This window comes from Drosophila ananassae, chromosome 3R (assembly GCF_017639315.1).
Source record: "Drosophila ananassae strain 14024-0371.13 chromosome 3R, ASM1763931v2, whole genome shotgun sequence".
Classification (NCBI taxonomy): Eukaryota; Metazoa; Arthropoda; class Insecta; order Diptera; family Drosophilidae; genus Drosophila; species Drosophila ananassae.
Genome location: NC_057930.1, coordinates 15,370,430 through 15,580,253, shown reverse-complemented (window position 1 = coordinate 15,580,253; position 209,824 = coordinate 15,370,430). Strand labels below are relative to the sequence as shown.

Sequence of the window (209,824 nt, the reverse complement as noted above, 5' to 3'; positions counted from 1 at the left end):
TTTTGCATACACACCGACTGCCAGGAGCGGTGGAACGGAGAGTGGAGGCGTAAGCCGCAGCCCCTGAAGCAATTTACGCCAATTGGCGAGGATGAGAGGAGCAGATAGGCAGGCACTTCCATGCCTGAAATATTTTTGACACCTGCAGAATTCCTATTGACAGCTGTGCCAGTGACACGGAGGTGGGGCTGGGAATTTTACGTTTGAATTTGAAGAGCTTCTGGCACGGATGAGGGGGCAACCTGGGGGATGGACTTCCTATGCCGCGTGTGTGGGCATACGTGAAATTTTTGACAGTTATTTTAATGAAATTATGCAAGCACACTTTCACACATTCAGGCAACCCCTCGAAAGCAGGGCTCTTGCCTGCAGGTGGGCCGGCAGAAGGCCCGGTAAGAGGAAACAGGGGCAGAACGGGGTCATTCCACTCGGTATGTGGGTTAATCATATGCATTTCGGGGTTTGCAGGCGGCCAGTGCTCTGCCACACAGCATTTTGGTTATTTAATTAGCACCCCGTTGGACCACACACGCCCACGAACCCACAAACTTCTCCAAAACATGATGGACTACGTACACACACAATTAAAGCTCACGTGTCCGCAAACATTTTGTATTTGACCTCAAACATTATTTAAAGTTTTGCTCACATTTATGGAATTTATGAGTCACCAAGGATGGTTGTAAACTCTCATTTTGTGGCCAATTCAGTCGCTAATAGATATGTCTTGGTCTAAGGCACCTGGTACTCTTTAATCTGTAGGTTCCACAGCAAACTACTCATAGGTCTAGCCGCTTAAGACCTATGTATATAGTATGACTATTGTGAATTTAAGAAGCCAAGTTCCTAATTCTAGTTCTTTTATACATTTGGCCTTCGAATAGATCGGGGGAGCTCATTGTGCCATCCAACACTCAGCTGAATTCTACTTTCGATTTTATTTTGTCATTATGGCATGTCATTTCCAGAGGAAGCTTTGATTGTCATCGCCATCGCTCCTTCTTGCCACGAAAATCGTCAAATGGCTCAAATGCCCCCGAAAATTGTCGCATTGCTGCGAGAGAAATTATTCCCGGGCGGGGAAAGCACGTGTTGAGTGGCTTAGAAAAGGGCGATCGAAAAACGATAAGTACGAGTACAAAGTTTTATTTGATACGTTTTTGATTTGCGTTGTCAGACAATGTCAGTGTCTATCCGTGGATCTGTCGCCAGGCCCTGTCCTCAAAAACAATGACATGTCCAGGAGGAGAAGGCGAATCGGCGACAGGATACAGTCGCCTGGGGAAATGTACGGCAAGGACAAGGGGAGAGACAAATGCGCCACAGTCTCAAGTGCATCATGACACGTGAGTTTTTTGCTGAACATTTCGGTTGAGTTTTTGGTAATTTGATTTTCACATCGAGATTTTCCCGAGGGCGAACCGGAAACGGAAACGGAGACGGAGACGGGTAAGGGGGACTCTGAAGCCAAAGTTAACGCTACATTTGATGCCAATGGCAAAACAAATGCGGCAACGTGTAAGGAATTCTTAAGTTGCCTTCCCACCTTTTATTTTTGGGAGGGATGAGATTGTAGAAGTGTATAATTTTGCATATTTGATTTTGTGGGCTAATAGAAATAAAATAGCTTTGCTCTTCTTTATTTATTTTCGTTTGGAAGGATAATTAGCTGTTGGAATTTTAAAAAAAGTTTTTCTGACAAGCAACAGTACTGATATTTCGACACTGATACTACTGATACGGTATCGGTACCGACTCGGTACTGATATGTTAAAAATTTAAATACAATTTTCAAGTTTCTGGCAAGGATGTATTATTTTCTTAGTGATTCTTGTCGTAGACCTTTCTCACCTCCTCTGTCATTTTTTTGAAGCCACGCACGTAGTTGTCGTTTCCATTACAGTTGTGCTGATTTTCATTTGCCGCCCTTATGTTGGGCTGCCTACTTTCTGACTCCCATCCACCCACACTGCCCCTGTCAGTCAATCTCAAATTCACTCAATCAGTCAGGCCAGGCAGTTTCAGTTAGTCGTTGCGTCAACACTTTGTTGCCGACTGCTGCCCGGACGGGGGTAAAAAATGAGCCGAGGCGGTGGGGGGCCAGAAAACACCTGCCACGCCCACACATTTGGGTTACATGTTTTGTTCGAGTCACGTCTGTTGTTGCTGTTGCTGTTACTGCTGAAAAATCAACCATTTTGCTTTTGTTGGCCGTCGCGTCGTTGTCGACTTATGACTTTTGTGCCAACACTCATAGGCAATTTCTATCCCCTGGCAGAGGTGGGCGATGGGCGGTGGGTGATGGGTGGTGTGCTGTGGGCGTTCCACATTTGTCATACTCAAATTTAAAATTCAATTTACTTGCGTCATAAATTTAATAGCACATCCAGAGGCAACACCACAGGCGGCAGCCTTGCCAGTTGATTTGTCCTTACATATGCCAGTGCTTCAAATCAACTTGTGAAGGGTTGAGGCTCGATGGGGAGTATATTTTTCAGCAGGCCCTGGTCCTGACAGGGGTTATATTAGCCAGGATATTGCCTGAAACGCATATGAAAACCCCATTGGATCATGCTGAAATATTTTATTGGTGCTAACGCAGAGAAATCACATAGAAATAAATTGAAGAACACGGTGATATGCTGTTATATAGGGTATATAGGGCGATATGAAATTCCAAAGGACATTTTGATTGGCCATGCTATAAAAAAGAGTTGAAGGGTGGCTGTTTTTGCTAACTTTTTATTCAACATTTTCCATAAACTTTAAGCCGAAATCTCTTCACAGAAAAAGTCTTTTTAAACAGCGTTCTGGAGCAAAGACCATGGTGGGAACATCTATGGCAACTGCCTCTCATTAGACACATAAAACATGATAATTGCTAAGCTTGTTAGATGTTTACAAGACTTTTAATCCACACACTTGTGCTTCCAGCAAAATAAAAATGGAAATAAAACTAAAGGAGAGCCTGGAATACTCCATGCAGTTCACAAGGCGTATACGTAATATGCTAAACAAAAGTGCGCCAATTAGAAGGAAAATTCTGTTTTTAAGCCCAGTCCCAACCGCAAAAGCCAGGAAGTTGATTTCTTAGCAGCTGCCCCTACCAGCTTCCCCTGTTACCACAAGACGGACGAGGCCACAGACCTAGCTGAATTTCCGACGGAGACAGTCGACCAAGTCGAAGCCGCTACCGAATTCTAAGCCAAAAAATGTTGTAGCTCGGGACCACAGCATTAAGCTGAAATGAGTCTGGAGCTCTGAAAGTCAGTTCTTGGGCGTGTGTGAGTGTGTTGTCAGTAACTTGTCTACTTGTCTGTATCGTGTGGCAGTTTTTTGGGCACCAGCAGCCCACATTTCGAAAACCCGCACTCCAGCGACAAGGGACATGTGGGAGTATCCTGGAAAAAGATGAATGCATTTCAAATAAAGGCAGCAATGGGCTGGTCAACACAAAAATACCCTGAAAGAAACGTGGTATGGCCACTTAATGGCAGTTGCTAAGAGGTGTTATTAACAGAAAAAGAAAGCAACAATTTACAAAAATAATAAACCAATTTAGCCATAAATGGAAAAAAATGTATAAAAATGAGTTTACTTTGTTCACATCTCTGAAGAGGCACTCACATCTTGAGACAGAGCACCTAAGCTTCGCTTAGCCCTTCTGGGAGTATGTTGACCATCTCTTCTTATATTTATATTTGATGTACATTTTGTGGCTGGAAGCCAAAGTTGAAAACCAAGGAGGACCAAAAAGGTGTGGGAAGTGGACCCCCAGACACAGAAAAGACCGAGTGGAATATTCTGATTTGCGTCTTGTCACGCAGAAATAAAGCCAAAGTCCATTTTAATTGAGTTTTTCTCATGTTGCCAAAATGCTTTTTGCAAATTTATGACAGCAAGACCGAGTGGGGGAAACTCAAATTGGAGAGGAACAACTGAACTGAACTGAATCCTACCGAACCGAAGCCAACTGAAACGAAACGAGTCGTATGAATGTGTAATAAAATGCATTTTTAGCCATTTTGTCACATGAATTTGATTTCATTTTGATTTAGCCGGGCAACAGGCAAATATCAAATGAAATGAGAGATGTGTTGAGGCAACTGGCTGAATGGGGATGAAGTCAAATGGAATTTTGTGTGGCTCAAATTTTATGGTCGAATGTGGCTGTTAAATTGAGCTGAGACTTCAAGTATTTTCATGGAAATATGAATGTGTTTCTTTCTTTGAAGTGCGGGGGCTGCTGTATGTTCTTCCTTTCTTCTAACTGGCCGTGTGACAAAGTTTTCTTCGTTCGGAACTTGTTTTTTCCACGTGCACTCTTCAATTTCAAAGGAAACAACTGGAAACTTCAATTGCGAGGCGGCGGCTGCTTTTAATGTTTTGTTTTTCTGTTGTTTTATTTGAATTTCCTCCATGAGTCCTTGCCCCTTACCCAGTCACCCTCTCAATCGCGGAAAATCTGCGTAATCAACGGCGACCGGGAAGGGGAGGTGTGGACCAGGAACGGAAAAAATAAGTTTTGCCGCAAAAATAAATAAATAAATAACATTTTGTATAATAAAATGCAGACATGCCGGAGAAAATGTTGGGTAAACAACAGGAAGTATAAATTCTTGTATTTTATCCACGGAGGGAGCAGGATGTGGGAGGTCCTGGCCAAGGGAGAGAGAAACTGGTCGAATTATGATGTGATTAGGTCACGGTTCCTGCGCGGGAATTGTTCAGGTTGGCAGGGGGCTTGGCTTGAAATTAAATCAAAGGAATATTTATAGGAAGAAATAACTTTTAAGAGTAATAAATTGATTCTCCGGATGCGAAGCTGTAGTTATGGTATGTGGCCACGCTCAAGTGAACACAATTTAATACAAACGTCAGGAGGATTAGGCCGAGATCCACGATGTTCATTTGTGGCAGTCAACTCCCGACAGCAACTCCCCGGCACATTTGCCAAATCAATATGCAATATCCCACAAGTAACGGATTTCAAATTCCCACCGCCACACACACACCCACAATAGTAACACAGTGTGTGTAACACCCCGCACAACCACCCACATACAGATGGGGGGTGCCTGTCATAAAAGCCGCACACACACGAAAATAGTTGGCTGTATCAGGAGGGAGCTGTGGCATGAAAAGCGCAAAACTAGGTTAGTTGCTGAGATTTTTTACCTTCGCCGGCATGACCCCTCCCCCATTCCCGAAAGCCCACTAACATCCAGAAAAATAACAATCGCACTCCTAACCCCCACCCGCCGTCTGTGCCACCACCACCTCCTGCCCCCTAGTGCACTAGTGCACTGCTCTTCCCATCCAAAAGCCATCCGTTCATGTCTCTGCCAATGCATTTCAAAGCAGAAACGGCAGAAGAAGCGAATCGGGACAGGCGTTTGGCCACGCCTCCCTGCCTCCGCCCCTACCATATCTGTCAAGTGAACTGGAAGTGATACAGATATGTGGAGGGCGCCTCCAAAGGGGCAGGAGGAGCTCGGAGCCGGGCAAGGCAGAGAAGCTTGTGAATGACATCGAGCGTTGAGCGTGTTCACGTGCAAAATTGCAGCGATTCCCAGGCGGGTTTCGGTTTCTCCTTCAAAATCGAATTCACTTTACTAGCTACACTGAGAGCAAAATCCGTAGCTGCTGCAGGGAAATTATAAAAAGAGAACTCTGAGGAATCTTTCTGCCCCAGATGCCTTCTGCCGCATGTCTATGCACAGTGTAAGGTACTGGTCTGTGAGCGCAATTCTAGTTCTATTTGGAGTGTGATCGATGACGATGACGGGCAGGATGCGTTGCGAACAGGAAACGGACTGCCAAGGATTTTAATCAGCTGTTGTCGCTCCGCATGAAGTTGAGGCCGGCGGCTCGGAGGCCGATCGGTTGCGGTGACGTGGCACAATGAAGGGGTGGCAGTGATAAACAGGCCGTTCAAGTTTCCTGGCCGGGCATTTGTCTTGTCAACGAATCTGCCGAGCGAGGGAACGTCAATCCAAAGATACAAGGCTTTGGGGAAAATACTACTTGCATAAAAAATCCAAATTAATTGCAAAATATCCAGAGACTGTTTCGGTTTCGATAAATTTTTTTGGCTCCATTCAGAAGTTGTTGAATATGGTTTTCCAAGCATTGGTGTCCCTTTGAAGGCTACATTATCATAGACAGTCATCCGATTTTCAACTAGGATACTTTAAAAGGAGCCAAAAAGTTTATCGAAGCCATGGCGGCAATTCAATGATGGGGATCGATGGGACACGGTTTTTAGATTTTATTTGAAGTGTCGAGTTTTTTTTGCATATATCCTTGTATTTACTTCACCTTTCAGACTCTCTTCTATCGCGCTTTTCTTTCTGGCCTCAGATTGTTTGTCCAAATTGCAGCTCTGCTAAACTGTTTGCGTTGTGTGCATCCTCCCCATCTCTTCTACCATCGTCCCCATGTTCTTCGTCTCGATTTTGGGGATCCCATCGATGTGCGTGCAATGCCATTAACAATACGCCCAATGCCAGAAACGGGCAAACGCGCCAAATCCATTGTTATTTCGGCGGTCGATTGTTGTTCTTCCGGCTTGCGTGAGCTTACTGTGGCCCGGCCACGCCTTCCCGTCCCATTCCTCCCCCATTGTGCAAATTGTGCAAACAAAACAACGAATTTTAGCGGGGGCTTGGGAGAAGAGGATTCTCCAAAAGGATGCTTCCAAAAACAGTCGAAAAAATTTATCACCTAATTGGCAAAAAATTAAATATGAAATTATTTTTAGAATGAACTAAGAATATTCTTATTTTAAATGTAAGACTATGTCTGAAAAATAATTAAATTTAGCCTAAATTCTTTCTAGTGTATGCAGAACTTCTGCCACAAATCGCTTCAATTTCGGGCTTTCCAGCCACTAGCCTCCACCCAACCCAGGATACTTTAGTTGCGGGATAATTTGACGGCTGACAGGGGCGGTGGTCGTGATGCTTGTGGGCCTGGGTTTTTGTTTTTTCAGCTCGGTTTGTTCTCAACTGCAATAATCTTATTAGCAGTTTGTTGTTCGAACCTAATCAATTACCAACGTAATTACAAACTTTGCTAATCTCCCTCGGTTTCCCCCAGCAACGAATTTCCGCCCAGCCCGTCCGGCCCCAAAACCCATTGAATGTTTACGTCCATGTTCATGTTCACGTCTAGATTGGAACACAGCCCATATAACATGCTTCGCCACTCCCAGGACTCGTGGCTGCAACGCTTTTGGGTGCTGCCGCTCAAATTTAGTGGGCTAAATAGCGATTTGGTCACTGGAGCATAACAAAAGATCTCATCTGACGTTGGCGAATTGTTAACAAGAGTCTGATGGTGATAGACACACGTGGAGACGTGGTTTTAATAATGGGTGGGATTGTGAGGATATGTTTCATTCATTATATCGACTTTAAAAAGTCAGTAGCGTAAAATTCGATGAACAAATCCTTCAGGATATTCTATAACAATCGAAAAATAAATTTTGCTCCAGCATCGGAAGAAAATTAGCCAAAATACATACATATATAGCCATCGGTGGGGGTCATAACGTTATTAGATGCACTTCTGATAAATTTTGAAGGGGATCTCCCCTATTCGTTGGCAATTCCGCTCAAGAATCGGAAGAAAATTAGCCTAGATATAGCCATCGCTGGGGGCCAAAATGTCCTTCCATCCAGCTTTCATAATTTTAAAGGGGAACCCCCAAAAAATGAAACCAAAAATCGAAAATATATTACGTTCCTATATTTTTATGCAGATTGATGGAAAATAGTTCTACAAATCGTTTAAGGTATTCCGCTCAAGATTCGGCAGCCAATTGGCCAAGATATAGCCATCGCTGGGGGCCAAAATGCCCTATCATGCAGTTTTCATAATTTTTGAAGGGGATTCCTTCGAAATTGAGACAAAAATCGAAAAAATATTTCGTTCTTAGATTTTGATGCAGAGTGGTGGAGAATAGTTCTACAAATCGTTTAAGGTATTCCGCTCAAGATTCGGGAGCCAATTGGCCAAGATATAGCCATCGCTGGGGGCCAAAATGCCCTATCATGCAGTTTTCATAATTTTTGAAGGGGATCCCCTTGAAATTGAGACAAAAATCGAAAAAATATTTCGTTCTTAGATTTTGATGCAGAATGGTGGAGAATAGTTCTACAAATCGTTTAAGGTATTCCGCTCAAGATTCGGCAGCCAATTGGCCAAGATATAGCCATCGCTGGGGGCCAAAATGCCCTATCATGCAGTTTTCATAATTTTTGAAGGGGATTCCTTCGAAATTGAGACAAAAATCGAAAAAATATTTCGTTCTTAGATTTTGATGCAGAGTGGTGGAGAATAGTTCTACAAATCGTTTAAGGTATTCCGCTCAAGATTCGGGAGCCAATTGGCCAAGATATAGCCATCGCTGGGGGCCAAAATGCCCTATCATGCAGTTTTCATAATTTTTGAAGGGGATCCCCTTGAAATTGAGACAAAAATCGAAAAAATATTTCGTTCTTAGATTTTGATGCAGAGTGGTGGAGAATAGTTCTACAAATCGTTTAAGGTATTCCGCTCAAGATTCGGGAGCCAATTGGCCAAGATATAGCCATCGCTGGGGGCCAAAATGCCCTATCATGCAGTTTTCATAATTTTTGAAGGGGATCCCTTCGAAATTGAGACAAAAATCGAAAAAATATTTCGTTCTTAGATTTTGATGCAGAGTGGTGGAGCATAGCTCTACAAATCGTTTAAGGTATTCCGCTCAAGAATCGGGAGCCAATTGGCCAAGATATAGCCATCGCTGTGGGCCAAAATGCCATACCATGCAGTTTTCATAATTTTTGAAAGGGATCCCCTTGAAATTGAGACAAAAATCGAAAAAATATTTCGTTCTTAGATTTTGATGCAGAGTGGTGAAGAATAGCTCTACAAATCGTTTAAGGTATTCCGCTCAAGAATCGGGAGCCAATTGGCCAAGATATAGCCATCGCTGTGGGCCAAAATGCCATACCATGCAGTTTTCATAATTTTTGAAGGGGATCCCCTTGAAATTGAGACAAAAATCGAAAAAATATTTCGTTCTTAGATTTTGATGCAGAGTGGTGGAGAATAGTTCTACAAATCGTTTAAGGTATTCCGCTCAAGATTCGGGAGCCAATTGGCCAAGATATAGCCATCGCTGGGGGCCAAAATGCCCTATCATGCAGTTTTCATAATTTTTGAAGGGGATCCCCTTGAAATTGAGACAAAAATCGAAAAAATATTTCGTTCTTAGATTTTGATGCAGAGTGGTGGAGAATAGCTCTACAAATCGTTTAAGGTATTCCGCTCAAGATTCGGGAGCCAATTGGCCAAGATATAGCCATCGCTGTGGGCCAAAATGCCATACCATGCAGTTTTCATAATTTTTGAAGGGGATCCCTTCGAAATTGAGACAAAAATCGAAAAAATATTTCGTTCTTAGATTTTGATGCAGAGTGGTGGAGGATAGTTCTACAAATCGTTTAAGGTATTCCGCTCAAGATTCGGCAGCCAATTGGCCAAGATATAGCCATCGCTGGGGGCCAAAATGCCCTATCATGCAGTTTTCATAATTTTTGAAGGGGATCCCTTTGAAATTGAGACAAAAATCGAAAAAATATTTCGTTCTTAGATTTTGATGCAGAGTGGTGGAGGATAGTTCTACAAATCGTTTAAGGTATTCCGCTCAAGAATCGGGAGCCAATTGGCCAAGATATAGCCATCGCTGGGGGCCAAAATGCCGTACCATGCAGTTTTCATAATTTTTGAAGGGAATCCCCTTGAAAATGAGACAAAAATCGAAAAAATATTTCGTTCTTAAATTTTGGTGCAGAATGATGGAGAATAGTTCTACAAATCGTTTAAGGTATTCCGCTCAAGAATCGGGAGCCAATTGGCCAAGATATAGCCATCGCTGGGGGCCAAAATGCCATACCATGCAGTTGTAATAATTTTTTAAGGGGATCCCTTTAAAATTGAGACAAAATTCGAGAAATATTTCGTTCTTTGATTTTGATGCAGAATAGTCACTGAGACTTATATTGTGACTCCAATTCTTTCATCTTTTGAAAGTTCCTTGTGAGGAATGCCAAAAACTTTCCAGCTTAATCAAATGCCAAAATATTTGAATATGCCAAGACAGAATTATTGCCGTGTAAGCACTCGGGTCCCTTCTACTTCTTGGCATTTGCTGTCGACAGGAGCTGAGCAAAACTTTTCCACGCATGATTTAAATGGAAATAAATCTTGCGTTAAGACTTGGATTTGGATTATGCAACGTTTGGGAGCAGGGGTGGGTTAGGGATGTGAAGGATGTGGGGTAAGGCTAAGGGAAGAAGACGAAACGAACTCGCTGCGTCACGTAGTTGTTAAATTTGTTTACACGTCCTGCAGGCCCATCCGCATCCTCCATCCTGGTCCCAGAATCGCATCAGACTTCAGCGCCCTTGGGCCTTTCCTCGTCATCCCCGACACAACGCCCCCCGGCAGCCAGTGGCAGGTCCACAATTGGCATAAAGTTTCTCATATGCAAATCGCAAGTTTAGCAAAATATTTCGTTTATTGTTGAACTTTTCTTTAGTTGCGCGAAGCTTTCTTGCTTCTCTTTTTCAGTCCACAGTTTGTATGCTTGTCGTTGGTTTTTTTTACATTTCCTCGCAAAGTTTTTGGCTCGAGACATTTTTTGATAAATTACCAAACATCAGTTTCTGCGAGATTGTGAATTAAAAATGCGTTCGAGTTTTAGTTTTATAAAAATCATGACACCTTTTATTGATTTACGGTTTCTGTTTAGATGCTGATATACATATGCGGTATGTGTTTATGGGGGTGTAGTACTCTTAAAATTACACACATAATTCATTTTCTTAACTGGGTTTATCACAATAAGTACGTTCTTGCTGGTTACTGTCTCAGCAATTATTCTTGGGTTGTCCCATCTACTATGTGCATTCTGATCTGGTATCGAACTGCATCTACTTTTATTTACTTTCATTTACCGGGTATTGAAAATCACTTAAGATCTAGCCAGAACACACAGCCTTGCTTTGCTTCTCTAAAATATTACACTTATCCGCTAAAAAATTACACATTTACTTACACACAGAACAATAAGATATGCTTAATCCTAAGACGAATGAATGCGCATTCCAGCATGGAAATTGTTTTCAATTTAAAGCCACATCTAGATTAATAATAGCCCACGTATAATTTGGAAACAAAACTAAAGCAAACTTAACTCAACGCTTTCTAGTCTGATTTGTCAATGCTTTCGTGAAACAAACTAATAACTATTATTTCGGGGGAAACAAGGGGAAGCAATTACCCAATTAATTAAATTTATGTTTATTCTATAAATTTACTTCATTAAAATTATTTTGCTTTACAAGCATATAAAATGGCTTTCATTGGCTATCGTACAACATCATTGCGAAATGAGATATTACAGAGTTTTGAATTTTTATGTTGTGTACAGCGTTATTAAAATTTACAGTTCTTGAAATTTATATGCGACAGCAATTGGATAGGATAATTTCATCAAAGATTTTCGAGACTCAAGCGCATAATATTTACAAGGTTCGGACCTGTGCAGGTCATAAGAACGGATTCCTACAACTGAAAAGAAAATTTAACAAGTTAGATTATTTAAGATTTATTAATTTAAATGTGGTAAGCTTACCTTTCAACTTGCTTGCAGCAACTACCACTTGGACTTTTTCTCTCCCAAAATAAAACTGGTATTAACTCAAGCTTACGTCAACATGGCATCTAAGGAACACACAAATTAATATGGTTAGTATTAATGGATATCTATTGATAGACAGGATGTATAAACAGTGTCTTATGGCCAACCAAGATTGTAACTGAAAATGAGAAATAATAATAAACAAAAAACACAAATTACCTTGAAATTGGTGAACAGAAAAAGCGAACAAGTGTAAAGATTTGTGCATTTGAACAGAGAACAAAACTTTATTTAGATATGTATGCTATTATTGTATGATGTGTTTACATGTGTTGTGTATATGATACTTTACATAAACATTGTAAGATACACTATGCACTAGGGTACTTCAAATTGTGCAACGACAGAGAGTTAAAGAAACAAAAAGTTTACAAAGCGATAAATCATATATGTTTTTATGGTTTTATACCAGATTCTTATAAACTTGGGGGTTAAGCGAAAAATTGTAGAAATAAAAAACTAAATAATAAACTTCATGAAAAGTAATAACTTCAAAATAAATAATAACAACATATTCCTTTTTGCTGATTTCATTTGATTTCTTGTTTTTATGCGTTTTTTACAAGTGGCATATTTAACAAATAAAAGCATATGAATTTGGTTCATTCATTAAAATATAAGTTTTTATAATAGGGGTGCTCTAATAGAGTGGGGTGTAACAAAAACATTTCTTTTTTCAGTACAAATAAAAAATGTGTTAGGTTTGGGATAGATATAACAAATCAAGAAACTAAAAACTAATTATGCTCAGCGGCATGTGGCTATTTATAGTGAGAGATAATCCATTGAACAAAACGAGTAACTTGTAACTAATGCTAGAATATATACCAAGTACATATTGTAATAAGTATGAACTTCATTGTGACTTGCAACATGAGATATGAACAAATCGAACAAAGAAAGAGTGCGTATAAAAATTATCAGATATCAAAAACTTAAGGCTAACACTTGAACAGATCTTTGCATTTTGTATATTTTTTATTTTTGCTTTCGTTTGTGAGTCATGAAAATGTGTACAAAATATTTAATAAAAAATGTAATGGTTCTACCATCTTGTACGACAGTTTAAAATTAAGAAAAACAAGTCGTAAAAGATCGGATGTAAGGGAACTTCAACAGAAACTAAACTAAACTATGATCTAAGAGTTGTGTATTCTTCGTTTCTTTTTTTTTTCTTTTCTTTTTTTTAAAGTTTTTTTTTGTATTTTTTAATTCAACATATAAAGTGCTAAATCATAAGCAGTAATGTCTTTTTGGCACAGGTTTCATGTCTTTTTTTGTTGCAGTTTGATTTTTTTACTTTTGATTTTTTGTTTTTTTTTTTTTGAATTTTTATGATACGTACAACGTTGGCATTTGCATCCTCGCTTACTCTTGCAACGCGCGCGCTCTACACGGCAACTCTTCATTTATTGACTACTCCATATTTCACAAATCTCCGAACTCTTCTCGCTTCCGCTCGATGTCGATCGTAGGGCTGCCAGTATGGTTGGGCGTACAATCAGTACGGCTTGGAGGCGTCCTTGGGCTTCTTCAGCTGGACCTTCAGGCGCTTGGTGCCCACCTGAAATCCGTTCATCGCCTTAATGGCCACCTGGGCCGAATCCGGATTGTCGAACGAAACGAAGCCAAAGCACTTGGACAAGCTAGTTTGCTTGTCGATGAACACCTTGGCGGAGATCACGTTGCCAAAGGGCAGGAACGTGGAGGCCAGGTCCGTGTCTGTAAACTCCTGCGGCAGATGGTAAATGAATAGGTTGCAGCCTTCGGGTCCTGGAATAAATGTTTAAAAAAGGTAAAGTTGAATATATGTATTATAATTTAAATTTTAAAAATAATTTAATGATTTATATTTGAGCTGTATTTCTGAGCTGGTATTTCTAGAAATTAATTAACGGGCTCTAGCTCTAACTCTCCAATTTGTATCGCCCCAGTTTCCAGTCCCTAATAGCTGAATAGAGACTAAAGTTGAGCAGACAAAGCCCGAAATTATACGGGCTGGAACGCTCTGAACCAGCAACAGCGGCTGATTGCCAAAACGGAAGCGGAAATGATGCGACCCACTCGGCTGGCTCCTCTCCGCTACGTGTGTGGGAGTAACATTTTGTTTAGCAGCACGTGCCGACTCTGCTGACATCGACGTCGTTATATTCCGCAGTATTATCATCATCATTTCGGTCATTATCGTGTTCTTAGCTCTTTTCCAAGTGCCGTTTCTGTAGTCCTGTCGTCGCACACCCACCCTTTCACTCTCCTTGTCACACGCGTATTAACGTGGCTCGCGCCTCCTGCTGCGGTTGCACTTTTCGTGCAAATTACTGTCAACGTCAGTGGCAATGAGCAGACAGCAGTCGGCAGTCGGCAGTCACCAGTAACCCGACCCTCCAGCAGCCAAAATCCTCATAGACGGGAAAGGCAAACACACTGAACAAGGGAGACCGAACGTGAAGCGTGAAAGCTGCGTCAGCAGTCGCGTTTTCACTTTCGTGATGCTTTTTAATGACCTCAAAACGCTTCAAATGACAGCAGACATTTTGCGGTCTTTCAATTTTATCAGAAAAAACAACAGAAGAGGGAAAACAAACAAGAGTCCCCACCAGAAACTACTCTTATAAGAAAGTTTGTATTAAATTAATTAAATCATGAAATATTCAATTATGCTTTCAAATGGTTAGACTTTAAACTTTAAAGAGACATCCTTTCTAACCAAAATTCCCGCACACTTTGTAATCAGAGAGTACTACACTCGCACTCGCCCACTTCCACCAGCCCCCATTCCAACTCCATCATCGTTTGCCAGGAGCCCTGCTATTGATCACCTTGATATATGACTTGGCCGCCATAGGCCTCTTCCTCGTGTAGGCCCCTTTTGGATTCCACCCTGGAGGACAACTGACTGCTGACAGATTGCTCGACGCTGATGCGATTACAAAATGGAGCGAAATTGAATGGCGAAGAAGCCTTTAGTACCAGAGGCATGTCTCCGTCATCATCGTCATTATTATCAAGTTCTGGCACCGCCAGCGGCCACAAGCTGTTGACGTTGGCAGGATTTTAATATTAATTGACTCATGGCATGGCTCCTGCTACTGCTGGTGCTGGTGCTGTTGCTGTTGCTGCTGCACTTGTTGCTTTGTAATTCTGCACACCTATCAATTAATTTAGGCCTTCTGAGAGAAACAAAATAGCGATGGAAAAAGTCCAATTAAAAATGCTTGAAGCTATTGAATTACGCGACTAACAAGCGACACGTGTGGCTCGGCACGACATATAATTAGATGAAAGAACAAATATAGCGAGTGAGGGTTGGTCGTTGTTGCCAACGTAACAAATGAAAGGCACTCGAAAAGATTCCAAGAAATTACTTAAAGAAGGTTAAAAGGCTCCTTGTGTGCCATACCATATCATTGGCTTTAAAATCAAAAAAATCAAAGAGCTTCAATCCATGGATTATTTTCCATAAATTTAATAGAAAGGTAACATGAATCCTTGCAGAATTTGGTACAACGTTTCTTATTTTTAGTATGCTAAATTCTCTTAGCTGTCAACCGTAAAACATTTCTCGCACATTTCGGTAACCAGGAACTTCTTTGAATCCACCAAGGACCTATCTCCACACATCGACCCTCCAAATAAACTTCCTGCTTTGTTTTTCAAAACTCCACAACAAAAAAAAAATAAAAACGAAAAATGTTCTGAATGGTTGCCGGGAATTTTTGTGTGTGCGAAAAACGATTTCCTATATTGCATTTTCCTTTTCCGCCGAGCCAAGATTCGCCATCCGCCCTGAAAATGTCGCCCAGCCTGTTCGCTTTTGATGCACTCCCAGCTGGCTAGGGGAGGCGGCGGAGGAGGAAGCCAGATGGGAGCTGCATTTCTCCCCAACGATATTTTGCCATTTTCTTGGCCGTCGCATCCTTTATTTTCCTATCTCTCTCAAGGGCACGGCCGGGAGGCAGACCGTGGAGAGGAAGCCAAATGGAATCTATGGCACATAAGCTACAGTTCCAGTTGGGTCTGCATATATATCCGAGTTGCTTTTATTGATTTTAATGCGACCTCTATATGTACCTGCAGTTGCAGAAAAAATTTAATGCCACAAACTAAAGGAAGTATCTTAGTTTTAGTTTAATTGGCAGAAGCTTTTTCTTAGGAAGCCATGGAAAATAATAATTTTTGGAACATTTTGAACATTTTTTCTTGGAGTGATAGGTTCTTCCCCTCCTTATAATCACTCGCTTGCAAGCGGATTTCGACTTCCACGTTCCCTTTGCAATTCCACCCAGGACCTACCAAAGCATAAGTCGCAAATCTTTCGACTCCCCACGATCCCCCACCCCACTCCTTGTCGAGGAGGACGGCACACCCACACCCACACACTTATTTTATATTCCAACTTCCGGCTTATGCATATGACTTTAATCCGGCTGCAGCCGGAAGGCGATGCGACCGCTGCCGCCTTAGGGTTACCCAGCCGCTCCAGCCAAAAGGGGAGTGGCCCTCCCGTCGTCTGTCACTGTCATATTTGTTGTCCCTGCCCCGTTATCCTTCGCCCGAAAAGCTGCTCCTTTAAAGCGTTTTATTTACTGCATAGAGCTCTTGGGCAGCCTCTGATTTTTATATTTCTGAGATATGGTATTTTGTATTTATTTTTATTTTTGTGCCGTTGCTTTGGTTTCCTGCTTAATTTTGCTCCACTCTGGTCCTGTGTCTGGTCCTGACTACATGCTTATAAGTTGTTTCCTGCCTCTTTTTTCGTTTAAGCGTCCTTTCCCATAACTTGTACCATTTGCCTCTTCCTGGCTGTTGACTGGCTGTTGTGCAGCTTGTTGTGGTTTCATAAATTTCACATGCTGAGAGTTTATCTGCCTCGAGGTTGTCGCTACTTTTCTGCCTCTACATAATTTGAATCCTTCCAATGGACTAGTTATCCTTTTCATTCTCCTTTATCATTAGGAAGTTATCTTTTTTGTAACTCTTTTAAATATTATAAAATGCTTCAAGCCAAGAAGCCCAACAGCAAAGTCAATTACAAAATATCCTGTTACAGCTTACCCTCTGATATCCTCCCTTTATCTCATTCAATAATTATATAGAGCTTAGCAGCTTCCCCTAACTAAAACCTCCAAGACGACTTCCATTTGAGCAAGTCCAAGTCATCTATGATAGTTTTTCACAAGCCAGCCAACCGAGGCGAAACATGGCAGCTCACATTTCGCATTTCGGCTAGCAGGAGCAATTTGTTGTGCTTCCACAATCCACACAATCCTCGCCCCGACGGTTGTTGCTGCAGTTGGTCAGGAGGGAATTTTCGGCGACGTCATGAGTCAGCAGAGCAAACAAGGAGTCGCACAAAAGGACGAAAGGGCAACGGGCGAATCGAGACGAAGATTTGGGGGAGTCGAAAGGGCGAGCGAGTCAGTCAACTGTGAAAATATATCTCACTATGTGGTGCATAGCATACAGTTGGAGAAACCTTAAGCTAAATATTATACAAAAAAATATTAAATGGTTAGGAAAAGAGTTTTTGCATCCCAAAATTTTTCAAGAAAAAGTTAAAAAAAAAGAAATATTTTTTCTCTTAAAAAGGCATTTTTCTATCTGTAGTTTCGTGGCACTTGCAACTCCCCTCAGCTTCTATCCACTCAAAAAAGGATGTTTGGTTATGTAACCGGAAATATAGCAAAAAGTGCAATGCCAAAACATTTTCCGTTGCATTCTCGTCCTCCGCCCCAGCTCTTGCCCACATATCCGAATACTTTCTACTGAAACTTTAATGTTATGTGTGCCAAAGCATACAGAGACATATATGTGTATGTATGTACCTACAGTGAGAGGGAAAAGTAATGCTCAGTTGCCATATTTCCCGATATTGACAGCGACGTCTGACTAATGGAATTGTGTGTCAAGTGTGTGTAATATTTACACTGTGTCAGGAGCTGATAAAAATTTAAGCCCCGCCAAAACGCTCCTCATAAATTCTCCTTAGCGTTCTCGGAGGGAGCAGCGTATGTAGCCAAAGTGAAATATACAAGATGATTGATCTTATTGATTTTTGGTCCGTCTCTCCTGGGCATTTGCTTCTTGGCTTGCGCTTATGGCATTGAAGGATTTGTGTCAGCAGAAGACATTCGATTGCGGATTAAGGGGGCGTCGTGTACTACGTATGTGGGCGGCGCAAGAATGATTGAAATTCCTCGAAGATGGTTAGGATGTCGGGGATTTTGATTTGTTGAGGATTGCAGGCGCATAGGAATACCCTCAGAGTGCCTAAGCCATTCGAGAGTTATGAAAATGCTCAACTGGATTTCCGCCAGCGGTCCCCGGCCCAACTGTATAACTGCATAGCATTTGATGGATGATTTTTCATATGAAAATAAGCCCCTTTGCCCAGAGAAACTAAAGCAGCGAGAACAATGACAGAACTAAAACTAAGTAGATTAGACGGGACACTCACAAAGTGTCCGTGACAAATGGTAGGGGCGGCGGCAGGATAATGCAGGACAAGCCAACAGACAGCAGAAAAACAGGACGAAAAAATAACCACATCACGAACGAGTGACGCTGACAGCAATGAGCGAGCGGGTTAATGCATGTGATGCAGCATCAGCAGCAGAAACAAATATAATATAATATTAAATGACAGCGGAAGAAGCCGATAATGCCATACCCTCTCCAGCTCAGTAAATTTTAAATCAAATCAGATACATCATATAAATAGAAAATGGCTCTGAGATATCCTTGAAATAATATAATCTTTTAAAACTTAGCTAAGGATAAGGGTATTTTACTGTGTTACTTCAAATCGGCATAACAAGTTTCCAAAATAAGCGCGGGCCAACGAATTTTCCCAATTTAGAATCAGGCAGAGAACCACTGCACAACTCATTCGGGCATATTGTTACATTTATCAAAGTGTCAGCCAATTAGACATCTCCATCCTAGTCCCTAGACCCCAACCAGTCTCCTTTATCATTTTAATTCCATTGTGATTATATACGAAAACTTTTGTGCACAAAGAAAAAAAATCACAAAACAACCAATGATTTTCCTGTGATATAATATTTTTGTGTAATAATATGATATATCATATAATAATAATATGATAATAAAACCATTTTTTATATATTTCTTTCATTTATCTTTTTTTGCGGAAACTTGTGATAAATAAGCAACATGGCGTATACTTATTTTTTCATCAAGTTGGAAAAAATGCATTAAAAGTAATATTCGAATTACATGCAATTCATTGCAACTAGAATTAAAAAATAATAATAAAAATAAACCTTTTTTTTAATATTTATGCATTTTGTCGACAATAATGGACCAACAGGTCGTATACGCAATATTTAATACCAAAAATTGCGTATACGGCTAGTTTGTTCAAAAAGTAATTTATTCTACTACATAATTTAAAATGTGTATGGATTTTGTAATGCATTAATATTTATTTCCGGTCGACTAAACTCGGATTAAATTTAATAAAAATACTAACTGAACACAAAAATAATATAAAAGTTAAATAGTATTTGAAAGGGAGAATAGCCTTGAAAGCCTAAGCTGCTCTGGCTTACTATTCCAAATTATTTTTATTTAATAAGTATCTACCATATCCTAAGAATAATAAATAATTTTCAGTAGATGTAGTACTCACCTTCAATCTGCTTTCCGGCAGCTGCAGCCGCCGCGGCACTCAGAGCAACGCTGGCCAACGGGGAAGTGGACAATGCACTGGCACTACCGAATTGCGGTAGGCCAGTGGCTGTCGACATGTACGCCGATGCCAAGGGATTCGGATCAGACCCTGAATAGATGAGAGGAAAGAAAAAAGTTAGTGAAGAGCTTCAATGAAGATAATGCAAATAAAAATAGTTATTTTTAAGAGACAAAACCTATAGCTTGGTTGAATAAAACTGTGTAGTTTCTCGTGGTATCCCCCTAGATCGCAGTATATAATTATTATTTAGTTGGTTTTGTTTCGTCAGACGTAATTAATCATCGAATTTTGTGCGCGTAGTGCCGAGCGACATTTGATTATTTTCCACAGCCACTTTCCACTCTCCACTCGCCTCATTCCACTGGCGCATCACAACAACAGCACCGGCAGCAGCCAATCTAAAATTAATTTGTCTCCCTGCCAGTTGTGGGGGTGTGTGTCGGTAGTATTCTGGTTTTGGGTTTTGTGTAATTTGACGCCTGTTTGTTATTTAGTTGTTTTGCGTGTTTCGCCATTGGCCGTCATGCAATGCAATTTTGTGGTTTGCAATCTGCCCTGACCGCCCCTAACCCCGTCCGCTGGCCATGATCGCTGTTATTAATGAGTTTTGCAAACCATTTTGAGTGTGTGTCAGTGTGTGTGTATTTGAAATTTTAGCAATGCGGTCGAATATCACAGCGACCCCTGATGATTTCAATAAACAAAATTGGCATAATAACAAAAAGTGACAATGTCCAGTCGAATCGCCAATATTATAATAAATATCACAGGTTTTAAATTAAAATTTTGGGATTATCTGGCGAACAATGTTCAAAGAATCCAAGAACTTCAAGAATAAATGCAAGACCAGGCCTTAGACCAAAGTTTCAAACATATTCGCTATGGAAATTGTTTTAATTGTTCCAAGTTTTGCAAATAAATGACCGAAAAGTCGGCCTGAGAACAATATGCATGCCGCCCCAAGTTGTTGCACTCATCAGAGAGTTTTCGAAATAGGATCTGGCTAACCAAGTTGGCCAATAATAATCCACATGAGTGCTCGGCCGGCAGCCAGCAACAACAATGGCCAATAGAAGGAAGAACACAGTCAACAGTCAACAAAAAAGGAATAAGAAGTCGAAAAAATAGCCTAAAACTATTTCTGGCCCGGATGTTGTCTGTTTTGTATTTACAAGTTTTTAGTTTACTGCTCGAAATTTTCTTCTCGTCCAGTTCAAGTGCAAAATTGTACAATTTTCCAGGCCCCATCCTCCTTTTCCTCCTAGAATTTCTTCTTCAAGCTATTTGCCACTTGCAGGCAAAAGACTTTTCGCTGCAACTGTGTTATTCTTGGCGTTGATTTTGAAGTGCAAAAAAGGAAAAAGTGTATAAACAAACGTAATGGAGAGTTTGCCAGGGGAAGAGTGGCTAAAAACACAAAGCGCAAGTTGAAAACGTGTTGAGACCCTAAATCTATTTGAGGGTAAAAATTGAAGGGTCGGGAGTCAGGGAGTGGCCCGGAGTCGGAGCGGGTACTACCAACTATATTTACTGCACTTGAACAAAACTTTGATTAAGATTTTCGTTTGTTGCTCTTGGCTGAGCTCGGCTTTTGTTTTTTTCCCCTTTTCTGCTTTTTGTTTTCCATTCCCTCTCAAAACTCAACAAAAAAGGTCGAAAAATGAGCTTCGCAAAACTTTTTGAATTGGATGCGTTTGAGCTTTACGGAAGAGTACTTCCGGAAAGAGATCCAGGGGCTTAGGAGGCAAAAAAAAAGAAGTGCCTGGTAATAGTGTTTGCAGGTTCTTGAAGTTTATTTTTTTATGGAAACAAACCGATACATTTTAACAAAAATTATTTTTTTAACAAATTATTTGTAACCATCCCCCTATTCGAAAATCTGTTCTGCTTCTCAATTTAGTCCTTTTCTGATCTCCTAAATCTAAAAACAATTTTCCTGGATAGTTTTCCCATTCTGCCTTTGTGTTTTTACCAATTTGTACCCCTAACCTCTCAGCAATTAGTTTTTATACCCTTGCAGAGGGTATTATAATTTTGGTCAAAAGTGTGCAACGCAGTGAAGGAGACATCTCCGACCCTATAAAGTATATATATTCTTGATCAGGATCACCTCCTGAGTCGATATAAGCATGTCCGTCTGTCCGTCTGTCCGTCTGTCCGTCTGTCTGTCTGTCTGTCTGTCTGTCTGTCCGTCTGTCTGTCTGTCCGTCTGTCTGTCTGTTTCTACGCAAACTAGTCTCTCAGTTTTAAAGCTATCGAGTTGAAACTTTGCACACACCCTTCTTTCCTTTGCAGGTAGTACATAAGTCGGAACGGCCGGGATCGGTCGACTATATCCTATAGCTGCCATATAACTGATTGATCGGAAATGGCATAACTTCGTTGTTTTTCAAGTTAGAAGGATGGGATTTTCAATGTATGCTTCTTTGGTCAAAATAATTCGATATGCCAAATTTCATAAGGATCGGCCGACTATATACGATCCGCTGTATATCTAATAATATAGATGCGTGGCGCCACCTATCGGACTGCGACTGAACTGCAAGGGTATATAAACTTCGGCTCCGCCCGAAGTTAGCTTTCCTTTCTTGTTTTATTCATCTACCGCCTGGTATACTTTCGATAGGTTTTTCATAAACAATTTTCAGACACCACTTCGCCACAGAAAAATCCCACGTACAAAGCGAGGCCGTGGCGGAGAGCTCTATTTGTTTGTCCATTTTATTTGTGGCAGGAAAACCCAGAACCACCAACAACGGCATTGCAAACAGTCATTGCAAAAAGTTTTGTTACTCGTGGCAACTTGGAAAACGATTTTGTAGTTTTGTTTATGAATACGACCAGCGAGAAGTTTTTCTTTGGTTGTCCGTTCAATGGAATGGTTACAGGGATACTGGATAAGTGTTAAAAGATGAGGAAATACCCTGTAGATATCAAGACTTCAAAGTCTATAAGTGCCAAAAAAAATAGTTGCTGCTGACAAGTGTATGATTTTTTTTAAACCTACCAAAAAACCAAAATACAGTACCAAAAAAAAATACAGGGTATGCCAGAGAGAGGAAAGGAAGGACGAAAAGATAGGCGCATCCTTGCTGTCCCCACTGTCAGCTGCACTTTGAAGCGAGTTTCCTTTTCGCCAATTCCGGGTGGTGGAAGGATGGTGACGGGGAACAAGGACATCTCCGAATCGGAGTCCATCTGCTCCCGGGCCAAGGAATTTTTAATATTTCATTAAATGAAGTGCCCGGAAATCGTTCAAGTGGCACACGATGAGCACGCACAAGTGCACAAGGGCCAAAATCCCCACCAGATAAGCTGCGAGTGAGAACAAGACGGTCAAAGTCGGAAAAAAAGAAGGAATTACTGGGAATCCGCTTAATTTTTGGCATTTTTCTGGTTAACTCAGCCGCAGATTTTCCTTTTGGTTCGGTCATGTGTTTTCTTTTAGTTGCTCCACTCCAGACTCCGGACTAGGATTCCCTGGGAATGAACTTGCTAAGAAAATATTTAAGAAACGAAATAGCACGGTCAGCGATGCTTGAGGATGGAGTTTGGAGTTTCTTCTCGGTTACGGGCTATCTATACAAGGATTCTGTTAAATGCCAGTGACAAGCCATAATTATTTCAGGAGCGTTCGGTTTTTGCGACTTCATTTCTGCCATAGAATCTCGAGAAGCTAGCCCCTAGAAGGGTCTCCCATTGCACCACCAATTTGTGGCTAAAAATATTTTAAAAGATATTTTTTTCTTTATTTCCTTTATGAGGTCCTGGCCGAGAAGCAGCTCCAAGTGGGGAGGTCAGTGGGGAAGCCAAGAAAGAGCAACTGCAGCCTCGTCCTGGAGCCCTTCTCGAGGGGGCTGCAATAAGTTCCATGTTGTTAATTTCGCAAGAGAGTGTAACTTGTAATTTTGTATGTTGGCGGAGTAGTGGCGGTGGCAGTGGGGTAGGAGTCTTCCTGCAGAATGACTTTCCTCCTTTTCGGCTTCCCCGTTTCCAACTTTACGGCCATCAACTCTCTGTGGACCGGTGACGTAAAGCGGACGACGTAAAACACGGGCGTTACGGTGCACGTGAACGTTACGTCGAATGCTTCGTTGACTTTAACTATCGAGCTTAATAACACACACACTTTTACGGCGAAAGGCGGAAATGAAAGCAACAGCTAACTGCCGGCAAGTGAAGGAAACCCAGGCGAGTGGTGTAAGAAATTGGTATATAATTTTAAGAAATTTTTAACAAAACTAAAGAGCCACAAAACCAAATCAAAGGGAATCAGTGGGAGCTCTCACCTGTTAGCTTAGCAACTGCCTTCTTTCTCAGAAGGCCTGCAGCGATCCACAATTTAGTCATTAGGTAAGCAATATTAAAAAAATAAATGACACAAAAGCGTTCTATTAGAAAATGAATATCTTTTTGGCTTGGTTAATGGCTTTTTAAGGTCCTTGGTGGAAGAAAGACTGGCAATGACTTAAAAGGATAATCTGAAGCTCGCCAAATTAAGCTAATTGGGATGACACATTGTTGTTCCCAATCCCAAATATAAACACCAATTAGGCCACGGCTTGGTGTTCTTGATGGCGAGGAAGGCCACTCTAATTGGTTATTGATTAATTAAATTTGAAAGGTTAGTGGAAATGGATAGCAGGAACATTTTCCCAAAGAAGCCTTAAATAAATCTCTGCAGCTCGCTTTCGGCCAGCTATATTTAGCCGAAAATGGTCCTCTTATTAGCCAATTACCATTGGCCACTCATTAAAGCCAATAACCAGGACAACATCCAGCGTGCCAGATAATTACAAATCGATGAAGGATAAAGCGGGGAACCAAAGCAAAGGAAATGAGAGCCAGCAACAGGCTTGCTGGCCAGCAGGAAAAAGAAGGAGAGGAAGGTCCTGTGACGTGCAAGGAAAAAACTTGAATGCGGAAATGGGAAAAAATTAGATAATTAGCTCAGAGAGCGGGCGATGGGGATCAACTTTATCGATACCATGGTGCGGAAGTAGCTACAAGTTGAAGAAAAAATACTTACAGAGCAGAGCGGCCGTGTTGGTGAGCTGTGCACTTCCCGGCGATGTGGCAGCCGCGGCGGCTGCGGCAGCGTTTGAGAGACTCGGCTGTGTCATGGCCGCGATGGCTGCCAAGTTCTGGACGGTCATCGGGGTCAAAAGTCCAGCGGCGGCAGCAGCGCTCGTGTCCGTGGCCGAGCTGCTCTGTTGTGTGGCTCCCAGACCGGTCAAGGCTATGGAGAGGATCAGGATTAATCAGAAATGAAATATAATTTATAAGCATACTGTCAGTTACCTTGCAATAGCTGCTGCTGCAACCCAACCGCCTGCAACTGCTGCAACAGTTGGATGGAGGCCGGGGTTATGGCATCGGCTCCTAGGACTGGTGACGGCTGCTGCGGCGGATTGGGCAGTATCGGTGTGGCCACACTGGTGGCCGTCTGGCCCAGGGGTATGTTGATGTTGCTGGCCAGGTTCCACAGGTTGGCCTGGATCTGCTGGATCTTCTTCTGCTCCTTTTCCTTCTGCGTATCGGCAAACTTGACAACCAGCGGAGAAGTGCAGCCCTCCATGATCTTGTTTTGGCTAAGCGTCTGTGGCGGGGCAGTATCCGGAAATAGAAGTTAGTTCGTATGCCGATTAAGATACACCACTTACCACTTTAATGGCCGAGATGGCGGCGTGTTTGGTGGCGAATGTAACAAAGGCACAACCCTTGCTCTGGCCGTTCTGATCCCGCAACACTGTGCACTCCTCAATGGCACCGTGGACTTCGAATAGTTTGCGCACGTCGTTCTCGTTCAGCTTCTTGTTTAGCATTCCCACAAAAAGTTTACGTTCTGGAATGAGGAGAGGAGGGTGGTATATGTCATTAATTTATTTCACAAATCAGGTGTCGAGTGTGCAAAGTCTAGACCTTGGCCTTGGTAAAATAATCGCTGCGTGAAAAGCTGGCGGAAGCCCCAACCGCATCAGAGAGTGTCATACAATAGCCAGTGGCCCTGGGCTTTGGCATTGAAAAGTACTGGAACTGGGTTGGGGCCAAGTCCGGTCTACGTGGCCGCCAGTCGGGCTTAGTTAATTCCAGCATTTGCAAATGCTCAATTAATTTTACATAAATTAAAACTCTCACTAGCTGGAAGCCGGGAGCCGGGTGGCAGTCTCTCCTGGACTCGATAACTAATTGGCAGGCATTTAACATTTCGCCAAATATTTGCACTTTCAATAGAAAAGGGCTCCTGGTGGAGGGGACTACTACTGACTCTCACTATCACGAGGGGGCTTAGAGAAATGGCCAACTAATTTATTTGCACAAACACGCAAAATGCGCACTGCACAAATTAATTGTTATCGAATGTGCAATTGGCTGAGAATGTTTTTCCGAAGGAGGGCGGCCGGAGCCGGGCAGGGCAGGGGCCGGGTGTGATTGTGTTATTTGTGCGGGTGATTTGGTCCGGTTGGCTGGGTTTCCATCTCTTAACTGAGCTAAATTGCAAATCAATTGGCTTAAATACATTTAAAGTGCTGACGATTACTGGGAGCGGATTAAATATTTATGTGTTGTGCCTCGACACGACCAAAATAAACAAAATTTTATTTCAATTTCAGCTTTCAATTTTGGCTACTGCTCCTGACACGATGTTCGGTTTAAAGATTTTCATAAATATCAGGCTTTTTGGGCTCCGATTTAAAGACAATTGTGAAACGGGCAGACCCCCTTTCTGGGAGTGGGTAAACCAATTAGTTTTTGTTAATTTAAACTGAAATAACAGGCCATGTTGGCCGAAATATCGCAGATCGCTTTATGAATTCGCGTTTTATCGCTCCAATAAACGGGAAATTTTTAGTTAATGCAAATTATGCTTTATGGCTGGCCATTGGCCATTGGCCATTGGCCGTTGCATTGCAGGACATTATATCCTTGCTGCGTGCCGCCCCTTTTGGAAATCTGTTTTTGGAAATCAATTTAAAATTATAATTAAGCTGCTTATGGGGCAGAAATTGATTTTTAGCAGCCATTCTGGTCAACGACTGCAGTCAGAGGGCATAAGGGCATTAAACCGATTATTATTTAAACCTTATTATTATGGGTCTTTTAGGAACCACAAGAAACTTTGAAATTCTGCTTAATGGCGGAGCATTCTAATGACTGGTTTTCACCCACGATTTCTGTCTGCCACTTGCCACATTTTGAGGCATCAGCGCGCTTCCATTTTGCCCCTCGTCGCCCCCGATTCAATTGCCATTCCGAATGCTGATGCTGCATCATCATCCCCGCTATTATTATCATCATTCCCGGCGTTATCAAATGCAAAACCCACTCGTGCCACATAGAAGAGTGGGAGTGGGAGTGGGAGTGGGAGTGGGAGGAGCGGCTCCAGCACCACCATTATTATTATGATTATCGCAAACTGCAGGAGCAAGTGCAACTGCAGCAGCGACATCGACTAACTGCACTTGAGCTACATTATCATAATCCTGGCAGAAATTGCGCTCAGACAGCAGCCACCAGCCACCAGCCGCCAGCCAGCAGCGTTCCCAGTGGAAAGGAACTCTGAAATTCATTGAATTCGATCCTTAGTGGTGGCGGAATGCCAATACTACCCACTAGGTACTCTCTAGATTGCATCACTTTAATTCATCCGCCCAAAAAGTAAACAATCTCTTCATGCCGGTGACCTTATTCGATGGTGACTAAGAATTGAATTAAAATCAAACTCATATCCTGTCAGAGCTCCTCTTTAAAGTACTTTTAAAGTTTAATTCCTCCGCTGAGGTGGCAGCCGTAAAACTTTACCTTCAAGTCCTGCCAGAGTGTTTCAGTTTTAAATTATTAATACGGCCGAGAGCTGGCTTAGGTCGGGCTTACTCCCCCGCTTCCTTCCTTGCCCAGGGGCCGAAGGAGCAGAGTGGCCGGGAAATGGACGAGTCAGTGAGCCGGCTTCGGGGTAATGCAACTAATCTGCTTCTAGTGGCGCACATTAAGTGTTGCCACGCTTTCGACTTTAATTTGAAAACATAAACCAGAGGCAGGGGTGGTTGGGGGCGTTAAGTTGAAAACGCCAAGTGCGGGCCCCACTTTTCCAACCCACATGCTCGGCCAGAACTCTATTTTTTGCTGGCCATTTTTGCATACCGGAGATCCTGGGGCCTCCATAACCCATAACCCCAAACCGAAACCGTATTCAGAGTGAAGTGAACGAGTCCTGATATACCCTTTCCATCCCCATTTCTAAATCTAATATAATGAGTGGGTTAGTTACAGCAACGACTGGCTAATACCCTGGCTCTATTATTGGCTCTGAAGTCATGCGATTTCTCTACAGGATTTTCAAGAGGTTGATACGCTCTTGGATATCTTCAATGCAGCTCTCTTGTGTGGCCGCCAATCCATTCTATAGTTTAAAGTGCCTTAGAGCGTGATTCTACGAAAAGCTGGCTGGCATCGCCCTCGAAAACGGGTCATATTTGCCGCCATTTCAGGCGAGAGTGTGCATCCACCGTCCATCCGCCCATCCGTCCTCCAGTTTTTCCCGCTTTTACCTCTCTATAATCCCTCTACCCTGGCTTATTTATGTCACAAATATGAGAAAAACGCATACGCAATGCTACGGCTGGATGGGCTTAGATGGAGGGGGCTCAGGTACTCGGTACTCGGTACTCGACCCTCCTTTCCTGCCAACCACGACCCCTCATCTAAGCACTGGCCCACCTGGTTGGCTGGTTGGCTGGATGGCTGCGTTGCCACTTTGCATGCATCGCTGCGTGTTTGGCATATTTAACAAATTTTCGCAAAAATAATGTAACTCTCCACGCCGAGCTCCATGCGTTGTGTTGTTGTGGGTGCGGTTTTGCACACACATATACCCCCCAGAAAGGGGGGTGGCAAGTAAGCGGCAAAATCTAATCAAGCGCTGCGGCAATGGCCACGCCAGCATCAAGCTGCACACAAAGTTACACACTCAACCGTAAGCCACGTGATGGAAAATTCAGCAAACCGAACCCATTTAACCTTATTGGCAATGCTATAGTATGGAATATTTTAATTTCAATATTTTACAGCTGCTCATCCTCTGATAAAATGTTATTTCTGCCACCAATCTGATTTATGCCCCCATTTGGCGGCCGAATAAAAATTTAATTTCAATTTAATCGCACATTCTCTCGGCCATTAAAGAGTCGTCTCAACTTTCACTGTCTGAGATGAGGTTCAGACGTCATAATATATATTTTTTTTTTCCACCTGCCTAATGAAATTTTCCTTTCGCCAATCCTTGAAATCCAATTCCCCCCCACGCGAATGCATTATTAAATTTAATTCCGAGGAGTCTGCAGCTTGAATGCTATTTAAATATTAAGAAGGAGAAGAAATCGGCAACTTTAAGAGACTCTCTGTTGAAACTGAAAGACACCTTGTAAGGGTAAGAGGTATCCCATATTCTAGTCTCGGACTCTACATCCTTGCACATCCTTTGTCCCATCCCAAGCCCTTCCCCTGCGACCACAATTTTTATATTCTGTATTTTTCGTTGGGATTGCAAACGAAATTTACATTTTAATTGCATTGAAATTGTGCTGCTTTGTGCTTAATCTATTTCCTTTCTTCTGCCCGGCACACAAAAAATATTGAATATCAAGTGGAGTTGCGGCGGAGCGCTGAAGACGATGAGGACTAACGAGGATTATGCATATATATCAAAAATAATTGCAGCAGAAGGGGGGGACTTTGCGAATAAATTTCCATTAAGAGAGGTGGCAGCAGCGCCGGAGCCGAAAAGAAATAAATTCCAACACCCCTCCGACTGAGAACTCAGGAATAACAAAAAAGGGAGGCGAAGGCGAAACCAATTTCAACAAACTTGCCTCGTTTATCAACTCGGCCCAAACGATGGACAATAGTTCGTACAGGTTAATAAATCGATATGACATGAAAGCCACAAAAATGTCCTTGCAACAACAACAACAACAACGGAGGACCAATAAAATGAGCCACAACCAGAAAAACGGGCGAAAAAGAAGGACAATATCGAAGGAACTACAACAGAAACATAAATTTTCATGTCGAGGCAATAAAAAGGACATGTTCTTGCAGCATACACGAACACCACAGATATCCTTACACATAACATATCCTTTTTCGTCCTTCCCCCCTCTGCCATTTCAGAAAATACAACAACATAATCAAGAGCATAACAATAAAGCAAGAAAGTTGGAGGAAAAAACATGGGCAAGAGGGCTTTGGAAATTATTTGCATTTTTACACATTTTGAGGGTCAAGCAAAGGACACGAAGGACAACACCCACAAAGTGTGCTATAGATCCGAAAGAACGGGCCAAATATGAATGGATGTCCATTATAGTTCTCCGATAGTGTGAGTGTGTGGGGTCAGAACTTTTGATTCGAACAAAGCGTATATGCGATGTGGGTGGGTGGTGTGCGTTACTGTGATAATGGGTTTCTGTGTCGAGGAACTTTCAACTTCCTTTATTGTATTTTATGGTTCCCATTTTTATTTCGGGACATGCTTCCCTTTTATGATGCCCTTTCCGGATAAGAGGGAGTAAAAGTGAAAGTAAGTAGTTCCAGTTTGATTATGATAATAACACATCTGCATAAAAAGAAGACAAGATCGAAGGGTTGGCCTTTATGCCTCGAACTTCTAACCATTTTTATCAATATTTTATGAAAATTATGCAAATCCTCGAAAGGGCTTTAAGCATTGGTGGATGGATAAGCTATTACTTTGAAAATAATTCTAAATTTAGCCATGGTTATGGTTCACCCATAATATCTGGCCTGGGCCACATTCCACACACAACCGCCAAGCCAAGAGCTGACCGTGCAAAGTGTCACTCAGTTGGACAGTCAGTTGCCTCGCTTGGCCCCGCAATCATTCAGTCACTCCGTCAGCCTGCCACTCAAGCCAACAGCTGCCAGCCAGACATCAGGCCAGGCAGCTAAGCAAGCTCTGGGAATGAATTTGGCCAACTTGTGTGCAAATACCCTGCCGCCTCGGAGCTGCGCCATGCCGACTTGCCTATAGATGGCTTTTCTTTTCGGCCCCTTTGCTGGATAAGAACCAGGACTCTCATCCTTCCTCGCCCTCCTATTTGTCTCTTCACACAAAAGTGTGAAGTATTTCACTAAAAACCAATTCATTTGCATAAAATGGCACCTAGTCTAGAGACTAGAATAGAAACTAGGCTGGCTTTAAGATAAAGGAATACTTTAGAAGTTGCTCACTCGAAATGGACTCAAAAGTATATCCATATTCCAGAAAGTTTGTTTTCAAAGCTTAGTCACTTCCTTAACTCTTATACAGTAAAATATTTAATATTTTAGATTAAAGTTTTACGAAAAAAGTGGATCCTTGTGGGGAAAAGAGGACACTGTGGCAATGCATTAGGCTGCAACCAAGGCCGAAACCACAGCGGAGAATAGGAAGGGGGTGCTGCTGCTGACCAGAACAACACACTGCATGCGGGTCCAAGTCTAGGCCGGCTTTGGTTGCAGGATCAGAGGACCAGTAGCCACCGAACCAGAACCCAGAACCCAGAGCCCCAGCCCGGACGCGAACAGCGCCTGCTGCACACTTTTTGGGTCAAAGCAATTAAAGGTTATAAATTTCTCGCCTCCCAGTCGCTCTCTATCTCGGTGGTGTGCGAAAAATTACATTTTTTTTTGTTAAAGCTTCTACATGCACTCCTCGACGGTGGCCCGGTCACGTGCCGGCCATGGGCCATGGACGTTCGGGCAGTTCATTTAACGTTTAATTTACCAGAAAATTAAAGCCCAGTTAAAATTTGCATGGCAATTTGGCCGGCAGAGATTTATGGAGTAACAAGCGAAGGGTGATACGCAGCTGGCCAATGGTCAGTGGTCAGGAGTGCTTAGAAAGGAGAGTCCTGGCTGAGAATTCAGGCAAGCTTCCCTCTTAAATTCATTTTAAACACACTTATCGGAATACCTTTCATACTCCACTGAAATATTAACCCGCTCATAAAATTAAGTTCAAGCATAAATTCACTTTTCTCGTCATACTCATGTGGGGGGAAAAAGGACATTGTCCTTTTTTGTTGTTGGGTCGGCCTGGTTTCGACTGCCGGCTGGAGTGTATTAAACAGGAAAAGTGTCAGGCCAGCAACACGTGTATGTCAATGATTTAACCCACACGGCCAGAAGCCGAGGCACTTCATCCACAAACACTTCGCGCCATAAATACACGCATATGGGCTGACAATTTAACATTTCTGCCCGGACGAAACAACAATGATGTTGCTCCTCCGATCCTCCTCCGCCGCGTTAATAATGCCGAAGTCAAGTGTAAACTTGTGGGCTGGCCACACACGCTCAGGTGATAAAGAGCCGTCGCAAAAAATGGATTTAAATATGTTTACCAGTCGCTGCTGGTCGCTTTGCCTCCTTTTTTGGTTTGCCATCAACAGATAATGCAATGAAGGCGGAAATTGTGCGCGGAAAGGCGGAGGGGCAGCCGGCGATGAAGAGATCTGCGGCTGACGCTGGAAATCGATTCCAGGCAATTGACATTTCATTTAAAAATCAGTGGCTCTGACAGGGCAAGGCAGGTAAGTAAATTATAGGTTCACCTGGAGACGAAGTCCTTATCGTCCTAACTTTATGTAGGAAGGGATGTACCGAAGGATGTAGTTTTCCCTCCTTTAGTCCCAACCCTTGCAGCCCTCTGGTCTCGTATTTACTTTCGCAACAATTACAGGACTACTCGTTGGGTCACGGGCCATTTGCTTAATGACGACTTCTTGGCAGCGTCCTTGTCCCAGCCACCTGAATCCACCGTCGAGCGACAACGAGGACGATGTGCGTCCAATAAATTGCCTTAATTACCCAATTTTAAAAGGCTGAAAAGGAAGACGGACGGCGGAAATACATTGTAATGTGTGTGTAAGGCAATTTGGTCAGCCTAGCAACTTCTGCGACAAGGTAGATAACACTCAACATCAACAGACCATCAATACGAGAGTTGAACTCCCAGGACGAAGGGGCACAGATGCGGAAAGGACTGCAGGTGAGTGACCTATCAGAGACCCCTTGGAGATGGCAACAGAGACTTCAAAAATATTTCCAAAAAAAAGGTTTAATTATTAAACTATTATGAAAAAGCCCTCTAAGAAACCTCTCTTTCAAAATATCACACTAGGTATGATGTTATCCTTTAATCCTAACAGGATCTAAGAGGATAGCGGTGTAAAGTTCAAACAAAAGGAAGTTGGGGGTGATGGGCACATCCGAGAGGAACTGCAACTCCTACCTGGCACCGCGTACGGTGATGGATGCGACGACGGCAGCCAATATGCTGAATTTATTGGCGGATAGGATTTATGCGTGGCGTGGTGAGCTGCTGCTATCGGGCCAGATGGAGAGTGGAGGGTTCCGGCTACAGGAGAACTGCCTGGGAATAATGTTAAAGTTGCTGCCGCTGTCGCCGCCGGAGATGATGGTGATGCTGATGCTGATGCTGTTGCTGATGCTGGTGGAGCAAAGGACAATGCTGCTGCAATGTCGCTGTTATTGGATAAATTCCCAATTACTGAAGATAATTGACTGCTGCTGCCGCTGTTGCCGATGCTGCTGGTGATGATGGCAACATTCTCAGATTGTCTTGCTGTTGCGCTGGTGGCAGGGTCCTTACAGAGTTCGGATTCGCATCCGTATCCGCGGGTTTCTTTTTGGCTATTTGTGAAACCGATTGCAGTTGAATTATTTATCATGTCAGATGATGATGATGACGACGACGACGAGGAGGAGCGAAGAAGAGAGAATTCTTGAAAATTTTTCACACTTACACACACAGATAAGCAACACACAGATACACACCCACACACACAGAGAGACGGGACGAGCCGAGCGAGAGAGAGTCGAGCGAGTTAAAAACAGAACAAGAACCAAGTATCGAGAGCCAGAGCCAGAGTCAAGTGGAAAATTCAATAAGCAAATATAATAAATATTAAACACGAATATTCAACTCAATTATCAGCCAGTTAACACTTCCTCCCAAGCGCAGATATTCGATCATGAATAATATTTTTTTGGAGAAACACGCAACGTTTTTTGGTGGTTATTGATTTTGCTTTTTAGCCACGCACAATTATTATTGATAACTTGAGTTTTAACTTCGGTATTCGAACGATATTCGAACCAGAACGCTCAACGAATAACAATCAGGTATTGCATATGAAACAAAAATGGTTACAGTCTCAGTCTCTTCCGATTATTTCTGCTTCTGTTAACAATCAACAATTACAAAGTCTGTGTTTCTTTCGGGTTTTTCGCACTTTCAGAGTGTTTGAACAACTGCTGGCATCAGAGCTCTCTCCTGCGATGGCAATTGCTGCGTCTGTCCACCCGACAGCCGCTTTTATAGATCGCTCCTCCTTAATCGCTACTAATTATAGGTTTTTTGGTGAAAAGAACAAAGAGGCGGCTGCCAAAGACAAAGAATGCCTGGCGCTGACCGACGTGAAATTGTGGTTCAGTTCAGTGCGAATCGATCCGATGCGGTTTGATTTTTTTCATGGCATGTGACATTTAGTTTGGGGAATGAGGTTATAGAGGGTGATTGGTAGTGGAACAATATATACTATAACTACTTAACAAATAAATAATTAGTTTTAGAAACTTAATAAAATAAACTCACACTTAGAGGCCCATTATCGCCCATAGACGGTTTAAGTTCCCAGCTAGACACCCTTTATCTAGAATTGTTTTTACTTCACAGCAGTATCTGCTCCCGTGATTTAAATAAATTCTTTTAGGCTCACTTTTTAACTTTTCCCCTCTGATTGCAACGACAACGAATGCGTGTATTGGCAGAACTCGATTCACTAAAAATAAATTGGCATCAATCAGAGGTCGCGGAAAAAGGAAAAGTCATCAGAACCAGACGATGCGATGGCAACTAATTAAGCAACGTCACACATGCAACGTCCATTAATGAAAGTGCCAACAGCAGAAGGAGACAGCAGGGAGCAGGAGGAGCCAGTCAGGACGAGACGGGACTTGGTGTTTAAATTCCAAACAATAGGCGTGGTAGTCGCCGCGAAAAAAAGGCGAATAAATGGCTCGAAAAATTGGATATTTGGCACGTACGCGAATCGAATACATAAATCACAATGGGTTCTCTTGATTGGGAGCCTCTCGATCCTCTCCTCTCGACTTGGACTGACTGACGTTTAAAATGCAACTAACCCGAGCGGTCTAGACCCGAGATCTAGAGCCCAAGTTCATCGCATATTAGAGATCTAATTTCATCTCGTGGGTAGCTGATGATTCTCAGTTGGAAAAACTTGATTAGCAGCTTACTGGCCCAGCTCTGAGCTCTTTTAAATGACTCTTAATGTTGGCCTAACTGGGTTTACTTTTTGTTCTCCTCCGCAGATGATGGATGTGAGTTCTTTTCTCATCGCCATCTAAGCTATCTGGTGTAGTTTTTGTAGCGGTTGCGCCCGGCGATGCTAATGAGTTGATTAACACGTTTTGTTATTCGTCAAGAGGCTGGCTTCGAGATTACGTGTTGCTCTGGGGAGTACAGGAAAGTCTCTTCTCTTGAGGCCCCTTTTTAATTAGAGTACCTTTCCTATATGTCTTGCCCTTGATTTCGTAATCTTATTAGTTCGCTGGAGGACTTGACTTGGCACCGATTCCCACACAACCGCCGGGGCACAAGAAATGCAGAAACAATATGTAATTTGTTCAAGGTTCCCCGGCTCGCCCCAAGCAAAAGTTTTCGCCGTAATTTCTTGCCACATTTTGCATTTCAGCGCCGCAAAAAGCAGACTCACACATGAAGTTCCCTGCCACCCATCTCCCCACTCGCCATATATAATGGCTAATTTGAATTTTTATCATGTTTACAAGCAAACAATACGTGCATCATCATCATCGTCGTCGTTGGAAGGAATGAAGGAAAGTCCCCCTGCCATTGTTGCTGTTGCCGCTGTTTTTGACGCGAGGAAGACCTCGCACAACATTTGCATATCGATTTCATATGCAGTGAAGAAAATTCATATGCTCCCGCGACTTTTGCTCGGAAAAAAGGGAAGAACTTTCCCCTCCTCCATTAGCTGTGGAGCAAATGCAATCACATTTTTTGCGCTTCTCCAAAATGGTATGAAATAAACAGGAAGGTGTTTACTTTCCAGTTCTTGTCGATGTTAGTTGTTTGCTAGGAATATGAACAACTTCTTATAGTTGGTTAAGTAAAGATTGAAGGATCATATTCTTCTCTAGAGAAACAACAAGTCGACTATCTGATGGATTCACTTTCCAGTCTACCTCTGACTGTACTGTGCTGCAGCCAAAAAAAGGGAAATTGTGGATTATTTGCAAATTTAATAACACCCCCAGAGATCCTTGTAGTCTCCCCTGCATAATCCTTCAAATGCGAAACTGTCTCGCGCTTTCTTCCCATTCCCTCCCTCGTTGTCTGTTTGAAGTTTGCTTGCATGTAAATTGCCCTGATTACCGCGTTGCAGTTTTCCGCACCTTTGTCACCTGTTCTACGCCCTCCCAGGTTTTGGCTTTTCTCACTTTTGCTTACTCATTTGATTTGCTGCCTTCCTTCGCTTCCCTCAATGCAAATCGGCGTTGTTACTACCCTTCTTTCTCCCAGAAGAGAGTCCTTGTCTTTCTTACTTCAGGCTCTTTTGTTTTCCTCCTTTTTTCTTCGGGGGAAACTATGGCCTTTGGGGAGCGAAGCCTCCACCCATTGGAAATTTGTAGCCCAGGGTCAGGGAAAAGACTTTGCTGTCGGGGAGTGTCGTAAAATTTGAATGCAAGTTTCCTTTTTTCCTTTGCTTCAATATAAGTGGAAATGAGGAGTCATTTGTTTGGTGTTTATGGTCGGAGGGGATTGGAAAAGGCTGCCAGTTTATGACTACGGGGATTGAATTTGTAGTTTGAAAGATCAAAGGTAAACAATGGTGATTATTATTGTTTTTTTTGGAGAAGGGTAAGGTATTAGAAACTACAATATGGTTTATTTAAGTTAGTCCCTCAATTATTCTTGGCATTAAATTAGAGTTCAATGAAATCTATAAAACATACCACTCATAATATAATAATATACAGGATTTATTTCTTTGAAAGTATTTTTTTCTGAAGCGGTGTAGTATTAGTTCTTATCTTACTTGTCTTCTAGGCACTATAAATGAATCAACTATATCTAATTTATAATATATAACTTATTTCTTTGCAAGCTGTACTAATTCCCACGAAATCCCCCTCTAACCGGAAGCTCCTTAAAACTCCATTTTCGAATGCGACTCTCCGAATCAGGAATAACAATGGCGGATGAAAGAGAAGAAAACCAATCGCAGGGGAGGTCTGTCCCCCGTTAGCCTGCCAAAAAGTATGCAACACTTTTGCAGGCAAACGGGTGGAAAAGGAAGAAAATTGTAGTAAGCAACGACGAAAGGCAACAGAAGCGAGAGCCAAGCAGGAAACAAAACTCGGCGACTCACTCAAGCATTTTATTAAATTGCCACCTTCCGCTTGTTGTTACGCTGAGACGACTCCAGACCTCTTGCCACATACATATACATACATATATATATATTTTCTTTCGATTTCTAGGCTGTGACTCTCGCCGCCACCCGAACTCTGAACTTTGGCGGTAAACCAGAACAGAAAAAAATAGAAAAACATTGCAAAAATATTTCTGCCATCTTTTCCTATTATATCGTTTCCGCTCAGAGAAACTTTTTCGTTTTTTTCCACTTTTTTTTATTTTATTGCTTCCCTTGTTGCCATAAGGTTAAAGTGCCAAATCACGAAACAAGCAACATCCCTCTATGTCTATGTCTAGTTCGGTCTATTGAATTGAATTGCAATTCTGCTGGAAGTGGAAGTCGCGAAGGGGAAGCCGCGCGGCGCTTCGACGTCTGCCTATAATGCGGCAAATGTTGGATTGCGGCCAACTTGAATTTGCATCGGATTGGTTTTAGGCGCAATGCGGGCGGTCGTCAGCAAAACGCTTATCTGAAATTGAAAAGTCCAAAGACACCGTTTGGCACGAACTCTATGGTAGCCTTCTGGTAGCCTTCTATCCACCACTTGGAATAAAACAATTTTTAATTAAAGTTAAAAAAAACTATCAACCACTAACAGTAATAATTCATCACCATACATTAAAAAGCCCGAAAAATTAGTTAAGCAAACTTAACCCGCTGTGAGGAAAAAAGTGTCAAAATTATTAAGCATACGACGTGTTGTACAAGCGTAATTACATATGGCTGCAGTGCCGCGGAGGGCAGTGGGCGGCCTGGCCTGACTGGCTGGCAGGAAGCCGCGCCATGTCAGCCAAACTTTTTTTTTCGCTCAGTCCCCACACACTACCCCCTTTTTCAGCGCTTTTTGTTACAACTTGTTAACAATAAACACCGCTCTAGAGGTCGCCCAATTAAAAATGGTATTCTCCGAGCCAGAGTCTTCTCTCCTCCGACACCCCTACAGAAAAGTCAACATTTTTGTGGTCACTTAAGCAGATTAATATCATGGGTGTAATTAAAAGAAGCTGCCCGCAAGAGCACGGGTGCGGGTTGAAGCTTCCTGACCGAAATTAACATAAATTAAAAAATTTCATCCAACTTTTTAAATGCTTTTATTCTTGCTTGTTAAACACTTTTTTTGTGCACAAGTTTTGCTGCCTCCCATAATTAATGGTTTTTAATTAACTTCCAAGTGACCGACAGCTGACAATGACGTTTAAAAAAAAAGGCAGGGATGGGCCCAGGGACGCAGGGACGAATGTTCAATGAAAATCCCTGAAATGTTAAAAAAAAAGTTGTTGCTTCTCCCATGCCTGTATGTATTATTTTCGCCCAGTTTTTTCATGAAATTCCTACCGCCCTGCCATTCCCTAGCGCGTTTTCAACGGTGACCGACTCCAATAAAAACTGTCAAACACTATTGCCTGCTTTTAGGCTGACCGCCCTTTTCGCAAGCAATTTCCACGGCCCTACGTCTGATTGTGCGGAGGACAGTCACCCTCCGCATCTGTTTCCGATGTTTCGAATTCCTTGGTGATATTTTCCTGAATCGAATTCGGGATAAACTCTCCGGAAAAAGCCAAACCTGAACTGTCGGCGTGGAAAATACATTTTTCATATCCTTTTTCGAAAAATCAAATTCTATTCCACAGCAATAGTAACATTAGATTATTTTTACTTTTGGTGGATATATCGTACTCTTTAGTGTAAGCTTTTGTTTTAGTTTTTTTTTTTGACCCGATTTCGATGGAACACCGCACTCATATGTACATATTCCTCACGCCTCGCTGGGCACTTTGTACCGGGTTTTGTTGATTTGTTGGTGGTGGAAATATTTTGGCTTGGCATACTTTCCAACACCCACAACCCCTATTATTTATTTTTTTAGGAATTATAAAAAAACATATATTTAACAATGAATAAGAGCAGAACTTACCATTGCGATTCTCGCTGTCGGCGGGTTTCATTTGAATAGGATGGTACATCTGAAAGAAAAGAACATCGATTAGAACACGATTTTAATAAGTTTTTAAATAAAACACAAGCCTATCTTGACATCCCATCCATTTCCTAATCCTTCCATTTTCCCTCGACGAAACTCGTTAAAATCAAATCCGTTTTCGGGACCTGTTAATCACATTTGAAATATTAGAGCGCAATATGCTCGCCGACTCCAGCCCGAAAAGGGAAGGCCGCGATTAATTTACAGAGCTTAGGTCCAAAATGCAGTCGCCAAAAACTGCGGCCAGGGACTGCAGTTTAGAGGAGGACTAAGGGAGATCCCTCTCCTCCATCGCTTGGGGCAGAAGCCCGTGGTGCCGCCATCCACTTAAGCTGCATAATGAATGGAATGCATGCAAAGGCAAAAGGAGCCGCACAGGACACCGAACAAAGCCTCCGCCTAAATCCTTGACAAAAGCCAAACACATTTATTCAGCGGTCGCTAAAAAGGACACGGGCGGTGGCGAAAAGGGAAAGGACGAAAAGGAGCGGGCTGGCTCCCTCCGGGTAAAAAAAATCCTAAAATATGCGTCGGACTTTGCAGCGTGTTTTAAATGTAATTTTTCGCGCACACACACAACTTCTTCTAATTAAAACAAGCTTAAAGCCCGCTCTATGTCCTCAGCCACGCCCCTTTCCGCCTCAAATGGGTGGCAAAACGGGCACGAGGTCATGCGCTATAATGCAGCTAAAGATGGCACAGTGACTCCCGGACATATTGAATGAATATTTTGAAAATTTAATAATTTATAATCTAATTTGTGGAAAATAGTAGTTAAGAAAAAGAAAATTAGTTGAAAAATTAACAAGTCTTCAAACCGAACGTGTCACGTTCTCCTCCCCAGTGGAAACTGCTATGCGGCTAATGGCGCGTGATTTATTGGCAAACGGGCAACGCGAAAACGACGACAGTCTTCGCTAGAAGGCAATGTCCTTGTGCTTGCCGCAGCACCTTTACACCCACTCCTTCGTCCTGGCTGGCCGTAAATAATACACGCAACGCGACTGGTTACAAATTGCTGCCCAAGTCAGCCGGCTTGGCTTCTCCTCCTCCTCCGGTGCTTTTCCCTTTCTATTTTGCCAATTTATTTATATGCAGGAAGTAGCAATTACCAGCCAAACACAGGCGACGCAGGAGGAGTGGGTGGAAAGGCAATTCAGCTCCTTGCAGCACTTTGTCAAGCTCCTGCTCCTGTGGGTGACTTTTGGCCTCCGCCCTCCGCCCTAATTGGTTGAAATATCCTCCAGAAATAAAACTCTATGTTTGTCCTAAATTTTTCGATCCCAACTCCTATCTAATAAGCTTCAATCAGTCTCCTAATGTCCATAAATTTCTTTATGCTTTCCAGTAATCAACACAAATTCCAAAAAGCATTCGATAACAATCGGGAGTTGTGCAAGGAAATTACAAGTTGACGTCAAAGGCTGTCAATTCGAATGCCAGAAGCCAGAACAACTACGGCAATCAAAATGCAGCACGCACATGTTAACCCTCTTTCCCTCGTTTTTTTCTCTGGTTAGTACGTTCCATGGCAATTTTCTAAAATAAATATAGCAGCTGCAACCACGAAGCTACATGCAAATTATGTCAGTTTTTCCCGCTGAAGCCGATAACGTGATGACATAAGCATTGTCCCTAGAAAGCTTTTGCCCGCTTTTCTCTCCTCCCTTTTTTTCCCAACACATGGCTTTCAAATAATAATAATATTCAATGCTTATTTGATGGTGCCATAGAAAAGGGAAATACAAAAAAGTGGTAACCAAAATAAAAAGCAACATTGCCAAATGTCGCTCGATTTTGCTGACGTTGCGCCCTATCTGGCCTGACCCTTCCATCGTCCTTCCCATCCCTTCGCTCTGTGTGTTTCATATCTTTTTTTTCTTGCACTTGTGCTGACAACTTTTCCAGGACTGCTTGCTTTTCTGCTGCTGTTCCAAAGTGCAAATTGACATTTTTGTGCCTGCGGTTGCTCCCCTTCCTACTCCTTTTCTCAGAGAAATGTGATAACGACGGGTCGGATATCCTTTTTGATGAAAGGATATTATATTATACTATTAGTTTTTATATTAAAATTACTGAAATATGATAGGGAATGACAAGTAAACTAAGTACCACTACTATTAAGTAATGAAAAGTAATACAAGTCACTACACAATTTCATCATATCCTTTTAAAAGGATAGGAAAAACGATAAACTTTTGGCGCGTGTCTTGTGCCAACAATTCTGTTTCTCCTTTTTTAAGCTGCCACAAGACACAGGACTAAACTTTTGAAATTACTTGCATTTTATAGGGAAATCTTTCAGCTTGGAAAAAATATCCCATGATTGGGGAAAAAACCCAACGAAACGCCATTTTTTTTTTTTTGCTTCCAAAAACATTTTCCCTCGGCAAGCATTTTATGTAGCATACTTCTGTGCTGTGCGGGCTTTTTTGTGCGATGTCACGGCTCCGTCAGTCCAAACGCCAGTCAATCTGTCAGTCAGCGAGTCAGTTAGCCATAATGAAGGAGGCGAGCGGAATCAGGACGATGATGCAGCTCTCTCCAGGATTTCCCTCCCAACTTGTAGTCTTGTCAGGCGGATGATGGCGATTCATGATAACTTTGTAGAGTTTTTCCTTGTTTGTGTCAGATAAGCAGAAGATCCAATTAAAGGCTAAGACGATGGCTACGATTTTTATGGCTTATCCCCTCCATTATCCTAATTTCCGATAAAAGGCAGTCAAGCCTAGTCCCAACCTTCAGAACAAATCAAAATTACTTACCCCATTCAGCGTCTTAACGTTGTGCAAAGCATCCTGGGCCTTCAGGGCGGCGCGTCTCGTATAGAACGTCACAAAACAGCAACCTGGAAGAGAGGGTGGTGTTTGGGATTAGCATTTTGGTTAAATTGAAGTTTATTCGCCGGCGAACGGGAAAGGTGTCACAGGGAAATTATGAAAATTATTATTATTAGCCTGGACGGAGGCGGGGTAGACACACTTGAATGCCAAAAGTGTGAAAGGAAAGGCATGGGGCGAAGCCTTAAGGCGGGGAAAAGAAATGTGGCAAGAACATGACTGCCTGGCACTAAATTAAACATTATGGCCCAAACAAATGTGTCGCGTTTGAGATTGGAGGGGAGGTTTTCCAGGACGAGGGTGTTAAGTAGGGAGTTTCCGGTTCTTTGGGGCGGCAGGCAAAAGGGTGGCAAAGGTGTTGGAATTTATAAGGGTTGCTGCTAGCTGGCTAGAGTGGCAGCCAAGTGTGGCGAGCATATTAAGTGATACTTAAATCCACGCATTCCACCCTCAGATATTCTAGAGGCTAACTATTTCTACTATTCCTGCAAGTAGATTTAAAATTTTAAAGGTAATTCCTCTATTTACTATGTTTTTCCATTTCAATCTCATATTTTTTGGGCAGCGGAAATTCCATTCCTTTTTTGCCAAATCTGTGGCCAAGACACCCCTCCACCATGCCGCTCCGGACTTTAGTTAAATCCATTTCCGGCTCCTGCATTCCACTTACCAGTCCCCTGTTCCCCACCCAAAGCCATTTAAGGCCTACCTCAACCTCTCTCCACACATCTGTGTGCCATGGCAGCGAGCTATGGTTACAGCAAAATTTAATACGGCAATAGTTGCATAACGCAATTACCCACCAGCGTATCGGCGGCGGCATTTAGTGCCGGCCATTTCTGCTGGTCACTTTCAGTCGGGCGTAAAGTGGGCGTGCCTATGGGCCACCCAAGCCTCCAGCCCCAGAGTCCCTGGTTGCGAAATATCCGCCCAGCACACAGGTAATTCAATCTGTCGCAGTTTTTTACGTTGTCGCCAAAGCCGCAGACCCACGCTGGCCGCCGGAATTTTTCAGCATTTTTCACATATTTGAAAATATTTTCATTTCGTGTTTCGGGGCTGGCTGGCTCGTCCTTTTTTGCATATTTTTTAAATATCCGGCAGCGGAAAGTTAGTTGGAGAGTGAACAGAGAGCCGCCATATCCGATTGACTGAATTATGGTAGCTCTACGGATTTGGTTTTTGTTTCAATTTTAAGAAAAACAGTGGGCCAACCCCTAAATCAGATTAAATATCATTTAAAATTAATCGAGTTTTAAATGCAACAAATGAAGGGAAATCGAAACTGGTTGGAATGCAATAAAACAAAAGTCGCCGAAGTAGAAACACTAGGGGGGACTACTCCTCACAGAAGTGATAGATAAGGAAAGCAATCGAAAAGGATAACGAAGGAGGTGACCACGGAGGAGACTGCATCAAAATAGCGGAGAAAACGAAGAGAAATCTCACACAATTCCCATTATGTGCATGTCAACTGCAGTTAGAATCAAACCCAGGAAACACACAGCCAAATGGAAGAAAGCGATAGAAAAAAGGCCAAGAATTGCGGGGGAGAAGACGACTTCTCTAAGAGAGAAAAGCAGCAGCAGCAGCAGGAAGCAGGAATAAAACTGAAAACGACACCCAGTCACGTTTTTGGACAAAAAGAACTTAATCCCGGCAAGTGGGAGAAAGATGAAATCGAGAGCCGCCAGACACGACGTGCCAAAGTCCAGCAAAAGGATACAAAAGCACATACATACATATATCCAAACTCCGAAGCCATTGGACACACGTTTGTGGACGAAACGAATTAATCGAAGTTAAATAAATCAATGTCCTTAACTTTGCCAGCCACAGATTTACGGACATTGTCCCCAGAACCAGTGTGCCGGGTGGAAAATAATGGGGAAATAGTGCAACAGAATGCAAGTAGAATCGAAGTATTTTTTGATTTGGTTTTCCTTAGGGAGTTTGAATTCAAAACGAAAATAATTCTCAATTTAAGGGTAAACGGAGTGGTAACTGGCACTGATTATATGGCAGTTATAAAGGTCAAATACTTGGCCCAATACTTCTTGAACCAGAAGGAGTAACTTTAGCACTCTTTCTATAAGGTTCTCCTTCTATAAAGTCTAAACTATACCTTTAATTCTATCTAAGATATTGGCCATCTTAGATCTCTGAGTATCACTTATCGCAACACGCTCACATCTCTGAGAATATAGGGTAAGAATATATATCCTTGAAGACCATATCTACCGAGTATTGTAAGTCAGACCTTACTAAATGACCAGTTACCCCTTCCCCATTGTGCCGGCAATTTAAACGGAATTTCGCTTTTCTGCTGGCCAGAGGAAGAGAGGACGGAAAAGAGGGGAAATTAAGTGAAATTTTATGCATTTTTCACGCTCACTGCAGCAGCTAAATAAAAATGTCAAGAGCATAAAGTTTTCGGGAATGGCGTAAAAAGCAGCCGATGAAGGCGCTAGATAAGTGCCTTACTTTTCCTTTTCCCGAGCAGAGCAGTGACATCGGACAGCTGGTCGAAGAGAAGGAAAAGCTTTTCAAAATGAAGTTCTCAAGATAAAGCAAAAGGCAGCCCCAAACGAAATCTGCTAGCTGACCAATATTCCTATCCCGACCCACACCCCATATTCCCAAAAAAAAAAACCCCACTTAACCTCTATTTCTAAGTCGCTCTCTGGGTGTGAATTATATTATTTCTTTTTCTCAGTTTCTGGGTGGGATTCTCATCATCCCCCTTTCTGGTTTGGTCAGCGAGTTGGTTTTTTATAAGGCGGAGGTCATAAATCACTGGCTCCAGGCCCAGGCCTGTCGAAAAAAGTGGGCGTTCGGGGTTTCAGAGGGCGTGGTTCTTTTAATACGGAACTGTGACATACGGTTCTGTTTTCAAATGGTCCTATTCACAATTGAATAAGTTCTGGGTGGGTTTTTAGGATATAGACTACTAAACAGTAAACTAGTTCCCTTTAAAATTAATTATTCTTCAATCGTTTAACCAAAAAAATCTGTTCTCAGTTGGCTTGGTTTGGTGGCCACAGAAACCACAGACCAGAAGCCCAGCAAACCTGACAACGCTAGTCCCAAGCCCACAAAACATTTTACAGCTTTAAGCCACTCGCTTGCTCAATATCAAATTAAAAGCCACTCTTTCTGCCTTCCTGGCGCTGTCACCTGGAACAAACTGAAACTGAAAGAGGGAACCCCAGAAGAGGGAACCGACGCTCCGCTTCGGCTACCTTAATGCCCATTTATCCAGTATTCCGAAAATATTCCCCGCACTATCGCCAAACCGCAAACGCTAATAAATTATGACCCGAGCGCTTAACCTTGTGCCGCTCTAGTTTCCACCCCCAGCTCTCACCTTTATCTGCCGGCCGCAGCGCAGAAATAGCAACAAAGGCATCAGCCATGAAACCACAACACCCGCAACAACATAGAAGGTCCTGGAGTCGGTGGAGGAGTAGGTGGCCACCAAGGTGTCGGGACAGGGGCTGGGGGCGAGCAAAACTGGCCGCTAACGAAATTTAGTGCCCAAAAAGGAAAACAATTTTGTTTCCCACTCGCTTTGGGCCAAAGGGGGGTACAAAAAAAAGTGGAAAAGACAAAGTATTAGCCCAGAAATACTTGGCCGAAATGAAAAGGAAATTTTTTCGGTTTATATTTTGTTGGATTTTTTTGGAATTTACGAGCTTTCGGTTCAGAGGTCAACCATCGCACTTAAAAGTGTCATTTTGCATTTTGTTTCGGTTCGGAGGGGAAGAACTGGAAACTAACTCGACTCGCAAAAAATGCAACAGACAAAGGGCCATAGCAACAAAAAGTGTTACACGTCTGGGGATATGGATGAGGTCCTTTAGCCAACTACTGGTAGTGGCACGAAACTGGGTTACATTTGGCCATCTAAATGGAAATGCTGTTAGCAGGAAGTGAGTGCCTGCCTGGCTTCAGCAGAATACACTCTAGAAAGAAGTCTAGAGGGAAAAGTTTCGGGGCTTAGTTGTTCCCATTGTGGGTCACTGGAACGCCCCATCAAGAAGAGAACCGCCCCCTTTCGCTAGTCGCTGACATAAATAATAACTTTGAAATGCAATTTGTGTCGATTTTCGTGTTTGTGACTGGCACAAGTTTCTTCACAAGACTCTCCAGTCTCCTCCTCCCCCCAAAAGCGACAGAACGACCAAAAAAAACGTTGAGAATCGTTCTCACATGAGCACTTGGGAGTAGAAAGGATACTGACCACTTCCCTCTTGTCATAAATCATCACCATAACGCGCCACTTAAGTGCTCCAGAACTCTCCGCCCGGGCAGATCGCTTTCAACGCTGCCACGCCCCTGCTGACCATTGGGGAAGGACACGCCTACTTTTACTAAAATAAGGATGAACCTGTCAACCACAGAAGAGGGAGGAAATGCGAATGGAAAAGCTAAATGGACAGTCGGACATAACAGTGGCACAACAATGACACAAAATAAACAAAACGCAGTGCACTTTGCTGAAATATTTCAATATATAACAGAGAAAAACACAATAGAGCCTCGAATGAAATCTCTTATTCAAAAATATGAATAGATGTCTGAGTCAAATGGCAATTGGAAATGAAAGAGATTAGAAGCGACTGCCGACATGCCGTCATGGCAATGGGGAGCGAAAAGGTACATCAATAAAAACAAAAACTTGACTGCAATCGAGAGGCCGTACAGTCGTCCTGTACAAAGCAGGACGAAGTGGGCAGGACAATGAATTTATTGAAATAATGAAAATGGTTGTCAAAGAGGCGGATGAGCAACTGGTATTGATCAAAGCTTTCAATTGCATTCCAGGTGGAGTGACAGATGCAGAACATAGACTTCTTCTTTTCCTTTTTTTCTAAACTGTAGTTTCTAGACTGTATGATACCAGGTACTCTTCTCTTCCATCTACAGTCTTTCTTTCTATTCATTTTTCTCAATATAAATTCTCTAAACCGCAATTTGGTGCATACTTTTGGGTGCCTTGGAAATAAATAACTGAAGGGTTCAGAATATAAGGTCTATAATGGTTCTTCTAGTTCTTTGAAGTCTTCAAAGACTTGTCAAAAATTGGAAAGAAACTCGAACTGCGTTGGTATTATAGGAATCTACATATATGTCAATATCTTATACCTCTATCCCTTATGGTCTCTAGAAGTCTCTATAGTCTCTGTAGAACGGATAGCCGGACATGGCTTTATAGAACTGAGTTAGTGATGCTGATCTGGAATAAGCTACTCCTACTTACTCCAGATAACTGCGTTGCTCTACACCACATTCTTCCTCCCCCTTCAAGCCACAATAAGACCCTGACTTTATGCAGTTTATGTCATATTCAAGTTAATATCCAAAAGAGACCCTTTCATACTTAATTCAATTGCCACCCCTGTCTGAAATATTCGCCACAATCTCCACTTGGCAGCTCAGGGCTATTGGATCTGTGCTCAAACACAAATAGCGAGCAAAAAGCAATCAACTGATGGAACGGAATGGCAAATGCAAGTGAATGCAATTAAAAGGGAGAGTAGTGGGAGACACAAGTTATACATCACTTCTATGAGTATGAGCTCTGGCTAGACCAATATCTCATATTAATTTTGTCTGCTCAGAAGTCTAGTCTGAGCTTTTAGCAAACAAATGTTTCAATTTATTAGTCAGACAAAGAAGATAATGAAATCTTTGATCTTTTATGGGAGTTCTAGGGAGTGCTTAGACACATCTATTAACTTAGATTCTTCTGTCTTGATTTAATTAAGATTAATAAAACAATGAATTACTTAGTTAATTACTCACCCTTGCTAATTCCGGTTGCCTTGTCCCTCAGCACATTGATGGAGTGCACCGGGCCGTACTCCTCGAACATTTCGCGTAACTGCGACTCGTCCATTGACTTCGGCACCTGGCCGACGAACATCTTAATGTTGTCCGGATCGGGCTCCTTCTCGCCGTAGGTGACGACGGCGGTCTCGGCGTCCATGCGGAAGCAGGAGTCATCGTCCATGGCCACGACATTACGGTTGGCGCTGCACGGATTGTTGTTGTTGACCAATCCGGCGGACATCATCCCGTTGCTGCCCACACGCACTAGCGCGTTGCAGCTGTTGCCCAAGCTCGGGTTGTTGCTGTTGTTGCAGCTGCCACCTCCGTTCAGGCTGTTGCTGCTAACGTTGTTGTTGTTCAGCAGCGACGGATTGTTGTTGTTGCTGTGAATGGGACTATTCGGGAGGCTGTTGGTGGCACTGCTGCTCTTGTCGCTCATACCAAATGCACTGAAAAAAAAAATAACAAATATAAAATTAAATAAAATTAATTATTTATAAACAGTTTAGTACGTTTTATAGACCTATATAATATTTTAATAAATTTCCCTTCCCTTTTTGAGAGTCCTCACTGTAGAGTGTAACTGTACCCAACACTTACTCCAAATAATCGTTGGTCGTCTTATCCGAAAAATCAAAAATCATTCGGCGATTCGACATAAACGAGGTGCGACTGTTGAACATATTTGCAATTTAACAAGGTCAACAAGGTGAATAAACAACGAGAATACTGGGATTATTTAGCGGCAGCACGATATTTAATTTAATGTCATCAAAATACCAATACGTTTACTGTTATAATGCACACGGACACTCGAGCTCGGTTCGAATATTACTTCCAATTAACACGGCTTACACTCTCTGCACTCAACGTGACTAATTAAAAAATGTTATATATTAAATATATATAGTTCGCAGTACGGCTCCTGCCTCTTCCTTTCCGGTCAATCGTCGACGGACAAATGAACGAGAAATCCAAAATTCCCCCAAAAGCTTGGCTTGAGTTAACGGAGCAATTCCCAAGTCCACAAGCGAGAGTGCAATATCGCAGAAGAATAGGCTAGGGAGGCTAGAGGCTCCACTGACTAAAGGATGAAAAGAGATAACTACTGTCTTCAAATGGGAGTGAGAGCCCCCCGATCAAAGAAGACTCTGCAAAATAACGGGTCACCGAGTTTAACCCGTAGACTTTAGTACAGTCTAACTTTATATTTTGTATTTAAGGAGGTATTTGAAAAATTTAATTTTATTGAGATAATTTTTTTTTCTCAGCTTCTAAATTTATGTATAATCGCAATGAAAAAACACTTATTTCTTTTGACCATCTTTTGACCTTAGGTGGTAACCCTATTAAGCCCTGTTATCTGATCTCTTCCTTCTTTTGAAACTTAAATCAATTTCAAATCGCACTTTACAGCAGCGGGCAATGAAATATATATCAAATAGGAACAAAATAAATAAGACTTTTAAAATTGATATATCAAATTTTTCTATAAATCTAATACTTATTTAAAATTGTCCTTTTTTCAGGCCATATCATGATATCACCCCTTTTATTCAGGTGTGGTAGCAACCCTTGCGCGGGCTGGCTCATCGCGTTTGGATGACCTAATTGCACCGGAAAGCAGAATCGTTTATTTACAGAGGCAAATGGCCATTAGCCTAATGCTATTTGAGGTTTAGTCGGTCAGAAAATCGCCAAGGCAAACAAAGGCGGTTCACTCAAGCCGAAATCGAAGTCGTTTTAAGGCGGAGACTAAGCCGGAGGGGAAATGAAGTCACGACATCTATTACACATAATTACGCTTTGACACATCACATGATATACTTAAATATTAGTAAATTATAGGCAAAAGAAGAAACACACTCTATACATATTGACTTTTAATTTAACAAAAATTTAAACTACTTTTAAAAAGTGTGTATTACTAAACTTTCAGAGTCCTTTATCCCTTTACCCGCAAATGGTCGCTTTGAAAATGATGTCGCCTTTTATTTTATTTTGCCTTTTAATTCCTACAAGTTTCACTTTTATTTAGCAAATTCCTGCCAACCTTCTCACTCTGTGACTTCTTTGTTGCATTTTGCAATTTGAACTTCTTTGTTCTCTACTTCCCAAACAGAAAACTTTTAAACGCCCCTTTGCCTTCTCGGCTCAACTTTAATTCAGTTAAAGTTGGCAAGTCCCGAAGAAAGGGGCGACGAGGTCATGCTCCCAAAACCCTGCTAACAACATTAGAAGGGTTCTCGGGAAAGGATTAAAATTATATAATAACTTAAAAATATATGTAGAAAATAAAATTTTAAGAAGGCAATACTAGTAGATAAAAACATAAAAATTTGTTTAAGCCAAACTTAGCTCAGAACGAAATAAAACATGCAATTGCGACAATTTTGCAGGAAACTTTTAACCCAAAAAACAAAACTTTTCCAACAAAATAAAACAGCAAAGAAGATAACTTTCTTGGTATTGAAGTTCGAACTGCACTTTATCTTCATCAGCAGAAGCGGTACAAAGACCAAAAGTGAAATAGAGAAATGTTTTGACGAAAAAATCCAAATAAGGTTACAAGAAAAGTAGTGAGGGTTATTCAGGGGATTACACACAATTTTCTTACAATTCTCCATAAAAATATTAGCCCTGGCTGTCAAATATTTTTTTAAACTTAAAACCTTTAGAGATCTATAACATATTCAAGACTCTCAAATTTTTGGCAAACTTTCTTCACTTTTCTCTTGGCATTTATCTTCATTTGTCGAAGGACAAAGGAATAGTAGAAGAATCTGAAGCCGGAGCAGCTGTCAACAATTTGCCGACCGCAAAATTGTCCAGGGAGTCTGGAGGGAGTGCTCGAAATTCGGCAAAAGGACTTTGGTTTCGGGCCACCCTTGCGATTCTCTCGAGAAGCTCACTAATTTGCTTGATTACTCTGGAGAATAATCGGTGTAGAGAGGCGCAGAAATTTGAAATCTATTATAAAAGTTTTTTAGCCTCAAAACGAAGTCCCACTTGGGATGGGCCAAGAAGATGCCAAGGAGACTGGGCCGAAAGCGAGTCTCCTCCCAGTCCACAGAAAATCATCTTCAGGGCGACGACATGGGTCAACACTTTGACAAAGACAAGGATGAGTCCGAAACTTCTTAAACAGAGGTGAAGGAAAAATGAACCAAAAGATATTAAGAGTAGCAGCTGTTCTAGAATATCTTACCTAAAATAAGAAAAATTGGTGGTTTGAAAAATGTTAAAATTTTAGAAAGTTTCAGACATTTTTAATTGCAGCAAACTAATATCTTTTTTAAGAAGAATTCTATTAACATCTATCCTTCTAAATATTTTCTTATAAAGCTAGTAGTATTTTTGGCCAGTGTATTTGACAGCAGATGAAAAATTCTTGAGCAACTTTTTCGTGTCTTCATTTTTCCATTTTACCTTTTTGCAGGTGAGCTGGATAATTTTTTTTTATGTCTAGCGTCTGTTCCACAACAAATCAAGTGCAAAGTGGATTCCTCCACTTCATGTTATTGTTGTTGTTGAAGAGAGTGAACTTTTGATTCTTGTTATTTTGTTTCTATGACCCTGCCCCATGCCTCTTCTGGTCCTCTGCCTTTGTTCTCCTTGATTGGTTTTTGTTGCTAGTGCGGTGTACTAGAGACTGAAAATCAATGGGAATAAAGCTCGAGTGGATTTTGTGAAGCGCTTTTACATTGTAATTTCTGAAGTGGGACAAGATACTCGAAGGAGTGATGGGATGGGAAAGAAAGGTTAATAAGCAAAGAGAAAAATTTAAGGGAGGATACTCACTAACATACATATAGTGAGTCAACCTTTACCATACACCTTAAACGTTTCTAGTCTAACAACCCTATTTAAGCCTATTTAATCATTATTCTTCAGCAGACCTCCACTGAGATTCCCTTCTCTCAGGAAGACTCTCAGCCTCGCGATTTATAAGCGGCTTAAAGTCGGGACTTTCTTTGATCCGGCCAGGAATAACCTCTTAATGCGACTCAAGTTCAGAACACCAAAAAGCCGCCCCATAAATTACTCAGCTCGGCGAAAAAATATGAGAACATTTCGGCACGCTTATCAAAGATAATTTTAAGCCGCATTTAAAAACGATTTCTTTGCTTTATTTTCGCACAGACCCCGGCCACTTTCTCCCGGACCAGGCGCCAGGACCAGGACCTGGGAGTCCTGCAGATTTTCTCCCTTTCGGTTGAGCTACGCGACTTTTTCCGCTGACGGTGCGTTGTCTGGCAACGCTGGATGAATTTTCCAGGCGAGGGCGGCAGGAAATGAGAAGGGAGTGGCTCTGTAAAGGGCAGTTCAATGTTGACAGTCAGTGAACCCCGAAAAAGACAGTGCCAGAAAAAGAAGGGCAAAAGAATAGTTTAAGCTTGGAATACCCTTCAAAAAATGCTAAATTTTAAATATAGTTTAGTTTTGGATTTAAAATATAATTTTAATAGAAATAAATTACAAAATAAATAGTCTTCTCATAATTATAATACTTATGTATATAATCCACAGTAATAATTTGTTAACCCTATTAGGACGTCTAAGCTTAACGTTGCTCTTTTTTTGGCCAAAAGCCCATGACCATCCTTTCATAAAACCCAAAAACCTGTGCGAGGACTTCGCCTCCTTTTCGTCCTGCGACAATTGGATGAGCAAATGCTGACGAAAGGGGTGGAAGCGGAGTCAGGAGGGGGAGGCAGTGGCGCTCGGACTTTGTGCAAATATTTGACATGGCCAAAAGCAGACAGGACATGGGCAGGGCAGAGAGGTGGTAGAGGGCTGGGATGCAGCTCATTTTTTGGCTTGGCTCGGGATTTTCCGAGGGTTTTCAGACAGGCGGTTTTTGGGTTTAGGACTCGTGTGTAATTAAGCAAAAATTCCAAACCGTTTCTACTTGTTGTCGTTGTTGGCCCTGTCTGCCTCCCTGGCTGTTAATAATCACTTGTAAATAGATCAAAGTTGGCATTTTATTAGAATTCCTCATCACGGCATGGAATTTTCGGCCACCTACCCTGCCCGAAAGTCAGACAGGATTATGTTGTCTAATTAGGGGTTGGCGAAGATGGGAGTTCATTTGGAATTCAAGTTGGGAAAATTATGAAAAGCGATACACACTTTGGGCTAGGGCTTTTGGGCATAATTGCTATAACTACAAAGCAAGTGGATCTGAGAATATGTCGCCTTGGCACAAATTAAAAAGTCAGACCATGTTGCCCAAAAAAGTATGCAATAAATATCCGCCATACACAGGAAGCCAAATTAAATAAGTAAATCTTGCGGGCATGTAAAAAAAATAAAGAAAAAAAAGAACCAACCACTGAATCGAGTTCAAAATATATGTATGTCGAAAGATAAAACACAAAGGGATGCCAGGACAGGGATCTCAATGTCACTGGTAAAAATGGAAATAAAAAAAAGCAAAAAGGAGAAAATTAAATTGTAAAGCGTAATGTTAACGCAGCGAAATGCCCAAAAGTCCAAAAGAGGCGATTCCAGCTGGCTTTAACCACAATGAAATGAATGAAATAAATGCAAAGATCCTAGCGAGAAAAAATATATGTTTATAGCATGACTTTCAATTCGTTTTTGAGCGCAGAAGGGACAACGTTGGGGGGTTTCCCTTAAAGAGAACAAGAAATGCCACACATGCCCAGGAAAAGGTCCTGGAGGCAGTGGGGGTTCTGGTGTTAAAACAAAAGTAACGCGATTTCAGCCAACAGAGGCCCAAATATGTTAACAATGCCAACGGCTCCAGAGTGCAAATTCAATGGCAGGGCAGAAAAAAACACAAAAATGTAAAGAAATTTTTGAAAAAAGGATACAGCGATCTTTATATACTCTATTAGAAAATTTAATTCACTAAATAAGGACTGCTGCAGATCATTGTTTATCTCTTGTCTTTTATAACAAATATTTCAAATATTATATATATTTTTTTTTTTTAAATAATCCTCGAAGCGGATTCCAAACCCCCGATTGGCAAAAGCAGAGAACGATCCTGGGTGCCGGCGAAAAAGTATTCACACCCTCGAGAAATCTCTACCCACCCAACGAAGCGAGATATGTGGAAAATTGAATGAAACGAATTTTACTTTTTCCCCTGGAAAATGGGGGCAGGTTGGAGGCAAAGGGGTTAACAATTTCGAGCATAAGTCTTGCAGCCAAAAAACACAAAAGGATGAGAAAATTATAAATGAAAATTCCAAAGTGATGAGGGGAATTCGGGGAAAAAAAAGCAGGCGGAAACTTTGCAACTTGAGGCAGGCAAAAATTGTCGCCACTTTTTGGAAGTTTGTGTTTTCCCGTGAAATTTAAACGATTTCGTGCTCTTTGCTTTCGCAACTCGCCGATGTGCCACTTTGCCCCACACATCCTGGCAGCCTTTCGTTCCCACATGGCTCTGTTTTTAACCATTCGATGCAGTGGCGCATAAATTCGGTTGGCTTGACGCGCATTTTGGCCAGTATGGGGGTTGGCGAAAAATTTCGAAAATGGCCTCGCGAATGGGCAGGAGGAAAATGTGGGCAGCGGTCTTTTCGGCCAACATAAATGCATTTCAATCTTGTCTTTTAAAACCAATAAATTGGAAAAAAATTCGTTAACTCTTTAAATAATAATAATATAAAAACATAATTTCTTTCATTATTTCTTCAACAACCAGAAAGCTTTAAATTTCAAGCCCTTTACAGTTTTTAATCACAAATGTTCCCCTTTTTAACGGCAGTCTGAATCCTTTTCCTTCCACCGTCTTGGTCTCATTGGGACCATTACCAAAAACTGTGACAAAAATGGGGGACATAAAAAATTAAGTCCTTCGTCCTTATTCTCATGCGGGAGACATTTGTATAATTTGTTTGTGTTTTGTGTGCATTTTTATGATTTTGTCAACGCGGCAAAAAAACGAAACGAGCTGTGAAAGCGAAAGGATGGTGAGATCCTTCAGGAGGCAGGAGGTAAGGATGGTGGATAGGAACAACCCACAAAACGACCAAACGATAATCATAATAACAGGACACCGGCCAACGAGGCCCCAGGGAGAAAGCAGAATAAAGTATGGGGGATAAGGAAAAGGACCTTTGGTGGAAAGTCGTTTGCCGTGTCTCTAATTGCCTAGGAAATGCGCATTAAAGGACATCGTAGCTCAACGTTTATGTGGCCTTTCTTGCCTAATATCCTTAAAAATCCTGAAGGATCGACTGAAGGACAATATAAACTAAAAAGTATAGAAGCGTTCGATGCATTTTTCACTCTTTTTGCAATAAAACGGATAGCTCAGAACAATAAAAAGAAAACTTGCACACCCTCACTCCTGAAGAGCAACAAGAAAAATATAGCACAAGAAATCACGCACGCACACTTGTCCAAACAAAAAGTCGCGACATCAAGCGGGCCATATCCTTCGTCCTTTTTCAGTGTCTCAGACGTATAAGAAGCTCGAGCCTCAGACCTTTGCTTGACGCATGTCACGTGTTTAATTATTTACGTGACTTGGCGACATATTTTCTTATTTGTCTATTTTGAATGGCTTCCTGGCTTTTTCTTCAAGTACAAACATTTTTTTTCGACAGTTTTGTGTAAATATTTATTGCCATTTAAGGACTTGGGCCGGGGAGTGAAAAACTAGAGCTCCTTCCTGCGGGTAAGGCTTATCCTAGTCAGAGACTAAAACGCTTGGCGCGCTTTAAAATACATAAAAATATTGTTCTACTCGACGGAACACTTTTATGGAAATTGTTGCTGCTTAAAAGGACACCGAAACACACACACACACACACACGCCACAATTAAAAAGACAAGCAAAGTCATTAAAAATTTAAGCAGCTTTTAGGCTTACACGCGAGAGGAAACACAGACACGCTAAAATAATAGACTTTGCCCGCGCTTTGTTGTTGTTCATTAACACAACAAAAGCGGCAACAATTACACAACATGTGTGTGTGTCTGCCGGGCTTTTTATATTTGTTTTCTGCCCTGATTAAGATGCGTGTGGGTGTGGGTGGAGGGGGCATAAGCGGGGATTAACTGCTTGGGGCTCCACAAAGAACCCTTTGCCAACTTGATCAAATTTTATTAATTGAGAGCAGCAGCAGAGAAGGCTAATATTTGCTCGGAAAATCCCTCAACTTATTTTTTTCCTTTGTTTTATTTTTAGGGGAGCCCCATTTTTAGAAATTAATTAAAACAAGCATGACTTCTGGGTATCAAAATTTAATATTTTAAGGGCTGAAGCAAAAGCCTGAAAATCAGAACCGCTTATCTAACTAAAAGGCTCTTGTATTTACACGTTCGATTGTTCAATTCCAGTTTCAATTTATTTCAACATCAATTTTTCACACATCCAGCTTGGAGTGTTTGATTTTTGCCATTTTATTTGCCTATTCATATTTTATAAAGCAAACATCTTGGCTGCTTGGCTGCTGGCTGGGATTGGGACTGGAGCTCTGCTCTCAAAAGCAGCCGTTGCCATCATCGATGTGACACACTTTTTTCCACCCACACCCCAGCACACACACACAGTCGCACACCTTGTATCCTTTCAAATGGCTCGAAACGAAGACAATCCCTTGGGCCAGGCCACTTACAGTTTCTGCTCCATGTGGCCCGTAAAAAAGTTCACGACTGGGGCAGAGGACAAAAGTAACAAAAGTAAGCGGAAGAAAGTGCCATGTTGTCTACCCAATACAATAAATATTTAATGCACATGTTATTACATCAATAAGTGTGTCACTTTCACATACTCTCGGATCGGAGGAGCGACTCTCCTGAAGGCAATGCTTTTATCGCCCACCTCGGTTGTCACTGAAATGTTGCTGGAGGGAAGAACTCGAAATATATTTCAGAGCTGGGGATGGTTTTTAAGCTTTGTATCCTTTCAGTTCTAATAATGCACTAGTTCGATTTTAAATCGATGTTTATTATTTCCCAATGCCCGCGCGCTTCAACTTTCCTATACAATGTTTGTATTAATCATGCAAAGAGGCTTTCCTGTCGGTTTTTCTATTTTATTGTTGCCTAAAAAATGTGAATATGAATATATATTTTTACCTGAAATGTGGGTCAATTTTTTATTCATTGGTGATTGCCATGCTGCGGAAAAACAACAATTATAAACCAACTTTTCTTTTCCGCTCGGCCTTTGACGCCGCCCGCGGTTGTGTTCGCTGTCAATCGAATTTTTAGCGTCCTTAATGCCACATGACAGGCTCAAAGCGTTGAATATTTTAAGGTGCCACAGAAAACATTCAGAAATAATGGCCGCCTGATGGGAAAATAAAATATATTCTGCAGCGACAATCTCTTTCATTTCTTATTGGGTGGCAAAAAATATACATTTTTCATGCAGAAAATAATAAACAGAGTCGCATGAATTGAGCTCGGGATGGCTGCGACATGTTCGTGTCGTTTAAGAGTTCAATAAATATTTAAAACCCAGAGTGTACAGCCATTTGACGAATTAATGGATTAGAATGAGAGCCAAATTTGATTGATTATCCGGGGGATATTTTAGTTTGTAGAGGTGGAAAGTCAAATGTTTTCTATGTGGCTAGTGGAGTACATCCTATTATAAATATGAAATTTGAATACTTTGTAAACATTTCTAGACAAGGAAAGTGCTTAAATACAGAAAACGGGTTTAATTACGGCTGGAGGCGGACTTAATAACGCTCTAAAAATGCATAATTCGAATAATTTGCAGTGCAATTAGAGCTGCACTTAAATGGTCAACAAGGAGGAGCTGGGGGCAGGACCCGAAACAGATTACATAAATACGAATGAGGATGCAACACTGCGAACGCACACAATGGGGAAATGGGGAAACAAAGAGCAACAACATCAAATGAAAGGCGAACGAATGGAGATGGACGAAAGTCAGAGGGAGCAGGGCATGGCGAGCCCATAAATGTACGACAACCGCAAATAAAACGGCTGGCAAATTGCTTGAGGCGGGAGCTGGGAAGTGGAGAGATGGACGGAGCGAAAGCGGAAACCTTGGAGGGCAGGAGGTCTGGCAAAAATTATGTGCTTGTGCTTAGGGCGGAGGCAGGGGCAGTAGTAGAGTCCTTCCCCAACAGCCATTAACTTTGTCTATTGGCCGGAATTGCCAGCAGTGCGTACGAATGCTCCGACTGGATCACAAGTTCCTCTCGAGTGCGTTCATTTCAGAGGCTGGCCATTAGGCCATTTATTATCAACAAAAAAGTAAGATTAATAACAAAATATTTAAAGTGAAAGGAAACTAATGGTTCTGCAATATATCCTGGCAGTATACTCAGATTCCCTAACATAGTGGAGATAATATCAAAAGGATCTGTCAGTCTTCAGAAACATTTCATAAAAAATTCACAAAAATTTCATATAAAATTAATAGAATATATCACCCCCTTAGTAGGCTTGAGGGCATTACATGTTCGGCTTGCAATTTCCACCACAATTATATGTTTTTTACTGCCACCGCAATGGTTGCAACAGCCCGTTGTGACTTTCCTGGAAAAAAGCAACTTTTCTGGTGTTATTATGGTTGTTGTTCTTGCTAATATATTTATCTTTCGCCAGCCCCCGGTTGTCGTCTGTCGAATTATATTTTATAAGTCCCAAAAGCAGCAGACAATTTGGACCCAAAAAACAAACCCATTTTATGCCGCGCGCCGAAAAATTTTCAAGCACATAGACAACAGCTTGGGAGTGTCTGGATGGGTGTGAGTGTCGGTGGGCTCTGGTCACAGGTGCCACTTATGCGGCCCAACAACAGCAAACTGAAGAAAGGACCGCCGAGTGGGGATGGGACAGAGTTGACTGCACTTTTTGCTGCTGCCTTCCACCATTGCCAGGTTCTCCGCATATTATAAATGTTTTTATGGCCGCGCAAGTGAAAACTGCTAAAAGGAGAGACATGGAAAATCAACTTTTTCTGATACCCTGTATTAAAAGGAACGTCAGGAAGTATAGGTATTTCTGGGATTAACAAAAGAAGCTCCCATAAATTGTACCATTTTCAAAAAATTGGTATATTTGTTTAGATCTTAAAACATTACTAAAAGTGTACTGACTTAGTCTTAAATAAAAATTTGATCACTTAATGGCACATCTAGAGTCGAGTTTTAATATTTCGAAATTACTTTCCTCCTTCTGTCCAGATCTGGCGAGTATTTTCCAGACGGCAGCGCATTTTAAGCATCTTAAAAAAAGTTTTTCTTTTGGGTTTGAGTGTGAAGCACTCACACACACAGTGGCGGGTTAAAGTTTTCGGCTGGGCTCCTTCTGCTCCTTTTCTGCTTTCCTTTAATAATTCATTCGGTCGCTATTTATGTGACAGGTGATAGTCGTGGAAAGGCTTTCCTCCACTTTCTCCCTTTTCAGTCAGTCCTCTCCCTGGTCAAGTGGAGAATGGCTGGTGGTCTAGACGCCGGGAACCCGCAGATGGAATAATTGCTGCGACTGTCTTTCTGTTTATTCCCACAGGTCCTTTTTGGGGTTTTTGAAAGGGGTGAATATATGAGAGCAAAGAATTTAATTTGCAGAGCTCGCAAGGGTCACATGGGGTGACTAATTGAAGCGACCCATTGGGGATTTCTAGAACACTTTTCAGATTTATGATGGAATGAAGTTAAATATTACCCAGATATTATGAATTCTTTATAGAATAGAGAATAGAAATCTCTAATCTTTAAAAACAAGTCTTAAAGAATAATGGCCAGTTGTTGAACACAACTGCCTCCGAGTGAGTTTCGGTAGATTGGACTTCATGTTGCATCATTAACTAAACGACAGTTTAAGCGTTCTGCCGAAACACAAAGACGGTCGGTTTAGACAACAAGAATAGAAACGGAAGCCGGCGAGAATTTGTCGGGCAACCCGAGAACAAATTTCTTGGCAATCTTCGCAGCAGCAACGTGGAGGAAATGTGCCACATAACATTAACCAACAACTCATATCCTTGAAAATTTAGCCAGGCCAGCGAGCGCCTGTTGATGGGCAACACATTTCTTTTTCCACAGCTTTTCCCTCCACTCTGCGGGAAGGTCTAATGAAGCGGCAATGAGGCGAGCCATCACAGAAACCCACAGAAAAATAAACATCACCGTCATCATCATCATCGTCAGCATGGGAAGGCGCCCAAGGACACTCCGTGACCCTGGTCGGAAATTTACATACAGCTGAGGAAACTTTTGCGGTTTATCAGGGGAAAATAATCAAAAATACTCATACGAACCGGAAGGGCCAATAAGAAGGAAGAGCCAATGAAGCAAAAATGGGGAAACCGCATACGTTTCTTGAGCGGGAAACTTTATTCAAACACTCATCATGATATTCAAAAATTTAAGTTTCGTATTTTGAATTTCTTAACTTAAAGCCTGGCTGACATTTCTGGCAAAAAGGAACTCCTATCGTATTTTTTTTGCCTTACCTCACTTAAGAATGAAGCAATCAACAACAGAACTCGACCAGCCAACAATTGAGCAACAACAACAAAGGCAACTGCCACAAAGAGTACAACAATTACAACTAAAAGTGCAGTCAGTACCAGTACCAGAGTCCTCAGTCCTTAGTCCTTGGTCCTCCCTCCCTTCCTTCCAGCCCCCTTGAGACTGCCTCAACAATTAAAACCAACTGAGTTGCCATATTTGAAGTGAGCGGCCAAGGAGTGAGTGAAAGGACAATAATAATGAGGCGAGGGGGAAGGTGGGTGGAGTGGGAATAAGGACCAGTACTCATAATCATAATTATGGGCTTCCTTCATCAGGAGCAGCAACAACAAAAACAGAAACAAGATCAGAAACAGCAGAGCCTTAATTGTTCTCATGCGTTTTTGCATGGGGGCGTGGCGTGGCGTGGCCCTCTTTTATTTTTGCCATTCATTGTCCAACAAAAGGTAGAGAAGAACACACAATCACACAAGAACCATTTAGCCCGGTCAAAAGAAAAGTTCCAACATTTATTGTTGCGCTTTTCCTGTTTCCCAGCTAACATAATTATATTCTAGTTTCGCCATCATTATCGTCTTCAAGCCCGACCGAATTTGCTTTTAATTGTTCCTCCTCATAACTTGTAATGATGGTAGGTAGGTTGTTTTGCGGTCGGAGAGGTAGGGTCCGTGCTATCAATGGAACTAATTTGGAAGTCTTTCTTGGACCGGGGGACAATGTTGTATCACAGCCACAGCTGTCTCCCTCCAAACATAAAACGAGACAATTAAAACGAGCATTACTTTGGGCCAAAAGCGATGGAAACCTAACATACAAGTTGTATGTATTTTTGAGTACCACGAACTATGTACTGGTTACATGCAACAAGTTAACAATTGCAAACAAGATACAATGAAGTTAGATGTTATGAAACTTTTAAAACTAAGACCTCAGGCTCTCTTCAGGCCTAAGTTATTACTACAGAAATAATTAATCCAGCATATCCTCATCCAAGTAATAAAGAAGCATTGCTAAGGGCCGTTTATTGATTGGAAGAATGGGAATACATGAAAAGGCATGTATATTCACCAATTAGGAAGGCCCAGACATAAATTTTCCAGGGGACCCCCCATTTTCCCTGGGAAAAATTCAACAAAAATCTAAAAAATATTTCGTTCCTAGATTTTGATGCAGAATGATGAAGAATCTTTCTACAAATCGTTTAAGGTATTCCGCTCAAGGATCCGATAGAAATCGGCCAAGATATAGCAATTGCAAGGGGCCAAAATGTCCCCAATGCCCTTTTCACGATTTTTGAAGGGGACCCCCCCCTGGAAAATTTCATTAAAAATCTAAAAAATATTTCGTTTCTAGATTTTGATGCAGAATGATGGAGAATCTTTCTACAAATCGTTTAAGGTATTCCGCTCAAGGATCCGATAGAAATCGGCCAAAATATAGCAATTGCAAGGGGCCAAAATGTCCCCAATGCCCTTTTCACGATTTTTGAAGGGGACCCCCTGGAAAATTTCATTACAAATGTAAATAATATTTCGTTTCTAGATTTTGATGCAGAATGATGGAGAATCTTTCTACAAATTGTTTAAGGTATTCCGCTCAAGGATCCGATAGAAATCGGCCAAGATATAGCAATTGCAAGGGGCCAAAATGTCCCCAATGCCCTTTTCACGATTTTTGAAGGGGACCCCCTGGAAAATTTCATTACAAATGTAAATAATATTTCGTTTCTAGATTTTGATGCAGAATGATGGAGAATCTTTCTACAAATTGTTTAAGGTATTCCGCTCAAGGATCCGATAGAAATCGGCCCAGATATAGCCATCGCAAGGGGCCATAATGTCCCCAATGCCCTTTTCACGATTTTTGAAGGGGACCCCCTGGAAAATTTCATTAAAAATCTAAAAAATATTTCGTTCCTAGATTTTGATGCAGAATGATGAAGAATCTTTCTACAAATCGTTTGATGTATTCCGCTCAAGGATCCGATAGAAAACGGTCAAGATATATCCATCTCTGGGGGCTATGCGTCTTTCAATGCAGTTTTCATAATTATACCATACAATATAAATACATTATTTTCACTTTTTTCATATGATATTTTTGATTAAAGAGCATATACTTAATTCTTTTCATAAATCTTCGGTTTAAGCTGGGACACACTTTGCTCCCTTCGCCTCCCTCGAAGCCCAAGCCCTTTCACTTTCATGTTAAGGAAGTCAAGTGGGAAGCAAGTTTCCTAATTACGGCAACGTAACGCGTCCTTATCTTCTCTTGACATATTTTTCACGCTATTTGCAGTTTCTGTGGGAAAGCTACATTGAAAAGAAAAAATCTCGCACTGTGTTGGAGAAAAAATTTGAAAAAGGGCTTTAATAGCGACTGATATTTAGGAAATGTATGATGTTGCTACTCTTTAGAAATGAAAAATGTATCCAAAAGCTTTTTTTGCGACACATTTACATAAAAACCTAAGGTTGGTAACCTAAATAGCTCATAAAAGGATAATTAAGGTTTTAAACAAGACGAAGTAGATGGCGGTATGTTATCTTTGAAAATAATTTGATTTTAATAATAAGTTCTGGTCTGGTAATGAGTGAGCTTTTAGAAAAAACAGTCTGGATAGGAAGTGAAACTAATGAAATATGTAAGCTTTTGTAAACTGCCCCATTCCAGGCCATAACCTGACAACAACATAAAAGCCAGACGCACACATTCGAGTCGAGGGGATGTTGGTATGGCCGCCTCTGCTCATTGACCACTTAAAGACAAAGCCAGATGCTGTCCGCTGGTCGATGTCCGTTCGATGTCCGCCAGTTGCCAATCGCCAGTGCAACGAAGCGGCAAATGCAACACTACGACTCGACACGACAGCAACATCGGCAACAGGAGCAACATGGGTAGCAGCAACTAGCAGTAGCAACATGAACACACTTTAACCCAGGAGTCGATATCATTTCCGGCCAAATGCGTTTACAATGTGGCACGGGCCAAAGTCAAAACAGACGGCTGAGGGGCAAGAACTGAGGGCGGAGGTAAACATCAACAGCAGATACACACAGAGACGACGACGCCAGCAAGTAGCAAAGTTTTGCTTTCTCCACCTTCCGTTTCTTCCGTTCTCCCGCCTTGCCCGTCCTCTTGGCTGTTTTTAAAGCCCGGGCTTGGGTACACAGACACAGCAGTGCGAAGAACCGAAAATTGCATTCAAAACATTTCCAAGTCAAAATCGCTGACAGACTGCATCGTCTGGGTCTGGGTCGCTGACAGGCTGACGCCGTCTAGCCGAAAAATAAAAAGTTACTGCTGCAGTTTTTTGATGCACTACCAGAAAAAAATATAATAATTATAAAAGATACTCTATAGATATTTGCTCCTCATAGTTTTTTTTTCAATATTAATTTATGTATCTAATGGCTAATGATAGATCTATATATAATATTTAATTATTATTATTACTAATTATTATCAGTGTACTGCCTATCCACAAACTGAATACCACAACAACATCAGCAATAATAACTCGGAGCTTGGCTGTCTAGAGCCGCCGTAAAGTAGGCAGTAGTCATTGCAGTCCTCACCCACTCAGTCACTCATTCAGTCAGTCAATCAACGAGTCATTCCGTTGCCAAACACTTCGCCCCCCTTTTCGGCCTGTCAAGTTGTCGTCTGGGGCCTGTGAAATTAGCGGCTGCTTGCAATTATGGCCTAAATGCGTTGAGAACACCGTTAGACACATGGGCAGGGGCAAGAAGCAAGGGTCCTTTAAGCCCGCTCACCCTCCTCCTGTGAAAACTTTTGTCGACGGCACTCGAATGCAGCACCAAGAACAACAATTTTCGGGGCAATTCTTTACTCCCCAGCTAACTGTTGTTGTTAGCCATATCCGTTGTTGGCAGCAAACTGGGCTAATTGGCCTCTGTCAGAGTTTGTATGGATTTTTAATTGAAAATCAATAGAACGGGCCAAGAGTTCGCCCCGAACGGGTACGGGGTACGGATGGGAGAAAGTGGCTCAGATAGCACAGCTGGTGCCCGAAATCTTCCACCAGACATAATCTATTGCCCAATTTTGGCAAACAAAGCGGTCTGGAAAGGCTTTAAAGCCGGGCCTCGAAATGGAACTCCGAGTTTAAGAAAATTTAAAGGTACAAACTAGAAGGATAACATTATGAAGAATCTCTGAAGTAGATAATTTCGGGAGAAAACTTGTTTTATATTCTAAAAGTAATGTTCCTAAAATAGATTCCTCTAACCTGAACCTGTTCCACTTGCCTTAAAAACTGTTGAAAACAAGCCAGGAGCCGAAGAGACCAGCACGGGGATGATACAAGCATTGCTCACAGCAATTTCGCAACACTTTGGCAACTCAAAGAATGTTTTTAATTAAATCAAAAAAGCAAACCTGCTCCTGCTCCTGCTCCTGCCCTGGCTCCTCCTTCTCCTAGCTGGCCTTTTCTGCTTTGCTTGAAGCGGCGTATGGGAAACTTTCGAGTTTCGGGGGAAAATTCATTAAAAATTTAATTTTCACTCAACAAGTTGAAAAATGGAAAGCGAAAAATGCGGCACGGAAAGGGAATGGGAACGGGATCGGGAACTAGCGAGGCTGACCCGGAAAGGTGGTACAGATAGTAAAGAATGCACTTTGCTAATAAGTTTCGGCGCTTTTCGAATAACAGATGATGACGACGCTCCAGCTGGCGGAGAAAGCAGGGAAAAGCGGAAAAACAGTCAAAGTTTGTACTCCTTTTTTTCAGCCACGTGACAGGCGAAAAATGTTTTTCCAACTGTTTGTAAAAGAGAGGGCCAAGAAATCGAGTTAAAAAGGGTGTGGGCTATTTTAAAGGGGGTAGTAGGACTCGCAGCAACCCACCACCACCCTCTTGCTTACACTCCCTCTTATTCCAGTCCTTTGGCTTTAAGTTTACGCCATTTTTGTGTCAATGTATGCCAAGTGGGGTGCCATCGTGGCCACCACCACCGACCACACCACTCCCCACTTACTCCCCCGCCTCCCTTTTCACTAAAGTGAAGCCTCGTTGCACAGCAAAGTGTTTGATGTTGTTGCTTTGGCGGCTGCTGCTGCTGGATTTTGTTGTTGTTGTTGTCGGGAGACCAACGAGGCGTGCATATGGTTTACATTAGGCTAAGTAGCACGCCCATGCACACACACTGACACACCCCGACACACACACACTGGCACACAATACCACAAAAACAGCCACGGCAGGATAACCCCTTTGGCGCCTACCTGTAATGGTTCCACAGTACTTTGGAGAAATATTTATTTTACGATTAATTCTTTGACTATTTTATAAAAAATAAAAGATTTCAGAAACTACGACTTTTATGGTTTTATATTAAATACAATTCTAATACCTTGTATCTGTTAATTAAAGAAAGGCATTCCTTCATCTTTCCTTTAGAAAGTTTTAGCCCAGAAATGCTTATGTTTTGGCTCCAACTCACTGATAAGCCAAGAAAGCTAAGCTGAGCTGCCAAGTCCCGGCACATGTGGCTCTCGGGGACTAACTCGCAGTACAAGCCAACGTGCAATATCTGCAGCGAATAGAAGAGTTCCCCCGGATAACTTAAAACTTACAAAAATGTGGCCAAAATAACAGAGATAGGGGGAAGAAAGAAATTTGTTCCTGGCTCACTTAACATATTTTAAGGGGTTGGAGCGTCCTACCACCCTCCCTATCGCCAACCTTGTCTATAAAAATTTATGGCTAACAGGGGCAAAAAGCCACAGCTCTCGGTTTAATGGTGTGAATTATATTAAGCGACCTGCACACGCACATGCTGGAAAAACAGCTGCTCATGTGGATGTGGGGGCTGTGGGGGTGGTGTGCTGTACTGCAAAAGGGGGTGTGGCCACTGCGAAAAACAAAAAACCGTATAGGGTTGTGTGTGCCGCTGATTTGTTTTTATCACAGCTCCCCGGAGGCATCAATTATGCGCTGATGTCAGAAAAGGAACTTTTTCCTTGGTGGTGGAAGCATTTAATGGAAGGGAACGGAATACAATTGGGGGAAGTCCTTCGAGTCCTTCGTTTCTTAAAGCACTGACTTTAAAAAAAAGGTAACAAGTGCCACTGCTAACATTTACTTAAAAAGTTCGAGTTAAAAATGACAGGAAACATAATCGGATTTCCAATTTAATATTTTCATTTATGGCGGAAAGCAAAGCTCCCCCGAAGCATTCCACCATAATCCCACTGAAAAAAACAACACTGCTCTTTATATGCCGCAAAAAGGCCTGACTTATAACCAAAAATGTAAATGTCAACAATTGCCAAATAATGTTTTCCTTTCAAGTTTTCCCCACAATCCCCCAACACCCTTACTCGAAGTTGAAAATTGCCGCCGCCACCACAGACGCACATAAAAACGATTTTGCGCTTTCGAGAGCAGCGGCAAAAAAGCACATAAAAAAATGAAATAAAGCTGAAAACCTCTTTTAATTCTTTTTTAAGCAAACAAATAAAATTATGCTGCGAGGGGGGAAGACATAAACACGGCAAATAAATACGCCGAAGAGGCGGGATGGAGAAGGAGCTCCAGCTCGAGCTCGGCGTTTTCCCCAGGGTGCCTTCAATGCGGCTATTATGACAAGCAGAAAATTTCTTTTGGAAAAAATATACAAGAAACACATTTCACATTTCGTTTGCAAAAACTCTCAAAAACAGAAAGAACTTCACAGAGACACTTGGAGGGAGGCAGGGCTTGCAGAGGAGTGAGTCCTGAATCGACGTCCTTTATTTTTTTCTTTTTGTGTGTGTTTAATGAGCTAAGCGGAAGGAAGTCAGTCAGCGACGTCGAAGTTGACGTTTGTAATAAAAAATAAATATATATAAAAAAAGAGACGCGCTGCGACAGGCCCCCTTTTCGAAAGTCAGGACTTTCTGGGGGAGGCCAGAGAGAAGGGTGGCCCGAAAAAGTTGAAAATTAAGGAACGTCTGTCACTTTTACTTTCCACTTATTGCTGAAGAAATTCCCCGGATTTGCTCGTCATTTGACGAGCCTAGAAGTGGTTGGGATTTGAGACAGTTTCGGCTTTTGGACTTTTTCCAATTTAATTTTCTTTAAAAACAAGCTTTTGAGACTATTTTCATATGATATCTAGAGCCAAACACCAAGCCCCCTTTTATGCAAAAATCCACAGAGTTTAAGACCAGTTAACCCACCTCAAAAATCCAATCCGGAATGGAGTCACAAGAGTCACTTCATCCCACTAAGCCCCAAACACTTACGCAAACTGGCGAACCATTTTCTTCAAAGCCCCGAATGACTTAGTTTCCCGTCAATGTAAAACACCCGCTAAACATCAGGGAAGTCACAAGGCACCAGCCGGGTAAGGAGATCCAAAAACAGGTAATAAAACACCACCGTTTAGATATTTGACTTAGATTTTCAATAAAATACTGTGCCAATCTACGCAGCCAACTGCTCCTGACAGCAGCAACAGCCGCCCAAATCTTTTGCATAAGCCAGGACAATCCAATTTTATGGCCAGCGAGGGAAGTATCGTTGCGAAACTGAGGAAATGCGGGCCAAATAAATTGCCTCGGTTGGAATGTAAGCCGGGTCGGAGTCCGATCCCAGCCAGCCGCCCGTTGGAATCGCGTGTAATGCGCTCAATCAAAAGTCAAATGTCTAAAAATATTATGAAAAGCCTTTTTGCCTGCCTGCCTGACGTGCTCGGAACAGACCAGACCAGACCAGACCAGACCCATCTATATCCAGGACTTGTCCGAGCGGTGGCAGGACATAGCCATGGGCTGGCTTTCCTTTCTGGCAGCGAACGAGAATTCCCCAAGGGGTTGCCCTAGTATTTGGCCCTAAAGCTAGGTACAGTGGTTTGTAATCGAATTAGAATAGTTATTTTATAGAAATAATATATAATATGGAACAATGATTTAAGAGGCTTAAACCTCTTCTTAAAACTTGAGCTTCAAATATGTAATTAACTTAAAAAAAATAATACAATTTTAGTTTAGTTCCAAGACACTGTCCGGCGCTCTGTTGCCTGTTTAGAATTCATTTATGCTGGCTGGCCAAACTTCGATTTTGTTGTTTGTTTTGTGAGCATGTTGCGGGGTGTGTGTGTCTGCTTATCGTTTTTGCCCGAATCGGTTTCGATTTCTTTCATTTATACACTTTCCTGGATTCAGTCCACCTACCCCGCCATTCCCCAAATTCGATTTCCTGGCCATGTCTTCCAAATCGTCTTTACTTGTTATGCTTTATTCTGGCTTTTTCCTCTTATTTTTTCTATTATTGGCTCCATTTGCTTTTGGCCGGGTTTGTTTATGCTACATTTTGATTTTCTCAGCTCTGAAATTGTATTTGTTGTTTCTATTTCCGTGGCAGCATAGTCGGGATTTCCATTCCTTCCACTTAGTTTACATAGTGCCCCCCATCGACCCAACCGACTATATCCTTTTTTAGTTTTCCCCTTTTAGTCCTCTTCGCAGCCAAGTCCATTCTGTTTGTTTTGTTAGTTGAGTCGTCCTCTGAAAGTTTATTTGTATTTTGGTTTATAAAGAGTTCTCGCCCGCTGCTTGTTTGCCCTTTTTGTGTTAGCCCGGCCAATGGCAAATGACCCGCCCACCGTCTTCCTGTCCTGCGCCGAGAGTTCAATGTCTAAATTTATGTGCAGCCGCAATTTATTTAAATTTATGTGGCTTTTGTCAAATTGATTTCAACGCTAAAATGGGTTGGCAAGGTAAATGCCGGGCCACAAGGGCGTTGGCTATGCGATTTTTCAAGAACCCTGATTGAGTTAGCATTTGGCAAATGGCAAATCGCTAAGCGGATAAGGTGGTGCCCGGTAATCAGTGCGGCAAGTGGGTCAAATTAGGGGGCAAATAAATGATTGAAGTGAAATTCTTTCTTTCAAGAAAAAGACAAGCGATTAGCTTTCACAAGTTGCTTTCTATTTCCAGACCATCAATATTTATGAGGCCCAGAACCAACAATAATAAGCAGATTTTATTAGGGGCCTGGTAGGAGAATATAGCCATGGATGGCAAGCTAGATGGCAAGCCAGTTCAACTGGCAGCCATACAAAAAAAAAAGGATTCATATCAAAATGGCAATAAATAACAAACAATGCTGTCTGCAATTTTCCACTTTATAAAAGAAAAGCCATAAACAAAAGGGGTCCCGCTGGAGAGGGGACGGACAAAAACGAGCCCGAAAATTACCATGGATGTTCCTTGTTGGCCTTTTTTCGTAATATGTTGTGGGGAGCTCCTGGTTCCATTGTTTCCGCGTCGCCCGGCTCATAAATGCAAGGATAAGAGTCGGATTGAGTGGGTGGGGGTGGCCCAGGCAATGACTGACAGTTGTTGGGCCCTGTTCGGGTTAAGAACGGGGGTGAGACGTCAAGGGTTAAGGTCTGGACTTGTAGCATATTTCTGCCTCGCAATTAATTAATCTCCAAGGTAATAACGAACCAGCCTGGTTCAGAGGGTAGCAATCGTTGGCTCTCCTTTTTATAGTGGATTACAGAGAAAAGAATTACTAGAGTTCCTTAAAACAAGTTTCAATGGATAGTCCATCTAAAAATTAAATTTAAATGACCTATATCTTAATCTAAAAGTGGTTTTCTTCCCGAAGATTATTTATTAACTCTTTTAAAGCCTAATATATTTTTATTGTGTAGAAAAGTTTGGGGTTTGTATGGTTCTCGTCTGCAACTCTCATCAGGCAAGTCATGTGTTTGGCATTTTGTGCATTGCCGCTGACGCGCCGTTTTAATTTATGAAAATGTTTTCGCGCAACTGAAAGTCACCGCCATCGCCATCGATGTCACGGATTGGAGATAAGTGGGCGTGCCAAGGGTTAAGGGTGACCCAGGCCTTTGGAGCAAGCATAATGTTGAGAATTATGTGCCTTTTGGATTTAAATTAAGCACTTTATTTTAGGCAAATACAAAGCATTAACCTATTGCATTGGCTCATAATTGATTTTTTATATTTTTAGTTCTATTCACGGGAAAATACTTAAACCGCAATGGAAATAAAAAGAAAAGTAAATAATGCCTGCAAAGTGCCGAATATCCTGCAACCAAAACCAAAATCCGCCATAAGAAACTCCTTTAGAAATGGAGTTAGAAGACGGAGCGAAGGGTTCCCGCAAAAAACCAACAAAGTTCATTTCCACACCAAAATCAATGAGCCAACAGATGCAGGCAAGGGCTCAGAAAAAGTCAAAATACACGAAAAATAAATTAGACAAATATGTTGAAATTTTCAAGTCAAAACTCCCAAAACTGTATAGAACGCTAGAAAGGCTATCTTTAAAAACTTTCCATATTATTCAATTAACATTCAAAGCCCTAGATTTTTTTTAAAGTGTAAAAAGGACGACGGGACACAGCTTGTGGCTGTTGGGTGGAAGGCGAGATAAAAAATACGAGAGGATTCGAGGTATGAGAGTATATCGGGGGAACAGAGAGTAAAAAGTAAGCGCAGCTTTCCAGCTTTTGTTTTTCCCAAAAAGCATTCAAAGACCGCAAACGCAGTTACACAAACACCACAAAAAGATATACCCACATTCGTATAAACATACAAGTATATATATAGAGCATATGGCAGACAGCAAACACCAAAACATGGAAAGCAAGGAAAATTGTGGAGCTGAGAGACCCCAAAACTAACCGCAATTTTCGAGGCGCTTGCTTGCAATAGAGGAGCGAATGAATAAAAAACTGGCACATTGGCTTCTTCACAATATATTCCAACTCTTTCAATACCTTAAAACGCAACTAAGTGATTTGCAGGACACATTTTTAATCATAAGATTTTTTAATCATAAATCAGAGATTCCTCAGAAATAATATCCCCTTAAAGTTAGGACTCGAATTCGAGTCGTTTAGTTTCTATAGCACAGAAAGCGGCGTCTCTTTATTATTGTTTCCCTCGCCAAGTGCAAGTGCTGCTTTCACTTTCCACATTTTTTCCTAAACCATTTTTTTATTGCTTTATATTTTACTTGGGGTCCCTACGATTTTTATTTGCTGATGTGGAAAACCACAAAAAATAAATAAAGTAAAGTAAGGAAGGCTGTAGTTGCATTGTTCGACTATTTGATACCCGGTACTCTTCTCATCCACTGAACGCACTTTCTTAACATGAAAGGACATGGCTCTATCTCGACTATACCTTAAATAACCTTATATGGTCAAAAAGTGATTTCATGTCTCTGTTACATACATTCGCCTGAATAGAATATACCCTTTTACTCTTCAAGTACCCTGTATAGCAAACGGAAACACGCCATTTGAAGCATTTTTAATTTTCTAATTTTTTTTGGGTGGAAACCTTTGGTTATTGATTTGTGGGGTTCATTGATATGTGTTCCAAGTAAAACTTTGCAGACTAGGGTGCTGTTTTCGCCCTCTCCCGTTCCGAGAATGTGTGATTAATACATTTGGTCAGGCATTAAAAAAATACACAGAGAACCAACTCAAACTGAACTCGGTTTTATTTGACTTAACCACTTCGGAGTACCATGTGCCGTGTGTTTTTCCTCCTCGTGCTGCCTTTTTTTTTTTATAGATTTTTTTGTATTATTTTTTATTTGCCCGACTTTAAGGACTCTTGAGTAATGATGGCCAGACCAAAAGTGAACTGAATCAACGGCGGCCACCCCGCAAATTTGCGGTCGTCCGAGAAAAAGGAAAAGTGCTGACATGTTATTTGTGCAGTTAACGAGCTGAGTTATTTTCCAGGGAACAAACCGCACTTGAATACAATAAAAAATAAAATGAAATAAAACCAACAACAGGAATGGAGGAAAGGGAAAATAAAGTAAAGGACCCATTCCGAGGCAAAGGCCGAGGCCAACCCAGCGAACCCATGCACTTATCCCCTCATCAATTTTTGGTTTCTGCTTAACAAATTACACAAAATTTATTTTGCTGGCTGGGAGTTTGTTATTTGTTTATTTGATTGCCGCTCATTAAAATTGGAAATGTAAAATTTATGCATTCGACCGTCCCACGCCCCACTTATAGCATATTGGGTTATTTTTTGGCCAAAATATTAAAAACATTATTATTCTGAACAGATACATAATTTAGTGCCGGGGCCAGAGTTCATGTCCCAATTAGTAGAGGCTCTCGTAACCATATGAAAAACAATTAGGTTAAAAAATGGATAAAATATTCATTGACCGATTAAAACTTAAAATTAAATTTAATTAGTTTATTCCCGCTTTCCTGATAATAATTAAAATGTGTGTTTATGTATGATGATGAAATATTTTCATAGTTCTCATGCATTTGATTTGATATTCAACTTTATATTTCTACTTAAAATTCAGGGAAAGGACAAGAAACTGTCGCCCATGCCACAGGAAGAATATTTAGCATATTTTTTGCGAACATTTTCTGCAACAATAAAGGTGAAAAGTATGCAAACACAAAAACATGCATTACTAATACGAACGTAGCCCGAATATAACTAAAATTGCAACTATGCAAATGGCAAGCACAGAACATCTGACGCGAGCTGTCTACCTCAAAAAATATTGCACATATTCTATTAAATGCACTGGGAGAAATATTCCAATCTAAAACCCTATTTATACCATACTTAGTTAAGGGAAATGTATATATTTTTACGTGTGGTTGGATTTCGATTTCCCTAAAACAGAAAGCCAGAAAAAGTGGCTGGAGGGAGCTCCTCACTGGCCGGGTTATCCTTGAATGTCCCTGAGCCAGTGGCTAAATTAGCTTTGCCTGGGTCAAACCAATACACACACACCCAGCTCTGGTGGTGTGGTGGTCTGGTGTTGGGAGGGAGGTCCTGGATAAACAAACAACGGAAAAGGCAAAAAGCAGCAGAAACAATTGAAATGAAACAAACACAGAGCAGGCTGCCAAGCCAAAGGTAATGCAGAAGGCTTGGGTTATAAATAGACTGAGGGCGCAGGAGGTGGCTGCTGCAGGAAGGGACTGCGCAGGATGCCACAGATGATGCAGGTGCGTTTTTTGCACAAAGCACAGCAGAAAGGCACAGTGCACCATGATTTTGCAGAAGATCTCGCGGAAGAACTGTCTTATGAAATCCTAGTTGTCTTCATTAGATATCCAAGTCCGATAACTGAAATTATATACATTTCAGCGTAATAGGTATTGCTTTATTATTGTCCTTGGTGTTTTCTTTATGACATTGTTCCAGTTTACTCTCGCATTCCACTTCCACTCTACAAATTCAGCCACACAAAAGCTGCAAGGACACCTTCTTCCCGCTCACAATACTCTCATGTGCAGGTATTATTTGCTTACACGTCAAAAGCTCATCCTCACACCCGGAGACACTCTTCCGCCCACTCATGGGCACTTTAATAAATGAAAAACCTCTCAGTGTTTTGTTTGTTCACCGTCGCTGGTCTACACTGGTTCTGTTTCAGCATTTCTGTCGCAAATTAGAAAGAGAGACTCGTACGGGTTTCATTTTCAGGGCACAATTTTCCCTTTGGGGATGATTGCTCATACCAGTAATTATTATGGGAGCCCCGCTGGTGACGATTTTCATTATCTGCGGCTCATCGGCACATCTGCACATCAGGCCCATCGCCCCACGTCCCACTAATTTTGTGCCACATGCAAATGCAACATTTATCCCCGGCTAATTGCAGTGCAACACGCGCTTTAAAGTCAATGAACGATTTGGAATTCGTCGCCCGGCTTGGTCGCGGCCGCAATCCTCGGCACGCAAATGTCAAAGCTTTTTAAAGAGGGGGCCCACCAAAATAGCAGCAGACGTTGTAAATTGCAAAGCCAGTAAACATAAAATGTCATACTCGGCGGGCTATAAAAAGCGGCATTGCCTTTCTGCCAACATGGCAGAAATAAAATTAAATCTGAAAATTCCTTCTAAGTAGGAACAATGAAACGAATTAAATTTTCATTTCCCACAAAAGCAAATGTTTGCAAACCGATTCCTTCAAGGACTTTTGGAAGGAGGTGGCTGTCAAAATGGCGCCTACCTTTGGCGCCAACCATTTGCATGTGTACCCCACACTGAGGGGGGCTTTGAGAACAGTAAGGGGGTAAACAAATAACAAGGAACCCCTTTACGGGGCCACAAATCAAAAGTGGAAACATGAAAACAATATGTCAAATGATATTACACATTAAATTAGTTAAGGCCCCAAACAAATGTGTATGTCGTGTGTCTGCGGGAGTGCATGTGTGGGTGTTCGTGTCAAGGATGTGCTCGGAAAACTCGACTTTCCTTACACCTACCTAGGCGGCCGTCCCACCTTAAGCTGATTTCCCTTCGCTACTTGGCTGGAGCACATTTGCGCCCAGCAGCAATTTGTCACGTGACATTTTCCTTTGGCCAAAAAATTACAAATGTTTTTATTATTTGGCGTTTGTTTTTCGGCTTCGGTGTTGCATGCATGCCCGGAGGCGTTGCCAAGGCGTGTTTATACTTTTTTCCGATTTTGGGGCATGTTTACCTCCCAGAGGTGAGCCCGCGGGAGGAGCTTATCATTTTCTATTTAGTTTAAAACAATATTAAGTGCTTCGGTATCCCTGACATTCATTAATAAATTCAAATGCAACTGTTATGTACGATTTAATGGGCTCGCGTTTCCCTAATAACACACTTGATTACCCATTTCTCCTAATGAATTAAGTTGAAATTTAAAAGCTTTGCGTTCCGTGCAGGTGAAAATCATGCAACCAGGTCGAAGCGCCCGGGGGCAAGGGACAAAAAGGTAAATAGCCACAATGGTGATTATAATTTCACATGCCAAGGAAGTGGCTCTGGCCAAGAAGGCGAAAATTGGGATTATTATTTGGTTAATTGGCTCCGATTTGTTCCCAGGAATTTTTTATAGCATACATTACAGCGTTGCTATTAAAGAATCTATTAGGGAAGCTAAGTAATTTATGTTTTCAGGCATATTATTAATGTTAATAATTAATTTAAATAACTATATTTAATAAGGGAATATTATAGTTTTAAACAGTAAAGGAAAAAGGGTAAAAAATAAAGTGTGTTGTGAGTTCAACATTATATATAGGCTAGAAACCACTGTTTAAATATTATTAACAAAACCTTAAAAATTAAACAAAAAACATAAAAACAAATGGCAACATGAAAACATTGAAATAAGGAGCGTTTCTCTGAGGTGATGTAGAGGTTGGTTTGTGGATCTTTTTTTATGATTTTCACTCGCACTCACCTATCCCTCAGGACTATTTTGAATTCCGGCTGCGAATCGTAGTCGGTATTGTCGATAAAGCCTCCATTCCGCTCACGCTCACGCTCCCTTTCCCGCTGCTCTCGGTCGCGTTCACGCTCGCGCTCCCGCTCCCGCTGGTACTCCTGCATGTTGGCCAGCTGCTTCTGGAACAGCTCCTGCTGGGACTGCAGCATCTCGTGGTGATCCTGCAGGGCGACCAGCTGGGAGAGCTGCTGCTGGTAGGTCGACTGCTGCGGGGGATGGGGCGAGGTGGGGCGAGGTCGGTGGTAGGGGTGGTGATGATTGTGGTGCGGCTGATGATGGTGTACTTGGTGTTGGTGGTGATGGGGATGCCGTTGCAACGATCTGCTGTGTGGCTGTTGCTGCAACTGCTGTGTCTGTTGGTGTTGCTGTGACTGTTGCTGTTGCTGGTGTTGTGCTTGTTGTTGGAGGTGGCTTGGGGTGTGGTGACTCGGGTGGTGGAGGTGGTGACTGTGACTGTTGAGATTGTGGCTGCTCTTCAGCTGGGTCAGCTTGGTGTCCACCTCTGCCAGTCCGAACTCCAGCTCAGCCTGCGCCTGCTGCTCGTAGGCCTGCTGGGCCTGTTGCAGTCGTTCGCGCTCGTTTCTCGGCGAATTGGCCAACTGCTCCGCCGGCGGCTCAATCTCCACAGCCGAGTAATCGTAATCGAGTCGGTGGTGGTGGTGCAAGGCCTGCTGCGTCTTGCTCTCAGCCGAAACCGCACCCGTTCCGGGCGTGGCGGCGGCAATCTTCCCGGCCAGGGCGTCCAATGAACTTAGCATTTCGTCTCCAATAGATGAATCAATCAATTCCACTCTTCGTATCGGCACTCTTCGCGTGGATCCTCACAAAACCTCTTTATAGTGCTGCAAACAAGCATATATGCGCTGCGATATCGTAGATCTCGGTATCAATGCCGTGGATCCAGCTTGAAAAATTGCCGTCGATGTCGTCTAGCTTCTATGTTTGTGTGTTTTTAGGGGCCTTTCTTTCCTCACAATGTCTTTTTGAATATGGAACTAATTTTCATTTCTATTGATAACTATTGCTAATAACTTTCCTGAAGGAGAAGTTGGAGGCAAATTGCAATGGATTAGTAAGTTTCAATGAATATTTATTAGTTAAGGTAGATAATGAATGGAGGAGGCGACCTTGACAAAGCATGCATTCTACACATATCTGTTTGCTTGGTGGCTTAGGGTCAGCTACATTTCACCCAAGCACCACCTTCCAAGCACCATCATAATACACACTCTTACACACAACCACCAGGCATACACCTTCTCACACACCCACTCAGCAGTTAGAGCTTTTCCGACTGTCTGTGCCTGTAAAGTGTGGTCGTAAAATGCAAACACTTGAGCCAGAAAAGGGCCAGCTTGAAAGCCAGAAAGGGGTTTCTTCTCTGCTGGAGTGTTCTTGCCTCTCGCATTGTGCAGTGCATGTTCAGTGTTTGTCCGGTGACTGCCCCCCAGCCACCTATTCGTCTCACTTCCCTTGGGGCTCAAGTCGTTGCTGCTTTGTGGTCAAAATAATTGGGGGGACATTCAAATGAAGAAAATCAAGAGGAATGCTCGAGTTAAACATGTTTAAAACCCAGACGAGAACCGTGGACAGTTGTTGAGAGTTTGTTGCCACCAAAAATGAATTTTCATAAACACTTTTATGAAATTATGCAAAAACTTTCGCCTTAAAAGTTTACCATTTACCAGAAAGGATAGGATACCACAACTTCTCCCTGTAACATTCGTTGAGCACTTGACGTGTCCAATAGATTAGGAATCTTTAAGCCAAGTAAAACTAACAACATCTTTGTTTACTTTTCAAGTAATCCAATTGTAGACGAAGCTCTCATCTCCATCCTTCAGTCAAGATTATTTGTGGATTATCCAAGGGCCGGGCAATGAATGTAGATTGGAATACTTTTGTGGCCTCCAGAGAAGGGACTCTAGAGAATTCCGGCAGAGAACTAAACTGAACAAAGATGGAGCAGCAGAAGCCGAGCTGACCACAGAGTCCTAGACACTGTTATCCTGCTGTTGCAAGCACATATACTTATCTGCACTCACTCTACTCAACACCTGAAACGTCTTCAATCAAATTTGCAGCTAACAACAAAATGTCTTTATTGCAGCTGAAAATGCAGGATGATTTCGTATCTAAAAAACTACAAACTTGGCTGAGTATCTCCCTGGTGCGATGATGGTTGAGAAAGAGGTTTGAAGGTGGGTGGGTGGTTGGGTGTTGGGCGTTTTTGTGGCACGACATACTGTAAAAGTCAACTTGAATACACTGGGCAAATTCAAGCACATCCCTTTCACTCCAAATCTCTGTCCCACTTCGTCCTGCTGTAACTTTAAGTAGTTCGCCCTGCCACCTCCTGCGCCATCCGGCAGCAATGGTTGCATTTGAAAGGAATTTGCCTTTACAAGACTTTACTCTTTGCAATTTACACGTGTCGTCCGCCCCTCCATAAGCACACAAATGCATCTAAAATATACTTGTATACGTGGTGTTTGTTCGGCTGTTGCCAGCAGTTGGCTTTTGTAAATGTTACTTCCTTATTACATGGCATTATACTATTGCAGATATATACTGGAGATGGAAATGGGGACTGAGATGGCGATGGAGATGCAGATAGGAAGAGCTTGTTAAATGTTTTCCAGGATGTTTACTGAGGCAGGACGTCTTGGCAGCCGCAGCCGCAGAAGCGGAATAGAATGAGATCTTTATGCGAGTAATTAGCAAAAATCCAGACCGGAGCTGGCAGATTAATGCGCAAAGTTTAAAAGGTTTATTAAAAAGATTCCACAAATTTAAAGAGCCCGAACTAATGGAATCTCTGAACGCATAAAAACGCAGCCACTTAATTAGGCATTCAACTAATTGCATTCAAACGATATCTGGCTCGTCCCAGAGCCCGAGGCGAAAGCGCCAGACAGTTGGAGGTGGACTTTTTGTCTTTTCGTTGAAACTGGCATAGTGGCATTTGAAAAGGCTTTAAGTCTAAGCTCTGTCTTTGTGCTTGCGTGTTATGAAAACTAGCAAGCGAATAAAAATAAGATGGATGATGCTACAAATGAAAAAAATAAGTCGCACTAGAGGAAAGCGCCTCAAAGCATGAACTTCAGAGACGAGTGTGCCATAACCCGAAAACATGAATCCTTTGGCGAAAAATGAATAAAGTGAAATGGCAAGAGCCAAATGAATATGCTTTCCGTCGCAGCGAAAAGGATGTTTAAGAGAAAAGTTGATAAGCGGCGACTGCCAAAGACTCGTTGAATTCTGATTTCATAGAGAAGAATAAAAAAAATAACGTCAAAGCTTGAACAATTTCTCTTAATTTTCTTAAAGGAAAGAATTAATTTTCTTGCTGAGACTCTTGGATAGTTTCCAATTGGGTAAATATTGACACAATACTCGATTACTGGGAGCCTTTGTCCCATAACTTTAATAATTTGCAATGATGAGGCGAAAGCAAAGCAAATATCCTTTCGCTCAACACTAAGCCTCTTCAGAGGACGTTCAATTAATGTTTCCCCAAGCAAAGTATGATTAGAAGGAGAAAATTATGCGCACACCCAGAGCCCAGAATTGCATAAATTGTCGGCTGACAATTCAATAAACAATGCAACTCGGGGCATTAATCAATAAATTTGTGTTTGAAACTAGTTCACAGTCCATGTAAATAATTCGGAAGATCGATTATGAAACAAAACTGTGCTGAGGATGGTCCATGAGTCACAGGACAGTACACTCAGCAGATTTAAAGAGTTCTAGGCTGAGAATTCTTAAAGTCCTTAAATGAAATATGGCAAGCAGTGGATGCCTTCCCCGGCTAAGAAGTAAAAAGTCTTAACCGCAGTAACCCAAAGTCACGATGAACGGGAGAAAGCAATTACTTTCTGCTTTGCTTGTTGCTTCTCGAACAAGACCGCACCACACCACCCCACCCACCATACCACTTGGCTAGCCAAAAAAGTGGGTATAGAAAAGTTTTGTGGCCCTGACAGCAGTTTATGCTACACTTGCTCCGACTCAAACTGTCAATATTTTACTTCAAGACACACAGCCAGCCACAACGGCATCATCCAGTAGCAGGGCCAGCTCGAGGAGCTGCCACATCATTTGCCATAAATTTACTCCATGCTCCTTGCAAGGACCCGACCAGAACAGAACAACAAAGCGATAACTTGTTGGGGTGGTTCCACGTTTAATTTCATCGAATAAAGTACAAAATTTAAAATAGACTTTTTGATAAATTTTAAAGAAATTTTTCCATTCTATTTTCCGCATTTCTATACTTCATATTTTCAGAAAAACAATTTTGAAATCAAGTTTATATTGTTTTCAGGAATATGTTTTTCTGGTAAAGTCAAAATGAGACCACCCACAACCCTGCCTACGATGTGGGCCACAAATTTTGAGGTCAGCTTTGGAAAGTCTGGCATAAATCTGAGAACAAACTACACGGGGGAAACCGTCTCGGACAGGACTCCTTGCCTCCTCGGGCTGCCCTGGGCGGACTTTGAACCCCATGTTGATGCTGGTAATCAAGGCATTAAGTGTGTTTACTGTTTATTTTATTAGACTTTAAGGCTTAATAGCTTCTTCGAGAGCGTTTTCGGCTCGGGCCCTGCTTTTGTTCGCCCAGCCTCCGGGTTGGACCTCACCCATTCGAGTATTTAATTAAAGTCAACTTTGATTTAATTAAAAGTTCTGGCGCTGGCCCAATATTTTGCTCATGAATTATTTATGCCAGCAAGTGGAGCCAAAAAAATAATAGAGGAGCCAACTGATTAAGGCAAATAAACATAAAAAGGGGCATGGCACAAGGAATTGCTGATGGGGCAGGAGAGTAAGTGCGACAAGTTGCAAGTTTGCACCGCAAAATAAGGAAAACTCTTACTCTCATTAGCGAGAAACTTTGTCCTGGACAGAGACTATAACCTTCCTTATTTTCCTTAATACTACTCTCCTTTTTGAATAGCGAACTTTTTCGCTTAACTTTGTTTTTTTCCCTCTACTTTCGACTTTCTCAATTTCTTTTCTTTTTTATTTATCTGCGCCAGGACTCTTGGTCAATTTCGTGGTCAGTTTCACAACTTTGTTGACTCCTTTTTGGAATCGACTGTCGTCCACTTTCTCCTTTTTTCCACTTGACGTTAATCTGTCAATTTTCGCCAGAGTTTTCAGCAGTTGTATTTATCTTCTGCGAAGAACACTTTCCTGTTTTCTGGAACCAGGTTTTGGGGAAGCAATTGTTGAACAAGGATGGTGGAAAATTAAAAATGCTAGTTAAAAAAATTGCCTTCTAATTGGATATCCATTAAAAGCTACACCAAGAAAAATGACAGTTCATAGTGCGATAGGTTATAGAACTCCTACTAGTCCATGGCACTGTCCCAGTATAAATATTAGAACAGAAACTGAACGAATTTCAAACTCACACCGCACAAACAACAAATACGAAAGAACTGCGACGACTCGGTAATAATTTATATTTATTTTCTGTTATCTATTTGGCCAAAAATTGCAAACTGCAAAATTGCCAAAAAGAACAAAAGCAGAGAGCCCGGTCTCATGAAATTCCTATTCGCCCGGGTGTGGGTGGGTGGACTACTTTCCGGGTGGCAAGTTGCATGAGTGGGGCGGACAGAACTGCCATTGTTGTGTCAGTTTCATGCTCATGCTCCCAACCACACATAGTACTCACATTCGGCCGGACTGCTGGTTGTTTATGCAAATCTCAAATGCCTCGTAAAAGTAAATGAACAGACAACGAAAAGCCAACAACACAGAAACTTGCAAAAAAATGCTCAAATATTGTATTGAAAATAAGTTTGCAGCTTGGGGATTGGATGAAGGAAGCTACAATTTCTCCTCGAAAATTCCAAATAATAAAATCCACTCACTCCACTCCACTGAGAAGTAAACCCACCCCTCCAGTACGACGTGTCCAAAGCAATTAACACATTGTCTACCTTTTTAATGCTTTGAGCCAAAAAGCAAAATGCCAAAACACTTTCGACTTTTGTCATCGAGAAGGAGAGGGCCAGGCCAGGTCAGAACACAGCAGGTTGCGTGCCTGGCGATCGCAAACTGTACGATTTTATATCAGACCGTTCTCCAACTTTTATTGGCCCGATGTCCGAGAGGTGGGAGAAAATTTATGTAGCCCACGCACGCAGCTGGCGGCACATTTCTCATTTAACTGCCTCCACCATTTGCTAATTAATACGAGAATTCGACGCTCGAACAACTAAATTTTTGCCTTTTTTCGGCCACTACAAGAATGTCCAAATCAATTTGTGTGGCGGTTGCTTTTTTTGGACTTTGGCAACGAGATTTGTGCTTTTACGACTTTTGGCATGTCCCGCAGTGGGGTGGCGCGTGTGCTCATCAGGACTCGGAAGTGGGACGACTGGGGTGGGGAGGACATAGTATCGCTTAACTTCTGACCAACTGCTCATGCAAAAATATTTGTACGAAATCAAATTCATGGCGTCCCGTTGATGTTTTATTAATTTATACAGCTTGGCCCCCTGCTCTTGGAGGTTGGGGGTTCTCCAAATAAATTATATTGCTCATACGACGCGTGGTTTCCATTATTGAGTAATTAAATACTAATTAAAGCGTAACGCGAGCCATTTCCCGAAACTTTTATTAGTGGACTTTGTTCTCGTTTTCCTTTTGCCTTAAAATAAATTATTTTGACGAGGTTGTGGATAAACCAAAATTGTTATTGAGGCAAGCTTTAAACAGAAATGAAAGCCAAAAGCGCCTTAGTGCCAATCAGCACGGCTAGACGACTTTTGGTTAATTGCTCCGTTGTGATTTAAGTTCTGGCTCTGTTTGAGCCAAAAACCAGACATTCGGGGCATGGGTCATAAGTGACACATGTCTGGCATTCGCTTCGAACTGGAAAACTTTCAAACCGTACTGCTAATTACTCTCGGATGCTATCTGAGTCCCTTGAGAAATATCGGGCTTTATATACTCATGGCAGTCTACTCGATCCCGATTGATAAATGCAATAAACTTTGACAACATCAACATGGCATTGTCGGTGGGATGCAGGTCACACTTCTACCTACTGTTGATAAAAATGCATATACATATTTTAATTTTTTTCGCCGCATTCCCCGCGTTTGTTTTTCCTGTAACAATTTTTGCTTTTTACCAACATGTCACTCAAACTGTGTGACGTTCGATTCTGTTTGCCCGACTTCCTGCTCCCTGTGCTGTTCTGTTTGCTCTTGTTGTATAATATATCCTATCATAATCTTCACTGACACGCGATGTTTCTGTTGCCGTTCCCGGTTTTTATACATACATATATCTCTTCTTGTTGGCTTTTTTTCAGAACTGGCTGGCTGGCTGGCTATCTTCAACTGGCTCGTTTTTTATCCCCTACCCTCCTCGTGTTGTGCATCACTTCAAATATTGTTGCGACCCATCAATTTGATGTTGTCAATTTTCGTGAAAATTTATTGTTTGTTGCTTTCGGAATTTGACATTGTCATGCAGTTCGTTAGCCATTTCTGGGAGGTTGTGATGCATTAAAAACAGTTGACGGACCATGGTTTCCGATAAGATAATATCACAATGAGATTAAATTGTTTGTTGGGGGGGGTAAGGTATTGTAGTACTTCTAGAAAGTATTTATAGACCGTCGAATAAAAATAGAGAGTACTATACATGCCAATATTTGCCCCCAAAAATATCCCCTTTTCAAACGCACACACCAGTTTTCCTCTCAAAGTTCGATTTGCAGCCTGCATTTAAATCTTTCCTGTGTGGTGGAACTGGGTGTTCGTGTGCATCTGGTGTGCTTATCGGGTCTGCCATAGGTTTTTGTCAAATAAATATTGTGTGCAGCATTCGCACATAAAATACACCCAAGCAAAACAAAAAGAAAAGCAACCGAACCGAACCCGAAACACACGCAAAGAAAACAAAAGACCCGAAAGATATTGGGAGAACACACAAAGCTGTTGACATGCGGAGGATATTCATGGAGTGGATGGATGCAGCACCAGATACAGATACGGATTGAATGGGGGGTTTTTGGTTTGGTGGATTCCCCGCATCGGATTTTGTTTATTTTTGGGCTTCATGTTAATTCGTGTGTAATAGACAATGTGGCCGAAATCAGCAAAAAGGCCAGGGGAGAATGCGCCAAAAAGTACAGGTGAAACCGTTTTCCGTTTTCCCTTTTCCGACTTTGTGTCGGCCCATCGCACGCTTATCAAAGGGGTTGTCCTGTGTTTTGCACACAATCTGCAGGTGTCCTGTGACTTTGACCAGTCACCGACCGGACCCTCTGAATATATATTTCGTTATCTGTCTGGACCTCTCTCACTTCTCCAGTCCTATCCTGTCTGTTCAAAAACAAAAATATTATCAGCCATTTTTCCCCTTTTCTGTTTACTCAAGCGAAATAAAAAAGGGTTTCCTCCTAAATTGAATTAGTCTGTGGAATGCTGAGATTTGTGATACTCGATTTTCCAGCTCAAATTTAATTTACTTCACAAGACAATACGGCCTAGTTTAGGACAAAACAATAATATAGAGCAGTTTTATCCCCTGCCATCCAATATTAATAGCCTATTTTAATACCAATCGTATAGGTACAATTTGCGAATTCAAGCAGGATATTAACAGGCTAAACTGAACTACATCAATAATTGAATACAATAAATGTGCTCCAGCACACAGTGCGTATGAGTTATGTTGTCGTTGTCGACGTCGCCGTCGTTTGTCGCTTGTTAATATGCCTCATAAATAACGCATTTATGACACAGACACACGCACAGCCAGGACACATTACAATGAACCCACACCCACTAGTCCAGCTACAGATTTCCATCCACACACACACACACTCAACACACACACTAGAGGAGTATAGTATGTGCGTGTCCGACTCATTTGTTTGGCCTGTTCGTGTCTCTCTATTAGCAGCTTTGATATGCAAATTTTGCGTCTACATAATAAAGTTGCGCCAGATTTTTAACCCCGCACTAGCCATCATAAAAACACACATCTACACACATGGCCACGACTATCCTGCACTAACACACACACACACGCAGGGACACACTAATGCAAATCCTAATAGTTTCATATGCTTATAATTGCTGCCTGAAATGTATTGTTCTAGTTGTTGTTTAGTTCCGTTTCAGTCTCTGCTTTTTAAATATTTTATTAATTTCCTATAGGTTGTTGACCATTTAAATTTTCGTCGACGCCGAGCGCTGAGTGCATTTGACAGACAGACAGGCATTGTTTAGGCTTCTCCTCTCCCGCTGCTGGAGTCTGATTTATGTTTTATGCATTTTACCAAATGAATTTCATTTATGGTAGAATATTCTCAACATATTTATATACCAATATTCGCTGACAGAAGAACTTATTTCGCCTCGACGGAAGTGGCGAGCGATTGTTTGGTTTGCGGAAATTTTTCACAAATCGTTGTTTTTGTTCAAGCGCGTTTACTCTGAAGGATATCAGAGGACTCTCATTCATGAGGCTATGGGGATGTCTGCACATTTAAAAACAATTGGTGGATAGACCGGCTATTTAAATACCTTCAACCATTTTAAAATTCATTGCATTTTTAATTCAGGAAATTGGTTTAGGGATTTTTGCATTGCCAGGCCCAATGCCAATTATTTATTAAAGAATAATGTAATGATTTAGAAGCCATTAATTTTTAACCTAGATAATAAAATGTGAAGTGATTGCTGTTTAAACTAGGCTGATATCCCCTTGAGTCGAAAGTAAACATTTTCCCTGCAAATTCTCGATAGAAAATTTAAAAAATTTTCAACTCGCTTTCACTTGCAGTTTAAGCTCGTTTTTGGCTGTAGGCGGCAAAGGGAACTTGGCCCAATTATAGCCGAAACCGAGCACAAAACAACAACCCGCCGACATTGTACCGCGCTAGACGCCCAAAAGTCGGCAAATGTTTTTTGTTTGCTCTCGTTCCTGGGACTCTGCCGGACTGGGGGGACTGGATTCCGAATTCTGGGATCTGGTTTGGCAGTTAAACCGCACTTGCGGCAGCCACCTTGTCTCGCTTTCCCATTTTCCGCTTTCATGGAGAAATGGGTGGGTGCGAGTCTGGGTGGCAGTGGAGGCGGGCGAATGGGGGATATACATACCTAGTCATAAATCTCACAATTTCTGCATGAAACTCAGCTGCGCTATGGCTCGACTTTATTGCCGCCAGTCGACGCGAGACTCGACCCGAGACCTCTTCGTCGTAGTTGTTGTTTCCCCACTTTTATATATGTATAAATTTCAACCTGAATGTCTTAATAAGGTCTCGTCGTGGCCGTGCCAAGATAGAGACTCGCGCCAGAGAGGCGAGCGCCGGATGCTGTGCTAACGTCTTTATGTCAAGGACATTTTTATGCCTCCCACAGCCGTCGGACGGCGACAGAGATTAGATTTCTGTCGCTGTTTTTACGCCCAGATTTGGCTTTACGACCTGCGGCATTTATTTCCAAAATATTAACAATTAAGTGAGAGCGAGTGAGTCTCCTAGTGTGAATTGAATGAGTTGACTCCTTCCTTTACAAACTATTATTTGAAGGATTCTTTTTGGTTTGTAATTTGCTTTACTTTCTTGTCCAACTAAATGAATCTCAGTTGAGACAATTTGTGAGGAGAGTCCTTCCCAGGACTCGACTCGCCCAGCCCAATTAGCGCACATCTTCAGCAACAGCTCTTGCCATGTGTCCTCGGCGGGTCATGTCTTTATTAAATGCTCTCAATGCCCGAACATCTGCCAGGACCAGATTGCAGGAGTCTATGACCTCCTCCTCCTCCTCGAGTATCCTCGCCACTTCCTGCCCAGAAAGTCTCTTGTGAGCTCCGCGTGTGTTCGTAATTTAATAAATTTAATGAACATATGCCACCAGAAAGCAGGCTGAGATTGAGTCCGGAGCGGAAAAAGATGTCCGCCCGAGGAAAGCACAAGCAAACTTAATGTCAATGGGCACGCAGACACACACTGGCCTAGCCTGGCCTGGGATGAGGCCCCTGGACGAACAATTTTTCAATGTTTCTCTAGAAAAATATACATAAAGCAGCACAAAAGTCGGAGGGGCGGACGATAAGTGGGCGGACGGGGCTGAAAGATTATGTAGACATGTTCCCACTGACTTATGATTGATGTCTTTTGTTATTGTTGCCGCTTTTATGTATTTCTCATCTCATCCTCGCCCGGTATGTTTCTTTATTTTTTTTGGTTTATTAGATATAATATTTTAGTGGCCTTTTGTGCGAGTGTTTGTGTGTTTAGTCCTGCGTCCTCTCCGTTATTTGATGCGCTCCAGCAGACATGTGTTTACTCCTGTTTCCGAGTGCCAAAATGGGCATAAGGATGGGGAGCGGGCCGGGCACCAGGAAATACACATTTTTTCTGTTCATATTTTTCTCTGTGCATAACAAAAGGCGGCACTCAAATGACTCCTTATTTTCCCCCTCTATTTGCCCTTTCCCGGTCCTCTAAATTATGTTCCATATGCTCTTCGTCTCGCCTTTTTTCGTCCTTTAACAATAAATGTTTGCCACATTTTTCTTAACATTTTCATGGAAATTGCTCAGTTTATGTTCAAATTTTGCGCTCCCAGCCTCCTTTTTATTTTTGTTTGCAGAAATTGTTTATTTTTATTTATATGGTATGGTGTATGGTATATGGGCGGGTTTAATTGGCCGCACACACAAACATAAAAAGGGGCAGGAATGCGAGCCGAGGTCATAAAGATTATGTTAATGCTCCTAAAAAATGCGATCAAAATGTTTTCAGACAGATACGGCAAGTAGGGGAGCCATAAATCACTTGGGCTATTTTCCAGATAATATTCCAAAGGCTAGGCAGGGTTTCAAACAATTTCAAGAAAATGAATTGAAAGTATTGAAGGGGGAATGGAAGAGGGAGAGGAGATTCAATTTCTTTTCCAATTAAGTTAAGTAAAGCTAATTGAACATCAAAATAAAAAATGAAAATTATATTTCAATATTTATTATTATATGGACTTTGGTAGATTCATTGCTGAAGACTGGAGCTGCAGGTGGTGGCGGTGGTTTTCAGACATTGTGGCCCAAAAACCACAAAGTTCAGTAGGATTTTGGTAAAAAGTGGCCATCACACCTATGTCACTAGGTTTAATATTTATTTTAAAGGACCCTCAATATTTAAATAAATACTTGAAACCTTTTGTTTTTCACTGAAAATATATACAATAGAGAGTATAACTTTCAAGCTGCTTACTGTATTTAAGAGTATCTGGTTCTCCTCTTAGCCACGTTTACAATTTTTCCCTCATGTTACTGTTATTTATTTGGCTCAGATGGTACACAATTTACTGGCCATTTTCGCTGCATTTTTTATGCTTTGCATTGCGGTCGGACTTTCTGCTCCCTTTGTTGTTTTCGTTGCTGAGGCGCGTCAGCTGACGTTGGCATATATTCAATACATTTTCTTTATGCCTGCGAACAGGAGCTAATTTGTTTACTGCCAGTGCCATGTACAAAGCCCTCTTATATACCAATGTATACTGGTGCACAGCCAGGCCTTTTTTGCCCGCCTGCCCGCCTTTTGGCCAAACATTTGTGCCAGCTGGCCAAACAGTTGCCACAGTACACAAAATTATTCTCCGTTTGCGGACATCACAATTTTCAAATGAATTTTTAAATGCAAACTGCTGAAACTTTTTTAATTAAATGTTTCCTTTGGGCTGCCCAGCACCAGCACTTTTTAATGCTTCACAGCTTATCCAAAACTTGAACAATTAGAACAATGCGGAAGAAGACTCGGTCCTTTGGTCCATCGCTCCTTATGCATCCTTTGTTTTTTGAGATTTTTGTAGCCTTACATGTTAAAAGTTTGATTTACTTGCCCCTTATAAGGGGCAAGCCATAAAATGGTGCCCCAAATGCATTTTATACGCAAAGAGATTAAAATGAACGCCGCAAAATGGCTGGGCGAATGCCATGTTTTTATTTCGTTTATTGTTAAACAATTTACAGGCTTAGCCTCAATCGCACAAGCGTTGAGCAAAAATGTTTTCATTTACATCGCAAACGCATTGCATTCATGGCCATTTATTAATTAACTATAAAACAAAACTCTCTCCGGCGCTTTCAATTTAATTATTGGCAGAAAAAACAATATTTTACAGGCGAATTAATTTTTATATAGAGGACAATGTTTATGTTGTTCGATTTCATTCTGCGGCCCGAAACGAGGGCAATTAGTGGAAAGCAAAATAAAAACTCTGCCCGTTGTGGCACACTTTTTCAGGCACTTAACAGCGCAAAGCCAGTCCACACACAAAATAAAGCCTTTAATTGTTGGCAATGGATTAAGGTTTCACGGTGCGTATACTTAATGCAAACGAGGTCGATTCATATTCATTTTCAAGTGTGATATTTTCAAGGAAAATATTTTTTTATTATTATGAAAAGTGCCGAAAAACATCGCGAAGATCCATAAGGCAGTTGTTGCATTTTACAAAAAATATGGGAAATTAATAGATTGGCGTTAAATGCAATTAATTGAAATTGATTGGACATTAAACGCACACTCTTGCGGTAGCATATTTTGCAATTAAATTCGTAATGAATCAGAAGAAAGTATCTGGCCTAATTGCCGCTGAAGAGCGATAGTTTGTGGGCTGCAGTTCAGCGGGACAAGTTGTCAGTCAAATGCCTGTCACGTGCAGTCTCGTGTCAACAAATAATTGAAAGGCAGACGGAAGGAAAAGTAAACAAAATTTCCATGCCCGATACCCGAGAAGGACGTTGCCACTCGGCCTATAAAGGATAACGAAGCAAAGGACCAGGAGCAGGAGCTAGATAGATAAAAAGGAAAAATGGAGCACAGCTTGCCCATCGTTATTATCCTGTTATCTCTCTAATAATGCCTCAGAGAGTTTGTAATTAAATTTTTCAAACACTGACGCTGTCGGGAGTGGCTGGCTGAGGCTGGAGCTGATGCTGATGCTGAGACTGAGCCTGAGACCCAAGCTCAGATGCAAAGATACAGGACGAGACACAGATGCAGGGCGCAAGGGGGAAAGGACTATGCGGCACACATAAAGAACGTTACGCGCACGAGTGCCACTAGTTAGTTAGATAATAACGCTCAACGGAAGCCGTTCAAAGCGGAAACGGAAGTGAAGTTAAGCGCACTGCTAAACAGATACTCCAACAACACAGGTCGAGACAGGACGGACCGAGCAGGACTACAGGAGAGAAGAGGGAAGCCAATAAGCAAGGCCACAGCTGCTGATGGTCTATGAGAAGAAATGAACAAATCCGATTGAAAGCGAATCCCAATGACTGGGAGAACGAGTCGATTGAATTAGCTGCACTCTTTGTCCATTTTCAAGCTGGAATAATTGCACTTTTATGCTTCATACTTTTAAATTTAAAAATAATTACTGCAGCAGAGAAACCATAAATGATTTCAATAATAGTAAATTAAGGGCTTTTCCAAATATCCTTACAAAAAACCATTCTAAAAGAATCCTTTGACGGATTATGCTGAAATATGCATTGATTACTATCCTTTTTAATAATAGCTGAAGTGCTTCTTGTTTTTTCCCAGCCAGCACTTTGCTTTTTATGTGCCAGCAGCTTCCCGCCCACTCCGGTGGGAATTAGTTACGTAAAGGAGGTAAGAGGCAGTCTGGCATCGTGCTCTCCCAGTGACTTCCCTCCTTTTAGACCGCAGACCGCCAACACAACAGTCAAGTCACGTCAAAGGCAGTCTGCCTGCCTGCCTCCCTCCGACCGACAGGACCTCATTTTTCCCCCACACTTTCCGTCTGCGTATTTCATTTCACTTTGAATTCGTCCGATGTTCTATTTAAATGGTTACGTAATTGCATAATTATGGGCAAATGTAAGTTGAAACTTGTGGTCGTGTCCCGCTCTGCAGTAAACAAGCTCTTCCCGCAAAGAGTTTCGATATTTGCTGGGTGAGGAAAATTAATTCGGGGAGCACTGCCAGGGAGGTCAATGAACTAAGAGGAGGGATATTCTTCAGCTTCTTGCTCAGTGGAAGGAATTTCGATGGGGGGGATGTATACGGAATATAAATGACAGTCATAACTCAGGTTTAGGAGCTCAAAACTGTCTTGCGGGAAAGCCAAGATGAGGAAGAACAAGTTTGGGAAATATTTATTATCGTAAAATATTTATCAGAAAAAAAATTATACATATTTTCCATGAAAACAAACACTTCCATCTATCTCTAGTTTTTATCTGGCAAATGTCAAGGTTTAATTTCATAAATCATATACCTGACAATCTCATAGAAGCTGGTTTTCAGGTCAAATGCTATCACTATCCTTCAATAATTTTAAATTAAAAGTTGATTGTTTAAATTTCTAAAGCCACAACGAATAGCTACCTCAGATCCATATCACGTTTTTCAATTAAAATCAAGTTTCCCTTCATACTTTTTTCCTTTCGATCTCTTTCCTTTCCGCATTCCTGATGTCTTTTGCTGTCAACAGGCGACGCGTGAAAAAACGCCAGGAAAAAAAACGCACTCGCGTTTATTTCCGCCAGGCAACCGCGTCGGCACGTGATTTGCGCAAAATTTCCATTTTTGTTTGGTTTCTGGTTTTGGTTTGTTTCCTCTCTTGTCCTTTTTTTTCCTGTATTTTGGCCAGCAATTGGCAATTGAAATTTGCGGTCAAACATTTATGCAATAAATTTAAAACGGCACTTGAACAATTTCATATTTTTGTGTATTTTATATAAAATTAATTGAATGCACTTTAAACTTGATATTCGGTTTGGAAATTTTGGAAATTCAATTTTAGCCCAGTTTTAAATATGTTTGGAATGAAAATTGGCACTTAATTTGGAAAAAAAACTGAACATGTTAATTAACTATCCTTTCAAAGAGCAGTTGTATAGAATATCCTGCCTTAGGACTGGCTATTCACAGGACAATAGAAACACTAGCTATTTTATTTTATTCTTTTTTTCAGACAGAAGCCGGCAGCTGCGCCCTGAAGAAATCAAAACACTTGTCAAATATGCATGGCGCATATTAAAAATCAATTAAATATTTATTCAAACACAAAATGGCGGCGGCTGGAAGGCACTTAGGCAGGACTCTCAGGACAACAGCCGGGCCAAAACAATGCAAAATGAATTTAACAAAGAACGAGTGGGAATGGCCACGGGTAATGTAATTGAGGCAACAAATAAACAAAAGGCGGAATGGAATTAAAAATTTATTATGGCTCTGATTGTGGTGTTTGAAGTGAAGAACGCAGTTTAAGAGCGGAACTGGAATGTCTTCACCAAACAAATCGATGGAGAGTGCTTAATTATGAATGAGAACGATTTAAAACGGCTGTTGAGGAATTTAAGGGAGTAGCGTGAAAATATTCAACATTCTACATACATATTTTAATAAAAATTTATAGAACCTTTAAACCCATGTTTAATTCTCAGAATTTTTGAACTTAAATAACTTTCTTTCATATCACCAGCAGCCACAAAAACGGAAATGGAAATTGCAATTGCAACACAGTCGCGCCAGGACCTCGCAGAAAACGAATGTGGAGAAAGGACACGGCGTGGAGAAATGGAGAAATGAAGAAAGGAGGCGGGCGAATCTACAAACCAGAGAAGGAGGCGAAGATAGACGTCGAGCCAGATGCCGTTGCTGTTGTTGAAGTTTTGCATTTCCGGTATGCAAACAAACAGACAGGAGGGCGAAAGGAAACAGTCTAAGGACGTAACAATGTGTAATTGTTGTTGCCCATTGTTGATAGGACTAGGCAGCAACTAACAGCAGAGTAGAGAGAAACATGCCACAAATTTGCAATTTATTCAAAACTATTAGCTAATGAATAATTAATAATTAAAAAGAGATACGATATAATCATTTTAATAGAGAATATCACCACCTCCATTCACTGGCACAGTATTCAAACATTTAAATCATGGGATAATCTTACTTTTCAGTTTTCTTTGAGAGCCCCGGACAGAAGCCTTTCATAATGACTGTTTTACTTAAATCGGATACTATATTTCACACAATCGTACACAAGTTTTTCCACTTAGACTGATTGAATTTTTACGCGGCGCGCCTAATTATTCTCTCAAACAAATGAGTCTGCCAGACCCGCAAAAGGATAATTTAAAAGCAGCCCGATGCATGGGGCAACTACTGGCGAGATAAGTGCGAGTGTAAAAAAGTATTGCCTATTTAAGTGGGCGCACTCAGGACCACTAACAGCGCGTACGAAACCTCGATGGTTGAACGACAATCGACATGAACAACAATCGACAAAGGACACACCGCTCCTGGTGAGAACATCCGCACCGATTGAAAGCACGATTTATACTAAATATGCTTCTGCTTCGGCAGCAGAGTCGGGAAAATTGTCAAATTGAATTTCGTACACACACAGTGTGGAATGCCTAGTCCTTTGCCTAAGGTCCTGCCAGAATGGGCTCTCTGTTTACAGGCGGCAAGCGACTTGTTCTAAAAATATGAGTGAGTGGCTCTGTTTTCTCTCGCCAAGATGTGTATTATTTCTCTCGCCAATTTTCGGCTGGTCCTTTCGGGAGGACTCTGCTCTTCCACATGTTGCCATCATAGCAACCTGTTAGACCAGGCTTAAGGTCTAAGATATTTAGGAATTAATAAGAAAAATATTTAATAGTCAATAATTATTTATATAAAAGCCAGAATATAAGTTAAAATTATTTAACAATTTTATTTATTTTTACTAATTTGTTCGTCTATTATATTTATGTTTTATAAAAAACAGATTTCTGATTCGCTTCCCTTGTAACCATCGTACTTCCTAAGAGAAACAAGTCCTTAACGAAAGAGCGAGCATGCGCAAAAGGATGTACCGGTAAAAGGACATTTTAGCTCTCAACGGTTAAGCAACCGCCAGTGTTCTAAAAATGCCCAAAACAAAGACCAACCAGAGGTGGCCAATTGAAAAAAAAATGAAGGTAAACAGAAAGAAAATGTGGAACAATCAAGTAAGGTTCAGCCTTAATTCGAAACTATATATTTCTAAAACTTCTCTAAAGCTGTCCTTTTTTATTTCCATTCTACTCCTTTTTAAACCCTTTAAGGAACAAAGGAATGGGCTTATCGGAGCAAATCCTTTCAGTTATCTCAGCCACAAACAAAAAACCAACTTACCTACTGATGGACGTGGAACAAGGATAACAACGAATAACAACAAGAGCAACACCAGCAACAGGATCCGCCACAAACGTTGACAACGAACTGTGTGGCCAGCCAAAGAACAAATGCCGGCAACTTTGACCGCGAAAAGTGGTAGAGGCGGCCATGAAAAGCTTAATGAAAAATATATATACACAACTGGAGACTCTAATACCCTGTAAAAATTAAACTAAACTACTTATAATTTAATTTTTTAGGATTTAAAAGAGAAAAGAAGGCTTGAAATTCCTGATTAGGCCAAGTTGAAGTGGTTTAAGAGTGTATCCAACTTCATCAGCGACTGATACCATAGAAGGACATCCCTAATGTGGCGGGGCTAACCCAAAGGACAATAAATAGGCGACAGAAACTACAACAACAATGGGGCAAAAGTATAGGGGTAATGAGGTGAGGGAGGGCCTGCAGAGAAGATATATCGAAAGTCGGAAAGAGCAGTCAGAAGGAGCATAGTCGGCAGTCACACTCCCCCAGCCATATCATCGCCGCATCATGATGTAAAAACTTTCCAGGATCCCCGCATTTTAGCCCGTGAAACCCCTGACCCCTGACCCCAAATCCCCAGCCCCCAGCCTCCTGCCCGGAATCCTTAACCGACGGAGTGAGCGGCGTCTGCCCTTTAACAGAATTTTTGTTTACAAACTTTTGGCTGTTTGTATATTCTCTCCAAACTGTGGAGGGATGATGTGTAGGGAGCGAGAGGTCCTGAGCCCTATCCATAAAGGATCTTTCTTCTTCATCCCCTTCCTCCCGGTCTGCTGACTTTGGCTACGGCCACACTGCGAGTGCTAAAAGTTGCGAAAATTTCGTTGTTTTTCATTTTGTATTTTTATTTTTTGCTCCCCCGGCGCTTAACAAGAAAATTCCTGATGCGATTATGAGACTCTGGTTAAGGTAAGCTTCCATGGGAGTGAGGAGGGAGGGAAGAGGGGCCGAAGGAAAAATCAGGAGGAGGGTTGGGGAGGAAAAACCGGAAATCAGAGACGGAACCAGATCGCATGACACAGAGAGTGGAAATTCCTTTGCGGTGGCTGCTGCGGTCTGTCAAAGGTAAGGCGATTGTTTTTCGGGATGTCCTTCTTGATTAAAAGCAATTTGTAAGGATAAAAGCCTATTTTTAAATAATTGATAAGAGTCCGTAAAATAAAGTGAATTGATTTACAATTTAATGGGAATTGATTTCTATAAATAGGAAGCATTGTGGAAGGATAAAGTTTTTGGCATTAAAGGACCTATTACTGCCCTGTGCATTGATGAAAAATATTTCTAAAAATATTGGGTCTAATGTTAAGGTTTCTAATGTATATAATTGTACATATTTTCTAATATTTTATATTAAAATAAATCGTAAATAATAAACCCCACTGAAAGAGCCATGAAAAAAAATAAAAGGACCTGCTCCTTGAATTCCCAATCAACTTCTTGGGCAACTGAACTGAAAAGGGCGACCGCAGGAAAATGCACTTAAGTCTAGGTGACGTCATATTCCCCTTTGCCACGCCCCCCAGTTCTCCCGCCGCCCCAAAACACGGGGCAGAGCCACGCAATGCAATAACGCCGGCAGATTACAAAGTGCACATGTGGTAAGCCGCAGAGCAGTGGGCCAGAAGGGGAGAGCAGCTGTCGGACAGAGAAAGGTTTTGAAAATCCTTGTAAAGGAAACAGGAACAAAGCACTTGAAACCTTGCGGTAGCAGCCTCATGCCATTTCTCCGATTGTCTCCCTTGTCTAGTGTCTTCTACTCGATTCTACTCTTCTGAGAGGGTATAGGACTCTTTCCAGAATTCAGATTTGTTTCAAAAATAAGGTTCTTTAGGCATTTAAGATTCTATGATGATTAAGTCACATATCATAGCAATAAAGAAGAGCTATTAATTAAGGACATAATTGTAAGGACTTCCAATAAGTCGGCTTGTCTTCTCTGGATCACTTTTCGTCATTTGGACGGGACATTTTGCCAAACTCCATTAAGTTGACGCGAAGAACTTTGGGTTTGTGGTCGCCAGTTCGGAGCTGTTTCTCCTGCTCCTGTTGGGCTGATTTTTGTTGCTATTGTTGCAGGAGTGTGTCCAAATTGTGCCGTTGCCTCTATGATGTGTCTACTGTCCTTAGTGCTCAGCGGAGCAGTGGGAGGATTAGGTCAACACAGAGCGGACTCATATGCATGTTCGTGAAAAGGCAGACAGACACAAGGACACACAAAGAGGGACCTTTCAGCTCCCACATCGCAGTCCTTGACAAGTAGAGTTGGTCCACACTCGGGGAGTCCTTTGGGTTTCCTTTTTTGCGCAACAGAGGAACAGAATGACTATGACTACGACTGACCTATGACAACATCAGCCCGAGAGGTTGATTATGATGATTTGATGATGAAAAGTTGACAAAGGAGCTGCAGCATGTGAGAAGACCTAATCAAGTGCAGGCATCTTATTCAGGGACGGAAATATTACTCATATTTCCATTAATGGAGGTACAAGGATATTCCAAATTTTAGTCTACAGACCAGTTACTATTTGACTCTTTTTTTCGTTGAATGAGCTGCTCCTGCCCGAGGACCATGAAAAAATCCAACGCACCCCGAGGAATAAACCGAAAACGGATAAGGAATCAGCTGCAAGGGAAATTGTGAGACCGGAGAGGAAGTCCTGCTGGGGGATGCGCCAACTTCACATACACAAAACAGATAAATGGTAGCAAGTTTTAACAAAAGCGGCGGAACGGGCAGTGCATTGGCTCAGACATGCGATGAAGAGGGAAGCAAGTTTAGTTAAAGAAAGGCTTTTAGATACTCTAGTTGTAATGAAAAGATATGATGACATTATAGAGAAAGTGTGATTCAAATGTCATAAGAAAAGAATGTTAAATTTATTTCATAATTATTTAAACAGGATTATTTCTCTAACCCCCCAGGATAGAGTATCAAAAGGCGGAAAAACAAGGACATGCAAAATTATGCGCCAGTTGGAGGTTGGAAATGTTTATGGGGGTAACCCCAACGATGTAAAGAAGACGGAAAGAAGAATCCGGGAAAGGACAGCCCAAGTGCATTCATTGTCCCTCAAACTCGCCAGACTACACACACACCACAGGATAAGGCGCAGTGGGACTCGAATCTTCTCATCTGAGAGGCCAAAGAGACTGCCGAGGAAGGCACGCAAATATGCCAAAGCTTGCAGAGACAACAAACAGGAAGCACGCATTTCCTGCACTCGACGAAAAATAGAAATAAAATAAAAACATGCCAAGGAATGGCAGGGACGAGCTAAAGAAATCAGGAAAAATCCGGGAAGAGGAGACACCCAGACGGAGGAGATACAGTAGAACTGTCGCGACGACAACTTTTTTGACACAAAAGTGCCTGGAAAACAGTTTTCCTTTAGTTCCCCAACAGCCATTCGCTGTTTGCCCTTCGCCGTGAAATTAATTGAAACCGACTAGACCGCTGGGGAAGCAGAGGGAGCTGCAGACTTGATCTTGACACTGTCCCCTGGCAGTGTCCCTGAACTTGCCAAAAAGCATGGCCATCAACCTGCGTTGGTCCTTCATTCTCCCCCCAAAGTCCTCTTGGAATACCTTTTAAAATTGAGCTCTAAAACCGACACTGGAAGAAATTAGGGCTACAATGAGATGGGACATTGAACTTAATATATTATTATATTTCGTCCTTTAATTTTGAATCCTTAAGGTAAAGAATAAATCCACATACTCCCATCATCACTGTACCATATTTGTCCACGCAGCACTCCTGGCTTCCGCCAGCCCCACCGAATAAGTTTCGTGTCACAAGTTGACTTGGCCAAGATTAAGTGGGCGTTTAATTTGCCAACTCGCACCCTACACCCCCTAATCCACCCCACCGCCTGCCTGTAGTCACCACTCTCCCCCAGATCCTGCCCCAACTACTTGCACCCTCGTCTATGAAAATACTGCGTTAATGTAATCCACGCTGCTGGCATTTCCGTATGCTTCCGTTTGCTTTTTCTTTTCCACCAATTTTTTTTTTATTTTCGGTGAGTTTTTTGTGCAGGGCTTTGTCCTTGGCAGCTGCCTCGTAACTTTGCCACTTGGATGATCTCTCTTCCCCTGGTCGGTCGGACTCCCTTTGCTATTTTAGCTTAATCAACAAAGTAAATAAAATGTCCAGGTCCAGCCTGCCGGGTGACCCCTGCTCGGAGGTCATTTGCGGCCTTTTTTTTATGAAGTCGACGGCTTATTAAGTTGTTTATATAAATATGTATTTTCGAATAAATTTGAGATTACTTTTTGGCATAAATATGGCTTTCCGCTGCGTAATCGTGTTGCCATAATATTTCTTGATTTGTTTCTCTAAAAATAGCAGGAAATTGGAAAGTAAAAACTTCCTTCAATCCTCTATTAATGAGCTCCATGAAAGGACTATTTAATTATTTCATTTAATGTCAACATAACTCATTAGTTTCTTTGAATTTTCCATACCCGTGGTAGATGAAAAATCGCTGCTAAATCAGGCAACCCAATTTGATGTACAAAACAATGAGCCCCATGCGCCGGGAAGGAAGCAGCTGAAACAAGTCCTTTTGAGAGTTGAAAGCAGACCTTCCTGCCTGCCAGCCCTGCCCCCCACTTTTTCGAACCCAAAGAGTTAGTTGTCAACACACTCCCACGTAATTATAGAGTTTCTGGTCTTAACAACGCCACATAACTGGCTACAACAGAGGGTGTGAAAATTATGAGACCAATAAGGAGGTTCTATATTTTATATTTTAGAGTCAAGCTTTGCAGGATCTTCTAGGAATAACTTCCATAATAAACAGTCTGGAATAATAAACTAATGGAAAACCCAGACCTAACAGAGCAACCTCCATTGTAACCCCCACATATCCCGTCGCATTTCATTTACTTTCTAATAATTTCTGTGGAAAATACCGATTGCACATGTGGGACTTTATATTGGCAGCACTGTGGAAACCAATTAAAATACTGCACTGGCTCTGATTATAGGGCTTGTGTGTCTGGGTGTGTGAGTGAGTGTGTATCCTGTTTGTGGGGGTGTGTTGGTGAGCCGGTCGGTGTGAATAGATTGGTATGTGTCAACTAAGTGCAGTTAATTAGTGCGAAAATCACTTCAGTTGGCCTGGGATATTTTCTTTTTTTTTGCAGCTCTCTCTCTCGGATTTCTTTTAAGCATTTTTAGTTTTTTGTTGTTTGTGAGTTTTTCGCCACCTTCCTCTCAAGGTTTTCCTTGGCGAATTTTCACGTTAATTGCTCTGCTCTCTTCGCTCCGCCCGGACTTTGCTGCAATCAGCCGGAAAACAGAAACAGAGGCAGGAGCTCTGGCCCAGGACAGGAAAGGCAGTAGCTTGCCAGCGGACTAAGCCACTCAGGGATTAACTCAATTTGTTGTCGCCTTACCCGACGACCATTTATTTTGGCTTCTTTTGCAAACACGATTTTTTTATGATTATTATTTGGACCTTTTTTCTTAATGGCTTAATACGAAAATCCCTGACACTCTAGTTTATACAAAAATACATAAAATTGTACTTTATTGCTTCGCAAATTTATTAAATCTCACAAAATGCTTATGATTTATTCCCAAAATCATATCCCTAAGCTGGCCTAAACTTGAGATCGGCTATGAGTGCCACGTGATCCGATGGAAACACAGCAGACGGTATGGCAGTATTCTCCTTGAATTCAGCATCGCTCGGTAGGGGAACAGACTGTATCAGCTCGAATCGGTCCTTCTGGTAGTAGATATAGTCCAAGCAGCCGGAAAACAGGGTCGTGAAGTTGGTGAATGGCGGCGTGCCACAGGCTGAGCTCATTTCGAAGGGCTGGGAGACCTCCACCCCGGAAACAGCCTCCTCGGAGTTGCTCCTCCAGTCATCCAGGCTGGAGTCTATGGACTTCTCGGTCATCAGCTTGTAGATGCCGCAGGCGGGAGTGCTGTTGAAGTCCCCGCAGAACACGAGTCCCACGCTGTTGGGATTGGAAATGTTCAAGTCCCTGAGAACCTCGCTTCGGATATGCTCCACGTAGATGATGGAGAAGCACATTTGGAGCAACCTTATGTGATCGGCGTCGGGATGGAAGTACAAGTGCGTGTTGGCCACAAGGAGATAGTTCTCAGAGTCCTTGACTTTCAGGAAACATATCTGAACAGTGGTGGATCGGTCGCAGATCCTCGTCGCCAACTGATCGTTGCTCTTAATTTTACTCCACAGGCTTTCAAAAATGGGCAGAGTTGGAATATTTTTTCCCAAGTTTAAAGTGTAGGATTTTATTAACTCGAATCGTGAGGTTCTAAAGAAAATGGCAACTCCCTCAGGTACTTCCCCCTTCTGCGACATGTAGCCCTGGAAATTATTTGGCGGTTGGGTGAGGACTTCCTGCAGATCCACATCGAAAATCCGTTGATCGACTTCCTGGAGACAAATCAGATCCGCATGGTATCCAGATAACTCCTTCAGGAAGAGCTGTTTTCTGTAGTCTACTTGGAGATATTCGGGAGGGCAGTAGGGGAACAAGTTCTTCCGGGAGTAGTCACTGTCTGCGTACAAGTCCGCCAGGAGGTTATAAGTCACTACCCGTATTTCGTCGGAGCCTTTCAGGAATGTCGGTGTGCACTTTTGACGCGTTTCGAAGGGACACAGTCCTGGTCCCGCCTGCACTGCAGACTTTGAAATACTTTCCAGCTGCGGCCCCACCATTCCCTTGTCGTTCTTCGGCGTGACTACGAGCTTTAAAAAGAAACCAATGTCCTCAGACTTGGCCTCGTAGCGAAAGCCCTGGCCACAGACCTCCCATTGATTGCTTCCGGGATCCTTGGCCCTATACCACACGGCTTCACTGCTCTCCCGGTCTCCAAACTGCATCTCGAACTTTGTGGGATAGACCAGACACTTGGCCAAGATGCACTTTGGGAGCTGAATGATTTTTATCCAGGGCGGATTCACAACCATGTTGAATGACTTGTCCAACACCTTGAGCTTTATGGCATTTACATTACTGCTAAGCAGTTCTGCGAAAGTGATTTCATTGAAGGAAGTACCGGAGCCCTCTTGGTAAAGCTCCACCTTGACTTCGGCCGGCAGTTGATCGAGTTTCTTTTTCAGTTTCTTGGCCAGCTCTTTGTGGACATTGGTCTGAATCCTAGCCAAGACAGTCTGCGTCAGCTCCTCTGGCTTCCTGCAGAAATTGAACTCCCTGTCTACGTTGAGTTTTTCATTCACATATCGAAAGGCAATGTTCAGTTCAGAGCTGTCGGTCTCATTCCGAATATAAACATTCTCGGTGTCCATTCTGCCACGTCGAGCCAAGAACCGGAGTGAGGTGAAATTGAGATTTTTAATAAGCCTACTCTTCGTTTGTTGTACAAACATGAAACTAAACTAATATAATTTGAATTGAAGACGATTCCGATTAAGTGGCTGGAGGTGTGAGGCAAGTCGGGGCTCCTGAGGACAAAAGAGAAAACACCGCACAATTTATGATTTTCATTCTTGTATGCTATGCTCCGACTTGCTTACACTTCAGGGCAACCACCAGGAGGGCAAAACATGAAAATCCTCCACGAAACTTAAGCAAAAACTGCTAATATTGCACAACTTTTTGCAATTTACTTTCACAGACCGGCAGCAACGAGGCGAACAGCTGACTTTGTTTTGGCATTCACAATAGGCAGCATATGGGACGGCTGAAACAGCCACCAGAGGGCGCTGCTAAACCATCGATCGTCGATAACATTTATCGGCGCTAATATTTAAATAAATAAATAGAAAGAACCAGAAAAGCTTAATTTTAAGAGGTTGGTCTAAACTATAATTATTTACTAAGGAAGCGTAAATATATAAGGTATTTTTGTTGACAAAATATAAGACAGAAAACCCTCTTCCTTTAAATAAAACATTGTTCTGATGTTCTCTCATAAGGAAAATAAGTTTATTTTGAAAAGTTCTCGGAAAAGCACCCGCATCAACTATAAAACCTCCTATTTCACTTAAGAACTTCTTTTTCGGAGCGAATGACATAAACATTAAGCCAAATGTTACGATCCATATGAGACAACCAACCAGGCGGGCACAGGAAAGGAGACTTTGGCCAAGGTGGGAAGGACGACTCTGACGACGGCCATAAAAATGCGAAACAGGAGCCAGATCATGTGAGCGAAGTCTGCATTGGCGGGGAGAAGTCCTTGCAAAAAGCTCGAGTGCATAAAAAGCAGAAACAAGCCAAGAGGCGACTCGGCCGGGTCAAAAGGAATTGGCTTGGCCCCGAAACAGAGTCAACAACTGTTTGGCGCTCTAGAGTTTGCCAAAAAGATTGCAATACGAGAAAAAATCGACGAGTAAAGGACACGAAGGACTAAAAAGGACAGCAAGAGCAGTTCTATGCCGGGCAAACGAAACCAATTGAAGAAATGTTGCTGACACCAAAAACGAAACTGCAGGAGGACCACGACGATGATGACTAACAGGATGAGCCTGGGAATGAGGCTAAGCCCAAGGATGCTGAGGATGTGCTGGCCGGGCAGTCGAAGGAAGGGCAACAACAAAATTAGTTAGCACTTGAGAGAGAAAGCAGCTTTGGCTCCGGTCCAGGACTCGTTGCTGGATTACAACACCTGCGGGTAAAGAAGCAGTTCTTGCTTCGGTTCTTGTTGTTTTTCTGCCCGAACTAGAGATGTCCTGGAGCTGCCATTTATCACGAAGAATTAGCCACGGACTAAAATGGAAAAATTGAGTTTTTAAGTAACATGTCTAATTAAAACCGAGGCAGCCTTTGTCTTCATCTTCAAATCCTAAAAATGAAATTTGTGATTTTTCACCACGTCCTAATGCGGCCAAAATAGCCACGTTAGGCCCAATTCCTGCTACTTCTGTGGCATCTCCGTCGAGAGCAGCAGGACGAGGCTTAAAGGACGACAATTAAGTAGCCTCGAGCTCAGTCCCTGCAATTTCAATAACTATTGAGACCACTCAAGCAGAACGACCGACCGGGTCAAGTCCTTGCGATAATCCGTCCCACAGTCGAAGCCCCAAAGCCTGCAGGACACACACACACTAGCTCTCACACTCACCAACAGATCAGAGTCCTCCACTCATTCCACAATCATGTACAATATCCGTTTTGGGGCCACAGGAGGACCAGGACTTACCTGATTCAGTTGCTGCAAGATTTAGTTCTTTTTGTTGTTTCCCTTTTTTAACACTTGTGAATTTTTAGCCGAAAGCGAATGCACTGGGCTATTGTTTCTTTGTTAATAATGGGGAAAGTAACTAACGGTTCTTGTGATTATATAATTATCTATAAAAGCATTGAACGTGACGCAGTACGGCCGAAAAGTAAACACATTGAGAATTTTGCCACCAAGAAGCCGAAAAATTGATGAACTTTTATAAAATTATTTGTACGCTACACAATCTGATTTGGAAACACTACAACTAAAAAAAAAAGTGACTTTTACTACTTAAACGATTTGACAAGCTCTGAGAATTGGCGCAGGGCCAACGTGATCGGGTCTTTTATTCAATGTGATTGTGGGGTTAAAAATTAGAGTTACCCAACAGATCCATGTCAGTTGCCAAATATGGCATTCAATATTACAGTTTCAGTTCACTTGAAAGTTTCGCCAAGAAAGTCATTTGCTAAAATTGGCAGGACCAGAAGACAGAAGACGAGAAGCAATTTAATGAGGCTGAAAATCTTCTGGCCCAGAGCCAATCAATGACACACAAAAGAAACAAAACAAAACTCACGTTTCTAATCAATTAAAAAATACCCAAACAACAAGAGCAGAGTAAGGTCCGGAAGGAAAATCAAGACCAGTAACGATTTTCGGCAATAAATAAATTACAAACGGAGCGCAGTCAAAGCGATTAAATCGAAGGTGGAGAAGGACGAAAAGGAAGCGAGTGGGTGTCGGAGGAGCAGAAGCTCCAACTTCACAACGTCTGCTGCAATTTTAATTACGGCTGCGATGGGACAGGAGTACGAGGCAGGAGTAATAGAGAGCGACTCAAGGATATCAATTTCGGTTAAAGGATACCCTGTTTGATTAATTTTTTCTTTTTTTATTTTATTTTATTGAAAAGGTCTAGCAATTTCATCATAAAAACTACAAAATTAAGTTATTTTCTTACCTAAATACCTAAAAGACTTGAACTTCCAGACAACTCGCAGGATGTGCCAGGATTATAATCCTTTGCCAAAGTCTTTGACAGTTGTCTTAGCGGCACAACAACAACATCTTCATCATCATCATCATCCATTGGAGGGAGCACAATAAAAAAAAGCAAACGAAATAACAACAAACATTATCGCACATCATTATCGTTGTCATTCAGGGAGCGTTCCAGCTTAAAAACACCCAACCTCCACCACCACCACTGCCTCTTCCTCCTATGTATTTGCTTTATTTTTGTGTTTAGTTAGTTTTTATGAGCGTCATTATTTTCGCTTGCTATGGCGCTAAGCATCTTAAGTGGCTCCCTCTCCCGCCTCTAGTATTTTTATTTTTTTTTTAAAACATTTTCCTCCAGCCAGTGGGGGTCGTTTCTGTTTGCATAGGCGCAGAATGTCTTTGGCGGCTTTTGACGATTTTATAATTTAACTTTTGCTGGGGAGCCTGACGACTGAGAGGACTAAGGACTGCCGACTTCCTCTTCCTCCGCCAATAGTTTTGAAAACAACTTAATAATAAGTGAGTGCCGAGTGCTGGTCTGAGAAAAGTTGGCTTGGCTGCGAATTAAGGCAGTTAGAGGCACATGGCTGGGTTTTCCTTGGGGCTCCACCTGCTAGGCAATTATCATAAAATGGATCCTTGTTGCACAGCTTTATCCAAGTTTCCTGTGGGTGAAATAATTGTCGAGGACAACCATAACTGGTTTACCACAAAAGGATGGAAGGATGGCTAATTTCAAACCATATATGGAGGGAATTCTTAAGTCTAATTTTATATAAATAAAACAAATCTATTTAAGACGCAACCCAATAACCTTTCCGCTACTTTGTATATTCTTTTTTTAGCCAAGCCAAGTGAATTGGGTTAAAGAAAATATTTAATCGCTCCTGGGATAAGGTATACTTACGTGTGCTCTTAATTTCGAGTCTTAAGGATGCAGCTCTGATGTCCCAGAGCGGGGCAACCATCATCAATACAGATTTTCTTTGTCAGAGCTGCTGCAATGGGTAAATAGCCAACAAATCGCTTGGAAGACATGTGAAAACATATGTTAAAAGTTGAGGGAAAACAATGCGAAAAGCGTAAACAAGAAGCTTTACATGCCCGACATGCGTTCACAAGTAAGAGAGGAACTCAAAATCCCCACAACAGTCGCAAAATAAAGTTAAGACCGGTATATATATGCATAAAAAATGTTAAAAACAATGAGGAATCAAAACAAGAATAAGGAGTAGATCTGAAGGGACTTTAACGAGCAGAGGGAAAAGAAATCTTAGAGCTTATTTTTCTGCCTCCCCCAATCAATGCAATTTATTTGCTTCTTCGAAGACCACCTTCTTTCCGTTTCCATAATAAAACGAAATATCAATAAATTGTCAGCCAGTTGTATCGCTTCCCGTTCCGCTCAGCGACTCGGGGTCCTCCCCCGAGGACCATAAATAATATGATTATGGCTCTGGAGCCAGGAGGCAACTTGTATTTGTCAAAGCAAACTGAACTGCTGGCTGGTCGGTACTATTAAGGGGCCACCATTATTCATGCAACAAGTGATACTCGCTGGCAGGACGGCCACTTCCGTCTAATTATGGCTAATTGAATGGCAGCAGGATCCGGGATTTGTCGTTTGATTTGTAGTGGGATTTCGCAGTACCCCTACTGATATTACAGATGGTAAATAAATAAAAAGCTTAAAATCAGGTGTATCTGGACTAGATTCTTGCGGGTTTACGGCTCTATGAATTTATGCGTTTAAGGGCAAAAAAACAATCAATATTTAATAGTTTTTTCCACAATAATCAATAGCCATAATTAAAACTATTTAAACACTTCATCTCGTTGAATAAAAACTTGTTAAATTAATCTGTCAGTCGGGGAGAGGCGGGCGATATACGGATAATAACATTTTAATCAATTTTAATGCCATAAAATAAAAGCAAACACAATGTTGAGGACAAGGAAACCTTTATTGACATATCGACAGCAAATAAAAACCACAACAGAAAACAGATAACCCAAGCAACAAAGATTTATTGCAAATAGTATAATATAAGCACATATAAACTTTTATTTTTTTCGCTTATTTAAACGGGGGAAAAAACCCATGTGGACAGCACAGTTTAATGAGGTTAGAGTTGAGCGGAATTCGCAATAAATCGATCTTTCCGCCAAAAACTAACAAAGCACAAACTTAAGACTTAAGACTAAAGATACTCCGCTCGAGATGTACTCACATAAGACTCATATGGTATGTATTATATAGAACACAGACAGATACAGTTAATGATGGTTCGATAGTCAGTTTAAGATTTAAAGATAAACCACAAAACCCACAGAGAAAGCAAACAGGCACTTTGAATTTTGGTCTAAGATAGTTTTCTTATAGACGGCACTGTAATGACATAAGCGTACAAATGTTTTATCTATATATGTTGCAACTGCGTTAACGACCACGACAATTACGGAACGTTCTCCAATAAAATACGTTTTTTTTGCACAATTATCTATGATCTATAATCTATAATTATTATGATCTATAGACGCACAAAACGAAAAGCTGACGAACACACAGAAAGTCGAATTAAATAGGTATATAGCAATTAGAGACGATCAGCAACGTTATCAAGACAACAGACTCTGACAAACTAAAAAGGCACAAGGCGAAAAAAAAACACAAAAATTTAAATCAAATAAATGAAAATTACTTTCGAGCCAGGACAGCAACAAGAAACACACTGCCGATCGCCGATAATGCTCATGATCAGCGATCGAATTAAGAGGAGGACTGCTCGAGATCTCAGAGCACTCGGATTGAAAGAGAGTGTTCTCCCTCGCTTGGGCTATTTTCGAAAAATTGATAAGACAGTTCGAATCGATTAGTTGTTGGCTGGCATTTAGATTCGAAAAAAAAACACACAGCCACCAAAAATAAAATCCACAAGGCAAGTGGAGGCAGAGACCGATTATCGGAAGGGATGCATCTCGGGGATTTCTTATCTTCTTATAGAAAGGTCGGGGACTGCGAGAAATTTTTATCTGACTTATGGATGTGATGATTTTTATAAAATATATTGAAGCTAAAGGCAGACCATTCTATAATATTAACACACCATCAAGCAATTCCATTGGCTTTCTTCAATTAAGAAACGCCAATCGAAAGGATGGCTTGCCTTGCAGTTTATTTTTTCCATTCCATTGGGCTAAACATCTTTTAGGACCTTTTAATGGAGTCCGTGTACTGATACCCGAGCTGAAAACAAGACTGAAATCGATTTACAGGACACGGGGCACGTGACTACCAGGTATAGCCCGCTGAACCCAGACCAGCCCCTGGGGCATGTGTGCAGACACCGCACTCCCACCCACATAGCCCCTGTTTCCAGTTCAATTGGCTACTTAAAACTTTAACAGCCGTAAATTCGCAACAAGCAAGGGCTATGAAATTTAATAGCAGACGCGGAAGTACTTCCCCCATCCCATTCACCACCAGCCCTCCCCTGTCCTGGAAATGACTGACCAATACAATACGCAACTGTATTAGCTCACGTCTGGTCCTTATTTCGATTTTCCTGCTAGAGCCAAACACATATTATTGACTTTTATTGCTGTTTCTACGCTCCTGGCTTCGGCTGGGGATATAGCTAGGATTCTAGAGTAGGAATTTCATTCAAAAACTTTGTTAAAAATAACATTTTCTTAATAAATTAAGAATCTACAAATCTTTATATCACAGAAATATGATTAAAAGATTTATGATTTCTATGAAGTCTAAGGATTAAGGATAAGGACCCACACTACCATACCTTAAATAAATATCTAATCTTTTTAAATATATTAATCCTTAAAATCTAAAATATTCAAGCACACTCCACTGTACTCCATTGGCTACCACTTTTTCTGGAGCTACTGCCTGGGCTTCCGTTTCTTCGATTGCAGTCCCTAGTACTGGTTGCCCTGTTCTAGCCTTAGCCCTTCTCCTCCTCTGCGTGTTTTTACATTTTCAACTATGTAATTCGTTGCATTTTATTGCATGCGTGTGAGTGTAAAATATTTATGGGCTGCCCTGGAGGGACACTGCTCCCAGTTCCCTCCCACCGAGCCACCACCAAGTTGGCCAAAACCGAACTGGACACAAGCTTTTCATTGCATTTCTCCCCTGGCTGGTTTTCCACCACTGCTGCTGCTCAAGTTTAACGAAGTGTTAAATGGCAAGAAGCGGGCTGCAAGGGGTTAAGAACTGGCTACTGGCTTCGATTCTGGCCCCCCCTTCACGAGGACCTGGTCAACGCCTTTTTATCAAAATTTGTCACGCACGGAGTCTTTTGCGATTTTTTTCCTTTCGTACGCTCCCCATCCGAGATGAATGGATTAATAGAAGGAAAAAGATTTTCATTTGGAAAATGTTTGCGACACGAGTCGCATGAATGACAGCTCAGCCCAGCTTGGGCCCAAGACGGCCCAAGAAAGTTGCCCAGAATCGGCATGTTGACATGGCTCAGAGCGCACGTGTGTCGTCTTCTAATACCTGTGGATGACAAAAATTGCATTACTTTCACTTTCGACCCTCTCTCCAAATGGTAAGGAGGAAGCTTAAGCTGTTTATTTCTTTGTTTGCCTATAAATACCAGGAAACTAGGAAGGGGAAAGCGATTTTTGGGATTAGGACATCTTGCCAGAGGACGTTTTATTGTCAAAAGTTTATTGAATTTTGGTAGAGTTTTCCCTCTCAAATTTTCACTTTTTTGACAGAGTTTAATTCGAAAAGCAGTTAATAGATTTAAATTAAACTTTCTGATTGAATAAGCCTGGCTGACTTGGCTTATACTCTAAGAGTACTATAAGATATAAATCAATAATAAACCCTAACAATAAGTTAATAGCCACATTTAGTGCAGACCCTTTTTGCTAAGTAGAATTTGCAGAAGCTTGGTATCTTTTCTTTTGCTACTCAATTCAATTCTAATGAACGGTCATTTGCCAAAACTCCCAGGCCCTGAACCCCAGGTTTAGAGTGTTGCAAAGAAATTAGCCATCATTTAGCGTAATGAGCATAATAATAGCAACTAATGGCCACCAAGCACCAACCAACCACCACCGACTCTGGGCCAGAACCGATCCAGCATTTGATTAAACAAAGATTGACTGAAGTGCGATTAACTTTGGAATAGGGCGGAAAGTGTTATAAATGTGCTGCCATTTGTACGAGGAGGGAGCCAAGGATATAATGATAAACACATATTAGGAGAAATTCCAAGGCCGGCGAATTACTCAATTAATTCGGCTCGGTCTGCCAATAATCATAAATAAACTCCCACGAATTGCTCCCTCGGATGGCTACACTTTTAATTATTTTTGCTGGGCGCCTTGGCAAATTTAATAAAGAATAATTACAAGGAAAGCAATATCTGGAATGTATGTGGAAAAATAATTAACAGAAACTGCCAAGTCAGAGCTCTAAGGATCTGACACAGGCCAGTAATTAACATATAAATTAACACTGTTCCTGCGTTGGTTAAGTCGGCAACAGAAGCTTCTAGGCAGTTAATTAATTTATTCCAATGCCCATTAATTACCCTTGATTAAATATCCAGTCCAATACATGACGTATAAGGAGAGAAATTGAATTATTGGCTTATGCCGCGACAATTAGAGCCAATCCATTAAAATAAACAAATAAATATTTTAAAATATACAAAGGGCCGAGCCGAAGTTGAAATGGGATTGACATCAAACCAATTTCCGTTGCGAAAATTTAAAATCCTCGGATAAAGGCCGAAACGCGAAAACATTGAAAGCATTTCCTCTTACAGCCTCAAATAATTTTCGTCAAATTAGTTCGCATTTCGCATTTCGCATCGGACGTCGGAGCGTCGGGTTGGAAATGGATATGGTTAGCTGTCAGTTGGTTGAAGTGGTAGTGGGGCGAAAATAAAAACACAGTCGGATCGTCAAATAAAATAAAACACATTTCCACCAGAATCATTCATTTGTGGAGCACATTCGTGAAATCGGCCATTCCATTGTTTTATGTCAGCTTCATCAGCAACTGAAACTGAACTGGGGCAGCGCCGAATGGGGATTCAATTGTGTTGAACAGCGGCAGTAAAATCAACATCCCGATATGGGGAAGAACAAAAGTGCCGAATAATGAATGCTCTTTTTAAAAATATCCAACTTGGATGTTGGTAGAATTTGATAAATAAAACCATCCAACTATAAACAAGAAAGGATTGAAATAAGAGGGAATTTTTTCCATGGTTCTCTTAGACTCAGAAACAGATCTACCCAATGGCATAGATATCCGGCCATATACTCCTTTCTGCATCCCCATCAGCTGCATTGATGACCGTAGGAATCGCTGATGATGAGAACTAGAATGAGGATGACGTTGATGACGAGGATGCTTGGCTTTGGCTGCAGTTTTTGACATGGCACGTTCCTGCTCCCCAAATGCCCCTCGGTGATTGCAACGAAACTGCTGACGGATCCGCCACAGCCACACATGGACAAAGGAGCCCATGAAACCGGAGACAAATGCACGGAAAAATAATCTAAAAATCTAGATCACAAAAAAACGGGTAACATTATACATTATTTTGGAAATTTTTCAGTAGTATGTTCAGTAGCAGGTGTTATTTAGGAAAATTAGGAGCTATTGAACCTATTGTTTTTATGAGCTGCGTTTCAATAATTTTATTATTAAATTATTCTCCTAAACTTGTTTTCCACTACCACCCCTAGTCCTAGTAAGCAATGACTTCAACTCTTTTAAGAACTTTATTTCATTTTGTGAACTTTCCTTTCTCTAAGGATCTTCCTAGCCTTCCATCAACCACATCAAATGCTGCATGTGCCTTAGAACCCTATCAGCATTGAATCCGCCAAACTTCAATCAAGCGAACGACCGCAAATCCGAAAAATCAGTCACAATTATTACACCCGCAGGCAGTGGCAGTGGGAGGTGGTCCTGAGGTCACAAGCCTTCGTCTCTCTTCATTAAGCCATCCATTAAAAACCAAACCGAAGATAAAAGCCTGTGGAGCACAATGCTAAAACTATTTGCCATAACAAATACGATGAATGCCAGGCCGGGGCCGGGACCGGGGTCTGGGCGGATAAAAGTTGGTCGACTGATTGATAGACAAGGAGACAGTCGGCGACACCATCGACGTCTCTATGGCTCGAGCCCATCCTGGTATTCCGCCTATTCTGGTCCCTCCTCTGGTCGGTTGTTGTCAATTAACGTTCGACAATGACTTCCGCTTTGGTTGTGTGCCCCTTGCCGCTCCCCAGCCCCCACAGCCTCATCCATTGATCGACTGTCAACTGGCTGACTGCCTGCCTAACTGTCAAAGGCTGTTTCCGTTTCCGATTAAAGCTTTGGAAAATAGTTTTGAGAGCACCAGCCCTCAACAGCCCGGGCTGTGCCCAAAGTTTCTGTAATTTTCCTCGTTAATGGCTTGATTAATGACGGCTTAATAGTATATTTTCCGGGGAGAACGTTTTATTTTCTACATGCTGTTGATTGGAAAATGGGTTAAAAGAAATGTAGTTCCATTCAAGTGTTCTGCAAACGAATCTCAACCAAATTATAGGCGACGAGCATCACTTATCCACGGACGACACCTTTTGCGAGCAAGCAAAGCATGAAATTAGGCAAACAACTTTGCCAGCCGAACGACAAAAACAAACCGACGGCGAGGAAAGCGCGTCGCGCCTAAGCTGCAAAAAGGATATGGAAGGAATAAGGACAGGGACAGGACTAGGCTGGGAAAAGAGCAAGAAGAAACGCACTGGAGCACTTAGGCAGCAAGGAGTGCCCAGCAAAAGGTGCCATTAGTGCTGGTAACTTTTGGTGGTTTTTTAGACGAATAAGGATATAAATTTATAATTTTAAAAACTTTATTTATTGCCTGAATTCAAAAAAGATTGTTTTGAGTCAAAAATGAAATAATAAAAATGAATAAACCTTAATCAAAGCTTATTTAAATAAAACAAGAAAGGAAAGCTAACTTCGGGCGGAGCCGAAGTTGATATACCCTTGCAGTTGAGTCGCAGTCCGCTAGGTGGCGCCACGCATCTTATATTATTAGATATATAGCGGATCGTATATAGTCGGCCGATCCTTATGAAATTTGGCATATCTAATTATTATGTCCAAAAAGGAACCCATTGAAAATCCCATGCTTTTAACTTGAAAAACACCCAAGTTATGGCATTTCCGATTAATCAGTTATATGGCAGCTATAGGATATAGACGGCGGATCCTTATGAAATTTGGCAGATCGGATAAGTTGGACTCAAATTAGTATCCATAGAAAGTCCCATCCTTCTAACTTTAAAAACAACGAAGTTATGGCATTTCCGATCAATCAGTTATATGGCAGCTATAGGATATAGTCGACCGATCCCGGCCGTTCCGACTTATATACTGCCTGCAAAAAAAGAAGGATGTGTGCAAAGTTTCAACTCGATAGCTTTAAAACTGAGAGACTAGTTTGCGTAGAAACAGACAGACAGACAGACGGACAGACGGACATGCTCATATCGACTCAGGAGGTGATCCTGATCAAGAATATATATACTTTATAGGGTCGGAGATGTCTCCTTCACTGCGTTGCACACTTTTGACCAAAATTATAATACCCTCTGCAAGGGTATAAAACTAGATAATAATTTTGAATAAAAAGGTATTCAAAAAGAGCAATCAATTAGAGAGATAATGATATTTCCGTAATTCCTGTGATAAAGGAAGTCCTGTCTGATTAATATTCCTTTTCAGATAACTAAGTCACAAAGATAGATATAGGAAAAATTTATTGAATTTGTAGATTGAAAACTAAATGTGGCTTAAAATTAGCCAACCTTACATCACTGAAAGAAAGGCGTCCCGAAGACTGGTGAAGAAATGGATGGAGGAGCAACAGGAGCTAAGGGAGAGAAAGGGAGCCTGGGCAATGAAAGTCTGAGGACGTCCCAGCCGCAGTGCAGACGACGCAAACAGAACGCCTAAGTAATTGCAGAATAAACAAGCATCAACAAAAGATTAAGACGCGCTCAGAGACCCGCCTTCCGTCTTCCGGCTTCGTGCCACCTTGCAACTCCCGCTGGCGGCAGCTTATATCCTTGCCCCAACTAAAATAAATAAGCCAACGAAAACAGGAATGCAAACACCAAAGGACTGCTAGGAAAGCAGCGAAAATCACTTCCAGAAGATAAAGGCGTATGTATGTTGATTCAAAGACAAAAATTTAAACAAGAAATCATTAAATAAGGCAACCAATAAGTGATTATAAATAGAAATATAAAGGATAGGAATTATTTCAAATAGCAATCATATAATCCTTCTAGAGATAGAAGAACTGGCAATATTATGAGTGTAGACGACGAGATTATTCAGAATAAATGGTAACTTTGGGTACCTAGAAGCGACTCTGAACTTTCTCGACATTTGTGGTCGATGTGCAAATGAAGCTGAACATAAACACTGGTCATTACAGACCCCGCCCCGTACACCATCCTGCCGACCTACCAATAGTTGCGAAAGTTGTCCTTGCAAAAATGCTTACCTCTCCTTACCGGCTCCTTGAAATACTTTGGATTTTGGAAAGCACAAATTTTTGGCGCAAAAAACTTTCTACAACTGTGTTAAGAAAATAGCAGAAAAGAAAATTTCAAGGGGGATGGAGTGCTGTGGAGCGTTAAGCAATTTGCCAGCTTCATGCACATCCCTCCAGCAAGGAGATCCCCCATCCTTTCGTCCTTTACTCATTTGGTCTTTGCCAATGCGGGTCTAACAGTTAAGTGCGGAATTAAGAAAAGATAAACATTTGTAAGGATTTAGCCGAAGGATTTGCCTTCTATTATTATTATTGTTCTTTGTGTTGCTGATGTTATTCCCCAGTTTTTTCTTAACTTGGCAGTTCTGGGAGGTCGGAGCTGAAGTTTTTGTTAGATTGCAGTTGGAACTGCAGTTGCTGTAAGTCCAGGCTTGCCATAATTGCTGAAGGCACAAATAAAATTAAATCCTTCAAGTGAATTATAGATAATAAAATATAATATTCTTTAAATAATATTCCCTATGAAACTACGGTTAAGGATTCAAAGGATACTCTTTCATCTCGTTTCATTTCCCCTCCGTAAATGGTAATAATTTTTTACAACCGACTGTCAGCCAAGAACGGCATGTCCGCCAACAACATCTATTGCAGTCGATGGACCATTTGGCCGATGACTTGTAGACAAGAATCGTAAAATATCAATGGCAATAACTTTGGCCGCAGGCAGCAGCCCTCCGAAGGGGATGAAAAGGATATGCTCGAAAAGGATGCACGCCAGAGGATGCAGGATGGTGGCTCTGCCAATGACTGACTAAGCACGCCGCTGCATTCTGAACTGAGAACTGAGAACCGAGGCGAACGGGAAATCATGTAGCAAACCTTTTGCGTCGAAGGACAAAGGACCAGTCGAAGGACAAAGGACCAGCGTACTCCAAAGGCGATGGGCGTTGCCACGCCCTCCGGCAAATGCAGAGGCGGACAAAGCAAAGAAAAGGGCAGCAGGAGCAGCATCAGCAGCATGCGTGCGTATAACTCTGCCATGGCCGTTCTTTCTACCCGAAGGCGTCAGTCAGCCATCCAGCCGTGTGTGTACGAGTATGTTTATGGACCAGAAGCAGCGACAGAGGGCCGTTTGCTACCATATTGATGATGCATTTTCTGTGGCCAATGCACAAAGGCTGCCCATCCGCCCCCAGTGCCCCAGGATGCAGTCAGTGCTCAGTTTTTTCGCCCTATCTTCTACTGAGCATTGCACAAATAGAAATAATTTTATCTTTTAGGTTTTAGGGATAAAGTAATGGGTTTTATACTATATATTAGAGGTTCAATTATTAGTTTATCTTGAAGACCATTAATAATTTAAATAATCTATTCAATTATGTAATTTTTTGCAGTATAAAAGTTTAGAGTATTTTTGGATTTTGTACTTTTTTACTTTATGCAGTTGGCTGTCTGATTCCAGAACGCCCCAGTCCTCGCCCTCGGTCTCGGAGGCGCAAAATGTTTGCACAAGGGCTTAAGGCAAACAAAGCTGAATCAGCAGCAGGGCAGAGGCGACTGCGACTGCGAGTGCCGTCTGTCAGCAGCCACTCTCCACTGTACGGGTAACAATGCGAGGAGCGAAGCGGTGTGACAAAGGCAAAAAGAAATACCCATTGCCGGTGGTGCCGAGGGTGGCTAGGATGCCTCAACCACTTCTATTTTTCCTCTACATTTTTTTTTGTTTTTGCCCAGAGCAAACAAATGAAAGTGGATCCACTTGAGCGCAGCAAATGAAGTGCCATAGTTGGTTGGCAGGAGGACAGTGCGGAGCAGGAGGGGAATGAGCAACAGCGGCAGGATCGGACAGTAAAAGTGCAACGAAAGCGAAAAAAACAACTTGAAACAAATACACAAAAAAAGGAGCAAAGGGACAAAACTTCGATGGCAACAAAGCAGTACAGTGAACACTCATAGTTGTCCTTTATCCACAGGGACAAATTAGTCCTAGATGGAGGCAGCGCTTCTCTAAGCCACATTATCATAAATAGATATACTTTCTCATCTCTTGGACAGACCCATATCCTTTCTCCGTCCCTTTAAACTCCCTTCATATTCTGAAATCCTGAGTCAACCATAGCTAGTCACCACTGTACACATGCTTATATGCACATATGTAGTAAGTTTAGCTGCCGACAATGTCATATATGTTGCCCACCAGTTGATGATGTTGCTGACGATGCCGGGAAAGGATACGAAGGATAGGTCAGGACCCATGACAGGCGATGGTTGGTGTTGGTGTAGGAGCCACTGGGCTGCTTACATTGGATGAGCCGCGCTGGAGCACAATTTTCAAGAGATATGTCAATATTTGACAAGTCGTCATTGTCATCTCTACTGCTCGTGGGCCCCTTGATGCCATTCCAGAGGACGTTTCGTATTAAGCGTCATTTTCGCAGTGCTACTCCCTGTTGTTCTTTTATTGCATATTTGTATTTAGAGGAGTCCTGAGATGATAATTCTTTACTTTTTTGTAAGGTTGGAAAATTAATAATAATTATTAAAAATTTAGTTTGAGAAAAACAAAAGAAATAATTTGAAATCTATAATTTTAAATATTGATTATGGTATGGTAGTTAGAAGCCACCCTTTTTCCATGCTCCCCCACTTCACTTTATTGTCACTTTTTGTAAACAGATGAGTTTCACAAAACATGTGTATGGAGTGCCCCAAACCGTCTGAAACTTTTCAATTCTCTCGGCTTATTAAAAGTGTCGTGCAATATGAAACTCGTTGGACTCGCCCTAGAGGCAGAACAACTGAACGGGGCGAACACAAAACAGCCTAAGCCTGAAACTCAATCTCTATTGAACTTCACTTCGAGCTTGGTTGCCCACACTTAGTGGTGCCATGATGAGGAGAATCACTACGAAAAATTCTATGTAGATACAAAGTAAAAATATTAAAATTCTCAATTAATAAAGATTTATTCTATTTATGCATATTCTTGTTTGTTTTATCTTCAGTCTTGTTTCAGTTTTAGTTTCATATGATAACAATCTCATCAATTATTTGTTTAAATGAACATTTTGGGGCTGAAAGGCACACCTTGAGCGCTGGAAAGCCGCCACTCGATGGCCACCGACAGCAGACAACAGACAACAGATGAAGGGGCATCAGCTGGTGATGTCTCTGCCCTGCTGGGGGGATGTTCGTGTTTGTTGCCGTGTTGCATTTGTTGCCGCGCTCACCTAAATGCAATTGCAAAAGTTTTATGTTCGAAACACGAGCAGGGAGACAACGGCCATAGAGCATCGAGGAGTCCGACTCAGCTTACTTCCGCAGGCATTAACGATGCACGTCGAGCGGTCGGTCGGGGAATATGGCTGCATAATGGAGTCTGGAACAGGCAATGACCATTAGATGGAGCCCAGTTGCCCGGGGCCGAGTATAGTGTCCATGGGATGGACAATAAGGCAAAACGAGTTATTAATAAACAGGATTGGGGCTCGAAAGCGGCTAAACAAACAAAGGACAGAATTGTGAATGCCCTCTTTAGGGCTACTACTACTAAACTTTAATGAACTAATAATATCATTAAATGTACTCTTTAAAATAGACTCTCTATAAGTATTCGTACATAAATACGCTGATTTCCAGGCAAATGTACAAACACACCTTATTCTCAAATATCACACAGGAAGCGAAGGAAACAATATTGATACCCGTGATTAATAAATACAAATCTTGATCCAATCCCAATCGTTTCTAACAAAACAAACATCCCTACAACGCCCGATTGGCTTAGTTAGTGTATTAGTAAACAAATATGAAGTGGGCTGGGCCTAATACTCTGGCCTAATACAGGAAACGGAAGTGCCAGCAAACTTACACACACTAATGTACATGTGGAGCGACTGAGGGGAGCACGAGGCGGAGCAATATGAAACTAAATGCAAACAAATATTGCAAAAGTTTCTGCCGTTTCCCATAAATTTCTGTCATGGGCATCATTAATTAGCGCCCCGCACCCACCTAGTTAACAGAAACAAAAAAATAATAATTACATTTAGCGATAAGCTCGGACCGGAAGTACAGTCGCCTCAACGCGGACAAGCCGGAGGTGTTTTGGGGGGAGAAGTTAGAAATTCGAGTTGCAAAAAGTTAAATTAAGTTGGATGGAAATTTGATGCTTGTTGTCGCTTTTTTCGCCAGCTTATACACTTGACATGGAATTCAAATTGAAATCATCAATCATGCTCCCGAAAGGCAAAGGAGATGAAAGGATTCTGGCAACTAATGAAAACCAAACACAGCAGGTGATGGTGATATGTTATTAGAGGGAGGAGCAGCAGGTGCACATGAAGGCGGAACACAAAACGCTGTCGTTGCATTTTGTGGCACCTTTTACTTTGCTTGGCTTTTTGTTCCCATTTTCCCCCCCTATCTTTCTTTTTTTTTGCTCAGCTGCTTTCATTTTTTGCTTTTTTGCATTCTGTTTGCGCGGCGGTATCAGTGTAGTAATCAGAAATTTTAATCAAGAGCAGAGATGCCCTCCTCGTCATTTGCCTCCTGATGCAGCCTTAACGCTTCACTTAACTCGGCTCCGCCGTCGAGGTAAACATTGCAATTATGTCGAGCACAAGAGAGCAGCGCCAGCCAGGTGAGCTATGATTAAAAAACAAGGAGTAGAGAACCCCACCAACCCACCTGGCGAAGTCGACTGCAATTTTTACAAATCAACTCTTCGTGTTATGACACTGAGGCATCCAGCAGCGGATTGCGATGGCTTGTGTTGATGGCCCGGCAGTTTATCTAGACGGTTGATTAATATTTGCCAAGCCACCTGATGGACTGTCGACAAGTGGAGCCAAATGGACCACATAATACAGACTCTAGAATATAGAGTTAACAATAATAAAAACTATGTAAAATTTTAATGAATTTAACATTTTTGATGATGGAGAATCTTTCTCCAAATCGATTGAGGTATTCCGCTCAAGGATCAGATAAAAAATGGCCAAGATATAGACATCGCAAGAGCCCACAATGACCCAAAATGCCCTTTTTATAAAAAACCAAAAAAATATTTCGTTTTTAGATTTTGATACAGAATGATGGGGAAAATCTTTTTCCAAATCGATTGAGGTATTCCGCTCAAGGATCAGATAGAAAATGGCCAATATATGGACATCGCAAGGGGCCATAATGTCCCCCAATGCCCTTTTCACGATTTTCGAATAGGACCCCCTGGAAAATTTTATAAAAAATCTAAAAAATATTTCGATTTTAGATTTTGGTGCAGAATGATGGAGAATCTTTCTCCGAATCGATTGAGGCATTCCGCTCAAGGATCAGATAGAAAACGGCCAAGATATGGACATCGCAAGGGGCCACAATGTCCCTAATGCCCTTTTCACGATTTTCGAATGGGACCCCCTGGAAAATTTTATAAAAAATCTAAAAAATATTTCGATTTTAGATTTTGATGCAGAATGGTGGAAAATCTTTCTCCAAATCGATTGAGGTACTCCGCTCAAGGATCAGATAAAAAATGGCCAAGATATAGACATCGAAGGGGGCAATAATGTCCCCCAATGCCCTTTTCACGATTTTCGAATGGGACCCCCTGGAAAATTTTATAAAATATCTAAAAAATATTTCGATTTTAGATTTTGATGCAGAATGATGGAGAATCTTTCTCCAAATAGATTGAGGTGTTCCGCTCAAGGATCAGATAGAAAATGGCCAATATATGGACATCGCAAGGGGCCATAATGTCCCCCAACGCCCTTTTCACGATTTTCGAAGGGGACCCCCTGGAAAATTTTACAAAAAATCTAAAAAATATTTAGACTTAGAGACTAGTTTGCTTACAAACTCCGGAATATATCAATTTAGAAGGTTATCCTGATCAAGGATATATATTCTTAGGGTCGGGGATGTCTCTTTCACCACCAAAATTATAATACCCTCTGCAAGCGTATAAAAATATTTTTAATACAATGTGCCAACAGAAACTAAATATAATAATGTATACATAAGGTTACATCATCGATGGTTTTATGACAATACTGTATGAATACAGGAAAATCAAATATCCATTACTTGCATATTTAGATTGAAATATCTAAAATAATCTAAATGTTCAGCTCTTTTAATATGGGTCTGTAACCAAATTCTTAATAGAATTATAATTATATTAAACTTTTAGGGTTAATGTTTAGGTTTTTAATCTTTTTTTGCCACAAATATTTTGATCAGTAATAAGCATGTTTGTAATATGCCTGGCTCTTCTTACCGTCCAAATACTATGGAAAATAGTAAGTCCAAAACACGTTTAAATCAATATCAAAAATATTAAAAACATAAACACAGTGCTGTGAACCACTGACGATCTACAAAACCACAAACGTAGAGTGCGGCACTGCACCAAAGTACTCTGTAAATGCCTCCTGTGTGGTCAAGGCCATTAATTGGAACAAGGCTGTGGCCAATATGGATGTATATCTTGTTCAGCAACTAAAGAACATATCAGTAAGTCACTCAATAGCTTACCTAAGTAATAGCTTATAAATACCTCATTTAAGGTACGATTTCAAGTCTTCAAGAGAGATAAAATAAAATGCAACCATGGCTGGTTGATGTCACAATCAATATGTGCGACGCAATCGAACGAAAAAATTATTTGGCCTACGGAAGACTTATTTTGCGTTTCACAAAAACCTTTTTCAACTTCAATCATTCCTGTCCATTTTCGGTAAGAACGCCTTAATTACTCATTAAATTCCCACAATGTGAACGTTAATTCAATTTACATGTAGGGTCATCTGTTTGGTCGCGGAGTTTATATTGATGAGAAGTTTTTGCCAAACGTTTTGTCCTTGGGACTTTATAAATTTTCAATACTTATGTATATATGAAAATTTTCAGGAAAAGCCCAAAGAATACGCAGGATCAATTATATTTTACGCCGAAGCGATGCCACCATATGTATCGAAGCGAAATAAAACTCGCCCTGATACAAAAACACACAAAATTGTTGATAGGCAATCGCTTAAATAAATTTCATAAATATGATTCACTTCTATGAAAACTTTCGGATTAATTTCAGTATATACTGAGGCTATATATACTGTAATTATTCCAGACTATGGACAATAAATGCGATTTAAATTAATATTATATATTATATTAATATTAATATTATATATTAATATTATATTCAAAATAATATTTATTGAGTGTGTTACAACAATTTAAAGCAGTTCAAACTCTGGTTGCCGCTCTTCGGACCGGGAATATGGTGAAGTTTAATAAATAAATTTCAAATGCCACCTTATACAGACATATATTTTTGGATATATGTGTATCCTGTGATCCTCTGATCATTTATAAAACCACAAATATTGAATGCAACTTGTAGATTAAAGGCCATTAATTGGAACAAAACGGTTGCTAATATGAATATTAATTTTGTGAGGCCAATGAATAACATTTCAGTAAGATACTTACCAAGATTCTAACTCAATCACCTTCACTTATTGGATAAAGGATACGGTTACAGATCTTCAGGAGGAATTCCACCAATCATATTTAACCAGGAATTTGGATGGGGATTCCCGAAAGAATGAATAATGTGTGCAAAGTCTAAAGAAGTATATCAATTAACCGGAGTATAACAATTCAGAAGGTGATCCTTATCAAGGATATATGTAAGAAGTCAAGGAAATGTTTCTTTTTTGTCCTCCTTTAAAATCCACACCCAAAGGTTGCTTTTTATAAAAAGAGTAATTAGTAGAGTAAGTAGTAGTAGTAGTAGAAAAGAGTAACAGGCACTTCAGGTTGCAATCCGAGCTACAAGAGTCTTGTGGTTGACCACACTAGCACCCGACCCTCCGAAAACAATTGAAGAAAAGTAAATAAGGCAAACCGAAATGCAAAAATAAACGCACAGAGCAAAAGTCAAGCCAAGGAGAAGAGCCAAGAGGATTGGGGATAGTTCGGGAGGGAGTCCATGCAAAGCAGCCACGTGCAAAATGGCGCACAGTTGGCAACCGGAAGTGGAAGTCCCCACTGCCCCTCATAGCCTCTTCCCACATGGAATTTTCCATGTGGAGTGCCTTTTGTGGTTATGATGAATATGAATGCTATGTGATTGCATTAGCAGCTCCGGTGGCCACCAGCCTCCTGCACCAGCGGCATGACATGACAACACACTCATTTTCGCATAATGGCCAACAAAGGGTGGTGGTAACATAGATGGTGGCCGGAAGATGGGGTTGCTGGGAAAGGGTTGCGGAACAGAAGACCGTTGGGCAACAAACGGAAGCGTTTTGAAAAATGTGTTTAGTGTGTGACAAAAGACGGAGAAGGCCTCCACTGACTCTCATCTAAGCCATGTTTTAAAACCAATTTAAATATTTATTTTTCCAAAATCAGACTTTTAGAATATTGTAACATATCTTTTATAAAACAATGTATTATAATTTGTAGGTGTTTACCGTACTAGTTCGTTAGTGCAGAAACAGGACCTACCTCCCACATACCCTAGACATTCCAGACCGTCTGGTCAGCGTCCTGTTTGTGGTCAAAAACTTCACTTAGTGGCATTTTAGTTTGCTTTTTTTCTGCACGCCGGACGGCTGGATGGGTTGGTGTTCCTTTATTTGGACGAGAGAGTGGATGTGTTTATTTAAATGATGTGTACGGTTTCTAGGCTTCCGTTGGCTCAATTAGTGGTCAGTTAGTTACGGACACTACTTCCCACCGTCAAAAGGCACACACAGAAGGAAATAAATGTGTGTGGGTCCTGGGCCACATCCATGCTCCTCCGCCCGCCCACATATCATCATCCGTACAAGTTTCCGGCATTTTTGCTGCATTGCGTTTCATATTAAATGTGATTACTCCTCGCCCAATGCCCAGAAGATTGGCAGGACCCAGGGGCTGGGACAGGGACAGGATGCCCGCCATCCAATGAACCGTTAAGCAAACGCATTGCGGGCGGGGAGGGAGGTAGATGAAACAGGAGATTGTGGGACCCGCGGAAGGACTCTGCGCACGCTTTCCTCGCCATAACCGCCAATTCATTTGAGTGCCGTTGTCGAATTGGCAACATTTGCCAGCCTTCCCTCCCTTTTTTTTGGTCCTGCGGGATGTCGGTCAAAAAGGGTTATGGCCTTACCTTACGCACACACAGGACCAAATCTACAGATTAGGTCAACTCAATAGGGCTTCTTAAAGTATGACTATAACTCTTGCCATAAACTACCTTTAAAAGGATGGTTTTTAGAGTTTAAAGTTAATTTTTAGGTCTTAAATATGTTAAAAACTATTAATATTTTTTATATATTTAAATATTACATGTGTGACGATGACTGTAATTGCGTGAGTGGCAACGTACGGCCAAAACAATCATAAAAATGCCTTAACCCAGCGGCGGCCCAGCCATCAAAATTTGATTGAAAAAGTCTCCGACTCTGAAGGAGCAAAGGAAAGGGCCGAGAATCGTCATCAGTTGGAGATTTGATTGCATTTACTCCGAAGGCCTTTGGCTGCCGAGCAAAGGATATCATGTTCGCCCCATCCTTCCCAAAAGGCACTCAAATTTTACGACACTAAATTTAGGATTGAATATTAAAAACGATATTAAATTTCCTGCAATGTGAACGATTTTTCTTCATATTTTCTGTTGAATTATTAAATTATCCTCCGATTATGAATATTTAACCAGTGGGGAGGGGGGCCTTTAGCGAAGTGCTTACTGTAGTTCATGGCCAAATTTATGTCCATTAGGTCCATATGGGTTTTAAAATTTTATTTTAGGGACTTAACGTGTCTAAAGTATATGTTTTTGGAAAGTAATAAGAAGGAATTGTTAAAATTTAGAAATTGAAAAACCTTTTAAAGGTATATGTTTTAAATCTCTAATTTAAACCTCAAAGTTGGCATCACTTTTTGAATTTTTTGCTTTGTTTGTATTTTGACAATCAAACTGAATCCCAGAATTGGCTCAGCTGTTGACCTCATTCGTCCTTCCAATCCCAATCTCTCGTCCTGTTCATTTCCACCTCCTCGCCTTCCTCGATTTTAGGTGAAAGCACATTGTGTTTTGCACACGCTATGCAGCCGAAACAAATTGGTTTCATTAACTTTTACTATAGCATTTTGGCCCGCTTGATGGCAATAAATTGTTATCTGCTCCCCGTGATGCGCCCTGTTTGGAGGAGCTGCCGTTACAGATGCTCTTGATGCAGCCACCCGGCTGGCTACCACCTATGGAAGCTACTTCAGGCTAAATGCCAATACATATTCATTTCGTTGCAAAATTTTCGCACATATGCAGTCTGGCAGGCTTCTCCAGAGCGAGTTAGGGCGAGTGGACGGAGCGGCAAGGGTTTGAAAATTGTGTGGGGAATCAGTTTTATAAAATTGAATTTATTTCGCTTGCGTTGCCCTAGCCCTGGCCAGGGGGACAGTGCGAAAAACCAGCAATTGTCAGATATTTTGAAAAACAACAACCCTGAAGAAAAGTACTCTGATAAATATTTTAAGATATTTTTTATCATATTCTTAAAAAAATAAAAAATGATGGAAGTTCGCCTTACCCCCGGTTGATATTCATATGAAAGAAAAATAGTTTTCAGACAGAATTGAAAAACTATTTCACAGCATTTTGTTCAGTGTATGCAGGAGGGATATCCTCTCTCAATGTGTTTGTTAGTGTGTGGTGCTATAAGTATCAATAAGTCCAACGGCAACATCAGCTGGCGTGTAACTAAGAAGGATAAGTGCTGTGCTCCACTCTCCGATCCGACTCTTTCGTCGAAAATTTTCATTATTATTTTTACGGGGCCCCTGTAGTATCTATGCATCTATCTCTGGCCATCTATTGGCAACAATTGTTTAGTGGCGTTGGAATTTATAGCGATGTTTGTGCACCACCAATGGGGCTATAAATTGAAATGTGCTCTCTGCCCCTGAGGTCCTCGCGAAATGTGGTGAATAATTGAAAAAAATTACAGACTTCCAAAAAACTGAAAGTGAGTGGTGATGGGAAAATAGTTTAAAGGTTAAACTAGTACATTAATGAACTATGTTTAAAGCTAAAGTGTACTCAGTTCACTCCTTAATTGGGATTATAATCATTAAAGCCTAATATTTTGATTTGGAAACATTTTATAGCATACTTTTTAGGTGCTGTTGCTTAGGAGATGGTTCCTTATAATTGAAGAACATTATTTTAAATTATATTTTTGCACAGATATGAAACAATCTTATAGTTTGAAATTAAAGATAAAAGTAGTAGTGTTTTGAAGAAACCATCATAATATTCTGTTAGCGTGTAGAAACGAATCCTTCGAACAAAAACACAAGGAACCACAAAGATCCTAGGAGTTAGGAACCCCGCACAGTCTATAAACAATTGCGAAAGTTTTTCCAGGCCGCAGTAACCGAGACGACGACGACGAGCACATATAGTGTTCTGAGCCCAGAAAGCTTTTAATGCCCAAAGAGAAGTAAATATGAGTCAGGATGGAAAGTAAGCAACGGCAGCAGCAGCAGCAGCAGCAGCACAAAGCCACAGACAGGAAGTAAATTCCAAAGGAGGCAAGACTAGTCTGTGTTCCTGGCAATGAATTGCAAATTTCGTAGAAATTGTTTTCAAGCATTTTACACGGCGTATGCGTAACGCATCCGAAACCCTCTGTGCTCCCTTCCTTCCTCATGGTCTCGAATGCCCTTTCTGCCATGCCATTTTGATTTCATTGACTCGATAACAGCAGAGAAACGAAAATGAATAGCAGATACGACCGAACGACAAACTGAACAACGTCACTTTTATTGGTTTGTTTATTTGTAGCACAAATTTTTACGATTTTTCCTTTCTGGTACGTACTGCTAAACTGATTTCCATGGGGAAATCATAAGGTTACGCTTGGTAAGTTTCTCTTCCTTTAGTTATTTGTTGTTTTTATCCTTGATTTGAAGCTGTGCCTTTAACTAACTCAGCTTGATTTTCTTGTTCAGTGGGGTTTGTTTATCACAGTTTATGGCTTCATAGGTTCTAGATCTCATGGTATATATATAAAAATATAAAATACCTTTGCCATTTTTAATTCCAACCTCAATATCCTCTGACAGCAACAGCTCGACTTCCGAAATCGACTTTAATTAGCGTCCAAAACCACTGGGCGGAAATCAATGGCAGTGCCTAAGTGAAATGGACTTTTAAATCAACCGCACAGGACTTTGATCCTTCATTCCTGATGCCGGATAATTGCAACTTAGCCACGCCCAGTTGGTTAGACAGAGCCAGATCCCCCCCAGACCAGCCAGTTCCAGGCCAAACACTATTAAGAAACAGATAGATGCCGGAGGTAGACTCGGCTCCCAAATGAAATGTAAAGAAAATGTTATTTATGGCCAATTTCATGAGTGTCTGATGCTGCTGAGCTCCTCCTGCGGGCTGGGGGCCAGCTCCTGTTGCTCATGTCTGCCAGTTGCAGCAGGAAGGCAGGGCAGGGCAGGCACTTGGCCGCACGAGGGACGGAGATTCCTTAGCTCGCATTTCCTTCAAGGATCTGCCCAGAGTGCGTGCGTGTTTGAAGCCTCCACATCGAAGAGGAATGCAATCTGTAATGCAAAGGGCGAATCAAACGTATTTCCACGAGCCAACCTAGCAGTGCTGGAGAATTGGCCTTTTTGAAGCTGAATAGTCTCTTAATTTATTATTTTGTTTAAATTAAAATTAGTTTTATATTTCTTAGATATATTTTTGTAGCGTTTCTTATAATAGAATGAATAAATAGAACCTACTATATAGCAGGAATCTACATCCTTTTTTTAAAGTGCACCCATTCGTCCATACATATGGCTGTTCATTTTCCCCTTCTGTCTGACGCTTTCCCTCCTCGGTGCTCGAGAATCGAATGCAGGTTAAATGAAAATGTTATTTCATTTGGCCGCCACTTAGAGTGTCGGAAATTGAAATTTATATCCGTGTTTCTGGCCAGGATGCGGAGTACGACGGAGTAGAAGCAGCAAACAGAAGTAGCCCATTGAGAGGAGAATTCATTCGATTGTGGTTTATTGCCCCGATTGCTCAGCTGCTACCCAAAAACCAGACCGCCACGCCTCGCCAGTCTTCAGTTTCAGTTTCCCTGCCTTTTGGGAAAGGATACCCCGCCCTACAACATTTTTGAGTAATATTTTGTGACATTTTTAGGGGCACATTTAATGTCTAATTTATTTCCTAACTTTGTTTTAATTTATTTGAATTTCTCAGCTGTGAGTTCCATTTAATCTAAAATTTATGAATTGAAAGAATAAATTTAAAATAAATTTTAAACTTATATAATACAATAATAAAGTAGCTAATGAACATCTCATCCAAAGTGCATCAGTTAGCAAACATTTGGATCTAAAGCTTAGCTACTTTGTTGACTGCCTTGTTGTTCGAGCATCCCCATCCCCACCACTTCCCTTGTGGGAAGATTTATTGTTATTTTGGAATTAGTTGCATTATGTAAACTCAATAGTAGAGTACCGCCCGAGGGCATATGTTCTGAGGTGCCTTACACTACCAGATATGGGAATCTGTTGCGGCCAGAACGATTTAATTAACTTGTGCAGCTGAGTCTCCTGTAGATTGATTTTCACATCTAGTGTTTGTCTCCAGCACTAGTTTTAGATTAGTTACAAGGACTACTTTGTTGTAGGATTCCAAATGATTTGGTCGATTGTCCTTGGTGATTAAGATTTGATTAAAATATTATATATATTCTACAACCGAATTTGCAATTCTTCTAGTCTCTGCTTGAAATTCTTTTGATTCTTGAATGCAAGACAACCAATTCCTGTCAAAACAAATGTGCATCGTCATTGGAGTCCCCTAGAAAGTCCATAAACACGTGCCACTTTGGGGACATTTCCGGTTCCATTTTGTCCAAAGCTAAGTCCAAAGCCCCCTTTATCACCCGGCTTTTATGCCCACGTGCCTAGCGACGTGTTGCAAATTATTTCGACATCTGATTTTAAGCGGAAAACAAGAGATAGTGGACCGAGACTAAAGCAAACGGGTCGGGAGGAGAAGACAAGAGATTTTTCCGGTCACTCTCTAAGGTCTAAGCGCAAAATTACTGACTAAAAAGGACAAGAGACGAGGACATTCAGTGTTTTCCATTCACCAGTCTGCGTTCTACTGCAGAAGTTGGGATTTTTGGGGGCCACTTATGGCCTTTCTGTGTAAACTTTTGAGTGCATTTTTCGTTGCAGTCCAAACAAAGGACAAGAGCGCAGCTCTTGACTGGGATACCCGGCAAACGGGGACATTATGAAGCGCCTGTCCAGTTGCACTGAGACTTTAATCTTAACAGGTAGTTGGAAGCTGGAAGTTAAAATACATCAATTGAGCTTACTCCCAGTCCCTAAAATCTTCCAAATATGATCATATTATAACTAGAAACAGAAGGAAGTCTATAATATTTCAATGACATGATAGTTTCTCCGAGTGTAAGGCAAAGTTTGAGTTCTCATTCCTGGGCAGGAGCTCAGGGGCGGCACCGAAAGGGGCCACTGGCACCAGCTCCATCAGAAAGTGGTGCAGTTGGTGACATTTGCATGAACATAAAAAGCTCATGCACAGCAATTTGCGACTTTGCCAGTGACATTAAACGTGGACAGCAGCAGCAGTTCAGCAGCTCCAAGTTTGGCTCTATGGGGTTGGGAGTGGGCCTTAAAACGTGGATCGGGAGTGATGGAGAAATACGGACTGGTCAGGGGCTCATTTTGTGAAGAACAGAGGCGGAGACAATAGGGTTTTTTCAATTTAAACGAATGTATTAGAATTAATGGTACAATAATTAGACATGTAAAGACTATGTTAGTAACACCTTTGTATAAAATAATTGTTTAAAATTAAATAAAATCCTTTTGAAAGTATTTCAATGACAACTCCCCCTCTTACAACTAAACACATACAAGTAGACGCCAGAGGACAAGGGGCTGGGCTCTGGGCACTAGGCAGACAACACTTTGCACACTTCATTTGATCGCCAGTGGAAGATAATGGAAGGTGACCGAAACAATGCCCCGAAAAATGATGTGTTAACTGCAGCGTTAAAAACCTAGAAAAATAAGCGAAGCACAGCAAACATTAACCTTAAACAACCCCGAGGCATACTACGGATTCTTTCCATTTTGTGTTCACTAGACATTGTGCTGATGTTGCGTAAATGAAATGTGCAATTTATGCCTCCCTCTCAACGCAGATGTGTTGAATTTTAAATTTCCCTACATGTGGGCTGACTTAAAGGCAACCTAAAGACAGCCCTTCGAGCTAGAGCCAGACATTGATTTCTTATCGGCCCGAGTGTGCCTTGGAGACTCCTTCACACATCCTGCAAAGTCATTTTGATTTATTGGCAATGATTTTCCAAGTTATTGGGCAGATTAGATGGGCGTGTTTTAGTTTCCTTACCAAGAAGAAGTCGGTTCGGGTTCGGGTCGGGCAGCAAAGTGCTAAGCAATTTGTTTATGTTTTTTGGTAATGGACTTTACATCCTTCGTTCCGCTTTCTCCGTCATTAAACGCAGCACAAATCCTGGGACGAAATTGAAAATTTTCTCAACTTCTTACTGGGTGTTTCTGGCCGGGCGGAGCTTTCCAACTGAAATGACAATTGTCCGAGCCAGACCGGACAAAAATACTAGGAGATGAGATGGATCTGGCCGGTATGAGCTTATTAAAATTGTGCAGAGCAAGTCAAATTTCGTTATAGAGATTTTCCCAATTTGCCGCTGTCCGAGTGCAACGGCAAGCAGATTGAACATAATAAGTACGAAATAACTATAAATATCATATTGCGAGAAATGGTTAGCAACCGGAAACAGGAAACCACTGGAAACGAAGCTCAAGGAACAACCTGCAGCAGCTGGTCAAGATTCAAGAAGAAAGGAGAACTTTGAATGGGATGAGGGAGCTCCCTCGATAATGTTGATAACCGCAAATAGAGCTGCAGACAAACTGCAAATTGTTGGGAACTATAGACGAAATAATGATGCTCTGCAACGAAATAAAATGAAAAGATTCGGATGAATAGAATGGAAATTAAAAGAATATTATTGTGAAAATAACAAACAAAATTTTAAGGAAAATATTAGGTATTCAAACAAGGTATAGAGTAGTGCTCCCTTCACCTCACAGCCAAACTGCTGCCCAATATATAATTGAATTCTAACCCAACGCAAACATCTCCAGAGATAGGAGGACGACGAAGAAGGATGCATCTGCAACTGCTTGGCTCCCCCTCTCCTTATCACAAAAATATAATAGAAAAATTCTATGCTCGCCTTACAGGAGCGAAAAAAATAAATGATAAAGAAAATTCAATCAGAATTTTCTGCTTCTCCTGACCACAATCAGGAACAGAGAAGGAGGATCTGGATAGGGAGATGTTTTGGGGAAAGAAAATCCGCTTAAGGTCCTCCATAAATCATGAGCCGCAATATTTGGGGAGCTATGCTTATGTCAGCATTTGTAATTATGTGGCAAATTGGCGGCTTGTCAATGCAATTGCATGCAAAATATTCGAACAATGAACTAAACAAGGCCGGAAATTGAAAATGCTCCATGCCAGGCCATGTTCCATCCCGCTAAAAACAAAACTTTCTGCCCTGTCCCTGTCCAGTCCTCGCTCGAATTGCATTATGCCAACTGCAGTGTTTCGCTTACACATTGTTGGCCACATCGATCCAATGGCTCATTCCCTAATTATGCACAATCAAAGCGAGTTGGAAAATATTGCATTTCCATTCCGGGCTGAGTGGATGGAATGGAAATTTTAGTTTTGATATGCTTTTCGGGTGCATTGTTTGACAATTGATGGGCGGCTGGCAGTGCGTTTGTTCTACCAAGCTGACAAAAAATAATCAAAATTGAAACAGAGTGTGCCAATCGAGGCAGTAGACGTTTGCTTTCGCTGCGCAGTTGAAACGAGTTTTGCATCGTCTGGAAATCAGACTCAAGAAATCTAAACTCAAAAAGCTTTAGCTTTAGGAAAAGGTAATTTGCCATGAAGATATTATAAAGAATGAATAAGTACAAGTACAAGTAATACACATGTACTGTATGTCTATCTCTGAGCTTGGACATCTATTTATTCACATATTTTTTCCATTTTTTTGCTCCCCAGGAGGGTAGTTGGCTACTGATACTATCTAAAGTCAAAGCCAATATTGGCATGACAACAGACAGAAGCTAAAGATTTCAATGAGTCCTTTTTTTCTCCCAGACGAAAATCAGATAGGAAAGGATTACATCACGAGTTCGATGTCCTAGGACCTTCGGCTGGAAAGCTACAAAGATTGAAGCAAAAATATATTAAATTCGGGAAAGATTTAAAAGTAACTTAGCACTTGTGGAGCAATAGTTTAACGTCGAAATCAGGGCACTGTGCCGTTTTTCAATTAAATTCCATTATTAGCAATAAACCCAATTACAATTGAAGAAAAGATCTCACAGAATGACCGCAGCCAATTCGCAGAAAAAGACAAAAATAAAAGCACTGGACCAGAAACCTCTCAGAGAATAAAATAAACAATCGCCCACGAAGTTGCTGATCAAAACAAAATAGTTTTTTAGCGTGGATCTCTTTCCATATAACATAAAAAATAAACTCATAACAAGTTCCGAGCTCCACTCGAATAATTCGAGTGAGTCTGGAAAGCTTTTAAATGCCGATTGCACTCAGAAACAATTTGGGGCTGGGAAGTGTCCGAAACAAACGTAAAGCTCATTTTCAGATCGTCGGCCGAACGGTTCAAAACAAAAATTCTGTGAATCTTGTTTTTTACTTTATTACCCATAAAAAATTATATATTTTTTGGACAAAATGCTGAAACAAGTTGCTTGTGTTCTCCTCATAACCGTCTGCCTGATGAGCAGTGGTAAGCTGGTTTCTAATTTAAATTAAGAACTTTAGGAGACTAAAATGTACAAAGTGATATTAAGTCTTAGTACTTAGTATATCTACTAAGTAAAATATATACTATACAAATTTAAATGAATTGTTAAGACCGCACAATGAGCATTTGGATTAAATCATCATTAAATCAAAAGTATTTCAAAATCGTACGCCCACTGCAACTCAAATAAAATCACAAAAAAAAAGACAGCTAAAAAAAACATACAAATATTCACGTACTATTTCGTAAAAAAATGTATCTTGGGTAGAAAATATAGAAATGACTTCATTGCCGACAAATCACAGGTGTGGAAAAGTTTCTGAACTTAGAGTTATAGTTTGTTTTGGAGGAGATGTTGGCGTTACATAACGAACTTGAGTGAGATTCAAAACTGGTTACAAGCAAATGCAAATCTATGACCTTCCCACACCCTTACATTTGAGGTTTTAAGTGTAATTTTAAATGTATTCTCTCCCTTAGCATCGGCCATCAAGTGCTATCAGTGCAAGTCCCTCACGGACATCAACTGCGCCAAGGAGAAGATCGACTCAGCCTCCAATATCCGCACCGTGGACTGTGATACCGTGCCAAAACCTAACACCATGGAGCAGCTCCAGCCAGTGACCAGGTGCAACAAGGTGGTCACCAGTGGTAAGTGAAATATGCCAGAGACAGCTGCTTCCTGCATACTGATTTTAAGAGTTAAGAGACGCACGCACCTTGAACCCCTTAAATAGTTCCAATACAAATGATGTCACCGACCAAACTAGACATAATCGAAGGGGGCCAGGGCCGGGGGTTCCAATTAACATATGGTGTTCAAAACAAAACCGAGAAGTAGATTGAAAGCACGTACAGTGCGTTATACACTTGTAAGGTTCAAGAAAATAAAGGTTTAGATCATTGCAAAATGACTATCGTAGAGATTCAAAGCAGTATATTCTGAATAAGTGGAGAATTCTAGCCCCACTGGGAATATAAGTATATTAATTATACTAGCTTTAGTTAGCTAGTGATATAAGTGATAGTTGGGATAGTAGGGGCGGCTAGTTGCTTTATTTTTTGCATTTTTCCAACTGGGTTAGTTCGTGTTCCTAAAACAAACATTTAATTAGTGTGGAATTTGTCATAGAACTTAAAAAAAAAGGTACTTACATTAATAGTTGGCTTAGGAAGACGTTTAACGATCTTTTTTAGGAATTATGTGGAGTTTTTAGGTTGTACTATTATCTTGTTGATATATAAAGTTTTAAGTTGAAACTCACTAATTTCAGATTAAAATAAAATACAAAGAAACTTGACTTAAAGTAACATCGATAGAGGTTTCTATTTTTTTTTTCACCTGAGAAGTGTAAATACTAATATTTAATAGCTGAGAAGTATAAAAATTATATACTTATATTAATAAATAGTAGATAGTGAAGATCTTCCTTCCAACACAAGGTTTCTAGGGATAGAGATAGGATAAAGTCTACAGATTTGGTTTCTACTTCAAGAGGTAGAGTTTTCTAGTCCTTAGGAGATCTAGGACAGTAACCTGTTAGGACATTAACCTGTAAATACCAGTTATTTTGACAGGAAGATCCTGTCTTTTAAGCCTCTCCTAATACTTCATCCATATATCCCACAGATCGCGCTGGTACTATTGTGTCCCGTGATTGCCACTTCGAAGCCATTGGCCAGAAGGACAACGAATGCACCGTCACCCATAGCCGCCAGGTGGACAGCTGCTACACGTGCAAGGGCGACCTGTGCAACGCCTCCGGATCGGGACACCTTGTTGCCGTGGGAGTCACGGCTCTGCTGGCGATGTTCGCTCTTCAAATGGCCTTGTAAGGAGGTGCCACTCCCACTAATGTTAATAACGTACCTGTGTAAAAAGATGTTTTGTAAATTTGTACCGTAAACTGTTAAATAAATAAAATTTAATAGAAAAGTATCGTTATACCTGTAGTAGTCCCTGAGCTGCAGACGCATGATGTTAAAGTTCTGCATCACATAGCTATGGAACTCGTCCGCATCCCTGTCGTTCTGGAATCCGTATTGAAAGTCGTAGTCCACATCCATAATGGGGTTAATTTAACAACACAACAAATACGAATACGAGTACAAAATAAGATCAACGGCAAAAGGAAGGTGCAAACGAAATAAATTAAATTAAACACAATTTAATCCCGAAAAAGACGTCCACAAAAACGATCACTGCCAGGTGCATTACCGTTATTCCTTTATACAATTCTAAACATTACTCCACAGTTCTTTATGTAGACGACCAACAAATTAAAATATTTGACGAATACGAGACAAGTACAATGTGCTTTTTATTTGGTTAAAACATAAAAGAACGTTTTTTTTGTCGACGAATACCGATAACTTGGCACTCGCTGACTCGCTGCAAACTTTTGGTAGCTTTGGTAGTTTTGGCACTCGTTGAAAAGGATTGGTAGCATTTTGTCATTGATGGGCAGCACTAGAAAGGAAATTATTTCAATCGACAGCTTTAGCGAAAGTGCTACCTCCACAAGATTATGATGATCTTTATAATTTTTATGCATTTTAACATTACATAACATAAACATAAAAGAACGATTCGTTTTTCGACGAATACCGATAACTTGGCATTCGCTGACTCGCTGCAAACTTTTGGTAGCTTTGGTAGTTTTGGCACTCGTTGAAAAGGATTGGCAGCATTTTGTCATTGATGGGCAGCACTTGAAAGGCAATTATTTCAATCGGCAGCTTTAGCGAAAGTGCTACCTCCACAAGATTATGATGATCTTTATAATTTTTATGCATTTTAACATAACATAACATATGTATACATAAAAGAACGCTTCTTTTTTCGACGAATACCGATAACTTGGCACTCGCTGTACACTTTTGGTAGTTTTGGCACTCGTTAAAAAGGATTGGTAGCATTTTATTATTAATGGGTAGCACTTGAAAGGCAATTATTTCAATCGACAGCTTTAGCAAAAGTGCCACTTCCACAAGATCATGTTGATCTTTATAATTTTTATGCATTTTAAAACTAGTTTTTTTAATTGTTCAGGATGAGTCACAAAAGTCATTCAAAACATCAGCCCAATTCATTTTTTAAAGCGGAAGCTCCCAGATTTTGTTAAATATTGTGGACAGTATATTAAATCTAAAGTTTTAAGTAAAACTCAAAAGCTTTTGTGTGTAAATGGTTTATTTCAAATACAAAAATGTTCTAATTGTCTTTTTGCGTTACAACAATAACTTGTAAGGCTGATAGAGACTTAATCTAGGCACGAAAAGATTTCAGGATTGACCTTAGAAAGTACGGAGTTTATGTGCGTAAGATACATCAGGACGGAAATGGATTTCCACATTTAAGATACAATTCGAGTCAGTAAATAAAGGCACTTGATTACACATTGCTCATTGGCTAAAACATTGTCAGTACTCGATAAAAAGAAATTGAAACATTAAAAAAATATTTAACATAATTTTTGAGAAAGAAAAGCTTTCAAGTTTAAAAATTTCGGACTAATATTTAGGCAAAATATGAAAGCCCAGTCCTTTTATCGAGAATTGACAAATCTTTTAGAAAATGGGCGACGAGGGGCATTGGCTACGGGTAGAAAAGAATCCCATCCCGTGCATCTATTGCCGCAAAAAATGCGCCACCAGGACGGAGGCCAGGGTGCCAAACAACACACCCATCCAACCCATACGATGGACACCCGCAGAATTGCAGCCATCCTTGCTGTTGCAGGTGCAATACTCCATGAAGATGTTGTAGCTGCCAGTGCGCATCAGGCAGTAGCGCTCGTCGCCTTCGATTCCGGGCTCTCCCATGTAGGCGCAGCTCCGGAAATAACGCCACTCCCCGTGCACCTTCTGCCTGATCTTCCGGCACATCGTCGGTCTAACTCCCTTCAGGTGCTCCAGTTCGGGTGCTTGCTGGCAATCTGTTATAGCCAGGGTGCTGTTGTCGAAGGGGTCTCCGCATTTCGGGTCATTGTCGCTGCGACAATCCCAACACTTGATGGCCTGGCCTGGAAAATGTCACAGAAACGCTTCGTTACGCAGACGCAATCGGGATTGGAGACACCTTACTCACCCATTTGAAACAGACAGCATGCTAAAACCACTGCCAGTAGGCACTTCTCGAGGGATTTCATCTTGAGTTAGTTTTAGTTCTGTTTTTTGAGGGTCTGGGGCTGCTCAAGAAGCAAAATAATTAACGAAAACAAAACGCGAACACCGCCCAAAAAATGCTGGCTTGATATCGATAATACTTGAAAATATATATCGATGGTCCGCTTCTAAATTTAACAGAGTGGCAGCACCGAAGGGAAATTATACTGAAAGTACAATCTAAAAAGGCGCCAAATTTAAATAATGTATGATTTTTAATAATTGTATTAATATTAATATAAAAGCAGAGCTTACAGTGTTATATAAGACATTAGAAAGACCTTAATTGCATGTTTGAAATTTCAAAAACATTGTTAGCTTGTTATGATCTGTTTTACAGGAACATAACCAGTGGATATTGTAAAGTAGAGTACTTTAAATATATTCTTGTTCAAAAGGGGGAAATATTTTTAGAAAAATCATTAGTTTATTAAAGGAATAGACACATTTTAGGCCAGTTTTGTTTACTTTTCAGAGTTGCCACAACATTGCTGCACTTCAAGCTGTTGGTATTTCTCATCAAACTTCGCGCGGTCATACTGAGGCTCGTGTTGATTCCAATTTGTTATTTTTTTGGCTTAAACGTATTTAAGTTAAGTTAAACGAAGCGCACAACTAATATTTAGGATGAATATGAACCCAGTAACTCGCTGCGCCTTTCTGCTGCTCACACTGGCCGTCTGTGGTGTGTAATCACGCTAGAAACCCAGCCATCTATTCAAGCTGCGCTTTGGGTGTGGCTTGGCAATTGTTTTTGAACGATTTGAGTTAATTAATTGGACATTTACAGGCAGCTTGGCCATTCGATGCTACCAATGCTCCTCGGACCAAGATCGCAAAGGCCACGACAGCTGCGGTGCCTACAAAAGATTCAATCGCACGGAGCACATTGCCATCGAGTGCAACAGCGATGAGAGTCACATGCCAGGATCCTTTTGCATGAAGGTGGTACAGCAAGGTCCTCGTGGATTTATCTGTAGGTAACAGGCAGTAATGCAGAAAGTATAACTGATTCCCGTTTCTCCCCCAGGGGATGGTCGCTGGCGGCAGGTGATCCGACGTTGTGCCTCCGTTTCGGACACCGGAGTCACGGGTGTTTGTAATTGGGGCGTCTATGAGAACGGCGTGTACTGGGAGGAGTGTTACTGCTCCAACGACAGCTGCAATGGCTCTAGCCTGCGGAAAATTCACGGGTCTCTGCAGCTCCTCATAGGATTCCTCCTAATTGGCGCCGCCTCGAGGTTTGTGAGAAGCTAAATGGGAACTTTTGAAGAAATCACAGTCCAATTCCCCACCATAACTACGAAGAAAGTGCCTTTTCACACACGCCTCTCTATTAGTCTTTAAGCCAACGATAATATTTTGATACAAAAAAAAACCACGCACTCCGTCCATTTGTCAGACTCGAAACACAATCCAGAAAATGTAAGGATTAAGTTAAATAGTTAAATGGTAGATTCGTACAAACTACTGTGTTCTCAATTTCGAATAAAATATATGATTGTATTAAGAGAAAGGTAGTACACATTCCCAACTTCTATTTTATAAAGAATGTAAATCGAAATGTAACCTAAAGCGATACAGCCACAATCAAAATATATTTATATAGTGTATTTAAGTTACTATTTATCGTCGGGCGTGAGACTACATCCAGCCTTCGATTCCATGAGGGATTTCAGACCATTTTCCGCCCAACCAGCCATTGGATCCTTTGCCACTGCACTGTAGATTATGGTCGAGCCATCCTCGAAGGTTTTCATCGCCATAAAAGACTTACCCTCCTCTAGCCAGGCGCGAACCTCCTGCGATGAAGGTCCGTCTGCATTAGAGGCAGCTTCAGCCCCATAGTCCTTGCCATACTGTGAAATACCTTAATAAATAGCATGAATGGGAGGTGGACAGAAAGCGTTCTTACCCACGCCTGGTATATTCCCATGGGCTGGTTATTGTACGTCCATCTCAGCACTTTCAGATAGAAGACCATAAAGTCGTGCACATTCTGTTTGACAGTGACCGATTGGGCTTGATTGAACCTGGCCAGCACTTCTAGAGTGCTCTTGCAGATCTCGCGATCCTTTGGCCTGCCGAGGGTGTTGCAGATGGACAAGGCAATCCGGCGCAGGCTCTCGAACTCCTCGTCCAGTAAATTCTGCCTCAACATGGGAAATTTGGTGACGATCTTTGTGAAAAATTAGAAAAATGGCCCATAGGAAGCAGTGAAAATAGATGATTACGAAAGCAAGGATAACTAGCTTTCATCCAAAATATTAATATTAAAAAGTAAATATGTTATTTTGTATAACATTTATTTTTGATTTCTTGATCTTGCCTTTACAATATTTTAATTTTACATTAACTTATGCCATAAATGTTGTATAATGCTATCCATTTATTGTTTTTCTTTTGCTAATTTTGAATATACTCCAATTTACGTAATGCCCAACTGTATGAAGAAGAATTGCGCGCCTGTTAACATTGTATTTTTGCTTAAAATCGTACACTAAAACTGTAATCATTCAGTTTATTAATTAGTATGCATGATTATGAATATTATATATCTCTTGTACACTAAAATCGACTTGTTCTAGGCTTAAATGTTTCATTATATAGATCGTACGATGATGGAAATCAAGGTTTCTCTACAAAGCAAATTATAACTTTCCTATAAATGAGTGCTGAGAAGAAAATTAAATCAATTAATTTATTTTTTCGCTAGGTGCATGAGAGATAAATGAGATTTATTAATGCCAAGTCCCTATGGGCCCCGATAGCCTCTATGAGTCCACCAGGCCGGTTGGCCATCCTTCCAAAGCTTCCCTATACAACTGCCTTTCTCGATCCGAACGAAGTGAGAAAAATTTGCTCAATGCTTGATCTTGATATTCGAGGTTTTGAAAAAGAGGATTATCATGAATGGGATGGGATAATGGGGTGTATGGGGTTAAGAAGCCAAAACTAAGCCATTAAAACACTTATATGAAGAATGCGTTTATGCGGGATTAATTTCTTGAGAGTAGTTCTATTGATTTTTAATTTTTGACTTTTTGTTTTCTGGTGGGTTATTTTATGTAAAGTATGATAGATAACAATAATAATAAATTTATTAAAGGGTTTGTTGGGAAATAACACAAGTTTTGGACTCGAAAATAAAATCCTATTGAAATTAGTTTGAGAAAACTTTTGTTTCCTGGTGGGTTGAGCTCTAAAAACCATGATTCAGGCTGAAATTATCCTTATTTTCTCCGCATAAACGCATTTAATATTTAAACAACTTGACAGACACATACACACAAACATTATTTAACACTATATTTAACATTAAGCTGTTCCTTTTCCTCTAACTGTTTGCTGTTGCTCCTAAGACTGTAAACAAAATCACAATTTAAGCAGATCGGGGGAACTAATCACACCACGATGGGCGTTCGACCGTCCAGAGTCTTGCTGTCCGTGAAGTTGGACGACAGCGAGCAGGATGTGTTGTTCTCATCCTCGATGGCCAGCAGGTCCTGCGGCGGATTGTGCAGCTGCACTAGCTCGGTGACTGTGTGGGTCTCACTCCCAGATAGTAGCAAGGACGACTCCAGATTCTGGGGCGTCAGGACTAGACCACTGGGATGAGCCGGCGACGGGGTGTGGATCGCGTAGAGGGAACTGCTAGCCGTGGAACTGTCGCTGGAAGACGGAAGCAGGAGCTCCACGTCCGCCGGCGGTGGTGTGGGAGTGTTTACCCTGGTCACTTGCGTGGCCTCCTCCTCGCTGCTGGTCGTCTCACTCAACTGCGCCACCGTCTGGTGGATCCTCACGTGCTCCGCCTCCTCGTCGTCATAGTCATTCAGCTGGTAGTACAGCCTCAGGCTGTCGTCCAAAATGGGCGCAAACAGGCGCTGGAACTGGTCGATCAAGAGCACCTCATCTGGTCTTGGCTCCCTAGTGGCTCCCTCTATGGTGGTCAGCATCTCCTCCGACTCTGCCTGCTGGAAACTAAAATCAATCGCAGCATCCTCCACCTCCATTGAGCAATCTTTAACACTTCGTTGACCTCGTCAGACTTTGCCCTTTGGCGATTTGAGTTTTGTTGGCGTGCCGCTGGAATAATAAAGAAATTATTGTCATTTAGATCTTGGGAATAGAATTGGGTAATCCTCTAACCTGGCTTCGTCCTTGCCAGTCTGGGTTTGCGCCGTGGAAACCGTGTTTTTGCTGTAGGGCGCTTGGAAAGAGGTCGACGTTATGGTAAAATATCCACCCGGCTTCGGCTTCAGATGCCTGTTGTTCATCTGCATGTGTACAGTCTTCATGAACTCGATTTGGTGAGCCAGCTTCTGGACTTGCTCCTGTTGGGAAGAGTATTTTAAGAATTGTTTTCTCTCTGCATTCATTGCTCCACCCACCTTGAGCTCCTCGTTCTCCTGGTACAAGTCTGGGGACTCCTCTGGCACAAGACCCACTCCATTGAGGGAAAAGGAAGCCGTTATGCTCCTTACCTTGGCCTTCTGATCCCATTTGTCGCCCTGACCTTTGAATACGCGGAGTATTTTGGGCCCAAACACCAAAGCAATAGTGGTTGTTGTGGACAGCTGGGTTCGCACAAATCCCAGAGCATACTTGTAATCAGGGCCAGCATTCGGGAACAGCATGACGCTTTTGGGGAGAATTTACAAAAAAATATATAACATTTTGTTATTACTTAACTTTGTTCATTATTCTTATCGTGTTTCAATCATAAAAAAGAACAAATGAAGTGGAAATTGAAGAAAGAGTTCTTGGAGCTGGGAACAATTATCCTTGCCAGGATAAGACAACGCGAAGGAATACGTAATTAATGTTAGATACCTCTTTGTTTATATTTGCTTTTGTGGCCTAATAAATTCCGACACCTTTCCTCCAACAGCCAATTAACAATGCCAATTACATAGGATAGGAGGATAGGTTTTTGCTGTCTGACCGAGAAACTTTTCCCAACAAATTGCATTAATTATAAGGACTTCATCAAAAGGATTTCAGTTGCGAAACGCTGCAAGCCCGCAGACAGCCGGAATATATGCCCCGGAATGTCTATGTAAACAAAAGCCGCAGAGCGCGATGCGAACCAAGTCCTGGCAGGCTAACAAAAAGGATTACGCCGCGAACACGAGCGTGCACAAAGCAAAGGAATTTAATTAAAAGGGGTCCGCGTCCGGGTCTGGGTCCGGATCAGGGCTTGGGTCCTGGTCTTGGTCCTGGTCCTGGTCTGTGTTTGGGTCTGGGTCGGTGTAAGACGAACAGCTTTACATGTCCCAGTGGCCGTGAAGCGTGCTGCGGCATCCTGGATTACCCAGCATGTGTCAACTGTTATAATTCAATTCCACTGCAGATGGAGCTCCGTCAGGTGGAGGATTCTCCATCAAACTGCTTTGCATACGCAAAATTAAGTTGTCTCTTCAACTGGCAATGCAGTCGGGAAAAAAATACACTTTTAAGGACACTCAGAGGTGTGTGTGTTTCCTTAAATTCGTTTGCTTTGCAAATTAGAAATGTTTATTGCTAGCAGAACCATTTTAAATTAGAGTTTAGTCGCCAAAAAATGCATAAATTTTCCAAAAACTATTAAAAATAAAACATCTATTTTAAAATTCCATGGCTAACTTACTGGAACGCCACCATGGCTATGTTTACAATGGCTATATTGTAAATGGCATACGAAATGAGTCGCGCCTCGTTGTAGAGACTCTCCGCATTCCGGACGTTGTAGCAGACCCGGATTCCCCAGGCCAAGAAGAACACCTCGCCGATGGCCAGACTGTGATCCCACCAGTTGTACGAGCACTGCTTGAATTTCAAGTGGTTTTGGTCGTATATCTTGAAAAATATAAAAAACAGATCGATTTTGGAACCACCAAGTTGTATAGTCGTTAAGTCTACTGACCACTTCCGCATACGGAGTAGCTGATATAGTCCAAGTGCCCAAATAGATGAGCATTACCAGGAGTATGGGCACCATCCATTGCAACAATTGCTGATCATTCAGTTTGATCTTGTGGGCCGACTTGACCCGGTATGTTAGAGATACTCTATAGAAATATTATGGGAAAAAATTAAACTATGAAATGTGCTCATAATAGAGTATCTTACCGCCAAGTTTTCATCAGAAGCGAAGTGTAGGTGATGCAAAAGCCCATGTGGCGAGTCCATTTGGTAACAATACACCAGCTCATGTCCAGATAAGGAAAAATGGCTACCATCTAAAAAATAAAAAAATATTAAGATTGAAATATATTAATAAGATCTGTATACTTTTTTAATCGTTTTATTTTATAAATATTACAAATTTATTCAGAAGTCGTTGAGAAACCCTCATAGGAAAGAAAGTAATGACCTCTACCTCTCAAGAGGATCGCCTCGACTCGGTGTTGTCACCGTTTTCCACCTGGGATGGAGCCTTCTTTTTGGGAGTGGCTGGAGGAGAGTCACAATGCTCACAGTCCTCCATATCGGGCGAGTACTCTTCGATCTGAATGGTGGTCTCAAAGAAGTTGTACTGCTTATGGACCAGATTGGTGGCCTGCTCCAGTATCTTCTGGGGATCTGCATCCTTGGCTATGGCCAGGTGGGCCGAAAGAGCTATTTTGCTCATGGAGAGGGCCCAGATCCTCAGATTGTGGACGTGCAGAACGCCCTCGATGGCGAGAAATGCCAGCCTTACCCCCTCGTAGTCCAAATAATCCGGTGTGGCCTCCATCAGAACCATGAAAACATCTCGCAGGATTCGAATGGTGGTGATCAGCACCAGGATCGAGAAAATAAATGTGCAAACGGAGTCCATGAAGGCCCATTTCGGATTGATAAATATTATTAAGGCTGCCACAAAGACACCGACACTGTGGACAATGTCCCCTACAACATGGATGACCGCCGCCCGTACATTAATGTTCTGCCTAGTCGGACCATTCCTGTTGTTTTTCATCTTTTTGATCTGGTTGGACACGGATTCTCTTTTCAAGTCAAAATTTGAAAAAAGGTCCTTATCCACACCCAGTTCCGATCCCACCAACTTCATCCGGCCGCTGCGATTCACATCCCCCGGTTGGTAGTGGGTGTGTCCATGGGAGTGTCCATGGCCACCACCACATAGCAGCGTGCACATCATGATCAGGTTGAACAAAATGGCCAGGGCCGAGGTGATCAGCATTATTTCAGAATCCAGATCGTGGTCATCGTTAAGCAGTCGTTGGACAGCCAGCCAGACCAGGATGCCTGTGATGATTGCTTTTAGTCGGATTTGGTTTAAATTTTAATTTTAAAATGATAAAAATGTAAGAAGCTAAGATGAAGCAACCAAGGTAACAACCATAACTGATGATAGATAGGCTGCAAGAATGGTAAAAGTATAGAGACTACTATAGCACCCATATACTAACTTTTGCTGGCGCTTTGAGTCCAATCTACCTGTAACTATCCAGATGAAATAAACGGAGAACATGGCTCCGATAATTTCGGCTCGGTACCAGCCAAAATTGAGTCTTTTGGAGGCGGGTCTCCCAGCCAGATATATGGCGAACAGGGAGATCATGAATCCGGCCAGGTCGGTCAGTAAGTGGGATGCGTCCGTGGCAATGGCCAGACTCTTGGACCAAAGGCCCCCGATAATCATGATTATCATAAAAAACAAACAAACACAGCTGGCGATGATCAGCTTTTTTTTGGCGGCTCTGTCTATTCCCTTTTCTGGATAATGTTTGAGGTGACAGTGGTCCGTCAGTTCCGAGGTTATATGGGAGTGTCCTTTGATCACGAGACTCAAAGAGGAAGGATCATCTTTTCTTTTTGGGGAAGTGGCATTTGACTCCTTTTCTGCAGATAAGTTATCCTTGGGAGATTTCTTATGTGATTCAGTTTGTGACTCTCGATTTCTGCTCTCATTCTTTTCATGATCTCCCTCTCCGGGGGCATACGAGAGACTGCCGCGAAATGGACCCTTTAAAATATTAATTATTCTATTTGTAGGTTCCGCTTTGGTCTGCGGCTTGGATAAGTCATTGTTTTCATTTGCATTCGTGGCTGTTGAAGTACCCTCTTTGGATTTAATGAAAATCGGCTTGGGCTTTACCCAAGATTTTGGCTTAGATGCCTCTTCAATTCTACTCAATTTCCTTCGAATATCCTCCGAATCATTAGCCGCATCAGAGTCCAGATCGTGTGAGGATACAGTTTGGCTTTGGTTTGCTTTGGATGACGGTTTTGCTTGATCGGCTACCAGTTCTGGGGGCTTTGAATGCAAATCATAACGATCCGAGCGAATCAGAAACTCCCGGGACATATCCGTAGAGGACTTATATTTTTTGATTCTGGAAGGACTCTTTGATGCAGACTTTCGTTTGGTTTTAGGTGGCGGGCCTTTGTTCCTGGCTATCGGCCGACTTTCATCTTTTCCGTCTATCGCTAACCTTGACTCAGGTTTGATTTCCTTCCTCACTTCTATCGTTGGACCTTCAGCGGAAGTCGACCATCCCCATCTCTTCAACAGAGAATTGGCCCAGCTCTCGTCCGATGGACTTTTGTCGGGAATCGCAGACTTCGATTTGTTTGAATTTTCGTCTGTTTGGGCTCCTTGATCCGATTTGTGCACTTGGGAATCCTTGGAAATATTTCGGAATTTTTCCAAATCCATGTTAACAATCCTCTTTTTCTCATCTTGATCTTCCAAATCGGGAATCTTCAACAGCTCCCTCATCGCCGCCACCATGGCCTCCATATCCTCGTCCTCGGAGTCCTCATCTCGCTCCTTTTTCTTTTTGCCGCTCATTTTCCACGTATTTAATTTATTATCATGTCGCTTACGTCTGAACTTGTTCATTTTGATTGGAAAATCGGCAGGTTGTATTTTTCGTTATAGTTACCTTTTCATGGCAACCTATAAACCCATTTGTTTCTATTGTCGGGCAACAACTTGTTACTATTGTTGGTATTGTTTGTTTTCTGGCGTTGTTCGGACTTAATGGAGCTCTGGATTTTGTGACTCCCGTGGGGCTAAGCATTGTTTGTTTGCTAATGTTGACATCATAATTGGGCCACGGAAAAGAGGAATACCTTGCCGAACCGCGGATGCACTCTTTCTTGGCTAAGCTATGGTATAAATATAGTAGAAATATGATATTATCGCTGGTCTTTAAACACTTTAATAAACATCCTTTCTTTCCATGTCTTTTTTTCCATCAAAAAATTCAATCTAAATATTTTAGACATACGATTTGTGACAAACTAACCCAAAAACCCCTAGTACCTCTCCCTTCCATAAATGTCTAAAAGCCGCATTTAAAAACCCATAAGTGGGACTTTTATGCTGCGGCTTGTTGGCAGTAGAAACATGGCCCGGGAAGCCAACCTCTTTCACGTGCGGGTTAATTATGAATGAGTTGGCCGACCACGTAGAGTCTTTTGTCGCATTAGCAACATTGTTTTCAAATGGCCTTTGTATGTTTTGTGGGCCGTGTTCTGATTTCCCATCTCTCCCCCTTAAAGCCGGTTTAATGGGTTAAGAACGCGTGTTACAACCACCGACCCACCCGAGCACTCACCTCCAGATACATAATGGCGCAGCCGATGAGCGTGATCATCAGGAAGATGGGGCTGGCCACTTTGAAGACCTTGACACGTCGGTGCCGGAAGAGGTAGCCGGCAAGGATAAAGGTGCCACACGCACAGCCAATGGAGATGGTCAGCAAGGATATTCTAGGGAAATAAAGAAAATATAAGAAAGATAAAAAAGTGAACTAAAACCATTAAAGCCCAGAAATAGACGTATTTTAAATACAATTTTTAACGATGTTAGAAAATAAGAAAGACTACCGTAGTCTATATCCTATAGTTTCCTAACTATATGATACATAAAAAAATATTTTTTGTCAGTCACAATCACTAAATTGGAAGAGTTATTTATTGCTAGAATGTAGAGAACACAAGATGCAAGGTTTAAGATGTTAGTTAGTATGAAACAACATAGTGGGTAAAGACTATAACTACCTAACTAAGTAGGTTGGCTGTTAGGACCCAAAAAATAATTCATTTAAGTAAAAATATGAAAAAGAAGTAAATAAAAGCATATCTCGTCTCCTAAGAAAAATAAAATAATTATTTAAAAATATAAATATAGACTCGAAAGCAAGACTCGAACTCATGCCCAAATGATGCTCCGGTTTTGGAGCTTTACACTACAACCTATGAGCCAAGTACCCTCAACTTGTTCTCCAAAAAAATTAACTATAATACGAGGAAGGAACTATAGACCCAACACCGTTGCAGGCGGTTTCTGCTAAGCTACTTTTCCCATCACCATTAAATAAACAATTTGTCCCACCTGAACGGCCAATTGAAGTTGGCCAGACATGGCTCCGGACCGGTACACGTGTCGCAGCCGGGGGCACAGGACAAACACTTGAAGACATCCGTGTAGTAGTTGCTTATATTGTCCTGCTGCTCCTGCCAGGCGATCTCCATGATGGTGCCGTTGAAGCCATCCGGGTGACGCAGGGAGTAGAATCCCCTGCGACAGAGGCACTGGTAAGAGCCCCTGGCCCAGCTGCTGCTCCCGCCCATTGTGGTCAGCAACTTGCCTCCACCGATTGTTGCACTTTCCGCAGTCGGTTGCCGGTAATCGCACTGGAAAAGGTCAAACAAAAGCCAGCTCTCAGGAAATGGATATGTGTGGTTGAAGTTAGATGCATAAAATTGTGCTTTTGCAGGAAGGAACAGTCTGAAGTCCTTAGGCATCACTTACCATCATTGACTCGCGATGGCACTTGTGGGAGCTGTGGAATGCCTGCAGGTCATTGATAGTGGCCTCATCCTGACTGGCCACGAATCCTCCCACAGGCCGGCTGCTAGCCAGGAACGGAGACCGGCGAGTCGCCAAGCGTTGCTGCTGTTGCTTCTGGCGGCGACTCCCAAAGTGGTACGGCTCTGCCTCGCACTGGTTTACCCGGAGCGTGGTGACGTCGATGTCGATGCTGATGAAGCCTCGTAGCCCATGGCGGCCGCTCGGAGGGATTGCGATGCTGTAGGACACTAGCCAGCGGCCCAGGGAGCAGGAAAAGTACGGGAACGTCCACCAGCCCTTGTAGTAATTGTTCGGCGGGCTGGGGGCGAACTTCGGCGACCGCAGGGTGGGTGAGCTGGTTTCGTCGTCGAACCTGTTATGGGAAAGTTGGAGTAACACTTAGCAAAAAGTAAGTAATTTTCTCATTACCAGGGATAACTGCTGGAGGGTTTTTTGCCGATCTGTAGGCCCTCCTCCTCGTACCGCTGCGTCTCCGGCTGTCCCCCGTCGACCCACCAAACATACGACTGGACCGCTCCGTTGGTCAGATTCAGGGCCAAGATGCGAGCCCCTGTTATGGAGTCATCGGTTAGCAGGCCCTTGGCCAAGGCATCCGAGAGTCCTGCAAATGAATGAAATAAAATCATATAAGTCTGGGCCATGCACGTAACTTTATTTACGAAATTTCCTGCCAACGGAAATGAAAACAAAGTACACACAAAGTGATTAAAAGTAGCATTTGCATTCACAAGAAATGAATTGCCCATGCCACTGACTGCTCTTAATTGCTGATTACACTGCACAATTTGCTCGACTTTAATTATTTATGGCCTTCCATTTGGCTGACGAACATTCGATGGCTAAATGAGAATCGCATTTCCATTGTTGATTGCCAGGCCTCCAGTGTTTCACGAAAATATATTTAAAACCATTTGCATAAATATTCCTTTCATTGCCCAAGTTTTGATGCTGACATTGCCCTTTTGGAACAATAACCTGATTTAAAAATTAGTCCCATATGGAAATGGAAAGCGTAATTGGATTTTCTATATTTAATTAATTCAAAGAGGTGTCATGAAAAGATCAAAAAAGCTTTATTCTAAAGACTATATGCCATGTGGTCATATGGGGCGTGTTAATCGAGTTAAAAGCACTTTCGAATTTGAACTGCAACTATTGTATCTAGGAACTTTAAGTGTTCAGCCCGAAACATTCATTTTTGTTATTGCTTCGAGTATTGCAACCTTGAAACAGTCATTAAAAGCTGCGGCTGTTGTTGCTTCTGTTGCATTTGTGCTTTCAGCCTTGGCGAAAGTGTCAACCCGGCAACAATGATTAATATGCGCGGCAGGACACCACAACAGTGTCCTTTTTCCTCTCGTTCTCTCTACCCGGTTGCCCTTTTGCTCGGATGGAGTGTGGGCGGTTAGCTAAAGCCAATATTTTCAGCACATTTCCTGTTCCTGGCTGTTGCTCTTAGTGCTGGCCAAATAAAGGGGAGGAAGCCTATAAACTTGCGAGTATAGTTCTGTTAAAAAATTATTACAAAAATATCTATCATGAAAAAAGTCTCCATCATGGTTAATATTAAGCTTAATAAAGTTCTTGTTTCTTAAAAATAATTATGCAAGTATTTAAAGTGGATTACAAACAATTTAAAATTCATCCAAAAAAGCTGAATTAGCTGAATTGCCAACTCTGACTTCTGTTTGCATTCCATTGAGGGACGGAAGTTAGCGAAAGTAAAACGAGAATTGTTTACAAAGTAAACTTATTTAAATTCGATTACCGCAACTTCCGTGGCACTTTCTTTATTTTATGCTTTAGTGTGTACAGGACTTTCTTATTTTCCTTTTCCTGCTTCTTTCTGTTGCTGTTCTCCGAGGTACCTCCGAGATACATCCGAAAAAGTTTCCTTCTTTCCCCAGAGAAGGAAACATAAACCGTGTACGTGCACCGGTGTAGTTACTAAACTTTTTCTTAAAAGTTATGCCTTTAATATTCCACATAATAGATAATAATTGTTTACCTAGACAGATTAACGCTAAATTTGTTAAAATAATGAAAAAAATACATTCTATATTAATATTCTGTCAACAACAAGACAGGAAAACGAAACCATTTTGAGTACATGAGAACAGCGACCAGGACCAGAACCAGGAATTGAACCCAAGCCGTACAACATGTAGTGTTTCGTGTAGCCTTGTACCGTACCCTTTGAGCCAAGTACGTTGGCTGGATATTTCATTTTGTGGCTGAAGTAAATGGCACATAAATATACATAAGGAATATTTCTTTTTTCTCGCGAGTGAACAAAAAAAATAGAAAATTGTATGTGTTGTGAAAAGAAAAATAATTATTGTTAACCAAGATACATTACATTTAATAAGATTGGTAAGATACTAATAAAAAAAATACATATCATTTCTACTTTTTCTAGAACCAAACAGGGAAACGAAAACTTGTGTATGAACAACGACCAGGACCAGCACCAGGATTAGAACCCGAGCCCTATAAGATGTTGTCGTGTTTCGTGTAGTCTTGTACGTATTGAGCCAAGTACGTTGACTGGGAAGCGAGGAAAATTATTTCATTTTGAGTTAGAATTTACAGAATTATTGCCCAAGAATGCCTCTATGATATGTAGTTTGAACATTATGTATGCAATGACAAATAACTTTGCCTTCTAACGTCTTACAAGTGCACTGTAAAACAAAAAAGGAAATGGTATTTAAGGACGAAGCATAATGTTATATTATAATTCCTTTGTAAAGAAATGTGGGTTTCTGTTGGGAGATATAATTGGGGTCCACATGAGGTGCGGATATTTAATAAAATAATATCGGATATCTAAGGTAGATTTATTCTCTCCCGAGGAAGAACAAAAATAATTGTTTAGATGAATGTTTAAAATACCTAACTTCTAAAGAAAACTAAAAGCCTCGTACCGTAGCCTTTGAAGCAAGTACGTTGACTGGAAAGAAAGTGAAATTAATTATTTCACTATTATTTTACGAGGCTGAACTTATAGGATTATTGCCTAAAAGGGTTGAAAGCCTCTATGATTTGTGGCAACAGATTTGCGACTAACTTTTTTCACTCTGTACACATATGCACATTCATATGTAGGCACGGTGATCATCCTAGCGATGCGGCCAAGACAAAACGCTTATGGTAAGCAACATTTCGCAATGGCTGTCAGCCAGGTCTCACCTGAGGAGGTAACACCCGGCGACACGGAAAGTAACGGCGATGATGTGCTTATGGGTCAGGAGCCCATTCATCATCCGCTGTGCCATTTGGATTCTCACTCGTCCGTACTGCCTCATCAATCTTTTTTCTTTTTTTTTTTCGTATAGTTTGGGAATTTATTGCCTCTTGGCAGTTTTTGTTTTGTTCAGGATGAAGGTGCTGAAACTGTAACAACAATTGTAGCCATATGTGTGTGCGACTTTTTCCTTCATTTTCGAACAGAAGTTTGGTGCTTCGGAGGGGAACGAATGTGAGTCAGAGTGTGTAAAATTGGCAATTATTCAAACTACAGTCAGACATGTTTTTGCCATGTTCTGTGAAGGCTTTTTGCAGCTGTCAGGTGTTTTGTTTTCCCCTGTCTGGAATAATTAAGTTTGCCCGAGATTTGTGCCTGAAATCGGACTTTTGGGAGCAATATTTCGGGGGATCCTCCTGGGGTAGTTCCTACAAAAGATGAGAGCTCTTTTTCAATTAAGCTGGGGCTCTAATTGAATGAAACTTTCCGTGAATAGACATATGTGTTTCAAGTGTCTTCAAGTGAAGGGACGCTCTACACCTTCCTTTTGCATTCTTTTAGTGTATTTATTGAGTAACACTGGGTTTCAATAAGGAATGATTGAGCATCGATTAAGAAATCATTGAAGGTATCGTGGCTCCATGCATTTTTGAAGAGGATCCTCCAGGAAATTTAACAAAAAATTTTAAAAATAATTCGTTGCCAGTTTTTGATGCAGATTGAAATGGAATCGAAATAGAAATCGTTTAAGGTATTCCTCTCAAGAATCGGATGAAAATTGGCCAAGATATGGCCATCGCTGGGGGCCATATCGTGGCTCCATGCATTTTTGAAGGGAATCCTTCAGGAAATTTAACAAAAAATCTAAAAAATGATTCGTTCCCAGATTTTGATGCAGATTGAAAGGGATTCGAAATAGAAATTTATTAAGGTATTCCGCTCAAGAATCGGATGAATATTGGCCAAGACATGGCCATCGCTGTGGGCCACAACGGGCACCATGCATTTTTGAAGAGGATTCTCCAGGAAATTTAACAAAAAATCTAAAAAATAGTTTGTTCCTAGATTTTGATGCAGATTGAAATGGAATCAAAATAGAAATCGTTTAAGGTAATCCGCTCACGAGTCGGATGAATATTGGCAAAGGTATGGCTTTCACTGGAGTCCATGTAGTGTTTCCATTCATTTTCTACATTTCTGAAGTGGAAATTTAACAAGGAACGGCTCTTATTCGTTTGCCGCTTTAAAATCTTTTCCGCAATCGATTTAGTAAGACCGACTTAAGTGCTTTTATTTTCTATTTCAATAGATGTTTTCCATTTTTCCACCTTTTTTTCGATTAAAGACAAAAGACAGGCTCGGTCTATCAAATCCTTCTGCACTTCTCACATTGAGCGGCTAGGCGCCAGTTAAGTCAATGATATCCGTTTGAGTGGCTGCCCCTTTTAAATTGGCTTAAATTTATTCGATTTGCCGAAGCACTTTATGGGAATAATTTATGCGTCGCATCAAAATTTCAAGAGTCAACAGAGCTCTGCAGAGGCAAACAGCGGCAGCATAGAGACGAGTGCCGAAGTTATATACAAAGTGCTGCCTCCTGTTGCTCCAGGACGCTCAACAGGACGATGGAACAATAACAAGAGAAACGCCAACAAAGGCCACCAATTTGCCTTCGTTTTATGCGACTTTCGCTGACACGTCTCACCTTTTTGAGCACGAACAGGAGAAAGTGATGGAATAAAATGCCGATACCGAATCCTGGCTCGTGTGCCAGGTGGATCGTGGGTGGTGTGGAAATCATGGCCATAATGGCAGCTTATGCGCCCTAACACTTAGGACTCCGTCTTATTATCCCAAACCCAAGAACTGGGCTCCAGCGATGAGTTCATTGTGCGTTTGGCGCTTCGGTCTGTCCTTGACTATACACGACACACTGATAGCGTTCTAGTGGATAAGTCGTGCACTCTGAAAAATTTACCAGCCATTTGAAGGATAGGAGTTGAAACTAGAAACCTTTTCTTTTTAGAAGTTCTGAGGTCTTCTTGATTTAAAAATAATAATTTTTTGTCCCACTGATTTGTTTTAGTGCATTCCTTTGTGTGACACTGTCAAGGCTGCTTGAGCGGAATGAAAGTCTTGTCCTGACAGCCGCGACAGCATTGGGGTTGACAACGAACGACGCACTTGTGGCGCATCAAGCGATGCCGACGCCTCTGTCCCCACCCACCCCCACTTCCTTCCATCCTTCTCCCCCATTCTGTTACTTGTACAATTGCAGTGTCCTTTGCCGTTGTTAGTCCCAATGTTAATGCTGTGTTGCTGTAGATTTAATTTAAAGTTCGCATTGTGCGTCGTGTCATCCGTCGTACTCGTTCTTGTTCTCCGCTGTGATTTACCCACGAAGCTTTTAAGGGAACAAATGTCCTGAAACCATGGTAGATGGCAAAGAGGGTCCAAAGGGAACAGATTTTGTGAAATTAAGCAAGGACATGCGTGGCAATAAGTACGAATGTACACAGAATTTTACAACATGAGGGTATCTGATTTCCACTTAAGGGATATAAATGAAAACGTACACTAAAGGGTACAGAACAGAGTTCCTTAACAAGAAGGAAATATCATTAGGACAGGTTATTGAGGAATATTAGTTTCTATTGAAAACTTTTCGGGAATGTATCAGAATTTTACGGCTTTAAATAGAGCCCCCAACGCCACCCCAAAAAGTATGCTATAAAAATCGACTGCACACCCGCAACCAATCGTGAGGAAGTCCCACAAAACGTTCTGCCATTGAACAAATAGTTATGGATCTGAAACCATATCCAAACAGTTAAGCCGCCGAATACACGCACTTTAATCGCTTTCACATGGCAGACACGCGTATCTACTCGGCCATAATACACACCCACATGTATTTCTCTAGCCGGAAAGTGTCCTTTTCATTCGATAAAGGACCACTCGCCCACTGGCAAGCAAAATCAATAATCGATGATGGAGTAAAAAATAATATAGATATATAAACGAAACATACAAGTGGTATATGTGCGACTGAAACTCACCGCCGTGTCGAATGATGCCCACTTCCTGGAGTATCGAAGCGGCCAAATCGGCTTTCTGTCTGGAGCTCTCAAAACGCTCCGAGTTGATTGGCACTTTTAGGGGTCGGAACAGGGTTGAGATGCAAAGAGTGCCCAAATTTTCGGTGGCAATGTCGTGGACCGTCACCAGAGACTGTTCGATGGCCTCCTGTTAATGTTTAAGGAATCTTATGTCATTATTATCATCGCGATTTATTTGGAAAAGTTTAATTACTTAAAAAGCCAACAGAGATTAATTAAAAAATGAGAAATTGTTTTCGTATATGTAAAAACTTTCTCCTTGCACTTATTTGTCTAAATATTTACCTTTAAAAGGTTTCTTTTATCTTACATTTGAATACATTTTTTTCTGTGTATATTGAATTTTTGCGGCGACCCAAATCATTTTTGTTTTCTATTTAAACCTGTCTCTTTTTTGGCCTGTCGCTGACAACGCATTAAAAATACATTTTGTTTAAAAAAAATTCATGGTGCTTGGCCATTATATCATCGTTTTTGCCTTAGACCAGGGATGCCCAGTCCCATTGCTCTCGTTCCTCCTTTGTTGTTGGATTGCTCTGTCATATGGGTAGAGCAAAATCATATACGTGTGCTGCTCCCAGTATAGGCAAGGCAAATTACAATAACAATTTTTCGTAGTTTAATAACACTTAAACAGTTTCAACACTTTTCTGGCATTTTGTTGTTGGATTGCCGAAAACTTTTCACTGCAAAAAATCACTTCTTGTTGTGGTTTTGGACAGAATGGTTGACTGTGGAACGATGCATTTTTTCTTTGTCGAAAATTTTCTTTGCGAGCAGCAATGTATTATATGTAATATAATAATAAGCGGAAACAAAAAAATTAATTTGGAAAGGCATTTTATTAAATGCTATGCTAAAGTATCTGCGTCACAAGCCGATATGGAAGCGCAGTAAAAAAAATTCGAAAAATAATTGAGCATATTGAAAATAATTATAATCCTAAAATTAATTCTCAATTATCCGAAAAAAATTTTTTTTTTTTTTTCTGTTGAAAATGTTACAAAAATTTTTTTCAGTGATACGATAGAAAAAAAAAAAAAACTATCGCTCATATGTATTTGTGCTTTTGTGCATAGGTATTGGAATTTGCTCTGTCATAAGCAGTGCTTGGGCACCCCTGCCTTAGACCCTTTTATCGTTTGAGTGGAAAATTTCGTTATTGGCTTTGCTTTTTCCCGACTCTCAAAAGTTGGCATTGTTTTGACTCCAAATTGTTAAAGACAAAGGAAAAAAATTAAATCAGAAACTCTGTCGTAGAATTCTCAGTTAAACCAGATGTATTTTCAAGCGAGTGTTTTTGTCGTAAGTTTGAAGAACTTAGAGTAAAGTTTTTCTGGCTCTACCCTAAGCATAATGCCACTGAGCGTACCCTAACCAAGAATTACTTGGCTAAATTGCCAACCATTAACCCCATTAACTTGGCTCATTATTCGAACATAAACCGCTGAAAATACGCGCAAATGGTTGGATATTTAGTTAAGGAAAATGTGGGATAAGGCTATTAGCTCATGTCTAACTATTCTTTAGGTGGTTGCGCCACTACAATATAAATGGAAATGAATTGTTGGGATTTAAGAGGATTACAAGTTTGTTATTGTCCATTTTGGCGATCCACAAAAATTTTAACGTGGATCGAAAATCTTGAGCTCCATTGTGTTTGCCATTTTAATTCAATTAGGTTAGTTGAGAATTCCAGAGGTTCTGATTGCACCTCCTAACAAGCTCAGCAGTGCTTGGCCTCGTCTTGCCTCTTCCAACACACTGGTAATCGTTATTTCAATTGCACTTTAGCGTAATTGCAGCTTAAATGGGGCTTACAACATCCCACATGGATGGGCTGCCATCTGTGGCTGCAATTACCAGCGCAGTAAAGGAAAATCATAATTTGCTTATTTTCTCCTTCGGGATACTTGGGGACTTATGTCCTTGGATGGGTCAAAGGATAAATAATAATATAATTAACCAACAGCAATTTATGTAAATATATAAAAGAACACCTGACATCAGTAGCTAATGATTTATTTATTTATTTATAACATCCTAAAAAATCATGAACAATTAAACTTTTAATTTCAAGAATTGTTACTTGCCCTTGTGACTGTATTGCCATCTCCAATTCGTATTATATTCTTAAAGGGATCGTCCAGGACCTCAGACTTTCCCCAGGGATTTGACGATTTTCCCGCCACAGCTGGTGGTGCGGATGATGTTGCTGTGGTGAATGATGTTATTCCTGCTCCGGATCCGGTTGGTGTTGTCGTCGCATTGCCATTTGTTGTTGTAGCGGTGGCCTCGGGGCTTGTTGTTGCAGCTGCTGCGTCTGCCACAAGCAGCACCATCGGCAGCAGCACTAACAACAGCGAAGGCACGCCTCTTATTTCTCGCAAAGTGCCGTTGGCCACTTGTTGCTGTCGCTGGCAGACTCTCTCTAGTGGATGTCGGTCCTCTGCCACCGCCAGGCTCTTCTTCTTGCGCCTCGCCGCATTGTGCCAGCATCTCATTGTTGTTTTTGCATTTGCAACTGCAACAAAGGGGAAAGAGATCAGGTGGATTAGTTCTCGACATAGACGATTTTCAAAAGTAATTTTAATCATTGTCCCTGCCACACAACATCCTGATGATGGAGTGGGCAAAGGACACAGTTATTGTAAAGTTTATTAATATAAGGCTTTTAATACAAGAGTATTTAAGAAGTTACAAGAGCTGGGAATATTGGTATGACTTTAATATCGTATTTGTTTATATAAATATATGTGTCTATCCCCCTCTACTATATCACTTTCTTACAAATGGTGGCCATTTGTATCTGTATTCGAAAGCTTCGCAAATAAAAATGATAAGTTTATGGATGAGGGTACATGCTAGCATCGTGAAATGCGGAGGAGTTACCTCTTTCAGGATTAAAAACCATTTTTGAGACATAAAGAAGACAGAAGGAAGTGGAAGGACATGTAGACAGAAAGAAGTGTTTCGAAGCTTAAATCCGAAACTTGGCACTCTACCTCTTGGTTCAAATGCAAAAAATGTGTCACTTTCCCGGGCTTTTATTTGATATTTACATTTCGGCCGCTTTCATCGGCAGGTGGAAATGGGTCGGTCCTGGAAGTGTTTCTCCTCCACTCGTTCTTCTTTTATTTATGTCTTTGGTATTTATTTACGAGTTGGTTTTATGCAGACCAGAGTAAGGTAAGGAACTCACTGGCCTGCCTCCTCACCTCTTTGGATTCTTACTTTTTCGTAGCAGAGTTTCTTGGCTCTGTTTACACTTGCCCTGGCATAAATAAATATTTTAACAATTTATTTATATGTTGGCCTAATAATTCTTGCATGTGTTGAAAGGGAAAGCGGAGCTGATGAAGGTTAATTGAGCATGGGAATCCGAAAAGCGTCAGCAATTTGTGGGAAATAAAATTTAAGGCCTTCCTCGACAAAGTCAAGAGAAATATTATATTAGATTTGGTTTAATGGGACAATTTTTGGGCTAAGGGCTAAGCCTTTTGCTTGGATTAAAAACTCTGGCATAAAATGAATAAAGTATTCTCTGAAACAGTAAACACATTCAGCTACCTTTTATTATGGTAAACATTTGCCCGTTTGCTCTCGAGCCCTTTCCAAAACCGCACAGCCATTTTCCAAAGCAGTTGCCATGTATTAGCCCCCCAGCCCCAAACATATTAGCCATTTGTTGGTATATGGTAGATGGGTACAAAAAATTTGCCAGCCATTTGAACTTGACTGACGACAGCATGTGGATTATGAAAAGAAGATGGGGTCGGGATGGGTTTATTATGATTCCGCCCACAGTGCTCCTTGTTTATATTTATTGTTTACAGTCGGAAAATTCTCTTTCTCTTCGCGTTTTTCGCGTTTCATGAGCATGACTAAGCAGCGACCCATGAAAAGGAAAAAGGACACACACACACGAGCAGCTCAGACAAGCAGCGATGCTGAAGAAATATGAGCAATATGCAAAGGATTGAGTGGATAGCTTTCGCGATAGACTGGGACACGGGGGAGCTCGACTGGAGCTCGTAGCCAAAAGCTGTGAAAGGGGTCACTCACACAGGCCAGAAACACGAAAAAGAGACTTGTAAGCGGAAATGCTGTTGAACATGGCTTCCAGTTGTTGTTTATCCTTTTTATTTGTCGGATAAAATAAACATGAACGGGGCAAAAACGAAAGTCCCTCTAAATCTGTGCCGGACACATGCCAGGATACATATGAGGACACACTGAGCTGCAAAAAGGTTGGCAAATCCTTTACGTAGCTGGGTAATACTGATGATTATTTTATTCTGTACATGTATGTCCTTAAATTTAAATAATGTTAAATCATTTCTCTATTATTTTTTAGTCAATTTATGAATGGAATGTGTTTTTGTTTGGAAGTGTAAACACCATTCTGGCCATGTTTGGTAGCTATCTCCTGAGCTACACGTTCAAAATACTTTTTCTAGCTTTTGTTGTGGTTTTCATAAACAATTTTTGGTTTTTTTAAAAATAAATTGTTGTTAAAGTTGTCACAGTAATTCTGAAACATTCCACAAATTTCTTTTCGCCTTTGGAATCTTTTCTTTTAAATAATTTTAATTATCCATTTTGTTATATCCTTTTTATGGAATGGCTTTCTTTTGGTTTAATTATTAAATACCTCTTGTCCCCGTGCACAAAGTCATTTTTCTTAGAATACATTCCCGAAATAAAACACATCTTAAGAAGGGAATCCGTTTCCACTTTGCATGCGGCATAATCTAACAAAATGTTTTCATGTTCACCATGCTAACGAAACTAAGCCCCTGGCTTATGCTGACTCGGGTCCTTGAGGTGTCCTGCCAATCATTTCGGCCATGTCTATCAAGGACTCTGAATCTTTGGGACAATGCGGTTCCTTTTCGCCTTTCGCTAAAGACGCTTTTCCCATGAATTAGCCGAGGTTGCTCGGTGGTAGGGGAGGAGGAAACTCCTGAGGCTTGCATTAATTTAATGAGGTTCCTTCTGCCTTTGATTTGCCTGCGGCTCCTTTTTTTCAGACCATCTCATTTCAGTCGCTGAAAGTGTCGGCAGACGTTGAAGGAAATGAAATGTTTCAACGCCTTTTCTTTGGCTTTTCTTCGGTGGTTTCTGCCTTATTTTTCTGACCGCCTGCGGTCAGAACGTCACAACTCAACTGGAATAAGTGAAGTTGTCAGTTGGCTGTTTTAGTTGTTGGGCCTGTGTTCCTTAATCTGTTTGTCTGTCATGTGTTTTGCATAATGTTCTGGACTCGATTGAGCATTGGATCCGCTTTCCCTTTGTGTCAATGTGTGCGGAAAATTAGGTTATGCAAATTGCTTTGACGATTAAGCTTATCAGAGACCCGTATATGTGCGGTATTTTAGGCTTTCAGACTGAGGTGGACGTGTTCAAATCTGATAAGCATAACCCAATCAAATTTATTTTAAATGGTGAGAAGTTGGCTTGAAGACAGCGGCACTATCTTAGAGGCAAACAAAATTTTAAATTTATCTCTTTAGTTCAAAAGACCATTCATAGTTAAAGCATCCTTCCAAAACTAACTCCTACTTTACTGCAAATGTCTTTACTTGTTTGCCAAATGGGCACTTAGCAACCAGCAAAAACATACATATGTCCACATACCTAGAAGGATATTATATATAATTCCCCCATTATAAAGTCATAAAAATATAAACACACAATAAGCAGAAGAAAAGACGAAGTAAACGGAAATGGGGAGACACAAAAATCATAAAAATCAAATCATTTCTGAGCTGAACTCATCCCATATGAGAAAGATAAATGCAATGCAACAGAATTCCAGATGGTTGTCGTCCTTTTTGGCGCGCACTTTCCGGCACATAAAGCACGTGGAATTATTATGATCGAAAATCAATGACAAAGAAAACTGACAAAATCAGCAGAATCCCCATCTTGAACGCACAATTGTTGTCGGAGGATTCCAGGAGTCCCTGGATGAAAGGAGCCTTTAACGGCGATTCCCAAGCGGAGGGCTTAGAGGACGTTTGACCCTCCCCCGGGCCCTGTTCCCATTTCGAAAGACCCACAAATGTGTAAAGCAGATAAAAACGTGCTTTTGAAAAGGTTCCCCAGTTCCATAAAGATAGTTTCTGCGATGAAAAGCAAAGATGGAACTGAGAATAAAGCCACTGACTGGGACGGTCGCTAACCAGCTCAAAGTTTGTTTACGTTTTACCCCAAACGAGGAAGTAATTCAACCTGTTTCCATAGAAAGTTTACCTTCCAGTCTGCAACTTTGGCCAGGTTGAAGTGTTTTTCTTTTGGCCTTTAAGGCGACAGGTCGAAAGGCAACAGGAGCTGTCGCGTCACCTGCAATGACACGAAGGAAGGAAATATTGCAAACGATTTCTGTGAAATAAATTATACAATAAAACGGTTGAGAAATAGTTTTAAATCTAAAGCTAGCCCAGAGAAACAAAAATATTCTTCCCAAGTGGAAAACACAAAAAGTGCCTAGGGATAAAGAAATAATTATGAGATGAAAATACTCAGTATTCAAGAAGAAAAACTACAATTGTAAACATCACAAGAAAAGTAAATCCAAACTTATAAACATGTTGACAAATGTTGTCTAAGTTTGTTTCACTTTTTCAAGATTGTTTTCCTCTTCTGGGGGAAAAAGTCCTTTTCAAACGCATGTCATGTGGAAAAATGCGCCGGAGAACACAATTTGAAGATGGCGGAAGGAATGCCGTAAAATAAGAAGTCACCCGACAGAGGAGACCCACTAAAAAAGGACGTGGTACAAGCTGCTGAAATAGCAACCGGCAGCGGCATCAGGAGCAGCTGCGTTTGATGTCTCTACCCCGGAAGGAGCCGGGTGGTACAACGGAGGACTTGACATTGCATTGCCCTCACGGCATAAATATTATATGTTTTCTTTTAGCAAGAAGCTTAAAACCCGAAACAAAGAGGCTGCTGGGAGGGCTAAGTGAAAATAGTGAAGCTGTCAACAGGAGTCTTTGGTTAAGAGGAAGATCCATTACCAAGGTTCAAAGTTAGGGCTTCATCAGTCACCAGGTCTGGTGCCAGTGCCGTCACTCTGTCAATTGCAGTTTGCATATAAATTAGTGTAATTAAATGTCATACAAGTGCTATAAAGTGCCAGCAACCAAACTGTGCTTAATTGTGCTTTTGATGTTTTGGCATTGAAGAGGGTGGAGATTGTAGGTACACATGTGCGTCCATAAAACTTAATGTCTGCACTGGATGGCACTTCACAAGCTGCGGTGTAGCAAGTCAAGTGCATCCTTTGTTGTTGAGGAGATCTAATATTAGGAGTATTAAGAGAAATGGGAGAACATTTTACAATATATAAATTATTATACTTTAATATTATATTATTATAGAAACTGGTCTACTATCCCATAGCTTTTAAATAGATATAGATAGAAGTTTGAAAACTGCAAGGGTATAGAATATTCGTGTTTGCCGACTTTACTTGTTTGTTTGTACCATTTTCTTGATGCTGTGGGGATTTTGTTGCGTCACTCTAAAAATGGCAGCCTAAATTAAAATGAAAGTGCAAATTTGTTGCTTTTGCCTACAACTCTTTGGCGTTTGACTTTCGATCAAAGGTAGCTCAGGGCCACACCCATTGCCGTCCTCAGGGAGGATGCAAATGATTCCACCCTGAGCGCTTACTAAAATGCACGCCCCTCTGAGTGCCACGCCCACTAGCTTTTAAACAAACCATTTTTGTTCACTTTGTCGGTATTTAGTTGCCTGCTTAGTGTAGGGATTTATATGCAGATATATACGAATATACATATAGATTTGAGTAATGAGAAAAGTTGGAATCGAGGGCAGCGCGGATTATTCATTAGCAGGGGCTGTGGCCGGGCCTTGTCCTTTTTGTTGCATGTTTATTTTGGGGTTATCCTTGCATCTCTAATTGCCAAATTATTCGAGATAGTTGGTTTTAGTTTTGGGTTGATGGCCTTTTCTTTGATGTCCATTTTTAAAAGACTTAATTGGATTTTCTATCAGTCCACTACCAGAAAAAGAAATTAAATAGTATTACATTTAATCCAAGAACTAATGAAGGATATGAAGTCATTCTTTGTACAAAATTGTTTCATCGTAATATGGTCTAAGTGACGCATAAATATTAACACACCACAAAATTAACACCAGTCATTAACTGAATAAAACTGACTCATAAAAAGGAAAGCTAAAGAAAGGCTTTTCCAACCAGAGAATAGGTTCATGTTGTTCTGGACATGGTGATTTAATAACAATTTCATGACACCATTAGAGGGTAACATTTATTTAAATATCTATTAATTTCGACGGTCATTAATATTTATTGCTTCTGTCAGCCGGAGCCACGTGGCTCCTATAATGTCTCCGTTGCTTACTGACTGTCAGACAACGGCGACAAACAAACTCTGAAAAGCCTGGAAATGAATAAGCAGATAATAAGGCCTAAGAACATAAGCAGACTGGAGGCTCAATTGCTCGCACTCATCTTGGCAAGAGCTCATTGCGAGTATAAAAATAGTATATATACAAAGATGGTTTATTTCTGGTCTGGTCTATTTATATTGTTTTTTCTATCACGTTAATGGTTTATGTTCCTTATTTTTTTGGTAGCCAGTTCTGTGATTGTTGGGCCAAATACTTAATATACTTATACCTAAACTTAATCATCATAAACGAAGATTTTAAATAATGTTAGATTAGCAATCATATTGTGTAAAGTATGCAGATTTTGCCATTTAGAAAATTCTGCGTTTTCAATATTTTTTATTGGGCCAAAATCTAGACTTTTATAATTCCAATATTTTACCTATAGTCTATCCTTCCTTACTTTAAACATTTTTTAAACAACAATAATCCTTATTTGCGGTTTCTGATATCATCATATGAAATAGTTAGTTTATAACTAGTCACTTTTGGTTAATTTTCTCGGAGCCACCTCCGTTGAAATTATAATTTTCCATTTAAGCTGCCACATTTATCATTAAACTAATGCGCTTCTGGCATTTCGTCTGTGCTCGGTTTTGACAATGGCAAATCACATTTGCTGACAGGCATAATTAATACTCATAATGACATTAAAATGAAAATTGTGGCTTGTTAATTTTGGCAAACAGTCACGCGCCCCTGAGCGGTCCTCTTGTGTGTGCCACAAAATGGATTTTCCAATTAAAACAAAAATCAATAAATCTCATATAATGGTTGACTACAACTGATATTATAATTTCTGCTAATCCGGATATATAATGAACAATGATTTTTGGTGAGCTCTAGATAACGAAGTAGCCAGGCTTTTCAAAGTTTGCATTTTTGGTTTCAAGCGAATAAAGAAGGTGAATGATCGGAAAAACAGACCCCTCGCCAATAACACATAAATATTTAAGTGGAGAATTCGTAGTCTACTTTTCAGCCGCTTTCGAGACAGGAGCCTTAAAGCCATTTAATTTTATTACATTACGCGGACTATTAAAAGCCCACCGAGTGGCTCATCCTCCCAACCAACCCCCGAAAATTCGTCTAATAAAAAATTTAACGCAATCAATTATGTATATTAATTTGAATATAAGCCAATGTACATATGCATGTAAGGATATACAGTCCTGGGCTAAATTTAAACCTCTTGGGGTTGTTGCGGCATTCATTTTGCTAATACATTGGATGAAATGGAATATCTATGCCGTACTTAGGGGAGCTGTGAGCTGTGAGTTATGAAAATTGGGTTAGTTGGGTTTATTTTCTGAATATATAAAAGGTTAGAAAGGTCTTGGCGGTAATTTGATGCACGCGGAAATTTCACCACTTTTGAATATTATTCAAACATAATTAATACAGAAAATACATCAATATTAAAGGCATTTCCATATTCCTACCTCTCGTTCCCAGCTCAAATCATGACTTTGACTTTCCTTGGCCTTTTCCAAAGTCACTGCTTTCTTTTGGCACTTTGCGTATCGTTTTTATGTATTTTTGTTTGTTTATTTTAGGAATCACTGATTTTTTTTCCACTTCATCATTCCCTTTCGCTCGAATGTTTCTTTTATTGTCCTGGGCTGGATGTTAGCTTCTATTCGCAGTTTATGGTGAAGAGTGTACACAAATATTTAATTTAAATACATTTTCAAAATTTTGTGTGTGTGGACTGAGACTTGGCTTATTGACAATCGAATTGGCTTTATTTCAAGTTATTTCATTGTTTGTTCATTGAGTTTGTGAGTAATTTTAGCTTTCCATATTATTGCCTTAGTATTCACAGATGCGAAAGATATTTATTACAATATCTAACTAATAAACCAGACTATTAAACAGATTTTTAAACTTGATTTATAGTTCCCTCGAATAGTTATCGCTGTGTTATCATTAGCAGTACAAATTCTAGACATTTTCTAACTTCTATACAGTAACTAAAACTTCAGGAAGATCAAATTCTGGCACTCGACTTTTTAGTTTGGAATTAATTGCAAACTTTGCACCACAGGCATTTTCCCAAACTAAACATCGCTGGAACTGAGCACATATTATCGTTAATAATAAATGGAACTGAAAGTTTCGTGCACTCAGCTAGCACAAAGGGGAAAAAGTTGACGGAAAACTTTCTAATAGGACAGGGCGAGGAAACTTACATAAACCAACATTCCACCAACAGGAGCCAAGGCTGGCGCTGTGCAAATTGCCAGCAGATGAGATGAAATATTTATGAATATTTATTAGCCGTGAACTGTCGCTTATTAAAAACCTAATTGAAGCTGCCGTGGTAGAACCTGTTGCCGCCTCATTAGGGCCGGAAATTTTCATTCGGTTTTCCCGTTGGCCATAAAGTTAATTACAATATTTCATTGCCGCTGAGCGAGAAACGGAGCCGAGGAAGGAGGCGAGAACATTTTATATCTCAACAAATTGCCAACAGCGCATTAAACGCAATAACGCAAAAATGGAGCCTGGAGCCAGGAGCCACGAACCAGGAGCAGTGGCAAGTGGAAATGGAACAAAAATGCAAAGCAATTTGTAGTAAATAAAGGCAAGCAGGAATTCTGAAATGGCACCCAAAATACGCAGCTCAAACAGGAAGGCAAACTTTTCACGCCCTCCCAGCAAAAAACACTCCTATAAAATATACTATATATCTGTATGTAGGCGAACAGTACATATAGAAGTGTATATCTGTGCACCAGCACAGAGGCGCAGATGGGGCAGAGACATCGACAGGACGCACGGGGGACTTTGATTTTCATGACCAAGTAGGAGTCAGAAGCGAACAAGACGGCGAAAGTTGCGAGGAGCGGCAGAAAGTGGTCCTTTGTTGGCGTTTTGTAGACGCTCGAATGCTCTTGGAATGGCAGGAAAACCTAGGCGGAGGGAGGATTCTATGAATGAAACACTCAATGAGTTTAAGTTAAGCCAAAAATCACCTAAAATAAAGAAATATAAATAAAAAACAAATTCCACAAAGTATAATAAAAAGGAGCATAAATAAATTGAATAATTTATTAATTTATAATTTTGGAGAAAGAGTTTTTGAATCAACAAAATACAAACACCATATACTACAAAATACTTTTAGTTTTGACCAGTTGTTAAAAAAATGAATACCATAGTTTATAGTAAAATTAAATAGGTAATAAATAAATAATTTTATACTTCATGGAAAAAAATAATGTTTTTGATATAAACTAATCTTTTATAAGAATTTCGGCTGCTCAAATGGTGTTATTTTGGGAAGAAGCCCGAAGAAACAACCTGTAAATAAAGCTCAGAGGCAGACACACCGTTTCTGTCTAGGTGGGATTTATGTTTCTTATTTCTTGTGCCTCGTTCTGCGTTTACTTCTTGTATAATTTTGGGGCAGACGCCCACGCGGCGCCAAACGCTGCGCAGTCTGCTCTGTTTGATTATTCAACAGAGTCTGCTGCAAAACAAATATTTTATGCATTATTTTATGACGCCTTAAAATGCTTTACTTTCCATAAAAATTTCTTATCATTTTATATTTAACTGTTAGTAAATATATTTGTTTATCATTTTTGATAGGGGGCTTTTGGTTTATTAATTTTTAATTTTTATTTTCTAACATGTTTTTTCTCCGTTTATTAATTTTTTTAAGCATTAATTTTAAGGACACCCACATGAAACTTTCGCTTTTCAATGCAACAACACGGACGCTGAGGCTGCCACCCACACTCTCACACTCACAACTCACACACAAACACCCAAACACACACACCCACAGGGACGCACTCTGGAAGAATACCGTTATTCCGCTGCCGCACAACCGACACACTCGAAACTCCGCCACTAACTGTTCCGTTATCCGCGGGTCCTGCTGAAGGAAAAGTTCGCATCGTGCTTTTCCGCTTTTCTCTCGCGGTCTTGCTCTCTCGCTCGCCCACTCCCCACATTCGCCCCGCCCTCTCTGTCGCTCGCACGCATCTGTTATCAGTTTGATTTGATTTCGCCAGCAGTCCTCGCACAATTTGCCTTCGCTTGGCCAAGGATTCGGGTGCGTTCCCAAGGATGTTGGTAAACTCACCACACTTGTCGCTCTCTCTCGCTTTCATATCACTTCTCTCTCTACAGTGGGCATCGTTCTCCGTCGGCCAGACACCTGTAGTGTGAAAGCTTTTTGCGACAATGTTGTCATCAGGTAGTCAAAAATTAACATAATTAATATCCTTTACTTCAGTGGCTTTTGATGATAAAAGGGTTTTTTGATGTGTGTTTGAAAAATAAATATTTTCTTAAGCATCTAACAGATTATTGTGAATAATTAAGAAATCTTAAAGATATCTTGGCATTTTAGGCAAATAAATATTATTATTAAAAAATTTGTGCTGTAACTATTAAATGTATTGGAGATATCTACCAAAAATAAGTTTAAAAAAAAATAAGTCTCTGCGGGAGGTCGTCTGATAACGCTCCTGCCCTCCAGTCCTTGAGTGGCCATTGCATTTTTAGCCTCAATTACACAAATAACAGCAACAACCTGTTGGCATTTGTATGCTTGAGCTGGTGCTTGGGCACCCTACCCCCTTCAGCCACGATTGTATTTTTTATTTGTGACAGTGTATTAAGCGTTGCACAATAAAATTTGCTACCGTTCAAGTGAACTCTTAAGAGTACCCTGACATTTCACATTGCTTTCAGGGATCACGAGAGCCAAGGCTCCTCACTGGAGGAAATATTTGTATAGACTTGTGTAATTAAATAATATTATAAATTTAATGTTTAATTTTAAAATATATTCTTGAACAATTTTAGACTTCTAACAACTTTTTTCAACCGAATTTAAAAATCATTTAAACTCAGATATCCTTCCAGTGCACTCGCCCTTATTTATTCCGTCGAAAAGCAGTCGGATTTCTATGACTAACCTACACTGCCTCTCTGCCCTTTTGACCCTAAGCCCCTCCTGCTACAGGATCTCTGGTTGAGCTGCCAGCAACAGTTGACGTAATTTGCAGGTAATGTGTGTGTTGCCTGTTGCTTCAGTATCCAGCTATTGCCACTGACCAGGACACCATCAACTGTCCTTACTCCACCCAGGCCAACTCCCTCTTGGCTCTTATTTATTTCTTCCTCATGGTTGGGATGGCTCGTGTGAAAACGAGCCAATCGAGCCACATATTGATTTATGGGTTCAGGAAGGGTTCTTGTCATTCAAACCACGCACTGGAAACAGAATTCTGGTATTTTTATTGCAATTAAAGAATTTATAGTCTATTTGATACAAATCGTATTTAAATTAATCAAAGTAGGTTATCCAATATTTTAGCCACTAAATATTTTCAAAAATTAAAGTATGTACATTTTTTTCACTCTATTAGAAAAGGGGGTAAAACACAACTGAGTGCGTGGAGTTCAGTCTGTGTGGAGAGAGACAGTATGTCAGTAAAAAATCAATTAAACAGAATACCCTTGGCATATAATGGACAATTAATTGTGGCAGTCCTACAGCATTCTAGCTCTTTATGGTGCCTGGCTTGTGGATTCTTAAAGAAAAATCTTGTAAATCTTTTACATTTAATGTGAAGACCTTGTTAATTACTCTATACAGGCCTTAAGTTCTGTTTATTAAGAATGAACAATCAGGTCGATAGAATTTTAAATATTAATAAAATAAACACCATAAAAGACAAAACACATATATCCTCGTAGTTCAACGATTTCTAACGCCACTCTTGATTAGAAAATATTTTACCCCAGGAACTGGGTGGAATGGTCGACTAAAAAAAACATATTTCTGCACCCATTTCCGTTGCACTAAACACGATTGAAAACGGAAATTGCTTCATGTTCTTTTTTCTCCCAGCCAGCATCCTTCGTACTGCCCCCTTTTCGAATTTCCCCCCTCGTTTCTGGCTTCCGTTTGACAGCCGCAAATTGTGGAAAGGCTCTGGAAAAGCGGCCCTTGACTGATGACTGGCAAATCGTGTTTTTCAATTGACATTTGATAGAAATTGCGTTAGGAGCCCCTGACCTGCCCCTTGCGGCTCCTTTTCGGCAGCCAGAGTGTCGGTTGATGCGATTATCGCCTGGCTTATCGCCGAGTGAGTTTTTTTTCTGAAGCGTGTTGAGTTCTCTGAAAAATTAATTTGGTTGGAGGAGGGAAAAAATTTAAAAAAACGTAACTAAATTTCAAACGTAAAAAAAATATTAAAAATTGAGAACGATTAATAGTTTTATTTAAAATTAGTTCTTATTAGTGAAGTTTAAAAGAAAGTTATATTGGATATTCGACTGGTATGCTTTTCTCCCGGCGGTTGTGAAAAATTGTGCTGAAAAGTAAAAATATCCAAAACCAATTATCCATTATTGAGTTTGAGCGGGCTTTCTAGGACATTAGGCCGTCGTTGCGCAGGATGGCAGTCATGTCGAACTGCAGCAGCACAATCAAATAGGATGTGGCGGCACTCACAGTCTGGAATAGTTTGGGTCATTAATTGTGATTTAATTATAAGAGCTTTGTTAGTTACTTACGGAGAATATGAAGGTATAGTCCAGGGCGAACAAGCCGATGCCATTGAACTGAAAGTATCCTTCCCAGTGAAGGAACTGCAGCGTGAATGACTTCATTTTGTTGTAGAACAGATCGTTGCTGAGCATGAAGGCTGGTTTCTTCTGCATTATCTCGTGTACAATCATGGCTGATTGCTTGGAGTGGTTATTGGCGTTGCAGCACAATCGCAGGACGATATAGGCCACTACCATGGTGGTGAAGCTCCAAATGACGAACAAATAGGTAACATAGTCCAGCAGCCGGCTCTTGCCGCCCACTATGAAGTTGACCTTGGTTTCCAGGAAAATACCAAAAATGCTCACCACGAAGCAGGCCGCCATGTAGGGTACACACTGTGGTCCGAATTCCCCATTAGTTATCACGCTGAGCGAGAGGATTTTGTCGTGCAACATAAACAGGTCCGGCAGATTGGACTCAGAAGTGCTTCTAGTTGGATGGAATGGGTGTTTTTCAAATGTTTAGTAACAAATAAACTTATATTGAAATATTAAACTTTAAATAAAGTGTCTAAGCTTTTGAATAGTGAAGGCCTGAAGTAATTTTCTAAAAACCAAGAATTTCGGAAAATAAAGTCAAGTACAATATCACAACCTCCAGCCATTAATCAAAAGCTTAAACCTTGTGTTTATTTTTTATGAGAACCGTTCAGCCGTCAAATCCTTTCCTTTGTCAGACTCACCCTGTATTTTCCACAATTTGGGCATTGTCATAATCAAAATCGTCCTCGTTCTCGTCCTGGCTGGAGTCCGTTTCGTCCTCATCGGTCTTTTGTTGCTCCGCTTGGCTCTTCATTTCGCCAGCCAGCTTCTGCTCATGGCCGAAAGCCACCTTCCCTTCCGCCGACAGACGCTCCTTCTTGCCCTCACTCTCGATGTCGAACACGGTGAGGGGGGCGTGCCGGTGGCGGGCCTCCTGGTTAATCTTCTCGAAAAGCGTGTTAATCTGCTCGAAGCGCTCCGAAATCACCGACACATGATAGATGAACTCCCCCTGGATGATACTTCCGGCCAAGTACGGGAAACTTGATACCATAAACGGAATAAAAGCATAGTTACCAAAGGTGCTGGAATTAAGAATTGAAATGTTATATCTAGATTATTAAAATAGATCCATTTACTCACAGATATAGTGACTTGACGTCGTAGTACAAGGCAAAGGTGAACACGCAGAATAGAAAAAGCCAGGTGAAATGGTAGGCAACACTGTGCCTTACAGCAGCTGCCTTCTTCTGATCAGTTTCCGCCACTCTCTGGCATCTCAGTATTACTGCATCAATGGCACTCAGTCGCTCGTCGAACTGGCGAAAGAACTCCTTTCGCCGGTAGACACTCATTAGTGCAATTGTGAGGTAAAGAAAGGCGCCCAGGTGCATGAAAAGATGGTTGCTCAGCCGGCAGACGCTGTTGCAGGCATCCAGGAAGCAGAGGCCGAAGGAGCGGGTCAAATTAATTAGTAAATAGCAAAAGAGGTACAATACGGGAACAATGGCCATCATTGCGTAGTCCACGACCAAGTTTAATTCTGATTGCTTGCGATTCAATGGAATGAGTCCAATGGCCTGGAAGGCAGAAGTTTGATTTAATATCTAAAGTTTAGTTTTAAAGTGAAGCATACCATTGAAAACCAATTCATAACTTGTATCATTTTGCTCTTTTTATTAGTTTGTCCTGTTTAATAACTATTCCGCTTCAGCTGTGTGTCTGTACTGACGTTGACTGGTCATTTGCAGAGCCAAAAGGGTTAATATTGACCCTGTGTAGTTGCTCAGCCGTTGGCATAATGAAAGCACTTACACGCAGTGACAGGACTGGATAATGCGCACATGTTTAAGATAAATATCTTTAGAGGGGAGCCTAAAATGCTTTTAGCTTATTAAATGTGAACAATATGGTTCACTGAACAAAACTTTTGGTGGAAAGTATGGAATTAATCAGGCTCTTATTTTATTTCAAAAACTAGAATGATGAAAATGTTTGTTTACCAACATGATCCTGTAGTTAAATGCTTAAAATAGTACTTATGATTTTTTTCAGTACTTTTCCAATTGAAAGAGTAACTTATTGATTCTTAATATTGAAGGTTAATACACATGGGAAAATAAACTGGTTTACTCATATTTATAATCAAAAAAAGAGGTTTAAAAAATACGAAATAAACTAATTAATATTAAGAATCTTCATGAAGTATACATCTGTTTATACTCCCATAATGTATTCTGCAGGAAATTCAGTAGAAAGGTGAAAATCTAATAATTTACCGACATTTGCACCGCATTTTACTTGCTAATTAAACAATTATAAGTTAGTGCCGCCTAACACTAAATTAACAACTAAGACAACCCCGACAACAACATGGACCCTTGTCGTGCCAACTAGCTGAGATGTTTCCCGCCTAAGAAAACCAATTAAAAGCAAAGCCATCCTGGCAACATTAAACAGGCGACAAGGGACCTCCAGGAGACGGGGGAAAGTGGGCCAAAAACCATGAGATGATAAAATGCAAATTTCCCCTGAGTTGGGCCTTCCGTTGGGTGGGATGGCGTCGGGGATTACAACAGTTACAACTAAAACAAGCCGGCAAAGGCAAAGTTGAAGGTGTTTGCTGGCTGCTGACTGCCTGTGCCTCCCTTATTTAATAATTGAGTTTGCATCGGAGGCACGCACCAACCAACAGCTAGTGCACACAAACTAACACATATTTACACATGTGCTGGGAAAGGATGTGGGTACAGGGAAATAGAAAAGGACATACAAACATCCTTAGCATCTTACTTATGCCCATGCACGCCCGAAAAGCAACACTTGTGGGTTTTCCATATTTTAGAGGTGGCCGGAAATATAAGCCCCTAAGAATTAATAATATTTACTTTAAAGATTTTTTTTTAAAAAGTTTTTAAAAAGGAATTTGGTGTGGCTGACAGGTCGTATGAGTAATACATTATAATTCAGAAAAACATTACTCATACGCCACGTAAGCCAAATATGGTAGACCATAAATTCATATGTTTATTTATTTAAACTTCAGCTTTAATATGAAAATTTAACCAATGAAAATATTTTTATTTGGCTTTTAAATTTTTTGTGCATTTTTGCAACGATTCGTATGAATAATTTTCACTTACATTCACGACAAGTAATTACTGCCCAAGTTGTAGACCATCTATGACCATTAATATATTTTGTATTTAACATTACTTTTGGCAGTTAGAAATCCAAATTCAGCCAAATCGGATGATTTTAAGAGGAGTTAGGAGTCCTAACTTAGGACATTTTTTTAGTTTCTTGGTGTGGAATCCCTAAAATTATGCAACAAAATATTTTTTCATTAAATTAATAAATTTATTGTAAGGTTAGAAAAATTAAAAATAAACTTTGCAGAAATAAAGCACTTGGAATGGAAGAGAAGAGTACATAAATATTGTATATTGAAGAAACTCGTCTAAGGCTGTTTTGGTGTCAAACAGGTGATCTTGCCAACGGGTCGTATGAGTAATTTTTTCTTCACAAACAAGACATTACTCATACGACTCGAGTCGTGAGACACTTTTCGTAAAAATTTGGAGTCATCTTTTTAAAGCAATTGTTCTAAGAAATCAAAAAAATTATTGAAATAACTTAAATGGAAACATTTTCCAATTTGAATCAAAATGAAATGAGCTGGCTTGTTAACCGACAATGTTTTTTCGCTTGTGTAATGCGAAATGAAGTTCTGAATCGAGTCCGCTATTTGCGGCTTATCGGCGTAGGCCTTTCCGGGCCAGTCTCTTAAAAAGCTGCTGAGTCGCTGCATGCAAATTTGATGCGTACATTAGATTAGTTTATTGTAGTGCTTGGTAGTGATTGTTATTGCCTTTGGTGTCCGCCATAAAACCGCCCAGTGTTGCAGGAAACTCTTGGCGAAATGTTTCCACTGCGCTTTATAGCTTATCCTGCAAACCCTTGAATTTCCTTTGGGCTTTCCGGATTTTCCCAGTTTGGGATGGATTATTTTATTTCGGATTTCTCCCTTTGGCGGTATCAATAAAATTGCGGTCATAAAGTGCGCCCAGACCCTGGCACGCCCCTTTTGGTGGTTCTGTGGCAAGTTACTCAATCATGTGGCACAGTTAGTAGCCTTGCTTACAGCTTTTTCTTATTTTGCTTTCATTTTTTTCCTGATACTGCCGTGACTTGTAATGAGCTTGTTTGCTCAAGATTTTGGCACAAAGATTTGCCTAAACGCTTTTTTGCTTCCGTCAGTTTGCCGGTGGGGAAATTTAGTCGGGCTCGGGTTCTGCTAAAGTGGAACATCTTGGTCCTGTTCGAGGGGGCGAATCTCTAAGTGGGCTAAAGCCAAAATTATGTTAGGCCCCCGGGGACAATGCTGGCATGTTAAAGTTGTTGCCGTTTTGGTTTATGAGATGCTCCTGATCTGCTAAGGTTTTCCTATGGGAGAACTTTACCCTTCAGATACTTAGAAATTTGGAAAACAGGAAAAATAAGATATAAGTAGGAAAATATTCTATAAGATATAAGTAGGAGAAAACTAATAATTTTCATTAATTTTAACTTGGCCTAAGTAAGCGGCTTCTCTTTAACTCCTTTCTCTGTGGCATGTAAGCCAGGGGCGGAAAAATATAAACCCACACGGATACAGAAATATCCCACAGCCATCAGCTGTGTTAAGTTCCGTGTCTGGCTGCGCCAACTTGGCCGTGTTTCCTTGGGTCCCGGTCGTATTTGTCAATTTGTTGTTTTGGTTGCATCGTCCACTGCCCCGGCACGTAGCAGTTGCCTGTTAATGATTTTGGCAACTCAACCATTCAGCCATTCAGGAAAGTTTATGACCAAAATATACAGCTCATGTAAATACAACTGAGTTTGTAGAAATAGTTTTAATCTTAAAAGAGTAGTTTAAACTAACACATATATTTAATAAATACATTTTGTATATTTTAAGGAGATAAAAATAATTACTATTATTTATAAATAGTTCTATTTTGTTTAAGGTTTGAAAAAAATATATATTCAAGAGGTTCTATCTCTATCTTAGCTTCAACCTTAAATTTTTAACTTGAATTTATTTATTCCGTCCGTACTATTCCTTTGACCATGACTGTGTTAGCCTCAAAGTGTGTCCTTCCTCGATTAAGTGTTTCCTTTATCTTAGTTCAACGTTGCGTCGAAGTTAACTAGCCAAACAATTATTTGCAACGCGTTCGCAGTCGACCCGTCTCTTTCTTTCTGTTTTTCTTGTCCATCGCTCCTTCTCTTGAGTCCTTCGTCTTTCGTCCAGAAGCCAAAAGTGGTTCTTATTGCCTGTTACATAAATATTTCATTAAAAGCCATTCATAACCAAGCATTCGGAGTTGACAGCCACCTCCCAAATATAATCGCCCACCACGTGTCCATCTGGAGGAGAACGACGAAAGGGACAGCCGGCGCTGGCGAAAGAGAAAGAGCACATTGGCGAAAGAGAGAGGCAGAGAGAAAGCTTTTCACCACACCCACTGTGCAACCGTGCAACCTACGACAGTTTTGTGTAAACAATTTGAATTTTGTTGCTGTTGCTGCAACTTCTGTTCCAGCTGACACCGAAGCTGCAACATCGCTGCTGCTGCACGTAAAATGTCAAATGCCAAGGATGAGGCAGGGCCAAATTTAATTCGAGCTACAAGTTGGCTGGAATATTATTGTGGCAGGTGGTTGGCCGCAGCACAAAGAGTCTAAGCCTTTGGTAGGTGAATGTGAGGAGAATATTATTGTTTTTATATATTTTTTAAAATGTTTTTTAATAGGGAAACATTTTTTAAGATAGCCTTTATTGGAAAAAGGTTTTTGGAAGGACTTAAAGACAAAATCTTTCAGTAATTGTTAATTATTCAAAGGCTTTTTAATTAATCAACATGTTTTTTAACTTATACCAAAGTACCTTAAATAAATTTAATTTTCCTTATTTAATTACTTAATATATTTTCCCCCTATTTTATTCTTAAGCATTCCTTTTTCTAAAGGTCCTGCCATTTTTAAAGGGATTAGTTTCGAATTAGTAACTTATCCTAGACAACAACCGCACTTAGCCTAAAAGTATATATGATTCTCAAAACTTTCTTGCTTGATTGCGCACAATCGGATGGCAGTTCATCAATGCCTCCGATCGTATTGGATCGTGGTGCTTTGGAAGAACAAAAAACCTCAATGGGCCTCCGAGTGGGAGTCGAGCGGAGCTGTCTAGTCGCGCGCAAAGTGTTCAGCGCGGCGGTTGTCGGGCACTTCAAATCGCGTTATGTCGGACCCACTGGAGAAGAACAATGGCAGTGAAAACAACAATGGCAGCAACAAGGATGTCAGACTCCTGCTGCTGCCCGAAAAGGGCTCCTGCGCTGAACATCCACTGACGGGTTTGCCTCGAGCTCCACTCCAAAAGATTTTCATCGACGACCTGACAAAGTCGGAAAACGTCGGAGCGGGAAAAGTGCGACAGCGCGTATGGCGGGTGCCCTGGTTTATTTTGCTGATGTGTTTTATGCAGGTTCGATTTGATGCAGTTGCTCCAGATGTCCATTATCTTTTTTGTTTTCGGATTTCTGGCTGCGTAGGGTTTGAGTGATGTGTGCTTTTTCATTTCGAATTTAATTGAATCCCAAAATCAAACGAAAATGTGACTAGTTCTCATGATTAATCAATGTTAGCAATATATGTGCATTTAAAAATGTGATTAATTTTATAAACATGTATTCCTTATCAAAAAACCAATTATTTTTAGCACAATTATGAAACAATTTGTGCAAGTCATTAAAAAAATATAATTATCTTTGAATTTAGTGTCTTTTATGAAAAGAACAAATTCCTAAAAAGTATATGTTTATAATCTCCCTCTCAATACTGATCCTATTTGATTTGTTTTAAGTTAACTAATTGTTTATTTTGTTTGTTTTACCCGCCGCGGTGTTTCCCGTGGCATTGTGCGAGTGCTCTCATAAATTATTGAAAGGGAATTCGTATGAATTTTCATTCACTGGAAAATTTTTCAATCATCTATTTGTGTATATGGATTACTTGTGGTCCGTATTAAGGGAAACTTAATTGATATTTTGAATGGAAAGCATATGTTTTTAGTTTCTATTTAATCGAGTTTGTGGCTAAAACTGCTAACGGATAAAAAAAAAAAGAGTTTTCTGAAATTATATGGAAAGTGGTGTCAGCTTAACTGTTCCCCAATTTTATTCTTGGATTTGTTTTAAAGTACTTATTGTCTACGCACTTGCTCCGATACAGGCCCCTATCAAAGTCCCACAAGTGTGACCCATCTAGTGGCTTACTAATTACCTGATACCTTTTTGCAATCAGGTTGGCTTTAACTTCAAAGTAATGTAGATCGGGGAGACCCATTACTGGGCCCAACCCACAAGCTGGTAATTGTTATTATTGCACAATTCAATGCATTGCATTCGATTTAGCTTTATTGCCATTTTTGTCATCGATCGAATGTTGCAACTTGCAGCTCTGGCATTTGTCATATTTGGATGCGGGATGCATGTTGCACCGATTTGGTGTCGCTGCCGTGTTTTTGCGGCTGCTGTCAAGTCATGCGGCGCACATTGTGCGGCATCTCATCGAAACTCAATTCGACGCTCCACACTCCGCATTCGCACTTCTCAATTGGCCAAGTGTCGAGCGTTTGAGCGAAAGTGGCAGTCAGTATCCATGACACTAATCAGCAGGGTTGAGATTCGAAGTGAGAGGCGTTTAGAGGCGTTTCTGTTATCCCAATATTTATTTTCCAACTTGCAGGGTAAAAGTATTAATGATGGAAGTATACTTAAATATATTTAAGTGGCTCCACTAAAAAGTTACACTTATTATAATCAGATTTAACAATTAATTTTGTTATTGTTCGTCGCTCTAGCTTCAGCTTGGAAAGAGCATAGTTTCAGTCCCAGCTCATTAAGGATTTTCCTGAGATTCGGAACAGTGGCACATATCCAGTCATCTAGTTGCCCATTATTTTGCTTATTCGGGAGCTTTATTCGAAGCCACCATCAGACATTTATATTCGGATTGTGACAGCGTGTCTTTAATATAATAAAGTTAAAATTCCACCTTTGGCACATAAAGGTCTAGGTTTTTTGCTTACCACGCTCTCTCCAGAATCTCACAGACCAACTGACCACCCAGGGGAGTTCGTTGAGCAATTTTCCAATACACGGACTCTGGAATACATTCTAAGACCTCGACCACATCCGCTGACTGCTATAAACTGGGGTATATACTGAACGAAATCAAAAACAAACAGGTTCGCGATCTTCCAGAGGAACGGAAACTTCGCCTAATTCTGAAAAACAACGGAACTGCAGTCGGAGAGGGGTCAAGGTCACGTGACCTAGAGGGGAGGCACTCTTCTTGGGGTTGTGTTCACCCACTTCAACATAGGCTGTTCGTATATATATTCCACGAATAAGTATTCAAACAGCCTACAAAGTGGTGTTGCAGGAGATCAACTATTTCTTTTTAGGTCATGGACTTGGGTCTCCGGCCGTGGTGAAGTCTTCCTTAAAACTAAACACAGTTCCGTTTCCACTGGAGTGTCGCAAGCCTAAATGTTTTTGGCCTCGTTCAGCAAATAGCCCAGTTTATAGCCTTCAGCGCATGTGGTTGAATGTGTTCTTAGAATGCGTTTCTACAAAAAAATAAAATTAAAACTGAATTTAGAGAGAATTTTTGAACTTGCTTGTGCTTTTTATATTCCTTAATAGATTTTATAGGACCTTTAGCTCCGTTCTACGTCGGAGTTCTGAACAGACTGAAAAATATTACTGCCATTTTGGTTGATACTTATTCTGAGCTCGACAGAGCATACTAGGTTTTATTTTTTAAAATACTAATGTCATATTTTTGACTCTATTATTTTAAGACGATTTCGAACACTTTATTCCCCCAAAACAGATATCTCTGCATTTGATTGTCAACGAGTGCATGCAAAGAAGACTGATTTACAAACCGAACTGGAGTGGGGAGTACTGGCGACTGCTGACCTACATGCTCCTCCATGCCGATGCCTGGCATCTAGTTCTCAACATTTGTCTTCAGGTGAGGAATAAAAAAAGGGTCTTTATTATATTTTTTTTTATGCAAATACCTCACTTTTCCTTCTACAGTGCTTCATAGGCATCTGTCTGGAAGTGGAGCAGGGTCACTGGCGTCTGGCCGCGGTCTATGTCGTGGGTGGCTTATCCGGTTCATTGGCCAACGCCTGGCTGCAACCGCATCTTTTGTTATTGGGTGCCTCCGCCGGAGTCTACGCCATGCTGGGTAGTCATGTGCCCCACCTGGTTCTGGTCAGTCAGCTGGAAACCGCAATTTAATTTCGTGATTAATTCCAACACTGCTCTTTTTTGTCGATTAGAACTTTTCTCAGTTGTCTCATCGATTCGCCCGCATAGCCGCCCTGCTGATTCTGTTCCTCAGTGACGTGGGCTTCACCACATTCCACTTTCGCCACAATCACAATCGCAATCCGCGTATCAGTCTGGAGGCGCATTTGGGCGGGGGAGTGGCCGGACTGCTGTGCGGATTCATCGTTTATCGGAAAATGCGACAAAAGTCCATTTATTTTTAGGATTTAAAAGTATATAGTGTTTAATTTAGATTATTTTTGTATTAAATATTATATTGTTAAATAAATAAAAAATAATTAAAACTCTACTTCTCAACAGTCATGGCTAAGAACTCTTTAATGTTATTCAGATTGGATGGTGGCCTCCAATTAATATTCCACCAAGAAGTGTTGTTTGGGACTGCTTCTATTTTTTGGTCACAAGAAATCCGTTGACTATTTTTGGGCCATGTACTATTTGGCTTTATGAATAAACATCCATTTTACACCTCTTGAATGGGTAAGCCATGTTTTATGACTGGTTTTCAAATAGAACTGTTGCTCCAAGCTAATTGCCACCAATTGCTTGGCAATTGAATCAATTAATTACTCATCGAGGGGTTTTCGATAATCGGATGCCTGATTTTATTCGATTTATTCGAAGGTAGGAATTTTTTAGTATAGAGCTAGGGATGATTTTTATTTTGGATTAATTGTGGTGAAAAATTCCACAAAAAACTTCGAGTATGTAACATATTTGGGGCAAGGTTCTTATTGAAATCATATTTTAATTTTTTAAGCATGCTATGAGTCAAATAAAACCCCAACTATAGTTTTAGATTAATATTATTTTATTTAATATTTATTTCTTTAAAAATTATTGAAATAATAATGAATTTTATTAGCTTAGATTCTTGATAATATTAATGTTAATTTCTTAGCCTAGTTTAAGATATAAATGCCTTTTTATTAATAAGATTTATGGTCAAGTTTTTAGCCAATGTGTTAAAGACTCTATAATACAACTTATGTTACCCCTTACAGTCTACAGATAATGCTACGATCCGACACTTAAACTCTATACACATCCGGGTGGGGGAGACAAGGCTGAGGACATTGGGAATTTCTAAATTAACAGTCTAGTGGGCCGCACTTGACGCCCACCTCGGTGCATTTGCATTCCAGGCACTGGCTGGACAGCTCCACGATAATCCTGCCCACCCGGTACATGCGTCCGTAAATATTGCATCCTGCCAATTTGAGCTGGCCGAGGGGATCCTCGCCGCCGCCCCCGCTCCCACCACCGCCCCTCTCGGACCAATTTGTGGGCGTATCCTGCGGCGGTGTTGCTAATGTGGCAGCAGCAGTTGCTGTTGGCTGCCGTGTTGCATGCTGGTAATGGTGGAATTGCTGTGGTGCCTGCTCATGTTGCTGCTGCAGTGCCTCGAACTGCTGTTGCTGCTGTTGTGGCTGCAATCTGTGCGGCTTCACCTCGTAGCTGGCATCCATGAAGGGTAATTTGTCGAACGGTGAGTTTAAAAATGGATGAAGAGTGCTCTTCGGTGTTGTGGGTCCCTCAGTGGTGGTGGTTGTAGTTGTCGTTGACGTTGTCGTCGTCGATGTTGTTGTTTGCACAGTCGATGCTGCTGGCGTTGCTCTCGTCGTTGTTGGTACTGTTGCAGGAGCCACTGGTGGATTTGTGCGGCGCGTGGCACTCTGGACTTTTCGTCTATTACCCGTGGTCTGTTTGTTTTTCGTTTTATTGCTGGTCTTTTTGGCCGGAACACGTGCTGTCGCTGTTGGTCGACCTGTGGTGACCGTTGTCGGTGTTTGCCTTGTTTTGGATGTAGTTTTTGCTGTTGCCTCCGTTGTGGGTGCAGTTGTTGTATTTGCTTTTACCATTTCCGATGGTAGTTGCTTAAAAGGCGGCACAGTGCTCCTTGTAGCCTCCTCCTTTGGCAGCTGCATGCCCAGCAGCTCATCCAAGAGCATGTCCAACTTGTTGATTTCAAATTTATCTATCAGTGGAATTTCCTTTTCCGTTGCAGCTTTTTCCCCTGCAGCGGATGAACTAATGAAGGACGTGGCCAAGGACGAAGAGGAGGAGGACGTCGAGTTGCTGACGCTGTATGTGACAGTTTCGATATGTTCTTCAACGGGCTTCTTGTTCGCCTTGTCCTCCATCAAATCATCCAGTTTGGGTGGCGGTTCTGTGTGGATGACATCTTTAAAGGGATCTGGAGTGGTGATTTCTGCAATAAGTGGCAGTGGTTACAAATAGTTAGAATGGTTATTAACAACAGTTTAATAATTGTATTGCAAAAAAGGTTGAAACTCACCTATGGAAGACGCAGTATCATTGACTCGCCCAGCTGCAGTTGTTATATCGATTATGTGCTTCGTTATGTGGAAGTTATCCAAAGGACCTTTTATCCCGCTCGAAGTGACATGCTCTTGGAGGACTTCCCCGTCGATGACCAGTGGTTCCTTGGGCATGAACCCGCCCTCGGTTTCGGTTGGCGGCGAAAAGCCATTGTGGGATGGTGGCACCACCGGCCGAACAAAATCAAACTTTACATAGTCCGCCGTACCTTCGTATTGCCCACCCACATGCACCACCGGCTCCGGAGCCGTTTCTGCCGCCGGAACCTCCACGTTGAACTTGTATTTGTAGGCGGCTTGGTCGGGCTGCGATTGGGAGTAGAGAGCCACCGAGTCTTCCACTGAATCGTAGCCAACCACGTCCATTTTATCCGAGGCTATCTTCTGCTGATAGAAGTTGGCTGGATAATTTTCTTTTGGCACCGTCTCCACTGCATCCGTGGGCAGGAAGGGTATTATCTTCAAGTTGGGAAGACTGGGCGGCAGGGTGGGTTCTCCGTTGATCTCGAGGGGCTCGGCTTCCAAGATGGTGGGGTTCGTTTTGATGACCAAGGGTTTGGGAGTGCTTGTGATGAAGGGCTTGGGTTTTGGCTTGAATTTTGGCTTGCTGGTGGTGCGATGGGTGGTTGTTGTGGTGCTGGGCTTGGGCGTCGTTGTGGTGGTGGTTGTTGTAGGAATAGTTTCAGCTTTTAATGGCGGCTTTGTCGAACTGGATTTCTTAGAAGTCGGCTTGGGAGTAGTGGGTTTCGTTGTGGGATTTTTAGAAGGAGTCTTAGCTGTAGGTTTTTGAGTTCCTGGCCTTAAAGTGGCGGGTTCTGGTGTTGTGGACTTTAAAGTATTGACCTTTGGAGCGGTGGTGCTAGTCCGCTTGGTGGTTTTAACTTTGGGCCTTTCAGATGTTTGTGGCTTTGGTGTGGTCTTAACGGTGGTTGTACTCAACGGTCTCTTTGTGGTTGTCGTCGTTGTGATGCTGCTCAAGCTGATACTGTTGGAAACTATTCTGTGGGTCACTGGCTGGCCATATTTGCTGGTCACCACCAGCATGGGTGGAGTCACCGTCAAGTTGGCCAGTTTTGAGTTTATTCGCGTGTGAGTAGGCTTGCCCGACTGTGGCAGTGGGCGGAACATGGGTGGTGCATGTTCCGTTGTTGTGGTGGTTGTGCTGTTGGAAGTTCCATTAAGGGGTTCTTCGAGGATTCCAGACAGTCCATCCATAAATGCATTAAATAAGCTTGGTTCTTCTTTCAAGGGCTGATCAACACCTTCCCCTGCAGGTTTTGGCCAAATTCCAGCATTTCCGATATTTATTTGTTGGGCCTCCGCCGGCAGTTCCCCAACCGCCATTCCCCCGTTGTCCAGTTGCTCCTCAAAGTCCTCCGCTATTCTCTTTATGTTGCTTGTGGAGGACACCAGCTCCTCCTTTGGCTTCAGGGTAGTGGTAGTGCTGCTACCCGGTCCTTCGTGGTAGGTTTCTGTGCTGGGCCCGAGTTCCTCCTCATCCGGTCCAAGCAGTATGTCCATCCAGGAGAGAGTGTTCTTTGTGGTTGTCGATTGTAGCTGACTGACATCCTCCGGCTCTCCTTTCTCCGGGGTTGGACCCAGAAGTAGGTCTAGGAAACTCACTGTGGAGGTGCTGCTAACCTCCTCGCTGGACTCAGTTCGCATTTGAGGCGGAGCCACTGTAGTTCTTATTCCAACAAGATCCATGTTATTGGCCAACATTTTGTTGTTGTTTCCGTCTATGAATTCCAGGCCTTCGCGGATTGTGTCCAAGATACTCTTCTCACTGCTGGCTTCGAGGGGATTTCCTTGTGGTGCTTTAGTAGGATGACGATCATGGGGGTATCTCTCGGCCATGGCATTTTGGGGTATTATGGCCGACTCCTGCACCTCCTGCTGCTCGTCATCCTCCTTGCCGAAGAGCATATTGTACAGATTGAACTGGCGGGAGTTGTGAGATCGCCGGTAGTCCCGCTGGCTGCCACAGTCGTAGCTGGAAGGACAGCACTGTCCTTTCGGCACCACCGGAATGCAATTCTTCAAGGCCGGGGAGCATTTTTTTGGTGCGCAACGCCGCGTCCCCCGAATACAGAAGCAGATGTCGCACGGCCTGTCGGCATCGGATCGCATCTTCTGGCCCTCGGCGTAGAACTGGGAGCCCACTGTGCAGCCCCGATTGCGCTGCAGGCGCTGGGACATTCGCTGGAAGTGCTTGTTGGAAGTCTTCCTGTATCGTACTTCCTGCGAAGATTTGCCGGAGGTTTTGCTGCTGCAGTCGTACCTCACTGGACAGCAGGTAGAGTCCACGAAGATTGGCTTGCAGCCCTCCACTGGCAGCATGCACTTCGGTTTCACGCATTTTTCTGTGCCACCTTTGAGTAGATAGTTATTATAGTAGTTATACAATTCTGTATATAATCCTTTTTTATTAAGACTTACCTATGCAGTAACAGTAGCTGCATAAGTTGGATGATGACATAGCAGATCCCGACTTGTAGACAGTTCCATTCTTCACACAAACTATAAGAAATAGATTTAAAAATTTAAAAAAATGTTTGAAATAGTTTATTCCTTCAGGCATACCAAACAGATCCGTGTCCGAGTCGTCGGACCTTCGTTGCAGCATGTTTTCGTTCACCACCCTGTCGATGGACTCCCTTTCGTAGTGGTCCAAGTAGGCTATGATGCGCCGCTTGGTGGGTATCTTGTAGAAAGCATCCAGTCTCGCACACGAGAGGTACGGGCAGCAGGTGTTCTTCTTTTGGACTACGACACAGCCCCTCGGCGGGGGCATCGGCATTTCGGGGCAGACCTTGAGCCGGCAGACAAGGGTCTTCCGGTTGCATTGGCAATTCAGGCACTTCTCCATGCTGGGCACCACCGATTTGTCCGCAAACCAAGTGCCATTGTGGTGACACCCTATCGAGGATATATTAAAAACTCTGATTAAATAATAATAATCATAAAATTAAGGTTAAAACCAAGACCAACTTCGTCTTCGCGACATTTTTATTCATCAAAAGTACTTTAAAATATGCAAAACCTTTGGACGCAGTACAGTGCCAAAGGCAATCGAATTTTGGAATATTAAGGAAACCATAATTTTAGAGACAGCTCAAAATTTAAAAGTGCGAATAAAGGATTGAAGTCCTCAAGGGTCCCACGAGGGGTACTTATTCCGATTGCCTTCAAACGCCAGCAAATACTGCTGTTTCTTCAGCGACTGGACATCAGTGTGTGGCAACTCCATGGGAACCGTTGGCTCTGGCTCGCGTACGGCCCCTTTCTGAGGTTGCACCAGTTTCGCCAACGGCAGGGGTGAGTGCTTCAGGGGCCAAAATCCCCAACGGTCCAGGGTAAGGGTCTGAAAGGGCGGCGCACAGAATCGCTGGGGGCCACTCAGGCCGGAGGCGGGCATATTGACCACCCTGCCCTCGGGCTTCATCCGCGACTTGCAGGCGGCATCCTGGTGGGGCATCGGACGGTGCAGAGGACCCATTGGACCTTGGGCAGGACTCCGTTGCTGCCCCAGCTTGAGAACAAGCTGCTGAGGCCACATGCTGGCCGATTGGAATGCTAATTGAACGCTTTGGGGTATGTTTGTAAATATTTTTTCGAAACGATGTGTTTGATTCTGGGTTTGAAGAGCCCTGAGCCGGGTCTATGCTGGCCCTTTAAATGTCAGGTAGAAAGATACGCCAGAGTGTGCTTATTTATAAAGTATTTTAAATTAATATATTTTTTAGTAAACCCGTTAAGGAGCAGATACTTTATAGGTATCATTGTTGATGCTATCGGTTCACCATCTTAAGATTCTTCTCTCTGAGATGATTATTGGACGCAACCTAACAAATGCCCCAACTTTAATCGATCTCAAATTTTCCAATTTATCCGCTAGTTTTCCGACGCATCAGCGCTCACCCAATGCCACACATTTCACAGGCTTTATCCGCCGGCCCGCCGGCCCGCTATTCCCAGTCCCATCCACGGCACTCACCTGTATTCGGTGTGATAAATGCATCCAGCTGTGCGGGCCATAGAAGCAGTAAGGCCGCCGATAATATGCTGACTAAGCGCAGCGTCATCTTCGCTCGTCTGTGGGTTTTGCGTCGAGTTTGGAGTTCAGCTCAGTTCGTTCCCGTTGCAGATGCCCAAAGCATGAATAATGCAACAGTGCTGTGCCGCCTTGGGCTCGGACCTAGGCCCCCTCCTCGTTCTCTGGCTTTGTATCTAGCAGATGCGGCAGGGCAGTGCTCCAACCTGTCTGCCAGTGTCCAGCTTCCAGCTTGCAGCTTCGAGTCTAATGCTCAGAATGTGTGTCACGCAGCGGCACCAACTTTCGAATGACAGAAAACGGCGACGGTGCGCATGCTCGCTGGCTGATGTCGGACTCTGAGTCGGAGAGCAAATTAAACCGGGCGGGAAATTACCCGCACAATTGCCGGACCATTTCTACAGGTCGTCGTCGCTTTAGTGCCAAAGTTCTGCCACACTTTTAATGAACCATATACACTCGTAAGCGGCGGCACACGAGAGAATTTGTTGGCTTCACAGCTACGGCTGTAAAAAATAAAACAAAAAATTAGAGAGCGGCAAAAAAACGTCCGTCATTAGTTGTACTGCGTTGGATAATGTTGGCCAAACTATGCAACAGGTAGCTTGAGTAAACAGCTTCATTTAAATAAACTAGAGATGATGTACTTGGTTGGGTTTGTAAACACCAGAGGCAGCTCAAAGTGGCTTCAAAGTTGGCCAACATTAGAGAATAAGAGGGCTAAGCTTATTCATAAATAAGTGGCTAGAGCTACTTAAGGTAGAAACACTATTCCCCTGATTTCTTAATCCCAAACCTTTATTAATCAAGCTCCCAAGGCCGTCTGTAAGACTTAAAGACCTACAGCTTAAGACTAAAAACTTTCTTTTGAAAATCCCCCAATAAGCCCAATAACAATAAATTCAATACTATCCCAAATACCCCCAATTATTTCAGATTTGTTTGAACGAATCACTGAGTTTCCAATTCTTGGCATAGTTTCTCGCGCGACTGCTGCCAAAATCTATCAATAAACACACAAATAGAGAGTCCATACATCCTCGGCAACACCACGTCGCAGTAATAAATAATATTCATCAAAATAAGACGAGAAAAACAAGAGAAACGAACTGGTCTGGCCGAGGAGGAGTTCTGGCCAACACAGGCCACTCTACTGGCCACTTCGCACTCCTCGAAAATTCAACATGCAAACGCAACAACTGGAAAACAGCCAAACAAACATGAAAATCAAATAAAGCCAGTGAATGGCGGTCATTGCCAGCGAAAAGGCAGTCGACTGGCAGACTTCTAGCCACCACAGAGTCCAAGAATCTTTCCCGGTCCGATGGCTATCATACAGCAAACAGCTAACAACAAGCCACTAACAAACCAACAACAATGTTGGCCATGGCCCATGGACGTCTCCGGGCTGGCCAACACAGCCACTTTCATTAAGAACGTGATTAGCAGCGAAAACTCAGTGGCACGCAAATGGAAAAGCAGTCTAGGAAGCTGGAATATGTTTTGGTTCTAAAGTCATGAAAATGTAGATACTCTATGAGGTCCTGACATTTGTGGTTTTTAAAAGATAATGATAGAAATTATTGATATTTAAGGGGAATAGCTCAGTTAAATAATGTATGACTATTAAATCTTTTTCCGATCCCCTAAAATAATGGTAGTAACTAAATATATAAGTTGAACTATTGCAAAAAATATTTTAAAGAGTTTCTAGAAGAACATGAACCTCCAACCGATCTACGGAAGAACACAAACCAGAATGCCTGGCACTTCTTCGCTTAATTGGGGCTCTTTTCTTTTTGCATACTGGCCTGGCCAAGTTGGTTTTGTTTTTTGCGATTCTCCTGGCCTTGCAGGGCTTAGTCGCAGTTGGTTCTCATGACAACTTTTAATCAAGTCATTATCTGTATGTCAGGCCGGAGAAGATCTATGCTGGCGAAACTTTCTCGAGACACGAAAAAAAGCAGAAGTCACAAAATAAAAGCAAGCCCCAACCGAACCGAACGGAATTTCAGTTTCACACAATAAATCAGCTGCAGTTGACTTTTATTTTGTTGTGGTTGGCTCTGCCTTTTAATTGAAGCCCAGTCGAGCTCATTTGCATGCCAACGTCGTGTACTTGGCCATGAAAATGGTGGCTAGAACGCTGAAATTGCCGGCTGCTAGTGAGGATGATGCTTTTCTCTTTCGCCGTGGAAGTTGGCCTAGGCCCTAGGGCCGAGGAAATTGAAGTTTCAACCGCTTTCGGTGAAAATCCAGGCAGGCGAGCTTAATTACACATTTTTCAAAAGCGATTTGCATCTGGGCCGGGCCGGGCCAACATAATTCCATAATTTTCGCTGAGCAAATCTATCCAGCCACGCACTCGCAGATACAATCGAGAATCTTTGAGAGAATGCCACCACATTCGGAACGTGTGTACGGCCAGAGTCTTCATAAATAAATTACAGTGTAATTATAAGTCAGCCGAAAGAAAGCGAGGCTGTGGGAGCAAATGCCACTCAGGTGTCCGAGAACACCCGTAATGAGGCCAAGCAATTACGCCTAGACAACTTTATTTATATATTATTCCTCTACCTCTACCTGACCATACACTGGGCGAAATAAATCAAGTCATTTGTTTTGGATAACCCCGGGCTACCAGCGAAAGTGTGGAGATTAAAAGCGCTCGATTAGTTAATCACAATGAAGAGTTAGTTTGCTGGTTTTCATCAACCCAGATTTGCAAAGAAATTAAAAGTTTGGGGGTTTTCGGTTTCATTAGCCCACTTCGAGTTGTTTCTAAAGAAGAATGGTGGAATCATGAACAATGATCTCATAAATTATAGTTTTAGAACCAGAAAGGTGAACAAAATCCAAAGTAGTAGTCTCTGTGTTTACAACTTCATTCAAGCAAACCCCAGATACACATGTTCGCCCAAAGAAATCAGCCCAATTAACTAGTTTGGCCGACCCACTTGCCGGACAATAAATTCGATTTGAGCCAAAATAGAGCTCGGCATCGAACTTAAGCTGTGACATCGATTCGCCAACAATGAAAATGGGTATTGGTCATTCGTATCTGATAGATACTTTGCCTTCGACTACGACGGCGACTACGATGGCGACTCTTGACACAGTAGCAACGCCCCACTGACAGATTTATTTATCTGGCTTTTTGGGGTGGAGATGGAGAGCACTCCCCCCATATTTGGACGTTGATTTGTGAAAGGCGAAAAGCAAAAGCAGGCTCAAGTGCAACATTTCGCGGTGGGGCATTGGTTTGTTTTGGTTTTTTGACTTTAGGCTCGACTCTGACTTTTGTTTCGTGGCTACTGGGCATATTTCTGGGCGCATTCTAAACTTATAATTTGTAACAACTTTCACCGAGGCAGCAATCGTGGCAGCACAACTAGCACTTAAGATTATGTAAATCCCGCTCGGCCAGAAAATCTAATAACAATGGTAGCTCCATCGAAAGAGAAAGACTGCTGCACCCCAGATATCTCGATCTATCTGGGCCTATTTTCACTTTTGCAAATTGTCTTAGAACACGGAACACGAATGGAAATCGAAGTCAGTCCAAGTCAATGAGCGATCATTGATGATTGAAACGTGAGCACGATTACACTACTTTGTATCACTTTTCTTTATGATCTTATGAGAGTTACAGTGCTGATATGATTTCTGAATAAGTTTTTATTGCTTTAATGGCCATATTTGCATATGATTTCGACTGTTTCATAGAGTGAAATTTGTGTCATCATCGTGGATGAAATGCCAACACGCTTCCACTCGAGCTTCTTAGCTAGAAAATAAATTTGGCAATAGCCGAGCAATTGAAATAATTCCAGCTTGAAGCACATGCCAAGCTTCTTCGCCGCGAAAAGCCAAACAAAAAGCGAGTAAAAAACCTGACTTACAGACTGTCAGAGCCATCAGCATGTGTGGCTCATTAAATATGCTGCGAACACACAACAAGTACAACAGAAAAAATCAGCCAGAAAGCAGACGGGTACGAAGAAGTTTGAACAATTTCCATGTCCAACTCTATTGAGGGGATACTGGGAAAAATTTGTCTTTGCGATTCTATAGCATACTAATTGATATAAAATATTTGTTTGAAGAAGTTCAAAGAACTTAACTTAATTATATCAAATAAGACAAAGTCATAAGACATCTCGCTTAAAATATATAAGAAATGAAATAGTAAGAAATGACTCTGCTGATCTTTGTTAATCTATTCTTTAGTAGCGCTTGAATTAGTCTTGAATTCTGTTACCTTCCAGAAGTATATTATGGTTTTATATATAATTAGTACTAATACCAAATCTCTAGTACTAAGGCTCTAGTACTTTCTTTCGCTCAGTGTACCCATCTCCCTCTCGTTCTGGCTGCAGACAAATGCCTGTCATTTAGTGAACGTCAAACATGTTCGACCTAGCCCCCTGAGCCACCTGAGCCACCTGTGCCCCCTGCCTGCCCCTTTGGGCCAAGTCAGCGATCAACGATCTGGAGGCAGCTCCAGAGTCATCCGCTCCAGACCCCTCCCTCCCAGCAGCCATTGGGCCCGCGAGGGCTCAATAAATGGGCGTCGTTTATGCACCTCATCATCAGCGATTGCACAGATCGCGGTTTTTGTTTTTTATTCATTCACCTCGGTGTGGCTGTTCTTGCTGGGCTGTGCTGGCCGATCGGCCAAGCGGAAGTTGTTAAATGAAAGGCAGAAACGAGCACGGAATGGGAAGAGGTGTTGGTGTCGCCTGTGCGGAACGAGGCTCTCCAAGTTCTTCCTCAGGAGGTTTCGTTCTGAGAGGTGGAGATCTCATGTAAGTTAGGGATTCCTGGAACTTCAGGCCATGATACGGGAAGAGATGTTGTTCCGTACTATGATCCTTTCACCCTTTCGTCTCCTGCTTATCTTCTAATTAAAAGTAATCTAATTCGTTTCGCCTCTTTTGCCAAGGTAACAGTTTACTTGCTAATTAGGTCGTCCAGCACTCAGCCCTCATCTTGTCAAAAAAAAAAAGAATATAGATAACCAGCCACGGGTTCGGTGAAAGTCAAGTCGACTTGCGGGAGACGAGTCTCCTTCCCTCTAATGAAACTAGAACAAACTGCACGATTGCGGCAATGGCAGCCCAAAATAAAGAATTTTGTTAAACTGGGAAAGGTTTCTGTGTCGTCCAGCTAGCACCTTTCACGAAAAACCAAAACCAAAAAGCCATCAACAATGGACCCGTCGATTCGAACTGAACGTTCTTAATACTTTTGAGTACTTATTGGCAAATTGATGTCGCCTCGGTTCCAGCTTGATTTAATGAAAATTTCGTGATTTGCCCAGAACCGCATAATAAAATTGTCAACATGACAGGCTGCGATTAATATAGACCTTTATTTGTAATGCATAAATCATGCAGTCTGGAGGAACGTGCACTTTTCCCCAGCACCATTATTCCCACAACTTAATGATGCGATTCCTGGGGCGAAATTATGAGAGCTATTCGATAGAGGTGGGATTTGAAATGGGTTCTGTGAGGAAGTGGTCTTTAAAATGCTAAAAGTTTCTTTTACAGAGCTATGGGATAGTGAAGTTTATGGCAGTCTATCTATATATATTTTTATTAATTTATTTCTCAATAAAAAATATATCTTTTTAAATAATATTTATGACTTTATGTTCCTATACTGCTGAGGCCTCTACGCCCATCTCTAATACAAAGCCAACGACCCAGCCGAGTTTGTGGTAAACTTGTTCTGACTTTTGTTACAATTGGTGATTCCTTTCTTTTCTTTTTTTTTTTTTTTTGCTTTCTAGCGCTGTAAGACAATGCACCATAAAACTGCAGTGGAAGCCAAGAGAGAGAGACCTGATCTCTGTTTTCCTTGGTCGGTTCCCACTCCACCCATTTCCATTTCAGTTGCCATGCAAATTTCTGTCTTGTGTTGTTTTTTCTGTCTCGAATGTTTTCCTCTTTCCGGGCACATTTGTCAAGGTGTCTTGTAAACAAGGCAGCAGGCTAAGGAACCCCTTACAACCAAATATATATCTATAAAAAAAATAAAAAACACAAAAGAACCAAGCACCGTTAGATCAGATGCAGACAGAGTGCTTATATAACGCATCGCGCCAACCGAATTTGTATGTTTTATTGGTTACTTTGGTAACTTGAACTCTTTAGGCCACAAATGGTAGCGACAAAAGTCGGAATTTATGGTCTGCTGACAGTTCTGATAAATAGCCCAAGGCACGTCTTGGGTTTGTGGATGAGACAGAGCTCAGTGCTGCCCAGTGCAGCAGGTGGGGGCAGCCGCTAAAAGAGCCATAAAAAAGTTTTATCTTCGGGCCTGTTTTTACAGCGTTTTCGGGTGGAGAGGCTCTGCTTAATTAGCAGGGAATGAATGGCTTTTAAAATTCCTCCTCGTATAGGTTTTTAGCCGCCAGCGATTTTAGGGAAACAGTAGCCGTGGAAAATTCAGGGGCAAGGGTGGAATCGAATGGGAAAACCTCGTAAATCGAATCAAAGGTAAAGTATCTCCAACCTCCTTTTCTATATTTTATGGCCACATGACACAGTGTCAAGGAAAACCATGTTGAAAAGTTAGTATTTCTTCAAGTGCACTACTCTTGGTCTGCTCGGTTAGGGGGCTCAGAAATACAAAAAAGCGACTCTCCTCATATGGGCACTCCCCGAAGATAGTGGTTGCAGTTGGTTTGCTTTTTTTCGCCGCCTTAGTTATATGTGCACTCTTTTTTCAGCTGGTTGCCTCACCGTTTTCAATATCAGATTACGTGCGGGATATCTTTTGTTGTTCTGCTGTTTGGGGCACTCCTTAAGTGCTGGCTGGTCGCTGGTGGCAGAGTTGAGCACTTTTCGGCATATCAGATGTTGCTAATGTGGCTCCGCTAACTATGGGCTGGAATCCAGCGCTTCCACTTGAAAGGCGAGCTTAGATACAAGATACCAGATACTAGATCCTTTTTTCGACCTTGAGATAAGCGGACTAAGCTCGGGTCCTGGGGCAGATTGAGCCACGCCCCTATGTTCAAGATTATCAGAAAATGCAGTGAGAAATCTAAAGGTAATCCGGAAATTTAAAAGGGTTTGCCCTTTTAAGCTCATTATAATTAAATAACAACCATGAACTAAAATAAATAGAAAACTTTACATTTTCAAATTAGAAATTTCCATATTTGAGCATATCTACACTTTCTTTTTTACAAGAATACCCCAACTTGGTAACTAAAAATTAACATCACCATTTAGATGTCCCATCAATAGACTTGATTGGTGAATTTACAGTTTCTGATTTCTTCTCTTGGGACAGCTTTCTTCTCGGAATTCTTAGTTGCTCAGGGGATGCTGGATAATTGGGTCAAAAAAGAAGTAAGTAAACATGACATTAGGTTTCCTTTCCTGTTTCCAAACAAATTGAAAACCTTAAGCTAATGAAGATTTCTTCCCGTCTTCGGGGTAAGCCATGTATTAGTTCTTCATCTTAGCCACCCAGTAGGTTCTTCAATTGCAGGCAATTAGCAAATACTCTTTGGGGTCTCTTTAATGAATGTCTAACGTAGAATGTCGTCTTGGGCTTCGCCTTTATAGCTTCCGCTTGGCATTATCAAATATTATATTATTGGTGGTGTTCTTGGGTGCCTATGGCCCGTTTCATCATCGTCCTCCTCTTCTTAGTGTTTGCAATTGCATGTCGTCACGTCAAGTTAAAAAAAAAAAAAGTGGAAGAGAGGCAACAGCTGGAGTGGAGAAAAAACCCTTGGCCGTCTAATGATGATCATTAGGAGCGGTACTGTAATCACACAGAAGCTAACCCTAAGCCAGGTTCCCTGTCAGCTTCTTGCCTCTTGCCAGCTTCTTCTTACGTTTTGTCAACATGGAACGGTAATTTCCTAAACAAAAAAAATATGAACGGCAGTGGCAGCTGTGGAGCTGAGATTACTTTGAAAGTTTCAACACAGTAACTAAAACTTGAAGAATTTCTAAGCCTAATATATAATTCAGAGAAGTTTTTGAGAAGGATATGAACAATTTAAAGCAGTGTTTAATCACTATTTTGCCATATACTTTGATAAATTTATAAATTTTAGTATTTCATTAAATTAATTTCAATTCTTAAAGACATCCTAGAAACTAATTTCAGTGTACCTGCATCCAATGCAACCTAGATTCTCTCCCTTTCTCTTCGGGTCCCTCGATATCTATCCAGTTCGTATTGCGTTTTTTTCCGCCATGCGACCATTGTAACGGCTTTGATTAGTCTTAGGAAGTCCCAAGTTTTGTCGTCGTCTTGGCCGCTCTGGGTTCATCTTCCCCATGAATCCCCTTGCCCTTCCCTCTTTCTTGGCTCTTTAGGTCCCGCTGATGAGACTTTTTTCTGCGTCTGTTTGTTGTTGCTGCTGGCGTTTTAACAGTTAAATGGTTAGTTTACATCATTAGCATGCCGTTTTCAGATGCTTCTTCGACTCATTCGACTAATAAATAAGGAATTTTTTTGTGCCAGCTTTTTGCCGCTGTCGCCGGCTATGGCTTTAATTGGCGAGCGCACGATGGTAAGTATCATTTAATTTGCACAGAATCGGAGGGAAAGAATGAAGAGTTTCGTACTTTTTAGAAAACAAATATAAATTGTGTGTATATCCAACACTCGTACCATTTAGTAATAAGAAATAAAACTTCTCTTACTTTCCAAGAAACTAATTTAATTGTAGATTTTCGCAATTCTCCAGTCATTACCCGGAGATTAACGCACAGGAACAGCCATTGGTACGAGCAAGTTCGTTGCCTGAGTCTTTTGTTTGTGTCTCTGCTAGAACGAGTGCACTGAAGCGTGGACTTTCGGCTCGGCGGCGGTTGCGTCTATTATTTATTTATCTGGCCACCAAGTCGGTGGGTTCTATTAACAATGTAAACAATACCGTTAACACGACACGTTAGGCAGAAGGCTTTTGGCAGAGCTGGCGAAACAGATAAACGGAATGTGCCGCAAGAATTTGCCAAGTTTTGCGGGCAAAGAAGGAGGAGGCCCAACGACGACTTGCCAACTGCATATTTTAGCCGCCAAACCGTTTTACCCTCTTTCTCCAAGTCCCTCCCCTCCAACCTTAGCAATGCATCAAAGAATTGAACAACAAGAACAGCTATAGCTACGTACGTAAAAAAGCGTGAAAAAGAGGCGACAAGAAAAACGGTTGGAGGAAAACACTTATTAAATTTTAGCATGCCCAAGTGGGGATAGCAGGAAAGGGCGGGGAAGTGAGGGGCGGAAGAAAGAACCGCAAGAACAACCGCGTCCGTGGTTTTCTCGGCGAAGAATTTCTTTGGTCTTTGGTCCACCCCTTCCCAAGTTCACATACCTGTCTAAGGTGAGGTTTCCTTTTATCCAATGTGAGATTTCAATTGCGCGGCACCATAACAAAAATATGAACAATTTGTGTGTTTGTCTTACAGCACTATTATTCTTCTTTTTGTCCGCTTGTTTGTTTGTTTGTTTACGCTTGCACTTCACCGCCACTCAAGGGCTCACTGATCCTTAACCGCAAGAAGAGTCTACCGTGTCTATTTCTTGAGATTCTTTTTTTTTTTTTGGTGTTATATTCTACGATAGTCGTGGTCCGATTCTCGTTCTGAACGCGTCGCGAGCACTTCTTCGACTTGTTGGGTTCTTCGCTGGGGCTTTTCGTGCTATTTATCCGAGCGCACACCACGATCTTATTCGTTATCCATTTACCCGGTTCGTACATGCGTTACCGGTTGGGAGAGCACCGACTACTCTCTTCGGTGGAAGAAAAGCATTCGGAAGAAAGTTGTCTGCATACGGGATTCTGTTTGAGGCCCCGACTTGGAGCCCGCCAAAGATTCTCGTCTGAATCGATGCAGCCGAGACGATTCTTCCAAGAGAGTGCCTAAGAGAAGAGTCTTCAGCTTCGGAAGGGAGATTAATTACCGGTTGGTGCTGCTGATAAGCATGCCGTGTCGCTTGTCCGCTGTTTGTTCGCCAATTAAGAATTAGATTTCGTTGATTTCCAGAAATGTAGATTTTCCAGATAGCCGATCGCGAGGATTCAAGATGCCAACGATCCAAAGAAACGAGATAATTAAAGTTTGTCGATGCGCTGGGTATTCCAAAGACTGGTCAGAACTTCAGATCGGAAACCCATAACTCACCGCTTACTCATCGCATTATTGCCAATTGGATATACATTTCTCTTACCAATTATAAAATCGTTTTCAATTTCCCAACCACAGAGCCTGGGCAAGATGAAAGAAAATAAAATATGTGGGCATGTCTGGGGCACAAAACCCCATACTATACAGACACTCATTCCAATGCCAAATGCCGACGCCAATAAAGCCCCCAAGTAAACAATTCCAGGCATTACTCCATTACTCATAATGGCGCAGCCGAATGTCGCGGTTCCATCCTCTTCTCCTCCACACCGGCTGAAAAATGGTGAGGGCAATGGGCCAAGTCGGCTGAGGAGGAGGTGGAGGACAAAGGGTACTCAGGAGCCCCGGAGTTCTGGAATCGAAGGAGCACCCGCCCATGTTGTTCGCCAGGTTGCATAAATCTGTTCGATTCATAACACACGAAGATTGCAAAGGTATCTGGCCTTGCCCCGACTTCTGATCAGTGATGGAATCGTGAGATACATGTTCTCTTTAAATTTAGATAGTTTTGACTAATATTTCATATATCATTATCAGTTATATATTTCCCATTATGATTTTAAGTTTTTAAAAACAAAGTTCCACCTCTAGACCTCCTTTTGGTGCCTTTATCAGGCTTGTCTTCATCGATCGCGTCGAAGATTTTCCGTCCGTCTGGGCGGCCTTCCGTCTCTTGTTCTGGAGCCTGTTCTGGCCAGATCCCCCAGCTTATTCCCGTTGAGTCGTCGCTTTGTCTTCGCTCCTGGCACCGTCTTTAAGGTTCAGGGGCGTGCCCTGCCGAACGAATAAAAACAAAATAATATAGAATGAAATATTTATCGCCATTAGAGCCTGATTAGCTGCGGGCGTGCTCGGGCCACGTTCTACCTTCTCTGTTGTCCAACTCCCCACTACCCCTTTTAGACGTCGTGGTTCTCGGTCGCAATGCTGTTTCGGGACTTAATAAGCTTTTCTGGTGTGATTGTGATGGGAAATTGATATGTCCATTCAATTATGCTGCTGTGTAGTCGTGTCAATAAACTGATTCTGATCGTGTCCAGCAACAAGCTGACCAATTAGTTTTCCACCGAGACCTGACCGATCAGTCTGAGTGATATGGCTACGGATGAGGTTTATTTTTGGGGGAGTGACTACAGAAGAGCGGCTGACGGAGACACCAAAATAATCTGAAAATTAAAAGCAAAAGTCATCTTTTGGATGTTTTAGCTGAACTTGAGAAACACTTTTAAAGAAAAAGTTAAGAAAAGGGAATCTTACTTATTAATAGAGAAAGATTGGCCAATTCTAGTTATGATTTTCTAATGAAGAACAGGTTTGGAAAGTATCAGTTCCGATTTTGAAAATAGTATTTAAGTAAACCAACTCCAAAAACTAAAAATTTTCATTTATTTAAGAAACAATGTGTTTTCCTATGGGTTCTCCCAAGACCAACAAGTCTTCTAAAAGCTAAAAGCCTATACAACAACCATTCGAAGAGTATTCTACTACTCAAGTTAAGTTTCAAACTCCAAGGAAATCAAGCAGTGGGCTTCTCGAAAGCTTAAGAAAGCAGTTGGAACTAAAATCTAAAAAGGGCGGGAAAAATTAACCCGTTTTGGAGAACTATTTTATGGATTTATGACACAATTTTCAGTTCTTCAATTATTATGAAAATATTATATATTTTAATATCAAGTATAAATCATGAATTTAGACGAGGTTCGAAGAAAACTACAGGCACAATGGAACTAAATTTGAAAATGTTCCCCTCCTCAGGGAAGTTTGATTTCTGTTTGTTTTTCTTTCGACTTTTCACGCCTGGCGCATATTTTTTTTGCGGAAAATCTTTGAATTTCTGCAATTGCAACAAAAGTGGTTGCAACTTGGTTTTGTTTTTGTGCACTCGTCCTCGTCCTTTCCAATTTTTCGGCGACTTTTGTTTAAATTATGCATACAGAAGTGTCGCAGCCACTTAGGGCAAGAACAGGGCGCCAAAAAGGGCAGGGGGCCAGGCCATGGGGGCTGGGTGGTGGTGGGTACTTGGAAAAGTTTGGAAAGCCAGCGCTTGGCCAGTCGCTGGATTTTCCGCATGAGAAATACTTGTAACACTTTCTGTTTGCCTTTTCCAACAAATTGAAAACGAAAATAAGGGATTATAGGCGGTGGGCCAAGCGACAGATTTATGTCCGCCCCTTTGTCTGCAAGGCCTGGGGGGCGTGGCGGCCAGCAGCCACCTCTTGTCGCGACGAAATCCTTTTACACTTTATTAATTTTTGTCTCCCTGCCTTTGCTGCCTTTGATAATTCGCAATTTAATTTCAATGTTGGCTTTTTCGTGCCATTTTTTCATCTGCTGACGCACTCACCGGCATTATCCTCTTCCGCGTCAGCGGTCCGCGATTAATAAAGAGTTTCCAGCCCGACTGGCTTGTGGTTAATTGCCAGCAGGCAACAGGCGACAGGCTGGCTTGGCTTGGCTTATGGTTAATGGCCAAAAGGTAGGAGAGGCCCAGAGCCAGCTAAGCGTGAGGCGAAGCTGAGTGAGCCGTGAATTCAAGTACTTTGAGTCAATTAATTAGAGGTTTCTTCTAGGTTCTAGAGTCTAAACTGAAAAACTACCTGGTAGCGATAACGATAAGGAACTATCCCGCTGCCCCCTGACTTAATCACTAATTCTTATCATGAAAGTCGTCATACAAAGTTCCCCCTTCGATGCATTTTTTCACTCGCTTATCGCATCCTATTCGGAAATATCAAAGGCTCCCATCTTGACCATACCTCTCGGCCACATAAATCATCATTATAAGCATATTTGCAACTGCCCGGACCAAAACCGCCAAACAAACAGATTCGGGAAGAGGGCGAGACCACCGAGCAGTGCTAATTACTGTCATTTGGCCAGAAGGGTTAGGCGGGAGGAGAAACCAGCTAACCACGTTATCCAGCCAGCGATAATGTTTGTCAACAAACGGAGAAAAAAACGGAAAACTTTTTACATCGCAGAGGCGTGACCAGACCAAGTTAAGAAACAGAGGATGAGATAACCCGACCGCCATACACTTGTTAAGTGGTAATTAGACTCGTAAATTAAACCGACTCCTGCAATCTTTATGAAAGAAACTAGATAGATTGTATCTTGAATCTGTTCACTGGAGAACATACATTTTTTAATGTTCTATTTTCCATTAATTTTATCCTCGAATGCCTGACTGTTGCCAATTACCAAATCATTGATAACCTCTTTCACTTTTGTGGCAAAGATAAAGTCCAAGTGTCCCCAGGTTGGGTCAGGAACTTCGTATAACAGGGCCAGATTGGGCAAAAGATCAGGGAGGCGGGAGATATCGTCCTTATTGGCCGAGCCATCTGTCAAGCCGTAGTACAGATAGAGTTCGGAAGTGATCTGAGTCAGGTCGTAGGCCGGAGGATCTGGCACTCCGTAGTACTCCAAGTTCTTGCGAGTTCCCCAGTCGTACAGCCGGAAGTCATTGGAGACATGCGACTGGATGTAGTGTATGCCTTGGTTGGAGGACACGCCAGCTGGATGAGTCTCAGCAATTTGAGGGAGAAGGGTCTGAAAAATATAAAAACTCTGAGTCTATCGTCCTCTCACTTAAATCAGAGCTTAACTCACCTGATTCAGATTTCCGATTTCTGGTCCGCCCCAGAGCATGGCCAAGGTCTTGCAATAACTCAACATAAGCGGCGAATTGCTGCAGGTGGTGTCCAGGATCCTTTGAATGAATTGGTTCTGGGGCAGCAACACCTGGTTTTCCAGGAGAATGCTCGCGAGTCCCGGAGTACCAACGAGAGGAGCGGTGGACACTATTAGGCCCTCTGTGGTGTTGCCCATGAACACAGGTGGTGCCAGCATGTGGGAAGTCTTGATCTTGGCATTGTACTCTGGCCTGAAGGCTCCCATCACGAAGAAGGAGGTGCAGCCTTGGGAGTGCCCGGCATAGTGCAGGGCCGTCTCGCCCGTGAGCTCCAAATATATAGTCAATCATGGCCGGCAGGTCGATGGCTCCAATCTCGTGCCAGCTGAATCTCCAGAAGTAGGGATTCTTGAGTGCCAGCCGGGTGTTGTTCCTGGAGTAAATGTTTCCCCGGGCATTGCCCAGCCAGACGTCATACCCGGCATCAGCATAGTTGTACGCCAGGGCGTTCTCCGGCCCATTGAGCAGGAAGCAATCCGAGCAGCTGAATAGTCCGTGCATGATGAGCACCGCGGGACGCTGCTGGTCGCCATTGTTCAGCTTGGGGGAGTGCGGGATGCGGAACAGGTTCAGTACGTAGCCGTCTGGGGTTTCCACAAAATGAGATTCCGCAGGGTAGCCATGCTCTTGAATGCGCTCCTCCTGCAAAGGGAGTCTGAGTTGAAAAGGATTTCCAAATAGCTAGGCTGTTGGTGCCAAACTATGCACGCATCACTTGTTTACGAGTTTACAAACAAGAGTTTGTTGCAGCTATGTTTAAAATAATGGTATTCATTGAAACAAATACATTGTTGTACCCACCGAAGTTTTCAATTTTTTAAAAGGAATATCTATAAAGGGATCAGCCTCCTCCACAGCTCCAACTCCTGCTGCAACAACTGCCAACACAAATAGGGCAGAACGGAGCATTTTTGGTTCAACCTTCTCCTTCGAGATCAGCCAAATGACTAAACTTTTTGCAGGAAATAATCCTAATCATTTTCTGCCTCATCTAATCTATTGATTAGAGCCGATTATTTATTAGTGGCACCACCGCCTAAATCCAAGATTTACCACCATGGGTTCATTTAGATTATTTGTCACGATTATCGCCTTTAACCCTAACCCCCTGGCATGAAATGATAAGGTTAATTGTTTTATGATTTTTTTTCGATCTATAAATATCACATAATTGGAATCAAATAGTGTTTTGTTTATACTCTACATTAGTTTGACTAAATGATACTATTAAATCCTACATTAACTTATTAAACTTGGAACTGAATCGTTATATTTTTTAAGATCCTAGTAAAGTGACATGCAACCTCTAACAAGCTTGCTCCATTTAGAGCTTTACTTCATTCATAAAATACCTTCGATTTCTCTGCCACAATACGTGGTCCCCCCCTTGAAGCACCCACTCCCTTTTCAATCAGAGTGCTCCCGATGGGCTGCTGTGGAAATTGCAGAACAGGCGTATCAACGAGTTGCGCCTGACTTGCTGCGATTTTTGCATTATGCCAGTGAATTGTAATGCGGCAAGATAGCGGCCGTGTGGGGCATGGGTGGGCTGTGAGGCAGGGCGGTGATTGGTAGTAGTGGTGCCTCCCTGAGATTGGCATTAAGCATGGCGAAAACCACAAATTGCGAGCCTCGATGACTATCCCTCTGCATGAGTTCTGGGTTTTGTTCACTTTGTTGTACAAGTTTTTGTCACAAAAACATGGTTGAACATTACAATTTTTCTTTTGATATTAAAATTGTAATTATTTCTTAAATCTTTCACAAGGATTAACATTAAATAATAATTATTTTAACTGATTACCAACAGTAACCAATTCTTCTTAAATTCTTCTTAAGTTTATCAAAATAAGTTTTAATTTTTTATAAACTTTTGGTTTGCGTAATTTTTCAGAGTCTTACAGTGTATGTATTTGGATCCCCTGTCTGGTAGAGAATTGTGGGTGTGTGCATGTGGGTATCACATTGTCATGGCAATGTCGATGCTGGAGGAAGCACCACGTAAAGGGATGAAACCGAACGTAAATGCGGTTCATTGAAATTACGTAAAGAGCCTTGGCAAGGTCTTTAGGGGAATAGGAAATTTAAGAATGTACATATTACATGTTTCTTAAATTGTTAAAATACAAAATTATAATAATAACAAACTAATCAGTATAAAAATCTGTCTGTTGAAATAAAGAAAAATCTCGGATTCCTTTTGCTTTTCACCACTGGCTCTTTTTTGCTCGTTGGCCAAATTGCTTTGCGGCGTCTTCTCCATCTCGTTCAGCTTGCTTGGCACTTTCCACTCGAAACCCAATTAAACAACATAATTGGCCGCCTGATGAGCGCCAACTGTTTGCCAAAATGCACTGCGATTGCATAAAATTGTTTTCTTTTCCCCGCCTCAGTTTCTGCGGCTTCCAGACTTCAGACAATTTTCCATCAGCCAGCTGGAATCGTGACTTATCATAAATCTAAAGTTACGTTCCGTGAGGTATCTGCACATAGATATAGCCAAGTGTTGGATGACAGACCCCCGCGAGTGCAAAGGAAAAAAGCAAAAGCCAAAAGCAATACCACCAATAACAATATCGCCGTCAATGTGTCAAGTTTACGTTAATGGCCAAGTCAAAAGGCCACTTAGACGGCATGACACCAACCCACGTGCCCTTACATTTTTTTTTTTGTCATTCGGGTTTAATATCTTCGTATTGTCTGAGGTCGGGCCAGGTTGGGTGGCAAATGTGAAACTCTCTGGTGTTTACTTACACTTGCATATGGATCCGTTTACAATTATGGAAAAAGAGTTTTGTGAAGGCTTTGTTGGGCCACAAATCATAGAAAAAGATATTAGAAATCGGTTCAAATACGACCTTGGTCACACTATGTGTTCTTTTTATATGTTTGGGCACACTGACTTATATATTACAAATATTTCATGTTCTTTTTGAACTTGACAATGTTTGAAGCAAATCCCTTTTACTGCCAAACCCAGAGAGCAGCCATACCCAGCCAAAATGAATTGCAGACATCAAGCTATGGAAGAGATATCAAAATGCAATATTTCCACTAGAATAAATTTGCGAATTTCCCTATAAACTCGCAACATTCAGAGCGGTCGGATGCGAGTGTGCATATGGCAGGGGTAACCATTTTTTGCCTACTTGCAATTGACAAGCACAATAAATTGTGAAATATGGCCGTTGCCTTGCCAACTCCTGCACATCTTCATCGTGGCCCTCGCCTATGAAAAATATTAAAATATGGCCATGTATGAGTCCAAAGGACGGCCAGGATGTTCGAGCGAGTGTGCGAATGAAAAATAAATATGTGCAATAAAAGTGGAAAGGATGTTCCTAACAAAATCTGTTCCTTCTAATACTCTTTTTAATACAAAATATAAATATAAAACATGATATTAAAAGTGTATAATAAATATAGTTTATTATATTTTTAAAATGTGTTAGTCTTCTTCCATTTATATATGAATAGGGTAGTGTTATGACATTTTTAGTAAGAGTATCGTTATGCGAACACATAAATTTAAAAAAAACTAACCTAGACAGGGCGCAGGAAGGAAACTTCTAGCACTTTGGCACCCATTTGAAAGATAAATTGCAACTGAAATCGTTTCATTTGTTCCGGCCATCCTCTCCACCTCCACCACCACCTCGATGAGTGATTTCTCGTACACATTTTTCCATGGGGAGCTGGTGGCATAAATTAAATTGCATTTAACATGAGCACCCGCCATGCCGCTTCTGCACTCGCCAAAGATTATGAAACGCCCCAGGTGTCGTGACATGTCGCCAATGGGCGGACAGGTGGGGCGGGTATGGATAACCACAGCGGAGCAGAAAAGCAAGCCAAACATATGTTGGACCTTAATTATGTCATAACATTAGCACTCCACCGGGGGAGCAGGTGGGGGCTAGAACATGACGTGGCAATGTTTGTTTGAAAAACAAGCGAAAATTCTCAATTTGCATTTGTTCAACAATCGAAATGTGCTATTCAATTCTGTGTTTGCTTTTGTGTCTGTTCCCATCCAATTCTTTGATTGAAGAGGGACTGGAAGGGGTGTCCGACAATCCATTTCAAAAATGGATACAATGTTTTATTAAATTTTTGGGTTGAGTGGCAGAGTTACAGTTAGAGTTCTCTATAATACATGTCTAAATTTATATAAATTTGTATTTTTTATGACAGCTATTTTGACATATTTTCTACATGTTTATATAATTAAAAATATATATTTTTTAATGGTCCTCTTTAGTAGTCAATTTCCAATAAAATAGCACCTGTAAAATTACCAATATTCTTCATTAGTTTGGACTCGCTTTTTTTGGTTTCGGCTTTACCACTTAGGCCACAAATGTGCTGGAAACTCTCGACCCTCTGCCCCTGCCACACACTCCAACATAAACAGCAGCAACTAACTCATGCAAAACCAATTAGGTGCGGTCGTTTCGCATCGCGACTTCAACACGATGATGCATTGTGCCGCCCCCATGCCCGCCTTTTTTCGCTCTATCGTTTTGGCCAAGCTTTAATTATTGCACTCGGCGAGTGATGGGTTTTTCAGGTGCGTGTGTTGGCAGTGGTCTACAAGTGATTTGAGCCAAATATTCAGCTGCAATTGTATCGTTTTCTGCGCCATCTATTCAGTTTTTCTCAAGTTTTAAGCTTTTTTGTTGACTTAATAATCTGAAATCTGAAATCTGCAAACCACTTCTTGGCCAACTCTCATCTCGTCTGCTCATTAACGGGAAGAGCAGCTCATGCATTGAAATTCGAGGGGCTTTCGAGGGGTTAGTTGCCGGTTGCTTCAGCTCGACTGACTTTTTGCAAAACTTCAAACTTCTTGGCACCTCGAGAGGCTGGGCCAGTGTTGAGCAATTTGCAAACACACACTAATTGTTTGGCGAATGGGTGTTTGTGCCAGAAATTGAATGGCGGAAGCGTTCGTCGGAATAAGTGCCATTATTGCGGTTAAAAAGTGGTGTGCAGTTGGGGCTTAAATTTAGAAAAAAATAAATTTAAGAACTAGTCTTGCTAATGGAAATATGTTCCACAAATAGTTATTTAATAAACATGTATATATTATGATAAAAATTTTTTAATTTAAAGCTAGTTGGAATCAAACTTGCTGCAAGCTTAACATCAAACAAACTAGTCCAAGCAAAGCTCAACGAACTCTTATACGAGCGTAACGGTCATGCACCAACGAGTATAAGAGTGGTAAGACATGCACAGTCCATTAAGGATAAAAGCAAGAACTATAGCCTTGAAAGGATAATCGCCGAAGAGTGACAAGGCTATAGCAGTTAAATGGCTCACTGTTAGTTACCAGCTGTTGCTTCTGGCCCGAAATAATTAAGAGTGGCAGCAAATCAAACAGTTCGATAATAGAAAAATTTGAACCATAAAAATAAAGAGGTAATTTTAATAATTACGTTGATTTGGGGCGCAAACGAATGCCAGAAATAATACCCAAGTGATATTCAATTATGCATTATTAAAAACCATCAACTCGCAAATAGTTTGAAAATAGTTGGTCACTGGCTCGCCAGCAAATTAATTTAAATTAAGTAATTTAATGCGAGCGAAAGCAATTGGACAATGGAGTGATTAGCGACAGGATAGAGTTGTCAATGGTAATGCAATAGGCTAGTTATACGCGGTGCTGGACAATGGATCCCCCGATCCCGGCGAGAAAGCCAGATCCGGAGGGTCTGGCGTTACAAAACGCCAGAAGTCTCGGCCCGACTCGGTTCGGTTCATGATGGGTCCGATCCGGGGGAGCCAACTGTTGATATGCCCGGCTGGGCAAAAGAGTTTCGCATTATAATTTACCGACCGGCTTAACTCGAGCGTAACGTGGGGAGTGGTGGTGGGTGAAAGGGGGCCTAGCTGGGCAGTACTTACTTTGGCACTTGAGATGCTTCGAATTGGCGGTTTTGGCTCATGCCAAGCACGTTCGCTGAGTGCTACACTGAAAAAAATGCAAATTAAAAGGCTATCGTACCTAATTATATATTCAATTCATAATATGTTTATAATTAATCAATAGTAATCACAGATTTTATTATTAAAATGTTTTAAAAACCTTTGCAACTACACTTTTCTTCAGTGCCGACAAACAGTCAAAACCGACACCCGCATTTCGAACGCTACTCACTTCTGTTGGCCACAGCCCACTTTGAGCCATTCACCTATTTCTTGGTTAGACCAAACATACGTAAAGGGGGAGGTGAGAGGTAGTCCCTAAGCTACCTTTCAAAGCGGCGGTAATTACTCCATTTAAAGCGGCCCTCTTCGGCCCAACACCCATCCACCTGATGGCCAATCAATCGCTGACTGCTACCCACCATGTGCATACTGTACATATACCTGTTAACAATGCCAGAATGTGTGTCAACCGACGTTTCTAATCAAATTCGAATTCAATATGCATTTTGTTTCCACTCACCGGGGAGTGTGGTGAAAAGGGGCGAGACCTGGGGCTGGAGAACCAACCAAGACTTTAAATGTTGATGGTACCGACCTCTGGACAAGACAGTAAACTAAGCAAACTAAATGAGCCGACGCACTCAAGCCCAAAAACAAAGAAATGAATATAGAATCACATAATGGGAGTATTCAGAATTTGAATGGATAGATACTCTCTCAAACTTAAAGAAATTTAATATAAGATTAAATTTTAAACAAAACTTCAGCTATGAAGATACACTATGATACATTATTTTTAAGAAAAGAACTCTACCCTGTAAAACTTTAAATTTTTAAACCAAAATATCTTAAGGAAGAGTATATTAAATGTTCTATTCATTCGATGGAAATATTTAATGAATACTGAATGAGAACGAGAGTGCACACTGAACGAGAATTTGGAGAAGAGTCGAATACTAAAATGGCTCACTACAGGTTGAATTTGGGCCAAGTTGAGACAACGAGGGAACCTGGGACCCGCCAACCAGTTTGTTGCATTTGAGATGACGATGAAATCACTTTTGGTTTTTTTCGTTTACGGGTGTAGCATTTCTTACAAGAGTTTATTGATTTTAATATGAAATTAGCGAGGCAGAGAATGAGGGAAGAAAGTATAAAACAGGTAGACAAGGTAGGCCAGGTAAAGAAAAAACAAAACTTGATAATAATAAAGATAGCCTGGGCTATAATTGAAGCGGGTTTTGTCTGTGATATGGAAATTGTGTTCTTTTGGGGGTCTATGATACTGCGGGCTAAAGTTAAATGAACTTTGGGTCTAGGGACTAGACTCTGGAATAACAAAATTTAAATATAAGCCATGTAATCATAGCCAAACACTTTCCGCATTAAATTAAACAAACAATTTTGGCCAATTTTAATATTTTACAATACATTGGCTTCTCGCCGCAAACCGAATGGGCCAGGGGTCATTTTTACAATTTATTAATGAGCTTGCGAAAATAAATAATTTGTTACCAAATTTAGCAATCGGAATGCTTAAATATTCAATTAGATATGTAAATTATGCAACTCCCGCATTCAAATAAGTGTCTTTCGTTACAGGGCTAACACGGTTAACGGGTCTCCCTCACACTCCATTATTATTTATAATTTATTTGTTTTGGCCGCTCTCTGTTGGCCCAACCAAAACAAAGCCACTTCGAACTCTGGCATTATAAATTGGGGGGCATGAGACAATAATTCAGGAAACTGCAAACCGCGATGTCAGCAGATAAAATGCAAAAATAGCAGACAAGTAAGATCACGAGTGAAACCATTTTAAAAGGCGGTTATTGAGGGGCCCGGGAGCGAAGCTCTAACGAAACACTTTCATTTGTAGCTCATTAAAATCATAATGACGGCATTATGACCAGAGTCTGGGCCAGACTCACAAAGGCCATAAATCATGCCATTTCTGGCTTTGAGGCCCCAAAGACAGCACCCCACTCCGGCGTGCCGATTGTGAGTGAGTTTTAATTGTTCATCGGCGATTGTGCAAACTGCAATTTAATTACTGCGCGGACGTCGTTGGCTATGGCATTCGAGTTTATAAAACGTTCAATGGCTCAGTTAATTGATTACATCTCTTTTAAGCAGTCTTAGTATAATATACCTTATTCAGCTCGGGTTTCCCCGCAGAAACCACCTTGGTGCGGAGTTCAATGCCTTTGGCGCAGTTCCTTGTCATAATCCATTTGTATTTATGCGTCTATTCGCGTAGCCGCAGGTTTTCGTGGAACAAAAATATAAAAGGATATACCGAATGCACTCAAATTAAATTTCGCAGAGCAGTAAGCCCTTTGGGGAATAGACCGAGTCACAGCTGGCAAAAGCGGACATTTTTTTGCACAACTATTTTCCCGTATTTCTGTGCTACTGTTTTTTTCCGCGCCCTGTGGAGCTATTTGTGTTTTGCTGAAAAAGGTGAAATAAAGCCAAGAGACTTTTTTGTTTGACTTTGATTAAAGTGCTTATTGGATTTGCTAACCAAAAAAATGGTGCATGAGAAAAATACATTTGCGTTTTGTTTGTTTGCCTTTGAATAGAAAATCCAAACCAAATGAAAACTGGCCAAGAATGAAATTGAAAAAATATCAATTCTCCTTTTTCTTCAAAAAGAATCTATGTATAATATAGATATTTTATCAGAAATGGGGTAATATTAATTTCTAGGAAACATTAATTTAACCTAGACTTCTAAAAGCACAGTCCTTCTGGTCCTTGCAGCAGCTATGGTCCTTTCTATCTCCAACAGCAGTTGCTAAATCATGTTTTTGTTTTTTACATTATGCATGCCCTTTGTACACCTTTTGTTTAAGCTTCTGCATGAAATCTGCTGAGACCCAAAAAAGGAAAATATATGGGTGCCTTCTTTTGTGTGCACGGAGATAGTCGTTTTTGATTTATGTTCCACGAATTTTTTGGAACTGCGCCATGAATATTAAAACTAAACCAGATAAGTTTACACGTAAGTAGCATTATGCATTTTGTGTTCAAGTTATTACTTTCAAGTATAAGTATTTCTGTATTTTAAGCTTGAAAAAGATATAAAATTTATATATTTTTTTGAAGCCTCAATGAAGCAAACAAATCCTCTTTTAATAAGTAAAGTATTTAACTGGAAACTTTTGTCCAACAAACTCTTTAAGCGCATAAACTGGAAGTACTTGTGAGTGGCTCAAACTAAGCAGATGAAGATGATGTTTGCTGGCAAGAGAAGACAAAGGTGGCTCTAACCCCAAATCGTGTTTGCACGCGCGCCTTATGCAATTGGCCTGGTTGGCGGTTGTATTCGTTTCAAGCGAGTTTTGGCCAACTCAGTTGGTGCTGGTGACGCGTCTGATTTACGTAAAAAGATGCGGTTTTTGCTTTTGCCATTTTGGCTGCTGCATTTTTGACGACCTTGACGATCACACTAGATTGTGCAAACGAGCCAAATGAGAAACGCCTTCTAACTATGTCAGCCATCAAAATAAAAGCCAAGAGGGCCACAGATAAAGTTGCAGAAAAACAGCTTTGCAGAAAAAGGAAAATCGCCAAAGATAGAGTTCAGTTGGGACTTGGCACTGCATACTGAGAGAATGAGTGGATATTTTCAATATCATAAATTAATAAGTGTGACTTTAAGCGGTTGTAGGCTTTCTTATAATTTCTACATTTAATCTTTTTATTTTTAATTATATATATTGCATTTTTAATTTAAAAGGTATTAGCATTTTCCCCAAACTTATATCACAGTGCCCAGAGTGCCTTAAACGGACAACCAGATGGCCACAATGAACTTGAGGGCTGAGGCCGCCAACTGAATGAAGCCGGCAACTTTTATGAAGCTCTTTTGTGGGCCCTCAAGTTGAAGTTAAAGACGAAGCGTTGGCTGGGGCTTTTCATAAGCCTTTGTCCGGCAAATCGGTTGCAACAACGTGCTGCAATTACAACTGAAAACACAAATAAACCAAAGTAACCGTTGAAAATGATTATCTGGCAACCAAATGCATTGGGGCACTCAGTCTGCATGACATTGAAAGTTTTTGAGGCCAATGGGATTGTTGTTATTGACATTGTTGGGATTGCTAACGAGATTTGAAGTAAAATTTATCTTTTCATTGATTAATTTCAAAGGCAAAAGTTTAATTTTTTAGGAATTTGTATAAACTTGCAGAGTCTGTAATAAAGGGGGGTCTCTTTCTAATCAATCTGTTATATAAGTATGAACTGTATCCTTTATCCGATTGACTATACCCTCTGACTGTCCATACAGATAAATGCCTATTTGGGAAACCGCCTAATAAGTTTGAAATAAAATATTCAACTAGAGATGTATTAGGACTATTCTGTTATCCTGTTAATTAATCTATGCAGTTTCCATTTATTTCCAGTTGAATTATTCATAAATTCTCCTAATATCCCAATTCATGAATCGATTGTGGGCCAATGCAGATGACGATTCATTAAAATTAGAGACAAATGGGTTAACCACGATGTTGGTATATCAAGTATTAGCTTTCATTAGAGCTGGCATCATAGGGTTAAGGACAGTCGATCATCACAATCCGAGAGAGGGGAGCAATGCATTTTAAATAATTAGTTCTACCATTAACATTGTTATCATTTTAATAATGATTGTAATTACAGCAGCTGATACGATTTATCCGAGAGCCGAAATTAATTATGCCGTTGCGGGTCTGGGGGCTTTTGCCAATTGAATTAAATGCCTGTCCGGCAATGATTGCTCATGACTATTGCCCCCTCAGCCCCCAAGCCACCCATCACCTCTCAGCGTTCAGTTTGCGCCTCAATTAACGCCAACAAAAGCAACAATATGAAAGGCAACACCAACAGGAAACCGGAGGAGAGGCAACAACTACATCGCAGCAACACCAGGCCCGACCAGAGAAAAGCAATTTTTTGGAAGTGAGTGTGAAGATAGCTGGGGCATCGTAAATTTTGTACAATTTGAACTCGAAAGTCGTTAAATGTAACACAGGCCGCAGCCAGGCAATGGATGTGGGTAGTTGGCCGGTCCAAGGGGGAAGAAAGGCAGCTGGTTTTTGGTAATGCACTGTCAAAAATATATATAATATAACATAAATTATAGTTTCTATATAACATAAATTAATGATTATACCTTTTAAGTGAGCTTTTTTAAGAAATAAAGAATTGGATTTCTCTTACGACTTTGATGATATCCTCCTCTAATGGTTAGTGATTTCTTTCAGTGTAGACCAACACCCCCATTCTGCGGCTTGGGGAGGGATGGCGCAGAAAACATGAAAGCCAAACGTGAGAAATTGGGTCACTGGAGAAGGTTTGCAAAAAGGGAGAAGGGGCCCCCAGCGAAGCGTCATAGGGGGTACGGCAATAGAAATAGCTCGGAATTGGATACTGCAGGATGGCCAAATGCATTCTGGATGCTTGTAGGCAGAGAGGAGTGCAACTTGGTGCAGGGTAAATGCAACGCGTGGCTTTTGGATAAGTGAATTGCAGGAATACCCCTTTCCAGGCTCTCCTCCACTCCGTCCATGCGTTTTAAGTGTGATAAGTAAATTTACCTTTGGGTTTGTTTTGGTTCTAAGGAATGAATTTTCCAAATTGAAATTTAATTTCCAGGTGAGACTACTTCGAATTGTATGGGGATTAAGAGCAAGTGAACTCTTCTAACAATGCGTTTCCAATTCTTAATTAAATTTATTTTATTCTTATTGCAGTTCTATAACAAAAAACTTGATTATTTGAATGGTTTTCACACGAAACTTAAAAAAAACTATCGAAAAGGACGCTTAAATAATCATGAAAGCAAATAAATACTCATATTTATTTAATTATCTATCTCTGCATTTTTTATAAAACTCTTCTGGAAAAAATTATAAGCTTTTTAGTTAAAAAAAAATCAAAAACAACCAGCAACAATGAATATTTATGGCCATAATTAATGCAACACTTTCTTATCAGTTGTGCTATTTTGCTTGCAAGCTATTCCTTTCCGCTTCAATTATTTCCCAGAATAAAAAAGCAAACTCATTTGAATAAAACACTACAACCGCAGAAAATAAATAAAACGCGAAAAAGGCACGCGATATGTAGGTAAAAGGGAGAAAAAAGAGCCACAGGAAAATTGAATTTTAAAAAGCGAAAATATTTGTATTTTGTGCGGCCAAGTTTTGTTTACTTTTGAGAAAGCGATAGTATTTGAATAATTTTAATATATTCTCCTAGAAGTATTTTATTGTTAGAACAATCCTTTTTTTTCAAGATGAAATTTGCGACAAACAACTAATAGTGCATTTAAGCTCTTCATACATTCTGAAAAGGACAAAGGATGCTCGTTTCAAGTGGCTATTTATCCTTATTTCCCTGGAAAGGCCCACTAAAAATATGTTTAAAACCGTCCTCACCGCGAGCAGTAGTACCTTGTACAAAAGAACTATTCAAGGCTATTTATAAAATGGCACGTTAGTAGAAAAGAATGAATCACAGTCAGAAAAACTATTTAATTTAAGGAAAACTTATAAAGCTTACCACCATAAAACTTAAACCTGATTTTCC

The 209,824-nt window shown here is 41.3% G+C and overlaps 12 protein-coding genes, 1 long non-coding RNA gene and 1 pseudogene across 18 annotated transcripts; 4 read left to right on the top strand and 10 right to left on the bottom strand.

Annotated features, from left to right (window-relative positions):
• Positions 1-11,343: 11,343 nt before the first annotated feature.
• On the bottom strand, positions 11,344-103,065 carry LOC6497020 (CUGBP Elav-like family member 2). Of its 5 annotated transcripts, none has more exons than XR_006507498.1 (12): positions 102,748-103,065; positions 75,335-76,415; positions 47,654-48,129; positions 41,771-41,853; positions 38,940-38,988; positions 25,139-25,317; positions 24,774-25,071; positions 24,502-24,711; positions 19,410-19,559; positions 13,101-13,528; positions 11,690-11,778; positions 11,344-11,625 (listed from the first exon to the last, which is right to left on the bottom strand). XR_006507498.1 is itself a non-coding variant. In XM_044716492.1 (10 exons), exons 2-10 carry the CDS (start codon positions 76,135-76,137, stop codon positions 13,257-13,259), a joined length of 2,523 nt encoding a protein of 840 aa, XP_044572427.1. In that variant the 5' UTR covers positions 76,138-76,415; positions 102,748-103,063; the 3' UTR covers positions 11,955-13,256. The 5 variants fall into 5 exon arrangements, 1 of the variants encoding a protein (XP_044572427.1); XR_006507497.1 differs by having other exon boundaries at positions 25,136-25,317; positions 102,748-103,063; XR_006507499.1 differs by lacking the exons at positions 75,335-76,415; positions 102,748-103,065 and adding an exon at positions 48,281-48,655 and having other exon boundaries at positions 25,136-25,317.
• On the bottom strand, positions 98,980-101,280 carry LOC26515257 (2',5'-phosphodiesterase 12). The gene is made up of 2 exons (XM_014906925.3): positions 101,120-101,280; positions 98,980-101,047 (listed from the first exon to the last, which is right to left on the bottom strand). The coding sequence occupies exon 2, from the start codon at positions 100,970-100,972 to the stop codon at positions 99,197-99,199; it is 1,776 nt and encodes a 591-aa protein (XP_014762411.1). The 5' UTR covers positions 100,973-101,047; positions 101,120-101,280; the 3' UTR covers positions 98,980-99,196.
• A 16,516-nt stretch (positions 103,066-119,581) lies between the features above and the next one.
• LOC116656027 lies at positions 119,582-120,243 on the top strand (annotated as a pseudogene).
• A 10,842-nt stretch (positions 120,244-131,085) lies between these two features.
• Positions 131,086-133,217, top strand: LOC6498483. Its single transcript, XM_001962882.4, has 3 exons — positions 131,086-131,260; positions 131,759-131,929; positions 132,909-133,217. The coding sequence occupies exons 1-3, from the start codon at positions 131,206-131,208 to the stop codon at positions 133,112-133,114; spliced, it is 432 nt and encodes a 143-aa protein (XP_001962918.1). The 5' UTR covers positions 131,086-131,205; the 3' UTR covers positions 133,115-133,217.
• A 1,236-nt stretch (positions 133,218-134,453) lies between these two features.
• Positions 134,454-135,573, bottom strand: LOC6497019. Its single transcript, XM_001962883.4, has 2 exons — positions 135,369-135,573; positions 134,454-135,303 (listed from the first exon to the last, which is right to left on the bottom strand). Exons 1-2 carry the CDS (start codon positions 135,427-135,429, stop codon positions 134,909-134,911), a joined length of 456 nt encoding a protein of 151 aa, XP_001962919.1. The 5' UTR covers positions 135,430-135,573; the 3' UTR covers positions 134,454-134,908.
• Positions 135,574-135,951: 378 nt separating this feature from the next.
• On the top strand, positions 135,952-137,058 carry LOC6498484. Its single transcript, XM_001962884.4, has 3 exons — positions 135,952-136,130; positions 136,236-136,421; positions 136,476-137,058. The coding sequence occupies exons 1-3, from the start codon at positions 136,073-136,075 to the stop codon at positions 136,700-136,702; spliced, it is 471 nt and encodes a 156-aa protein (XP_001962920.2). The 5' UTR covers positions 135,952-136,072; the 3' UTR covers positions 136,703-137,058.
• Positions 136,942-137,706, bottom strand: LOC6497018. Its single transcript, XM_001962885.4, has 2 exons — positions 137,361-137,706; positions 136,942-137,304 (listed from the first exon to the last, which is right to left on the bottom strand). Exons 1-2 carry the CDS (start codon positions 137,604-137,606, stop codon positions 137,068-137,070), a joined length of 483 nt encoding a protein of 160 aa, XP_001962921.1. The 5' UTR covers positions 137,607-137,706; the 3' UTR covers positions 136,942-137,067.
• A 1,033-nt stretch (positions 137,707-138,739) lies between these two features.
• LOC6497017 (probable G-protein coupled receptor CG31760) lies at positions 138,740-164,956 on the bottom strand. The gene is made up of 14 exons (XM_032455228.2): positions 164,877-164,956; positions 162,515-162,708; positions 154,718-155,148; positions 152,565-152,751; positions 146,667-146,859; positions 146,199-146,610; positions 145,779-146,080; positions 145,000-145,153; positions 141,557-141,666; positions 141,351-141,495; positions 141,075-141,283; positions 139,837-140,086; positions 139,595-139,779; positions 138,740-139,531 (listed from the first exon to the last, which is right to left on the bottom strand). Exons 3-14 carry the CDS (start codon positions 155,126-155,128, stop codon positions 139,489-139,491), a joined length of 2,601 nt encoding a protein of 866 aa, XP_032311119.1. The 5' UTR covers positions 155,129-155,148; positions 162,515-162,708; positions 164,877-164,956; the 3' UTR covers positions 138,740-139,488.
• On the bottom strand, positions 141,557-144,329 carry LOC26515063. Of its 2 annotated transcripts, XM_014906912.3 has the most exons (3): positions 142,871-144,293; positions 141,807-142,678; positions 141,557-141,666 (listed from the first exon to the last, which is right to left on the bottom strand). In XM_014906912.3, the coding sequence occupies exons 1-2, from the start codon at positions 144,276-144,278 to the stop codon at positions 141,810-141,812; spliced, it is 2,277 nt and encodes a 758-aa protein (XP_014762398.1). In that variant the 5' UTR covers positions 144,279-144,293; the 3' UTR covers positions 141,557-141,666; positions 141,807-141,809. The 2 variants fall into 2 exon arrangements, with proteins under 2 accessions (XP_014762398.1, XP_032311120.1); XM_032455229.2 differs by lacking the exon at positions 141,557-141,666 and having other exon boundaries at positions 142,495-142,678; positions 142,843-144,329.
• Positions 164,957-167,320: 2,364 nt separating the features above from the next.
• Positions 167,321-169,299, bottom strand: LOC6497016 (gustatory and pheromone receptor 33a). Its single transcript, XM_001962887.3, has 5 exons — positions 169,270-169,299; positions 168,777-169,213; positions 168,335-168,718; positions 167,616-168,081; positions 167,321-167,556 (listed from the first exon to the last, which is right to left on the bottom strand). The coding sequence occupies exons 1-5, from the start codon at positions 169,297-169,299 to the stop codon at positions 167,470-167,472; spliced, it is 1,404 nt and encodes a 467-aa protein (XP_001962923.1). The 3' UTR covers positions 167,321-167,469.
• A 4,563-nt stretch (positions 169,300-173,862) lies between these two features.
• Positions 173,863-177,338, top strand: LOC6498485 (protein rhomboid). The gene is made up of 4 exons (XM_001962888.4): positions 173,863-174,165; positions 176,580-176,723; positions 176,792-176,971; positions 177,040-177,338. Exons 1-4 carry the CDS (start codon positions 173,920-173,922, stop codon positions 177,250-177,252), a joined length of 783 nt encoding a protein of 260 aa, XP_001962924.1. The 5' UTR covers positions 173,863-173,919; the 3' UTR covers positions 177,253-177,338.
• Positions 175,438-176,311, bottom strand: LOC26514221. The gene is made up of 2 exons (XR_004311077.1): positions 175,771-176,311; positions 175,438-175,708 (listed from the first exon to the last, which is right to left on the bottom strand). It is a non-coding gene; the product is annotated as an uncharacterized LOC26514221 (long non-coding RNA).
• A 328-nt stretch (positions 177,339-177,666) lies between the features above and the next one.
• LOC6497015 (mucin-2) lies at positions 177,667-193,121 on the bottom strand. The gene is made up of 6 exons (XM_001962889.4): positions 192,798-193,121; positions 183,389-183,951; positions 181,975-182,310; positions 181,831-181,911; positions 179,349-181,763; positions 177,667-179,261 (listed from the first exon to the last, which is right to left on the bottom strand). Exons 2-6 carry the CDS (start codon positions 183,474-183,476, stop codon positions 178,141-178,143), a joined length of 4,041 nt encoding a protein of 1,346 aa, XP_001962925.1. The 5' UTR covers positions 183,477-183,951; positions 192,798-193,121; the 3' UTR covers positions 177,667-178,140.
• Positions 193,122-196,718: 3,597 nt separating this feature from the next.
• Positions 196,719-198,256, bottom strand: LOC6497014 (lipase 3). The gene is given in 4 exon segments (XM_001962890.3): positions 196,719-197,163; positions 197,224-197,580; positions 197,582-197,947; positions 198,107-198,256. Coding segments are annotated over 4 exon segments (1,230 nt in total). The 5' UTR covers positions 198,215-198,256; the 3' UTR covers positions 196,719-196,764.
• Between the last annotated feature and the right edge of the window lie 11,568 nt (positions 198,257-209,824).

Bases quoted from the DNA above. Each gene is read 5' to 3' on its own strand.
- LOC6497017 (XM_032455228.2), bottom strand. From the start codon at position 155,128: ATGAGATGCTGGCACAATGCGGCGAGGCGCAAGAAGAAGAGCCTGGCG. The intron at 146,081-146,198 runs GTAAGTGATGCC...GACCTTTTCCAG, and splicing joins GCCATCGCGAGTCAATGATG to TGCGATTACCGGCAACCGAC. The intron at 141,667-144,999 runs GTGAGTGCTCGG...TTTATTTTTTAG, and splicing joins GCGCCATTATGTATCTGGAG to ATGGTAGCCATTTTTCCTTA.
- LOC6498483 (XM_001962882.4), top strand. From the start codon at position 131,206: ATGCTGAAACAAGTTGCTTGTGTTCTCCTCATAACCGTCTGCCTGATG. The intron at 131,261-131,758 runs GTAAGCTGGTTT...TCTCTCCCTTAG, and splicing joins CGTCTGCCTGATGAGCAGTG to CATCGGCCATCAAGTGCTAT. The intron at 131,930-132,908 runs GTAAGTGAAATA...TATATCCCACAG, and splicing joins CAACAAGGTGGTCACCAGTG to ATCGCGCTGGTACTATTGTG.
- LOC6497019 (XM_001962883.4), bottom strand. From the start codon at position 135,429: ATGAAATCCCTCGAGAAGTGCCTACTGGCAGTGGTTTTAGCATGCTGT. The intron at 135,304-135,368 runs GTGAGTAAGGTG...GACATTTTCCAG, and splicing joins ATGCTGTCTGTTTCAAATGG to GCCAGGCCATCAAGTGTTGG.
- LOC26515257 (XM_014906925.3), bottom strand. From the start codon at position 100,972: ATGTTTGTACAACAAACGAAGAGTAGGCTTATTAAAAATCTCAATTTC.
- LOC6497015 (XM_001962889.4), bottom strand. From the start codon at position 183,476: ATGACGCTGCGCTTAGTCAGCATATTATCGGCGGCCTTACTGCTTCTA. The intron at 181,764-181,830 runs GTAAGTCTTAAT...ATCTACTCAAAG, and splicing joins CAGCTACTGTTACTGCATAG to GTGGCACAGAAAAATGCGTG. The intron at 179,262-179,348 runs GTGAGTTTCAAC...CACTTATTGCAG, and splicing joins TGATACTGCGTCTTCCATAG to AAATCACCACTCCAGATCCC.
- LOC6497018 (XM_001962885.4), bottom strand. From the start codon at position 137,606: ATGTTGAGGCAGAATTTACTGGACGAGGAGTTCGAGAGCCTGCGCCGG. The intron at 137,305-137,360 runs GTAAGAACGCTT...GGTATTTCACAG, and splicing joins TGGGAATATACCAGGCGTGG to TATGGCAAGGACTATGGGGC.
- LOC6497020 (XM_044716492.1), bottom strand. From the start codon at position 76,137: ATGCTAAGTTCATTGGACGCCCTGGCCGGGAAGATTGCCGCCGCCACG. The intron at 48,130-75,334 runs GTGAGTGCGAGT...TTTTTTTTTCAG, and splicing joins AAAATAGTCCTGAGGGATAG to TGCATTTGGTATGAGCGACA. The intron at 13,529-19,409 runs GTGAGTACTACA...CATTTATTCCAG, and splicing joins TGCCGGAAAGCAGATTGAAG to GACCCGAAGGCTGCAACCTA.
- LOC26515063 (XM_014906912.3), bottom strand. From the start codon at position 144,278: ATGAACAAGTTCAGACGTAAGCGACATGATAATAAATTAAATACGTGG. The intron at 142,679-142,870 runs GTAGATTGGACT...CAATCATCACAG, and splicing joins TTTCATCTGGATAGTTACAG to GCATCCTGGTCTGGCTGGCT.
- LOC6498484 (XM_001962884.4), top strand. From the start codon at position 136,073: ATGAATATGAACCCAGTAACTCGCTGCGCCTTTCTGCTGCTCACACTG. The intron at 136,131-136,235 runs GTGTGTAATCAC...GGACATTTACAG, and splicing joins GCTCACACTGGCCGTCTGTG to GCAGCTTGGCCATTCGATGC. The intron at 136,422-136,475 runs GTAGGTAACAGG...TTTCTCCCCCAG, and splicing joins AGGTCCTCGTGGATTTATCT to GGGATGGTCGCTGGCGGCAG.
- LOC6497016 (XM_001962887.3), bottom strand. From the start codon at position 169,299: ATGATACAAGTTATGAATTGGTTTTCAATG. The intron at 168,082-168,334 runs GTGAGTCTGACA...CCATCCAACTAG, and splicing joins CAAATTGTGGAAAATACAGG to AAGCACTTCTGAGTCCAATC. The intron at 167,557-167,615 runs GTAAGTAACTAA...AAACTATTCCAG, and splicing joins ACTATACCTTCATATTCTCC to ACTGTGAGTGCCGCCACATC.
- LOC6498485 (XM_001962888.4), top strand. From the start codon at position 173,920: ATGTCGGACCCACTGGAGAAGAACAATGGCAGTGAAAACAACAATGGC. The intron at 174,166-176,579 runs GTTCGATTTGAT...CCCCCAAAACAG, and splicing joins TGCTGATGTGTTTTATGCAG to ATATCTCTGCATTTGATTGT. The intron at 176,724-176,791 runs GTGAGGAATAAA...TTCCTTCTACAG, and splicing joins TTCTCAACATTTGTCTTCAG to TGCTTCATAGGCATCTGTCT.